Source organism: Pituophis catenifer, unplaced genomic scaffold (assembly GCF_029215685.1).
Source record: "Pituophis catenifer annectens isolate HBS135680 unplaced genomic scaffold, rPitCat1.0.hap2 SCAF_9, whole genome shotgun sequence".
NCBI lineage: Eukaryota > Metazoa > Chordata > Lepidosauria > Squamata > Colubridae > Pituophis > Pituophis catenifer.
In genome coordinates, this window is record NW_027256889.1 from 2,483,466 (window position 1) to 2,761,694 (window position 278,229).

Sequence of the window (278,229 nt, forward strand, 5' to 3'; positions counted from 1 at the left end):
TCTGATTGGCTACCTCAATGCCCCCTGGCAGTTGCCAACCAAGGAGGAAAGCAGACTGGGAGCCCCCCCTCCCATTCTGGCATCTCCGCAGCTTACCCTATCGGACTCTGCTACAACCTCCCCACCTTCCAAGAACTTTCGGACCCTACCGGTGGTTGCACGGGCATCCGGGATGGGGCTGGGGGCTTCAGCATGCTCTTAGTACAGGGATGTCCTAACTTGGCAAGTTTTAAGATGAGTGGACTTCAACTCCCAGAATTCCCAAGCCACCCATGCAGGCTGGGGAATTCTGGGAGTTGAGGTCCACACGCCTTAGAGAAGCCTAGAGATTTGCCCCCGTGAGATGCCCACGGTCCCAGCCTAGGAGATCATCAGTCAAGCGCGGAACAGAACCCACCCGCTGGCGGTGATGGAGAAATCTCATAAATGAAATACCACACGTGTGTTACCTGTGAAAGGTGCAACCCAGGTGGGAGGCGCAGCTGATGCGAGGTTTTCAAGCATCACCTGAGAGCCTTGGTGGCGCAGCAGACTAAAGCACTGTTAAGTAACACAGCTGCCTGCAATTACTGCAAGTTCAAATCTCACCAGGCTCAAGGTTGACTCAGCCTTCCATCCTTTCGAGGTAGGTAAAATGAGGACCCGGATTGTGAGCGCAATAAGCTGACTTTGTATAAAAAAAGAACACCGCTTGGGGGGGGGCGAAAGCCCTACTAAGCAGGTATATACAAAAGTATGAAGGCTATTGCTTAACGCATTGTAAGCCGCCCTGAGTCTCTGGAAAAGGGCGGCATATAAATCGAACCAATAAATAAATAAATAAATAAATCTGCCCCCAAAGTAAACATTATCTTTCTATGATCCCATATCACTTTTGGAAAAGACCCCAAGACCCTAAGTTGCATATTGCATGTGAGTGGGAATGCTTTGCAGGAGAAGGATGAAGGGGGTATATGCTTTCTACAGTAAACATTTTAGGGTATTTGTTGATTTATTCAATGTATATGGTTCCCCTGCCCCTTGCAGGAAGTAACTTGGCAGCAAACAGAGTGAAAAACATCAATGCAACAATATAGAAAATAAAAATAAACTCCTGTTAAGATAAGGGAGGAATCAATGCTTGACTTTGGGATTTGAGGACTAGATCTGATCTGACTTGAGAAATATAGTGGTTTTTCAACTACACAGTTATTTGCATTTGACAATATATTCTGTGTTAAGATTATCACAAAAGACAGAACGTAACGTGAATTTTGCCTTTTGCCTTGTTTATTAAGATTTTAAGATATTTGAAATATGGATTATTCGTTCAAACATAGACGTAGTTGTATTTTATCTCTGACCTGAAAAAAGTTGGAAGCCCCTCTTGTTAATGATACTTTAAAGCTATATTTAATGTACCTTTTGTCACTTTTTAACTTGCTATTCTCCTCCCTTTTCCCTCCTTTACGTTAGCTTGTATTTTAACATTTGTTTCTGAAATTTGATACAAGATAATTTTTAAAACAAGAAGAAAATAAGGAAAAAAAAAAAAAGAAGTGACAAGCTCAGGATAACCATCTGGAAGAAATGAACAATGCATTAAAGGCTCATCTCACCTCCAGACTCCAACACTGGAGGTTTTCAAGAAGAGATTGAACAGCTATTTGTCCGGAATGATATAGAGCAGTGTTTCTCAACCTTGGTAGCTTGAAGATGGGTGGACTTCAACTCCCAGAATCCCCCAGCCAGCAGCGCTGGCTGGGGGATTCTGGGAGTTGAAGTCCACCCATCTTCAAGCTTCCAAGGTTGAAAAACACTGGTATAGAGTCTCCTGCTTGAACAGAAGACCTCCAAGGTCCCTTCCAACTGCGATTCTGTTATTCCCAAAACATTCACAAACTTGGAACCAATGAATCAAATCTCGAGGCAACAGCATTCTAAGCACCCATTGCCTATTCATTTCCTCCTCGGTGTGGCAGGAAACTCAAATGATCACCAATCAGTATTTCTGTTTTTTTAAAAAAAAAAAGGATTTTGAGAGGGATTTGGGGCAACCTGCAGGTTGGAAAGACCCCACCTGCACCCAAAGTGTCAAGAAGGGTCTTGGATCAGTTCTGGATCAGCTGAAGAGGGCCTTTCATCCTTCGGCCCCCGAAATCTGCTCGCCCACATTAATCACGCTGCAAATCAGGAAGCAGAACCCGACTGAAAAAGTTCACCCGTATCCTGACCACAGCACAGAGAACGACGCCTACACGCGTGCAGAGTTTGTACTCTCTGCCTGCACACGGGGTAGGGAAACCCTGAACGATGGATGTTCGAGAAAGAGCGGCTCGACTAGAGATTTCCACCCGAAACCCTCAAGAGGACTTTGAACTTCTCCAGCGGGTTGGCGGAGGGACCTATGGGGAAGTCTATAAGGTAACCTCTGTTGTCCTGCACGGGGTTTGGGTTCGAGTGCTGCTCGGGCACCTTTTTTTTCAGCTGTGGGGTGCTTAAACGATTCTGTTCCAGACATTCTAGACACGTTCCAGACGCAACAAATATAGATCAAGCTTCAAAGAAAAAGCATGGTGCAAAGGATTTTTTTTTAAAAAAAAAAAGTTAGTCTGTGGAACTTTGGGCCACATGATATAGGGGAAACTGATCTTATTAATCTAATAAATAAGCATCTCCAGCTGTTTGCAATGCATTAAAATCCTGGTTGTATCTTAGTTAAAACTCATAACGGAAGGATAATCTGATGGTTTAGTAATAAATGTGCTATAATTGTTTTGGGTGGAGTCCTCAAGGAGAAGCAGGCATAAAAGTACAGAAGAGTGGGCCTTTTTTGAGTCCCATCAGTGGTCCCTGACTCCATCCGTGGCTGAGAATTCTATCATTTAATCGGCTTTATGTGGGCAAGAAGATATGGGATGGAGTGACTGAATCCCAGCCGGGACTAATTGTTTGCAATTTTTCCCCCTGCAACTAATTTGTTTAAAAGGCAGAAGAGTTTGGTAGCCCCACTCACAAATTGCATTAAATTATTTTTTATTAAAGGCTAATAATTAATTTAAGCAAAAGGCACAAGCCTGCAAAATGAATAAAATTTGGTAGTCAAAAAAAACACTCTTACATTATTCCTGATTGTTTTGCTCTTTCTTTCTCTTTCTTTTTCCTTCCTTCCTTCCTTCCTTCCTTCCTTCCTTCCTTCCTTCCTTCCTTCCTTCCTTCCTTCCTTCCTTTCTTTCTCCCTCCTAAAAATATATTGGAAATAGCCATAAGGGCAAGCAGTCCCTGGATTTTGGCTCTATATGGCTCTCCTTAGGGAATGTAAGAATATCTCCCAAGTTCTGATCAGATTTGATTTAATTTAATTTGAATGCTCATACTGATAGGTTCATTAAGCCAGTTCCAATCATCCGACCGATTAAGCTGGGAGAGAGCAGAATCCGTTTAAAAGTGAGCTGTTGCTATGTAAAAAGCATGTTAATTTACCATACCCCGAGGGACGTTTGGAACTGAATCAGTTTGACTTTCCGTTTTAACAGTGTTTCTCTCAACCTTAGCAACGTGTAAGATGCATGGATTTCAACTCCCAGAATTCCCCAGCAGTCTGGGGGAATTCTGGGAACTGAAGTCCACAATCTTAAAAATGCCAAGCTTGAGACCCATGGATGGATAGCATCGTCCTTGATTCAAAAGAGAGATTATTTTGATCCCTGTGCCTGCCAAAGGAAGAAGCCTTGCACTGTGCAATCCTCCATTAATTTCAGTTTAATTGCTGCAATTTTAGGCTTCTCTGTAAAGATTCCTCAAAGCTGTGGGAGGGAGGCAGCCCAGTATAAAGTTTCCTGTTTACTACTATAACTTTCTTTTTTTTTTATTTACTTGTTGTTGTTTTTTATACCCCTGTAATCGAACAAAGCTTCACAGTTTGGCCAGATGTACGTAATTACACAGTATTTTTTTCCCCTTCTTCTTAAATAATCCCTGCAAGAAAAGGAAGTTTTCTCCCCATTAATCACACCCCTCACAACTGAATTAATGCCCATGCTTGAAGATCCCCTCCTTCAACCATTTAGCCCAGCAAGGGGCTAAAATCCTTTATTTGCTCCGCTCTATTTTTGCAAAAAAATATATATATATTGTTTTGTCCTCAGCCGGTTTCACACGGCTCTGTTTTCCAAGGAAGGAGCGATTGAGCAATCTCTCAGGCTGGCATTGCTTCGATGACTCCCAATGCTGCCTACAAACCATAAAAATGTTGCTTGAACAGCTCAAAATGTGGATGAAGATAATAATAATACCAAAAAAAAAAAAACCTAGCTGAGGGCAAGCAGCTGTATCCTCTGCCAGCAATACACAAAACGTTTTCAGCTAGGGCTTCCTCTTTCTCACTTTCCCTTCCAAACTGGGAAATGTCTGAGAAAGCCAAGATGAAGAGGGGGAAAAAAAAATGATGGTAGAAACAGAGTTCTGACAAAACCAGCCGAGATGGAGTAGATGCGGAATTAGAACTCGGCTCCTGAGCCAAGGTGGGTCTTTTTACCTTTTTGTCGTTCCATTGGCTCGGTTTCAATAGAATATCTGCCTCCTGCCCCCGCCTTCAAAAATAAAAATAAATAAATAAACTTTTTATTAACTTTTGGGTCACTGTCTTCCTCTCAGGCAAAGAACAGAGAGTCGGGGAAGCTGGCTGCCATCAAAATTGTAAAGATGGAAGCAGGTGAGCGAGGAAAACAATTAGGCCAGGGCTTCCGAACCTTCAACTCCTATATTCCCCAGCTAACCACGGGTAACCTTCCCAGCTGGCTTCCGACAAGCGAAGATAATGTGGGAAGCCAGATTCGCTTAACGCCTGCATTATTGGCTTCACCGCTGCAGTGATTTGCCTTAACAACTGGGGCAAAAAGAGGTCGTAAAATGGGTCAAAGCTCACTTAACAACTGCCTTGCTGGACAACGGGCATTTGGGGCTCGATTGGGATCGCAAGTCGAGGACTACCGGTAACACAACAACGTAGTGGAGATGTTGGCCGTTGAAACCCTGCAGCATCTGGAAAGCTCAGATCCAGTTGTTTCAATAAAGGAGAATATTTGTAGCTCGGGGTCGACATGAGGGGTCCCTGTGCTCTCTGAGCTTGCTTGTTTCACTGCAGACGTTTCATTACCCAACTAGGTAACATCATCAGTGGCTAGCAGTGGCTAGAAGGGAGGGAAGTTTGCAGAAAGGAGGTGGAGGAGGAGGACTGTGGGGTCTCTGGTGCTCTCTGAGCTTGCTTGTTTCCCTGCAGACGTTTTATTACCCAACTAGGTAACATCATCAGTGCTAGGAGGGTGAGCGTGTTTCCCTTCTATCCTAAAACCCTAAATCCTAAAATGCCTGTTTTCCTTCTTTTTTTTGCCCAGATGATGATTGCGTTGCTATCCAACAAGAGATCGTGATGGTGAAAACCTGCAAACATCCGAACATCGTGGCCTACTACGGGAGTTACATCCGGTGAGCGATCCTTTTTCTGGAGATGGGCCGATCCTCTTGTAAACGTTTCCCGGCCTTGAGAAAGGGGCTGGGTGGGTGGGATGCAAAACTGGTGTACGACAGAGCCGTGCTGGCGCAGTGGCTAGAATGCAGTATTGCAGGCTAATTCTGCCGACCGTCAGCAGTTCGATTCTCACTGGGCTCAAGGTTGGACTCAGCCTTCCGTCTTTCCGAGGTCGATAAAACGAGGACCCGGATTGTTGGGGGCAAATAGGCTGATTCTGTAAACCGCTCGGAGAAGGCTGCGAAGCACCGTGAAGTGGTATACAAGTCTAAGAGTGCTATTGCTATGATTAAAAAGCGCTCATGGGCAATCTGGATAGCTGGCCCCGATCTTCCTCCTCCTTCCTCCCGTTCTCGTCGGCTTCCTTCCACACGAACCCTCTTTTCTCTCCTTCCTTCAGGTTTAAGAAGCTGTGGATTTGCATGGAATTCTGCACAGGAGGCTCCCTTCAGGACATCTATCAAGGTAGCTGCTACAAAAACAGGATAAATCTCATTTGCACGTCCTAAGATGAGTTTATAAGAGAATCATAGAATCCTAGGGCTGGAAGGGACTTCGGAGGTCTTCTAGTCCAGGGGTCTCCAACCTTGACAACCTGACGATAACTTGTGGACTTCAACTCCCAGAATTCCTCAGCCAGCAAAGCTTTAAGACTTGTGGACTTCATCTCCCAGAATTCCTCAACCAGAAAAGCTTTTAAGACTTGTGGACTTCAACTCCCAGAATTCCTCAGCCAGCATTTCTGGCTGAGGAATTCTGGGAGTTGAAGTCCACAAGTCGTAAAGTTGCCAAGGTTGGAGACCCCTGTTCTAATCCAACATCCTATTCAAGGCAGGAGACCCTATACCATTCTGGACAAATGGTTGTCCGATCTCTTCTTAAAATCTTCCAGTGTTGGAGCACTCACAACTGGTGGCAAGCTGTTCCACTGATTAATTGTTCTCCCTGTCAGGAATTGTCTCTTTAATTCTAGATTGGTTCTCGAAAAAGATGTCGAGACCCTGGAAAGAGTGCAGAGAAGAGCAGCAAAGATGATTAGGGGACTGGAGAGTAAAATATATGAAGAACACTTGCTAGAATTGGGTACGTCTGATCTAATGAAGAGAAGAACTAGGAGTGACATGACAGCAGTCACCCAATATTTGAGGAGCTGCCACAGTGTGGAATTCACATTTTTTTTACTACTGGTTCTGTGGGCATGGCTGTATGGGCATGGTGTGGCTTGGTGAGCGTGGCAGGGGAAGGATATTGCAAAATCCCCATTCCCTCCCCACTGCAGGGGAAGGATACTGCAAAATCCCCATTCCCACCCCACTCCAGGGGAAGGATATTGCAAAATCCCCATTCCCACCCCACTCCAGGGGAAGGATATTGCAAAATCCCCATTCCCTCCCCATTGCAGGGGAAGGATACTGCAAAATCCCCATTCCCTCCCCACTGCAGGGGAAGGATAATTCCCTCCCCACTGCAGGGGAAGGATACTGCAAAATCCCCATTCCCTCCCCACTGCAGGGGAAGGATACTGCAAAATCTCCATTCCCACCCCACTCTGGGGCCAGCCAGAAGGTATTTGCAGGTTTTTGTTTTTTTGTTTTTAATTTGATTTATATGCTGCCCTTCTCCGGAGACTCAGGGCGGCTTACAATGCGTTAAGCAATAGCCTTCATCCTTTTGTATATTTTATACAAAGTCAGCTTATTGCCCCCACAAACTGGGTCCTCAATTTACCCACCTTAGAAAGGATGGAAGGCTGAGTCGACCTTGAGCCTGGTGAGAATTGAACTCGCAGTAATTGCAGGCAGCTGGATGTTAAATGCTGCCTTAGTAGGAGGCATTAGCCTCCTACGCCACTCAGGTTCTCCAAATTTTTGGAGAATCAATTTTTCCACTACCGGTTCTCTGAACTGCTCAAAATTTCTGCTACCGGTTCTCCAGAACCTGTCAGAACCTGCTGGATTTCACCCCTGCAGTGTAGAGAACTTTCCTTTGTTCTTATCTCCCAAAGTGTTTTGTTGTAAATTTAAGTACATCAAGCATGTCACTTTGGGCGCCAGGTTCACAAGCTCCTTGGGGAAGGAGTGCAGCCGAATAATCAGGCAGTCCTTTTTTGCAACAGAAGTGAAACCAACTGCGGTCGTCGGCTTTCTCTAGCATGTCAGTTGCACCTGCTTCAAAGGAAGAGACCCCGCATTGTTCAGCTGGCTTAGGTTAGCTTGCAAACTTCCCCCTTTCCAGTCTGCTTACGTTGTTTCGCACTTCAGAGTCGTCTTCTGCTGCTTACAGCAAGACAGCCGAAAACCATAAAGGACACAAGGGAGTCACAAAGCTAGGCACTCCTATTTCTTGGACAAACACAAAGCTTCGTTGCCTTTTCGGCCAGCTTGAAAGAAGAATTGTTAACTGGCCGGGAGGAATGACTGCGTGCGTTGTAGGTTCCCAAGCGCATACTCTTAAGTCTAATCAGAAGGAAAAACTCCCTGCAAGAAAGAAATTTAATGGGATGGGATCAGTGGTGGGATTCAAATAATTTAACAACCGGTTCTCTGCCCTAATGATTTCTTCCAACAACCAGTTCACCAAACTGCTCAGAAAGTTAACAACCGGTTCTCCCGAAAGGGTGCGAACTGGCTGAATCCCACCACTGGATGGTATCGAGGAGAGGTTCCCTGGTCTGCTTTTTATTCGATATAATTGCAAGTTGAAGGATGTGCTTAGTGTAGGAGAGCATTCCGAAACAATTCCCCAATCTTCAGATCTTCTAAAGAAGCAGCACTGATGAGGTTACCTAGTTTGGTAATGAAACGTCTGCGAGAAAGCCACCAAACTCAGAGAGCACCAAGGACTCCACAGTTCAACCCTTGAGCTACAAATGTTATCTTCTGTCGGTCTAAGAGGTCTTCTGGCTAGCTGTGTTTGTCCTCTTCTTCACCGAAGAACCCTCCAAACACACCCTGGAGATGTTGCCACCAATGTGATCCGCTTGTGAGCTTTCGAGATTTCATAAACGTTCTCTGAACCATCAAGAGACCCATCCCATCTACCGCCAAAGTCATCCCAACTCCAACATCAAACTCTCTGTTAGAGTGTGAAAGAACATAAGCATAGGATCTGCTGGATAGGATCTACTGGCCCATCTCGTCGAGCAGCCTGTTGGCAAAGTAGCCAACCAACCTGCTCGTCTCCCACCAGGTGGCCTTCAGAGAAGCTCCACAACCATCAAAGGCCAAGAGCCATTGACCTCCAAGACTTCCATGAATTGGTCCAACTCCTTTTAAGCGAGACAAGTGGATCACCGGCACGGCATCTCAAGGCAGCAAATTCCAAAGTTTGATTATGCGTTTGGTTTAAAAAAAAAAAAAAATCCTTTTGACCATCCTGATTCTATCCTTCAGGGCAGAAGGAAGCAGGAGAACATCTGTTTTCAGGAAGCTCCGTTCACAGAAGGGTGAAGAGACCAGGCGAGCGGTGGGCTGCAGTTGGAACAAGCAAGGAGGGCATTTCAACAAAGGCTAACCAGAGGGTCCTTGTTGTGGGGCATGGAAGCCTCGGTCTCCCCGCCTTCTGGTTTCGGAGTGGGGACAGAGAGAAGCATCACAAGCACAACTTGAATGATAACAGGCTGACCACAACACTGCGTTCTCGTTTTCATTTTTAATGCTTTCTTGCCGCTTCTTCACTTCCTCCCTTCTGTAGTTGCATCTCTTGGGAGGGGGGGGGCGGATGGTGGAGATCAAAAGTCAGCTGGAACACAGCATCCCAGCATAGGGCAGAGATGGGGGGGGGAAGCGCGAGGTTTGCTTGTTATACAGAATACAGACAGGTGGAATCTTAGGGAAATAACTAATTTAGGCAAGTTTTTTTTTAAAAAAAACCTTGCTTTGATGGTTACGGTGATGTGAGCAGGATGAAGCGTCTTCAAAGCACAAGGAGAGTTGGATTGATGGAGACCCACAACAGGACAGTGCCAGGACCAATGTTTCTTTTCCTATTTTAAAAAAGTGTTATTTTTATTTTACTTTCCTTTCTTTTTCCCTTTGGCCTTTACTGTACTCAAAAATAAAAGAGAGAGAGGAAGGAAGGAAGGAAGGAAGGAAGGAAGGAAGGAAGGAAGGAAGGAAGGAAGAAAGAAAGAAAGAAAGAAAGAAAGAAAGAAAGAAAGAAAGAAAGAAAGAAAGAAAGGAGAGAGAGAGAGAAAGGGAGGGGAGGGAGGAAAGGAAAGAAGAAAAATAGGCAAGAAAAGGGCAAGTACACTTCAAGAGGGGAGGAGAGGGAAGGAAGGAAGAGAGGGAGGGAGGAAGAAGAGGGAGAAGGAAGGAAGATAGAAAAGAATGAGAAGGAAGAAAAGAGAGGGAGAAGTAGGAAGCAGGAAGGAAGGAGAGGGGAAGCAAGGAAGGAACGAAGCAAGGAAGGAAGGAGAGAGGAAGCAAGCAAGGAAGGAAGGAAGGAAGGAAGGAAAATAGGCAAGAAGAGGGCAAGTACATTTCAAGGGGCAGCCACGTCGAAGATTTATATTTCTATAATTAGAGATATGGTTTTACTAAAAGTCACCCAGGCAACACAATGACCATCTAAACCTCTACAAATAAAAACCAAAACTATTTAAACGCACCACGAAAATTCATTTCAGAGCTCCAGGGTTTGGGTTAGACAGCGCCTCTTCTCTACCCGCAAACTCATCTGAGCCAGCCTGTTTTGGAATTGACATTCCTCCATTTCTCCGGCAGCTAAATTTTCCCACGCGCGCTGGAGGAGCAGCGAAATTCTTGCAGGATGCAAAGTGGTATCCGCTGTCTGTCTCCTTCTTGTTTTTCAGTCACGGGGCCCTTGTCGGAGCTACAGATTGCCTATATCTGCCGGGAAACCTTACAAGTGAGTAGAAATCTGTTGACACCCCTTTTTTCCACGCTATTTTCCCCCAAGGGTAGAAGTGTGTTAGCTTTGGCCTGAACCTGGAATATCCCACGTGCAAAGCAGCTGCTTCTTTATAACTCTCTTTTCGTGAAAGAGATTAAAAAAATAGAAAGCCGGATTCATTTAACGACCATGCGATTTGCTTAACAACGGCAGCAATCTGCTTATTAACTATGGCACGAAAGGTCATAAAATAGGGTGTGGCTAACTTAACAATCACCTTTCTTAGCAACCGTATATTAGGTTGTTATATTATGCGTATTTCAAAGATAACAGGATCTAAGCTTTATTCTTTCATCTTTCCAGGGTTTGTCTTATCTTCACAAACAAGGCAAGATCCATCGTGATATAAAGGTAAGAATTACGAAGCTTATTCATCTCTTATGTTATTGTCCATCTCCAGTTTCCTTGAGAAAATTAATTCAGGATAGAGTGTAAGAGAAGAGCTGGTGGAGTCAAGAGAGGTATTAGCTTGGAATTTTTATGTTCTCACAAGAGGTGTAAGGCCAACCTTTCTTGAATTCCACTATTAACTCTTTATCTAGTGGCAATTTAGTGCTGACCGTTAGTTAACTAGATTCTTGTGCATAAGCTAGAGCAGAGGTGTTAAACTCAAGGCTTGGGGGCCGGATTCGGTCCGCAGGGTGCTTAGATCTGGCCCGCAGGCCTGCCCTGGGAACAGCAAAGGACTGGCCCATGGTGCCTCTTGCCAGCGAAAAGGGAGCGCGGGAGGGCCATGTTCAGCCCTCCCGAGCTTCTTTTGGGCCGCAACGGCCTCCTGCAACCCTCTGCCAGTGAAAACGGAGTTTAGGAATGCCACACACGGCCCTCTGTAGCTCCATTTTCACTGGCAGAGGGCTGCAGGAGCCCATCACGGCCGAAAATGGAGCCCAGGCAGGCTGTGTGTGGCGTCCCAGAGCTCCATTTTCACTGGCAGAGGGCTGCAGGAGGCCGTCATGGCCGAAAATGGAGCCCAGGCAGGCTGTGTGTGGCGTCCCAGAGCTCCATTTTCACTGGCAGAGGGCTGCAGGAGGCCGTCATGGCCGAAAATGGAGCTTAGGCAAGCTGTGCATGGCCTCCCAGAGCTCCATTTTCGCTGGCAGAGGGCTGCAGGAGCCCGTCACGGCCGAAAATGGAGCTTAGGCAGGCTGTGCATGGCCTCCCAGAGCTCCATTTTCGCTGGCAGAGGGCTGCAGGAGCCCATCACGGCCGAAAATGGAGCCCAGGCAGGCTGTGTGTGGCGTCCCAGAGCTCCATTTTCACTGGCAGAGGGCTGCAGGAGGCCGTCACGGCCGAAAATGGAGCTTAGGTAGGCTGTGCATGGCCTCCCAGAGCTCCATTTTCACTGGCAGAGGGCTGCAGGAGGCCGTCATGGCCGAAAATGGAGCTTAGGCAAGCTGTGCATGGCCTCCCAGAGCTCCATTTTCGCTGGCAGAGGGCTGCAGGAGCCCGTCATGGCCGAAAATGGAGCTTAGGCAGGCTGTGTGTGGCCTCCCAGAGCTCCATTTTTGCTGGCAGAGGGCTGCAGGAGGCCGTCATGGCCGAAAATGGAGCCCAGGCAGGCTGTGTGTGGCCTCCCAGAGCTCCATTTTTGCTGGCAGAGGGCTGCAGGAGGCCGTCATGGCCGAAAATGGAGCCCAGGCAAGCTGTGCGTGGCCTCCCAGAGCTCCATTTTCACTGGCAGAGGGCTGCAGGAGCCCATCACGGCCGAAAATGGAGCCCAGGCAAGCTGTGTGTGGCGTCCCAGAGCTCCATTTTTGCTGGCAGAGGGCTGCAGGAGGCCGTCATGGCGAAAATGGAGCCCAGGCAAGCTGTACGTGGCCTCCCAGACCTCCATTTTCACTGGCAGAGGGCTGCAGGAGGCCGTCATGGCCGAAAATGGAGCCCAGGCAAGCTGTGCGTGGCCTCCCAGAGCTCCATTTTCACTGGCAGAGGGCTGCAGGAGCCCATCACGGCCGAAAATGGAGCCCAGGCAGGCTGTGTGTGGCGTCCCAGAGCTCCATTTTTGCTGGCAGAGGGCTGCAGGAGGCCGTCATGGCGAAAATGGAGCCCAGGCAAGCTGTACGTGGCCTCCCAGAGCTCCATTTTCACTGGCAGAGGGCTGCAGGAGCCCATCACGGCCGAAAATGGAGCCCAGGCAACCTGTGTGTGGCGTCCCAGAGCTCCATTTTTGCTGGCAGAGGGCTGCAGGAGCCCGTCATGGCCGAAAACAGAGCCCAGGAAACCGAGCCTTGATGAATGACATCGAGCTGGCTATGCCCCCCCCCCCACTCCCCAAGGTCAAACTCAACCCTGATGCGGCCCTAAATGAAATTGAGTGTGACACCCCTGAGCTAAAGCAATAAATCAGCTTAACTGGAAGTGTGGTCCCTGATAGTTCACACCTGACACGGAAAAAGGAAGCTATCAGTGTGCTGTTTCTGCTATTTTTAACAGATGGCACCTTGCCTCATTTCGTAGTGTGGGTCTGTAGACCACAGATTTAGTTAGTTGCGGAGTTCAGCTGGCATCCCAACCCAGGTGCTGGGCTGAACCTTTCTTCTGCATTTTTAAATAAGTGTTACTAATATCCTTAATATCAAGAAAATTCTGGGGACCCCCTTGTCTGACTGGGATGCAGATCACTGGCAGAGGTGAGCAGACGGATGTCTACGCAGAGGGAAGATAGATAACAGAAAGCAAAGTTGGTAGCGGCCATATATTTTGCCAGCCCGCAGTCACAAAATGAGGTAGAAAAGTTGAAAAACTTTTTGCAGAGCAGTTTGTAAAAATTGGAACTCCAAATAGAGCCTGGGAATTGGGAATATTGTCGTTACCCTCTGGATGCCACACAGTATACAGACAACTAGAATCTTTGGGAATTAGCCAATTTTAGGCAAGATTTTTTTTTTTTAAAAAAAAAACTTACCTTGATGGTTCAGGTCAGGTGATGTGAGCAGGATGAAGAATCTTCAAAGCCCAAGGAGAGTTGGATCGGTGGAGACCCACAACAGGACAGGGCCAGCACCAATGTTTCTTTTCCTATTTTAAAAAAGTGTTATTTTTATTTTACTTTCCCTTCTTTTTTCCCTTTTCTCTTTGACCTTTACTGTACTCAAAAATAAAAAAGGGAAGGAAGGAAGGAAGGAAGGAAGGAAGGAAGGAAGGAAGGAAGGAAGGAAGGAAAGAAGGAAGGAAGGAAGGAAGGAAGGAAGGGAAGGAAGGAAAGAAGGAAGGAAGGAAAGAAGGAAGGAAGGAAGGAAGGAAGGAAGGAAGGAAAGAAAGAGAAAGAAAGAAAGAAAGAAAGAAAGAAAGAAAGAAAGAAAGAAAGAAAGAAAGAGGAAGATAGATAACAGAAAGCAAAATTGGTAGCTGTCATATATTTTGTCAGCCCACAGTCACAAAATGAGGTAGAAAAGTTGAAAAACTTTTTGCAGAGCAGTTTGTAAAAATTGGAACTCCAAATAAAAAGAGAGCCCAGAGCCTGGGAATGGGGGATATTGTCTTGTTGGGTGAGGGAGGTTGTTACCCACTGGATGCCAGTCCATTTCACTCTGAGTAAATTTCACTTCCTTTTTCTGTTCTTCACCTTTCAGGGAGCAAACATTCTTCTCAACGACCAGGGGGAAGTAAAATTGGGTAGGTTCATTCTCTGGACATTGTTTCTTCGGGCTAGTTACCCTTAGTCACCCTATCTGGAGGGTCCGTGGCCACCATGTAGCCCCTCAATCCTATCCACTAGGGCTCGGCTCTGTGGGCAGCACTTAAAAATTCTGGTTTAGCATTGTGTGAATTTACAGTAGTGGCCAAAATTGTGGAAACCGTTTGGGAAACGTGCATTTTCTAAAACTAGCTAATAACACCACTTTTTTTTTTGGAGTCGTACCCTAAAATTATAGATCAATGGAAAGATAATTTAATCAAGAATGTAATGCAATAACGTTTAGGAAGGATTTGCTATTAGAATAGCAGTGACAGTATAAAGAAAAGTGAAACAGGTAGAAAAAACGAGATATGCAAAAATGATCACCCTGTCAGTTAATCCTTAGTTGGGTAACCTTTAGCATGAATTATGGCCTTACAACGTCTTCCCACAGAGTGAACCAAGTCTTTGAGTTCTGCAGCTGTTCTAATGTGAAACCAAGATTGAAGGATGGCTTCTATTAACTGGGTTTTATTGCTGGGTCGCTTCTGGCTAGTCGGCTCCACAGATTTTCAATTAGGTGAAGATCTCGGCTATTCACAGGCCATCCCAGCAGTGGAATAGGATTATCTTGAAGCGCCAAAAAAAAAAGTGGTGTTATTAGCCATCAAACCTCAAAAATACACTTTTCCCAAAAGGTTTCCACAATTTTGGCCACTACTGTAATTCTGTGTGTATATTTCGCAATCGATCCCGAAATTTCCCTTGCTAATTAGCAAGACAGTTCTTCGGTGAAGTCTGTCCCATTTTGTGACCTTTCTTGCCAGGCTGGGTTACGTGATTCACTGCAGTTGTTAAGTGAGTAACACGGTTGTTAAGTGTGTCTGGCTTCCCCCTTGGGTTTGCTGGCCAGAAGGTTGCAAAAGGGGAATTACACGACACCCCCCCCTCTCCCCCACCCCTGGGACGCTGCAATTGTCATAAATACGAACCGGATGCCAAGCATTTGAATTTTGATCGTGTGACTGGGGATTGCTGCAGCGGTCGTAAGTGTGAAAGACGGTCATAAGTCCCTTTCTTCAGTGCCGTTGTAACTTCGAACGGTCACTAAACGAATGGTTGTAAGCCAGGGGTGGGCAAACTGTGGCCCTTTTACAACCTGTGGACTTCAACTCCCAGAATTCCTGAGCCAGCTTGGAATTCTGGGAGTTGAAGTCCCTGGGAGGAATTCTGGGAGTTGAAGTCCCTGGGAGGAATTCTGGGAGTTGAAGTCCACAGGTTGTAAAAGGGCCACAGTTTGCCCACCCCTGCTGTCAGTCATGTATGTGTGTTTGTGTGTGTGTGTGAGAGAGAAAGATTTCAGAAAGGGTTAGAAGAGTTGTAAATTTCATTGTGGAGCCTCCCTTAGGAGAGACAACATATAAAGGCAAAATTTCAGGAATCTGGAAGTTTCCTAGTAACAGATTCCACCCCAAGGCTTTGCGGGTTGCTGATTGCGTTGGATGGATTTCCTTGAAGTCCACACTCTTTTATCTTCCCAAACTAGAGCACGATGCAGATCAACGACAAGAGATTTTTTTTTTCAACTTCTCCCTTTTTTCTTTTCTCTTCTTCTTTCTTTCCGCCAGCTGATTTTGGAATCTCAGCTCAACTGAGTGCCACCTTTGCCCGCCGAATGTCCTTCATTGGAACTCCTTATTGGTAAAGAGAAGACACCCGTTGTCGCGATGGGTATCTGAGCCGTGAGATGCCAAGGAGAAGAGTGGAAGATTGGAAGGGCTCCCCTCTCCTCCCCGGTTTCAGAATCTGTTCCACAATATATAATGCTAACCAAGGGCCCCAGTTGTGTGCATTTTTCCATACATCCCTGTTCCTTTTTCAGGGATAAATTAATGCAATAGCATTATCCTTTCTGCAAGGGGCATTGGTGAGCCAAGAAACAAGGGAGAAATCCTGGTTTGTAGGCTTTTGTGCTGATAAACCTGGTTAGCAGGTTGGAAAAGACTGGGGTGCTCCTAATGGGACCCAAGAGGCCCTTGAAGGGGTGGTGAGCCTGAATGTCACATACAGCCCAGGGATGGGATTGAAAAAATTCAGCAACCGGTTCGCTGCCTGGAGGCCAGAAATGGGCCCTTTTCTGGACTTCCGGTAGGCCCATTTTTCACCCTCTCCAGGCTCCAGAGGCTTTTCTTGAGCCTCCAGGAGGGAGAAAATGGCCTCCCCCGGGCTCCGAAGGCCCTCTGAAGGCTGGAACCAGGCCTGTTTCCGGACTTCCGGAAGACCCGTTTTTCGCCCTCCCAGAGCCTCCGCGCACACCCTGCACTTACCTGGCATCCAAAACGGGCCACATGGCGACTCCTGGGAGGGGCAGGGTGGGCGGGGTCAGCCAGTTCTTGGAACAACTGGTTCGGTGAACCAGATTAAAATTAACATTACCTCTCTGTTCCAGGATGGCCCCGGAAGTGGCCGCAGTGGAACTGAAAGGCGGCTACAACGAACTGTGTGACGTGTGGTCGGTGGGCATCACGGCAATCGAGTTGGCTGAGCTGCAGCCACCCATGTTTGACACGCATCCTTTGCGGTAAGGTGACCCGGCCGCCGGGTCCTGTTTGCGTTCTCTGATCCCTGAGGATTGAAAAAAAATCTTTTCCATGAAGTGGTTTAAGGAAGAGACTGCTCCCTGGCTAATCTGTGGCTTGTCTCCCTGTGCCACCTTGCAGGGTGCTGGTGTTGATGACCAAGAGTGGCTACCAGCCTCCAAAGCTGAAGGAGAAGGCCCGCTGGTGAGTAGTGTCAAGGGGTCCTTCAGAAGTGGTGATAGAGCCTTACTTACTCTCAACAAAGGAGAGTATTTGTAGTGCAGGGTTGAACTGAGGGGATCCCTTGGTGCTCTCTTGAGCTTCGTGGTTTTCTTGCAGACGTTTCATGACCCAACTAAGTAACATCATCAGTCTATAAGAGAGTAGGTTTGCAGAGAGAAGGAGGAGGAGGACTGTGAGGTCCTTGGTGTTCTCTGAGCTTGCTTGTTTTCTTGCAGATGTTTCATTACCCAACTAGGTAACATCATCAGTTGTAGTAAGGGATGGGTTTTGCTCTCCCTTTATATTCTAGTGGCTTGCCTGGCCAGTGTTGGTAAGAGTGGTCTTGGAAGCTCTTTGGTTGGGCTATTTACTGTTTGCTTGTTTGGCGGTGTTTTTATTGGAGCATTGCTTACTTCTTGATTGTTGGTCTGATGTTAATCTTAGCGTTACCCTTTGGGGCAGAATGCCGGAGGTTTGGAATACAGGTGAGATAGCCCTCACTTGTGACCACAATCGGACCCAGAGTTTCCACTGCGAAGCAAGGCAGTTGTCAAGCATCAGCTGCGTTACAACGCTTCCAAACATTTCTCCTCATGGCTGCTGCTGCTGCTGCTGTCTCCACAGGTCCCCCGCCTTCCACAACTTTGTCAAGGTGACCCTAACCAAAAGCCCCAAGAAACGGCCCAGCGCCTCCAAGATGCTCACGGTGAGGACGCCCACCTCTCTTTCCACCTCTACGCAGGACATGCGCTCTGCAGAGTTGGGAGCAAAGCCCCCCAGGGCCAGCTGTCCAGTGTGTGTGTGTGTGTGTGTGTGTGTGTGTGTGTGTGTGTGAGAGAGAGAGAGAGAGAGAGAGAGAGAGAGAGATTCTACAATCATTCCGGATACAAATTCAATTTCTATGTCTGTTAAGTGAATCTGGTTTCCCCCACTTTGACTCTGCTGATCCGAAGGTCACAAAAAAGCAATCACTTGATCCGGGACATGCATGCAACCCTGTGGTGGGTTGCTACCGGTTCACCCCGGTTTGGGCGAACCGGTAGCAGCGGTGGCGGGAGGCTCCGCCCACCCCCCTAGATGTCATCAAATACGATCTGCGCCTGCGTAGAAGTGGTGTGCACACACATGAAGTGAGCACGCGCGCGAACCGGTAGCAAAGGTAAGTAAAACCCACCCCTGATGCAACCATCATAAATATGAACCCGTTGCCAAGCCTGCGACTTTTAATCACGTGACCGTGGGATGCTACGACGACGATCCTGTGAAAAATGGTCGTAAGTCTGAAAGAACTGAAAGACTGAAAGAACCGTGTTGTAGACTGGAGATGGACGATGCCGTACCCCTCCTGCTTTGTTGAGAGAGGGCTGTTCCATTCTGAGCAGAGGAGAGGGGGGGAAACGACATCATCTACCTCCAGTCTACAATGCGATCCTTTCTGCAGTTCCAAGAAGACCCCACACCCATTTGCACCACTCAGGTGATCCTGAGGACACAGATAAACCTCCAAGTGGCCTCAACGATCCTCTAAAAGGATACAAACAGCCAGGTTGTCTGCAAGGAGTATCAATCCTTCCCAGTGATGAAATCCAAATTTTTTTACTACCGGTTCCGTGGGCATGGCTTGGTGGATGTGGCAGGGGAAGGATATTGCAAAATCTCCATTCCCATCCCACTCCAGGGGAAGGATACTGCAAAATCTCCATTCCCACCCAACTCCAGGGGAAGGATACTGCAAAATATCCATTCCCACCCCACTCTGGGGCCAGCCAGAGGTGGTATTTGCCAGTTCTCCGAACTACTTAAAATTTCCGCTACCGGTTCTCCAGAACCTGTCAGAACCTGCTGGATTTCACCCCGATCTTTCCCTTCCCTTCCCCCATGAGCCAGTCAGAGCTGAAGAAGCTTCTTGGATGACAAGCGAAACGTTTTCAAAGAAAAACCAGAAAGTCCAGTTGCCTCTTTAAAAAAGCACCTTTAGGACATTATCCCCTTCGTCTTCCGTTTTGGTTCCGGTCCCCAGGTTGGAACCCAACTATCTTCACTTTTCTTTTCCCAGCACCAGTTTGTAACCCAGGCAGGGCTCACGCAGAGGCTGACCCTTGACCTCTTGGAGAAAGTGCACAATCCTGACCAGCTCCCCAGAAGTGAGGCAGAAGAAGAGGACCAAGAGGTGAGAGCCAAGAGATTGGCTGGGAAAGTGGGAGAGAGAAGGGCTCTTCGTCTTAGGAGTCATCCACACCTACCTCCTAACTGCTTCTTGGAGATGCCAGATTTAGAGGTTCTTAGAGGTTCTTCTCTTAAGAAGGTGTCCTCACAATGCAATCTTCGTCTCATCTCCAGTCTACAGCAGAAGCTATGTGCCATAGCTAGGGCCAAGGAGGGGTAATTATTACCGGTTTGGCGAACTGATGCCCATTATCCCTAGCGGTTCGCCCGAACCAGTCCAAACCGGTAGGATTTCACCCCTGATATGGGGACATCTTTGGACCACCTGCCCACCTGGAGGGAAACACATTAAACCAGCAGTCTGGAGGTCCCTTCAAGTTTCCATGAATTTCCTCCATCTTCCAGTGACCACCTGTGATTAGAACTTGGTTTCCTCTCTTCCCATAGCCGTCATAAATCCTACAGTGAATCAACTGATCTTTAAGACACATTCAGGACTTGGGCCTTGGTTGTTCTTCTGTCCCAGATTTTCTCGCGAAGGTTACTCCTGTCCTAATCCAGAATATCGACATCACCATACGAAAACGGGGGAAATTGTCCAGGCTACTAATTCCCCCCCACACACACTACACCGATAAATCTAGGACCCTCTTGTCTTGTTCAAGTCAAACTCAAGGGTGTTTTGGAGGGGCTGGCAAAATAAGGGCTCCTCTTGGGGGCACACACAGCCACAGAAGCCCTCTGTTTTGGGGTAGCCATCACACACCCCTCCAACATGCCTCTTATCTTCTCTTCCTCAGTTGCCTCCACCCCCGGTGCCCCGAAGGATTCACTCTAGTCAACGGCAGGGTGTGACTTCTCCAGGATATGCTGGTGTCCAGGGTATGGTTGTCCACTCTCGTTGGTTCAAGGCTCACCTGTCCAGTTCATCTAAGTGGAATCACCCCACTAGGGGAAAAATAACATGGTTGCTTGGTCTCTGCACCGTCCATCTCCTTCCTCACTGCTCTAAATCCCGTTTCCCATCTCATTGCAGAGCATAACTTCAGCCCTATCTTCCAAAGAAGGCAAAGTCTGAGGTCTTCAAGCTCTATGGTAACTCTTCGTTGGCTCTTCTGCTCTTCCCCTTGAGAAAAGTCCTCCGCTCTTGGCCGTCTTCAAGATCTGGGTCCTACCCTGAAGTCTGCCACTTTTGGCACCGACAAACTGAATGGACCAAAGATCTCACAGCCGATTCTTCTTTTCTCCTTCTTCAGCTCTTTCTCTAGATGAGCGTTCCTCAACCTTGACTTTAAGATGGGTGGACTTCCATTCCCAGAATTCCCAAGCCATCGTGCAACTTTAAGAACTGTGGGTTTCAGCTCCCAGAATTCCCCAGTGAGCATGGCTGGCTAGGGAATTCTGGGAGTTGATAGTCCACCCATCTGAAAGTCACCAAGGTTGAGAAATACTGGAAGTAGGGAAACAGGCTGTTTCCTGCCTCTGGAGGGCCTCGGGGGTAGGGGGGGTGGGGAAGGCCATTTTCGCCCTCCCCAGGCTCCTAGAAAGGCTCTAGAGCCTGGGGAGAGCAAAAAACGGGCCTTCCAGTCCCACCGGAAGTCGGCAAATGGGCCGTTTCCGGCCTCCGGGGGTGGGAAAGGCCATCACTGCTCTAGGGCAACCTTTGCCAACTTGGGGTCTCCAGATGAGCTGGATATCACGTCCATCATCCCCAGATACCACTAGGCTGGCTTGCTGGGGAATTTGGCTCCCAATTCTGCCGGAGACACATCCCCGGTGGACTTGCCTAGGATGAAATTTCCAATCCTCTCTCTTCTCCTGCAGGAGATCGTGCTAGACCCAGGCTACAGCACGATGGACCAACCTGGATCTGAATTCAGCAGCAGGTGAGGGACCCCAGAAGGGGTCTTGGGTACTAACTCCCGTAGCTACTGCCTAGATGGGAAATAAAATCTATTTGAGCTTTGTTTTTCTGACCTTTGCAGGAAGAGCGTAGCCGACTCAGACGACTACGACGATGTGGATATGTGAGTTCCGTCTTAACTGCTTACAGTTAAAGCTGGCTGGGGAATTCTGGGAGTTGAAGTCCATCAAGGTTGAGAAACAGTAGGTTTTGACCATGGCCAAACGGCAACCAAGGACTCGTAAAACAAAGTCAAAGTGGCCATGGGTGCCACTAAACTCCATGAACATAATCCCACTCGGTCATTCTTTCTCTCCTAAATTCCCCTTCCCTCTTTTCTCCTCTGCCTTCCAGCCCCAGCGGACCAGGCCTAATCAGGTAACCGTTTCTCCTAGAATTCTTAAAATATCAAATTATAGAACGCAGAGTCATTTAGCCAAACGTTGGGAAGAGAGACGGATCTCGGGATCCAGCAAGGAGCTAGTCCCTAAAACGAAGAGATTCCTGCTTGGGATTTGGAAATTACAATCCTGGAAAATAAATGTTTTCTTTGCTGACTGAAGGGATTTAGCTTGCCGGGAGTAGCTCGGTGAGACCTGCGGTGACTTTTCACAGTGAATTATGACGTCTTGCTAGGGGGTCCTTGGTGCCCTTTGAGACTGGTTGTTCCCTTGCAGATGTTTCATGACCCAGCTAGGTAACATCATCAGCGCTAGAAGGGAGCGAGGTTTAAAAACAGAGAGAAAACCCCACACCTTTCTAGAACTGATAATGTTTCCTAGTAGGGTCATAAAATGTCCGCAACCAAGCTCAGAGAGCACCAGTTTAACCCAGGGAAGGTCACTTACCTTCGCTACCGGTTCGCAAATGTGAGCGTGGGGCCTTCCGCACATGCGTAGAGCATCAAAAACGGGATGTGATGACTTCCGGGTGGGTGGGTGGAGCCTCCCAAAGCCGCCGCTACCAGTTCGCACAAACCAGATAGAACCAACTGAATGCCATCACAAGTCCAACCCCAAGCTACAAATATTCTTCTCTATTAGTAACATCTTGCTAGAACAATTCATGTGTGTGTGTGTGTGTGTATGTGGGGGTGGGAAACAGGCAGCAACCCCCCCCGCCCATCTCTCTGTTTTTGAACCTGGTCATTTATCTTTCCTCCCAGGGACGCTCAGCCTGCGAATCTCCCGCCCCCGCTACCTCCCAAGGTAAACCCTCTGTGGGAGCAAAGTAAGTTTGCAACCCTCCTCTCTGTCCTTGCAGGTGGAGATTACACCAAGGTGAGTCCCATTACTCCAGTGGGCAGCCGTGGTCCAGGGTCTTCCGTGGGTGGTGCAGATTTAGTCCACGGACACCCTCCCCCCCCCCACACACACAACTCGGCCGCCCTTTAGCGCAGGTTCGTTTTTCCTGCTGACAAATACATTTTATGCACGCTGACATTTCTCTCTCGAATAGCCCAGAGTTTGGCTCTCCTCGGATGAAACGGCGGCGGATCGATCCCGTGACCACGTTCCTGCCAAATCCCTAATGCGGGGACGGTGCTCCAGTGGTCCCATCCTGAGTTGGCCCTCGCCGCAAAGTCATTCTGGGAGAGCCGAAGCTTCCCACCTCGCCGCTAAATCGGGTACGACTTTCTTTCTCCCAGAAAATAGGAGTGAAACGACGGGAGGAGGAGATGCTCCCAAACTTTGTGGTGTCCCAGGGTCACATGATCCCCTCTGACAAACCAGAGCGAACGAGGAAGTTGGATTCACTTAACAACCGGGTTATTCCTTTATCAGCTGCAGTGATTCACTTAACAACGGTGGTAAAACGGGGGCAAAACTCACTGAACAAATGTCTCACTGAACAACATAAATGTTGGGCTCCATTGTTGGTTGTAAGTCGAGAACTGCCTGTAGAGGAAAAATAGCTCGGGGCAGGGACTCTTTTCATTCCTGGAACAAGCCTTATAGGGGTTATATTCCTAATAAAAGGTTTTCTAGGACTAATCCATAGGACCCAACGGAGTGGTGCGGTGGCCTAGAGGTGGAGCTCTTGCCTCACAATCAGGAGGCTGTGAGTTCGATCCTAGGTAGAGGCAGATATTTCTCTCTCTTGAGTTCCCACACTGAGAATATATCTGCTGAACAAAACTCCGCATTGGTGACAGGAAGGGCATCCGGCCATTCAAATACATAACCCTGCAAGGGTTATGGGGTCATTAAATGAAGATGATGAATCCATAGGACCCAACCTGAATTTGGAGAGTCCAGAGTAAAATAATAAAGACTTAGTTTTGTTGCCGGGTTGAGATCTGGGGGTCAATATTTCCAGATTTGGATTTGGTGGTGTGGGGTGCTGACTCTTATTTTACTCCCCTGCAGTCCCAGAACTGCGTTCAGATCCCTTGGATGAGAGGCCCCCCAGCCTTCCTCCTAAGCTGGAGAGGAGACAGAAACCGGTAAGCGTGTTCAGCCTCCACATTGGGCCAATCGGCTCCGGTCCAAATCATTCCACTATTGCTCAAATTAAACTTTTTTTAAAAAAAACTGAGCCTGCTTGGAAGAGAGAATAACTTGGATTTTTCTTGGGGCCAAAATGCGGAAGGGCAAGGAATCTTTCTCCTCCTCCTCTTCCACCTCTTCCCCCCTTTCTCCTTCTCTTTCCCTTTCCCCCTTTCCTTCTCCTTCTCCATTGCCTTCTCTATTTCCTCCTTCTCTCCTCTTTTCCCTTCCCCCTCTTTCCTTCTCCTCCATTGTCTTCTCTATTTTCTTTCTCCTCTCCTCCCCTTTCTCCTCCCCTTTCCTTTTCTCCTTTCCCCCTTTATTTCTCCTTCTCCATGTTCTCTCCTCCTCTTCCTCTCCCTTTCCTTCCTCTCCACCTCCTCCATTTTCTCTTTCTCCTCCTCTCCTCTCCTTTCTCCTTCCCTTTCCTTTTTTCCCTTTCCCCTTTACTTCTCCATGTTCTCCTTCTCTCCTCCTCTCCTTTCCGTCTTCCCCTTTCCTTCTCCTTCTCCACCTTCTCCATTTTTTCTTTCTCCGCTCCTCTCCTCCGCTTTCCTTTTTTCTCTTTCTCCTTCCCCATCATCTTCTCCATCTTCTCCTCCATCTCCTCCCTTCTCCTCCTCTTCCCCTCCAAAATATTTCAAACCAGTTTGGAAATCACGAGGGTGAAATTAAAAGAGGAAGAGGTACCATCAGGAAGTGAGAGAGAATCGCCTGAGGGCCAGGATGCATACCTGCTTCTCCCAGGTGCATGTTCATGGATGGCTCTGGCCTGCTTCTCCTTCTCAGGACAGGACCCTCTTCAAGAAAGTCTTCAATGAGTGCCCCTTGCACCTCACCTCGGCCACTGCCTGGACCCATCCACACACCAACGGTACATCCGGAGAAGACCTAAGGAGGGACGGGTGGGCGGGGCGAGAATGCATTGGTTCCTTCTGCAGACCTGAGCAGTATCTACCCTGTTTACCCGAAAACAAGACCCAACTGGAAAATAAGTCCTAGCATGATTTTTCAGGATGCTCATAATATAATCCCTACCCCCAAAATAAACCCGTTAAGATCGTCAGCTGACGGAGGTGTTTAGCACTGTATTTCCCCCAAAAATAAGACCTAGTCGGAAAATAAGTCATAATGCGTCTTTTGGAGCAAAAATTATAATATAAGTGTGAAGTTTCCGAAAGATGCCCTAATTAATTCATGAGCCATGAGCTGAACTTCAAAAGAAATACAGTCATTTATTAGGAGCACCATTTTGGCAATATTCGGATGCAGTTAGAACTAATCCCACGTAGATTTACATTCCATGACCCTGTCTCTCCCTTCCTCTCTGGCCATGTCATAAATCACATTCTCCAACTTTGGCTGGCTGTGAAATCCAACACCCTCCTTCTGATTGCGGTAAGGAAGAATGTATGGAATGCACTTCAGTTAGGGAAATCAATCAGCTCTATCAGTTCTCCCTCCCTCCTGCTCATGGCAACTTGAAAGCTTTGCAAGTTGACAATAAGAAGTGGTCTTATTTTGGGGGAAACATGGTAGTCCTAGTGATGTTCTTTTGTCCAAGGCTCCTCAGCATAAAATGATCTAGAAATAATTATTTGGTTTGCAACTGAGCTCCAGGATGGCTCCCTCACCTAGGACTACCGTGTTTCCCTGAAAATAAGACCCTGTCTTATATTTTTTTTGAACCCCGAAATAAGCGCTTAGTTTTATTTTCGGGGCGGTCTTATTATTTTGGGGCGCGTGGAGCAAGATGGAGCTCCTCTTGCCATCTTATCAGATTTCCAGCTCTGTGTTTAAATATTTTCAGGGAGGGCTTATTTTCAGAGGGAGTGTCAGCTTATTTTAGCGCATGTGCTCAAAAGCCCGATTGGGCTTATTATCAGGGGATGTCTTATTTTCAGGGAAACAGGGTAGTGCTTCTGAACATGTTGGGGGAGGCGATTACAGGTGGTCCTTGACTTACAACAGTTCGTTTAGTGACTTTTCCAGGTTACAACAGCACTGAAAAAAGTGACTTATGACTCTTTTTTCACACTCCTCAGATAGGCCCTGCACTTACCTCGCATCCAAAATGGGCCGCGTGGAGACTCCTGAGACGGGCAGAGTGGGGTGGGCGGGGCCAGCCAGACCTTGCAACTACCGGTTCGGCAAACCAATGTAAAATTAGCATCCGGTTCGCCCAAACTGGTCCGAACCGGCTGAATCCCACCCGATAGTGTCCCACCTTAATTTTGAATTCCCTCCCTATTTTCCAGAGCTGCACTTAATTCTGGGGGCTGAAGAAGGCATCTTCGCCTTGAACCGGAGTGAGGCAGAACCTGCTCTAGAACTGGTGAGACTGACGGGGTGGCAGGAACGAGTCTGAATGACAGAAGGGAGAAGGCAGAGAATTCAGTTTCTGGCTTGCTTTGAAGAACGTCATTTTGTCGTCCTCTTTTTTTTATCCCTCTCCGTTTCTCAAGCTTTATCACAGCCGAACGATGTGGGTCTATTGCATGGGGAATGTTCTCATGTCTCTTTCAGGTAAGTTGGAAAAAGTGCAGAGAAGAGCAACAGAGGATTAGGGGCCTGGAGGCGAAAAGATATGAAGAACGGTTGCTGGAATGGGGTATATTTAGTCTAGGGACCAGGGGTGACATGATAGCAGTGTTCCAATATTTGAGTGGCTGTCACAGAGAGAAGGGGGTCAAGCTGTTTCCCTTCCAGCTCTATTCTGATTGATTGACTGACTCGTGGCTTCCCTGCCAGCATCCCAAGGTCTGTTTCTTCTCTTTTTCAAAATTAGAGGTTCTGGAGACCTATGGGAAGCGAGCAGCCCCTGCCCGCCCCCCAAGAATTCAAGACTATTCCATCACATTGGTTATTTGTGCCAAAACCTGGCATCATTTCAGCCTGCCTTAGGGTTCTGTAATGCTATGTGTAAAGGGCCTTGGGAGATAGATAGACGCATTTAACCTGGTTAGGGAAGCTGCTCATCTGTTGAAAATGAGAGAGGAAGTAGGAAAATCCCCTCAAGCAATGAAAATTTGGTTTTAGAAGCCAGGAAAGCTTGAGTTCCGATGACCTTTTTTCTCTATATATCTGTGCTTCTCACCTGTGACCACTTGAAAATGTGTGGACTTCAACTCCCAGAATTCCTGAGCAAGCATGTGTGAGCTTCAACTCCCAGAATTCAGGGAGGCACCAGCACTTGTTAAGTAAGGCAGTTGTTAAATGAGGTGCACCCAATTTAGCTATGGTTTTTTTTCCCCCCCTCCTGGAGTCATTAAGAGAATCACATGATTGTTAATCGAATCTCCCCCCAGAACTGGCTAGGAACATTGCAAATGGTGATCGCGTGGTCACTGCAACCGTCATAAATACACGCCAGTTGCCAAGCGTCTGAATTTGGATCATGTCGTTATGGGGCTATTGCAATGTCATAAGTGCGAGAATTGTTGTCAATCTCTTTCTTCAGCACCGTTGTTAATTTCGAGTGGTCACTAAATGAATGGCCGTAAATCGAGGACTTCCTGAATAGACAATAGGTTTTCTTTTCCCTTCTGTTCAGGCAAGGTTCCCCAGCTCTTCTCCCACAATTTACCCAGTCTGTACGAGCAGAGCAAGAGAGACCAGCGCCTGGGGGTGTCCCTTTCCGCACACCGATTATTACCCAGGTAAATCCATCACTGGAATGGTGTCTTTTTCTTACCTACTTCCTTAATTCTTCAGGATTCATTTAGATGTGGCCAATCTCTTTATCTGGCGGAGGTCTTTAGCAGCCTGGCTGGCTGGAGGGTCAACAGGTTATTTTCGGTGGGGTCCTTGGTGCTCCCTGAGCTTGGTTGTTTTCTTGCAGACTTTTCATGACCCAGCTAGGTAACATCATCAGTGCTAGAAGGGAGTGGGGTTTGCTCTCTGTTCATATAGAAGTGGCTTGTTCTGTGGGTGGGAGAAGTCTTTAAGACTCCTTAAAGTTGCCAAAGTTGAGAAACACTGTATAAGACAGTTCTAAAAAGCAATCTCGTTTCCAGTGGTAGGATTCAAATAATTTAACAACCGGTTCTCGGCCCTAATGCCCGGCTGGGTGGGCGTGGCAGCACTCGGCCTCGTGCACCCCCCTGGGAGGAAAAGCAGGCCACGGGGAAAGGATTTACCCCCCCCCCCCCCGCACCCCATTTTGGGCCTAGTAGGCCTCTCTGCAGCCTCCTGGGAGCAAAAATGGGCCGCGGAGGCCTGCAGTGCACACCCTCTGCCCCGTTTTGGGCCTAGGAGGCCTCCCTGCGCTTACCTGGGAGACAAAATGGGGCGCATGGGGACTCCAGGAAGGGGAGGGGAGGGGCCACCCAGCAATTTAATTACTGATTCTCCCGAACCAGCCCGAACCGGCTGAATCCCATCACTGCTCTTTTCCTTCCATAATCAACTCATCTGTCCTTTCTTTCCTTCCCTCTAGAAAAAACGTCATCACCACCAAGATCCCCGACACGAAGGGATGCCAGAAATGTTGCACAGGTGCTTTGAACGCCAGTCCTAGGGATGGTCACTGTCCCCACGGCTGACCCTTCCTCTCCTCCCCTCGGGTGTCCTGCCTAGTATCCAATACAGCACCTTCTCCCCCACCTCCTTTTCTTGCAGCCAGGAACACCCAGAACAGTTGCCACTTTCTCTGTGGGGCATTGGAGGCCGGAGTGGTTCTCCTCCAATGGTATGAACCCATGCAGAAATTTATGCTGGTCAAGGTAAGAGCCGAGTCCTGCTGCCAGAGGAAGCATCTCCTTGCCAGGGTCAAGATTGGGCATCCCAAGGAAGAGACAGCCAGGTTGTGTGTTTGATAGCTTAGTTGGCTAGGTGGCATTGTTTGCAATTTAGTGCCTCGGATGCAATTGCCAAGGCAGACCCAGGTTGGCGCCAAGCACCTCTGTCCCACCCTGTGCATTCTCTCTGAAGGTCTCTCGTTGATTTATTATTGAAACTATTTTGGGATGCCAGGGTTTTTCCATTTTTTTCAGGACATTTATTCCTTCTAGGCCCATGATGGCGAACCGATGGCATGCAGGCCAGAAGTGGCACACAGAGCCGTATCTTCGGGCACACCAGGCATCACCCATTGCCCTTACGGGTTCCGGTGCACACATGCGTGTCAGCCAGCTGGTTTACGCACACACGGGAGTGCCAGAAATCGGAAGAGCAGCTCCCTGGCACACATGTGCGTGCCGGGAAGCTGAGCTTCCGTCTAGCTGGTCTTTGTGTACGCATGCCTGCCAGAAACCGGAAGACCAGGTGACTGACGCTCTTGCGCACACCGGAAACTGGAAGCTCATCTTTCCGGCAGGTGCATGTGTGCCGGGAAGCTATGTTTCTGGTTTCCAGTGCTCCCACATGTGCGTGCTGGGGAGCTGCTCTTTCAGTTTCTAGGGCTGCTCTGCATGCGCGCGCACTCAGTGCTAAAAAGGTTCGCCAACACTGTTCTAGCCAATAATTGAAAGCATGCTCTCTTTTGCACTGGTGACACCACATTTGGAATACCATGTACAGTTTTGGTGACCATAGTACCAAAAAAACACATGTTGAGATTTGTAGAAAGAGTGCAAAGAAGAGCAGTAACGACGATTAGGGGACTGGAGGCTAAAACATATGAAGAACGGTTGCAGGAACTGGGCATGTCTGGTTTAAGGAAGAGAAGAGGACTAGGGGTGATGTGATGGCTGTCTTCCAATATTTGAGGGACTGTCACAGAGATGAGAGGATCAACCAATTCTCCAAAGCACTTGAGGGCAGGACAAGAAGCAACAGGTGGAAACTGATGAAGGTGTTGTGGTTCCGTTGCCTGAGCCTGGGCTATCAACAGATGCAGACTCTGAGAGTGAGGGAGAGGAGTTGGCAAGGCCTCCCTCTCCAGGACCCTCCTCTCTGGCAATGCCTCCGGAGGACACCGAAGGCCAAGAGATAGGCCCAGAGCCAAGCACGTCCCCGCAGCCACAGGTGGACAGCAACAAAGTAGATAAGTGCTGGCTGGATCCTCGGCAACGGCGCAGGGAGAAGCGTGTGCAGCAGAGGGGAAGGCATGCCAGAGATTAGCTGAGTCACTGGACCACACCCCACAGGGTATAAATGTGGGTGTGGTGGCCGGTTCAGTTTGTGACCAGCAAAAACTAGAAATAATCCATGATCTCTGCGTTACTGGACTTCTGCCTGCCTTGTCGGACTGCATTTGGACTAATCCTTGTATTGTTGAAACTTTGCCTGCTTTATCGGAATGCTTGCAGTCTAATCTTTGTTTTGTGTGAGTAAAGTCTGAATTGGCAGCTAGCCACTGGGTTGCTGCCAGCTTTATCTTCAAAGATTTTGTCGTGTGGCTTATTAACTCCGGGCCGTCTGTGGGGGTGTGTGTGTGGGACGGGGACAGAACAGGAGAGTTCCAACTGAGAACGAAGGAGGAATTTGCTAACAGTGAGAACAATTAACCAGTGGAACGACTTGCCTCCAGAAGTTGTGGGCGCTCCATCACTGGAGGTTTTTAAGAAGAGACTGGACAGCCATTCGTCCAGAATTGTATAAGTTCTTCTGTTGAGGACTTCTCTGTATTAATCTGCCTGACTTTGGTTTCTGAGTCTGGTCTACTTTGAAAAGTTGACAGGTGGCTATTAGTACGGGGTACTCCCCATGGCAGAGATGGCACTTTTGAGGGCATCAACCCCAATTCAGGAAACCCTTCTCTTCTTCTCCTTGGATAGTACTTTGATTTCCCCCTGCCTTCCTCGCTGCCCATCTTCGAGATGCTGATAAACCCCGATGAGGAATATCCGGTGGTCTGCATTGGTGTAAGCAAGGGCCCCCCAGGACAGGCTGTGCAATTCCAAGTCATTAACCTCAACTCTTTAACCTCATGGTTTATCAGCGACAAAAGCGGTGAGTATCCTGGAAGCAGATTCTGATTAATTTTTTCCCCCTCAAGTACTAGCTGAATCCCAGGATGGGTTCTAAGTCATTCGGTGGTTCATTTGACATTTGAGGGCTGCATCTGCATGTCTGCTGTGGCACAGTCTTTATGATGGACAATAATAAGGTAGAACTTCAGTAGAAAGGTCATACCACCTCATTCCTTGTCTAGAAGATCCGTGATGGTGAACCTATGGCATGTGTGCCCTCTCTGTGGGCGCGCGCCCTGGCCACCTGGTCTTCAGGTTTCCGGCGCTCTGGCATGTGCGAAGATCAGCTGACTGGCTGATCAGCAAACCAAAAGACCAGGTGCTACGCACCAACCAGCTGATCTCCAAGTTTCCAGGGCTCTGATGCGCACGTACACGTTCCGGTTTGGACACTCGGTGCCGAAAAGGTTTGCCATCACTGGTCTAGACCAAAAGGCCACCTTCTCCACTATGTTGAAGATCTTCCGGAAGGAACTCTTTTAAGGATCAAAAGCAGGCTTTAAATGAATACTTAGCTGTAGTTCTGAACAATGCATTTGTTTGTCCACAGAACCTTCCTGCTGTGGCTTCGTCCAGGTGACTCAGTTGGACAACAAGATGGTGATGGTTCTGATGGATGGTAAGTAGAAGCCAGGTGGCCCTTGGTCGGTCAGGACTGCGAGAAGGGACCGTTCCTGTTGGGGCCAATGCGTTTTTGGTTTGTTTTCCAGGGTGCATCCAGTTTGTCAGCCACCGAGGGACACTGCTTGGATCCCCACCGAAACTCACCTTCGACGTAGCGGTGGAGTCAGTCGGTGAGTTCCTTTTCTCCATCCTGTTCAGTACTTCCTCCTCTTCCAGTTGCCTCCTCTCCATCGTCTGATGCTCCTTTCCGGTCTTAGAGGAAGGACAGGTTGACATCTCCAGAGCAGCTCTGATCTTGATGGAGAAAGAGATCTAATCTATCTGTCTTCTCTACCAAATGCTGCCTGTGATTCTCTGGTTGTTGTGATGGTGCTTGTGGTGAGTTTGCTGGCTTGTCTGTCAGTAGTATTGAGAGATGTGTCAGGTTCCAACAACCAGACCCAGATATGCAGAGCTCAACTTAATTACTTTTATTATGTTCTGCCTATAATACAGGAATCTCCCCACGCTGGCAGTCTCCTTCCTCTTGGGAACAAATAGATAAGGCTCCAAGGAACTTCGGGAGGGTCAGTTAGCAATTTTGTGGTTGCACAATGACTCCAGGCTATCTCTATGCTTGATTCCTCCTCCCTGCCAGGCTGGGTGCTTCTCAAAGATGGTCTTGCTTTACGTTGAGGTTGAGTCACCCTGTATTTTGAGGGATGCTAGACCACTTTTGAAGGATTCACTTCCCATTCCGCTTCGCGGGGAGGCATGTCCAATGTCTGAACATCTTTTATGAAATGGAGAGTAAGTCACGGTGGCAGGACCTGAACTTCTTCACTTCTTCTGTCTCCAGCACTGGTGCAGAACTGCGTGCATGCATTTTGGCGCCATGGTGTGCAGACACGACCGCTTGGATCAGGGCAGGTAAAGGAGCAGTTGTGTTTTCAACATGGTATGATCAGTCCTCTTGAGATTTTATGGCAAAGATGAGTGGTGGGAGAAGAACCCAAGATACCAAGAACTTCATGGTATTCTACAGTATTCTCCAACAATGAGAGCATCTCATTTATCTCGTTCCTGTGGGTAGAAGTCCAACGATTCTTAGCAAGAGGTTCACTTAAGAGGCAACCATAATCCTTCATCTTAATCTGATGTTTCTTCTCAGGTAGCACAGAAGCTGCAGGATCAACGGTGGACCTTCCGCCTACTGGGAGCCTCCAGGTTTGAAGACCTTCAACCTCATCTCTGTGCTTCTCCCACCCATGCAACTTGCTCCACCCCTTTGTGGCCTTCAGAACTTCTCCCAATTTCCTTGTGTGGGTCCTGTACTGAATAAGAGGAACTCCTTTTCTTTGGCTTTTTGAGACAACCTTCTTCATCCTGTGGTCTCCATTGTCCCCAACCTTCTCAGTTAGCATGGCCACCCCGCAACCACAGAACATCCTCCTCCAGGGTGCCCACTTAATTCCTGTCTTTTCTCCTTCCTTGCCAGCACCATCGTGTTAGAGACGCGACCAGTGAATAACCCGAATTCCACCAGCAATCTCTACGTGCCAGAATGACGATGGTTCAACCTCAACCCGCAGGTTGCTCAGACTGATCAGCTCCCACCCTCTAGAACTGATTCCTCAAAGAAGAACAAGTGATGGGGAAGGGGACTCCAGCTATCAGATGCTTTGGGACTGTCCAGGAAGCTGGCAAGACAGGGCTGGCAGTGAGAAATTGTCCAGCCCAACTCTTACAGTAGCTTCACCCCGAAGCACCAAGGATTTTACATGCCCTGATTTTACATACCTTCTCCTTACATACCATTCAACCTCAGTAAACAGTATGTTCAGTTTTTCGTTTCCCATGTGTACCTTCTCCTCTGAAAGATGTGTCTCAGTGTGCACGTATGTATATGTTAATGCACCCAAGAGCAGTGTCTAGGATGAGGCTAAGTTGTGTATGGCCAGATCCTGCCTGAATAGGGGTTACCTCCAGGAAGTTGTGGTCGCCCCATCATTGGAGGCTTTCAAGAAGAGATTGGACGGACATTTGTCTGAAATGGCATTGGATCTCCTGCTTAAACAGAGGGTTGGACTAGAAGACCTCCAAGGTCCCTACCAACTCTCTTATTCTGTTAAATCTCTTCTCGGTCAAGGTTCTCTGCTCACACACCCCTTACACATGGGGGGTGCCTCCATTCATCCAAGCCAGGATGGCTTGGATGTCATGTGATATGCCAAGCTGGCGTCTGTGCCCATTTGCAGCGGACGGATAACCAATAAAACGCACGGCGAGCCGAAAACGGACTCGTAAGAAAATGCAGCATGAACAGCAACATGGAAAAAAGAAAAGAAAAGAAAAGAAAAGAAAAGAAAAACAGCGTTGCAATTTGTTGGTTCTGCAGAAGGAGGATGTCGACTCAAGAGGGCTGCAGCAGTCTATGGTTTTATTGGCAGAGATCCAAGCTGGACTTGAGGGGCGGGCATCCTCTCAACAGAGCTGGCTTCAAACATCCAGTGGGGACGACCATTAAATCGGGGATGGCAAAGGGGTCTATTCTGTACAGGAGCTCAAGGGGCTGTGGATCTCCGGAGGGCCCCTTGCCTCCCCTAGCCCCAATACACACACACACACACATATCTGGCTCTACTGGGTGGGATTTCTGGCACCTTCTTAAGTACAGATGGGGCAAGAGAAGACCCCCTCACCACCCTAAGTATAAGCTTCACAAATAAGAGGGAGGGAGGACTAGGTGTGAAGGTTATTCAAGTCACGGAGGGGAGGAACAGAGGGACGGAGGGGGCTGCATTCCTTTTCTTGGGGACCCTCAACATTTCTTTGGCACTCAGCTACGCTGGCCGACGGAAATCAGGAGCACATTCGCCCCAACTTTTCCCCGTACCAACTCGCCACCGCCAATTTGGCTGCGGGACAACTCGCCGCGGGACAAGAGTTCCATGAATATCAAAGAAACGGTGGGGCAGGATCGTTAAAGAAAGGCTACAAAAGGAGGGACAGAACGAAGTGGGAAGGACAAACATTAAAATATTTTTTTTTTAAAAAAAAAATCATTTTAAATAATGAAAACTGAATGGTTAAATTGTCCCGCGGTGAGTTGTCTCGGGGCGAGTCGGCCAAGGCGAATTGTCCCGTTCCGTTCCCCCAATGGGTCCAGAAGAGTAGTTTTTCCCTGTATGGAGGACCCTCCCCTCTCTTGGGGGGGTGAGGGCCAATAAAAGGCACTTGAAACTGGAGGGGGCTTTAACCTGAAAAGGAAGCCTATTGCACGGACCCCACCGCCACCAAGGGACCAGAAAGAGTTGGGAAGTGTTACTGGCCGAGTGGGAGGCTGGCAGGGCATTTCTCGGGGGTGGGTGGGGACAGAAATACCCACCTCTTCCACCGAGGGGAGGGGGCTTGGCAGCAAGAGGCAGAAGACATAGTGGGGATGACTTGAGGGCAGACGGAGGGAACGAGGCATCTCTCCCCAAGCTTGAAACAAAAGACACTCAGCCAGGCTGTCCCACTCTGCTTTGCTGCTGAACCCCCCCTTTCTCTAGGGCCGAAGGAAGGGGGCAAGGGAGATGGACCCAGGGCAGCTGCCTTGCCCCCTGCTTAGCCCAGGGGGCGCTCTAGCCGAGCAGGTCTTCATACTGTTTCCGGAAGCAGTCTCCAGCCGGGAAAAAATCCCAACAGCGCTCTTGGTACATTTTCCAGACATAGGATTCCTGCAAAAGGGAGAACACAGGAGCCCCATTAATAAAGGAAAGCAGCGTCCCTTTTTAAAAAAAATCAACTTCAGGGAGTCCTCAGTTTACAACCGTTTTGTTGAGCGGCCTTTCAAAGCTACAACAGCGCTGAAAAAATTTGCTAGACCTAGCGAATCACTGGGATTTGCGGGTTGTAGAGATCACTCCCCTCCGGCTGTTGTGGGTAACCTTGGGAGACAGCCTTGAGAGAGATATGTCTGAAATGTGCTTTTATTTTTGGCTGCTGTGCTACTTCGCTGTTTTCCCATCCCCCTTGCCAATGGCAACTTGAGAGCAGGCCAGAGACACTTTGTGAGTTGACAAGGGACTTAAGATCAGGTCCTCGCACTTACGACCATCACAGCTTTCCTCTGGGGTCACGTGATCAAAATTCGGGTGCTGGGAAACTGGTATGTACAATGGCTGCAGCGTCGTGGGGTCGCGTAATCGCCTTTGCAACCTTCCCAGCTGGCTTCCCCACAAGCCAAGTCAATGGGGGAAGCTGGATTTGCTTAATGATGGCATGATTTGCTTAACGACTGCAGTGATTTGTATAACAGCCTTGGCAAATAAGGTCGTAAAGAAAAAGGTGGGATTCCCTTCACCACCGTTTTGCTTAGCAATGGAAATTCTGTCTCAGTTGTCGTCGTAAGTAGAGGACTACCCGTAATAATGTCATTTTTAAAAAACATTCACAGACTAAATAGAGAAAAAAGGTGGAAAAAGGCAATAAGGGATGCAGAATAACATATTCGTAAACAAGCAAACGATTTCCAATGGTCCCAACATTCAAAATTCCTTATTTAATGAAGGAACGATTGAATGAAATGTATGGTTTGTGACATCATATTTCAAGAAAAGCTCTATAAACCTCTAAATATCGTTACTATTAGCATCACTGTTATTTGTTATTGTTCCTCAAATAATGTGAAGAAAAGGAAAAGGAAAAAAAGAGGGGGGGAAAGGAAAAATATTATTAAAAGAAATAATTTGAGAAGAAGAAAAATGAATACAAAATATTGAGTTTTAACTTCTCTCCCCTCCTGTTCTCAAGCCCCCTCTCACCTGGCCAGTGTGCTCCGTTTCATCCTTATTGATGAGATACATCAGGAAGAACCTACAAGGGGGAAGAAAGGTGGAAAGGAAAGATGTGGAAACCTTTGCGAGAAAAGGAATCTTGCCAAGCATTTGCAGCGTTATCTTCGGATTTAGAGAAACGTGGGTTGTGCCCAGAGGAACACTTTCGAGGCGATGGGAAATACTGCCTCTTGGGAAGTGGAGAAATTAAAAGGGATGGGGAAGAGGAAGTCTCTCCTCTTATCACCCTTCCTGCAATTTAACTTGCAGCTCTCCAATGGACTGTGAGAATAACCTGTGAGGCAGAGGAAGAAAACCCAGCAAACAAGACAAGGGTCAGATAAGAGAAATCTGAGTCCAAAGCAGACGTGTAATTTGAGAAAGTGTCTCAGAACTGACTTGCAAGATTTGGCTACATAACCTTATAATAAAAGTCGTATTAGCATTAATAACATTGGTTTCCAGGTCTGGACTACTTCTAAAGGCTGACTTTGGGCCCTACTCGCTTAGTAAGGATCTGCTTCTCGGTGTCTTTGAATGAATGGTTTTCTGCTTTCGGAAATCTTCGGAAACCCTGGCTGTCGCCTTCTCCTCCCCCCACCCTCCCGTGTCCTTTGCTTACATGTAATTTGCCAGGTTGTGCTCCTCTAACGTGTGGGTCTCAAAGCCGTGGGGCGTCGTGTCAAAATAGTCACTGCCAAGCCCGCAGATGAAACATTTGGTCTGTTTGAGGACAACAAAGGAGAGTGAAGAAAAAGGGCCAAACAGTCATAAAATCAGATGCGATTGTTAACACCTGAGGTGGGCTTCAAAAGTTTTAGCAAGGGGTTCTCTGCCCGGTTGCTGGGTGGGTGTGGCCATGGTGGGCGTGGCATAATTGGGTTCCTGAATCACGGTGGGGGGGTGTTTTTTCCCTCCCCAGGCTCTGGAGGCTTTCCTCGAGCCTCTAGGAGGGCGAAAACGGCCTCCCCAGGCTCCAGAGGCCCTCTGGAGGCCGGAAATGGGCCTGTTTCTGGCCTTCCCAAACTTCTAGTAGGCCCGTTTTTCACCCTCCTAGAACCTCTGTGCATGCCCTGCACTTACCTGCATCCAAAACGGACCGCGTGGGGACTCCTGGGGGGGGGGGGTAGGCAGGGCCAGCCAGGAGTGGGATTTGGGAGTTCTCTGAACTGCACAGAAACTTAGCTAGAGGTTCTCCCGAACCCCTGCGAACCCCCAGCAGTCCCACCCCTGGTTAACACCCACTTTCCTTAGAAATGGAAATTCTGGTCCCAACTGTGGGGTCAGTTGAGCCTGAGTGGCGTAGGAGGCTAATGCCTCCTACTAAGGCATCATTTAACATCCAACTGCCTGCAATTACTGCGAGTTCAATCCTCACCAGGCTCAAGGTCGACTCAGCCTTCCATCCTTTCTAAGGTGGGTAAAATGAGGACCCGGTTTGTGGGGGCAATAGGCTGACTTTGTATAAATATACAAAAGGATGAAGGCTATTGCTTAACGCATTGTAAGCTGCCCTGAGTCTCCGGAGAAGGGCGGCATATAAAAATAAATTTAAAAAAAAAAATTGCCTGTACAGCATTTATTTTCCTGTTCATAGACTGACTTTCTACCGATGAATCCATTGGCGATTCCATTATGCCACCAATGAAAGATATCCTCACGCCCAAAACAAAGAGGCGAACCACATTTCTCTTGGAACGAAGCCTGGAAGAAAAACCTCCAGAAGATGTGGGTGCTTCCACATCTTCTGGAGGCTTTGAAGGAGAGGTTTTTAAGAAGAGGTCGGACAACCCATCTGTCTGGAATGTTGTAGGGTTTCCTGCTTGAAGATCAGGGGGTTGGACGAGTGGTGGGATTCAAAATAATTTAACAACCGGTTCTCTGCCCTAATTTATTTATTTATTTATTTATTTATTTTATTTCTATACCGCCTTTCTCCCGAACGACTCAGGGCGGTGTACAGCCTGATTAAAAGCACAAAGACAGACAAAATTTAAAAATAATTAAAATTATTAAATGATAGGCTCAATTTAAAACCCCAAATTTAAAATCCCATTTTTAAAAACTCAATTAAAATCTTTACCTTGATAGCCCAGCCTGGCGGAACAACAAGGTTTTGAGGGCACAGTGAAATACACGAAGTGGATGACTGGATGGGTGGGCGTGGCCATGGTGGGCGTGGCCAGGGGTGTGTGACAGGCAGCACTCGGCCTCCTGCACCCCCCTGGGAGCAAAAATGGGCTGCGCGGGGGCTGCGCCGCACCCTCCCACGCACTGTTTTGGGCCTATGAGGCCTCCCGGCGCTTACCTGGGAGCCAAAATGGGGTGCGCGGGAAGGGGCGGGGTGGGGCAGGGCAGTGCCAACCAGCAATTGAACTACCGGTTCACCTGAACTGGCCCAAACCGGCTGAATCCCACCACTGGGTTGGACCAGAAGACCTCCAAGGTCCCTTCCAACTCTCTTATCCTGTTATTCCGCTAAAAACGACAGAGGGGTGATTCAGCATACCTCCATGTCCTCCTTCACTTGCTCCTGCTGGTCTCTCAACTCCCCAAAGGCATCGATAATCAAACCTGGGGAAACGGAGAAAGAAGTCCAGAAGTCAAAGAGAAAAGAGAAAACCCGACTCTGAGTTGGCTGCTGGAGGGGCTGGCAGCCGACAGGCCTCAACAACAGGTTAGAATTAAGGAAGTAGACGAGAGACACAGTGATACAGCAGAGACTCATGAAGGGGTGCAGGCCCACCCATCTCACCTTGGATGATGGCCAACAAGATGACAATGACAAAGAAAAAGAAGGTGATATCAAAGATCACGCGGTAGAGCTCATATTCATCTCCGGCTGGATCTTCAATCTCATCCCCGATGCCGCCTCCGGCTCTCACGCCAACATACATGTGGAAGAGGTAACACTGTTGGGAGGAGAGTACAAAGCATCCACACTCAGGGCAGAACTCATCCTGTCCAACCCCGGAGCCTCCAGATGTCCAGGAGAACATCAAGTCTAGGAAGTCTCATTGCCCCTCACCGTCATCATATCATCACATTTCATATCCGGCTCGTCCTCGTCTTCGCTCTTGTTGTAGAACTTGCGGAAGAAGTTGAAGGCCACCACGGTGTAAAGGTAGACAACTACTGCCAGCAACCCCACGGTCATCATCAGCTGGGGAAAGAGGACACAGGTGCAGGAGATGGTCAGTTGAGTAGCAGGAAAGAAGAGCTTTCTCTTGGTGCCTATGGAGCAGAGGATTCCTCTCCCTCATCCCAACTGACCTGTTTGCCATTGTGTGTGACAGAGGACAGGATGGTCCGTAAGGTCTTGACACCCATGGCAATGTCCAGAAGATGGCAAGCGAAGAAGAAGTTGTTGTAATGGCCAAGCACGGACATCACCATGTACCAGAAGAGATACAGGAAGGACTGAAGTGAGAGGGAGAGAAAGAAGAACAACTGGATGGAGAGCAAATAAACGATGTCCTTGAGGTCTTGATAGTAGGAAGAGGAAAGTATCACTAATATCTTCCGGCATTAAACTTTAGACTAACAACAATGAAGTTAAGAACCAAAAGAGAAATTGCTTCTTAGTTTCCTTGTTTCTTCGCTTACAGACAGAATCTTGCCAGACTAAAGCAACTGTCCGCATAACTTGAGATGCATTCTGTGAACTGCTAAGGAGGGACTGTCTTAGCCCTCTTCCTCCCTCCCAGGCATGCCAAACTCCGCTGCCTCTTTGCCCTCTGGGAAAAAGCCCCTCCAGACTACAGGTTGTCCTCAACATACGACAGTTCGTTTAGTGACTGTTCCAAGTTACAACAGCCCTGAAATAAGGGACTTATGGCCGTTTTTCACCCTTACGACCATTGCAGCATCCTTATGGTCACGGGTTAAAAATTTAGATGCTTGGCAACTGAATATTTATTATAAATATAAATATAGGATATTTATGATAGTTGCGTTGTCCTGGGGTCATGTGTTGTTGAGTTGGTGCTGACCCTTAGGAGCCACGGGACAGAATTTCTCCAGGGTGAAAGGAGTGTCAGTATACAGGAGTGGCCAAAATTGTGGAAACCTTTTGGGAAAAGTGTATTTTCTAAAACTAGCTAATAACACCACTTTTTTTTTTTTTTGGAGTAGTACCATAAAATTATATTATCAATGGAAAGATAATTTAATCAAGAATGTAATGCAACAACTTTTATGAAGGATTTGTTATTAGAATAGCAGTTACAGTATAAAGAAGAAAAGTGAAACACGTTGAAAAAATGAGATATACAAAAATGATCGCCATAGGAAAAACGAGATATGCAAAAATGATCACCGTGTCAGTTAATTCTTAGTTGGGTAACCTTTAGCATGAATGACGGCCTTACAACGTCTTCCCATGGAGTGAACCAAATCTTTTAGTTCTGCAGCTGTTATAATGTGAAACCAAGATTGACTGGATGATGGCTTCTATTAACTGGGTTTTATTGCTGGGTTGCTTCTGACTAACAAGTTTCTTTAGTCGGCTCCATAGATTTTCAATTGGGTGAAGGTCTGGGCTATTCCCAGGCCATTCCAGCAGTGGAATAGGATTATCTTGAAACTCGAAAAAAAAAGAAGTGGTGTTATTAGCCATCAAACCTCAAAAATACACTTTTCCCAAAAGGTTTCCACCATTTTGGCCACTAACTGTAGATATTTCAATAGTGAATTTCTCTGCCCTGAGGCTACATCTTCTTACTTACGTTATCTGTGAAGACGACGCCAAGTTTCCAAATCTTGTACTTAATGTCAATGGAACTAACCCTGAGAGAGAGAGAGAGAGGGAGAAATCGCAATAGCACTTAGACTTATATACCGCTTCACAGTGTTTTACAGCCCACTCTAAGCGGTTTATGATCGGGTTACTAACTTAGCAATGGCAGTGATTCCCTTAACAATTGTGCCACGAAAGGTTGCAAAATGAGGCAAAACTCACTTAAGCAAATGTCTTACTTAACAACAGAAATTTGGGGTTCAATTGTGGTCGTAAGTTAAAAACTACCTGTACACTACGGTAATGTGAGAAAACGTGTTATAGATACTAAGGAAATATGAATTCCCTTGAATTACAATTTAAAATGCTCCCTTTGTCATCTACCTGTCAAGGGTGACGATGCCAATATAAGCATTACCTAAGAGATAACAGATGAATAGAGTCGGAAGGGACCTTGCTGGTCATCTAGTCCAACCCCCTGCCCAAGCAGGAGACTCTACATCTGCCTCTACCTAGGATCGAACTCACAACCTCCTGATTGTCAGGCAAGAGCTCCACCTCTAGGCCACCGCACTGCTGCCCCATATCTATCTTTGCCCTCCTATTTTCTTTCTCACCAACTCAAGAACGACGTGTCCGGCTCGGATTTCTTTTCATTTTGGGCTGAGATTTCCAGGCTGGCCAAATCGATGCCCAAAAGTTCTGCGATCCTTTCTCGACCGTAGATGTCGCCGTATTTATCCAGAACCTGGAAAAGAAAGGAAGAAGCAACAATTACGCATATTTTAAAATGGCAGCCATGCAGCTAGTCCTCAACTTAGGACCATAACTGGGATCGGAACCATCCTAGCAAAGTGAAGCGATCATCAACTGAGTCATTCCCAAGCGCATGACCTCTGGTCGTTAAACAAATCACAGGGTTGTTAAGCGAATCTGGCTTCCCCAATTAACTTTGCCTGCCAGAAGCCCCTGGGAAGATCAAAAATTGTGATCATGTGACCCTGGGACCCTATGAAGATCATAAATACACGCCAGTTGCCAATCGCCTGAATTTTGATCATGTGACCCCAGGGATGCTGCAATGGACATAAATGCGAGGACCAGTCATGAGACACTCTTTCAGTACCAGCATAACTGGTCATTAAAAAAATAGCCGTAAGTTGAGGACTACCTGTAGAGAGAAATTCTTTTAGCACCAATCAGATTATCTCTGCCCACCCTACCTCCTCCGGATGACCCCAGACCAGGGGTGAGATCCAGCAGGTTCTGACAGATTCTAAAAAACCGGGAGTGGAAATTTTGAGCAGTCTGGAGAACTGACGAATACCACCTCTGGCTGGCCCCAGAATGGGGTGGGAATGGAGATTTTGCAATATCCTTCCCGCAGGAGTAGGGAGGGAATGGGGATTTTGCAGTATCCTTCCTCTGGAGTGGGAAGGGAATGGGGATTTTGCAGTATCCTTCGCCTGCTACGCCAACCAAGCCCCACCCACAGAACCGGTAGTAAAAAAAAAAAAGAATTCTTAAGTAAAAAAAGAAAAGAAAATTGGAACAATATATGATTATGATTTTTTTAAAAAAATTACTTAATTGGTATGGTTTAATAGATAGAATTTGGGATAACTGGGAAACTGCATTAAATAGCATTATTTGAATTAAGAACTATGTTTAAATGTTAAATTGCTATATTTTTAAGATTAAAGATAAGATTTAAATTTGATAAAGTAATTATGGAATAAAGGTTTAATGAGCATTATGAAATATAAATATGTTTCAACTGTATGGAAATGTATTATGAGTTATTAATTGAATTAAGATTTAAAGTGGGTTAATAGAAGGGTAACTTTTTGATTAAGTAAATATGTCTTAATTTTTTTTTTTAAGATGGTATTAGTTGAATATGTGATTTAAGATTAAGAAATAACTGTAACGGTAAAATAGAATAGATAAAATTTTGTTAAAGATGACAAAAAATTGAACAAATAGATGACCGGATCAAAGCTCTGTTCTGAAAAGATGTAATTTGTATGTTTGGAAAAAAAAAACTTTTTTTAAAAAATTGAATTCCATCACTACCCCAGACTCGTTTCTCCACCCAAGGGCCTGTAGGCAAGCTTACCTTTCTTTTGATGAACTTATCCCAGTAATTGCTCGGGAACGACCTGCCACAGACAGAAAAAAATGGGAAGCAATTTTTAAAAAGCCGTCAGGAATATAATTCCCCCCCCCCCCGTCCCACATCCATAAAGACCTTCCGTTCCCTTTTAATCCCCCTGCAAAGTCCATTCTAGCCTCTCCCTCCTTTTGCAAACTTATTTTGCCATGAGTTCAGATCCCGCCTTAGCCACAAAAGCCAGGCTGGCTCAGGAATTCTGGGAGTTGAAGTCCAAAGATCGTAAAAGGGCCATAGATGCCTGCCCTTGGCCGTAGACCCAGAAAAAGCACACCATCCGGCCATACGCAACTAAGACCAAATCGGCCAATAAAGAACTCTTAGTAGGAGGACATACAGAGCGTGGAGGTAGAGTCAAGACAGCAATTAGCTTGGAGTCATTACGTTCTCATAAATGGTCTGCCCAACTCCTCTCGATTTCCGTTAACTCAGTGGTGAAATGCAACATTTTTTCCTACCGGTTCTGTGGGCGTGGCTTGGTGGGCGTGGCTTAGTGGGGGTCATGTGACTGGGTGGGCATTTTTTTTACTACCAGTTCGGGCGAATAGATCGTAAAAAATGTTTTAAAAAAGTAAAAAAAAAGTTCCGACGATCGCATGGCACAGCTGATTGTTGGAACCTTTGTTTTACTTTTGAAAGCATTTTTTAACTACCGGTTCAGGCGAACCGGCCCAAACCGGTAGCATTTCACCTCTGCGTTAACTCTTAGCTAGTGCCAATTTAGTGCTGACTGTTAGTAGTCTAGACTCTTGTGTATAGGTATGAGTAATAAATCAGCTTCACTGGAGCTTAACGTGTGCTCCTGATTCTTTGTGCCTGACATACTTCCGCCATTTGCAATTTTAGCTCGATTACATCAGGGGCTCGGAACTGACTGGGGCTGCCATAGCTTGGAGAGGTAGGGACAGTTCTGAGGCCCCCCATAACCCGTTCCCCCTTCCTTCACTCACGGAGCGTTGAGCACCAGGCGATCCCACTGTCCTTTGATGTCGTCATCCTCCGGTTGCTCCGTGATATACAGCCCGCTAAACTCCAACGTACGGGCCAGCTCCTTCTCACGCTTGAAGATGACCAAGGGCACCTTGAGGCAGTTGTAGCCGATGATGCAGAGGAACGCCACCAGGGTGTGAACGATGGACAGGAATTGTAAGGCTGGCTGCATGTAGCCCGTGCTCTCCTCTAGGAAGAAGTAGACCACGCTGTCTTCCTCGTCCTCGTCCCCGTTGCCGTCCCCGTTGCCGCCGTTGTCATCTCCACCGAAGCCGGAGCCTGCCCCAGATCCTGCATCCAGATCGCCTTCAAGACCAGAGCCCTCAAACTCTTCCTCACCAGGTGGCGTGTCCGACACCTTAGGAAATTGAAATTGTAACAGGATGAAGAGACTCAAGATAAATGAAACAAAAATGAGAGTCTAAAGGAGGAAAAGCTAAAGTCCAGGCCTACAATCCTGGCTCTTCTCTAACTTTGGTCTTCTGCTTTAAGGTATTATGACCACCTATATCCCAGGCTGATGTCTATGCCTTTCTCTATCCCAACGTCTTAATACAAGGGTGTCAAACTCAAGGCCTATGGGCAGGATCCATCTTGCGGGATGCTTAAATCTGGCCCGAGGGGCCAGCCTGAAAATAGCGAAGGACCAGCTGTGCGACACACCCCAATCCCGGTGCCCCGTTTTGGCTAGGAGGGTGTTGCAAGAGGCCGTCCAGGCTGAAAACAGGGTGCAGAGGAGGCCTTGAGGGGGCCTCACATGGGCCCCCATGCCCCATTTTGGCTGGCAGGGTGCTGGAGGAGGCACCCGTCCTCAACCCGTGCCCCATTTTGGCCAGCAGGGTATTGCAGGAGGCCTCCCAGGCTGAAAAAGGGGTGCGGGGGGTGGGGCTCCACGCCCCGTTTTGGCCGGCAGGATGCTGCAGGAGGTGTCTGTACCATAGATGGAGGAACTGTCTGTCCCATAGTGGAGGAGAACTACAATGCTGATCCAGCCCTCGAAGAAATCCAGTTTAATACCCCTCTCTTAATAGATTCCACTACCAAGTTCTTCTGGCTCCCAGATGCTCTGCTAGAAATGACTAGACCAGAGGCATCCAATCATGGACACTTTAAGACCCGTGGACTTCAATTCCCAGAGGTCCACGGCTGAGGAATTCTGGGAGTTGAAGTCCACAAGTCTTAGAAGCTGCCATGGTTGGACATGGATTAAATTCTTGGCTTACTTTGGACCATCTCACCTTCTTCCCAAACTACTCGGGAAGCCCCGATAACAGGGTTCCTGCGTCTCTTCTACTCCCAAGGGACAACAACTCCCAACAATCCGCAAATCTTGTACCTTATAGAAAAGCAAGATGAAGTTGATGGCAAAGGCCAGGAAGAGGGCAAGGAAGCGCAGGTTGTAGAAATTCCTGGACAGGTAATTCTGAAAGGATGAGAAGATAAGGGTAAGCGTAACGCGACGGTCACTCCGCTTCAGAAAAGGAAACGTGTCACGATCAAACTCTTTCCATGTCCAAGTATTATGGTACCCAAGTGCCAGAGGTGGTATTCAGCCGGTTCAAACTGGTTCAGGCGAACTGGTAGCGGCGACTGCTGCCCACCTGCCCGGACGTAATGCCGTTCTATTTAGCCATGTTTTTGAGGCCTGGTGCATGTGCGGAAGGTGCGCGCACGCGACGAACCAGTGGTAAGAATATGTGAAACCCACCGCTGCCAGGTGTCCCAGGAAGGTCACCGAGATGTTCCTGCTCAAAATTGGGAGGACTTAATTTAATTTAATTTAATTTAATTTAATTTCCAATTTATATACCGCCCTTCTCCCCTGAGGACTCAGGGCGGTGTACAGCCAAGATAAAAAAACATAGAATACAAATATTAAAACATTTAAAAATATATATAAATTTTGGCCCGAAAGTTAAGAATCACAGACTAATTAAAAGAATTTAAAAATTTCTTCTTAAGCCAACCCGGCTTGCTGAAAAAGATGGGTTTTCAGGGAATGACGGAAGGCATTGAGGTCCTGGATTCTTCTTATCTCCGGGGGCAACTGATTCCAGAGGGTGGGAGCCCCCACAGAGAAGGCCCTCCCCCTGGGGGCCACCAGCCTACATTGTTTGGCTGATGGCACCCTGAGGAGGCCCTCTCTGTGGGAGCGCACGGGTCGATGGGAGGTCGTCGGTAGCAGCAGGCGGTCTCGGAGATAGCTAGGCCCTATGCCATGGAGCGCTTTAAAGGTGATAACCAACACCTTGAAGCGCACCCGGAAGACCACCGGAAGCCAGTGCAGGACTTAAGTTTCCTTACCTTATGGAGTAGTGTTTCTCGACCTTGGCAAGTTTAAGATGGGTGGACTTCAACTCCCAGAATTCCCCAGCTGAAGTCCACCCATCTTAAAACTTGCCCAGGTTGAGAAACATTGTTCTACAGCCCACACGATTGTCAACCCAAGAGAAACTCCTTACCAGGAATTTGACCCTCTGGATCTCCAACTCGTTCCAAAACTCTGAGCATCCCTGTTCCTCTTCTTTCTTCTCTGACCGCTGGACCACCTTCTTCTTCTTCTTCTCCTGGGCTGGTGGCGGTGATGGCGGCTCTTTCTCCTTGGGTTCTTTCTCCTCCTCTTTCTTCTCCTCTTCTTCCTTCGCAGCCTTCTCCCCGTTTTCCGCACTGCAAGTGGTGGTGGTGGGGAGGACACAGAAACCGTGTTGCAGATTATCACACCCACCTTTTCCAGGCAACTGAGCCCAATCCCGAGAGAATCCAGGATTTCGGCTTCACGAAACCAAGATTGTCAGCTGCCTTTCTCCACAAATGGAGCCAAGGATCATTACAGCAGCGGCCAAAATGGCCACATGGCTGGCTGAGGAATTCTGGGAGTTGAAGTCCACGAGTCTTAAAGCTGCCAGGTTTGGAGACCTCTGCCTTGGGCAATGAAAACTTCTGTCTTATTATTATTTTTTTAGGCGGTTCTGATGAACTCAGCAACCACCGATGGCTGTAGGCCAGTGTTTCTCAACCTTGGTAGCTTGAAGATGGGTGGACTTCAGACTCAGGGCGACTTACAATGCGTTAAGCAATAGCCTTCATACTTTTGTATATTTATACAAAGTCAGCTTATTGCCCCCACAAACTGGGTCCTCATTTTACCTACCTTAGAAAGGATGGAAGGCTGAGTCAACCTTGAGCCTGGTGAGATTCGAACTTACAGTAATTGCAGACAGCTGGTGTTAATCACCATGCTTTTAGTCTGCTGAGCCACCAGGCCCCTGTTGATGTGTTGATGATTTATGACATCCCTGGCTTTTGGGATCAAGCATCTTTAGAAGAGAATATTTCCATCTTTGGAACTCATCTTTGTTTGGTCTACCGTGTCCTGCTAAGACAGTGTTTCTCAACCTTGGAAGCTTGAAGATGGGTGGACTTCAACTCCCAGAATCCCCCAGCCAGCGCTGCTGGCTGGAGGATTCTGGGAGTTGAAGTCCACCCATCTTCAAGCTTCCAAGGTTGAGAAACACTGTTGTAGATGGTTCTGATGAACTCAGCAAGCTACTCAACTCAGCTTTCTCTGGTTCTGCTGGGGGTTCCTCAATCTTCTCCAGCTCCGGATATGGCTCCTGCTCCCCTGCCACTCCTTGGAGATCCACCTTGAGAATCACAAAAACATCCGTCAATGAATTGGATCCGAGAGAAGAAACAAGAGGGAGGGGCATGACTCAGAAAAGAACATATTACAAGGACATCACTAGAATGGTAGTCTGTACCTTGAAGAAGTAAACTATGGATCTTGAAGAAGTAAAGTATGGATGATTAGGGGATTGGAGGCTCAAAATATATGAAGAAGACTTGCAGGAATTGGGTATGTCTAATTTAATGAGATTAGGATGGCAGTGTTCCAATATTTTCAGGGGCTGCCACAAAGAACAGGGGGTCAACCTATCTTCCAAAGCACCTGAAGGCAGGACGGATGGAAACTCATCAAGGAGATTTCCAACCTAGAACTAAGGAGAAATTTCCTGACAGTGACAACAATTAATCAGTGGAACTCCTTGCCACCAGAAGTTATGGGTGCTCCATCACTGGAGGTTTTAAAGAAGAGATTGGACGGCCATTTGTCTGAAGTGGGATAGGGTCTCCTGCTTGAGCAGGGGGTTGGATTAGAAGACCTTCAAAGTCCCCTCCAACTCTGTTATTCTGTTATTCCTCAATATCCATGGAGCCCGAAAGGACAAACTCCAGCCCTACTTTTGTGATATGAGGGGTCTGAGTGGCTTTCCCTTGCCTCTAGAGCTGAGCGCATATCCAGCCCAGGGGTGAAATCCAGCAGGTTCTGTAGAACCCGTAGCGGAAATTTTGAGTAGTTCGGAGGACCAGCAAATACTACCTCTCGCTGGTCCCAGACTAGGGTGGGAATGGAGATTTTGCACTATCCTTCCCCCGGAGTGGAGAGGGAATGGAGATTTTGCAATATCCTTTCCCCTGCCCCGCCCACCAAGTCACACCACACCCACCAAGCCACGCCCACAGAACCGGTAGTAAAAAAATGTGGATTTCATCACTGATCCAGCCCCCTTTGCTTTCCTTCAAAACTGGGTTTTGGGATGAGGTTATGGGCTTCTCTTAGGCTCACGTTCCCTAAACGTGGTTTCTCTCCTCCTTTCCTTTTCCTCTTTGTCCACCTTGGACCTTCCCAGCAATTCCCACCCCCTCAAGCCCCAATCATACCAATTTCCTCTTGAGGATGGGTGTCCCTTCAGGTGTGGGAGGTTCCACTGGGGTGGTGTCCCCCATATCTCCAAGCCCGCCAGGTGCATCGGGGGCCATTGAACGGAAATGCTCTTTCTTTGGATCTGCTCCAAAACCTTCTCCACCTTCAGCAGATGCTTCCTCCTTGCCGGGCTCCACAATATCGATTTCTTCTCCTTCTTCCATCACCTGCTCATCTTCATCAGAAGAAGCCATGTCTCCATGAACCTCATCTTGAGTAGGATCGGGCATGCTGGCCAACAGTTCGGTCATGGTGAGCTTCTTGGCCTCCTCCACCAAGCTGCCACCAAAGAGGGTGTTCCAGATGAGCAGGAAGAAGCCCTTGAGGACGCTATAGAAGAAGACGAGGATGCCCATTAAGATGGTGTAAAGGAAGGTGGCCACTCCCACGGCCATCTCTTTGACCGTCATCTTCTTGACTTTGCGGAACTGACGACGGACGTTGCGATAGGTGAACATGCGGAAGAAATTCAGGATGCTCTCCAGGAACTCCCCAAAGGCCGAAGATGCCTCTGAAGGTGCCGACGCATTCTCCGCTTCCCCACTTTCGGTGCTTTCTGCTTCTTCTTCCTCCTCTTCCTGTGCCTCTCCTTCCTCCTCTGAAATCTGGGAGGCGATCTGCATCTCAAAGATCGTGTCCTCACAGAAGTTGATGAAGAGCTCCATCTTCTCCGACTCGCCCCCTTCATTGACCACATCGAAGATGAATTGTCTCTTGGATTCCTTGACCTGGGGCATCTCCCACTGGGTCTTATTGGCCTCGCTGATCTCAAAGTAGATGCGTTCAATGCGTTTGCTGGCACCCATGATCTCAATGCGGCCCAGGTAGGGATTAAAGTAGTTGAGGATGCATTCGGCCAGCTCCAGGAAGGTCTTCAAGCGGGCGTCGTGAGGCATGTGCTCCGAGAGGTTTGTCAGCAGCACGGCAATGTTGAAGCCAATGTCTTTGGCGGGCTCCTGGAAACGGCTAGCAAACTCTTCATAGTCTATCATCTCATTCTCATCAGCCTCCGAGCAGGAGAGAAGGAACTGGATCTCTGATGGCGTGTACTGCTTCTGACTGTCCATGGCCTTCTGGAAATCCTTCTTGGAGATGAGGCCGCGTGGATCTGTGATGTAATCGCGGAAGGCGTCGGATGCCACAATGTCCTTCAGTTTCAAGAACATGTCGAAGAATTTGAGGATCATCTCCACGTTGCTGGAGGACTCCACCAACATGTCTACCATCTGCCGAGCGATGGTGCCGTGCACCACATTTCCTGAGTAGATACACCAAGGATACAAATTATATTTTGACAACATGGACGGAATGCAGAAGACAGACAAAAAAGTTATAGTGGCAGGGATATTTTGTTCCTCCCTCAAGAGATAGGATATGTAAGTCGTATCCAGATGGCTTTGTATCTTTGTAGACGACACAATTACACAACGTCATAACTGCCCCAAAAGTGCTTTGTCAAAAGGCAACTGGATTTTGTTTTTCCTAGAAGACGTTTTGCTTCTCATCCAAGAAGCTTCTTCTCATCTCATCTTCTCATCTCATCTGAACTGAAGAAGCTTCTTGGATGAGAAGCGAAACGTCTTCTAGGAAAAGCAAAAAAGTCCGGTTGTCTTTTGAAAAAGCACTTTTGGGACAACCATGACCTGAGTAATTGGGAATCTCCATAGACAATTGTGTCATTTAATCTAGTAGTTATCAGGCTAGAAAGCAAGAAATCATGAGTTCAAGTCCTACCTTGGCCCTTGTCTAAGGCAAAGGTCTCCAAACTTGGCGACTTTTAAGACTTGCTGGCTGACTTTGGGTGACTTTTGGCCAATCCCCAGGAGACTGGGAGTTCTAGTCCCACCATAACCATGAAAGCCAGCTGGGTGACTTAATGGGCCAATCATTCTCTCTCAGCCCAACCCACCTCACACGGTTGTGTCATGAGGGAAAAAAAGAGGAGAAAGGTATGTGTTGGACAAGTTCATGGTAGTAAGTCAAGGACCAGCTATCTCTAGCATTAGCCTTCAGATTTTTGGCCAGAAACCCAGTCAAGAGTCCAGCTGGAGATGCTAGAAACAAAGCCTAAGATCTTATAAGGCAGGAGGTTCTGCCCTTTAAGAAGCCAACATGGAGGCCAGAGATTCCTCCAGAAGGTTGCCAGGTTGATCACCTTCCAGCAGAGAAAGCAGCATCACCACCATGTCCTTTTGAAGGTCCAACAGCTCCTTCAGAAGCCCAATTTGGCTGGAATCCTGGAAAAACAAGCAGATGTAAGATACAGAATGCAATGAAATGAGACATATTTCTCCGGTGGGCCCTAAGGCCTCTTTGAGACACACCTCCTCAAGGATCCCCACGGGCCTTCTTCGCTTACAATCCTTCACCCATTGATAGTCTAATCTTCACCCACACACCAGTTGGCTTCCGGCCAGCCAGACCATCAAAACGCAATCGTTGATAGGTGTAAAGGAGAAGGTTGTGTGAATCTATGGGCAAAGTTGGGTTCATACAACCTGTGCTCTAAAATCCCTCTGGGGTCCCATAAGACGTGGACACTAAGTCTAGAGCAGGGGGTGTCAAACTTTATTTCATTGAGGGCCACATCAGGGTTGTGTTTGACCTCAGGGGGGCCATGGCTGGATTGACATCATTCGTGTTAGGGGGAGCCTGTGGTGGCCCAAGCACTCTGCCAGCAAAGACGAGCTCACGAGCTCCGTTTTCAGCTGCCACAGCCTCCTGCAACCCTTTGCCAGCAAAAATGGCACTTCACGCAGTCGTCACGAGCTCCGTTTTCAGCTGGGACACCCTCCTGCAACCCCCTGCCAGTGAAACAGAGCTCGGGAGGGTCGCATGCAGTCCTTCCAAGCTCTGTTTTCGCTGGCAGAGGCACTACGGGCCAGTCCTTCACTGTTTCCAGGGTGGCCCCACAGGCCAGATCTAAGCACCCCGCAGGCTGGATCTGGCCCCCAGGCCTTGAGTTTGACACCCCTGGTCTAGAGGGAAGTTTGGGATCAGAAGTCAGTTTAGAGCACTTCACAACCACGGCGATTTTAAGATGCATGGACTACATCTCCCAGAATTCCATGGCTGGGGAATTCTGGGAGATGAAGTCCACTGAATCTTAAAGTTACTGAAGTTGAAAAACATTGGTTTAGATATATCCAACCTGACCAGTTATGGTCCCCATGTGCTACACGTAGAAAAAACAACAACCAGATAACCTTCTGATGTATTTTTCCCGTAGCCTCCCTGTTCTTTTTGGAAGATGTCAACCCGGAACTAACCCCAAATACATATGCAGAGTGCATTTCTTCCTCGGAATGGGGTGGCGACTTCCTTACCTCAGGGTAAGATTCACTCCGAAAATGCTCCTCGTGGGCAGCGCAACAAAGAGATAGTTTGGTGAGGAAAGGAGATCATTCTGGAAAAATTTCTCCTCGCTGAAGTTGTCCCAATGCCTATTCCCCCACCCTTGTGCTCTGAGGAAGCTAGCTGGCATGAGGTTCTCCAGGCCACCTTCTCCATCTTGCTCTGATGTTGACTTAGAGAAACCTTCTCCAGTCTGACTTGACCTCAACTGGCCTCCTCAGGCTCCCCAACTGTGCCCCTCCATCAACGCTGCAATCAAGGCCCATCCATCCACCTTGCTGTTTGTTGGTTGTCCTCTTCTCCTCCGTCCTTCCACCCAAGGCCTCCCCCTCTATCCCTCCCGCTCACCCGCCAGTGCCTGCAAGATTACCAAAAATGAGCTTGGATGGGAAAATGAGCCAGCAAGCCCAAGCAATGGTCAAGCATGGAGCCTTCAACCACCTCCTGATAGATGGAGGAGACGATAAAAGCGGAAAGGACACAGCAGAAAGGGTAAGCTGGATGAGAAACAAGAAGCAGCCACTGCAAAATGGACCAGATCAAACATGCTATTCCTCCACGTTCAAGTAACGGAGTAGGAGGCATCTGGCGGTTCGATGGAAGACAACATTTGTAGGTCAGGATTGAACTGGGAGGTCCTTGTTGCTCTCTGAGTTTGGTAGGTTTTCTTGCAGACGTTTCATGACCCAAGGAGGGAACATCATCAGGGATAGAAGTGGCTTGCCCTATCAATGTTGTGTGTGTGTGTGTGTGTGTGTGTGTGTGTGTGTGTGTGTGTGTGTGTGTGTATGTGTGCCTGGTGGCTCCCTGATTAGGATGTTGTTCACTGTTTGCTTGTCTAAGTTGGTAGTTTCCCCTACCAAGTTCCTTTAATCCTATCAAGGAACTACCAAGAGAGCAAACTCCACTCCCTTCTAGCACGGATGACGTTACCTAGTTGGGTCATGAAATGTCTGGAAGGAAACAATCAAGCTCAGAGAGCAAAAAAGACCCCACTGTTAAGATTTTAAGAGGGGTGGGATGAGAAGTCAAGGCTGCCTTGGATGACCTCGACTCCGAGTAACCATACAGACACAGCTATAGGACATCTCCTCTTCAATATAACAATTCAGCTGACAGATCTGGGATTTACTAACAAGTTTACCAGCTTAGTATCAATCACGTTTACGTTCTGGGGAAATCAGCCCACGCTTTATTCATACACATCAGCGTTTTTTCAAAACTTGGCAACCTTTGCATTGATCGACAAAAGCAGAAAAGGAAGAGCCACAAATGGGCGGCCACCGAAATGGGTTGAGCTATGCTTTGGGCTGACTGCGGAGGCCCAACCTAGCCGGTAACTACGAAACCTTGAACTAGAAAAACCAATACCTACCCAAGAGGAAAATGATGCAGAAGCTCATCAGATTCTACAGGCTGCAAAATCCAGCTTTGGAGCTCCTGGGCTAAAGGATTAATTTGGTTTCCCGTAAACTACAATCTGGCTGCCACCGTCTGTTCATGCAAAGTTTCAATCAGAATAGAGCTGGAAGGGACATTGGAGGTCTTCTAGTCTAACCCACCCTTGCTCAAGCAGGACACCCTATACCAGGGGTGGGCAAATGTGGCTCTTTTACAACCTGTGGACTTCAACTCCCAGAATTCCTGAGACAGCCGGCTCAGGAATTCTGGGAGTTGAAGTCCACAGGTTGTAAAAAGAGCCACATTTGCCTACCCCTGCCTTATACCATTTCAGACACGTGGCTGTCCAGTCTCTACTTAAAAAACTCCAGTGATGAAGCACCTACAACTTCTAGTGGCAAGCTGTTCCACTGGTTAATTGTCCTCACTGTTAGGAAGTTTCTCTTTAATTCCAGGTTGCTTCTCTCCTTGATTCGTTTCCATCCATTCTTTCTTGTCCTGCCTTCTGGTGCTTTGGAAAATAAATTGACCTCCTCTTCTTTGGGGCAGCCCCTCAAATACTGGAATATTGCTGTCATCACCCATAGTCCTTCTTTTCTCTTTCTATAGTGATTTAGGACAATTTAAAATCTAGACCTGGTCAACAGGATTGGCCACGAGGGCAGAATGGCCTTTTGGGGAGGGAGCCTGTAAGCTCTGCCAGCTGGCCTGGGGTCCCTATGGGGTGGGGGGGAAGTGTCATTCTGGAAGTGGCTAATGGATAAGATAACACCCCACTTCCACCCCATAGGCACTGGGCTCCCTTCCTCTCCAACTTAGTCAATGTTGGAGGAGGAGGAGGAGGAGCCTGGATAGCTCAGCAGACTAATGCATTGTAATTTAACTCCAGCTGTCTGCAATTACTGTAAGTTTGAATCTCACCAGGCTCAAGGTTGACTCAGCCTTCCATCCTTTCTAAGGTAGGTAAAATGAGGACCCGGTTTGTGGGGGCAATAAGCTGACTTTGTATAAATATACAAAAGGATGAAGGCTATTGCTTAACGCATTGTAAGCCACCCTGAGTCTCCAGAGAAGGGCGGCATATAAATTAAAGCAAAAAAAAAAAAAAAAATTAAACTGAATGTTAAATGGAACATCTCTACTGATAGGTTTTACACCTGGCATTTTTATCGAGTGATTATTAAGGCACCTAGAAGGACACCATATAAGCTTCATCAATCGATTAATTGGTCTGGCCCGGTGAAAGGAAAGGGAGAGCAAAGGGAAGCGGGGGGGGGGATGGAAGGGAAGCATGGGAACTGGGAGGATCAGCCAAAGGGGTAGGGATGGAGGGACGCAGACTACAGAGAAGGTTCTTACGCCATTTCGGAGTGCTGGGGGTTGGATCGTCTGTTACACATTGGAAAAAAAATATTATTCAGAAGGGTTTCTAAGAGATTTTTTGTTTTGTTTTTTTCGTATTATGCTAGATTTTGGCACCTGGTAGTATGGTCAGCCTGTCCTCTAAACGTCTCATTTCAAGCTCAAAAGACTTTAATTTGAAACGTTTTGCACACCACTACAGTACCAATCAAGGAGAATATTTGTAGCTCAGGATTAAAATGAGGGTTCCTTGGAGTTCTCTGAGCTTAGTTGTTTTCTTGCAGACGTTTCATTACCCAACTAGGGAACGTCATCAGTGCTGGAAAGGCATGGGTTTGCTCTTATTTTTATATACTAGTGGCTTGCCCTGTCAGTGTTGGGTGGGAATAATAGCCTTGGAGGCTCTTTGGTTGGGCTGTTTCCTGTTAGTGTTGTGGCCCGTACGCGGCCTGTGCAGCTGGTAGCTGATTCCGACAGCGAGGAGGCTGGTGTGGTGCTGTGCCAGCAGCCTGTGCAATTGGCACTCGAGTCAGACAATGAGGAGGCTGGAGAAGATGTGGTGCCAGAGGCGGGGATTCAGCCAAGGCCTTCAGAACCTCCAGAAGCTCCCATAAGTGAAGAGGAAGAAGAGGAGGAGCCTCTTCTCGATGCACGGGCGCGCAGAGCTGCCAAAAGGCAGGAGTGGCTCCTCAGGAGGAGGTCTCCTCGAGAGTAAGGCTTGGGGCTAATTGGCCACTCCCTTAGCCTATTTAAGGAAGAATGCCGACAGAAGCAATTTGCAGGGAACAACTTCGTTCACTCTCCTTCGTGTCCTGATCTTAGTTCTCTGCAAATTGCTCCTGGGCTTTCTGCCAACCATAGTAAGATTACGATTATTTATTCTTTGGATTCTTGAAGGTTGTTAAGAAAGTTAATTAACAGCCTTTGTTTGAAAAAAAGACTGATTTAATTTAGTAAACTAAGGTTTGTACAGACTTTGTGTGCGCTGCGTTCTTTGGGGTCCGTAGCTGGGGCAGAACAGTTAGGCTGTTTGTCAGCTCCTTCATTGGGGTCTTGTTTACGTCTTGAATATTGGTCTGATGTTAATCCTGGAGTTCAGCGATGCTCATCTGGGTGCTGATTGCTGGGTGGGGAGGGTTTTGGTCAACTAAAAAGCCCCCGAGACCATTTCAATCAACACAGGGCAAGACATTAGGCTACAAACTGAGTGCAAATCCCATTCCTTACCAGCACTGATGATATTACCTACTTGGGTAATGAAATGTCTGCAAGAAAACCACCAAACTCAGAGAGCACCAGGGACCCCTGGACACTAGTTTCAGGCTGCAGAAGGGCAGGGGCTGTTAACAATGGCTGGACTTCAGCTCTAAAACCTGAGAGTTGACTGCTATCCCGAATGACCGGACAAATATCAATGTTTTCTTTCTTTTCTTGCTAGATAATGAGTCAACAACCGGAGATCGGAGCTACAGGTTTGGAGTGAAAAGCTACATCGGTTGCAAGTGGGAAAATCTGCTTTTGGATTTAAAGGATTTGATTTCTCGGTATTCCTTCCTTAGGCAGGGTGGTCTCTTCTAGAGCTCAAACCAAGCAACCCTTCTATTTTCTCCCTCTATTAATTTTCTCTTTACCTGAGCCAGTTTCATCATCATGTGAGCAAAGACATGGAGGAAACCGATGACTGCGTCCCACAGTCTGCTGTGTGCTAAACTCTGCTGGTTCCCAGTGCAAGGCCCCTGAGAAGACATAATAATAATAATAAAAACAACAACAACAATCTGTAACACTGTCAAACATCCAGATTTGCCTATCCCAGGTAAGGACTCGATAGGTAGACAAAAATATCAAACCCAGTCTGAATATCTGGCTGACTGTGCGATGAATAATAATAATAATAATAATAATAATAATAATAATAATAATAATAATAATAATTGATCTTGTGGGATTTTTGAATACAGACGGATCGTCATTTGGAACATAACACGCCAGATATCACAGTTGTCAAGGGCCGAAGCGTACAATTTACTGACATCGCTGTACCAGGAGACGCCAGAGTCGAAGAAAAAGAACTGGAAAAAAAATCACGAAATATCGCGACCTGGCCATCGAAACTACACGGCTATGGATGAAACATTTAACAGTGATACCCCATTGTCATTGGGGCAAGAATTTTACAAAACACATCAAGAAATTGCAGCTTCCAGCAATAACACCAGCGGAACTGCAAAAAAACTGTGCTACTTAGAACATCGTACATCTTAAGAAGATACTTCAGTTTTAATTGTTGGGTTTTTAATTGAATTATTTTTCTATTTCATTTCATTGTTGTCGTTTTATTGTTGTGAGCCGCCCCGAGTCCTTCGGGAGAGGGGCGGCATATAAATGTGAATAAAATAAATAAATAAATAAATAAATAAAATAAATACTTGGTTGATACCTAGGACGCTGGCAGCAACCCGTATCAACCATTAGCACCAGTCAATGGTATTTGTGATGCATTTTTGAATGTCCAGCTGATTGAGTTTCATGTTTAATGAATAAAGTAAATAATAATAATTATAATAATGATATTTGTAATTCATTTTTAAATGTTCACTTGACCGAGTTTCATGTTTAATGAATAAAAGTATAATAATAATAACAATTCCTGCAATAACACCAGCGGAACTGCAAAAAAACCTGTGCTACTCAGAACATCATACATTTTAAGAAGATACTTGGTCGATACCTAGGATGCTGGCAGCAACCCGTATCAACCATCAGTGCCAGTCAATAATACTTGTGATATATTTTTAAATGTTCAGCTGACTGAGTTTCATGTTTAATGAATAAAAGTTGATAATAATCCATAGTGTGGCACATTTCATATTAACCTCATGCAGAAAGACCAAGATAAGTCTGCCAAAGGCATTTGGAGACCAACCCTAAATGACAAAGGTTTGCTCCTGAGCTGATCTCGCAAGGTTGAGACACATAAACTGAGCATTAACTCGTTGTTTCGTTATTGTAGGTTCAGGTCTTCTGGGGGGGATATTAAAAGAACCCCAGGAGAAGGGTCTCTCATTGTGGAACTTCCCCATCTCCAAAGACGTACCTGGATGTATTCGGTGAGGCTGTTGAAGACCTGCTTGGCTACGGCTATCGCTTTGGAGAAGTTGCGTTTGCCCTGATCGTCGATCACGTCCTTGCCTGAATAATACCAGTAAAAATCACTGATGGACTCCTGGATATTTGGAAGAGGAAGAAGGGAACATAAGAGAAGGAAGAGAACATCCTGTGAAGAATTATCTTCATTATTGTTGTGGATGCAGCAGAGTTATTCCTGAGTTTACAGAATAACAGAATTAGGAAGGGAACTTGGAGGTCTTCTAGTCCAACCCCCTGCTTAGGCAGGAAACCCTACACCACTTCAGACAAATGGTTATCCAATATCTTCTTTAAAACTTCCAGTGTTGGAGCATTCACAACTTCTGGAGGCAAGCTGTTCCACTGATTAATTGTTCTCACTGTCAGGAAATTCCTCCTTATTTCTAGCTTGCTTCTCTCCTTGATTAGTTTCCACCCGTTGCTTCTTGTCCTGCCCTCAGGTGCTTTGGAGAATAGCTTGACCCCCTCTTCTTCATGGCAGCCATTCAGATATTGGAAGACCGCTATCATGTCACTCCTATAGTCCTTCTTTTCATTAAATGAACAGAAGCCATGCTTTTTCCCTTGGTCACCCTTGGCCCGGAGGTCTCGGCTCTCACCTGAAGTCGTAGAAGGTAGTCAACGGTGCAGATGATGATGTTGATGGTAGTAGTGTTGCCAGTCTGGGTCCGCAGATAATTCTGGAAATCTGCAAGGGAAAGCAGTGGGTGAGAATTCAACCCCAGCCCCCTTCCTGGGTTCACCAAAACAAATAACCTGGGTCCACGTTGTTAACAAACAACAGTCACATTTGTGTTGGGAGTGACAGCATCGCCAATGAGGCATCATATAAAAATCATGTCACTGGTCAACATCACCTCACCTAAGGATGCGGAAAACTCAACAGAACTGGGAATGTGTGAACATGAGGGGAACGCTGTCTGTTTGTTTATATGTTTATTCAGTGGTTCCTATTTCTGTCTCGCTTCTTTCCGGATCTCTCTTTTGGGCAAACCCCTTTCTTCTCTTGGGTTCGACAAGTTCCACTTACCATTGTTGTGTCCTTCACAAAGAAGTTGCAGGAACCGAAAGAGGTCCTGGGTGAACAGGTCATCGGACATCACCTTCTCTCCTAGAGCAGGAAAGGGGTGGAGGGAAAAGACAGAACTGGCTAACATTAGCAGGAGCAACATAGCAAGGAGGAGCGGAGAGCAGGAACGGGGATGAGCCAAGGGTGGGCAGGGAGCAATGCAGTTAATAGAAACTGGGATTTCTTCAACGCCGGGCGCAAGCTAGTCTGGGCAAGGCAACCCACACGGCAAAAACACGGCTGAAGATGCAACCCTGCAGGACTCATTGAGGCTAAATTCCACCGGAGACTGCAAAATTTTAAAAAAATAAGGCCTTGGGGACCACAGTTGCCCGTTGCAAACAGTAACCCCCCCCCTGATAAAAACTGGCCGAATTTTAGATGCTCTTAATGACTTTGCCAAATCAATGCTAAGAGGAAAGGTTTTGAGGGTCCTTGATTTGCAATTCAAAGTCTGTGCTACCCTTTGTAAAGTAGTGATAAAGGAGAATATTTGTAACTCAGGGTTGAAATGAGGGGTCCTTGGTGCCCTCTGAGCTTGGTGGGTTTTTTGCAGACGTTTCATGACCCAACTAGGGAACATCATCAGTGCTAGTAGTAGTAGTAGCAGCAGCAGCAGGTATTTAAATTTAGCAGCTGGAGCAGTGGCGTTGTGTAGTGAGCCAGAACAATAGTTATAGCTGATTGGTTGTGCTGGCTGCTGCGTGAGGCAATCTGCGTTGTGATTGGTTGCTGTGAGTGTGGAGGGGAGTTTCCCTTTTTCCCCGCCTTTTTCTTCTGTGGTCCCTGTTTGCTCTGTGATTTACCTCACGATTCTCCCGTTTTGCCTGGCTATCTAGTTTGCTGTATGCATAGTTGTAAAATACATTTATTTGTATAAAACTACAAGTTCGTGTCAGCGTCTCTGACTCCATTTGGACACCTGCTGCGCAAATTCCCTGACAGTGCTACTCTTTGAAAAATACCAATAAAGGAGAATATTTGTAGCTCAGGGATGAACCGAGGGGTCCTTGGTGCTCTCTGAGCTTGGTGGTTTTCTTGAAGACGTTTCATGACCCAAACTAGGTAACATCATCAGTGCTAGTAGTAGTAGTAGCAGTAGACTACCAGCACTGATGATGTTACCTAATTTGGGTCATGAAACGTCAGTAAGAAAACCACCAAGCTCAGAGAGCACCAAGGACCCTGTCTTAGAAAAGCTGCAGAAGAGAACAGTTGAAGAGCAAATCAGTGAAGGATTAGTTCAAAAGCTCCTTCTTCAATTTGTGAGGGTTTCGATATCTTAATATACACACAACAATGTTATGGCCTGTCAGCCACCAACCCCTCCAACAACCGAATCAGATGAGGAGCAGGCGTGGGAGTCAGGGTCAGCATCAAGGCGACCTGAGAGCTCCAAGGGGAAGAGGGAATGGAGCTCTCAGCGATAGAGACAGAGGCAGAGCCTGGGCCGTCCATCAGCCCACAGATGGAGAGTCAACAGCCCCTAGACTGATGAGGAGGAGGAGGAGGAACAGCTGGGTCCAGTGCCTGATGCGCAGAAGGCAGAGGAGAGGAGAGCAGTGGAAATCTATGGGCCGGTCCTTGGGACTGAAGAGCTACTGCTGCTAGCGAAGCCCCACCCTACTCCGGGGATAAAAGGCAGGGGGCAGAGATGAATAGATGTGGCAGACAACTATTCATCTCCCTGCCGGACGGACTTGTTAGCCTGTGGTGAGAGAGAAACATTTTGCCACAGCTGCTGGCGGTCCTAATAAAGGAATCATTGATTTAACTTCAGAGGATTTGTTGTGTTTGGGGAGCTGGGTCAGAACAACCAGCCTCGAACGGGCACTGAAGCTGAGGGCTGAGGGGTTCTAAGCCCAGATTTGGTATCCGTCAATCTCGAATGATTATTTGCAGAGCAAAAGAAGACTTAATTCTTCTTAAAACATAATATTGCTTAGCGCATTGTAAGCCGCCCTGAGTCTCCGGAGAAGGGCGGCATATAAATCAAATTAAAAAAAAAAAAATCAGAAAAGAGGACCGGGTCTCGGGGAACCGAGCCAAAGTGAGAGCTGCAGTGGTTGACTTGGGGTGGGGGCATGTAGTAGAATCGGGGTTCTCATGCATCTGGTTAGTGGATGGCTTGACTCCATCATGTAGGAAGGCAGGAAGGTGCACAAAATTCTACTGAAAGAAACCGACATCTGTGACATCTCAGCCACAGCTCGATGTCAACAGATTGGCTGAATGTTTCCATTGCTCCTGATGGAATTTCAACCTCGGGAGGGGAGGAACGAGAGGCGTTATGGTGGGAGAGCAGAGAGGAGGGTGGGAGAACCACATAGAGTTTGGATTAACCACGGTTGACGTGCTTCTGCTCGCTGGCCATTATGTTTGTTGGCCGAGGACGGTCTTTGCCGCGTCATTCTGGGGAAACGGCCCTTTTCGCGGCTAATGGGAAACGGGATCGGAGTGTGACGCACAACATGGGAAGGGAGGGGTTGGTGTGGGACGAAGAAAACGCAAGCGATGAAAATCCAGCACAACAAGACAGCGATGGAAGGGGATAGAGAGACCAATACGGACCAGGAAGAAAGCAAGAATTAAGATATCCAGGAACCAGCCCTGTCCCTTGACGGTTAATAGAATTAGTGGTAGAAGGTGGTCCATCATCCGTTCTGTGGCCTTAGTCATTAATGAAGATATGAATCCAACTTTGGCGTGAGGAGGGAAAGGACTGGCAGCCTGCCCACCCTCCCCAGTCACATGAAGGCGATTTTCTTCCTTCTGCGGGATTCATATGTCCCAACTGGCATCAATGACCGACCCCTTTTCCACTGTTGGTGAAGTTGCGTTCTCTGCTTCCAGGATGAACGCAGGTCATCCTTCCCCCACCCCCATGAGAACCGCCATCTTCCCTTCAAAACTGGGGACAGATAGTCCTCGACGTACAACCATGACGGAGCCCAAAATTTCTCTCCTTAAGCCGGACAGTTTTGTTAAGCGAGGTTTTACAACTTCACTTGTCGCAGCTGAACCACTGCAGTTGCTAAACACTAATGCAGTTGTGAACTCACTCTGGCTTCCCCATTGAACTTGGCTTGTCCGAAGGTCGCCAAAGGGGGGGGGTGTCACGTGACCTCAGGGACGCTGTGGCCGTCATCAATACGAACCGGTTGCCAAGCATCTGAATTTGGTCACGTGGACCGTGAGGGATGTTGTCACGGTCGTTAAGTGTGGAAAACGGTCACAAGTCACTTTTTTTCAGTTCTGTGATCGATCGCTAAACGAATGGTTGTAAGTCGAGGACCACCTGTACAGGTGTAGATGGAAGCTGGGCTCAAGGGGAGGAAGATAGAGGGACATTTGTGTTAAGAATGACTTTATCTGAAGGCAGTTTGAACCAGAAAAAAAAACCCAGGCCATTCAAAAACCCAATCAAATAAAATCTGGGAAAGTAGAGGAGCTAAGCAGGACAATACGGTTGCAACGTTTTACAAAGACAGGACAGCAGTGGGGTGCAACCTCAAGGACACAAATACTCAAGTCTGGAGACCCCAAGATGTGGCTCTTCCAAAACTGGCCTCTTAACTGTAATTTTTAACAAAAAGAGAACACCCTAAAATACTCGGTGTGCAACGATCAATGCACTGCATTAATTTAAATTGAATTAAATTGGAACGGAATAAATTCTTTTTATCCAGACCTCATTATTATTTTTTTTGGTCCTACCTGAAAACACTGCACATTCCTGTCTAAAAGCACAAAATACAGGAGGTTTACAAGGACAAGGAGTCAACGTGATATATGGATATGGCTCTCGTGCTAAGGTGAGTTACTACAAGGAAGACCATAATGTGGTGGCTATAAGGTTACTATAGCAGAAGAACATTTAGTAGAGAGAGAGAGAGAGAGAGAGAGAGAGAGAAAGATTATATCAAATACTAGAACAAGCACTATTATGAAGCTTCTTAAAAATATGCTACCTGTTTCCCCAAAAATAAGACATCCCCTGATAATAAGCCCAATCAGGCTTTTGAGCGCATGCGCTAAAATGAGCCCTCCCCAAAAATAAGCCCTCCCCAAAAATATTTAACCGCATGCCCAGCCAGTTCCCGCCATTTCCTCCGATTAGGGTTAGGGAGAAAAAGCTGGAAATCAGGTAAGACAGCAAGAGGAACCCAGTCTTGCTCCATGCTCTAAGGCCATGCGCTTATTTCGGGGTTCAAAAAAATATATGACAGGATCTTATTTTCGGGGAAACACGGGTAATATAATATTAGAGGACCACTTGCAAGGATAATACTGGATAGTGGTATAATAATACAGACTTTCCTGCATTAACCAGGAATTTAATAAGAACACAGTTGCAATTTCAGATGCCAAAAATGTCCGTTATCTCAATTTCTACAGATTTACTATAAGGTTACTCCTGCCAATTGCCAAGTGTCCAAATATTGATCACATGACTGCTAGGATTCTGTGACGGTTGTTGACCGTTATCACGGACTGTTGATAATTCATTTTTTTTTCAAAGCTGTTGTAAATTCAGTCACGAAAGGCAAGGGCTACCTGTATTTACACAACATTTCTTAAGAGAAGGGCAAAGTTTACCTATGAGACGGAGGCCCAAGAAAGCGTAGTAAATATACTACACTTTTACTCTGCAACTTTTCTACCTGCTTAACCCACCGGTACCTATCTCGCAAATACACAGACACACACACTTTTTCAAAACACAAAACATCAGAAGGTATCTACATGGATATGGAAGACATAGCATTCAAACAGCTAGTTGTTACAATGACGCTGCACTGTTACAAAGCACTTATGCCACCAATACAGCCGCACAGTTATGCAACTTGCACCCTCCTTGGTCTGCAGTCTAAGCTGGGACAACACTGCTGTGAACAAAATGGCGGGAGAGTGCAGGCACGGAGGTGACAAAAAGTGTGCTATACACCGAAGACTTCTGAAAACGGGACGAAGAAGAAAAGGAGAGGCAGGTGGGTGAAGAATTGAGGTCTGCACCAAAAGTCAGGGGCATCACTTACAAGAAGACACAGTGCAGAAAGCCAATCTGAATTTTGGGGAGAAAGGTAGAATGTGGTACTGGGGAAAAATTCATCAACTAAAGGACATGCACCAAATAGAGTTCAGGACACTTTCCTGCCCCCTCTGAAGACTGATCAGAACCCTCTCCAAAGCTGACACAGGTGTAATGGGTTGCGTGTTTATTCAGCCAGGTTCTGGCTGATCATGATGCCTTCACCCAAAGTTGAGAAGAACCCAACCGTCTTCCATGGAGGGGAAGCTACCTCATCGTGAACTCTGGACTTCGGTGGAGTCTCTACTGCAGGAAACCACCAGACTTCAGGTGTTTCTCCAAGCTAGGCTTGAAACCTAACTTGGCTACTGGTCTTCCAAGTTAACTATCCAGAACTGCTCATTTCTTGGGCCTTGAATAAGACAACTAGCCATCCTATCCATAAAACATGGCCCAGTTTCTAAAGAACAGATCAGCTTAGCTGGTCAACCCACCTCCAACTGATAAGCACAGATGGTTCCACTGTGGATTGATCTATCTACCATCATCCTTAACTGGACCACAGATTATAAACGCCTGTCTGCTTCGCTTGAGATTCCAGGCAAAGGCCAGATTCTCAGTTGAGGTAATTCGGGGATTTGATCACCAATATCAAGTCTGGTCCGAAGACTGTAGAGGTGGAGCTGTCTAGAACAGGGGTCTCCATCCTTGGCAACTTTAAGCCTGGTGGACTTCAACTCCCAGAATTCCCCAGCCAGCAAAGCTGGGAGTTACAGTCCACCAGGCTTAAAGTTGCCAAGGTTGGAGATCTCTGGTCTAGAACTTCCAGACTCTAAGGACATGTGGCTCAAGGCGACCCAACCATTCCCAATATACACTTGAGCAAACATCATCAAAGTTCTTTCTAAGGATCCCTGTTGCAACATTCATCTTGCCCGTCGTCTAATAGGTCCAAAATGCAGGACCTCTTGAAGTCCCTACATTTGCAGCCCCCAGGATGTTAAGAAACCCATGATGAATTCCTCCGGGGTTCTAAGATTCTAGATTCTAAACCAGGGTTGAGAGGAAATGGAAGGAGGGGATTCCGATCAGTTGGGTGTTTTTTTTTAGCATCCAATCTCTCAGGTTAGAAAGGGCAATTAAAATTAAAAGAAAAAAGAAAAGAAGCCGAGAAACTGAAAAAAAACCGCAAATTTCACATAAAAGCAAAAGAGATTATTTACCATTTTCACGACTGATGACTGAGGGAGGGGCAGCGGTGACACCAGGAGAGGGGAGGGGAAGGGAGAGAAGGAGGGAGGAGGAGAGAGGAGGCAGGTGCCGGAAGGAAAAGGAGACCATTATAAACCAGAGAGAGGGAGCAAAAATAAAATCAAAATAAGATTAAAATGCCATTTAACGTGGAACAGAGAACGGATGAGACCAGAGAACCTGGGGTGGGTGGGGAGGAAGGTGGATGGGGAGGGTGGAGGAGGGGAAATCCATTATTGGTTTTAGAAATCTCAATTAATTCGCGTCTTACGAGAAGGAAGCAGTGAACACAAAATGGATATGCAGAGGGCTGGGGCGGGTTTGAAGGAAGAGGATGAACACTGGGCAGGCTCGGGAAAGAAGCCAGTGTCCATCTTGGAAACCCCCCCCCACCTCTTTTGCATCCCTCCTCGGGGATGCAAACTCTGCCCCCATCTTCAAAACAACGCTGAGCCTTCTCCACAACCCACCTGGAGAAATGCCTGGGAAGACATTTTCCAGCAAACAACAACCGGGAGACGATGTCCCGCATGCAAAGCTTCCTGGCCTCCCCTGCTGAATTTTTTGGGCCATTGGGGCCCTCCCCAAAAAATCCAGTGGCCAGACTCAACCTTGGGGGGGGGGGGTGACGGAAGGAGGGGGTAGGGTAGGGTGCTGCCTCCCGCCTGCCTCGGGAGGCAGAAGAACGGAGACAAGCAGGAGTGAGCTTCGTTCTTGGTTGATTTGCTGGAGCACCTCAACCGGGACAGAAGGACTTACTTGTTCCTTCTTCTGTTACCATCCCAAGTCCTTCAGCCTTGTTTTGCCTCTCAAAGGCATTGAGGTCCAGCACGCTGTGAACGAAGGGGAGGAACGGAACAAGAGAGCAGGTGAGGACACCGTAGAATGTCAGTTGCGGGACCAAAAAATACTGAGGTAGTAGCAGCTCCCAGGATGATGGTTATAACATTGACCTAGTTCAGGGGTGTCAAACTCGATTTCATTGAGGGCTGCATCAGGGTTGTGTTTGACCTCAGGGGGCCACGGTGGGCATGGCCAGGGTGGACGTGGCCAGCTCGACGTCACTTGTGTCGGGGCCCCTGTGGTGACACGAGCACTCGGCCGAAGAGATTGTAGGGGAAAAAATGCCTTTAAAAGCCTCTGGCGATCCCAGCTGAGTTGCCTGATCGTCAGAGGCTTCTAAAAGCCTTTTTTTCCTGCAACCTCTTAAGATTGTAGAAAAAAATGCTTTCAAAAATAAATAAATAAATAAAAAAGGTTGGCCATGCCCACCCAGTCAAATTACCCCCCCAAGCCACGCCCACAGAACCGGTAGTAACAAATTTTACATTTCACCACTGGTGCATACGCTCTTGATCTGAGTCACCATCTTAACTTCCTGCGATGTCCCAATTTAGCTTTAAGTCTTTGTGGGAAATTAAACATCAAACATACACAGGAGTCCCCCAGATGGAAAAGGGAGTTTATAAGAAGCCCTCCTCAAATCTGGCATTCCCATAGTCCTTCCCAAATTGCTTTTATGGAGCTCCAGGTTTTAGGTCACCACATGTTCTTGGAGCGCATCTCTCATTTCTTTCTATCTCTTCCCAGAAGATACTCATGGTGACCTCAACGTCCTTGGCATTTCCCTGTCCCCAGAGAGGACCCATCCGTGAAGTGAAGGATCTTCAAGAGTTTCACAGCCTTTCTTTTTAACCAGAAGTATGTGAAAGAGAAAATGGACCGAAGTTTGCAACTTTCTAATTTCACAAATAGATCTTATCTAGTCGGCAGACCTTACTGAATCTAGAGGACCTTAAGTTCCAAACCCTGGACAACAAGATAATGAGAAGTATTAAAAACAAAGAAAAAAGTAGAAGACACCGCTAAGTACCTGCAGGTCTGCATTAGTGCCTGGACACTCTGGAAGAATCCCACCTCACGTTTCTCCTTCAGATAATCCAGCATTTTCTGAAGAAAGGGAGAAAGTCAACATTTGGAAAGGACCAGAGAACCTAATGTTTAGCTTTTGGTGAATCAAAACAACATAACACGGCAAGTTCCTATCTTCATAGATCATCGTTCTTCACATCTACAGATCTGAAGGTCTAATCTACTGTGTTTCCCCAAAAATAAGACCAGGTCTTATATTAATTTTTGCTCCAAAAGACACATTAGGGCTTATTTTCTGGTTAGGTCTTATTTTGGGGGAAATACGGTACTAAATGCACCCATCTGGCTGACAATCTTAACTGGGGCTTATTTTGCGGGTAGGGCTTATATTACGAGCATCCTGAAAAATCATGCTAGGACTTATTTTCCGGTTGGGTCTTATTTTCAGGGAAACAGGGTACAGAAGGACCATACTATAGATGGAAGGAGAACCACACCATCCTCCATTGCATGGACCTAGTCAGTCCCTTCCAGTCACCTTGTGAGAGAATCTAGTGATGTACCTTTCCCAACCTTGAAAATAGATGCTTCAAAGGGGACTATCATGTGGTGAGACAGAAAGGACCAAGTCTGCCTCTTTCAGTTAGCTCTACAATTCTGATTTATGCTGGGGAGTATGGTCCATGGTGGACCTCCAAAATGAATATCCATTTGATGTCATCTGTAGCTTGCTCTCACTCTTCTTTTAAAGACGTCTCCCACCACCCAGCTGTTCTCCAGAATGCTTCCCGCTGAACCACCATTCTCCAACTCCGACTGCCACTTCCCCCTCTCTGTCCTAATTTTATACTCCATCCAGTGTTATCTGAGTCTTTTAATCTTGGGATAAAACTATTTCTCAGTCTCCAGGAATTAGCAAAAGGAAGAACCTGCCCAGAATCCTGGTCTCCTTCTTCTTACCTGCTGTACCTCCTCATTGCCACCATTTAGGATGGAGATGCCCAATTTCAGAGTAGAGGAAACCATGGCTCCAGGCTCCCCTGTCAAGACAGAAAACCAAATCATTTCATGACATTTCTTGTCTTGGAACACAATGACTTTCTTCTACAGGAGATGCATCTTAAAAACCAGGTAAGATGGCAAGAGGAGTCCCATCTTGCTCCATTCGCCCCAAAATAATAAGACCTCTCCGAAAATAAGGCCAAGCACTTATTTCAGGGTTCAAAAAAATATAAGACAGGGTCTTATTTTCGGGGAAACATGGTATGCAGACAGTTGCTTTAGTCTGGCAAGATTTTGTCTGTAAGCAAAGAAACAATAAGGAAACTAAGAAGCAACTTCTCTTTTGGTTCTTGGGTCTTGACTTCATTGTTGTTAGACTAAAGTTTAATGCCAGAAGGTATTAGTGATACCTTCCTCTTCCTACTATCAAGACCTCAAGGACATCGTTCATTTGCTCTCCATCCAATTCTTCTTTCTCTCTCTCCCAATTCAGTCCTTCCTGTATCTCTTCTGGTACATGATGGCCATCACAACAACTTCTTTGAACAGTCACTAAACAAATGGTTGTAAGTTGAGGACCACTTATATCTCCCAAGTCTCCCAGCTCCAGTTCTTTCTGACTTAATCAAGGTTTTCTCTCTTCAGATGAAGTAACCCTGACCCGTCCAAGGATCCATTCTTTGCCGGAAATAAGTAGGGAGGAAAAAGTAGGATCACTTCTAACCTTTACAGGCGCTAATCATTTGCAGGACCATCTCGGCTGCTCCGCGATTGTGAAGTCGGGATTGTTGGTACAAAAGCTTCTGCTTCTCCATCTCCTTTTCCTGCAAGAAGACAAAGGAACAGGAGGGAGGAGGTTACAGGAGGAAGATAGAGAGTCTCCAAAATTCTGATGGTCTCCAAAATTCAGATAAAAGCATTTCAGGTACATTCCGGGGCCTGCCTGAGAGGTGTGCAAAGGTGCTGCTTTTTAGAAGCTCCCAAAAGGTAGAGCTTCCTCTGTCTCTTACAACATTGGAATTCGAGTCAAATGTATTGGTTTGTTTGCTTATAAGGTAAAGGTAAAGGTTCCCCTCGCACATACGCGCTAGTCGTTCCCGACTCTAGGGGGCGGGGCTCATCTCCGTTTCAAAGCCGAAGAGCCAGCGCTGTCCGAAGATGTCTCCGTGGTCATGTGGCCGGCATGACTCAACGCCAAAGGCGCACGGAACGCTGTTCCCTTCCCACCAAAGGTGGTCCCAATTTTTCTACTTGCATTTTTTACCTGCTTTCGAACTGCTAGGTTGGCAGAAGCTGGGACAAGTCATGGGAGGTCACCCCGTTACGCGGCGCTAGGGATTTTTTTTTTTTAATTTGATTTATATGCCGCCCTTCTCCGGAGACTCAGAGCGGCTTACAATGCGCTAAGCAATAGCCTTCATCCTTTTGTATATTTATACAAAGTCAGCTTATTGCCCCCACAATCTGGGTCCTCATTTCACCTACCTTAGAAAGGATGGAAGGCTGAGTCAACCTTGAGCCTTGGCGAGATTCGAACCTGCAGTAATTGCAGGCAGCTGGTCTTAATAACCAGCTTAATAACAGGGTGCCTTAGACCACTGTACTACCAAGGCTCTGATTTGAACCGCTGAACTGCCAACCTTTTGATCGACAAGCTCAGTGTCTTAGCCACTGAGCCACCGCGTCCCTTTTTGTTTGCTTATATCCCACCCCTATTATTTTTACAAATAAGGCAACAATATCTCCAACACATCTCCCCACAACCACAATCCTTTGAGGTGGGTTGGGCTGAGAGAGACTGAATCGTCACCCAGCCAACTTTCATGCCTAAGGCGGGACTAGAACTCACCGTCTCCTGGTGACTGGCCCAAAAAGTCACCCAGCCAACTTTCGTGCCTGGCGCCAGACTAGAATTCACAATCTCCAAAGCGATTGGCCCAAAGTTTCCCAGCTGGCTTTCATGCCTAAGGCGGGACTAGAACTCACTATCTCCTAGTGATTGGCCCAAGGTCACCTAGTTGGCTTTTGTGGCTGAAGTAGGACTAGAACTCACGCTTTCTAGCCTGGTGCCTTAATCAGACCAAACTAGCACTCTCCGTGAAGATGGAAAATTAACAAGAGGAGTGACTTCTTTATATAATGCAGAATTGAATCTTCATGGACATTTAGAAGATTCTAGAAGGGGAATGGGCAAATCCATGGAGGTGCCTTCAAAAGCTATTGATCTTGACGTCTGTTCATCATCTCCTACATTTTTGGCAGTAGCCCTGACACATCAACGACTGGAAAATGACAAGGATGGTTGAAGTCCCTATCTACATCTGTTTTGGCCATTAGGAGGACATGGAATGATGGATTAGATGGGTTGACCCAACCCAGGTCTCTCCTGCTGCTTTTATGAAGGTTCACTAGATGGTACGAGGTTCGATGCCCCTTCTCCCACCTCTGTAAGCAGAAGTGCGCCTACCGACTGCGCTAGGATGTCATTTTCCTATTATTGAAATATAGGATTAGGTTTCACATCTGGAGCATTTTGACCTTCTTGGCAAGTTGGGAGCACGCAGGTCAAGAAGGGAGATTTGACCACTGTTGTGGGCCCGCCCTCTGAGCCTATCTCATCGGAGGAAGAAGGCTCCAAACATGAGGGAGAGGAGTCAGCCAGACCTCCCTCTCCAGGCCCCTCCCCTCTGGCACTGTCTCAGGTGCCGGCCGAGGGAGAGGAGATTAGCCAGGAGCCAGGTGTCTCGGATGAGAGCGAGGAAGGAGAGCCGTCGTTCCTGGATGCACGCCAACGAAGGCGTGATAAACGGTTGCAGCAGTTAAGGAGGCGTGCTAGGGATTAGAACTGAGTCACTGGACCACACCCCAGAGACTATATAAGAGAGGATGGTGGCTGGTAAAACTCTGTGACGAACAAAAACTAACTCTGGCTAGTCACTTGAACAACGTCTGAAGCTGCCGAAGGGATATTGTTTTGCTGGACTATTTGCAATGCGTATGTAATGTTATGTTATCTGTTGCAGTAAAAGCTCTTGGCAGACGGTGATTATATTGTTGCCAAGTTTGAGATAACGACCTGTGTGCGTGCCAAGTACTTTCTTAACCCTCGGTTGGCTGTGTTTGTGTGTGTGTGTAGACGGGGACAGATCAACCACCTGCAAGTTGAAGTGTCCAAAACCAATTTGGGAAGTTGAGAAGAGAGAAGTCACTAACCTCAAACGGCACTTCTTCTTCCTCTTCCCCATCGCCTTCTTCTCCTTCATTAATGTGACAGCTCTAAAGTCCCAGGGATTAAAAAAAAAAGGAAAAAAGAGGTGAGCAGCAACACAGATATATGAAGATCCTTCCCACAACTGTCTGCTGGAAAACTCCCAGCCTGCCAACGGAGGAGGGATCAAGCAGGGAGTTAGCCTTGAGTCCTTGCGCAGCTGCAAAAGACTTAAGATCTGACACCTCCTGAGTTCCATGGGACCTGATCTGTTTGTTCCCAAGCGAAGGCAAGCAGACTGAGGAGATTCTTGTAGTATAGGCAGCACACAATAAAGTACAGTGGTCAACTTGAAACCTTCACACGTGGATTTGGTTGCTTGTGTCTGATACTGTTCCAGCCACGATCCATTCCAGAGTACATATAAGATGCAAAAATGGGTTGCACACCCCTTCTCCCAGTCCCTCCCACCAAAGGGTCCTGCCCCGCCCTTTTTTGGAAAACAGCCAACATGCCACAAAAAGTTTGGTGCAGCCACAGAAGAGGTGAAAACATAGCAAGACATCCAGACCAGCTTTTGAAGCAGACTGAAATGGTGCATCTCTTGCTTACCTTGGCCATGATGTCGGCGTAGGCCATGTACAGATAGTCTTCATCCAGTTTGCTGAAATAAAGTAAACACGTTCAAGATCAGCACCAGTGTATCGTCCTCCAGATAGACTGAAATTCCAATTCCCCAATTCCTCCGCCTGTCTTTCTCCTACATCAGGGCCAGCCCAAATTCACGCCCGGCTCGGATTCTATCACTGCCACACTACAAACCTCTTTTCCGTTAATGCTGTCCTGCTAAAATGGAGAATGAGCTGATGCAAAGGGTCTGGCTTCTTTTCCTCCTCCTCTTCCTCTTCCTCTTCCTGCGGCCCAGGTTTCTACAACCCACATCCCACAACAGGAAAAAGAGCAATTAGAAATCAGGCTAGGCACCTGTGAAATGTAGCATTTCCGCTAAACAAATACCAGGGGGTGGAGCATTCAAACCATTCCCCCAGTTGACCTCAGGATCTCCCCCACCCCCACCCCGAGAAGACTCACCGACAGGTCGTCAATCATTCTGTCTTCAAAGGGGTGCTCTTCACTGAAGATCCAGGAATACTTGTAGCTCTCCAGGAACATGTTGCAAGCACGATGCCTGAGAAGCAGAAAGGCAGGTCAATTGTGTCCTCCGTCCCAGCCAGATGATTCCCATTTTGCCAGTGTTGTTGTTGTTAGTTGCGAAGTTGTGTCCGACCCATCGCGACCCCCATGGACAATGTTCCTCCAGGCCTTCCTGTCCTCTACCATCCCCCGGAGACCATTTAAGTTCATGCCCGACTGCTTCAGTGACTCCATCCAGCCACCTCCTTCTCTGTCGTCCCCTTCTTCTTTCGCCCTCCATCGTTCCCAGCACTAGGCTCTTCTCCAGTGAGTCCTTCCTTCTCTTAGGGGGCAATCAGTGGTGAAATGTAAAATTTGTTACTACCGGTTTTGTGGACGTGGCTTGGTGGTGGTGGGTAATATGACAGGGTGGGCATGGCCAACTTTTTTTAAAAAAAACTTTTAAAACCATTTTTTCTACAACCTCTTCGGCCGAAGAGGTTATTAAAAAAATGCTTTTAAAAGCCTCTGACGATCAGGCAACTCAGCTTTTAAAAGCCTCTGATGATCAGGCAACTCAGCTGGGATCGTCAGAGGCTTTTAAAAGCATTTTTTCTACAATCTCTTCAGCCAAAGAGGTTGTAGAAAAAATGCTTTTAAAAGCCTCTGACGATCCCAGCTGAGCCGTGGGATCATCAGAGGCTTTCTTTTTTTTTTTTTACTTTTAAAAGCATTTTTTCGGCCGAAGAAAAAATGCTTTTAAAAGTAAAAAAAAAAAAAAAGCCTCTGATGATCACGCGGCTCAGCTGGGCATGGGGGGGGGCGGGCATGGATTTTTGCTACCGAGCCACCTGCCGCCATCGCTACCAGTTCGGGCAATCCGGTCTGAACTAGGAGCATTTCACCTCTGGGGCCAAAGGATTTGAGTTTCATCTTCAGGATCTGGCCTTCTAAAGAGCAGTCAGGGTTGATCTCCTCTAGGACTGACTGGTTTGATCCCCTTGCAGTCCAAGGGACTCGCAGGAATCTTCTCCTGCGAGTCCCTCACAGTGGGCAGCGTTAGGGAAGTGTTTGGCAGTGTTAAGGAAACACAGACCCCCCCAACTGCTGGAAGGGATCTACATCAACTTGTCATGGCCAACTTGCCTTGGCCAACTTGCCTTGGCCAACTCGTGTTGGCCAACTCACTGCAGAACAACTCACCGCAGGAAAAGAGCTACATTAATATAGAAGAAATAGTCGAGTAGAATCATTAATCACGAGCCGTGGTGGCACAGTGGTTAAGATGGAATTCCGAAGGCTACTTCTGCTGACTGCCGGCTTGCCTGCAATTTGGCAGTTCGATTCTCACCGGCTCAAGGTGGACTCAGCCTTCCGTCCTTCCGAGGTCAGTAAAATGAGGACCGAGATTGTTTGGGGGGGGAAATGCTGACTCTGTAAACTGTTTAGAGAGGGCTGTAGAGCACTGTGAAGCGATGTATATAAGTCTAAGCTATTGCTATGAAAGAAAGAATGCCAAAGGAGGGACAAAATGTAATGGGAATGACAAAAATTAAAATTTATTATTTAAAAGAGCCTTGATAGTACAGGGGTTTAGTGCACCCTGTTATTAACACAGCTGCCTGCAATTTCTGCTGGTTCGAATCTCTCCAAGGCTCAAGGTTGACTCAGCCTTCCATCCTTTCTAAGGTAGGTGAAATGAGGACCCAGATTGTGGGGGCAATAAGTTGACTTTGTATAAATATACAAAAGGATGAAGGCTATTGCTTAACGCATTGTAAGCCGCCCTGAGTCTCTGGAGAAGGGCGGCATATAAATAAAAAAAATAAAAATAAAATAAAATTACTTTAAATAATTAAGTTGAATTGTTGAACTGTCCTGCAGCGAGTTGTCCCATGGGGAGTTGGCTGTGGTGAATTGAGCATGGGGAGTTGGCGGACGCGAGTTGTTCCATTCCGTCTGGAAGTGGTGAATCTGTATATGGAATGACCCTCCTTCCAATCAGCGCACCAGCCAACCGAGCTGTATTAACTCACCTGGGCAGGTTATAGAGGGGCGTCATGCGGAAGCACGCAACTACTGCACGACGCCGTTGCTTGGAGAGCAATTTGTGCCACGCGGCTTTCTTGGATTTGTACGGGTGCTCCAACTGCAGAAGAAGGCAGAAGAGAATCGGGGTTGGAAGATAAGAGTAACCAACACGCTCGCTTTTCCTGATCAGTGGCTTCCTTCCCATTCCTTTGCATTCCTCCTTTGAGGTTCCTCCCTCTGAAAACTCCATGATCCATCAAGGAGATGGGTTACTAGGTCCCAATCAGGGGTGAAATGCTTCCGGTTCGGGTGATCCGGTAGAAATTGTGGCAGGTGGTTCGAAGAACCGGTAGCGATGGCGGTGTGAGGCTCCACCCACTCGCCCGGGTGTCATTACTTCCTGGTTTTAACCAGGAAGTAATGTGTTTTTTACCTGCAATTGCAGGGTGGATGTTAATCCCAGACTGCCATTCTGCTTATATTTATTGTTGGTGCTTTTTTGCCGCTGGTGGATTTTTGTTTTTTTTAAGTTGACTTTCAAATTTGGCAGCCATCGAGAATCGCGGCCGTGAAATTTGGGAAGGTCTCCGCAGCCATCAGTAGTTGTAGATAGCAAATCCTATCCTATGAACCTGCCAAAACCTGCCAAATAAGAGCCTGGTGGCGCAGCAGACTAATAGCCTGTTATTAACATTCAGCTGCCTGCAATTACTGCAAGTTCGAATCTCACCAGGCTCAAGGTTGACTCAGCCTTCCATCCTTTCTAAGGTAGGTAAATTGAGGACCCAGTTTGTGGGGGCAATAAGCTGACTTTGTATAAATATACAAAAAGGATGAAGGCTATTGCTTAACGCATTGTAAGGCGCCCTGAGTCTCCGGAGAAGGGCGGCATATAAATCAAAGCAAAAAAAAAAAAAAATCCCTTTGTGGGTCCATACCTGTTCCAGGTGGTAGAGCACGGCGGAGACCTCCTGCACACGTTTGACAATCTTCTCCGGATTGTTGGAGTCCTCGGCTTTTCCAGCCATCTCCTTGTAGAGGGCCATCTGCCAGCGCATGGAGGAGGAAGTCTCACACTGCAAGGCAAAGGGGAACATTCACAGAGTGTAGCAGGCCATCTGAAACATCACCATTCCTACCCCCCCCCCCAGCTCTATTTAAATGAGGTCTTAAAACTAGTCTCTGTCCCCAAAATCCTGGTAGAATGAGAGATGGGTCCCTTGTGGGATGTTAGTGTTTTTTTCCAGATACTTTTTGGTGCTAGATTCTGAGTTTTATTACAGTCATTGTTATGTAGTAGTTTGTAAGATGAGGGAAGGAAAGAAGGAGAGGGAGGGAGGGAAGGCAGGAAGGGGGGGAGAGAGAGAGAGAAAGAAAGGGAGAAAGAAAGAAAAAAAGAAACAAAGGAGGAGGAGGGACAGAAGGAAGGGAGAGAGAGAGAGAGAAAGAAAAAGAAAGAAAGAAAGAAAGAAAGAGGGAGGGAGGGAGGAAGGAAGGAAGGGAAGAGAGAGAGAAAGAAGAAAGAAAGAAAGAAAGAAAGAAAGAGGGAAGGAAGGGAGGAAGGGAGGGAGGGAGAGAGAGAGAGAGAAAGAAAGAAAGAAAGAAAGAAAGAAAGAAAGAAAGAAAGAAAGAGAGGAGGGAGGGAAGGGAGAAAGAAAGAAAAAAGAAAGAAAGAAAAAAAGAGGGAGGGAGGGAGGGAGGGGGAGAGGGAGAGAAAGAAAGGGAGAAAGAAAGAAACAAAGAAGGAGGAGGGAGGGAAGGAAGAGGGAGAGAGAGAGAGAGAGAAAAGAAAGAAAGAAAGAGGGAGGGAGGGAAGGAAGGAAGGGAAGAGAGAAAGAAAGAAAGAGGGAGGGAGGGAGGGAAGGAAGGGAGGGAGGGAGAGAGAGAAAGAAAGAAAAAAGAAAGAAAGAGGGAGGGAGGGAAGGAAGGGAAGAGAGAGAGAAAGAAAGAAAAAAGAAAGAAAAAGAAAGAAAGAGGGAGGGAGGGAGAGAGGGAGAGGGACAGAGAGAGAAAGAAAAGAAAAGAAAAGAAAAGAAAAGAAAGAAAGAAAGAAAGAAAGAAAGAAAGAAAGAAAGAAAGAAAGAAAGAAAGAAAAAGTTAGATTCTATTCTGTAACTCATGTACTCATCCAGACAGGAAGGGAGCAGGTCTATTTATGGGAAAACCCACAAAGCCTGAATTCCCAAAACTTCACTTTCTGGAGCCGTTCCAGGTCCTCACCTTGCCTTGAAGATGAAGGTTGTTTTGGAGATATTCACGCACCTCTTCATCGGTGTCTTTCTGCAGAGGAGGAGAGCGTTCGCATGAACCAAGGCAACCAAGGAACAATCCCAGAAAGAACCTCTTCCTGCCAGGTTTATGATCCCTTCTTAAACAAACCATCCATTGAGATTTCTGAACGTTGGTGTTCCTTGACTGACAGGAACCTCAGGATTTGTATCCTTGATGGCAGGATATAAATCACTGAAATCAAAGCGAGAGCTCGAGGAGGAACATGGTCATTGTGATCCTGTGTGTGTGTGTGTGTAACAGTGGTGGCATTCAGCTGGTTCTATCCGGTTCGGGCAAACCAGTAGCAGCGGTTTCAGGAGGCTCCGCCCACCTGCCCGGACGTCATCACGTCCTGTTTTTGACTCCCTGCGCATGCGCGGAGGTGGCACGTATGAGTGAAGCGAACCCATTTGTGAACCGCTGGCAAAGGTAAGTGAATATCACCCCTGGTGTGTAAATATAACAAAGTTGTCCTTTGTAGCTTTTCTATCCTTCCTCAACTAGGAAAGTGAAGGCCCATTTCACGCTCGTCTCAATCACAGAATAGAATAGAATAGAATTTTTTATTGGGCAAGGGTGATTGGACACACAAGGAATTTGTGTTGGTGCATACGCTCTCGGTGTACATAAAAGTGTACATAAAATCTGCCTGGTCCATGCTCTCCAGCTCCACAGTTGAGTGGACCTTCCAACATTGCTTCATGTCTAGTCAACCACCGTCAACCTGGTCAACAGTTGGAGATCTGGAAACTTTGCCATGGAAACCTGGTTTCCTTAGCAACCCCCCCCCCCCCAGGACCCTCACCAAGGCGTAGCGTATCTTGGCCATGCTGATCAGCTCTTGGTCGGTTGGAGAACACATGTTCAGGCCGATGGGAAGCATCTTCTTCAGCGTGGCCACGATGAGGGACGTGTGTACGGAATAGCGGTCCCCTCGGCGTTTCTTCTTGTGCCGTTCCTGGTCCGAGCCACCTGACTGGGAGAGGAAGAGCCAAAGTCAGCTTGGCAGGAAAGGGAGGTTGTGCCACTCAGGTTGTCCCCTGGCATGCCAACAGCTCGACCGGGCAAAAGCTTTAGCGACCAAGCGCTGCTTCAGACATGGGGATTCCATGACCTGGTGGGAAAGCTGGACCAGGTCTTCTCTCAAGAGAAGATGGGAGAGAAGAAGCTGTAAAATGTAGGGTAGGGATGTCCAACCTTGTCCACTTGAAGATCAGTGGACTTCAACTCCCAGCCAGCAAGTTGACGTTGAAGTCCACAGCTCTTCAAGTGGAACAAGGTTGGACACCTATGATCCAGCGCAGGGGTCTCCAACCTTGGCAACTTTGGGAGTTGAAGTCCACAAGTCTTAAAGTTGCCAAGATTGGAGACCCCTGATCCAGTGTGTCAAAAGTGACAATCCAGAGACTTGTTGCCTCTAATGCTCAGGGATCTGGGATCGTTCACCGTTGCTTCCAAGACCGTCTCTCAGGAGCGCGTGGATCAAAATCTCATTCCATGCATTCGCTTTTTGATCCATCGACCCAGAGACAGAAAGGAGGACTTTGGCTGGACTTCAGAAGTGACGATGCACATGCAGAGGTTATGCCTGGATAAGAGGAGGGTCTTCTGGGGATGAGAAGGGAGGGGGGTGTTAGCCAGTGTAGAGAGGACCCATTTGGAATACCAGAGAAGAGATACGGAGCTGCAGATCTAGGAACGTGGAATTAAAATGAGTAAGAGAGAGGCAGTTGCTAGGAAAGGGAATTAGGGGACATTTTAGCAGGATCTGTGGAAATGCTCACGTCAAGAGGTCAGGGGTATCTGCAGTCAGAAAAATCAAGATGGCGGCTGCCATGATGTGATCCAAGCTCTGCCTGTTGTTGTTTTTTTTTTTATGGGATGCATCTAAAGCAGAGGTTGGATCACATCATAATGGGCATCGCCTTGATTTTTTTTTGACCACCTCCTACAGCAGGGGTGGGCAATTAATTTTCCCAAGGGGTTTCTGCGGTCCAGTTCTGAATGGGCTGCAGCCCGGCCACGGCCTGGGGGTTGGGGAAAGGAGTGGGATTCAGCCGGTTCGGGCAAACCAAATGGTAATTTTACATCTGGTTCGCCGAACTGGTAGTTTCAAGGACTGGCTGGTCCCTTCCGCCCTGCCCTCCCCCTCCCAGGAGTCTCCAGGCAGCCCATTTTGGATGCCAGGTAAGTGCAGGGCCCGCTTGGAGGCTCTGGGAGGGTGAAAAATGGGCCTCCCAGAAGTTCCAGAAGTCTGGAAACAGGCCCATTTCCGGCCTCCGGAGGGGCTCTGGAGCACGGGGGAGGCCATTTTTGCCTTCCCGGAGGCCCTAGGGCAGGGGTCAGCAACCTGTGGCTCTGGAGCCACATGTGGCTCTTTCACCCCTCTGCTGTGGCTCCCTGTCACTCAAAATATGCGTCACAACTGCCAATGTGCGACACGATTCATTGAGCTTTTCAACCCCCGGTAGGCCAAGAAAAATTAAGAATAAATCCAAGAAAAGTTAAGTTTCAGAAGAAAACAGACGTTTAATTCAACTACATATGCTAGTTTTGTGGCCGTTCAAGAAATAGTCAGACACGGGAAGGGTTTTTGTGGCTCCCGGTGTTTTCTTTTCTGTGGGAAACAGATCCCAATGGCTCTTTGAGTGTTTAAGGTTGCAGACCCCTGCTCTAGGGAAAAGCCTCCGGAGCCTGGGGAGGGCGATAACACGCACACCTCCATCCCCACCATGGTGCAGGAGGCCAAGTAGGCCACACCCACCATGGCCATGCCCAGCCAGCAACCGGGCAGAGAACTGATTGCTAAAATTTTTGAATCCCACTCCTGGTTGGGGACCCCCTATTGTAGACAACAGGAGGAAAAATTATCAAATTCCTGAGACACCCTGGACCAAATTTTCAAAACGGGCGGGACTGAGTTGGCGTGGCACGCAGAGGCCCACTTCCTCCCACCCTCCCTCCCTCCCCCCTTCCCAGGGATCAAAGCGATATGAATTAATTTGGCTCGATCAAGATGACAAGAAGACACCCTTCCAGCATCTTTGGCCGCTTAACAGGCAGCCTTGCAAAAACAGCCTAGCCAACCTCTACACAGAACCTCACGCAAGCACGGTCAGCAGCCGGGGGGGGGGAGATGACGGGGCATGAACAGGCAACCTCTTTCGCCCCACCCCACTCGGAGAGTGGCAGGGCAGGATGATGGGCTCTGGGGTGTACGGGGGTGGGGGTGGAGGAAGAAGAGGACCAAGAAGGTAGATTGAGATTAGGAGAAGGACTCCCAAAGCATGCTGGGAGTTAAGGGATGGCTTCTTCTTTTTTTTTTTTAGTACTGGATTTTGGAGACTCCGAGACCAATTGGTTAGTTAGAAGGAAGAGGAGGGAGGGAGGGAGGACATGCTGTGGCATGTCAGAACTACTCCAGAGCATGGCTGCCCGCTTCAACATGGCGTGAGTGAGTCCCACTAACTGGGTGACTGACAGGCAGAAGGCGCCACCCATCGCATGTCTGATGCGTTGCGGCCAGACCTGCAAAAAAGCTACTGCGCTTTTGTCACCGTCCATGCAGCCGCATCCCCTTCCCTTCCTCCCGGCCCCCGGGTTGACTTTGCAACGACACCCCACCACACACACCCCTCGCCCCACTTCTAAACAGGGAGGGAGCGAAGGGTTGCGGCAGAGATACCCCATTGCTCCATGCTGCCTTGACCCTTCGGGCCAGTGGAACAGCTGTGTTTTTTTGCTAACCTGGCTTTCTTCAGACTAAAACCCACATGTGGAGATGGTGAGGAAAGGGAGACAAGACAGGAGAAAGAGAAGGTTAGAGGAGGCCTCAAGGACACGAAGCAAGGACTCAAAGCAAGAATCATCTGTCCAGAACTTGGTGGATTCTAAGATCCTATGAAATCTCCCATCGCCCAGATGTTGGTTTCTTCCGCCCCGCCCACCAGCAATATCTAATCAATTGATCCAAAGAGAATATTTGTAGCTCAGGGTTGAATTGTTAGTGCTCTCTGAGCTTGGCTGTTTTCTTGCATGATCTAGATGCCCAACTAGGGAACATCATCAGCGCTAGAAGGAAGGGGAGTTTATAAGCAGAGAGCAAACTCCTACTCCCTTCTAGCACTGATAATTTACCTACTTCAAAATGTCTGCAAGAAAAGAACCAAGCTCGGAGAGCACCAAGGGCCCGTACAACGGATCCAAAGTATCTGAAATGAACAAAACAGGAGGATTCATTTCTCACCGTATCTTGCCATTTTTTTTTTCCTTCCCAAAGGTAGAAATGGGGGATGGGGATGGGGAAAGCATATTTCTGGTTCTTGTTACTTGCAAGAGGACGGAGAACACGCAAATAAGAGCCTTGATGGTACAGTGGTTTAATGCACTCTGTTATTAACACAGCTGCCTGCAATTTCTGCTGGTTCGAATCTCCCCCAGTTTGTGACTTTGTATAAAAATATACAAAAGTATGAAGGCTATTGCTTAACGCATTGTAAGCCGCCCTGAGTCTCCGGAGAAGGGTGGCATATAAATCAAATTAAAAAAAAAAAAATGAGGTCGATGGGAAAATCCTTGACTAAGGAAGGCATATGGACAGTTTGTGATTTGGAGTCAGCCGTCACCGCCCTTTGCTCCTTCAAATCTTCTGTCCTCCACCTGGACAGATTTTCAGGACAATGTTTAGGATCCTGTGAACGGATCGAGAGGGACCTGGACATGTACGTGGCGAGACACGGGGGCAGGGAAGAAAGGAGCAGGTCTGATGGAGTTAAAAAGAGCAGGCTGAATTCTTCCTAGCCAGGTGGACTCAGGACAAAATGTATGCCCAGTAACAGCTGACCAGGAAAAGGTTTAGGCGTTTCTTTAATTGTGAGCCACACTTAAGAGGCTTAGGAGAGGGCAGCACAGCAATTCTTATAAATATATATAAGGGCAATAAATAAGAAGGAAATTGGGAGAGAACATTTGACCTTTGTAGCAATCGCAATAGCCCTTAAGACTTATACACCGCTTCACAGGGCTGCATCAGCCTTCTCTAAGCGGTTTACAGAGTCAGCCTCTTGCCCCCAAACAATCTGGGTCCTCATTTGACCCACCTCGGAAGGATGGAAGGCTGAAAGGCTGAGTCAACCTTGAGCCGGTCAGGATCGAACTGCCAAATGGCAGTTCAGCATAAATAGCCCGCAATACTGCATCCCAACCACTGCGTGCGCCATCACAGCTCCTACCACCAAACTTGATTTCCACTGGGATTTACCCTATCTGCATGTTGTTGCAAACGATCTGCATCACACCGTTGGCGTCCACCGACATCGTTTGCATAACTTACCATTGTTTTTCTTTTGTAAATTGTAAGCGAGCGATATCGTTAGGCAATGCATGTCGATGGACGTAACTGGTGGACTTGCACGATTAACCCTGTTGCACAAATGATGTAAATTCCCACATTTGTGATACGCTCCAGTTTGAGTAAAAGATTCCTGAATAACAAGACCCATTTTTTCCACCGTTTGGGGCACTAAAAGGAGGTTTTTGTACTGTTCCTTCACTTCGTGTACCCTTAAGAGAGGAATCTACATAAGAAAAGATCTGTAGGGTTACACCTGCAAGTTAAATGTTTAGAAAATGAGTAGCTAAACCAAGGCAACTGAGTAAGTTTACTCCTGCCCTGAGATCTGGAATCCTGCAGCCCTCGGACACTTCCTGTCCACCTGGAGCTCAGCAACGGTTGGGTCAAAGACCCTTCCCCCTCCTGAGATGGTAGCGTGGCTTCAAGGATGGCAAGAGCCGCTAAGGAGGACGTACCCACTACCTTCTGCCCTGCTGAAGGAGGAGATCCTGGCAACCCTTCTCACCTTGGACATTTTGCTTTTGCTGTCGGCTGTCAGGAAGGACATGTTGTTGATTTCGTTCTGAACGACAAAGTTCTGCTCTTCGCGTTTAAAATTCTGCAGGAGGAAGAAGAATCAGACGGAAGACTTAGGCAGGGGGTTCCACCTAATACAAATGCGGGCAGTGGTGGGTTAACAACCGGTTCTTGCTACGGGTGCAATTAAACGAAAAACCACCTTCCGCGTTAGTGCTAAGGAATTAAAACAGTGGAGGTGCGGCAATCCGCTCTGCTGTGCTAATCAGATATAGGTAAGAAAAACGCAGCTGATCATCGGAGATACCGGTTCACCTGAACCGGTCTAAACCGGTAGAATCCCACCCCTGTATGCAGGCCAAGTTACCCACAGAACCTTCTTTGTGGCATTGTATCAGCCTGTCCCATCTGTCAGTAACCTGTCAGTTAATGAATCCTGAATGACAGGGTCCAGGAAGAAACGCTACTCTGCCGTTGCCCCGGCCCTGTGGAATATTCTCCCCCTGGAGGTGAAGCAGGGCCTCCACCCCCACCCCCCTGGCCTTCCAAAAAGGAGTTACGTTAAGAATACTTCTACACGGATGGATCCTAGAAGTCAAAAGACAACGAGCAGCTTTTCACCTGTTCTTCTCCAGCGTTCTCAAAGGAAAGACAAGTTGGAAATTTGAACCCGCAAACCTGCCACTCTGCTACCCAGTGGTGAAATCTAAATTTTTTTAACTACCAGTTCTATGGGCGTGGCTTGGTGGGCGTGGCAGGGGAAGGATACTGCAAAATCCCCATTCCCACCCCACTCCCGGGGAAGGATACTGCAAAATCCCCATTCCCATCCCACTCTGGGGCCAGCCCGAGGTGGTATTTGCCGGTTCTCCAAACTACTAAAAATTGCCACCACTGGTTCTCCAAACTGCTCAAAATTTCCTCTACCGGTTCTCCAGAACCTGTCAGAACCTGCTGGATTTCACCCCTGCTGCTACCCCCCCCCCCAAGCTGACTCACGTGGGACTTGGACCAATAAATAAAGATTTCCCCAATCATCCGGAACAGCTCCTCAGCATCCAAGTTGGGCTCGGTCAACCAGTGGGCCCTGCAGATGCAAAAAGAATGGTTGGAGAGCGCCTCCTTCCACAGTTCCGTGGTGGCGCAGTGGTTAGAGTGCAGCACTGCAGGCTAATTCAGCTGACCACTAGCTGCAGTTCGGCAGTTCAAATCTCACCGGCTCAAAGTTGACTCAGCCTTCCGTCCTTCCGAGGTCGGTAAAATGAGGACCCAGATTGTTGGGGGGCAATTATACTGACTCTGTAAACTGCTTAGAGAGGGCTGTAAAAGCACTATGAAGCGATATATAAGTCTAAGTGTTAAGTCTAAGTGCTAAATGCTAATGCTACCGTGTTTCCCCGAAAATAAGACCCTGTTTTATATTTTTTTGAACCCTGAAATAAGCGATTGGCCTTATTGCCATGCGCTCAAAAGCCCGATTGGGCTTATTATCAGGGGAGGTCTTATTTTGGGGGGGGGAAAATCAGGGTAAATTCCACGGTTCATGTGATCTAGTCTGGGGAAACTCAGCACTGAGACCCACCCTATCAACGGAAGAGAATATTTGTAGCTCAGGGTTGAACTGTGGAGTCCTTGGTGCTCTCCGTTTTCTTACAAACGTTTCATTACCCAACTAGGTAACATCATCAGTGCTAGAAGGGAGTGGAGTACGCGAAGGAGAAGGGTGGAGGACTGTGGGATTCTTGGCGCTCTCTGCGCTTGGTAATTTTCTTGCACACCTTTCACGACCCAACTAGGTAATATTATCAGTGCTAGCGGGGAGTGGGGATTGCTCTCTATTTGAGTGAGCAAACTCCCCTCCCTTCTAGCATTTATGACGTTACTAAATTTGGTAATAAAACATCTGGAAGAAAGCTACCAAGCTCGGAAACCCCCCCCACTAGCCGCCATGTAACATGCCATGGGAAAATGGGATATTCGACCTTCTTTTGACCCTCTCGTCTTTTCCGCTTTCCATCTCTTCAAAACAACCCTGCCTTGATTTTGTTTAATATAAACGGGGACAGAGAACTACCCAAAACAGGCTTTCAAGATAACAATAAAGCAGGACTTATTTATTGATTTAGATCCCACCTCTTCGATTTTTACAAATAACTCGAACATAGACAAGACCCCTTCCTCTTTCTATTTTCTCCACAACAATAACCCTGTGAGGTAGGCTGGGCAGAGAGAGAAAGAGAGTGTGTGACTGGCCCAAAATCACCCAACTGGCTTTCACTCCTAAGGTGGGACCAGAACTCACTGCCTCCTAGTAATGGCTCCAAAGTCATCGGATCGGATTTTGTGCGTAAAGCGGGACTAGAATTCCCCGTTTCCTGGTGATTAGCCTGACGTCACTTGAGCTGGCTTTTGTGGCTAAGGCGGGACTCGAACTCACAGTCTCTTGCGTTCTAGCCTGTTGCCTTAACCACTAGACCAGTGTTGGCGAACCTTTTTGGCACTGAGTGCTGAAACAGGGGCTTCCGGTTTCCGGCGCGCGTATGCACACCGGCCGGTGGTGGCCAGTGTGCGCATGTGCACATCGGAAACCGGAAGAGCAGCTCCCGTGCGCGTGAAAACCACTGGCCAGCGCACCGGAACCCGGAAGGCCAACGGCCAACGGCTCAAGTACCTGGGGAGACAGCTCTGTGTGCCACTTCCGGCACGCATGCCATAGGTTTGCCATCACGCCACTAAACCAAATTGGCTTTCCTGAAATCCCTACGCTGTCTTTCTTAACTACACCCGCCTCGAACGCCTGAGGCGTTCGAATGAGCTTGCAAGTTGCAATCTGCACCTTATGTGCGCGCGCATGGATTTGGTTCGCCAACGGAGGATTACCTGTTGTTGTCCACGTAGCGGATCAGCAACGGGTACAGGGCGTAGAGGTCGCGACACAGCACCGAAAACTCATCCCGGATGAGAAGCTCATTGTCCTCCGATTCGGATTTGGCCTCCAGCCGCAGCTGTTCCTCCTCGGCCACCACTTTCCCAGACCTCTTCTTCAGCTTCTCCATGGTGGGGATGAAGTGGGAACGGAGCAGTTCGGGCTTGGCCTTGCTGACAATGGGCTGTGCAAAGACTGCGCAGAGAAGAGCCTCCTCAGTTGGGAGCAGGCTACCTTGCTCTAAGTCTAAATTAAGAGTCCCTCCCTACAATTCCAGAGGGCTTGGAAACCTCTGGAGCTCTAGCTGCTTATTGGCGCAGGTAAATCCCTTCTGACGGGCAAAGTCAGTGGGGAAAGTCCACTTAACAACCATGTTACTAATTTAAGATCTGCCGTGATTCCCTTAACTGTGGCAGGACAGGTCGTAAAATGGGGCAAAACATTCACTTAACGAATTTCTCATTTAGCTCCCATAAGTGAAGAGGATGAAGAGCTGCCAGAAGGCAGGAGTAGCTCCTCAGGAGGAGGTCTCCTCAAGAATAAGACTTGGGGCTAATTGGCCACTCCCTTAGCCTATTTAAGGAGGAACGCCGATTGCAGCAAGCTGTAGGGAACAACTTTAGTTCACTCTCCTTCGCGTTTGGATTCTCTGCAAAATTGCTTCCGGGCTTTCTGCCAAGTCTAGTAAGATTGTGATTACCTTATTTTAGGATTCTTGTAGGCTGTTAAGAAAGTTTATTAACAGCCTTTGTTTGAAAAAGACTGAGTTATTTTAGTAAATTAAGTTTCGTACAGACTTTGTGTGTGCTGCATTCTTTGGGGTCCGTAGCTGGGGCAGAACAGTTCCCTACAACCTTTGCTTAGTGATATACCTTATTATGCAATTTCTCTCCGGAGCAAAATTTAATCCCACTTGTAAAGAAAGAAACGCTTCAATCCCACCACCTCAGGCTCCCTTCGTACCTGCCAACCGCTTCATCCAAGATGCTTCGTCTATGCCCAGGTTGTTGACGATGATCTTCAGGATGTTTCCCAGCAAAGTGTTGAGCTGGTCAGAGGTCACTTCGGTGCACCAAGGACCCTGCGCGTTGGTCTCCGGGCCTCTCTCCCACCAACGGGGCAGGTAGTTGCAAAGCATCGGCAGGGTGACCTCGATTACGTGGGGCATTTCGGTATAGCGAGCTCCCGACTCCGCCAGCCCGTTGATGTCCTTCATCAGCTTCTCCAGGACCGGAATATCTGGACACATCTCCTCCACGCAGTTCGGTAGGCCTAAGACTGGGGTGGAAGACAGGCAGGTTTAAATTTCTGGCGGTCTGGAAGAAAAAAAAAAGAGCTAAATTCAGAGACAACCGTCTCTTCCGGAATGTCTCCAGATGTCAACCCTGAAGCAAACCTGGCTGAGGCCATCTTGTAGGCTTCAGGGTTGCCACAAGAGAGAAGAAGGGACAGGGAAGGGGGAAAAAGAGCCAGCTGGTTTTTTGTGGTCAAAACAAATAGTTTTCCTGTGGGAACCAAGGACATTCCTGTTGTGGCCCGCTGGCAGCCAGCAGAGTTGGCAGCAGAGTCAGACAGTGAGGAGGTTGGGGAGGAACATGGGCCAGTCCTGGGGGCTGGGAGAAGCTCGGACGAGGGCTCGCATTGGAGGCAGAGAGGGAGCTAGACAGCAGTGAGGCAAAGGAACAGCTGGAGCCTGTTCCCAATGTGCCAGAAGACAAGAACAATTCAGAAAGCAGGGTCGACTTGGGAGTAAAGCCACACCTTGGAGGTGATTGGCCCCTCCCATAGGAAACAAAAGCTATCTCCAAAGCCTGGATAGCTCTGCAGACAAGGCACTGTAATTTAACACCAGCTGTCTGCAATTAAAGTAAGTTCAAATCTCTCCAAGGCTCAAGGTTGACTCAGCCTTCCATCCTTTCTAAGGTAGGTAAATTGAGGACCCAGTTTGTGGGGGCAATAAGCTGACTTTGTATAAAATATACAAAAGTATGAAGGCTATTGCTTAACGCACTGTAAGCCGCCCTGAGTCTCCGGAGAAGGGCGGCATATAAATCAAATTAAAAAAAAAAAAAAAAGAGGAGGGAACAGGGAGTGGGCTTTTGCAGGAAACAATTCATTCGTTCCGTGACTCTCAGAGACTCTGTGCCAAGTTTTGCCTTGTACTGAGTTTGGAAACTAGTTACATGGCAGCGAGCTGGTTGCCTAGCAGCTGAAATGTGATCATGCGAAGGGGGTTCTGGGAGTTGAAGTCCACAGGACCTAAAGCGCCCCTAGTGGCTCACCCCTACTCTAGGAAGACATGGTTAAAAAAAAAAAAACCCTATCTTTTCCAATAATAAAAAATAAAAGATGGAAAAAGATGACGGAAAGCAGGAGGAAAAAAAGGGGAAGGTTTAGATGGGCATTAATCCCCCTGCCCAATGAGGAAGGGGAGAGAATTGGAGGAAACGTCAAGGCGAAAGGGGATTGCGGTCCCTCCTGCTTCCTTCTGTTACACTCACTGGCTCTCTCTCTCGGGGACTTGGTAGTATAAACCGAACAAGGATTGTATTCGTTGATATGCGGCTCCAAGAAAGCCACGGGCATCGCCGCTGCCAGTCGTGCCAAGCATTCTCCAAGTTGGGGCCTCTGTCTGCAGAGAGGGACAAGAGACAAAATCATAACATGCAAATGACTCCAAGCTAGGCCCTCGCTTCACCCCTCCTTCCATCCTTGCTGGCCATTCCCCAACCTCTTGGCTCCATCTTCACCACAAAGGATCTATACCCTTCTAACTGAACCCAACCTTCTCCTCATGCTCACCTCTCCACATACGGATTTTTGGTTGTCCCCAGGGAGTAGATACTGCACAGAGTTCGGTAGCAGGAGACCTGGACATCATCCACTGAAGGGGCACAAAAGAGAGAGAGAGACAGACAGACAGACAGAGACAGAAGAGAGAGAAAAGAGAAGAGGAGAAGGGGGAGAGAGAGGAGATAGATAGATAGATAGATAGATAGATAGATAGATAGATAGATAGATAGAGATAAAGAGAGGTAGATGATAGATAGAGATAGATAGATAGAGATAGATACAGTAGGGAGATAAAGAGAGGTAGATGATAGATAGATATAGATACAGTTGATAGAGAGATAGATATAGATAGATAGATAGATTTAGATAGATACAGTTGATAGAGAGATAAAGATATATATATATAGATAGATGATAGATAGATAGATAGATAGATAGATAGATAGAGTAGATAGAGATAAAGAGAGGTAGATGATAGATATAGATAGATGGATACAGTTGATAGAGAGATAAAGAGAGATAGATATAGATAGATAAATACAGTTGATAGAGAGATAAAGATATATATATATAGATAGATAGATAGATAGATAGATAGATAGATAGATGATAGATAGATGATAGATAGATATAGATAGATAGATACAGTAGATAGAGAGAGATAAAGAGAGGTAGATGATAGAGATAGAGATAGATACAGTAGAGAGATAAAGAGAGATAGATGATAGATATACAGTTGATAGAGAGATAAAAAGAGATAGAGATAGATAGATAGATAGATAGATAGATAGATAGATAGATAGATAGAGATAGATACAGTAGATAGAGAGAGAGATAAAGAGGGATAGATGATAGAGGAGAGGAGAGGAGAGGAGAGGAGAGGAGAGGAGAGGAGAGGAGAGGAGAGGAGAGGAGAGGAGAGAAGAGAAGAGAAGAGAAGAGAAGAGAAGAGAAGAGAAGAGAAGAGAAGAGAAGAGAAGAGAAGAAAGACTGAACAACGGGAGCCATGCAACTTCTCCATCCCTCTCTTTGACATCAGGAGATGCTCCCTTCTTCTCGCTCCTCCCAAAACCTTCTCCCAAAGGACGGTCTTTTGGACTTTTAGACCAGGCCTCCTCCAGACCATTTCTACCACCCCTGGAGCAGATGGGCAGCATTCTTCACACCCTCTTTGCTTTTCAGAGCCTGCCCAGCCCAGCCTCCCTTCTTCTCCTGACCTACTCACACATGACATCGTCCCCAAACTGGTGCTGGGCAATATGCTCAAAGAGGGAGGTGAGGACAGGCAAGAGGGCCACTGTAGTGTAGGTGATGTTCTGCCCCACTCCCTTGACCTGAGTGCGGGATTGGGAGACTTTGCCAAGCTTGAGGTTCTCCACCATCTTCTCAATGTCATCGGAGGCACTTTCGAAGAAAGACCGCAGCCCCGCCTTGACAATTTCGGGACCTGATTTCATGACGGTCCTGTAGGTAGGGGGGAAAAAAGATAATACTCAGCGCCTCGATATTTTTACCAGATGCTCTTCTCCTTTTTAATGACCACATAAGAGCCTTGGTAGTACAGAGGTTTAAGGCACCCTGTTATTAAGCTGGTTATAAAGACCAGCTGCCTGCAATTACTGCAGGGTTCGAATCTCGCCAGGCTCAAGGTTGACTCAGCCTTCCATCCTTTCTAAGGTAGGTGAAATGAGGACCCAGTTTGTGGGGGCAATAAGCTGACTTTGTATAAATATACAAAAGGATGAAGGCTATTGCTGAGCACATTGTAAGCCGCCCTGAGTCTCCGGAGAAGGGCGGCATATAAATCAAATTGAAAAAAAAAAAAATAATAATCCAGGGGGGAAATCTAAAATTCGTTACTACCGGTTCTGTGGGCGTGGCTTGATGGGGGGGGTTAATGAACTGTTCTAAGTCGAGGACTACCTGTATAACTATATATAGTGACGGAGGACGATTGCTCACCTGGCATCCAAGGAGCGAGCCAGGATGTGGAGGCAATTAACCACAGCAGTAGCATCGGTACCTGGAGGAAGAGGATGCAAAGGTGGGTTTAGAAACCTTGGGTGAAAAGGATGCGGAGATCGGGCAGGAGAAACAGGGCCAGCAGGGAGCTGCCTCGGAAATAGAGCTGACGTAGCGTCAGGAAAGTCAAGATGCAGAAGGGAGAGCAGGGCAGGTGGGGTTTAGCCAGAGGTGGGATTCAAAATTTTTTAGCAACCGGTTCTCTACCCAGTTGCTGGGTGGGAGTGGCCATGGTGGGTGTGGCCTACTCGGCCTCCTGCACCACGGCGGCGGGGGGGGGGTCATTTTATCTAGAGCCTCCGGGAGGGTGAAAACGGCCTCCCTCGGGCTCCGGAGGCCCTCCAGAGGCCAGAAATGGCCCGTTTCCTGACTTCCGGAACTTCTGGGAGGCCCGTTTTTTGCCCTCCCCAGGCTCTGGAGGCTTTCCTCAAGCCTCTGGGAGGGTGAAACGGCCTACCCTGGGCTCCCAAGGCCCTTTGGAGCCGGAAACGGGCCCGTTTCCGGACTTCCAGTACTTCTGGTAGACCCGTTTATTGCCTTCCCAGAGCCTCCATGCGGGCCCTGCACTTACCTGGCATCCAAAACGGGCCGTGTGGAGACTTCTGGGAGGGGCGGGGTGGGCGGGGCCAGTCAGTCCTTGAAACTATCGGCTCGGCGAACCAGATATAAAATTAGTATCCGGTTTGCCCGAACTGGTCCGAACCAGCTGAATCCCACCTCTGGATTTAGCCCCCCTGAACCAGTGACAGGTAGAAGGGGATGAACCAGGTGGGCTGAGCCCCTCCCTAGTCCCGGAAAGCAGGAGCAGAGAGGGAGGCTTACCAAAGAGAGAGACCCGGTGCCTGACCAGAGCTGCCAATTTGCAGAAAAGGCTGAAAGGTGGAAAAGAAAAGCAGAACAGAGAATGAAAGAGGTTCCACAAGCTGAGGACACGCGACGGGACAAGATGGCAGAGGAAGCGTCTCTTTTAAGGGTTGCACTGCAGGTTCACTCACGCATAATGCCCAGCCGCCGCTGGGGTGGTCTGGCAACTCACCTGGTTATCATCTCTTTCTCCTTGTTGGAGGCGTGGCCTCCGCTGCCCAGGACCTTGGCCGGGGTGGACAGAAAGTAGAGGCAGTGGTTGGTGAAGTACTGGTTGATGAGGGGCAGCAGGATCTGGAGAGGGAACGCAAATGAGTTGTGGGAGGAAGACTGGGGGATCCCCTGAGTGTTTGCATGAGGGCAGGAGAGCAATTTGAAGGAAGGCCCCGTTTTTTCAGTCATAGCAGCTGATGCAACTTGGAGGGTATGCCCCCTTCTCTTGGAGGGGCTGTGTATGTGTACATGTATGTGTATGTATATGTGTGTGTGTACCCCGAAAATAAGACATCCCCTGATAATAAGCCCAATCGGGCTTTTGGGTGCATGCACTAAAATAAGCCTCCCCCGAAAATAAGCCCTCCTCAAAAATATTTGTTTAAATATTGGAGAGCTGGAATATTGGAGAGCTGGAAATCAGGTAGGTTGTCAAGAGGAGCCCCATCTTGCTCCATGCACCCCAAAAGAATAAGACCTCTCTGAAAATAAGACCAAGCGCTTATTTTGGGATTCAAAAAAATATAAGACAGGGTCTTATTTTCAGGTAAACATGATATCTATCTCTATCTCTATCTCTTATACCTATGTATCTATGAATATTTATGAATTAAATAGAGCTGGAAGAGACCTTGGAGGTCTTCTAGTCCAGCCCTCTGCTCAAGAGGAGAACCTCAGACAACTGATTGTCCAGTCTCTTCTTAAAAACCTCCAGTGATGGAGCGCCCACAATTTCCGGTGGCAAGCTGTTCCACTGGTTAATTGTCCTCACTTTTAGGAAGTTTCTCCATAATTCCAGCTTGCTTCTCTCTTTGATTAGTTTCCAACCATTATTTATTGTCCTCCTCTCTCTCGCTCTCCATCCATCCATCCATCCATCCATCCATCCATCCATCCATCCATCCATTCATCTGTCTTCTTGACCCAACAGTAACATAAAATAAAGAAAACCACAAAGGCAGATTTACCTTGGCGAAGAACTTGATCTCCTGTTCATGGGGGGACTTCTCTACTCGTCCACTGCTCACCACAGCCTCTAGAGTGGGGGCAAAAAAAGATCAGGAAATAGACCCTTCAGGAAATATAAAAAGTCTACTTAAGCTGGCTTCGACTATAATAACAGAATTTTGAAATCTGGGCAGCTTATCTCACTTCTTTCCCTCTTATACCAAAGAGACTCAAGGTGTGGCAATCTTGAGTTTCTTTCTCACACGGTCTTGTCTTGGTCAATACCATAGTGCTCTACCACTTTGTCTGCTGTTCTGCTTGGATGACTAAAACTGGCACTGTGTGACCTCTGACCACAGAAGAGGTGATCTCGAGAACCCAAGGTAGATCCAAAATATAGATCCAATCCTATTTGACTATGGGATTCAAGGAGCCCAGCAATGGCTTCTTATCTGTTTTTCCCACCATCAAAATGGAGAAATGAACTCAGAGATTGTATCTCAAATGCTTCTAGACCAGACCCTGTTCCCTGTCAGTATAAATAAGAAGGGAAAGGGAAAGGGTCCCCTCGCACGTATGTGCTAGTTGTTCCCGACTCTAGGGGGCGGTGCTCATTTCCGTTTCAAAGCCGAAGAGCCAGCGCTGTCCGAAGACGTCTCCGTGGTCATGTGGCCGGCATGACTCAAGGTGCACGGAACCCTGTTCCCTTCCCACCAAAGGTGGTCCCTATTTTTCTTCTTGCATTTTTTACGTGCTTTCGAACTGGTAGGTTGGCTGAAACTGGGATAAGTCACGGGAGCTCACCCCGTTACGCGGCACTAGGGATTCGAACCGCTGAACTGCTGACCTTTCGATTGACAAGCTCAGCGTCTTAGCCACTGACCCACCACGTCCCCAAGCAACTTGCTAAGGACAGCAACCAGGAGGGGAAGGAGGACAGCTCTTACCCAGGTGCGCGATGAATTCTTGGGAGATGTCCATCCATTTCAGCAGCTGCTGCAGGAATCCAAAGGCGAAGCGTTTCTCGATGGATGAAGTGTCCAGTTCCATGTCCTTCAGACCCCTGGGAGAAATGACGGGAGTTTAAATGGCAAAAAGATTGGGGATGGCAAAAGATTGTGCTCAGGCTTTAAAGAGAGGCAATGCTAGAAAACACACACAGCAAGACAGGAAATTGCTAAAGGTTTGGCTGAGCCATTGCGTTAATCCAAATAGTGGTTGGTTTGGTTTTGCTTTAGGTGATGATGGTGATGATGATAATGATGATGATGATGATGATGATTGGGGCAGTGGTGGAATTCAAATTTATTTACTACCAGTTCTGTGGGCACGGCTTGGTGGGTGTGGTTTGGCTTGGTGGGCATGGCAGGGGAAGGATATTGCAAAATCTCCATTCCAACCCCACTCTGGGGCCAGCCAGAGGTGGTATTTGCTGGTTCTCCGAATTACGCAAAATTTCCGCTACCGGTTCTCCAGAACTTGTCAGAACCGGCTGGATTTCACCCCAGGATTAGGGGACTGGAGGCTAAAACATATGAAGAACAGTTGCAGGAACTGGGTATGTCTAGTTTAATGAAAAGAAGGACCAGGGGAGACATGATAGCAGTCTTCCAATATCTCAGGGGCTGCCACAAGGAAGAGGGAGTCAACATAGTCTCCAGAGCACCTGAGTGTAGAATAAGAAGCAATGGGTGGAAACTAACCAAGGAGAGAAGCAACTTAGAACTAAGGAGGAATTTCCTGACAGGGAGATAAATTAATCAGTGGAACAACTTGCCTCCAGAAGTTGTGAATGCTCCAACACTGGAAGTTTTTAAGAAGTTGTTGGATAATCATTTGTCTGAAGTGGCGTAGGGTTTCCTGCCTAAACAGGGGGTTGGACTAGAAGACCTCTAAGGCCCCTTCCAACTCTGTTTATTAGGCACTTAAACCTAAGGGCAGCTCAGACCCAGGAGAAAATCAATGATCATCTTAAACTAAAAGGTCCTTGATATGCAGCTATTTCCACGAAAATAAGGCCGGGTTTTATATTAATTTTTGCTCCAAAAGACATTAGGGCTTATTTTCTGGTTAGGTCTTATTTCTGGGGAAATATAGTACAGTCATCTGGCTGACAAACTTAACTGGGGCTTATTTTGGGGGTAGGTGTCAGCGTTCCAGAAAACTCCAACTCCAATTAGTTATATTATGCTTATATTACAAGGATCCTGAAAAATCATGCTAGGATTTATTTTCCAGTTGGGTCTTATTTTCGGGGAAACAGGTTATATTAATCCCTCTACATTCAAAGCTGCAGAAGAATTTATTGATTTTAAAACAACTTTAAGAAGAGAATCTTTGTAGCCCAAGGTTGGACTGTGGGGTCCTTGATGCTCTCTGAGCCTGGTGGGCCTTTTTCTTTTCTTTTCTTTTCTTTTTTTTGCAGACGTTTCCTTACCAAACTAGGTAACATCATCAGTGCTAGAAGGGAGTGGGGTTTGCAGAATGGAAGAGAAGGAGTAAGGGAGGAGAGGACAACTGCGCAATCCTTGGCGCTCTCTGAGCTTGGTTGTTTTCTTGCAGACGTCTCATTACCAAACTAAGGAACATCATCAGGACAATTGTAAGAAGACACCCTAAATCAGCCCTCTCCTGCTTTTAAGCTCCTTTTATACTTACCGAGTCACCGCGTAGCCATTGAGCTGTAGGAATTTAAGAAGCTCCTGAGCTTTTTCCCGGTCCCGAGCCTTCTCCTTGGCCGTCAGCGTGTCATACGGCACCAGCAAGGGGTGGGTTCCACCTCCTTGTAGACAAAGAGAAAGCAGGTGAGTTTTCCCCCTGCAGGGGCAATAAGAAAAGAGAACATCGGCATCCTTCAAAAGTCAACGCAAGGCTCAAAATCTCACCTTTGCTTTCCAGCTCTAATTTCTTCTTGCGTCCCCAGGTGTTGTGGTAGTTCTCTGCCAGCTGTTCTGCCATGGCCTGTGAAGAGAGACCAGAGATCCATAGGGTGGATAGGAAGGACCCTGTCATAGCCAACTGAATCCTAATTTACATACAATTATAGGGCTGGTAGGGAGAGTGGTGCAGTGGCCTAGAGGTGGAGCTCTTGCCTCACAATCAGGAAGCTGTGAGTTCGATCCTAGGTAGAGGAAGATATTTCTCTCTCTGGGCATACTGATAATATATCTGCTGAACAAAACTCCACATTGGCAAGAAGAAGGGCATCTGGCGAGTAAACACTCTGCTAGCTCCATTCAGTTGCCCAGACTCCACCCCGCAGGGGATTATGGGATCATAAGAAGAAGAACTAAGGAGAAATTTCCTGACATTGAGAACAATTAACCAGTGGAACAACTTGCCTCCAGAAGTTTTGTATGCTCTAACACTGGAAGTTTTTAAGAAGAGGTTGGATAACCATTTGTCTGAAGTGGTGTAGGGTTTCCTGCCTAAGCAGGGGGTTGGATTAGAAGACCTCCAAGGTCCCTTCCGACTCTGTTATTCTATTCTATTCTAAGATGATGATGATGATGATGAAAATTTATTGGATTTCCATTTATTGGCTTATTTGTTCAGCCTACAGATTGTTCCATCCCTATTTGCCTGAATGCAGTTGGTAGGTGATAGACACGTGTCAGGTCAGACGTTCTCACCTGTAATTCCCTGGAGAGGGTCACTGCAGATAGATCCATTGGCTGAGGATTGTAACCATGGCTGGGGTCGTAGGCCTGAAGGAAAACGGAGAAACAGGCATACTTGATATCCATTGTCCCCATTCTTCTCTTGCCGGGTTCATTTCCCTAGCTAGGTCTCCCTGATCCCATCCTCCAGATTCCCAGTTCTACTGCCTATTTATTTTTTAAATTTTAATTTCATTTTATTTATTTTTTTGGTGGGGTCCTGAGTGCTCTCTGAGTTTGGCTGTTTTCTTGCAGACGTTTCGTGACCCAACTAGGGAACATGATCAGTGCTAGAAGGGAGTGGGGCATGTGGAGAGGAAGAGGAGGAGGAGGAGGAGGACTGTGGGGTCCTTGATGCCCTCTGAGCTTTGTGGTTTTCTTGCAGACGTTTAATGACCCAACTAGGGAACATCATCAGTGCTAGAAGGGAGTGGGGTTCGCTCTCTGTTTATATACAACACAGCGAGATCTCGATTCAGATTATGAGGAGGCTATTTTGTCAATTGTGAAGTTGCTTTTCAGGATAACCTTGAGGTTTACATCTGAAGAATGAGCTGTGCATTATGCAGAAAAGCCTGAAGCAAAATTTTGTTTGAGGTACGACTTTTCTTCTAAAAAGTGATTTTATAGGAACCATCCCTGTTCCTAAGGACAACGTTAAGGACAATAGCTAATCGCTAAGGACAATGTTCACCAAACCTGCAACTTTTAAGATGTGTGGACTTCTGGCTTATGAGCCAGAAATATTTTTGCTAGGATAATACCTGAAAAGTATGATAAAAGGAACCTGTATTTAATATTACATGTTTTGACAGCAGCAAGTATGCACAATATTGGAAAAAAATGAGGAAACACCCACAGAAGACGATGTCATTAGAAAAAAATTAGATTGTGCAGAAATGGATAGATTGACATTAAAAATAAAAGATAAAAGAAGACACAGAGTATTTTCGAACGTGGGACTTTGTTTTATAAATGGTTGGATAGTAGAGGTAGAAATTAGGAGTGGGAAGAATATGATTGTATAAAAATAAACTGATTCAGACAATACACTGTTCATTAAGCATTTGTTTATGTATATAATGAAATGTAATGAACCGTTTATAAATAAACTGTTAAAAAAAAAAAAGATGTGTGGACTTCAACTCCCAGAATTCCCCAACCAGCCATGGTGGCTGGGGAATTCTGGGAGTTGAAGTCCACACATCTTCAAGTGGTCAGGTTTGAGAAACATGGATCTAAAGTCATCATATATTTGGAAACCCTCAGATAGTAGCTAAGATAGGAAGACAATACAGTCAGAAAAAATGGACGGCAAGGAATTTTCTAGAAACCAACCTGGGCTGTCTGTGAGATTTTGCGGGTTTTTTTCTTCTCCGTTTTCTCCTCGTCGCCCTCGCGGGCTTTCTCGACCATCCACTCCCAAGCAATCATGGCCTTCAGAGACTCTTTGATGGGCCATCGGTAAATTTCCTTATCCTGTAGGAGGAAAAAAAGAGACAGGTGGTTAAGTAGGAAAGTTCTTTTTTTTTTTTTTTTGGAAGGTCTCCAAATGTCACATTCGCCTTCCGATCCTGCTTGGACACGGGGGAAATCAGGCGATCCTTGAGCCCATTTCTGGTGGGAGGAATGGGGTGAAGGAACTCTTACCTTTTCGGAGAATGTTTTATAAGGACGCAACATAGGATTGGTCTTGGCCTGCTCATCAACCGCTTCCCCAAAGGACCAGTTATTCTGAATCTGTGGAAAAAGGAGACTGTGAGACATAGTAGATAGAAACCAGGAGACTCTCAGTTCTAATCCCGCTTTAGGCATGAAAGCCAGCTGGGTGACTTTGGGACAATCACCAGGAGACTGGGAGTTCTAGTCCCGCTTTAGGCATGAAAGCCAGCTGGGTGACTTTGGGACAATCACCAGGAGACTGGGAGTTCTAGTCCCGCTTTAGGCATGAAAGCCAGCTGGGTGACTTTGGGACAATCACCAGGAGACTGGGAGTTCTAGTCCTGCTTTAGGTATGAAAGCCAGCAGGGTGATCTTGGGCTAGTCACTCTCTCTCTCAGCCCAACCCACCTCAAAGGGTTGTTTTTGTGGGGGGGGAAAGAGGAGGAAAGCATAGTAGGTATGTTCACTGCCTTGAGTTGTTTATAAAAATAATAAAGGTGGGATATATCTGCTCTTCTATGTCCAACCAGGGAGTAGGATGTGCTGAGGACCCAGTAAGCCGGCAGATCAGGTCTCAGGGATCTAGAGAGGTTGTGTGAAGGGCTCTTACCTTCTCAAAGGCCCACTTTTCATGAGTGTACTCAGCATACTTGTTGATGAAGGAGTCCAGCTTCTCTGGGATGATGACACTAAGAAAAGGAGAAAGAGAGAGAGAGAAGTTTGGAGGGATGGCCAACGGATGGACCAGTTCTGATCCTGCTCTTGTCACTGCAGGAGAGGGAAGTTGGAAGGACAGGATGTTAACTGGAGACTTTCTGGATCTTCTCCATAAGAACACAATGCTCACCTGAGGAAGAAGCAGATTTGGCACCCTGAAGAGCAGGAGAGCAAAATCAGGGAGTACTAATACACAAATTCATATTTAGATTTCTGGTTACAATCACCCAAATTCATTATCATTACCAATCTTGCTGCCTATGGTAGAAACTACTTTAGAAACCAGAGGGATGAGAATGATATTCTAAGCATCTTGATGCAAACCTTGGCCAATCAAGGAATGTGAACAACAAGGTTGGTGGCGCAGTGGTTAGAGTGCAGTACTGCAGGCTACGTCTGCTGACTGCTGGCTGACTGCAATTTGGCAGTTCGAATCTCACTAGGCTCCAGGTTGACTCAGCCTTCCATCCTTCTGAGGTCGGTAAAATGAGGACCCACATTGTTGGGGGCAATAGGCTTACTCTGATCTACCTACCTACCTACCTACCTACCTACTTTCCTTCCTTCCTTCCTTCCTTTCTTCCTGCCTGCCTGCCTGCCTGCCTGTTAGAATGCAGCATTACAGGGTAACTCTGTCCAGTCAAGAGTTCGATCCTGATGGGCTCAAGATTGACTCAGCCTTCTGTCCTTCCGAGGTGGGTAAAATGAGGACCCAGATTGTTGGGGGCAATAGGCTGACTCTGTAAACCGCTTAGAGAGGGCTGTAAAGCACTGTAAAGTGGTATATAAATCTAAGTGCTATTACTATTGCTATTTTCTCCTGTAAATCTCACTCACTTTAGTGTTTCCACAGGTTTGGGGTCAAAGTTGCCCTCGGCGTCTACCGAAGCCTTCTTTTCAGTTTTCGAAGAATAACTGGCGTCCACGTAGTCTGGAGGAATGGCGCCAGCGATGGCACACAAGCACGGCATGGACAGCTTAAACAGATCGGAGTCAAATTTCTGAAGAACAGAAAAGATGTTCAGTCAGGCAATACCGTCTGTTGAAATGCTCCCTCCCAACAAGAATATTTCTGCTATTTTTCTTTTCAAAATTCCACTATCATTTCCAGTAATGCTTCCCGTTAGATGCCTGGAGCTCCACATTAATTGCCGAGAGTTTGATGGCACCCAATTGTACAGAGGAAGTTAGTTACCCAGAAGGCTTTGCTGGCTGAGGAACTCTGGGAGTTGAAGTCCACAAGTCTTAAAGTTGCCACGTTGGAGACCCTGATTCTAGAACACTGCAAACCCTATTTTTGGCTGACCTCAAAGCCCCTCCGTGAAGTCAAGGATAAGCACACTCCTCACCTTATGGGACAATGACTCAAAGATGCCCCAGAAGAGTTTCCGTGTCAGGTGAAGCTCCTCCTCCGAGCTGACCCCATAGTTGGCCCAACCAGTGGGAAGGCAGTAATATTTCCAGCAACGCTCGTAATGGTTGGTCAACAGCTGGACGGAGAACAGGAAAAGCAACATGTTGTAAGCAGGAAGACGGTTTATATCCACAATCAGACTGGGGAGGGTTACAACAAGCAGAGTGTCCTGTTTTATATGGTAATATGCACCCCTAATGCAAAATAATCTAAGTTAACAGTAGCCAATCATTGCATGTTGGCCTGTTGTGGCAGTCCATTTGCTAATCCTAAATCTTATATCAGGGATGAAATCCAGCAGGTTCTGACAGGTTCTGGAGAACCGGTAGCGGAAATTTTGAGTAGTTCGGAGAACCGGCAAGTATCACCTCTGGCTGGCCCCAGAGTAGAGAGGAAATGGAGGTTTTGCAGTACCCTTCCCCTACCATGCCCACCAAGCCACGGCCACAGAACTGGTAGCAAAATAAATTGAATTTCACGACTGCCTTATGTAGTTAAATGGCAACGGTTTCTTACCTTGAGAGGCATTTTGGCAAATTCATTGAGGATGGGCACATCAAACACCAGCCGGCGGAGAAGATGCTGGAGCATGGATGGCCTTATGTACCTTGAAGGACAAGCAGGGCAATGAGTAAGCAGAGCCAAAGAGGTATTTTACAAAAGAATGATGAGTTTCTCCTTTTGGCTGGCGATTCATTTGCCTCCAGGTGATGCTACCCGTAGGTCTAAATGGCAGAATTTCATGTTAAATTGTTTTCTATCACTTCCTGTGTTTCTCTCTAAGATGTCCACTTTTTTTTAAAAAAATATCCTTATTGGTTAAGGATGGAAAAACAGAATAGGTTCCTAATTCCTTTTAAATAGGAAACTTTGGAGGCCTCCAGCTGAAAGGAACTTAAGGAGAAAGAGGGAGAGAAACTTGTAGGGATGGTCATTGGAAGTTCTCAGGTTCAAGGGCCAAGCTACACAGAAGAAGCTGCCACGGTGCAGGGATGTCTGAGCTGATCCACAAATTCCTCATTCTTTGTCAGGCGTGAAAGACCACGTCCACATGTGAAGGTCCAATTAAACTATTTTATTGCTAAAGGGCCTATGCACTTTCTCAACTAATGGCTAATATCTGCTTGGAGTTAGATAAGGGTCAACAAAATTCAAGGGAGGTGGGGCTTAGTCCACTTGTGACTACGTAGTGATTCCAGGCTGATTCCTCTTTTAACGCCGCCCCTGGGTTCTACCACTCCTTTTCCTACATTCTTCTCCTTACTTGCACAGCGCCATGAGGCACTCTTCAATGACGTCGCGCTGGGCCTTGGTAAGAGAGCGACCACGAGACAGCCGGTAGATGGTGTGCAACATGGAGTCCACCATGATAGCCCGGTGCTCAGTACCAGCAAAAAGAGGAGCACATTTGGTGATGAGCGGTAGCACAGCTAGGCAGAGGTAGCGGTTCATGGCCAGGGCCATCTCTGTGGTGCTAAAAGAAGCCTGTGGGAAAGAGAAGCCACGAGGGACATTTGGTGGAGAGAAAGAGAGACAGGATGCCAAGGCATAACCAAGGCACATCATGGCCCAATCCACCTTTTCAGAGCCATTCGGTTAAACCCAGGAATAACAAAGAGCAATTCAACCAAAAACTAAAATAAAAATAAAAAGGGATGTGGTGGCTCGGTGGCTAAGATGCTGAGCTTGTCGATCGAAAGGTCGGCAGTTCAGCGGTTCAAATCCGTAGTGCCGCATAACGGGGTGAGCTCCCGTTCCTTGTCCTGGCTTCTGCCAACCTAGCAGTTCGAAAGCACGTAAAAAATGCAAGTAGAAAAATAGGGACCACCTTTGGTGGGAAGGGAACACCGTTCTGTGCGCCTTTGGCATTGAGTCATGCCGGCCACATGACCATGGAGACGTCTTCGGACAGCGCTGGCTCTTTGGCTTTGAAACGGAGATGAGCATCGTCCCCTAGAGTCGGGAACGACTAGCACATACGTGCGAGGGGAGCCTTTACCTTTACCTTTACCTTTATTTTATTTAACCAAAGTTCAGTTTTTTTATTTCCTTGCATCCAACAGATGGAATCTTGCCAGACTAAACCCTATGTGTACAGTTTGAATGTTGTGATGATGCCATCCTGTCCCAAAGATACTTACTGTGTCCAAGGAGGCTGCAGCTCTCATGTCAGGCAGAAAACCTATTTCCAGGACATGGAGGAGGAAGTCCTGGTTCTCGATGCCGTACACACGGTCCAGAAACAACACCATGGGTGCCTTGTGGTCGGGCACGAAGCTGGCGGACATCTTGGGTTCAATGACATTGCCATCTAGAGCGGGAAGGGCAGATTATAAATCAGAGGAGATGGAGGTGGGGGTAGCGACTGTAGAGAGGAGGGAAAGGCAGACTTTCCAAGGAATGAAGCTCAAGTGGTATCAAGCACAAAACGTAGGCAGAGTTATGTGTGTCATTAGCTCAGAGTCATTACATTGCCATAAACAAGTAAAAAATCCAACCGCTCTTGAATTCCGCTGACCCTTACCTAGCGCCAATTTACTATTGAACTTTAGTTGACCAGATTCTTGTGTATAGACTTGAGCAATCTTACTAACTGCCACTCAACGTACGGTCCTGATCCTTTGCGCCTGACGTGAATCTAATCAACTAAAGTTCAATACTCAATTGGCACTAGATATGGGTCAATGGAATTCAAGGAGAGTTGGAGGAGCACTTGTGAGAATGTAACGATTCTAAATTTAATCCCCCACGTCTGCCCGCTCTTTTCCTACACAAGCAACCAGTGGGATAGCTGAAACAGGTATTTCATTGCTGATCGCCTACACTACAAGAATCTTCCCAGACTGTCTGCCTGTCAGACTTCGATGCTATCTCAAAATAAATGAATTTCCGAACTGCCAATCTTTAAGGAAATCTTTTCTTTAATTGAGCACAGCCACCGGATCATGACTCGATGCGGACAAGACTGACCTTTTGCCCCCCAATCCCTCCCTTTCCGATCCCCAAATCTCTGCTTCTCATTGGCTATCCTCCAATCATTCTTCAGGCTTCTTGTCTCGTCATTTCCCAGGAATGTCCCCCCTCCTCATTTCCACGACAACCCGACTTCAAAGGGATTTAGCAGGCAAAAGTTCAGAGCTTATCTCTCTCTCCTCTGCTCTCTATGCCAGCGTTGCAGCGCTGACACTGCCTTCACTTGGGAAATGGCAGATATAGACCTAAGAGTTTGATCTTTGATGTTTCATTCCCCTAACGGACTCTATGCTGGAATCTCTCTTCACTCCACCTGGTAGGGCGCCCTCCCCTTCAGCCGATGGCTCCACCACAAATGGGCAGTAGATACCAAGATGAACTAAGTCTAGGAGCAGGAAATAGAGCCTCCTACGGATACTTTGCTGCCCAGAGGGCCAACGTACCTTTGCCAAACGAAGGGATCTGCAGCGGGAGGCTGATGACTCCGACAAGGTCCTCGATGGGCACTAAGGAACGCAAGATGGCTCTGATCCGGAGGGCTTCCCCCTTCCCAGCTTGGATGAGCTGCTCAGAGAAGAAGCCAGAGGAAGGGAGACAGGATGAGCCTCTAGCATGTAATCCAAGCAAAGGCCAGTTTGTGGGTAAAAGAAAGCTGGAGAAGAGAGGGCCGTTTTGCAAAGAGATGGGAGCAATGCGTGGTGAGAAGTTGCCCATGGCCAAAACCTGTGAATGCTTTACAGGTAGTCCTTGACTTATAAATGATCCAATAAAGGAGAATATTTGTAGCTCAGGACTGAAATGAGCGGTCCTTGGTGCTCTCTGAGCTTGGTAGTTTTGTAGCAGATGTTTCATTACCCAGCTAGGTAACATCATTGGTGCTAGAAGAGAGTGGGGTTTATGGGGAGGAGGAGGAGGAAGAAGAAGAGGAGGAGGAACAGGAAGAGGAAGAGGAGGAATACTGTGGGATCCTTGGTGCTCTCTGAGCTTGGAGGGTTGCTTGGAGACGTTGCATGACACAAGTAGGTAACAACATCAGTGCTAGAAGGGAGTGGGGTTTGTTGGAGGAGGAGGAGGAGGAGGAGGAGGGGGACTGTAGGGTCATTTGTGCCCTCTGAGCTTGGCCGTTTTCTTGCAAACATTTCATTACCCAACTAGGTAACATTATCAGTGCTGGAAGGGTGTGGGATCTGGAGAGGAGGAGGAGGAAGACTGTGGGATCCTTGGTACTCTCTGAATTTGCTTGTTTTCTTGCAGAGGTTTCATTACCCAGCTAGGTAACCTCATCAGTGTTAGTCCTAGCACTGATGATGTTAGGATAATGAAATTTTGGGGCTCAAAATTTACGATTGTAAGTCAAAGACTACCTATACTCAAAAGAAGCGGACTTCCTTCTGTCCCCGAGGGGCAGGACAGTGAAGGAAAGAGAAGGGACCCTTACATGCATCTCAGGGGCGCAGCGTCCCAGCAGATCAATGAGGGCAGCGTAGAAGGACATGATGGCGTTGCCCAAATGGACCCGATACTCCTCGTGAGTTTCTTCTCCCCCAAATCTGGGAGCGAGAGAGAGAAAAAAGAGAGGAATGGGAGAGAGAGAAGCAATATTTATGAGAGCATGCCATTCTGGAAATGGTTATTTTTATTTTTTTATTTTATTTTATTTTTATTTATTTTTATATGCCGCCCTTCTCCGGAGACTCAGGGTGGCTTACAATGCATTAAGCAATAGCCTTCATACTTTTGTATATTTTATACAAAGTCAGCTTATTGCCCCGACAAACCGGGTCCTCATTTTGCCCACCTTAGAAAGGATGGAAGGCTGAGTCGACCTTGAGCCTGGGGAGAATTGAACTCGCAGTAATTGCAGGCAGCTGGATATTAAATGCTGCCTTAGTAGGAGGCATTAGCCTCCTACGCCACTCAGGCTCAGGTTAGTGGATTAAAAACGTATGACTTTGTTGCTTGTATCCTTACGATTTATACTGATTGTTTCCTAGTATGATTTGACTGCTTATTTGTACCCTATGACTATCATTAAGTGTTGTACCTTATGATTCTTGACGAATGTATCTTGTCTTTATATGTACACTGAGAGTGTATGCACCAAAGACAAATTCCTTGTGTGTCCAAACATACTTGGCCGATAAAGAATTCTAATATTAAAAATAGAAGATCCCACCTCCACTCCATTGGGGATTCCTCCCTATCTTTGCTAATTACAGATTAACATAGTTAATCTGTTAATCTTCCAAATTATACAACAGATTTCTCCTCCCACCGCCTTCCAGCGTGTCCTTCACGCACAATTCCCTTCGGCGATCTTTCTTGACGGTAGGCCCATCCCGAGCAGGATCCTGAGAGATCTGGATGGCTTCTTCTATGGCCGCCAGCAGGCCGTTGCCTCCTTCCCCACGCAGGGCCGGGCCAAAGCACTCAGGGCGACGGATCAGCAAGCGTACCACCACATTGGCGTTCTCCTCCACACTTTCACCTATGGAAGGAGAAGGACCTCAGAGAGACCCACAGGACTAAACGGATTACCCCAGGGACCCAGAAAAACAACACAGAGGTGAAAAGGTGATTTGAAGGACCACCTGTCCCCTATTACAACAACCTGGTCCACCAGGATGGAAAGGCAGGGCGCATTATGGGTCCCGTTGATTAGGGGTCGTCATCTGGTGGGACCAGGAAAAAGGGCTTTCTTGGGGGTGGCCCCTCCTTTATAGAACATCACCCCTCCCTAGGTATGTTTGGTCCCCACCCTCTGCTTTTCCAAGGGGCCCTAAAAATGTACTGCATTTTTTGGACTATAAGACGCACTTTTTTGTCTCCCCAAAGGGGGTGAAAATGTGTGTGTGTCTTATAATACCGAATATTGCCAAAGCCCCACCCACCCGCCGGCCGTTTTTTGGCCTCTGCATGACCCATTTTCGGGCCTTTTTCAGGCCTTTTTTGGCCTATTTCCAGGTCTTTTTTCAGCCCGTTTTCGAGGCTTTTTTTGAGGCCGAAAAAAGCCTAAAAAACGAGCCGAAAAAAGCCTCAAAAACTGGCAAAAAAGGCCTTGAAAACAGGTCAAAAAAAGCCTTGAAAACAGGCCAAAAAAAGCCTCAAAAATGGGCTGAAAAAAGCCTTGGAAATGGGCTGAAAAAAAGCTTCAAAAATGGGCCGAAAAAGCCTAGAAAACGGGCAGAAAAAAGCCTTGAAAATGGGCCGAAAAAAGGCTGGTAAAGGCCCGAAAAAAAGTCCGAAAATGGGGCCCGCGGAGGCCAAAAACTTTTTTTTGTTGATTTCCTCTTCTAAACTTAGGTGCCTCTTATAGTCCGAAAAATACAGTAGTTTTGTCAGCGGGCCTGGGGACTCTGAATGGAGATGCAGCCCATCAAGTGGCTGCTTTGATTGTATTGAGGCTGCCATTGGGGTGGGGGTTTTTAATGGATTTTATTATGGGATGGATTTTCAAATATTTTTTTTTAAATGTTGTTGTCACTTAAGGGTGAGTTGGGCAGCTATACAACTTGGGTGGTTGATTGATTGGACGGAAGCACGGACTACAACTTAGCTTCCATGTACTCTGGAAGGGTGAGTTGTAGAATCGGTTTCCCCAAATCCAACCTCCTTATGGATAGAAGACATGCCCTACACCTGTCTCAGTATGTGACCACTTTGGTCACCCAACTCACCATTGACGAAGACGGTGAAGCGCAGGAAATCCAGGTAACGCTCGCCTCCGCAAGGATTCCAACCAATGTCAGGATATCCCTTGGAGAGCAACATGGGACAGCTCTGGAGGCCCGTGCCAGCAAGGTAGGTCACCACCTATGGAGGCGAGGAGAAAAAAAATATCTCAAGATTTCCACTGGGCTCCACGGAGCTCCTATCAAAGCGAATCCATCCAAAGTGAGCAGAACTGATCGAAGGAACCACTTCATAACTTATCACAATGGAGGGGCTTATCCACATAATATCCTGACCATAATCAGAGATTGAATGAAGGTAGAATCTCACCAGATCTTCAAATCTCACCAGGCTCAAGGTTGACTCAGCCTTCCGTCCTTCCGAGGTGGGTAAAATGAGGACCCAGATTGTTGGGGGCAAGAGGCTGACTCTGTAAAACCGCTTAGAGAGGGCTGTAAAGCACTGTAAAGCGGTATATAAGTCTAAATGCTATTGCTAGAAAGGATGTTGCCAATAAAAGAGAATGAGGTTCAAGGTTGAACTATGAGGTCCTTGGTGCTCTCTGAGCTTGGTGCTTTTCTTGCAGATGTTTCATTACCAAACTACATAAATCTGAGATGCCTCCACTGGGATTCCTGCCCTGAACAGGGAGCCTCGGGGCATCCTTCTCCCTCTAGGATATGAGTGGGATATTCCCTGCATGTTGGCATCCTCTTAATTGGGCAAAGCTACCTTTTCCAGATCTTGCTCCTGCAAAGCCAGGGCCAGCTCATTGTTATCGATGACCGAAGCAGCAGCCACATCCAAGGGCGTGGATCCTCGCATTCCTAGAAGGGAAGGAAGGAAGGAAGGGATGGACGAGGAAGGGAGGAAGGGAGGAAGGAAGAAAGGGAGGAAGGAAGGAAGGAAGGGATGAGGAAGGAAGGAAGGAAGGAAGGAAGGAAGGAAGGAAGGAAGGAAGGGATGAGGAAGGAAGGAAGGAAGGAAGGAAGGAAGGAAGGAAGGAAGGAAGGAAGGAAGGGATGGATGAGGAAAGAAGGAAGGACGGGAGCAATAGATAGATAGATGGATGGATGGCAGATGATGAATGGGGAAAAGAAGGAAGGAAGGAAGGAAGGAAAGGATGAGGAAGGAAGGAAGAAAGGGAGCAATAGATAGATAGATGGATGGATGGATGGCAGATGATGAATGGGGAAAAGAAGGAAGGAAGGTAGGAAGGGATGAGGAAGGAAGGAAGGGAGCAATAGATAGATAGATGGATGGATAGCAGATGATGGATGGGGAAAAAAGGAAGGAAGGAAGGAAGGAAGGGAGGGAGGGAGGGAGGGAGGGAGGAATAGATGGTAGATGATAGATGGCAGATGATGGATGGGGAAAAGAAGGAAGGAAGGAAGGAATAGATGGTAGATGATGGATGGAAAGAGGGAGGAAGGGAAGGGAGAGAGAGAAGTCCATCAGTGAACTTAGTAGTGCCCCAGAGGTTGGAGCAACCTGGCAATGCCACCTGAGAAGAGGGCATGAAGATCACACTACTCTCTCCCGCATCAAACTTCAAACAAATTTCAAAACCCCAATCAAATATTTCAAAAGTATGCAGGGAAATGTTGGGGCTTACATCACGAGGCCCAAAACCAGTTCAACGCTAACCCCATGGCTTTTTGCTCTCTCTCGAGTAAGAGTCAATATCCTTAATAGGGTAGCGATCATCCCTGGTGTTGATTGTCCCCATTGCAACCCAGCCCGTTTCCCCCAGCACAGCAACTCACCCAGCCCAATCCCGCTGTTCTGCAGCAGGTAACTGAGATGGTCAAACATGGAACGTTGGTTCTGGCGACTGATGCGGCAGAAGTAGCACAGGAAGCGGCAACAGTTGGTCACCATTTTAGGGAAGCGGATCTCCTGTTTAGGGGACGAGAGGGTGTTTCCTTGAATGGCTTGGAGGTGGGCCTGCACCATCAAGCCATTTTCCACTAGCTACATACTACTCAAAGCTCTCGCTGTCATGAACTCTTACACCTGGGTAAAATGGTGCGTCGTAGGGCAAGGATTTTTGAACCAAGGTATCTCAAAAAATGGGCTAACTTGCGGAAAGTATCCCAAGTCCAAGACCCAATGACCTCCCTGCGGGGCTGAAATTTGGGGACATTGTGGCTATTTCAGTGCTAACTGGCTGCTTCTGCGTGGCTGGGCTGCTTTTGCAGTCATACGATCTTCATTTTCAATGTTCTGTGACAGTTTCCCAGCCAGTCTAGCAATCCCTCGCTCCCACTTATCTGCCTGTATGGGAAGGGGAGATTTCCAATGTTCCCTGCCAGATTCCCATGAGTAAACTCAATGGAGAAGTCAGCAGGAGTTCAGAAGTTGCTCCTGCTCCCACCACCTGCCCTTGGTCTTTCTGCTTCTCGGCTTAGGTAAGGAAATATCTCTGAAACAATGACCCAAAGAGTCAGGTTCTAGCTTAAAATTGTATCCGATATAAAGGTTTTTAAGGAAAGAGTAGACAACCCAGGAAGGAAAACACTCTGTCTGAAATATCCTCCTTGAAGCTCAGGAGATGTTATTTTCCTTATTTATTTTTTTAAATGGTGAAATTTTGAAAAATGTGGCCCAGATATTACTATCAGGAGAGAGAGCTGGAAGGGACCTCGGAGGTCTTCTAGTCCAACCCCCTGTTCAAGCAGGAGACCCTATGCCATTTCAGACCAGTGGTTTCCAGTTTTCTCTTAAAAACCTCCAGGGATGAATCCTGCAGACCGTACCTCCGTTTCCAAGAATGGGGATCCTATGGGGTACTAGAGCATTGACTGGCCAAAAGACAAGGTCCCTTACCTTTGAGTCTCCTCCTCCCAGAACGTTCACCATCACTTCCATGACAGTCTCATGCATTCCCAGGGCCCTCATCAAGTTGGGGTGCTGGTAGAAGACTTTGTTGTTCATTATATTGCTAGCCAAGAAAAACAGGGAGAAGCAGCAGTTGGACTTCAGAGCAGATGGAGGAAGTGAGGATGGGAAAGAAAGAACTGAAATCCTCAACCCAACAGGTACATCTCCTTTCATTGACCCCACAATCCCTTGCGGGGTGGAGTCTGGGCAACTGAATGGAGCTGAGTGTCTACTGGCCAAATGCCCTTCCTGTCACCAATGCAGAGTTTTTTTTTCAGCAGATATATTCTCATTGTCCCCAGAGAGAGAAATATCTGAGAAATAATAGAGGACCCCATAATGGAGCCTATGAAGCAGTTTCACAGTGAAAGAGATCTACAAGTTCAAGAAGCTACAGGAGATGACAGCGCATACCCGATGCTCTGGATCATCAGGTTCTCCTCTTCAAGTCCCATCTGAACGATGAGCAGTGAGCGGATCTGCCCCAGGCACTCCAGGAGACTCATGGTATCCTCCACTGAGTTGGCATTGATGGTATAAGCCTTGGGCATAGCACGGATGAGCTCACCGAGGCCGTCGTACTGCCGATGGAGAAGGCTGAACATCAACCGGACTAGCTCTGGGTTCTGGATGAAGGACTCTTGGGCCCAATGGACCATCGTGTGGGAGATCAGCTCTTGCAATGTGCCTACAGAGTGGGGAGACCAGGATGAGCCTACGGCATCTTCTTCAGAACTTCTTCAACTGGTCTTCACCAACCTGCCTCCATGACTGTTAGAACTTTTGACCACACATGTTTAGACTGATAAGAACTGGATCTCACAATGATCTTTGGAAGGCCCTGACGTTCCCTCAAAACCGATTTATGGGTTGGCTATATCACGCTCTTTCCCCTCCACCACTTGGGGATACCTACTGGGTTTCGGTTCCTCTTCCGGAGACTGCTCATCTTGCTGGTCTTCTTTTTTCTTGCGAAGGTTCACCACCTTCTCCACCAAATTCATCAACCGCCGGTGAAAGGAAGTATCTTCCTCTTCCTGTTCCTCCTCCCCATCGCTTTGGATTCCTGTAGAGAAAAGATACAGAGCTCCTGGGTGCAAAAATTTATAACAGGGGACACTGGAGGCAGGATGAAGCAAAATCCTACTCTGTCTGAATGCCCAGGAAAAGATATTAAACTAGGATGAATGAGATCATTATGGAAACTAAGATTAAAAACTATAATAAAGGGGTTTGTGCACCATTGATTCCATATTGAGATGTCCAGCCTTGGCTACTTTAAGACCTGTGGACTTCAACTCCCAGAATTCCAACCTTAATCACTTTTAAGACCCGTGGACTTCAACTCCCAGAATTCCAACCTTAATCACTTTTAAGACCTGTGGACTTCAACTCCCAGAATTCCAACTTTAACCGCTTTAAGACCTGTGGATTTCAACTTCCAGAATTCCAACCTTGATCACTTTAAGGCGTGTGAACTTCAACTCCCAGAATGGGAGTTGAAGTCCACAAGTCAATGTTGCCAAGGTTATGGAGACACCCCTGTTCTATGTCAGCTGGATAGATACACTTTTCTGAATGAGCTAATTCCCAATTTCCCTCTGGTTCGAAGTGGTCCAGAATTCCAGAATTGTGTCCCAAACTCTTCCATAGCCTTCTCTACTTGAGTTGATATGTGCCCCTCAAGCTTCCAGAGTCTTACCACAATGGCCTAGTAAGTCAGTATGAAATTCCAACAATTCATCTCGGATTTCTTCAGGTACCGGGCAATCCTCAATATCGGCACCGTTCTTAAATTGTAGCAGCATGTTGATCTGTTATGAGAAGAACATTCTGGTTTTGAAGATGCAAATGCCATATTCTCGGGAGCTGCCTTAGGAGACATCTTTTTTTTTTTTATTGAAAAGTTTTATAAGAAATACAAACATTTCCCCCCCCACCCTTTCCCCCTCCCCCCTTCCCCCCCACCCCCCTCCCTAGACTTCCCAGAACAGGCACAGGGTATAGCATTCACAAACATAAAGCTAAAATATGCTAACAAATTATTGCATTCATATTCTCCCTAAGTCTTTAACTCCTTATAGCTCAAAAACTATAAACATAAACTACTTAAAAATATTTCATTCATAAGCTATATGAATCTTCTTGTTCGGATACTTTTTTTGCATATAGTCAATCCATCTTCTCCATTCTGATATGTATCTTTCATTTGAATGATCTTTAAGATATGATGAAATTTTAGGAGACATCTTGAAACTTCAGCTGAGGCCAAACACAGCAACTGTGGCATTCCCACAGGATCCCACTACTACAGGAGTTGCATGGACTATGGCCGTTCGGTTGCTAAGTGAATCATGTGGTCATTAAGCCAATCCAGCTTCCCCCATTGACTTTGCTTGTCAGAAGCTGGCTGGGAAGGCCACAAATGGCGATCACATGAACCTGGGACACTGCAACTATCTGTACTTACATGCCAGTTGCCAAGAACCCAAATTATGATCAACTAACTATGGGGATGCTGCAATGGTCATATGTGTAAGAAGTGGTCATAAGTCGTATTTTTCAGTGCCATTATTACATTGAACAGTCACTAAATGAATGATTGTAAATCAAGGATTAGCTATATGGGAGTCGGGCAGCCTATAAACATCTAAATCTAAATCTAATTATATCTAACTCTAAATCTTAAATCTAAATGTAAATCTAACTCTAACTTTAAATTTAAATGTAAATCTAAATCTAAATCTAACTATATCTAAATCTAAAATCTAAATCTTAAATGTAAATGTAAATCTAACTATAAATCTAACTCTAAATCTAAATAACTTTAAATCTAACTCTAAATCTTAAATGTAAATGCAAATCTAAATGTAAATCTAACTCTAAATCTAAATAACTTTAAATCTAACTCTAAATCTTAAATCTAAATGTAAATCTAACTCTAACTTTAAATCTAAATGTAAATCTAAATCTAACTATATCTAAATCTAAAATCTAAATCTTAAATGTAAATGTAAATCTAACTATAAATCTAACTCTAAATCTAAATAACTTTAAATCTAACTCTAAATCTTAAATCTAAATGTAAATCTAACTAACTTTAAATCTAAATCTAAATCTAACTATATCTAAATCTAAAATCTAAATCTTAAATGTAAATGTAAATCTAACTATAAATCTAATTCTAAATCTAAATCTAAATCTAACTATATCTAACTCTAACTCTAAACCCAAACCCTAAATCTAAATCTAAACCCTAAACTGCAATTCCTCAGGCGCATTTAGCAGCAAGTTATCCATCCGTCCTGAATTGCAAACAACTATTTACTAGCCCTTCCCAGAGTTTCAAACTCCTAAACCCGACATTGCCGACACGCATAACACATTTGTAGGTTCTACCACTGAGTAGTTCTCCCTTCCATTTAGCTCTGGCTCCTTCCCATCCCCACGAGCCCCGCCCAATACCTGCTCCTGGGGAGGAGAGCGGAATTCCCTGGTGCGCCTGGCGGTCTCCGCAGCCGACATGGTGAAGGCTTGCATTAGCGTGGCGTAGCGCTGCCGTTGGTTGGTCTGCAGCCTGTCCACGTAGCGCTCCGAGAAAGCAATGATGGCTTCCACGCGGTGCTGCAGCTCCCGGTCCCAGAAGAACTGCAACAGGTTGCACATCTGTAGGAGGAGGAGGAGGGAAAGGGATGGGCAGAGAGAAGATGGAGGCAGCTGTCAGAGTTGGGTGGGAGGGACTAAGAAAGAAAAGGCTCTGTAGGCGTCGCAGTGCAAAGTGAGCTGGACATGTTGATTATCCAGAGATGCCTCCAGATGAGCACCTAACTTAACAGAATAACAGAGTTAGAAGGGATTTTGGAAGTCTTCTAGTTCAACCCCCTGGTCAAGCAGGAAACCCTATACCATTTCAGCCAAAAGGTTGTCTGATCTCTTCTTCCAAAGAAGTCCAAGTCCAAAAACGTCCAGTGTTGAAGCATTCACAACTTCTGGAGGCAAGTCGTTCCGCTGATTAATTGTTTGGTCGGGAAATTCCTCCTTAGTTCTAGGCTCCTTCTCTCCTTGATTAGTTTCCATCCGTTGCTTCTTGTCCTATTTTCAGGGGCTTTGGAGAATAGATTGACCCCCATCTTCTAGTTCTACCTAGAATTTAGTTCTAACTAGAACTAAGGAGGAATTTCCGGACAGTGAGAACAATTAATCAGTGGAATGGCTGGGGGATTCTGGGAGTTGAAGTCCACCCATCTTCAAGCTTCCAAGGTTGAGAAACACTGGAGTATAGGGTTTCCTGCTTGAGCAGGAGGTTGTTCTGAGATGATATATGTAGTTTCTTTATTCTGCCCAAACCCCCCTTCAAATATTTGAAGGGTGCAGTTGGAGGAACTGAAAGAAACAAAGAGAAATCTCAAACCTCCTTCTGAGATCAATCTATCTCAGCATCTACTTCTGTCCGACTATCGCAGCACCATTGAGAATGTCCTGACATACGGCATTCTTGCATGGTACGGGAGCAGCTCTGTAGCGGACAAAAAAGCTCTACAGAGAATCATTAAAATTGCCCAGAATATCATCGGACTCCAGCTACCAGCCCTGGACGACATCTTCGAATCTCGTGGTTTGAGAAAGTTGCATAACATTCTCAGAGACTCTTCCCATCCTGCTTACAATCTTTTTGGACTGTTGCCTTCTGGCAGAAGAGACAGAACAATTCAAACTCGGACCACACTGAGTAGTTTTTATCCCAGAGCTATAATTGCACTCAACAATGAACTAAAGAGCCACACATCGGTGAGCTGTTGGACAGCATTACTTGGTCTGTTGTGTGGATGTTTGGGTGGTTTAGGGGTGGGGAATTTGTGGTGGGTGGAGGTGTGTTTGGGGATTGTTATGTGTGTAGGAGCTGGTCTTTGGGTCTTAAGTGAATTTTGTTGTATGGGTATACTGTATATACACGTACAATGACAATAGGAGCCTGAGTGGCGTAGGAGGCTAATGCCTCCTACTAAGGCAGCATTTAACATCCAGCTGCCTGCAATTACTGCGAGTTCAATTCTCACCAGGCTCAAGGTCGACTCAGCCTTCCATCCTTTCTAAGATGGGTAAAATGAGGACCCGGTTTGTGGGGGCAATAAGCTGACTTTATATAAAATATACAAAAAGTATGAAGGCTATTGCTTAACGCATTGTAAGCCGCCCTGAGTCTCCGGAGAAGGGCGGCATATAAAAATAAATAAATAAATAAATAAATAAATAAATAAATAAATAAATAAATAAATAAGTTATTGTTGTTATTATTATTATTATTGTTATTATTATTATTATTTACCTGCAATTTGACTGATTCAGGAAGCTTCATTTGCAGCAGGCCTTCTTCCAGTCCTTCCTCGTCCTCTTTGGGTTCAGCTTCCCCAGCTTCAATGGCCTTCAGCTCCTGCTTTTCTCCTTCTTCGGCTTCTTCCTTCTGCTCCCCTCCAGCCTCTTCCTCCTCCTCCTCCTCCTCCTCCTCTTCCTCTCCTGCTTCTTCCTCCTCCACATAGCCCTGGTCTTCTCCTTCCCCCACCTCCTCCTCAGCCCCCACCGGAACTTCCTCCTCCTCTTTGGATTCTCCAAAGACATTGGGGTCAATCATCTTGAGGATATGGCGCACGTCTTCATCCTCAAACACACCCATGATGAGGAGGGTGCAGACCAACTTGAGAACGGGCACAAACTGGAACTCCACACTACCCCCGACAGGGTCCCGGGTATGTTGCCCTCCATCTTGGACAGCCTCTGTCAGCATGTTGATGGCCTTCACCTTCAGCGCATCCAATGGGATGGAAGGACTCAGCTGGTAGAGCTCAGAGCTGGTGCTGACAAAACAGGTGTCGGAGAAGTGGAGCGGGGGGCGTAGGCAGGTGCTCATGCCCACCCCGGGCAACCCCGGTTTCTTCATGCCATCCGGGAACAGCGTGATGCTCTTGGTCTCGTCCGTCATGGGGACAATGAACTCGCTGTTCATCATGAGACGGGAACGCTTGGCCGACTCCAGGTGCATGCTGATAAGGAGGTCGTAGTAGCCACTACGCAGCAGGCCTGGAAGATGGTTGCTCTCGATGGTGTAAAGCAATTGTGACTCGTCCACATGGCTGCACAAGGCATGGGCCACCCGATTGTTGCCCAAGGCGCACACGGCACAGTACAACTTCAGAGTATGGGAATGGAAAGTCAACAGATCTTGGCGCTCGGACAATTCCAGAATGTCTATACATCTGAAAGAGGGATGGGGGGGAAAGTTTGAGTGTTAAAAGAGGAAGGGAAGTTCCAAGTTTGGTACCATCTTAGAAAGTGGAACCATTTGAGAAGATTTTCCATCTCCCAATGTTCAGCAACTACATCCATCAGTAGATGCCTCCCTTTGCTAAATTAGGCAAGCAGACGAAAGCCTAAATATTAAATATCTTCAGAGGATAGGTTTTTTTAAAAATATAATTATAGTTGCTCTTTCTCTGTCAGTCCCAAAGAACCAAGAATGATATGTGGAGTAGCTTCTGGGTTGTTGTTCGCCTACGGACAGAATCGTGCCAGACTAAAGCAAATATCTGCATAACTGTTAGATCCACCCTGGGAATCGCTTGGGAAGGCTCACCCTTGCTCTTTTCTTGCCTGCCAACACATTCCACCAAGCTCCACTGCCTCTTTCTAAGAAAGAGCCTCTCCCTCCTGCAACTTCTGACTACATTGTCAAGTGCAATCAACCAGATCCATTTGTGAAAGGTCCATATCAGCAACTTTATTGTGTTTGAACTACGGTATTTTTTCGGAATATAAGACGCACTCCCCCCCCCCTTAAAAGAGGCTGAAAATTTGGGTGCGTCTTATACTCTGAATGTAGCAAAAACTGCGAGGCACGGAGGAGGCGATGGCTTGTGGCAATCCCTGCAGCCTGGAACAGCTGATTGGGCGTATTCCGGGAGGCCGATCCACCCGCTCGTGCCAAATCAGGCTGCAATAATGTGCTGAAGCTGACCGGGCTATTCGCTATTTGCTGCAAGGACTGTCAGAGTTTGCAGCAGCAATCACATCCAGAAAGCACCCACAAGTAACTGATTCAGCAAGATTCAATAACTTCTCTTTATATATAATGTAAAGTAAATATACAATACCAAAAGCAGGTTTTCCAACACCAGCAAAACACAAGCAGAGGAGAGGAGTTTCAGTTTCAGTTTCAGTTTCAGAAATCAGCACAGCATGCAGCTTTAGAACAGTTGACCTAAGCCATGTCCAGGCTCCTTGCCGTCTCCTTCCTTGTTGCTCACACAGCAAATACTGTTTCAGTTTCCAAACAGCCCTCAACTCTCTCACACACTGACAGGATGCTAACGAATGGATGCTGATAGGCAGAGGCAGAATTTTTTTTTTCTTATATTCCTCCCCAAAAACTAAGGTGCATCTTATACTCCGGAGCATCTTATACTCTGAAAAATATGGTATATTACAGGAACCTCCCCAAACTGCTTGCCTCCCCTTAGGAACAATCAGATAAGGTTCCATGGAGCTTAAGGGGAAGTCAGATTTATTCCTCTTCCAACTGTGTAAAGACTCAAGGCTAGTTCCCTGCTTGACTCCTCTTCTATACCTGGCTGAGAGTTTCCCAACATCATTCCATCACATTCCTCTGAGAGATAGAACCATAAACTCAGCCAATACCTTGGGACCCTGCAGGTTTCAACTCCCAAGATCCCCCATCCAGATCGGGTTGCAAAACACCAAAATCATCACCCTGGAGGCGCCAGCCTGTTTCTCTGAAGTGAAATGGAAGTCTACTAGATTCTCACCGGTTTTCCTCTGGGATGTGAAGAGCCATCATTATGTTTGGTTCCAGGCATTCAACCATCCAGCCATGGCGGTCGCTAAAGCGAGCAACGTCCACCCGTAGAAACTCATTGGGCATACGGCTCCAAGTCATGGGGGCCAGCATTTGGATGGCAAGGCGAGGTGGGCACTGGGGCTCTGGGTTTTTCCGCTCGCTCCGGAACATGGCAGCTGATATGGGCATAATATTCTGTCCCGCAAGGAGTTGGAAAAGCAAAAGAAAAATTGTGCATTAACTAATCTGCGTATAATATTTCCAACCCAACCTGATCCAAGGGGGAATTCCTTCATTATTCCAGGAGCAATTTTTTTTTTATTTTTTTTTCCAAAGTGCAGTTTCAGGGATGGGCCTTACCTTCAGTTTGCCCAGTTCAAATTGGATGACATTCTGGTTTGTTGGGAGAACGACAACAGCTGGAAACAGTTTTGTGTTGGGTTCCACCTGAGATGGACCGGTTGTGGGAGAAGAGAAGCCAAAAGAAAAGAAAACAAGAGTTTATTAGGGAAGATCTCCAGCAACTGTAAATATCTAAGGAGAAAAATGGCACCTTTCGGTTAGGATACTGAAGTAGGGTAGCATCTTACAATGTAGATCGGGGTCTCCAGACTTGACTACTTTAAGACTTAGGGACTTCAACTCCCAGAATTGACCAGCTAGCCTTGGTGAATTCATAATTCATACAAAGCCATAAAACTGGCCCATTCTAGTCTCCCAGTACTGATTTTCCATATTTTTAAAAATACCCAGCTGACTACCCTGTTTCCCTGAAAATAAGGCATCCCCTGATAATAAGCCCAATTGGGCTTTTGAGCACATGCGCTAAAATAAGCCCCGCCCCCAAAATTAATCCTCCCCGAAAATATTTAAATGCATGCATAGCTGGTTCCCGCCAATTCCTCTGGTTAGGGTTAGGCCGGCAGAGCTGGAAATCAGGTAAGATGGCAAGAGGAACCCTGTCTTGCTCCATGCACCCCAAAATAATAAGACCTCCCCGAAAATAAGGCCAAGTGCTTATTTCGGGGTTCAAAAAAATATGAGACAGGGTCTTAATTTTCAGGGAAACATGATAGCACCTGGAATGGATTATTATTTTTTAAAAATACTCAGCTGAATATCATCTGGATTGGATTATTGTTATATTATTTGCAAATTGTTGGGAGAGCCTACAGGATTCTTCTCTCCGTTGGTTATCCTGGATTCCTTTTCTAAAAGCTTCACGTTTGTGGACCTGACATCTTTGTTGTCTTCTGCAGCCAAGTAAAGAACCATCGAGAGCCCTAATCATTCAACTCAGGGGTATCAAACTCCATTTCACTGAAGGCCGCATCAGGGTTGTGTTCGACCTTGGGAGGGGGCGTGGCCAGGGTGGGTGTGGCCAACTCGACATCAACTCATGTTGGGGGCCCATTGGTGGCCCGAGCATTCTGCCAGTGACAATGGGGTCCTGAGCTCCGTTTTGGTTGTGTCGGCCTCTTGCAACCCTCTTCCAGCAAAAATGGTGCTTGGGAGTGCCGCCCACGGCCCACGTGAGCTCCGCTTTCGGCTGCAGTGGCCTCCTGCAACCCTCTGTCAGCAAAAACAGAGCTCAGGAGGGCTGCATGCAGCCCTCCCAATCTCCGTTTTCCCTGGTAGAAGCACCGCGAGATGGTCCTTTGCTATTTCCAGGGCGGCCTCATGAGCCAGATCTAAGCACTCCACGGGCCGGATCCAGCCCCCTGATCCAACTCCTCTAAACACTTCCTTGATTGCTTATCCGTCCATCCAAACATCTCCCGAGTAAATTTCAGCCCCCGTCAACTCTCCTGGAGAACGTATCCTGAATCCGCTTACCTGGAAGAAGGTGTTGACTTCTTTCCCGTTGGCTGTGAAAGTCATGAGCCCCGTGGCCAAATCAATAAGGCAACCGATCACCAGATCCATTGTGCTAACTCGGGTCTGCTGGGTACTGCTGACAAACTCCCCTCCCCAAACCATGTAGCAGTTGCTTCTTTTGATACTATTGAAATGAGAGACAATGGAGATAGCAATTGCATTTAGACTTATATACCGCTTTACACTGCTTTACAGCCCTCTCTAAGCAGTTAGCATCTTGCCCCCACCCCAACAATTTGGGTCCTCATTTTACCGACCTCGGAAGGATGGAAGGCCAAGTCAACCTTGAGCCTGGTGAGATTTGAACTGCCAAACTGCAGGCAGCCGGCAGTCAGCAGAAGTAGCCTGCAGTACTGCACTCTAACCACTGTACCACCACAGCTTAAGACCTATCAACCTACTTTTTCTTGAGATATTACAAAAGCCTTTGGATTGGCGACCCAAAAGGCTTGAAGCTACACCTCTCCTTCTCCCAAATTCTTCTGGGCAACTGCACCGCCCTTGTTTCCACACCAAAAGGTGGTTTTGCCCTTCGTTCAACCGGAAAAAGACTCTTCAAACACCCCCAGATCTGGCCAGATCTCCACACTACTGTTACCTGCTACTATTCCTCAGAAATGGCTCGTAGCTGATCCATAATGCACAGCAGAGGTCTGGATAACGCTCACCTGTCATGGATGTTTCCCTTGTCGTCACCCATGGTGACCGTGACGTTGCGCACCTTCGTGAGGTCGAAGTTCATGTCGTGCTGGTGGTAATCGGGGGTCACCCAACCTACCCAGACAGTAGTGGGCTCTTGGCCTGCAAATATCCGGACCGAGTAGTAATACTGTTAGATTGGAAAGAGAAAGGTGCAAAGGGTAAACAATATGGCGTGGGACGCGCAGTTCCTCAATGCAAACATTGCTGATACTCGAGCAAAAGTATTCTGTAAATAACTTGTGGACGAGAGATTATCAAAAGAACACGCTACTTTTGCCCCCATCCAGCATTTCCATTCTGGAATACCAGAAATGCTGGGGTGGAATGTAGTCTGGATTCCCATACTCCGAATGTAGCTCCGCCCAGCCTCTCAAACGGAGATTTCAGAGGCTGAAAAAAGCCTCAGAAATGAAGCTTCAGAAAAAAAGCCTCCAAACGGAGCTTCAGAAAAAAAGCCTCAGAAACGAAGCTTCAGAAAAAAAGCCTCAGAAAGGAAGCTTCAAAAAAAAAAGCCTCCGAAACAGAGCTTTTTGAAGTTTCAGGGGCTTTTTTTCTGAAGCTCTGTTTCGGAGGCTTTCAGGGGCAGAAATAAAGTTTTTTCTGAAACAGAGTTATAGAAGTTTCAGAGGCTGAAATTAAAGCAAGGCACAGAGCTCACAACCAACGAACCTGTTGCTAAAATGCACGTCTGGGAACAGCTGATTGGGGGTATTCCGGGAGGCCGATCCACCTGGCAATCAGCTTTTTTCTTATTTTCCTCCCCAAAAATTAAGATGCGTCTTATACTCCAGTGAGTCTTATACTCCGAAAAATACAGTACTTGCATCTTTAAAGATAGACTCTGAGAACTTCTAGGGAGGAGCTATCTTGACTCTCCCAACCGAACTATCCTAACTTCACTGTCTCTTACTCCTCTGGAATGCAGCACATCTCGTCTGGGAATCCAGACTACATTCCACCACAGTGCATTCCACACAAATCGGGATATTTGTCTGGTAGGAACAGGCAGTATTGTACTCAGTCACTAGATATTCAACTTTCTGTTACCGTTGTGGTGTTCATGATGATCTCTGGATCATCCCGGTCATCGGGAACTACTTCCTCTTCAAGTCGAGGTACCGTGGGAACCACAGGTGCAGGGGTCATGAGGGTGGTGGCTTTTTTGGCTTTGAACAAGAAGCTGGAGAAGATAAATAGGAAGGAGAGTATGATCAGAAAGGACAGTAGATCCTTCATCTAAGATGTCCCACCTGATTTTCTCCAGCGCAAACTTCTTGGAAATGAACCCTGCTCAACTCTGTCGGAACAAGTTCAGAATCAGTATGTGTGTGATTATGTTGATAGCCTTCCACACCAAGAATGCTTCTTCTCCCACTTCGATATCTAAAGATCTAAAGATTAAGGTAATGATGATTTAACAGCTGACCAGCTCCTGTAAGGCTGTAAACCGAGATGATGCAATGAGAATGAGTCAGCAGGGTTCTTGCCCCTTTAAGAAGCTGTTTATATAAGGGGGGAAGGGCATCAGAGGGTGTTGCTCTCTCTCTCCTCGTGTATCTCTCTCCTCATCGTGTTCTATCTGCATTGTAGCTCTCTGTGTAGAGTTGAAGATTAATTGCTTGCCTGGTATGTGCCTACCACATGTATGTCTGTATATAGAAGTTTTGTATATAAATCACTGTTTGTAATGACAAAACCTCTGTGTCCTGTATTTTGCTCCTGGGTTGTCTCAAAATAGTAGTCACACTGTAAACAAACTCTGACATTTTTCATTATTCCTTTCGAACCCAATCATCTCCCCACTAGGAGATTTCCTGATCTCCTGGTAAGCTTTCCATAGAGTTCTTACCCTCTTTTGGCTTTGCTTTTCTCGTTGGAGGAATCCTTCTCGTTCTCTGCTTTGGGGGCCTCTTTGGGTAAATCCTTGTGGGTAGCTGGGGAACCCGGGCCTTGTTTCTCCTTCTCGGCTTCCTCAGCTTCCTTGCGGCTGGCAGACTTCTTCAACTGCTCATATTCGGAATCAAGGTCAACGTCCTTGACCTCATCTTCAGGGATGGTGAGCGCGTGAGTGAGCGGAGTGGTACCAGCTGTGACCTTGAACTTCTCGTGGAACTCCACTGGCATACTGAGACGCAGGAAGAGGAGTTCCACAATGGCATTCTGGGAGCCGAAAGTTCGATGCGTCAGCTTTAGACACGGCGGGTTGTCCACGGTGCCGTCAATCCGTGACACCTGCCCACAGAGGACCAAAACAGAAGGTCAGAGTAGCAGTGGACAAACTTCTCCCCAGGCTCATCCTAACCTTCCATTGCTGTTTTTCAAAGTATTATGGAGACCCCCTCTTTAGAGTCCTCCAGAACTTATAAACAAATATTCATTAGTAGAAAAATAAGTGGTAAAATTTAATTTGCTCAATGTTACCAATCTTCTGATAGGTCATGTAAAGATGGAGGTGGCATCAGAGGAACATTCGTAGGAGATATGAACTTTCCAAACCAATATCCCAGTAATCAGTGGTAAAATCCAAATTTTTTTACTACTGGTTCTGTGGGTATGGCTTGGTGGGCGTGGCAGGGGAAGGATATTGCAAAATCTCCATTCCCACCCCACTCCAGGGAAAGGATACTGCAAAATCCCCATTCCCTCCCCACTCCTGGGGCCAGCCAGAGGTGGTATTTGCCAGTTCTCCAAACGACTCAAAATTTTCACTACTGGTTCTCCGAATTGTTGAAAATTTCCGCTACCGGTTCTCCAGAACCTGTCAGAACCTGCTGGATTTTACCCCTGCCAGTAACCACACTTCCTCTCAGTCATGCAAAATCTCTCATCTCACTTCATTCATGACTTCAACCACAATCTTGCTGTACAGCAGATCAATTCTCACAGATGCTCCATTAGTGCCTCTGGTTGACCTGTTCTGGAATTATGTGATCGTTTTTATTGCCACATTTTCTCCATGCCAGGCCACAATCTGTCTCATGAAGCTCCTGCAGATGGCACCTACCAAGCTTCAAAATCCCTTCAATCTCCCAGTCATTCAAAATGGCGGCCCCTCTCTCCTCACCAAGCCAACCCAAAAGTATCTTTATTTATTGGAATTTGTCAGACAAAAACGAGAACAAGAGAATACATGATAGGGACGATAGGCATGTTAGTGCACTTATACACGCCTCCTCTTGCTCGTAAATCCCTCCCAAGATTTCAGAATGTTTGTTTTATTAGATTTATATACCGCCCTACTCCCGAAGGACTCAGGGCGGTGAACAGGCACAAAATAAAATACATAGATACAAAAGTTAAAAAACATAATTAAAACCAGATTAAATAATTTAGCCCGAGACAATTAAAAATGTCCTCTTGCCGCCACAGTTGCCTCTCAAACATGGAGCTCTCTTTGTCAACATTTGAGTCCCAACGCACACCTTCCACAGGGGACACCCTCCAAGGCTCCGCCCCTCTAACTCACCTCGTAGTGAGGGTGCTCATCGGGCACGGGGGAAAACTGAGGCAGGCTTTTGCTGAACCACATGGTGACCTCCCGCTTCGTGTTGATCGCAAAGGGTTCGTAACCTTCTTGGAGGCCACAGATGGTGAAATAGCGAAGGCTGCTGACATCTTGACCCAAGTTGAGGCGTCCCACCTGGGACAGGCCCAAGCTGCACACTGGGATGAAGCCTGTAAAAGATGCGGAGGAAAACAACGAACTTGGGTTCCTGACAATGAATAAATAAAAGTTCCGCCTCCACCAGTGTTGGACAGGAAGGCTATGCAGAGAGTGGTGAGGACAGCAGAAATGATGATTGGCAGTTCACTTTCTTTTATCCAGGACACGGCATGTAAACACTGCTTGTCCACAGGGTCCACAGTATTGTCAAGGATGTGACACATCCTCTCCATGACCAGTTTTCCTTATGACCTTCTGGAAAAACAGGAAACTTTCTCTTTTAATGAGGTGGAAAGCGCGGGAATATTTAGAGTTGGCTTTCCACCAGTTGTGCCAAGATGATGTCTCCTAATAAAGCTGTTCTTTGAGGAATCAACCTGCTTTGGAGCTCTGTCTACAATGGGGTTATTACTTGGAACATGTTGTGGTCCGACAGCAGCCTGCGGAGCTGGCAGCGGAGTCGGACAGTGAGGAGGCTGAGGAAGAACATGGGCCAGTCCTGGAGGCTGGGGAAGGCCCGGATGAGAGCTCTGCGTCGGAGGCAGAGATGGGGCCAGGGCCATCTGGGAGTGATGTGTGGACTCCGGAGCCTCTGACAGCAGAGAGGCAGAGGAACAAGAGGAGCCTCTTCCTAGTGCACGCATGAGAAGAGCTGCCAGAAGGCAAGAGCAGCTGAAGCAAAAAGGACGACTCAGGAGTAAGGCCAGGAGATGATTGGCCCCTCCCATAAGGCTTAAAAGACCAGCAACGGCTCCTTGTCGGAAAACAACGTTGATAGATTTGTTTCTTGTCTTGCTGCATTTATTTCTTGTCGGCGTCTTCTGCTTCTGAACTTTTGCCAAGAAAAGCCTTTGGCAGGTTGCCTAATTAGACCAAGGTTGGTGATAAGGCTGAAGAATTGTGTTATGAAGAACTTGTTTTGAATTAGTTTGGATTACGCTGAGAATGAGTTAATTCTCAGCTGTTCTAATAAAGTCTGTTTGTTTTGAACTGATTGCGTCTGATAATACCTACTTGGGCCTGGGTCACAACAGAATACTGACAGTGGGGGCTTCATCACCGGAGGTTTTTAAGAAGAGACTGGACAGCCACTTGTCTCAAATTATATAGGTTCTCCTGTTTGAGCAGGGGGCTGGACTAAAAGACCTCCAAGGTCCCTTCCGGCTCTATTCTGATTGATTGATTGATTGGCTCTTTTTTTCTGCTATGTCTTCAAGACGGACTGTGATTGATTTGCATGTATGTATGGTTATAGGTTTTGGTGTCATTTTTGTATAATTTGACATTTTTGGATGATGCCGCTGCTCTTACTATAGTGTTGTTGTTAATTTGAGGGTGGTGCATTGGAATTTCATTTCAACGTGTGCCATTGTGAATACAGGAAAATGACAATAAAAATTGTTCAGCCTCTGAAGGAACCAGGGTCCGAGGTTCAGCAACGGTCTTGCTTACCATTTTCGGTCTCTATTTCTTTGAAGGCCAGCTCTGACCCCGAGTCACTGATCAGCATCTCCCCGTTCAGTGTAAACATAATGTGGTTATCCGTCAGGTCAATCATGCATCCGACGACATCTCCCGGTTGCCAGGGGCGACCAAAAGGCTCACTCCCTACGTGCCAACGCTGACCCTGCGGGACGGAGACAAACGGAAGGGATGCTTCAGGGAAAGGGAACGAGAAGAAGACAAGGAGGAAGAGGAGGAGGAGGAGGAGGAGGCAGCCCAGACTCACCCGATGCCCGTTGAAGACGTAGGAGAGGTCGTCGGCTCCCAGCTCCACGTCAGGGCGCACGTCCGGGCGGGCCCACCCCACACGCATCTCCCCGGTGGTGACGGCTTCAAACTCAAAGTACCACTTGCCCGACTTCACCGCGTAGAACTGCTCAGCACGGAAAATGCGGACTTTTTCCAGCCGGCCCTTGGTCAGTTCTTGAGCTGTTCAGAGACCAAGAAGACAAGAGGATGGAAAAGCAAGACAAAAGGGACCCGCCAGAGGGGATTAGTGGACTAGGAAGAACATCCTACCTCCACCTAAGTGAGTCCACTTAAGTTGGAAGGGACCTTGGAGGTCTCCTTGCTCAAGTAGGAGACCCTATGGCCATGATGGCAAACCTATGGCACGCGTGCAACAAGTGGCACACGGAGCCATATCTGTGGGCACGCGAGTGTTGCCCTAGCTCAGCTCCAGCACGCATGCACGTGCCGGCCACTTGATTTTCGGCCCTTCTGGGCCCACCGGAAGTCAGGAAATGGGCTGTTTCCAGCCTCTGGAGGGCGGGGGGAGATAGTTTTCACCCTCCCCAGGCTCTAGGGAGTTGTTCCACTGATTAATTGCTCACACTGTCAGGAAATTTCTCTTTAATTCCAGGTTGCTTCTCTCCTTGATTAGTTTCCAACCGTTGTTTCTTGTCCGGCCTTCTGGTGTTTTGGAGAATAGCTTGACCCCTTCCTCTTCTTTGGGGCAGCCCCTCCAATACTGGAATCCTGCTATCAAATCACCTCTAACCCTTCTTTCCATTAAAGTAGTCCCACCCAGTTCCTGCAACCATATTTTACTTCATAGTAATCTGATTCTTAGCTTATTTATTTATTAAACGTTTATGCTGCCCATCTTGCTGATGTGATGACTCTGGGCTGCTCCGATTAATTTTGGTTTATTTAATATTTTAGGTTTTGTACCTCTGTCTTCATGAAGTTTGTAAGCTGCCTAGAGCTGCTCGACTGCAAAATGGGTGGCATAAAAATGTAATAAAAGAATCAATGAATTAAACCTAAAGACTAAAACATATGATGAACGGTTGCAGGAACTGGGCATGGCTGGTCTAGTGAAGAGAAGGACCAGGGGAGACATGACAGCAGTCTTCCAATATTTGAGGGGCTGCCACAGAGAGGAGGAAGGGGGTCAAGCTCTTTTCCAAGGCACCTAAAGGCCAGACAAGGAATAATGGATGGAAACTGAACAAGGAGATATTCAACCTGGAAATAAGGAGGAATTTCCTGACAGTAAGAATAATCAACCGATGGAACAGAAGTTGCCTTCTGAAGTTGTGGGAGCTTCATCACTGGAGGCTTTCAAGAAGAGACTGGACTGCCATCTGTCAGAAATGGTGTGGGGTCTCCTGCTTGGGCAGGGGGTTGGACTAGATGACCTACAAGGTCCCTTCCAACTCTGTTAATCTGATGTTAAGGAGTAGAAACCAGTAGAGGCCGAGGAATGGAAGGACACTCACTGGCTTCCTGATCTGGGGGTTCAATGTTGTATCCGTAGCCAAGGAGGGTTCGCACCGCTTCCCGCAAGCTGTCCCGGTTTGTCTTCTTGGTCCTCTCATCGAGGAGGTGGTAGGGCACCAGACGGGGGTTACGCCGGTTTTTGATGTCCTACAAGCCCAAGAAGGACATACGGGTCTATGAACACAAAGCAGTTTTAACAAAACGTATCACATAGCCACACGCCTCTTACTAGAAAGCTGGTAGGAGTGGAGGAGATGACCTGGAATCTTGTGCTAACACCACCAGAACCTTTGTGGTTCCTCATCCCATATCATGCCTTGGGTTATGCCCTTCCCCTGCCAGGTTGTAGTTTTCAGCCATCAGTCCATATCCGTGATGGTGAACCTATGACACGCCTAGACAGGCTCTGGAGGCTGGGGACAGCAAAAAACGTCACTTCCTGTCCCATTGGGAGTTGGGAAATGGGCCCTTTCAGGCCTCCGGAGGGCCTCCGAGGGGGTGGGGAAGGCTGTTTTCGCCCTTCCCAGGTCAGGGAACCCAGCTGGGATCGTCAGAGACTTTTCAAAGCAATTTTTTTTTTACCACCTCTTCGGCCAAGAAGTTGCAGAAAAAAATGCTTTGAAAAGCCTCTGACGATCCCAGCTGAGCCGCGCGATCATCAGAGGCTTTTTTAAAAAAACTTTTAAAAGCATTTTTTCATCGGAGGAGGTTGTAGAAAAAATGCTTTTAAAAGTAAAAAAAAAAAAAAGCCTCTGATGATCCTGCAGCTCAGCTGGGCGTGGGGGAGGGGGGGCGCGCAGAGATTTTTGCTACCAGTTCTCCGATCCACCTGCTACCATTGCTACCGGATCGGGTGATCCGGTCCGAACCGGGAGCATTTCACCTCTGCCGCTGCCCTAGAATATCCTTTCTTCTGGAGTCCCACACCTGTACGACGCTGTACGTCCAGCCCTGTTGGACCCGATCCCTTGCCCAGACGTTGTGTCCGTTCTCAGCCAGCTTATCCACCAAAGTGTTCTGGGCTGGAGTGAGCTTGATGTGGTTAAGATCCAAGGGTGCTGGTTTGTAGCCGTTGGACATCATGTACCTGCGAAGGAGGAAACCAGATGGGACACTTAGGACACTATAGGCCCGTGATGGCGAACCTATGGCACGCGTGCCAGAGGTGACACGTAGCACCCTCTCTAATGGCACACGAGCCGTCGCCCCATTTCAGCTCTGCTCCGCATGTGCGCGTGCCTCCCACCACCAAGCTGGTCTTCAGGTCTCTGCCACGAATGCTTATGGGGCGGGGCATGTGCATGGGAGCTGCGCACGCGTGCATGGGGGACGGAGGGGCTGTGGGGGGGCGCATGTGGGGACGAGGCACATGCACAGGGGGCAGGACGCATGTGCAATTTGGGGGTTTGGGTGCGTGTTTTGGGCACTCGGTCCAGAAAAGGTTAGCCATCCACTGCTATACGCAAAATCAACCTCTATGTTAGGATATGGTTTGAGCCTAACAAGTTGTCCAGGCAATATATGTGTTCTGTGACTTTAATATGAATATGTATTGTGTGACTTTAAAGTTTTCCTGCTGATTCATTGTAATGCTGAGTCATGCTGTAATTACACTGGTTGCAAACGTATTTAAGAAAGGTACTGTAACGTATTCAGTTGATGATATGCTACCATTGTGTGTGGAGTTGCTATCCATTGTGCTATCATCGGTTGGATGGATCTGCTACCATCGTGGTTTGTGAACCAGAGTGAGTTTGTTATTCTAACCAACTACTGTTTGTGTGGTAAGAAGAGTTTTTGTATCACTGGACTGATTGAACTGGCAAAGACTTGGATTGATTTACAAGACTACGAGATTGTTTTTTCACTATAAAGTAAACTTTTGATAAACCAGTTTGCACATCTCTTATTCATTGCTCTCAGCAACGTTTCTCTGTGCTCTAGACTCTGCTGGTTGGTAACACAACAACAATATCCTTAACACTCTACACCAAGGGTGTCAAACTCAAGGCCTGCGGGCCGGATCCGACCCATGAGGTGCTTAGATTGCCGCCCCCCCCCGGAAACAGTGAAGGACTGGCTCGCGGTGCCTCTGCCAACGAAAATGGAGCCCAGGAGGCATGTGCAGCCACCCAAGCTCTGTTTTCGCTGGCAGAGGGCTGCAGGCGGCCATCGCGCCTGAAAACAGGAGCCCATTTTGGCTGGCAGAGTACTCGGCGCCCCTGACATGAGTGACGTCAACCCACCCCCTGGCCACGCCCACCCCCAGCCTCGAGGTCAAACACCACCCTGATGTGGCCCTTAATGAAATGCTCTGGTGGCTCAGCAGACTAATTAACATCCACTTACATCTGCTGCCTGCAATTACTGCGAGTTCGAATCTCCCCAGGCTCAAGGTTGACTCAGCCTTCCATCCTTTCTAAGGTAGGTGAAATGAGGACCCAGTTTGTGGGGGCAATAAGCTGACTTTGTATAAATATACAAAAGGATGAAGGCTATTGCTTAACGCATTGTAAGCCGCCCTGAGTCTCCGGAGAAGGGCGGCATATAAATCAAATAAAAAAAAAAATGGAGTTTGACACCCCTGCTCTACACACTGGAGCAGTTACGTTTTAGGCAGCTTAGTTTTCTTCAGGTTCTCTTCGGCTTTCTCATCCGCCATCCCTACATGGCAGCCCAGAGCAAGCAAGGTCCTAGAAAGGAAGAGATCAGGTTATAATCATTCTGGGTGGGTGGGGAGGAGCTAAGCCCCTCTTCTCATTGGACCAATACGCTTCCCACTGGCCAATACGCTCTCACAGAGAGGGCCTCCTCGGGGTGCCGTCGGTCAAGCAATGTCGGCCGGCGGCCCCCAGGGGGAGGGCCTTCTCGGTGGGAGCACCCGCCCTCTGGAACGAGCTACCTCCCGGAATACGGCTGATCCCGGATCTCCGCACTTTCCGTAAGGCCCTTTTTATTTCAGCAAGCCGGCCTGGCCTGAATAGGTTTTAGGGGTTAGTTTTTTAATTGTATAGCTAGGGGTTTTAAAATGGGAGGCCGATTAATTTAATTTATTTTTAGTTATCTTAACTTTTATATTGTATGTTATTTTAATTTTCGGCTGTTCACCGCCCTGAGTAGGTAAATTGAGGACCCAGTTTGTGGGGGCAATAAGCTGACTTTGTATAAAATATACAAAAGGATGAAGGCTATTGCTGAGCACATTGTAAGCCGCCCTGAGTCTTCGGAGAAGGGCGGCATATAAATCAAATTAAAAAAAAAAAAAAAAAGCTCAGAGAGTTCCAAGGACCCCGCAATCCTCCTCTTCCTCTTCCTCTCCTCAAACCCCACTCCCTTTTAGCCCTGATATTGTTACCTAGTTGGGTTATGAAATGTCTGCAGCGAGACAACGAAGCTCAGAGAGCTCCAAGGACCCCACGCTTCCTTTATGCTTCACCCAGACCGATTCCATTCGAACTGACGAAGACATTCCACTTATCGTGTCTTTCTCCGTTTTCTTTTAGCCATCCAAATTCCTCTGCTGTCACTGCTAAGCAACCTTTATCTAAATGTCCCTGCAATCTCCATCATGGGCTAGAGAGGATCTGGGCTAGAGGAGGCCACGGCTCAGGGATTCCCCCACCCCCCAGCCACCCCCATCACTCACTTGAGGGTCTCCCCCGACATCTGAAGGTTGTAATTGCGCTCCGGCTCAGGAAGGCTGTGGAAATCCAACAAACAAGGATGCAGGCGTTTGTTGTCATCCCGGATCTGAGATTTAAACAATGGTGGGTCAGCGGATCCTGGTTACAATTTCATCCAGGAGGCCAAAAAGAGATCTGGTGTCACCCGGGCTACGATCCCTATTCCGCCAACGACATGGATTATAAAGTTCGCATCCCTCGCGCGACGTCGTTGGGAGGTGCCTGGTGTCGTCGTGGCTTGTTAAGAACACCGAGGGCTACACAATCCTTCTTGCTGCCACACAAAGAAAGGTATAGTAACCTCCAACATCTTTTTGTGGCCCGCCAGCTGGCGGGAGACTTGGATGATGAAGAGGTTGGGGAGGAACTTGGGCCTCTTCTAAAGTCTGGGGAAGGCTCTGATGGATGCTCTGCGTCGGACGCAGAGATAGAGCCAGAGCCGTCCGATATTTCCCAACCACAGAAGAGGCAGCTGCCTTCAGAGGCTGATATGAGTGAGGAGAAAGAACAGCTGGGGCCTGTTCCAGATGTGCCTACGTGCAGAGCAGTTAAGGAGATGGGAGCAACGGAGGACAAGGAGTCGACTCGGGAAGCAAAACACACATGGACGCTGAATGGCCCCTCCCTGGCTGGGGAATCAATAGAAGGAAAGGGGAGTGGTGGTCATAGGAGACAACCGTTTGTATTTCTGAAGATTTGGCTCATCGTGTTTCGTGCCTCAGAGACTGCTTGCCAGAACTTAATTGGCAGCTTTGCACCTGGAAGCTCAGTGCTTGACAATTATCGCAAGGAACTGATAACTTTTGTTACTGCAGTTAACTCCTTGAAGGACTATTGCCTGGACTTTTTGGTGTGTGAATGCCATTAATTCACAGGAGGGGTTTTTGGGGACAAGGAATCTGTTTCTTGTTTCTGCTAAGGCTAGGTCAGTACACATCTGGGCTCCCGGAGAGCAGAACTCACCGGCCCATAGATCCATCCCTGCTCAATGCGAGTGAGGGCCCACAATTCGTGGATATTCTCTGCCAGTTTCTCCCGGATCTTCTCAAGGTGCGGAGACAATACGATCTGCGGGGATTTTTTTTTTTTTAAAAAAGAAAAAGATCGAGAATGAGACTACTAAAAGGCACTTTTTAGTAGCAGACCGTTTACTAGAGGTAGTCCTCAACTTACAGTTCATTTAGGGACCGTTCAAAGTTACAACGGCAGTGAAAAATGTGGCTTATGACCGTTTTTTCACACTTATGACTGTTGCAGCATGACGCAGGTAGTCGTGCGATTAAAATTCAGCTGCTGGACTTGTATGTATGACGGTTACAGAGTCCTGGAGTCATGGGATCCCCTTTCTGACAAGCAAAGTCACTGGGGAAGCCAGATTCACTTAACAACCGTCTTACTAAGTTAACAACTGCAGTGAGTCACTTAACAGCTGTGGCAGGGAAGGTCATAAAATGGGGCAAAACTCACTTCGCCAACGTCTCCCCCAGCCACAGAAATTTTGCACTTAACTGTGGTTGTAAGTTGAGGACTACCTATAATCAGATCTCAGCTTTTCTTAAACTACAGTATAACCATCATTTTCCCATTTCATCATACTTGTCACGCATGCATTATTAATATAGGTTTGATCGATTAGGTTGCTTGATTGTCAATTCATCGACCAGGAGAATAGATAAGATGGACAGCACAAAAATGGGAGAGGGGGAGAGCCTTCTCTGTGGCGGCACCAGCCCTCTGGAACGACCTACCCCCTGAGTTACACACGATATCAGACCTCCGGACTTTTCGTCAGGCCCTAAAAACACACTTATTTCATCTAGCTGGGCTGGCTTGATCCCGTCCTCTCAGTTTTAATTGATTCGGTTTTAATTTGGGTTGTTTTAAATTATTTGGGCCAAAATTATTTAATTGTTTTAAATTGTTTTTTAAATTTTGTATACAATGTTTTATTTTGGCTGTGCACCGCCCTGAGTCCTGCGGGAGAAGGGCAGTATAGAAATAAAATAAATAATAATAATAAATAATAATAATGAATTTATTTCTGTAGTGTGGGAGAGAAAGAGAGAGGGAGGAGGGAGGGAGGAAGGAAGGAGCACAGGAGGGAGGGAGAAAGAAAGGAGGGAGGGGGGAGGGAAGGAGAAGGGAGGAAGGAAAGAGAGAGCAAGACAGGGATGGAGGGAAGGAGGAAGGAAGGAGGGAGGGAGAAGGGAGGGAGGGAGGAAAGAGAGAGCAAGACAGGGATGGAGGGAAGGAGGAAGGAAGGAGGGAGGGAGAAGGGAGGGAGGGAGGAGAGAGGGAGGAAGGAAGGAAGGGAGGAAGGAGGGAGGGAAGAGAGAGAGAGCGAGGGAGGGAGTGAGGGAGAAAGAAAGGAAGGAAGGAAGGGAGCAAGGGAGGAAGGAAGGAGGGAGCAAGGAAGTGAGTGAATGAAGGAGAATGTGAAAGTGCCCACAAGTTCTGCCAGCGGCCATACTAATGACCGATTTTGCTCTCCAGACCCTAAACTTGCCGCATTTCCACATTTTGTTCTCAGGTTCTCTGCCCCAGGAAGCCGAGATGTCCCTACCTGGACGGTATCCACAGGGTAGGGGGTGAAGGAGGTGTGGGACAAGGATTGGGTTGGCCCCAGAAGGTTCCGGAAGCCGTTGATGTCATGCTTGTACTCCTTGATGGGCTCCACGCGCATCTTCTCCCGGGGGAGGACACCCTCGTAGCAGGGAGCGTAGCCCGGGGGCGGCAGGAATTTGAACTCTCCGTGGCGCCCCCCCAGGAGGAACCGCACTCTGGCAGGAAGGGAAAACATATCCGTCAGAGGTGGGTTTCACATAATTTTACCACCGAAAATGTGAGCGTGCGCGGCTTGCATACATGGCTAAATAGGACGGCATAGCGCCAGGGCAGGTGGGCGGGGTCAGGCCCACCTGCAGGTCGTCACTACCGGTTCGCCCAAACCGGTCCAAACCGGCTGGATACCACCCCTGACATTGATGCTTGTTCATTAATGGCCTGGATATATATTGGCCTTTCCTTCTGGGAACTCCTGCTCAAAATGAATTTTTCTGATTTTATTCTGGGACGTTCTTTTTTCTCCCGTTACACTATAATAATAATAATAATAATAATAATAATAATAATAATAATAATAATAATAATAATAATAATAATAATAATAATAATAATAATAATTTTATTTCTATACCGCCCTTCTCCCGAAGGACTCAGGGCGGTGTACAGCCTAATTAAAAACAGAATAAACATCAATTTAAAATAATTTAAAAATATTAAATAAATTTGGCTTAATTTAAAACCCCAAAAATTTAAAACATCCAATTTAAAATTATATTGCTAACCCAGCCTGGAGGAACTATACCCCGTATCTTTTCCCCTTCCTCTTTTCTTACTTTTCTCTGGTTTTGTTTTTCCTTTGTATTTTATACTTCGATCAACTAATACAAAAAGTTAAATCAGAAAAACCGTTTCAGTCCCAACTTTGGTTGTTAAGTCAGTTTCACTACCTGTCGTGAAATATCTGAATTTTGATGGACCTCCGGAATGAGCTGCCCCCGGAGATTCGTAGGATTACCGACCTGCGTACCTTTCGCCGTGCCCTAAAAACATTACTATTCCAACAAGCCGGGCCGGCCTAAATAATAATAATACTTTTACTATTTTAATGGGTTGTTTTATTAGAATTTTCGGCCAATTGATTTAATTGTTTTAACTTGTTTTTAATTTTTCTATTGTTATGGTTTTATTTCTGGCTGTACACCGCCCTGAGTCCTTCGGGAGAAGGGCGGTATAGAAATTTAATAAAATAAAATAAAATAAATAAAAAATAAACCACGAGGCCATGGAGATGCTTGAAATGCTCACGACGGTGAAAAACTACTTTTTTTCAGTGTTGCTGTAACTTTGAACGGTCGCTCAACGGATTGGTCGTAAGTCGAGGGAGACCTGTAGGTCTCATTTTTCACCCTACTGGGGGTCGAGCTTACTTGATGCCTGCCGAGAAGCTGATCACGGGGAAGAAAAGCCCGTCCAGGTTGAAGTTCTCGAACATGCCCTGTACCGGGAAGCCGTTGATACGGAAAGAGATGCTGGGCACACTCAAATCCAGGCAGCAGCTCACCACGTCGTCCGCCCCCAGCATGTGCTGCCCGGGGGATGCCACGGCCCGAGCCACGCGGCCTGCGCCAAGCGGAAAGGAGACAAAAAGGGAAATCACTCCGAGAAGAACACGGTTGAAGAGCCAAAGGTGAGAGAGTGAGACGGGCTTAAAGGATTTTGAAGATTTCTGCTCGGTAAAGCCAGAGCAGGATTTGATCAGCTGTTGACGGTCATAGAAATTGGACCTCTGCGTCCGATTTCTTATCATTTATATTTCTAGGGTTGAGTTTTCTGGCACCCTCAAGGAGAGAAGGATGTCTAGGGAGATTCTCACTCAGCCAGGTCACGGTTGTCCCAAAGGTTCTTTTTTTTTTTTTTCAAGAGGCAACTGGACTTTCTGGTTTTTCTTGGAAGACCTTTCGCTTCTCATCCAAGAAGCTTCTTCGGCTCTGACCTGATGGTGCGGAAGGCTCCACACCCATTTGCACGGCTCAGGTGAGCCTGAGGACACAGACAAACCTCCAAGTGGCCTCAACGACTCTCTAAAAGGATGCAAGTGACCAGCTGTCTGCAAGGAGCATAAATCCTTCCGTTCCCCACCATCCTGTCCGAGCTGAAGAAGCTTCCTGGATGAGAAGCGAAAGGTCTTCAAAAGAAAAAGCAAGAAAATCCAGTTGCTTCTTGAAAAAAACAGCACCTTTGGGACAAGGGGAGAAAGCACAGTAGGAGGGGGACATGTGAGGGGGACATGTCCACAAATGTGTCCGCCATCTGGACTTTCTTGACTCTCTCAGATGTCCCTGGTCCACTATTTGACATCTTTCTTTCTTTCTTTCTCTCCTTTCTTTCTTTCTTTCTTTCTTTCTTTCTTTCTTTCTTTCTTTTTCTTTCTCTCCCCTTCTTTCCTTCTACTTCCTTCCTTCTTTCTTTTTCTTTCTCTCTCTCTTTTCTCTCTCTCTCTTTTCTTCCTTCCTTCCTTTTCTTTCTTTCTCTCCTTTCTTTCTTTCCTTTTTCTTTCTCTCCCCCTTCTTTCCTTCCACTTCCTTCCTTCTTTCTTTCTCTCTCTCTCTTTTCTCTCTCTCTCTTTCCTTCCTTCCTTTTTTTCTTTCTTTCTTTCTTTTTCTCCCCTTTCTTTCTTTCTTTCCTCCCTCCCTTCTTTCTTTCCTGTCTTTTTCTTTTCCTTTCTCTCTGGAACCTTTCTTTCTTTCTTTCTTTCTTTCTTTCTTTCTTTCTTTCTTTCTTTCTTTCTTTCTTTCTTTCTTTCTTTCCTTCCTTCCTTCCTTCCTTCCTTCCTTCCTTCCTTCCTTCCTTCCTTCCTTCCCTTTTGACTGAAACCCCAGATTAAAGTTTTGTCTTTCTTCTGCCTCTCCCTCAGAGGTTTCAAATGCTGCGTCAACCCATTTGCCCTCAGTCACGGATGCTACGGAGCTCACCTGACCACAGGTGGAGACCATCGTAGCCAAAAGAATAAAGGTCATCCCCAACGCCGTTGCCGCCCCAGCCTTCTCCACCTCCTGGGTAGGGGCTGTAGCCTTCCACCATGGCCCAGCCGACTCGCATATGCGTGGCCTGAGGGGTCACAAAAGGCTCCACCGAGTCCACAATCATCTCGTAATACCACTTCTTGTACTGGGTGGATCCTTCGTGGGTGCCCAGAAAGATGTTGGGGCGCATGCTGAAAAGAGAAGAGAAGGCAGGGAAAAGAAAGGATCAGCACGGAAAACCGAGAACGCGGAGAAGAAGAATCCTGACCTTGGACGGTCTCCAAAAAGCTAAGCAGACATTAATAAGTATGTCCTCAGGGTCCCCTGAGTGATGCTCCTGGTTTCTGTAGTCTACTCAGGTGGCACCACTCAGGTGAGCCTGAGGACACAGATAAACCTCCAAGTGCTTCAATGACCCTCTAAAACAGTGTTTCTCAACCTTGGAAGCTTGAAGATGGGTGGACTTTAACTCCCAGAATCCCCCAGCCAGCAGCGCTGGCTGGGGGATTCTGGGAGTTGAAGTTCACCCATCTTCAAGCTACCAAGATTGAGAAACACTGCTCTAAAAGGATGCAAATGACCAGCTGCCTGCAAGGAGTATCAATCCTAAGAGCCTTGGTAGTACAGTGGTCTAAGGCACCCTGTTATTAAGCTGGTTATTAAGACCAGCTGCCTGCAATTACTGCAGGTTCGAATCTCGCCAAGGCTCAAGTTGACTCAGCCTTCCATCCTTTCTAAGGTAGGTAAATTGAGGACCCAGTTTGTGGGGGCAATAAGCTGACTTTGTATAAATATACAAAAGGATGAAGGCTATTGCTGAGCACATTGTAAGCCGCCCTGAGTCTCCGGAGAAGGGCGGCATATAAATCAAATTAAAAAAAAAAAATCCTTCCATTCTCCCACCATCCACTCAGAGCTGAAAAAGCTTCTTGGATGAGAAGTGAAACGTCTTCAAAAGAAAAAACCAAAAAGTCCAGTTGCCTCCTGAAAAAGCACCTTGGGACAACCACGTCCTGGATGACTGAGAATCTCTACAGACTTCCCCACACTTCTGGTCTTCCATTAAGGATCTTAAGATGTGGCCTTGCTGGTCAACCTGGGGTCTGGAGGGGTGGGTGCCATCCTGGAGGTGGTTATTAGATCGAATACAAGTGTCCACCTCAACTCCATTGTGTACCCCCCCACACACACACAATCTATCCTTGGTGTCTTTCTCCTCTTCGACGTCAGCCCAACCCCAGGAGACCCCCTTCAGAGGGACATCAAAGAGAACCAAGAGGCTACCTGGTGACGTGATTGATAAGCTTCGTTTGCAATAGCAGATCTCTCCCCGGCAGCAAGTTTTCGGTGATCAGGTTTTGATTGGAGCGGACGGCCACACCGTTGCAGACACACAGAGAACAGAGAACATCCAGCACCTGCCAAGGGAAGAGTCACTGATGGGTTGTGTTGTGTTGTATTGTGTTGGGATGGGTTGTGTTGTGTTGGGATCAGATGGGTTGGAATGAGTTGGGTTGGGTTGGGTTCAGGTAGGATGGGTTGGGATGAGTTGGGTTGGGTTGGAGTAGAGTAGAGTAGAGTAGAGTAGAGTAGAGTAGAGTAGAGTAGAGTAGAGTAGAGTAGAGTAGAGTAGAGTAGAATAGAATAGAATAGAATAGAATAGAATAGAATAGAATAGAATAGAATAGAATAGAATAGAATAGGTTTGAAAGTTTGAAAGGCAGGTTTCTAGTCCTCACTAAACATCCCAACCCTACTCCTTGCCTCAGGATTCCATGAACTTTGGTTATTAGGGTCCCAGAAAGGCCCTAGGGAAAAATAGGGTCCTAAATGAGGCATGAGAATTAATTTCATACTCATGATACGCTGAGAAGAAAAACAGCTACTCTACAGAGCAGAATTTAAGGCAGGGGCGAGCAGCTATGCAATTTGACCCCCTTGAGGACTTCAGCTCCCAGAATTCCTGAGCCAGCCATGCTGGCTCAGGAATTCTGGGAGCTGAAGTCCACAAGTCATCATGTTTTCCCCCACCTGTGTCCAACGTTGCTTGCCACAAAATGTAGGAACGCCAGAAGAAAATCACAAACACGGGTTCACACGCAAAAGCTCACACGCAAACCCACCTTGTGGTTGCGTCCATGTTTGTCCAAGAGAGAGATGATGGATTTGATGTGGTTTTCCTGGATGATATTCAGCACTTCCGGACTTTCAATGAGGACACAATATAACACCTCCAAAATGCCTGAAGAATGAGATTAAGGAGTATGTTTTCACACATTGCTCGGCGACAGTCCCCTGCCGTTTCCCTATTTAATTAAGATTAATTAAGTTCTTCTTCTCTTGGCAAGAATTGTGTGGCTTAAAATGGCTGCCAACGGCCTTCTGCGAATCCAGAAAGAAAATCACGAACCAGGTGGAATACAGATAAGTCCTCAGCTTACGACCCACCACCGAGCCAAAAATTTCCCATGGCTAAGCCAAACAGCTGTTTGGTAATCTTGTGGCCTGTTTTACGACCTTGCTTGCCACCGTTGCTCAGTGAATCACAGCAGTTGTTAAGTGAATGGCACGGTTGTTAAGTGAGTCTGGCTTGCCCGCTGACTTGGTCGCATGACCCCCGGGACTCTGGGACCGTCATAACTGTGAGTCAGTTACCAAGCACCTGAATTTGAATCACATGACCGAGGGGAATGTGTCAAAGGTCGCAAGTGTGAAACATGTCCGTAAGTCACTTTTTTCAGAGTGGTTGTAACGTCAAAGGGTCACTAAACAAATAGTCGTAAAACGAGGACTGCCTGTAATTCCACTTGAGAGCAGGCCCTGAAAATTAAAGTAGATCCTTATCCTGACAAAGTGATCTGTTTTCCAGGAACAGCAGACCTAGTGGTTTCAAGGAAGACTATGAAGGGGCCCAGCTCCCTTACTGCCTGGGGAGGGGAAGCCCCCCCCCCCCCCGTTCTGACCTAGGCTTCCTTAGAAAGTATAAAGCACAATCTTAGTCCCGCAAAACCTCTTTTATTCATACGACTTTCATTTACAGTCCGCAAGCCTTGATAAACAGTCTTTCAGAGGAAGGTTATCAATACCGACCTATCTCACGTAGAAAGCTGCCAGAGAGCTAATGTCCAGACGCAGGACAAGGCCAAACTCGGCACAGAATCACAAACAGAATTTTCAAATCTTGAATCGGCCAAATGAACTAATTGCTTCCTGGAAAAGCTCACGTCCCGTTCGCTTCTTTTATGCCTTATGGGAGGGGCCAATCATCTCCAAGCCTTACTCCCAAGTCGACCCTGTTTCCTTAATTGTTCCTGTCTTTTGGCAGCTCTGTGCATGCGCACACTGGGAACAGGCTCCCACTGTTCTTCTGCCTCGCTGCTGTCAGACTCTGGAGGCTACACATAACTATCAGATGGCCCTGCCCCCTCACCCTGCCTCCGATGCAGAGCCCCTGTCCGAGTTTTCCCCAGCCCCCAGGACTGGCCCAAGTTCCTCCCCAACCTCCTCACTGTCCGACTCTGCTGCCAGCTTTGTTGACCGCCGGCGGGCCACAACACCCCCAAACAGCGACAGCACTTAGACTTATATACCGCTTTCACAGTGCTTTCCAGCCCTCTCTAAGCGGTTTTACGGAGTTGGCCACTCGCCCACCAACAATCATTTTACCGACCTCGTAAGGACGGAAGGCTGAGTCAACCTTGAGCCGGTCAGGATCGAACTGCTGGCAGTTGGCAGAGTTAGCCTGCAATGCTGCGTTCTCACCACTGCGCCACCCACGGCTTTTGAATTTGAACCAAACTTGCAATTCCGCCTCCGCTCACCAGAGGACGCCTCCAGTCGGTCGAGTTTGCTGACCAGCCAGTCCAGATTGTTGGAAAACAGGGCGCAGTTGGAACGGTTCCCACGGATCAGCGAGGCTGCGTGGCAGGAAGGCAAGAAGGGGGTTAAGCCATCAGTTCATCCCCACGAGAAAATGTTTAAGTCATTTGCCTGTCATTTAGCTTATTCTCCAAACTACCAGCATAGCATTTCTCCACCTTGGCAACTTGGCAGTGCATGGACTTCAATTCCCAGGGTTCCCCAGTCAGTGTGAGGGTTACTGTCCCACCAGCACTGAAGATGTTACCTAGTTGGGTCATGCAACGTCTGCAAGCAAACCTCCAAGGTCAGAGAGCACCAAGGATCCCACAGCCTTCCTCCTCCTCCTCCCCTCCCCAAGAAACACCACCCTCTTCTAGCACTGATGACATTACCTAGTTGGGTCATGAAAGGTCTGCAAGCAAATCTCCAAGCTCAGAGAGCACCAAGGACCACACAGTCCTCCTCCTCCTCCTCCCCCAACAAACCCCACTCCCTTCTAGCACTGATGTTGTTACCTAGCTGGGTCATGAAACGTCTCCAAACAAACCACCAAGCTCATAGAGGACTCCATGAAACCTGGAGAAAGGTCTGCTTTCTACACCCACAACCACCTATTTTTTTTTTTCTAGGTTAGGCGCCCAGCAGACCCCTCCTCCTGGGGATCTCACCAAGCTAATGCCAGAGGGGGTGCTTTGTAAAAGTAGCAAGTAAACCCCAAGTGATTTGCAAGTCCCTTCCAACAACCTCCGGGATCGCGTCCTGTGGTTCAAAACACAGTCGCTGGTCACCCAAATAAACAGGGATCCTGTTGACGACTCGACCCACCCAAGAGTTCGTAGAGCAGGTTCACAATCTCCTTCCAAGACTCGGCCGCGTCCTCTCCAGCGAACTCAGCAAAGTGTGCAGCCGTGCTGTACACGTTGAGACGGTCGATGCAGTTCAGGACGAGAGTGATCATGCCCTGGAAAACAGCAGAGACACCCCCACTTCAGGCCAAATGGTTTCCCCCTCTCTGACCCGCCTGCCTTATCTTCATGTTTGAAAGGCAGCGAAGGAGCTGACGTGACAGGGGCGTGTGACCAGGGGTGAAATGCTCCCGGTTAGGACCGGATCACCTGATCCAGTAGCGATGGAGGCGGGTGGTTTGGAGAATCGGTAGCAAAAATCCCTGCCCTCCACATTGCCCAGCTGAGCCGCGCAGTCATCAGAGGCTTTTTTTTTTAGTTTTAAAAGCATTTTTTCTACAACCTCTTCAGCCGAAAAAATGCTTTTAAAAGTAAAAAAAAAAAAGCCTCTGATGATCACGCGGCTCAGCTGGGATCATCAGAGGCTTTTAAAAGCATTTTTTCTACAACCTCTTCTGCCAAAGAGGTTGTAGAAAAAATGCTTTTAAATTTTTTTTTAAAAAGCCTCTGCCGATCAGGCAAGTCAGCTGGGATTGTCAGAGGCTTTAAAAGCATTTTTTTTACAACCTCTTCAGCCGAAGAGGTTGTAGAAAAAATGGTTTTAAAAGTAAAAAAAAAAAGCCTCTGATGATCACGCGGCTCAGCTGGGATCATCAGAGGCTTTTAAAAGCATTTTTTCTACAATCTCTTCGGCCGAAGAGGTTGTAGAAAAAATGGTTTTAAAAGTAAAAAAAAAAAAAAAGTTGGCCACACCCACTCAGATATATTACCCCCCACCACCACCACCACCAAGCCATGCCCACAGAACCAGTAGTAACAACTTTTACATTTCACCACTGCCCTGAGGTCAGTATGACTTGCTCACCTCCTCCTGGAAGAGGTTCTGCCTGTTCTTTAGGGAACGGAGCTTCGTCTGCTTCTCTTCGTGCTGGAGGTCTTCTTCCGGATGCTGGAAGTAGTTGATGAGATCCTGCAAACTGAGGATCATCCCTTCAATGGGAAGAGTCACCGGAGTGCTGGACTTGGCCTTCCCGAGCAGGGTGTCCAGGCCTCTGGAGGATGGAGAAAGCGGGAGTCAAAGAGACTATAACAACGGCTCCCAAGAAGCTAGTCCCTGGTGATCCCAGGGGAAAGGACCCTCGTGACGCTTACTTGATGAACTGGTTATAAAGTCCCGAAGTGTTGTAGATCATCCGGGCGGCTTGGGATTGCTCGTGCTGGCAGCGGGTCAGCGAGAGGGCATCGTCCATATGCCCTTCCTGATGCAAGATGGCCTGGGGATGTGCAGAGATGCGTTAAGAAACTCTTGTGGGATCCTAAGCCCGGAAGGTACCTCGGAGGTCTTCTAGTCCAGGGGACCCCAATCTCTGGGCCGCGGCCCACTATGGACCTTGAGCCATTCAGAACCGGGCCGCAGAAGAGCCAGGTGAGCATCCATGCACATCCCCCGTGGCGTGAGCTCCATTTATGCAAGCGGCGATGTGCATGTGCTAATGGAGCCGCATACTGTCTGACCCAGCTCTCAAATACGACAAACCCTCCGTAGTTAAATCAAGGATTCCTTTATTAGGAGTTCCAGCAGCCCTGGCAAAAAGTCTCTCTCTCACTGCAGGCTAACAAATCCGTCCAGCAGGGAGATGAATAGTTGTCTGCCATGTCTATTCGTCTCCGCCCTCTGCCTTTTATCCCCAGAGCTAGGGTGGGGCTTCACTAGCAGTCATAGCTCTTCCGTCCCAAGGACCGGCCCATAGATTTCCACTGCTCTCCTCTCATCTGCCTTCTGTGCATCCATGCGTCAGGCACTGGACCCAGCTGTTCCTCCACTTCCTCATCAGCCACCTCTATTCCTAGGGGCTGTTGACTCTCCATCTGAGGGCGGACGGATGGCCCAGGCTCCACCTCTGTCTCTTTCTCTCTCTGACAGCTCCATTCTCTCTTCCCTCTCAGAGCTCTCAGGTTGCCTTGAGGCTGATCCTGACTCCCACGCCTCCTCCTCCTCTTCCTCTGATTTAGCTGCTGGAGAGGCCGGTGGCCAACAAGCCACAACACGTATGTGTCAGCGTTCCAGCACTGACATATGAAAGGAGAGGAGAAACTTGAATTGTTGCCTACTTAATTCCTTTGAAGATTCTGTTTCCTCGGAGATGGGAGGAGGGGGGACATTCCTGTGATCTGACGGAGATGGGATGAGGAGAGTGGCTTGGAAGATTGCCAATGAGACGCAGAGAATTGGGGATCGGAAAGGGAGGGATTGGGGGGCAAAGGTCAGTGCTGACCGCGAAAGAGCCAGGGACAGATCAATATGCTTAATAAAGAGAAAATTTCCTCAAAGATCGGCAGTTTGGAAATTCATTTATTTTGAGATAGCATCAAAACCTGACCGTACACTTGCCCGCCATTCACACAGAACCATCCCCCCTCCCTCCGTGCCGACCCACAAAGCCGAAAAAGTTGGGGAACTCTGTTCTGGTCCAACCCATTGCCCAAAGCAGGAGCCCTTATATTCAGTGACTAAGGCAGCTGGGAGTCTCATGGCATTGATCCAACAGTCCAGTACTGGATTCTGGGCCAGGGGCATCTTGCTTTTATGTGGTCCAGTTTGGGCGGCATAGAAATTTAATAAATAAATAAACAAACCCCACCAGCCACGACTTACCCTTCTCTTGAGCACACCCAGACGCATCGCCTTGGTGTCGGCGGCTGCGTAGGTCATCCACAGACCACTGTCCACATGTTGCACGAAGCACATGGACTCTCCGTATTTGATCTCCGGGGCGCCCATGCCTTCCACGTCTCGTTTTGGGGCCACGTCTAGCTTTTCCTGAAAGAGAGGAAGGAGAAGGCATGAAAGACATGAAAGATCCACGTGGGAAGATCCAATGGAACTGAATGATTCCTAAAAGGTCTACGCATAGGAATCTTCTCAATCAAGGTTAGCACCTGCTTGGAGTTAGATAAGGATCAGTGAAATTCAGTGGCATTTGCGACTATGTAGGGGTTCTAAGCTGATCCCTCCTTTAACGCCATCCCCCAGTTTCTGCCATTCCTTCTCCTACAGGAGCAGAAATTCCAGTGAAATCCCCTAAACTGTTCCAAAATGTGGAGCTATTTAAAACACTAGAGCCTGAGTGGCGCAGCAGACTAATGCTACTGTTAAAGCATTAGTATTTAGCTTCCAGCTGCCTGCAATTACTGCGAGTTCAATTCTCACCAGGCTCAAGGTTGACTCAGCCTTCCATCCTTCCAAGGTAGGTAAAATGAGGACCCGGATTGTGGGGGCAATAAGCTGACTTTGTATAAAATAGAACACCGCTGGGGGGGGGGCAAAAGCCCTACTAAGCAGGTATATACAAAAGTATGAAGGCTATTGCTTAGCGCATTGTAAGCCGCCCTGAGTCTCCGGAGAAGGGTGGCATATAAATCAAAATTAAAAAAAAAACAACAACACACAAATGTAGGAGGAGGGCTCCCCTTACTCACTACAGGCCCTTATGAAAGAATGGCACTTATGAAATTACCTAGTTGGGTAATGAAATGTCTGCAAGCAACAACCAAGCTCAGATAGCACCAAGCTCTCCACGTCTGAAAAACGTACGTTCAAGTTTCTCAATCTGGACAATTCCAGATGTGTGGACTGGTAAGTTCTAGAATTCTCCGCAGGGAGCGTGCTGCTTGAGGGATTCTGGGAATTGAAGTCCACAGCTCTGGAAGTTACCAAGGTAGAGAAATGTTCTGACCGAGGCTTCCCAAGTGCACGAAGCAGACTCCTTGTCCCAACAAAAATCCCTTTTTTATTAAGTTACTGTGAATTCCTCTCATTCACATCCAGTAAAGTCTTTCAAGGGAGAATTTACAGCCACAGACTTTATCTGGTTTGGAAAGCTGCCAGGCCGATATCTTCAAAACTTGGCCAGGAGTCTTGGAGAGTCACGAACCAATTAAGCGAACTAAATTGTCTCCTGCAAACTCCACTCCCCTTTCACTCCTCTTTTATTCTCTCTGGGAGGGGCCGTTCATCGTCCACCTGTGGCCTTACTTCTGAGTCGACCCTTGTTCTTTAGCTGTTCCCTTCGTCTGGCAACTCTGCGCATGCGCCCACTGGGAACAGGCTCCAGCTGTTCTTCTACCCCACTGATGTCCGACTCCGAAGGCAGCTGATAACTGTCAGATGGCCCTGGCCCCCTCTCTGCCTCTGACGCAGAGCCCTCATCAGAGCCTTCCCCAGACTCCAGGACTGGCCCATGTTCCTCCCCAACCTCCTCACTGTCCGAATCTGCTGCCAGATCCGCTGGCCACTGGTGGGCCACAACAAGAAATGTTGCTTGACAGCATTTATTTATTTATTTATTTATTATATTTCTATACCGCCTTTCTCCCGTAGGACTCAAGATGGTGTACAGTCAAGAAAAATATAGACACACAAACCATAAAATTGCTAATTAAAATTATTATTTTAATTTTAAGCATTGCCTTTAGGGCATTTTCAATCTCTCCAAGGTAACTGCAGTCCAGATGTTCACACTCTTTTGAAGCCCCTTCTGGGCAGGTTCAGCCCCTAACACGAGGAGACCTCTCACCTTTGAGACCCGGAAGCAGAACGATGTTGCTTTGGTGTGCGCCTTCTCAGCGTCCACCACAACCAGCCCCTTCTCCTCAGTCAGGGCCAAGTAGCGTCCCGTGGTGACGTGACGGACACGAAACGGTTGACCCCACTTCATGTGGCTGCCGCTCCAGCTGTTAGGACAGAAGGAATCCCAGGTTTAACAATAAGGAAGACACTCTTTGGTTTAGTTTGGGATGAAGGTGATCCATATTTCCTTGTTGATGGCTTAGCACAGTGTTTCTCAATCTTGGTAGCTTGAAGATGGGTGGACTTCAACTCCCAGAATCCCCCAGCCAGCGCTGCTGGCTGGGGGATTCTGGGAGTTGAAGTCCACCCATCTTCAAGCTTCCAAGGTTGAGAAACACTGTCTTAGCAGGACACAGTAGACCAAACAAAGATGAGTTCCAAAGATGGAAATATTCTCTTCTAAAGATGCTTGATCCCAAAAGCCAGAGATGTCATAAATCATCAACACATCAACAGGGGCCTGGTGGCTCAGCAGACTAAAAGCATGGTGATTAACACCAGCTGTCTGCAATTACTGTAAGTTCAAATCTCACCAGGCTCAAGGTTGACTCAGCCTTCCATCCTTTCAAAGGTGGGTAAAGTGAGGACCCAGTTTGTGGGGGCAATAAGCTGACTTTGTATAAATATACCAAAGTATGAAGGCTATTGCTTAACGCATTGTAAGCTGCCCTGAGTCTCCGGAGAAGGGCGGCATATAAATTAAATTTTAAAAAAAACACACATCAATAAATCAATGAAGCCGGGGGAGGGAGGGCTTCAAAAATTTTAGCAAGGGGTTCTCTGCCCTGTTCCTGGGTAGGCATGGCCATGGTGGGTGTGGCCTAGTCGGCCTCCTGCACCACAACTGTGGGGGGGAATTTTTGCCCTCCCCAGGCTCCAGAGGCTTAACTTGAGCCTTTGGGAGGGCGAAAATGGCCTCCCCAGGCTCTGGAGGCTGGAAAAGGGCCCGTTTCTGGCCTTCCCGAACTTCCAGTAGGCCCGCTTCTCATCCTCCACAAGCCTGCATATGCGCCCTGCACTTACTTGCATCCAAAATGGGCCGTGTGGGGACTCTTGGGAGGGGTGGGGTGTGCAGAACCAGCCAGGAGTGGGATTTGGGGGAAATCCAAACTGCACAGAATCTTAGCTAGAGGTTCTTCTGAACCCCGGCGAATCCCTAGCAGCCCACCCATGCCCAGAGGCCCAATGCGGCCCACGATGTGATCGGATTTAGACCATGGGGCTGTCCTGGTCTGCCCGCATCACTTTGGCCCAGCCAACTGGCCACGCCCATCCAGTCAGCCACGCCCAGTGAGTGTCGTCAAGCTGGCCACACATACCCAGTCGCCCCCCCCGCCCCCCCAAGGTCAACCACAGCCCTGGTGTGTTCCTCAATGAGATTTGAGTTTGACACCCCTGCCATAAGCCATAGATAAGTCATGATTTAGCTCAACACGGATACAGACCAGCCTATCCCCAGTCAGATTTCATTTTCTTTTCTGCCCAAGCAAGTGAACACCAGCTTGCCGTGAGAAAGGTCTAAAGTAAAGGAGAAGATGAAGTCCAAAGCATGGAAAAAGCCAACCTACCTGATGCGCAGGGGCTCCAGGCGCCAGAGGGATCGGGCCTGGGAACAGACGGCGCCTCCTTCATAGTTCACCACCCTGCCGAAGAAAGTTTAAAACGAGGATAGGACTTGGCTAAGGGATCCTCGAGTAGGATTCATTGGCCAAATTCCCACTAAACAGATCAAGGGATCTGTTTATGGCAGGCGGTCTCCAAACGTGGCAACTTTAAGACTTGTGGACTTCAATCTTCCAGAATTCCTCAACTGGGCCAAGTCTACAAGTCTCAAATTTGCCAAATTTGCAAACTCTTCAGATGTGGCTTCACACAACATCTGAATCCAGCCAATATGGCTTGCGAATATGGTCGACTATGCACTCCACATGCCACAACTTGCTTCCAGAAGCTGGGACAAGTCACGGGCGCTCACCCCATTACGCGGCACTAGGGATTTGAACCGCTGAACTGCCGACCTTTCGATCGACAAGCCGTTAAGGCCTGCCTATTCATCTCCGGCTCTACTCAGGAGACCCACCTGCGCTGCTCTTCATTCTGGTCCGTGGTGGAGATGGTGAGGCATTCGTCCATGTGGCCATGAAAGAGGCGCATGACATGGCCACCCGTCACACATCCTTGGGGGCAGAGAGAGGAGACGGCAGAATGAGTCAACAGCCATCTCCAGATCCGGAGATGGCAACAGGGCAAGATGGAATTAAGGGCCAAGGTCAACCCAACTCCCAAGCCAATGCTCAGACTCGCTTCGGCAGCCCGTGGGCCACCATTACTGAAAACTTCCACCACGTTATCTGAAATCTTGGAAGGCCAAAGAAACTCTATCCCAACCACTCACAAAAAAAAAAAAACCCAACAACACGCACCTTCCTCGCAGCCGGAACTGATGGGGTTCATGTTCCAAAGGGTTTGCATGAAGGAGGCATCGGCTTGAAGTTCTCCACTGGCGGTGGACAAGTGCTGGAGAAGGCAAAGGACACCCATGTCAATGGCGGAGGGGAGGGGAAGTGATTGTCTGTTTCCCAGAGCAAGGTTCAATTAAAGCAGTGTTTCTCAACCTTGGTAGCTTGAAGATGGGTGGACTTCAACTCCCAGAATCCCCCAGCCAGCGCTGCTGGCTGGGGGATTCTGGGAGTTGAAGTCCACCCATCTTCAAGCTACCAAGGTTGAGAAACACTGAATTAAAGTAAAGCAACCTCAATACATGCTGAAGTTGGCGTTTCAACTATGGTTAAGAAGCTGGCCTGGAAACCAGGAGACCATGACTTCTAGTCCTGCCTTAGGCCTATAAGCTGGCTGGGTGACTTTGGGCCAATCACCAGGAGACTGAGAGTTCTAGTCCCACCTTAAACATGAAAGCAACTGGCCAACTTTGGGCCAATCACTAGAAGACAGTGAGTTCTAGTCCTGCCTTAGGCTTGAAATCCAGCTAGCTGACTTTGGGCCAATCACTAGGAGACAGTGAGTTCTAGTACTGCTTTAGGCATGAAAGCTAGCTGGCTGACTTTGGGCCAATCACCAAGAGACGGTGAGTTCTAGTCCCGCCTTAGGCATGAAAGCAACTAGGCAACTTTGGGCCAATCACCAAGAGATGGTGAGTTCTAGTCCCGCCTTAGGCATGAAAGCTAGCTGGCTGACTTTGGGCCAATCACCAAGAGACGGTGAGTTCTAGTCCCGCCTTAGGCATGAAAGCAACTAGGCAACTTTGGGCCAATCACTAGGAGACAGTGAATTCTAGTCCCGCCTTAGTCATGAAAGTGGATTGGGTGACTTTGGCCCAATCGCTCGCTCTCTTTCTCTTGGCCCAACCCATCTCAGAGGGTGGTTGTTGTGAGGAAAATAAGAATAGGAAGGAAATAGTAACTATATTCGATGTCTTGAGTTACTTCTAAAGCAATATAGATTAAAAAAATGTAACGAATAAATAAATAAAACTGTGTTTGTCAACCTGAGCAACTTTAAGACAGGTGGATGTCAACACCCAGAATTCAAGCTGATCCAAGCTGGCTCAGGAATTCTGGGAGTTGAAGTCCACAGGTTGTAAAAGAGCCACATTTGCCCATCCCTGGGCTAGGGAATTCTGGGAGTTGAAGTCCACCCGTCTTAACAGTTGCCAAGGAAACCCGGCCTACGTTTTTCACCCCCAACCTGAACATCTGCCTCGAAGGCACCACCGCCATACTTGGACACACACCAGATAGCGCTCAGAGGAGACGCTGACGAGGATGAGGTCGTCCCCCACGCGCACCTTCTCCCCTTCTGACCGTTGCTTCGAGGCCGGGTGGATGGTCCACCAACACGCTTCCCCTGCGGATGGGAGAAGGAAGACTCGTGGGCGGCTATCCAAACACGGATAGCCGCCGAGAATCCAAGCACATTTTTCGCACAGCCATGCAGCATTCCTTCCCCGGGTCGGCCTGGCGGGGGACGATGGGCTTCGTAGGCCAGCCTTTCCGAAGAGATAGATGGCAGCCGACGCCAGGGTGGTTTCGGAAGGCGAGGAGAAGAGGGTCTCTGTCTGTTCGTTAGTTCCATCATGCTTTGGCATCCCGCACCGCTGTTTACCCGCTTGTCCAATGCAGAGGGAAAGTAAACCATGCAAATTATGCACAAATATGCAAATTATGCATGGAGGGAGCCCTCGGTATGGAGTGAAATTTCTATCAGACGGTTCTGCTCGGCTGGAGAACTCATGCAGATGACCAAACTCTGCTTCTACGTGGCATCCAGTTTTGGTTACAGGTTGTCTTCAACTTACGACCGCAATAGGGACCGGAATTTCCGTCAAGGTGGCTGCTAAGTGAGCCGTGCCCAGTTTTTGGCCACGTTTGTTAAGCGAATCACAGACTCGTTAACGAGAATCCAGCTCTGCTTATCTGGCTGGGAAAGTCGCAAATGGCGGTCGCATAACCCCAGGAGACTACAAATGTCATTAAGTACAGATAAGTCCTCGACTTACGACCACAACTGGGCCCAGAATTGATGTGGCTAAGCGAGAAAGGTGTTAAGTGAGTCTTTTGTCTCATTTTACGGCTTTTCTTGCCACATTTGTTAAGCAAATCACTGCGGTTGTTAAATTAGTCACCCAGTTGTTAAGTGAATCTGGCTTTCCCGTTGACTTTGCCCGTCCGACGGTCGCAAACATTGGTCACATGACCCGGGGACACTGCAACTGTCATAAACATGAGTCAGTTGTCAAGCATCCAAATGTAAACCGTGTGCTGCAACGGTCGTAAGTGTAAAAAACGGTCATAAGTCAGTTTTTTCGGTGCCGTCATCACTTCGAACCATCACTAAATGGACTGTTGTAAGCCAAGGACTAGCTGTGCATGCTGGCAGCCATCTGCCTGACTTTTGGTCCCGTGGGGATGCAGAAATAGTTGTAAGTGTGAAGACAGGCTGTAAGTCACTGTTTTTCAGTGCTGTCATAACCTTAACAGTACACTAAACGAATGCTTGTCAATCAAAGTCTACCTGTACCTGGGTAGGTGGCGGCTAATGAGGATGATAAGAAAATGAGAACAAGAACAACAATGTATAAAGTATAAGTGGAAATAAATATTAATACATAAAAACCTAACCCAAACTGCATTTAGTTTAAGCTGCTTAAAACTTGGTGGGAGACACAGAAAAATTGGAATAAGCCGATGTAGAATCTGATAGGTAAATTCTTCCTCCCTACCCCTTCAAGCCACCCCATACAATTCCAGAACTGTGGGAGCCGTAAGGGACCTCAAGGGTCATCTAATCCAACCCTCTGCATCCTGCAAGAAACCCCCCCCCCCGATTGTTCCCTTGAGAGCTCAGCAACGTCACATACCTGAAGCATCTTCTTGAAGGCCCACATCAAAGGCGAGTTTATCCGTCAAGGAACGCGAGGTGGTCAAGCAGCTTAAATACTAAACGTTGGGAAGAAAGATTCTGTATAAGCCAAGTTTCCTGGCTTGTGTATAAGCCAGGATTCCTGGCTTGTGTATAAACCAGGATTCCTGGCTTGTGTATAAGCCAGGATTCCTGGCTTATACACAAAAATCAGTGCAAAAAAAAAAAATAGCCTAGACCAGGAATGTTAAACCTTAGCAACTTTTAAGTCTTGTGGACTTCAACTCCCAGAATTCCCCAGCCAGCCATGGGGAACTCTGGGAATTGAAGTCCACAGGTCTTCAAGTTGCAAGGTTGGACACCTCTGGTCTAGACAATGTGATGACTGGCCATAAGTGTGGGGAGCTCGCTGACGCAACTTATGTTTCAGACAAAGAAAACTAGATTGAGATTGTTCCGGTAATGTACCACGAAATTTAGACTGCCTTTAAATCAACCTTGGCCACTTTAAGATGAGTGGAATTCAATTCCCAGAATTCCCCAGGCAGCATGTCGAAGAATCCGCCTGTCTTAAAATTGGCAAGGTTGAGGAAAACTATGGTAGGGTTTTGCGATGGCGAAACGATAATCCAGGGTTCAAAAACAGTTATGTCTGTTTGCTGCCTTGAGTTATTTGTAAATTAATAAAGACAGGATAAAAAAAATACATATTTTTAAAAAAGGATTCTTGCCCCTGCTTTTGACTTAATCAACATTAGCTGTTGATTCCTGTCTGTGAACTTGGGTACTAAATATCCCACCTCCAATGTCCCATTTCTGTTCCTCTTTGCATGATTGCATGGCTGAGACCTTGACTTATTTTCCATCGCCCTGCTAAGCTTCAAGAAAAGTAGGTTGATGGGAATTCTACTCTTTGTATTCCCAACTGACCTGGAATGATCCATTTTGGATCAAGGGTGGGTTAAGAGTTGGTCCTTCCAACATCATCTTAAGAGAACTCCTTGAACCGTTGTTGCCTTTGAAACCCCGAAAGGTAATTCGAAAAGAGTCAAATCAGATCCTGAGGACCAGCCACAGGTTGAATAAAATAAGAGAGTTGAAAGGAGACCTTGGAGGTCTTCTAGTCCAGGGGGTCTCCAAAAGCTTGGCCACTTTAAGACTTGTGGATTTTAACTCCCAGAATTCCTCAGCCAGCTTTGCTGGGAGTTGAAGTCCACAAGTCTTAAAGTGGCCAAGCTTGGAGACCCCTGTTCTAGTCCAACCTCCTGCTTAGGCAGGAAACCCTACACCACCAAGATGAAGGCAGAAGCTTCTGAGAAGATAGGTTTGAACTGATCCAATGAGTTGATGCTAAAGCGATGTCCACCAGCAATCAATTCATTCTGGGCTATCAAATCTAAGTAGCAGCAAGGGGACATCTCAAGCAAGTGGTTTGCATGCTTGCAGTGCTCTCTACATGGGGCTCCCCTTGAGGAGCACCCGGAGGCTCCAGCTGGAGCCAGAATGCGGCCGCGCAGGTGGTTATGGGAGCGACGGGGCGCTCCCATGTGACCCCCCTCCTGCGCGAGGTGCACTGGCTCCCGGTGGTCTTCCGGGTGCGCTTCAAGGTTTTGGTTACCACCTTTAGAGCGCTCCATGGCTTAGGACTGGGGTATTTACGAGACCGCCTTCTACCACCAGTAGCCTCTCACCGACCAGTACGCTCCCATAGAGAGGGGCTCCTCAGGGTGCCGTCGGCCAAACAATGTCGACTGGCGGCCCCCAGGGGGAGAGCCTTCTCTGTGGGGGCACCCGCCATCTGGAACGAGCTCCCCCCGGAGATACGGAGGATCCCGGACCTGCGCGCTTTTCGCCGTGCCATCAAAACATTTCTTTTTCAGCAGGCCGGCCTGGCCTAACCTCTCTTTTAAACTTTTAAAAAATGTTAAATTTTAAATTTGTCTTAAGAATTTGGGGTGTTTTAAATTTCGTTTTTTGGGCCAAATTATTTAATTGTATTTTAATGCTTTTAAACATTTGTATTATATGAATCTGGCTGTTCACCGCCCTGAGTCCTTCGGGAGTAGGGCGGTATACAAATTCAATTAATAATAATAATAATAATAATAATAATAATAATAATAATAATAATAATAATAATAATAATAATGCTTGAGATGCTTGGCTAAAAGGGTGACCAATTCAGGCCTTCTTCTGGTGGTGCATCTCCATAGCTATGACTCTCCTAGGAACGGTGACACAGAAGGCAAGGAACAGCCAGCATCGTCCCACCTCAAATGACCTCAGCTCCTTTACTTAGAACTTCGACTTGGTCTCCAGAACAACTCCCAACCTTTTCAAACCTTGACGTTGACGTGGAGGAAAACTACGCCCCAGCTCCTCAAAGCTTTCCTTTGAGATTCCTTGCAATTTTTACACCCCCTCATCTAGAGAACAGATGACTCAAAGATTTGAAAATAAACCTGCTTGGCTTTAACCCAAAATGGCCCTGGTTGCCGCTGTGTGACAGCGCTGCTCCGCTGGGCTTGTGTAGAGTCACCTTGCCCTGCGCTGAAGCTCCCCAACCCTCCCCTTATCCCCGTGTTGGAATCTACAGCTTCCTTGAATTCCACTCCCTCCTTACCATGCCGCTGTGGGAATGCCGGAGAAGAATAGCGTGTCCATACAGCAGAGTCCGATGTCCACCACCTTGTGAGGACTGGAGGATGACAAGGCAAAAGAGAAACCCAAATCACACAAGGCATTTGACAGCCTTAACCTGTGGACTGTTCAACCTGGAGCTCACTCAAACCCATGCACCCATCCCACAACAACTATTGCCGGCTTCTACATGATTGACAAGATCCTAGACCTCGTGGTTGACCAAACAAGAAGGTGAGACGTGCAGAGGTAGGATTGAAACCTACTAACCAAAAGGTAAGATGGCAACCATCTCCAAGTCAAGCTTGACTCTTGGTTAGTTCATGGGTGTCCATGAAGTTCGCTTGGCAACAATATAGTTTTCCATTGCTGTTGTTGTTGAGATCTTGCTGATCTCCCATCCAAGTGATTCACCAGATCTGACCCTGCTTAGCTATCTAAGATCAGCCAAGATCGAACAGATGGTGTAATTTCTTCAACTCAACATGTTAGGGGAGGGGTGGGCAATTAATTTTCGCAAGGGGACACCTGCGAAACTGGGATGACTTCAAGAATCAACAGATCTACTCCTCCCCCATCTTTTTACCAGACACGCTACCATTCAAGGTCACCGTGGTGTATGGCCAAGTTCTCCTCACCATCCGGGCTACACAACCCAACAATTGATTTCCCATGTGGCACGCATGGAAGCACAGGTTTGACAATTTCCGTAAGAGACCGTCCCGGTAAGTTATGTGTTCATCTCCACAATGAGATACCGCCTTCACATAACGCCGTAGGTCTTCCATCTTCTGAAGAGATGGAAGAGCGTCTCTGGAGCAACTAAGCATTGGATGCCCAATGGGCTTGGGAGTTGCAGCTCAAACACAACAGCCAAAACCGGATTTTCACCCAAGTCAAAGGGGCAGAGATGCTTAGTTGGGCGGGGAAGGACTGGAGGCTACTTGGCTCTTTCCACCATTGTGTAGCTACGTTGGGCCACACCAGTTGCAAATCCTTCCCCCTCGCTAAAATTTCAGCCAAGGCTTTGTATGCCCTCCTACGTATGTTGATGCAGCAGTTGCCATCCAGTTTCAAGACAAAAATCTGATTTTTGTCTTGATCTTCATTTTGCAGTAATCAGGAACAATATGCAGGAAGACCTCGACTTACAACCGTTCGTTTAGTGACCGTTCAAAGTGACAACGGCACTGGAAAAAGGGGACTTATGACCGTTGTTCACACTTACGACCATTACAGCATTCCCCATGGTCACTGCTTGACCACTGACTCACATTTATGACGGTCGCAGTGTCTCAGGGTCACGTCATCCCCTTTTGCGACCTTCTGACCAGGGAAGTTAATGGGGAAACCAGATTCACCCAAACTTGGTACACAGATGACTTACTCTCTGGAAAAAAATACTGTGCGGGCAAGACACCCCTAACACCCCTCGGGGTGGGTGGGTGTTCCAGCATAACTCTGGAACGCCTGGGCTGCTGAAATGAAAAGGAATGAATTATATCTATAAGTGTCAAATCAAAGTACTTTTGACAGTGATAGTGTGATAGTTAAGATAAGGCCTAAGGCCTGTTGTGCCTTAAAATGGCTTCTACTGTACAGCACAGTGGAGTTGTCATGGTAACGGCTTCACAGTACTCCACAAGGGGGCTCCCTCTGGTAAGGAGGATTGGGATAAATAAATAGCTGGGCAACGCTGGTTTATCAGCTAGTTCATAATAAAATACTATGAAATTAATGGTTGGGGAGATTTCCACGATGTCCCAGTCTCATCTCTTTTAGCACGTGCCTCAAAATGTGGCCCTCACCACCCCGGGGAAGAGTTCAACTCCTGCATCTTATATCTCAAGGTGCATACAATGAGTGACATCATCCTCAAAGGATGGATCTGTGTTTGAGTCGTGTCGGCCCAGATGTGAGCAGATCACTGACTGACTGACTGCAGAAAATGCCCATCACCACCACCACCAAAAAAAGCCAGAAGCTCCCAAACACACTCAGGAACATCTAATTATTTCATGTATTCTTGCAGCCATAAAACTCACATCACATGAGCATGGACCCAAACTGCTATGTAGACATCATAGTAGGCCATTGTAGACATTATTGGGATAGAGGTCCCAACCCCAACAGCTTTGAGACCAGAGACCAGCTGTAGTCCAATAAAAGCCTGCAATTGTTTACTGCAGAATTCAAATTATTTGTATGACACAGAATTGTAACCTTCTCTTCCTTCGGATCAAATTATCTAGATCAGTGTTTCTCAACCTTGGAAGCTTGAAGATGGGTGGACTTCAACTCCCAGAATCCCCCAGCCAGCAGCGCTGGCTGGGGGATTCTGGGAGTTGAAGTCCACCCATCTTCAAGCTTCCAAGGTTGAGAAACACTCATCTAGAATATGGGGCAGGATTCATATCCTCCTAGCTTAGCTACCTTGTAAACTGCTCCTTCTTCTAACAGCTCCCTCTGGTCTTTCCCCCACCCCACCCCATTTCATCCCAATAAAACAGCAAGAAAACAGATGTTCCCATTTGGCAGGTTCAACATGGGTTGCTTGTCAACTAGAATTTCATGGATTTTCTTCCCCAAAATGTGAACGGGGTTGAGGGATATGAGGAGAGCCAAGATCATTGCCCTTAGAAAGGCTGTGATTGTTGTGGCCTGTGCAGCTGGTAGCTGATTCAGACAGCAAGGAGGCTGGTGTGATGCTGCGCCAGCAGCCTGTGCAGCTGGCGCTCGAGTCAGACAATGAGGAGGCTGGAGAAGATGTGGTGCCAGAGGCGGGGACTCAGCCAGGGCCTTCAGAACCTCCAGAAGCTCCCATAAGTGAAGAGGAAGAAGAGGAGGAGCCTCTTCTCGATGCACGGGCGCGCAGAGCTGCCAAAAGGCAGGAGTGGCTCCTCAGGAGGAGGTCTCCTCGAGAGTAAGTCTTGGGGCTAATTGGCCATTCCCTTAGCCTATTTAAGGAAGAACGCCGACAGAAGCAATTTGCAGGGAACAACTTCGTTCACTCTCCTTCGTGTCCTGATCTTAGTTCTCTGCAAATTGCTTCTGGGCTTTCTGCCAACCATAGTAAGATTACGATTATTTATTCTTTGGATTCTTGTAGGCTGTTAAGAAAGTCAATTAACAGCCTTTAGTTGAAAAAGACTGATTTAATTTAATAAACTAAGGTTTGTACAGACTTTGTGTGTGCTGCGTTCTTTGGGGTCCGTAGCTGGGGCAGAACAGTTATGAACCTTTCTGGGACCCTTTCATAAAGTTGCTTCTGGGCTCAAGATTTCGGTGAGTTAAGTTGAGGCAGACCACATCCCATGATCCCAGGGCTCTCCCTCCCAACCTTCCGTGGTCCACCCTTCCCTCCTTCCCAACTCTCCGTTGTCAAGTGCAAACCACCATGTTTCTTTCGTCACACTCCATTCTACACCCAACCCGTGGAGGGTTTTCCAGAAGGAAGGAGGGGTTCACTGATAGGAACCATGCAATGAAGGGAGAAGGGACACAGGGACAAATCTGGGAAACCACAACCAACCATCAGTGGAGAAGTCCAATGGGAAGGAGATGGGTTGAAAACGTGGAAGGAAAGAAGGAAGGAAGGAAGGAAGGAAGGAGTATGAGGGAGTGAGAGAAAGATTACTGGAGGGAGAGGGTAAGGGGATCCCACCTGGTTTTCAACAAGGAAGGCCCATCGCTAAGAACTGTGGGGTTGGCAAGGCCCACCCAACTTCACAAACCGTCACATTGCTCTACATTTTCAGAAAAATCCCCAACTGCTCCAAAGCTTTTGTGGGACCTGCCTGTGGGACAGTTGTGAGAATGGGGACATGATAAAATACAAAACGCCCGCTCCAGATCCTGCCACCTTTGTGGGAATGCTGGCTCGGGTCTGGGAGATGTATCTCAATCTATCTGTATGGTAGGCGATAGGTAGCATGACTTAGAAAAAACCAGGGTGGATAAAAATCAATGATTTTTTTAAAAAAAATCAAAAAAATCAGATTTTTTAAAATTTAAATTGGATTTTTTTTTATTTTTATCAAATTGATTTTAATAAAAAACTTTTGGGGTAAAAATTTTGGGGTAAGATAGTTTTCTATTTAAGATACATAAATAATTTAGTTTATTCAGCATGAAATGGAGCTGAGTTACGTAGCACGAGGCTGTCTATTCTGCAACACTGGGACTATCGGTGAGTCAACAGCGGGTCAAAGGAGCAGCAGAGATGACAGTTGCTCTTTAAAAATTATGATTTAAATCGAGTGGATTTAAATCAAGCCTTTTTACTAGTGATTTAAATCATGATTTAAATTGTGATTTAAAGGCATGTTAAGTATTTGTGTGTGTGTGGAGGGGGGGCTATGTCAGGCCTGGACGATCAGGTCCACATTTTAAGATCCAATAAAACTGATTTATTGCTAATCATGCCAATGCAAAGGGAAACTTCTCAACAAATGCTTAGCACCTGCTTGGAATTAGATAAGGGTCTGTAGAAGATGACCAGGCTTGATCCCAAGGGGGAGATCAGCCATGTCATCAGTCTGGAATCCCTACACCCTCAAAAGAGAGATCTCCAGCCCCCCACCCACCACCCCCTTGAAGTCCATTGATTCTTATCTGGCGCCAATTCGAATTGATCATTACAGATCAGGTTCTTGATCTTGGGTATAGGTTGCAGGGAATAAATTCTCAGGGCTTTTGAACTCTTATCTTGGCTCCTGGTGCCTGATAGGATCAATGGAATTCAAGGGAGGTTGGACTTAGTTGACAGCATAAAGGATTCTAGGCCAGTGGTCCCCAACCTTTTTATCGCCGCGGCCCGCTGAGCGCGCGCAGGGGTAGGGGCACGGCCCAGGAGCTTTTGCGCACGGCCCATTGCGCACGGCCCAGGAGCTTTTGCCCACGGCCCAGGAGCCTTTGCGCTGCAACGTTCATGTCCCCCGGCCGCTGCGCGGCCCGGTGCCAGGTACTCCACGGCCCGGCACCGGTCCGCGGACCGGGGGTTGGGGACCACTGTTCTAGGCTAATCTCTCTTTTAACTCCACCCCCAGATTCTTCCACTCCTTCCACACACTAGGACTGTGATGGTGAACCTATGGCACACGTGCCAGAGGTGGCATGCAGAGCCCTCTCTGTGAGCATGTGTGCTGTTGCCAGCTGCTTTTCTGGTTTCCGGCGAGCCAGCTGGACTTCATGTGCACCGGAGCGCCTGAAAACGGCCTGAAAACGGCCTGAAAACCAGCCAAAATGCAGTTTTTCAGGCAGTTTTTGGGCCAAAAACAGCCAAAAATCAGGCATGCTTGTGCCAGCCAGCTGGTCTTCGGGGGCTCCGGCGCACAAAAAGAATGCACATTCCGGTTTGGGCACTCAGTGCCAAAAAGGTTCGCCATCATTGCCCTAGGAGCAGAACTCCTGTTTGTATGGAGTTGGAGTTAGAGGGTTTTAAGATCCTTGATAGTACAGTGGTTTAGTGCACCCTGTTATTAACACAGCTGCCTGCAATTTCTGCTGGTTCAAATCTCCCCAGGCTCAAGGTCGACTCGGCCTTCCATCCTTTCTAAGGTAGGTAAATTGAGGACCCAGTTTGTGGGGGCAATAAGCTGACTTTGTATAAAATATACAAAAGGATGAAGGCTATTGCTTAACGCACTGTAAGCCGCCCTGAGTCTCCGGAGAAGGGCGGCATATAAATCAAATTAAAAAAAAAAAAATTAAAAAAATTAAATTAAGAGGCCAGATACCTCTCTTACCATCTGAAGGTACTTATGATGCCCAGTTCACCCTTCAAGGTATCTCAATGTTCTTTCTCAAATGGGCCCTCCTTGATATAGTGTGAACTGGAAAGTCCTTCAGACCAAAACAAGTTGGGTCCTTCTAGGTCCGTGATGGCGGAACCTATGGCACGCGTGCCACAGATGGCACGCAGAGCCATATTGGTGGGCGCGCGAGCTCAGCTTTGGCCAGCTGATTTTCGGGCCCTCTGGGCCCACCAGAAGTCAGGAAACCTGCTGTTTCTGGCCTCTGGAGGGCCTCCAGGGTGTGGGGAAGGCCGTTTTCACCCTCCCCAGGCTCCTAGAAAGGCCCACAGTGCCATTGTGTGCCAAAAGCGGGGGGGAGTGCAGGGGGGTCCTGCGCACATGCAAGGGGGAGCGGGGCGCAGAGAATTAAGGGTGTGGGCACACACGCGTGCGACCCCCTGCACTCCCCCCCACTTTCAGCACGCGATGGCAAAAAGGTTAGCCATCACTGTTCTAGGTTAACGCCCCAACCGTCCTACGGCAAATCAACGGACTTCTTGAAATCTGTCACTTGTGTCTCTTACGGGTTACGTTGGAGGAGGTGGGAACCCCCGAGAAGGAGAACAGGAACTGGGAGGCACACACCAAAACAGGGTAGGGAGAAGGCGGGTGAGGGGGAGAGAGAAGATTTAGAAGGAAGGGCATGAGGAGATGGGATCACGGCAGCGGCTGAAGGTAGCACCTACCCACTTGTCCAAGTCAACACCCTAGAGGGTCAGTCGGCAGATTTGAGAAGCCAAAGAAAAGAAGAGGGAGAGAAGGTGAACCATTGATGATTACTTCAGGTCAAGGGCCAACAGGCATCGCGGGATACCTGAGGCTTCCTGGATGTCTCCCTTCACCCCTTAAAAGGACCCCCCCACCCACCCACCTTCCATTCATTCACCATTCAAGACGCCCATCGGGTTCTCCCCAGCGGGAGAAGGCGGAGAACGTACCGAGGACACGCTCCACCTCCGGTGAGGACCCATGGGATCAAACCAGGAAGTGACACCCCCCCCCCCCCCCCCCATGATCAGATCTTGGTTTTTCAGCATTGCCGTTTTAGAGGGGAAATATTTTTGCATCCCACCAGCTGTTTGAGAAGCAAAAAATCAAATTGGCGAGGGGCCTCTTCTTTCAATTCTGGGATTTCTGCTGGTCAAGGCAGCTTTCCGTGACTTAGCACCATTAAGAAATAAATAACTTAGTTTCCCCACTAAAGCCAGTTAGGTGAATGGTAGTAGCTAGGTGCAATTAAATTTGAGACTGTGCACAGAGTTCCTAATGGAGAAGATCCCCAATTAAGACTCTCTCTCCTATTTCTACAATACAGTATTTATTCACATGTACCAGACCATCCTGTAACGTTAATTAAAATGTACCTCTGGCATCGAGGAGTATCTGTAATGACTGACATCATATCATCATCCTCTTTTAACAACCCCACAATTCCTTGCGGGGTGGAGTCTGGGCAACTGAACGGAGCTAGCAGAGTGATTTAATGTCCAGATGCCCTTCCTGTCGCCAACACGGAGTTTTATTCAGCAGATATATTCTCTGTGTGCCCAGAGAGAGAATATCTGCCTCTACTACCTAGGATCGAACTCACCACCTCATGATTGTGAGGCGATAGCTCCACCTCTAGGCCACCGCACCACTCTAACGACTGATGTCATATATATTTTTTTAATTCAATTTGGTGCCACCCAGCTCTAGAGTGACTCTTCCCCGGTCTTCAAACCCCATCCACCCAATTCCAATGCCAATGTGCCCCCTCTTCATCCAAGCTACAATGCGGAATTCTATTGCAGTGGTATGTGGGGATGACCTTGGGAGACAGGAGGAAGACAGGCAGGCTAGGCAACAGTCAGATAAGAGGCAGCTGAGCCCGTGGAAGAAATAAGGATGTTAGCAAACATCTCAGAAGACACCCTCCCTAGTTTCTGAGACTGCATAGGTGAGGGGCAGAAATGTACTTTCAGGCTTGCAAGATTCTGCTAATGTAACCATATAATAAAGGCACAGCTATAGCACTCCTGGGTGTGCTTCTTATCTGGACTACCTCACAAGGCTGGTATGTGTCTATATCAGGGGTCCTCAAACTTTTTAAACAGGGGGCCAATTCACAGTCCCTCAGACTGTTGGGGGAGGGCTGGACCGGCTGGGTGGGCGTGGCTAGGTGGTCATGGGACTGGGTGGGCGTGGCTAGGTGGGTGTGGCCAATTTAACAGTCCATTAAACAATGCACACAAATTAAACTTTTAATTTAATTGAATTTAATTTGCTCCTGGGGGTGTTTTATTTGCTTTTGTTTGCATGGTGCTCTTTTGGTTGACTTTTCTTTTTACTAGATCGTTTTTTCAGTTGTTTAGGAGTCTAGTGATCCACTTCAGGAAACTCAAGTTTTGCAGCAATTCTTCTCATCCCCAAGGAGCTTGAGAAATCTCTCTCTGTCTCTCTTCTCTCTTTTTCTCTTATCTATCTTCTGGAAGGGGGGGGGGAGGTGAAAAACGGGCCCGTTTTTGGCCTCCCGGGGCATCCGCGCACCCCGTTTTTCGCCTTCCCCACCTCCAGAACGTTTCTGCAGGCCAAAATTGTTGACCTTACTTTTCTGTTCCAGCCCGTGGGACTCACGAAGGTAAGTCCTGCGCTCCGCCGAAGGGTGGGCGGGGCGATGTGGGTGGGGCAGCCTCGTGGTCCTGCGCGGGCCGGATTAATGGTCTCGGTGGGTCGCATGCGTCCCACAGGCCGTAGTTTGAGGATCCTTGGTCTATATGCATAGCTTTTGTGCTGGACGCTTGAAAGAGAGGCTCATCTGCTCACCCTAGTAAGATACTTGTAGTTCTTCTTGAATACACACTCACACACATTCTCATCCATGGTTTTAACTCAAGGAGGCCACGCCAAGAGCTCCCCTTCTAACTCACTGCCCCCAAAGGAAGGGAAATGCTCCCCTTCTTACCTCGACACCGGCTTCCACTGTATTGGCCAGCATTTCCTGCAGGGCTCGTACGGACAAGGATTGTTCCAAAACGAAGCAGCATATCGCCAGATCCGGAGGGACTTTCTGCATGGGGATAGAAGAGTAGGTGTGTGTTAAGGAATTCGCAGAGTAACCCTTGAGTAGCAAGGGTGTGTACATGAAAGCGATTGAGAGTAGTTACGAATAAACACAGTCAACACACAAGATACACTGAGTTGTGTTTACTTTCAGGAAATAGTAAGGCACAGTCCAAAAAACAGTCCAGGTCATACACATATAAAGCAGGAGATAGCCAAAACGACAGTCCAGGGATAATCCAATAACAAAGTCTTCTTACCAGTCGTCGTAGTCATTCACAATAAACAGTTCTTCTGGATTTGCAAACAGTAGCATACAGAGATATCAGAGAGCAAGAACAGCAAAAAGAACAAACCATGTTTCTAGCTCCCTCTTAAGGACACTGGCTACAGAGCTAACCAATCAGGGCGCAGTATGATGCAATACAGCAGTCTTAAAGCTACATTGATGGCTTATATATTGCCAACCGAACAAGTTAGGTATTAGTCACTTCCTAACAGTGTGGTTTCTTTTTTCTTTCTTTTTTTATCAAAATATCAAATCAATGCATGAACTGTGTGGCACCTGAGTGTCATACATTCTAATACAAATAAAACTAATCAGGTTAATCATAATCCTTACCTTCAATCCGCTTATATATTTCTAATAACAATGCATGCTTATATTAAGTTCTAGTCTATCACCGGGAGCATTTCACCCCTGAAAAAAAGCCAACTTCTCCAGACCGATAGACTTCAATACCTAATTTCCAGTATGAAAGCAGGTGGCTGCAGGTCACGGAGAGCAGGTTAAGCTGTTGTTTATACACCTTTTCAGTCCCACACCTGGGTCACCTCCCTCGGTACGCACCTGAGCATTAGAGGTAGGTTCCAGAAAACAGAGCCGATTTCCAAAGCCTTCGGTAGCCAGACATAACTTCAGCTGTTCGTTGAAGACTACGGCGGAACATTGAAGGACAACCTCATCATCCTAAGGGAGGAAAAAAAAAATTGTTCAGAATTAGACATATTTTAGGTCACTCTTATCGGAATTCCAATAGGAATATGAAACGGCTACTCTTCAGAAGTATTTTTCAAACTTGGCAACCATGTTGGCTGGGGAATTCTCGGAGTTGCAGTCCACACCATCTTAAATTTCGAAGGCTGAGAAACACTGCCTCCTCCCTCATCCCCTGCATATAGTCAACTTAAAACCCTAGTTAGGAAGACCACACCTGGAATACTGCAATCAATTCTGGTCCCCATACCACAAAAAAAAAAAAAAAGATGTTGAGACTTTGGAAAAAGCTCAGAGAAGAGCAACTAAGATGATCAAAGGCCTGGAGATTAAAACATATGAAGAATGGCTGCAGGATCTGGATTTGGTTACTCCAAAGCAGTGTTTCTCAACCTTGGAAGCTTGAAGATGGGTGGACTTCAACTCCCAGAATCCCCCAGCCAGCAGCGCTGGCTGGGGGATTCTGGGAGTTGAAGTCCACCCATCTTCAAGCTTCCAAGGTTGAGAAACACTGCTCTAAAGAAAAGAAGAATTAGGGGGGACATGACAGCAGTATTCCAGTATTGGAGGGGCTACCACAAAGAAGAGGGGACAAATTATTCTCCAAAGCACCAGAGGGCAGGACAAGAAACAATGGTTGGAAACGAATCAAGGAGAGAACCAGCCTGGAATTAAGGAGAAGCTTCTTAACAGTGAGGACAATTAACCAAACAGCTCAAAACAGCTGACATCCTGTGAGGAGACCTTCAAAACCCTCAAACAACGTCTACCTCTCCCAGGTCCTTGGGAAAGGACTCGAGAAGTGGACAAAAATTGTCCAATCCAGTCTAAACACCTGGTTGACTGCATGACAACGCGTCGTTTATGAAACCTGTACGCCAGCAGACCTCCGAACGACTCTGGGCGACTTCTAACAAGGAAACCAAGAAATTGCAATCATAAAATCCCAAAACAGGAGATGAACGTGGAAAACTGCTTTTCCTCGAATAATCTCTGTTACCGGTAGATAAAACAAAATAAAAATCAGGTTGCATGAAAAACCTTCCGGGCTAGAGAGTCTTATTTTTCGAGCTGGGCTTCCTGTCCTTCAACAATTCCCACCCTCCACCTCAAAATCAGAAGCGACGTGGTGCAAAGCCTGCTTCATTCATGACCATCGAACTGGAGGGAGAAGACTTCCTATCATACCATCTGCCAGAATTGGCAGCCTTCATCAATCAAGGGCACTGTGAAGCAAACTTGCAGCACCAGTGCAGGGAATTAAAGCGGGGAGGCACGTGCCGAAGAGCCGAGATGCGCAACCAAGGATGGGAGACCTTGGAACGCAGCCACGATGGGGAAGATGACTCAGGAAGGAGCCAGGACGAGGACATCAGCGTCCTCCATCCAGCCGACAGATGCTTCTCCACCCTGCTGGTGTAGGCGACGAGGGCCGAGAATCATCATCATCTACTTTTAATGACCCCATAATCCATTGTGAGGTGAAGTGTGGGCAACTGATAGGAGCTAGTAGAGTGTTTACTGGCCAGATGCCTTTCCTGTTGCCAACACGGAGTTTTGTTCAGCAGATATAATCTCATTGTGCCCAGGGAGAGAAACATCTGCCTCTACTACGATCGGACTCAACAGCCTCCTGATTGTGAGGCGTTAGCTCCAACTCTAGGCCACCACACCACTCTCGACGCGGGCCGAGAACGAGGATGGAAAATCAGGATAGTCCTTGACTTACTTATTCAGTGACCGTTCAAAGTTACGACAGCACCGGGAAAAAAAGTGACTTACAACCATTTTTCATACTAATGACCGTTGCGGCCTCCCCGCGATCAAAATTTGGAAGTTGGCCACTGGCTCGTTATTTATGACGGTCGCAAATGTCCCTTTTGACAAGCAAAGTCAACGGAGAAAACCAGATTCATTTTACAACCCGGCGACTAACTTAACAACGGCAGCGATTCGCTCAAACCACTGCGGCACAAACTGTCTCGCTTAGGAACAAACATTGGGAGCTCCGTGACGGTCGTAAGTGAAGGACTACCCGTCATTTCGTAATTTTCACCTTTTTCATTTTTGGAAATTTAATACACTTCTTAAAAAAAAATAAATGTATTTTTTTTTTAAAAAAAAAATCTAAAATGTGCCCTGATATACCTTCTTTCCCCCAGAACGCCCCCCCCCCCTTGCCCCTCTCATTCCATCTGGCTGATCTTCAAACTGAGCTGGCTCGTCGCCCCTGGAGATCAGGTTCCTTGGCAAACTATTTTGGCCCTGGGAATGTGCGCCATCAGCTGGGGCTGTGCAGAGAGATGCCCTGCCCTCCCTCCCACAAGCCCAGCTGAGTTTAGGGTCTGTTAAATCCCCCCAACCACCCAAGAGATGGGGAAGGGACTCCACCAAACTGCTGGCTGGGGAATTCTGAAAATTGGAAATGCGGACCCCTTAAAAGTCTCCGAGGTTGGGAGAAACAAGAGTTCTCCACCCAAACTAACCCATTCTGGACAACCTTCAAACTCCCCAAAATCTGTAACTTGACTTCAAACCAACCCACGAGAGTCAAAATTAAAATGGAATCCTTGGAAAAAAAGCCCGTTTGGAGGATGGCTGGGATTTTAGAACTTTTTTTTTTAGCCAGGGGGAAAAAAAAATTGAGGGGGGAAAAAATTGAGAAACAGAAAGATCAAACTTCCTCTGTTTGAAGCCCCTCTTCCCTACCCACCCCCCATGTCTCACCCGCCTTCGTTCACCGTTCCCCTGGGCCCAAGGGAGGGGAAATGAGTATTTTTGGTCTCTGCACCTGTTCGAAGCATTCCTACAACTCTGGGTAAGCACATAGCTCAGAGCCCGGGGAACTTGCTGACATACAAACACACTCACATACGCACATGCCTTCCAAGACCGCTCAAGAGAGACTTTTGGGCAAAACAGACCCGAGGGCACGCTCACACCAAAGGTGAACAGGAGAGATCTGTACTTCCCAAGTAAGCATGGAATAAAAAAAAAGTTGTGCAAAAGAACTTTTGTGATTCTTGTGATTAACTGATGAGGATGGTTGGATATGAGCAATCAGGAACCACTACATTTTTAAAAAAAATTACTAGGAATTTGTAGTTTGGGAATAAACATATTTACATTTCAGTTCTCTAGAACTGAAATGTACAGGGTACCCTAGGGGCCATCCAGTCCAACCCCCTCCTTGCTCAGTGCAGAATTACCAGAGCTGGATTTTTCAAACTTGGCCAGGCTAAGACGCGTGGACTTCAACCCCCAGAATTCCCCAGCTAACATGGGAATGGAAGCATGGGAATTGAAGTTCACATATCTTAAAGTTGCCAAGTATGAAAAACACTGTGCTAGAGCATCTGTGTGTGTCTCTCTCACACACACAAACACACACACACACAAACACACACACACACAAACACACACACACACAAACACACACACACACACACACACACACACACACACACACACACACACACACACACACACCTCTGTTTGAAGACCTTTAAGCAAAGGAGAACTCACTCCATCCTGCAGACTGTTCTATGGGCTAACTGTTCATATTGTACGATAAAGATAAGGCACTTAATTCCCTGCAATAAAACCATCTGTAATAATTTCTTTGGGGTCCTTGGTGCTCCCTGAGCTTGGCTGCTTTCTTGCAGACGTTTCATGATCCATCTAGGTAGCATCATCAGTGCTATTATGTTTGCAGAGTTTACAGAGAGCAAACCCCGCATCCCTCTAGCACCGATGACGTTGCCTAGTTTGGTAATGAAATGCCTGCAATTAAAACTAAACTCCAAGAGCGCTAAGGACCCCACAGCCCTCCTCCTCCTCCTCCTCCTTCCGCTCTCAGCGAACCCCCACTCCCTTCTAGCACTGATGATGTTACCTAGCTGGGTCACAAAAACGTCTGCAAGAGAACCACCAATCTCATACATAGAACAACAAAAAAAACCCTTATTTCAATGCCAAGCTACAAATCTTCTCTTCTATTTCTTTTTTTCATACACATGATGTTTTAATGCAGTCCAGAAGCGCTGTTCTTCTGAAAAACAGGGATGTAAGAATTCCTGTTGAGGAATCTGGGAAGTTGCAATACCAAACTCAACCTCAGCCTGGAGAATGCTATCAAAAGAGGAACAAGGTCAGCGGCTTCCGATTTTGGTCCCTGGGCTAAAATATCCCTCTTGATGGGAGTTCCTCCCCTCTCCATACCTTGGATTGCCAAGCCAGCATGCATGGACTTCAACTCCCAGAATTCCCCAAGCCAGCATGTTGTCGAGGGAATTCTGGCACTTGAAAGTCCACAAGCTTAAAGCTGTCAAGAGTTGAGAAAGACCGCCCTATTAACAGTAGGAGATGAATAAGGAGATGATGCAAGTATATTTTTAGTTTAAAATATTTGAATTAAGAATCTAATACTATTTTTTCATTAATATACAAAGTAGAACACTATATATCCTGTTGATGACAAAAAGTATATATGTAGAATGGCGTGTGGGTTTTGTAGGTGGTGCGGGTTTTGTTTGTCTTTGTATTGTCTTTATATTTTTGTTTATATTTAATAATAAAAAAAAATTGAAAAAAAAAAAAGAGAAAGATCGCCCTAGAGAGAGAGAAAGAGAGACAGCGTGGTGTGGTGGTTAAAGCAGTGGAGTGGAGAGACTCATTCTCACATCTTGCCAGCTGGGCAAGACTTTGAGCCAGACACTTTCTCTCAGCCCTAAGGAGCCTGCAATGGCTAACCCTTCTTGAAAACGTTACTAAGAAAAAACTGCAAGGCTTCTCCAGGCGGATTTCCAGTAGTTAAGGCTGACTTGGATTGTGACAGCAACTGCGGTCCTAAACCTGAGAAGCCCGTTTGTAAGGAACAGCCCTCAGCTGTCAACCTGAGATAAATAAAGGTTAGTAACCAGAGAAGCTGCCGTGCAGGCCGCAGTTTCCCTGTGACTCTCTATGGAAGTAAAGGGTAGATTTTGGAAGAAGCAAAGCAGAAAACCTGAAAAGCATGGCAGGTTTTGGAAGAGATTCCTGAGGATTCCGTGGGCAGCCAAGACAAGGAACCGACGGATCCCTCAACAAATCAATCCAGAAGTCTTACCCGAGGGAGCAATTTGTACAAGGCTGAAATTGTACTTCGGACACATTGTGCAAAAACCCAGCTCTCTGGAGAAGACTTTAATGCTGAGGGAGGGAGGGGAGAAAGGAGGGAGGGAGGAAGGAAGGGGAAGGAAGGAAAAAGAAAGGAGGGAGGGAAGGAAGGAAGGAAGGAAGAAGGGAAAAGAAAGGGAAAGGGAGGGGAGGAAGGAAGAGGAAGGAAAGAAGGAAGGAGGGAAGGAAGGAAGGAAAAAGAAAGGAGGGAGGGAGGGAGGGAGGGAAGGAAGGAAGGAAGGAAGGAAGGAAGGAAGGAAGGAAGGAAGGAAGGAAGGAGATAAAAGAAAGGGAAAGGGGAAAGGAAGGGGAAGGAAGGAAGAAAAAAGAAAGGAGGGAAGGAAGGAAGGAAGGAAGGAAGGAAGGAAGGAAGGAAGAAGGGAAAAGAAAGGGAAAGGGGAAAGGGAGGGGAGGAAAGAAGAGGAAGAAAAGAAGGAAGGAGGGGAGGAAGGGAGGTAGGGAGAGGAGGGAGGAGGGAGGAAGGAAGGGGAAGGAAGGAAAAAGGAAGGAAGGAAGGAAGAAGATAAAAGAAAGGGAAAGGGGAAAGGAAGGGGAAGGAAGGAAGGAAGGAGGGGAGGAAGGGAGGGAGGGGAGAAAGGGAGGGAGGGAGGAAGAGGAAGGAAGGAAAAAGGAAGGAAGGAAGAAGGGAAAAGAAAGGGAAAGGGGAAAGAAGGAAGAAAGGAAAAAAGGAGAAGGAAAAGGAGGAGGAGGAGAAAAAGGAAAGTGAAGGGCCTTAATAACAGCAATGTCCCAAAGCTGCTTTTCCAATAGGCCACTGGATTTTGTTTTTGTTTTTGTTTTTCCTTGAAAACATTTCACTCTTCATTGCAAGAAGCTTCTTCAGTTCTGGGGAAGGTTTTTGAATGAGAAGCGAAACATTTTCAAGCCAAAAAAAACCCACAAAACCCCAAGAAAATCCAGTGGCCTTTTTGGAAAAGCCCCTTTGGGGCAACCGTGTCCTGGATGCCTCGAGCATCTCCACAGACGACCGGCAACCAGACGAACTTGCAACGCTGGAAAACCCGAAAGCCCAGAGAGGGGCCGATTTCCTTGGGAGAAACTCTTGCTACATCAACTTGATGGGACAGATCACCTGGCGAGATCAGGCTTGGGAAAAACCTTCAGCTTCACCATGGCATCTAGGCCGGGACCAAACACCTGTCCTGAATGTGCCCTTGTGTCCATTCGCACGTGCCGATCCGCTCGCAAGCGACCCCTCTCTGGAGAGACGGTTGTTGAAAGCTCTCCAGGCCCCTCTGAGGTTTCCAGAAGCAGAGAGTCCCTGCCCCATGGAAGAGGCATCTCTCAGCTTGCACCCCAGAGGAAGAGGGGAACAAACAGCTGTCCAAGTTAATGGGGGAGAAAGCAAGTTTGGATAGACGCAAATTGGGTGGGTGGGTGGGTGGGGGGACAGGACAGGCCTGAGGTTCCTGCTTGGCCATCCAAGGTCCAGCAAGATTTGCCTGTCTCAGAGGAGGAGGAGGAGGAGGAGGAGGAGGGGGAGGAGGAGGAGGAGGAGGAGGAAAGCCGAGTCGAACCCAGCACCCTCCACTAAGTCCCGAGACGCCACCTGTTTTCAGCCAGCTTGGCCGATCAGGATCCGTCCGCTTTGGAATAGGAACGGGCTCTAATTTTAGTGTCGCTCAGCCCCGGCGGGAAAGAAATAAGAGGCCAAAACTTCAACGGGAAGGGAAAAAAGATAGACTTTTCCTAGCTATGGCTGCTCCGGATTACGGTATTCTGGGTCTTGCTTTGTGTTTCATCGGCCCTGCCCGTCCCGGTTATTCCCAAATCCACCCAGCTGATTTCCCACAAAAGTGGAAGAACGACCACAACTGGCAAGAAAGCTTCTTCGGGCCCCCCTCCCCAAAATTGAGGCACAAAAATGCCTTCCTTGTTGGCTGCTGGCATTGAACGGGAAACGGGAGAGAGAGGACACCCCAAGGTTGTGTGAATGCGGGCAGAGGGGGATAGATGAGGGAGATTGTTTCTCCCCCCCCACAACTCTTGCCTGGCCATGAAGAAGCCAAGTAGGCAGGCCCACCCCTCAGATATCAAGGGGTCTGTGTGACCCCCTCCCTCCCTGGCTCTTCCCCTCCCCTAGGTTGGCCAAATTTTGGGCCCAGAAGACCAACTCTTTCCAGCCATGTCCGGCTAGGACCCCCTCCCAAAGAAGGCGGGGTGAAGGTGGGATCACTCCAATTAAAAGCCCCCAACCCCCAAATCCATCTCCCCCCAGCAGGGAAACCAAAGCTCTCCTTCAGCCAAAGGGCATCAAACCACCCAACTCCCCAGACCGTACTAAGACCCAGCATGTGTCCGTCTCACGTTCACACGTTCGCCCGGGGAAATTCTTACTCCCAACTTTCATCTGACCTTCTTCCCTGCCCTTCCTCCTTCCCTCCCTCCCTTCCTCCGCTGCCACCTCGCTTTGCTTTCCTCTGATCGTCTCCACTGGGGGTCCCGCACTAAGAGCCCCTTTTCCACACAGCCCAGAGGGACGATTTTCGCCCTGTTAGGCGTGTTGGGCGAGGGGGGCACTCCAGGCAGGGCGAGCTGGCATTGTCCTTGTCTTGGCTCACCCGTTGTGCCCCCCAATTCCTGGACACCCCTTCAAATCGACACCCACCTCCTCCTTGGTGCCCCCCCAGCCCAACTCCCCCCAATTCCTGGGAGCCCCTTCCAATTGACCCCTTCCTCCTTCCACCGGCCTTCCTCCTCTTCCTCTTCCTGCTCCTTGGTGCCCCCCTGCCCCCAATTCCTGGACCCCCCCCCTTTCAGCTGACCCCTTCCTCCTCCTCCTCCTCTTCACTCCCCAGCCCAGCACCCCCCAATTCCTGGACCCCCCATTCCAGCCGACCCCTTCCTCCTCCTGGGTGCCCCTTGCCCCCAATTCCTAAACCCCCCTTCCAGATGATCCCTTCCTCCTCCTCCACCTTGGTGCCCCCTGCTCCCTGCCCCCAATTCCTGGACCCCCCCTTTCAGCTGACCCTTTCCTCCTCCTCCTCTTCACTCCCCAGCCCAGCACCCCCCAATTCCTGGACCCCCATTCCAGCCGACCCCTTCCCCCTCCTCCTCCTTGATGTCACTTGCCCTCAATTCCTGGACCCCCCTTCCAGCTGACCCCTTCCTCTTTCCACCAGCCTTTCTCTTCCTCCTCCTCTTCGTTGCCCACCAGCCCACTCCCCCCAATTCCTGGACCCCCCCTTCCAGCTGACCCCTTCCTCCTCCTCCTCCTCCTTGGTGTCCCCTGCCCATTGCCCCCAATTCCTGGACCGCCCTTTCCAGCTGACCCCTTCCTCCTCCTCCTCCTCCTCAGTGCCCCCCCAGCCCACTCTCCCAATTCCTGGACACCCCCCCTTCCAGCCGACCTCTTCCTCTTTCCACCAGCCTTCCTCTTCCTCCTCCTCCTCCTCTTGGTTGCTGCCAGCCCACTCCCCCCAATTCCTGGACCCCCATTCCAGCTGACCCCTTCCTCCTCCTCCTCCTCTTCACTCCTCAGCCCAGCACCCGCCAATTCCTGGACCCCCATTCCAGCCGACCCCTTCCTCCTCCTCCTCCTCCTCCTCCTCCTCCTCCTCCTTGGTGCCCCCCAGCCCACTCCCCCCAATTCCTGGACCCCCCCTTCCAGCTGACCCCTTCCTCCTCCTCCTCCTCTTCACTCCTCAGCCCAGCACCCCCCAATTCCTGGACCCCCATTCCAGCTGACCCCTTCCTCCTCCTCCTCCTCCTCCTCCTCCTTGGTGCCCCCCAGCCCACTCCCCCCCAATTCCTGGACCCCTTCCTCTTTCCACCAGCCTTCCTCCTCCTCCTCCTTCTCGGTGCCCCCCAGCCCACTCCCCCCAATTCCTGGACCCCCCCTTTCAGCTGACCCTTTCTTCCTCCTCCTCTTCACTCCCCAGCCCAGCACCCCCCAATTCCTGGACCCCCATTCCAGCCGACCCCTTCCTCTTTCCACCAGCCTTCCTCCTCCTCCTCTTCCTCCTCTTCGCCTCCAGCCCACTCCCCCCAATTCCTGGACCCCCCCTTCCCCTTCCAGCTGACCCCTTCCTCCTCCTCCTCCTCCTCCTCCTCCTCCTCCTCCTCCTCGGTGCCCCCCCCAGCCCACTCTCCCAATTCCTGGACACCCCCCCTTCCAGCCGACCTCTTCCTCCTCCTCCTCCTCTTCGTTGCTGCCAGCCCACTCCCTCCAATTCCTGGACCCCCCCCTTCCAGCCGACCCCCTTCCTCCTCCTCCTCCTCCTCGGTGCCCCCCACCCCACTCCCCCCAATTCCTGGACCCCCCCCCTTCCAGCCGACCCCTTCCTCCTCCTCCTCCTCCTCCTCGGTGCCCCCCACCCCACTCCCCCCCAATTCCTGGACCCCCCCCCTTTCAGCTGACCCCTTCCTCTTTCCACCAGCCTTCTTCTTCCTCCTCCTCCTCCTCTTCGTTGCCTCCAGCCCACTCCCCCCAATTCCTAGACCCCCCTTCCAGCCGACCCCTTCCTCCTCCTCCTCCTTGGTGCCCACTCCCCCCAATTCCTGGACCCCCCCCTTCCCCTTCCAGCTGACCCCTTCCTCCTCCTCCTCCTCCTCCTCCTCCTCTTCGTTGCCCCCCAGCCCAGCTCACCGTCCGCAGAAACTGCACATCGTCCTCCCCCTCGCCGCCTCCTTCGGCCATGGCTGGGCTGGGCTGGGCTGGGCGGCGGGATCGGCGGCCCTGGGCTGGCGGCGGGAGCCGGCCGAGGTGGTGCGGACGCAGCAGCCGGGAGCTCCTGCGGAGACACTAACCGGCTGTCCCGGCTCCGGCAGCAGCCCCAGCCGGCCAGCCATCCCCGCCCCCCCGGCCCGCCCCTATGAGGAGGGAGGGGAGACGGCCGCCGCCAGGCTCTCCGCCGCCCAGTGGAGCCTCCCGGGTCAGGAGCAGTCTATCGTGGCTCAGCATCCCGAGCGGGGTGTGGCTACTGCTGGGAGCAGGTGCATGGGAGCTGCTCCTCCACCTGTCGGCTCTCCCGTCCTCCTCCGTTTATTCTGGGGGGGGGGTCTCCCTCCTTTTGCAGCCCCCCGACTCAACTGCAAATTTACTTACAATAAATAAATATTTACTTGCAATACTTAGACATTGTAAGCCGCCCTGAGTCTCCGGAGAAGGGCGGCATATAAATCGAACCAATAAATAAATCAATAAATCAATAACTGACATTGGTGGTTAGTCACAGGCTCTAAACCATGGTTATACCAGCCCCGTAATGCCCGAGCTTTACAGGTAGTCCTCGACTTACAACAGTTCGTTTAGTGACCGAAGTTACCACGACACTGTGGGGGGGGGGAAAACCGTACCGACAACTGTTTTTCCACACTTATGGCCGTTGCTGCTGTCCCCCCGTTGGTCACGCCATTGACATTCGGATACCGGACAGCTGACTCACATTTATGACCGTCCCAAGGTCATGTCATCCCCACAAGTCAACAGGGAATTCTCGCGGCAGCACCGGATACTATATTGGGAAATCTGCCCCGGTTTAATGCCTCTGACGGACCCGTAGGATTTGAAGCTGCTCAGTTAAACCGTGATTTAAAAAAAAACAACAACCTGAGGTGAATTTCTCCTCAGCAAGCTGGCCCTTTTTGGGCTAAAAAAAAAAATAAAAATAAATGAATCCTTTTGGGGAAAAAAAATTCACAAAGCAAAGCTATTAAAGCAGCAGGAACCTTTCCGCAAAAGCGTTTAAAGTGGCCATTTGATTGCAGGGTTAACCGCCTCCCTTTGCAAACTACAAAAAACAAACCTCAGTTTGACCGAACTCCCTATTTGCGTTCAAGCCGTCACAAGCGGTTTTGCAGGCCGCTTTCCTGCTGATGTAAATAGGCTAAGAATTTTTTTTTAAAAAAATCCGTGCTATTGTATAATACTTTTCCAGATAAAAAGGAGTCATTTTCCATTCTAAGGGCCTGTGGAGGTGCAGAGTTTCTGCAGTTAAAAATAGAATAGAATAACAGAGTTGGAAGGGACCTTGGAGGTCTTCTAGTCCAACCCCCTGCTTAGGCAGGAAACCCTGCACCACTTCATTTTTGCAGCTAATAGGTAGAGAACCTATCAGATTGGAGACAGACAGGTTAGAGGGATTCCCGAAATATTTTCTATCATCGGATAATTCAGGAAAGGTTCTCCAAGGCGATAGCAGAACGATCCACCTTTGGAAAATTTCAAAGGAAAGCCAGACAACAATCCTCCTTCCTCATTTTTCCCTTAATATTTTGGCTGGTAAGAAAATATTTAAACCAGCAGTGTCCAACCTCGGCCCCTTTAAGACCTGTGGACTTCAACTCCCAGAATTCCCTAGCCAGCATGGGGAAAAAAAATGCATGGCTGGCTGGGGAATTCTGGGAGTTGAAGTCCACAGGTCTTAAAGGGGCCGAGGTTGGACACCTCTGATTAAATGTGTCTCACTTAAATCAGGAGTGCTAATTAAATAGAAACTTCTGTGTTTTTTTTTTAAAAAAGGCAAAACATTATCTCACAGGGGGGAAAAAAAGTCTGAAAAGAAAAAATCACAGGGTCAACGCATCGCCGCTTTTTATAGACTCGGGATATTAAATTAATTCCCTTGGAGTGCTTTATATAGCGCAATCCTTGTTCGTTTCTTTACACTCCGGCTTCTAAATTCATGGTACGCCGACGGGCTTGACTTTGTTTGACTCGCTTGACTAGGAAGCAAAGTTTCCCCTCTGAAAATTGGATTCAGGATTCAATTGGAAGAGGGGAAAAAAAGAGGGCAAATCATTTAAAAAGGACTCAATTAATTAGCCAAAAGAAGACGCCGGCTTTTATATCGCACGAGGCTGCAAATTTAGCAACCCCTAGGAACAAATCCATTCTGCACGTCTGCAGGGATTTGCGATTTAGCAGGACGCATTTTATGCAATGTTTCTCACCTTAGAATAGATGTGGGTTTCAGCAGGTTCTGACCAGTTCTGGAGAACCGGTAGCGGAAATTTTGAGTAGTTCGGAGAACCGGTAAATACCACCTCTGACCGGACCAGCCCCCATCTATTCTCTGCCTCCCGAGTCCCAGCTGATTGGGAGGAAATGGGGATTTTGCAGTAACCTTCCCTAGGAGTGGGGAGGGAATGGAGATTTTACAGTATCCTTCCCCTGCCACGCCCACCCACCCATGCCACGCCCACCAAGCCAAACCCACAGGACCGGTAGTAAAAAAATTTGAAACCCACCACTGCCTTGGAAATATATTCCTTGTTCTATTGGTGTATTTCCAAGAGACAGGCCAAAGCAGATGTTGGATTACAGGTAGTCCTCGATGTATAACAGTTCGTTTAGTGACCGTTTAAAGTTAAAAATGGCGCTGGAAAAAAAATGACGCAGGAGTGTTTTTCAATGCAGCATTCTTGTGGCCACGTGATCAAAATTCGGAGGCTTGGCAACTGGCAGGTACACTTATTTATGACGGTTGCAGTGTCCTGGGTCATGTGACCACTTTTTGCAAACTTCCGACAAGCAAAATCAGTGGGGGAGCCAGATTTGCTGAAGTACATTTGCTTGATTTAAGAACTGCAATGATTCACTTAACAACGGTGGCCAGAAAGGTAATAAAACGGGACAAAACTCCGAACAAATGTCTCGCTTAGCAATCACTTGGGCTCAATTATGGTCGTAAGTCGAGGACTACCTGTACTGTAAGTGAACAGTGCCTTGAAAATACCAGTTTTATATTATTTACACCCGTTTTTAATGCATTTTTGGCGAGCTTGTTGCATCCAACTCAGAGACAGCTAGAATTGGGAAGATGCTATAAATTTCTCCGATGAAACAGTTGAAACTTTAAAAGCACCAAACGGCCGTGTCATTTGCACACCCTTGAGGTCTGGGCATGAGCCCAGGATGGAATGGCTGGGTTCACACACTCATGAGCGTGTAAAATGTATACAGTTGGTTGCTTTGTGGCTTTAGGAAATTGTGTGAGCCAGTTTATGATTTTAATTCGGCTTATGTGCATTCTGTGAAGATAGCAATTGGATTATTTCAATAAAGCTAATTTAGTCCAGCGGCTAAGCTACAGGCTAGAAACTGGGCGGCTGGGAGTTCTAGTCCCGCCTTAGGCATGAAAGCCCACTGGGAGACTCCAGGCCAATCACCAGGAGACTGTGAGTTCTAGTCCTGCCTTAGACATGAAAGCCCACTGGGAGACTCCAGGCCAATCACCAGGAGATGGTGAGTTCTAGTCCTGCCTTAGACATGAAAGCCCACTGGGAGACTCCAGGCCAATCACCAGGAGATGGTGAGTTCTAGTCCTGCCTTAGGCATGAAAGCCCACTGGGAGACTCCAGGCCAATCACCAGGAGATGGTGAGTTCTAGTCCTGCCTTAGGCATGAAAGCCCACTGGGAGACTCCAGGCCAATCACCAGGAGCCTGTGAGTTCTAGTCCCGTTTTAGGCATGAAAGTTGGCTGGATGATTTTGGGCCAGTCCCTCTCTTCTCTCATCCCATCCCAATGCAACCCATCTCACAGGATTGTTGTTGTAGGGAATCAGAAGTAGAAAGGGCTGTTAGATACATTCTCCGCCTTGAGCTGCTTAAAAAAAAAGAAAGAAATGTGGGAGACAAATAGATAAAAAAACATTCATCCCGGAAGTAATCTTGATTGAACCGTCTATCCATAGCAAATTACTGAACATTTCCTTCTTTAACATCACTTTCCTCTGCTGCTGCATTTCGAAACTATCTGTTGGAGGGGTTGCCTCAATCGACAGCATTAAAGAGAAGCCTTAGCTAACGCGACTGCGACCATCACAGTTTTAAGTCTCATCAAACTTCCGTTTGAAGTTTGCCTACGTCGACGTAACTTGGCTGCGTTTCTCCTGCGTTTCCAAACACCCCCAGCCTTAGAAAGGATTGGGCACCAAGAAATGAATAAAATCAATACGAAGAGGGTTGTAAAAACTCCAGTTTAGGCTACAACGGCGAGGTTCATCTCGCAGCCGGTTGTGCGTTTTGGCCTTCTTTGGGTGAGACATCTCTTAACAAAGATAAATGCGACCACGGGCAATTAAAAAAAGAAAGCTCATTAAAAACAGCTTAAGGAGGAGAAGGTCAGGCCAGCAGTATGGCACTTCTTGCTTTTAATTATTTAGTATTGCCGAACACCCAGCGTGCGAGCAAGTAAACACACATACACACCAAATACACAGCGAAGAAATTAAAAAAGAAATAGAAGGCTACAATTGTTGGCCATCAGGAAGGCTCTTGGCGCCCCCTTGAGGGCGCCTGTCAACATTGCACAATGTTCAAGACGTAATTTCCCCCCCCCCCCACCAAAATCAAGGAAGAAACCTTTGACGTCGTCGTGAATTTTTATTGCTCTTCCAGCGATTCATACTTTTAAGACAAAGAAAGGGGAAGCTATGAACTGCAAAGGGGAAAGCAGACGTAGCCAAAAACAGAAAACTCCCAGGTTTTTCACGCGCTGCCTTGGGAGCCTTTTCCCGCCTTGCAAGTCAAAAACTTCATATTTTTTGGGTGGGTGGGTGGGGGGAGGCATAATAAAATGAATAACGAAGGCAGAGAAAAGCACCAAGAGTTGCGGGGGGGGGAACCTGCCCACACATATCCATACGGCAGGAAAGGAGGTTCACGGCGGTTAGCCGTGTCAACCTTTTTACCTTGTTAAAGAAGGAAAAATGACAGGCGGGATTCACGCACGCCATCAGCCACCCGCAGGATTGGAGCAGAATCAAAGCCCTCCTTGGCCTGCCCCCCCACCCCGCGCTCAAATTTAGACCCAACTAATGGCAAATCAAGCCCCAAACAGACATCAGTGGCTCCTACCGGCGTGGATGTCGGGGACAGTGTTGACAAATCGGAGCATCGTGAATTAACCATCATCTACAACTCCCTTGCGGGGTTTTGCGGAGAACGGCAGCTCTGGGGCATCCGGTGATCTTCCAACAAGAGGCTGCTGTGCTGGTCTGGGGGGTCCCCCGTGGGTCCGTATCCCTCTTTTCGGCCCCACAGCCCGGCCAATGAACTCTGGATGTGCTTGTGGGTGATGAAGATTTGCCGGCCGCAAGCCTTGAGCTGCTGCAGGGGCGTCTTGGATTTCCCTCCCTTGGAGGCCTCGCCCTGCAAGGGAAGGCCACTCTCGTGGCTCACCGACCGTCCAAAACGACGCCTGGTTTTGGGTTTGGGAGAACCGAGGAGGATGCTGATTTGGGGCTCTTCGTTGGACCGGAGTGGAGCCCGTTGGGAGTTGGGGGAGAATTGTCCTGCGGGAGTTTGGGGGATTTGACTGTCGAGACCCCCACCAGCCTCCAACGCTTCCGACCGAGATGGAAACAGCTTCGGAGAAAGATGGCAAGATTCGTCTCCTGAACAACCAGCTCTGGGGCTCTCTGGTGGCACCGCGCGCACCATGTGAAGGCTGAGTTGTTTCATGCCAGATACGACTTCTTTCATGCCAGGCTGAGCCGGCTCAGCTGGCCCGAGATCCTCCTGCCTTCCTGGGCTAGCGGCAGCTTCATCTGGAGAGAAATCGGTTTCATCCATGGCATCCCGCAACGAGAGCTCTTCCGGCCAGCTCAGAGATCGCCGGAGAGCTTTGTGGCACATGGCGAGAGCGATGCCTTGCCTACTTGTCTCAGCCAGGGCCTCCATCTTCGCCAGCAGCCCTCTCTTTCCAAGGGGGGTCCCTGCGTTCTGCCGAGAATTGAGTACCTCAAAATAGGGCCTTGGTTCTGCGGGTCTTCTGGATTTCACATCCTCCGAAGCCCTCGGGTTCAAGGAGACGCAAGCACTTGCCTTTTCACCGACTGAACAGTTTGGAGTCCCTTCAAACAAATCCAAAATAACAGCTGTTCTACAATCCTTCTCCAAACCACATTTATGGAAGCTCTCCTTGGTAGCCCCTTCAAGAGGGTCCACCTCAACCAAGCATACCTCTTTGATCTTCCTGGACCTTGTAGGATTGCAGGCAGGATCCTTCCCACTGAGGCAGGATCATGGAGAGGTCTCCTGCATCTTGCCTCCTCTTCTTCAGTGGGAACCATCCACTGGGGTCTGCTCCTTTGGCAGAGAGGGAGTGGGGTTGCTGGGATGAGGGCTGGAAAAAGGAACAACTTTGAATGAATCCAGTAGTACTATCTCTAGTTTGGTCCACCCATCGTAAAAATTACTACTACTACCACTACTACTTCCGTGTCAGAAGCCACAAAGTGCTTCCATGGTGAAAGGATCTGCCCGCAGCTTCACCATTGCCCGGGGAATTGGGGCGGGGTGTCCTTTCATGTCCCTGTGAAGTTGCCCAGTGAAGTGGTACCCATTTATCTACTTGTGATCGCCTGCTTTCGAACTGTTGGGTTGGCAGGAGCTGGAGTAAGTGACGGGAGCTCACCCCAACCGGTGGCAGCAACGGGTTTCGAACACGAGCCTGCTGATCATCAGCCCAGCATTTTAACCTCATGTACCTGTTCTGACCCAGTTCCCCAAACACGACAAACCCTCTGAAGTTAAATCAATGATTCCTTTATTAGGAGCCCCAGCAGCCCTGGCAAAAAGTCTCTCTCTCTCTCTCTCTCTCTCTCTCACCGCAGGCTAACAAGTCCATCCGGCAAGGAGCTGAATCGTTGTCTGCCACATCTATTCATCTCCGCCCCCTGCCTTTTATCCCCGGAGCTAGGGTGGGGCTTCACTAGCAGTCATAGCTCTTCTGTCCCAAGGACCGGCCCATAGATTTCCACTGCTCTCCTCTCCTCTGCCTTCTGCGCATCAGGCACTGGACCCAGCTGTTCCTCCTCTTCCTCATCAGCCACCTCCAAACCTGGGGCTGTTGACTCTCCATCTGAGGGCGGACGGCCGGCCCAGGCTCCACCTCTGTCTCTTTCTCTCTCTGATGGCTCCATTCCCTCTTCCCCCTCCGAGCTCTCAGGTTGCCTTGATGCTGACCTTGTCTCCCACGCCGCCTCCTCCTCTTCCTCCTCCTCTGATTTGGCTGCTAGAGGGGCCGGCGGCCAACAGGCCACAACAATACCCTTCCACTTAAAGATGGTTGTCACCACCTGTCCTACTGAGGTGACATTTTAAACTACACCCCCCCCCCCAGCCATTTTGAAGTACACCACTCTTGTTACCAGCTGGTAGCGATCCTGGGAATTGTAGTCCAGCCCAACCGTGGCAGCTCTGCAGAAAAAAAAATTACGTACTAACCACCTGTGATTTCCAGCAACACCCTCAAGAGTTCTCACCTGGTCTTTGCTGTTGCGAGAGAAGATACTCAAGGATTTGTGGCCTATTTGCTTCCTCTCAGTGAGGGAGGCAGGAGTAGTGGACTTCCTGGAAGAAAAGAAGGGTCGGGGGTTGGGGGGGGGTTGGCACTTAACAACCGTGTTGCTAAGAAATAGAGCAACATGGGCATCTGATTTGAAGGAGATCGTGCTATCTGGACCAGTGGTGAAATGGAAAATTTGTGGGCGTGGCTTGGTGGTGGTGGGTAATGTGACTGAGTGGGCGTGGCCAACTTTTTTTTTATAACTTTTAAAACTATTTTTTCTACAACCTCTTCGGCAAAGAGGTTGCAGGAAAAAAATGCTTTTAAAAGCCTCTTGACGATCGGGCAACTCAACTGGGATCGTCAGAGGCTTTTAAAAGCATTTTTTCCTACAACCTCTTCAGCTTTTAAAAGCCTCTGACGATCCCAGCTGAGCTGCACGATCATCAGAGGCTTTTTTTTTTTTTTTTTACTTTTAAAAGCATTTTTTCGGCCAGAGGTTGTAGAAAAAATTCTTTTAAAAATTTAAAAAACTGCCTCTGATGATCGCGCGGCTCAGCTGGGCATGGCGGCGGGGGGGGCAGGAATTTTTGCTACCGGTTCTCTGAACCACCTGCCGCCAGGTCATGGTTGTCCCCCAAGATGCTTTTCAAAAGGCCACTGGACTTTCTTGGGGTTTTTTCCCCCATTGAAAATTTATTTGAAGTTCAGAACTGAAGAAGCTTCTTGGATGAGGAGCGAAACATTTTCAAGGGAAAAAAAAGAAACAGCCAATAAAGTCTAGCGGCCTTTTGAAAAAGCACCTTTGGGAGAAAGGCACAAGCTTCCTTTTTACTTACTCCTTTCATGTATTCAAATTATGTTTATACTTTTACCTGTTATCTTATATATGCTTGACAAAATAAACTTATGACTTATAACTTGAAATGCACCTGGGGGGTGGGGACTGCAAGATTGTGTGTGTGTGTGGGGGGGGGTTGTCAGAACAATGGTTGACACCAGGTGATTGACACCTGGCCTCCGAAATGCCAGAAATGCATCATGCTGCTAAAATGCAGATAATAATTGCAGCCAAGGAAGCTGTTTTGCAGCGACAAGTCTCAATTTGAAAATCCGCATTTGCATACATACGTCGAGATAAGGGTCTTTTGCAAAGCCAGGTAAATATTTCTAGGCAGAGTCTTACCCACCCACCTCCGAGGGCGTTTCCTGCTGCTGCTCTGTTTCCATTGAATTTTCCCGGTTGGAGGTTCTGGGCCGCCTGTAAGAAAGAGGCGATGAAGGAAAGGCTTGGGGAACGCGAGAGGAAGAAGGCCAGTTCCGTAGAAGCGAGAAAAGTCAAACACCCCCCCCCCGGACCTCTTACATCCAACTTTCATGCCAGCATTTTCACCTGGGTTGCTTGGCTTCCTCCTTGAGATAAAAATTGGGACCGACACCAAACGGCACCGGTTCGATTGGAGCAACACAAAAATCATCAGCTATGTACATATATCTATATCTTTCTTTCTTTCTTTCTATCTATCTATCCATCTCCTGCTCTCTCTTTTTCTGCCTGCCTGCCTATCATATCATATCATATCATATCATATCATATCATATCATATCATATCATTTCTCTCTCTCTATCTATCCTGTCCCTCTCCCTATCTATCATCTATCTATCTATCTATCTATCTATCTATCTATCTATCTATCTATCTATCTAGTATCATCTCTCTCTCTCTCTCTCTCTCTATTTAGTATCATCTCTCTCTCTCTCTCTATCTATTTAGTATCATCTCTCTCTCTCTCCTCTCTCTCTCTCTATCCTGTCTATCCTGTCCCTCTCCCTATCTATCTATCTATCTATCTATCTATCTATCTATCTATCTATCTATCTATCTATCTTCTATTATCTATTCATCCACCTATCTCTACATCTATCTATCTATCTATATCTATCTATATGTATGTGTCTATCTATCTATCTGTCTGCCTGCCTATCTATCTTCTGTCTATTATCCAGTGGTGGGATTCAGGTAATTTAAGAACCGGTTCTCTGCCCTAATGATTTCTTCCAACAACCAGTTTGCTAAACTGCTCAGAAAGTTAACAACCGGTTCTCCCGAAGTGGTGCGAATCCCACCACTGCTATTATCTATCTATCTATCTATCTATCTATCTATCTATCTATCTATCTATCTATCTATCTGTCTCTATCTCTATCTCTATCTCTATCTCTATCTCTATCTCAGTGGTGAAATGCACTTGCCTTTGCAACTGGTTTGGGAATGTGAGTGTGCGCGCCTCTTCTGCGCATGTGCAGAGGATCAAAAACGGGACATAATGATGTTCTGGCGGGTGGGTGGAGCTTTCTGCCAGCAGCGCTATCGGTTTGTGCGAGCCCAATAGATCCAGCCGGATTTCACTGCTGATCGATCGATCGATCTATCTATCTATCTATCTATCTATCTATCTATCTATCTATCTATCTATCTATCTACTTACCTATCTACCTATCTATCCATCCATCCATCCATTATTGATCTATCTATCGATCTATCTCTATCTCTGTCTCAGTGGTGAAATGCACTTACCTTTGCTACTGGTTCGGGAATGTGAGCGCGCACGCCTCTTCTGCGCATGTATGGAACCAAATTGTGACTGAATCTGGATGTTCTGCTTCGGGTACCACGAAGCCCCCTCCCACAAGGTAACAAGGAAAACAGGTCATGAAGAGGACGTGTTGTGTATATGCTACGTCCTGGATAGAAGGACATGGCGGGGGGTTGGGGGGGATCAAGGAAATTACCTTGCACTGAAGTGATGTCAGCCGGTTGATCAAAAGAATCCCCACCATTTTCCTCAAAGGGGTCTGAACTGGTTAATCCCAAATCCGATCTCCTGCGGGCAAAACGATAGACAAATCTTACTATTTGGTCCGGTTTCCTGATGGGGGTTATTTAAAAAATATTTTTTTACATTGGTGATGCTGCCCTTCCATACCTATTCAATTGATATGCCACCCATCTCACTCTGCAATCAAGGAGAGAAGCAGCCTGGAATTAAGGAGAAACTCCCTAACAGTGAGGACAATTAACCAGTGGAACAGCTTGCCACCAGAAGTTGTGGATGCTCCAAGAAGAGACTGGACAGCTACCTGTCTGAACAGGTATAGGGTCTCCTGCTGGAGCAGGGGTCTGGACCAGTTACTACCGGTTCTGTTACTACCGGTTCTGTGGGCGTGGCCTGGTGGGGGGGGGGTAATGTGACTGGGTGGGCGTCGCCAATTTTTTTTTTTTAACTTTTAAAACCATTTTTTCTACAACCTCTTCGGTGAAGAAGTTGTAAAAAAAATGTTTTCAAAAGGCTCTGATGATCCCAGCTGAGTTGCCTGATCGGCAGAGGCTTTTAAAAGAAAAAAAGCCTCTGATGATCGTGCAGCTCAGCTGGGCACTGGGGGGGGGCAGGGATTTTTGCTACTGGTTCTCTGAACCACCCGCCTCCATCGCTACCGGATTGGGCAATCCGGTCCGAACCAGGAGCATTTCACCACTGGGCTGGATTAGAAGGCCTCTCCAAAGTCCCTTCCAGCTCGATTCTGATCCTGCAAAGCAACTGGCAGGCAAACTTTCTCTAACATAACATTTTTAAAAAAACATTTTTAACTGGTTTGTCATTTTAAATTGGGTCCAAATTAATATATATCCTTTTAATTATTTTTAATGTTTGTATTGTATGTTTTTAGCTGGCTGTACACCGCCCTGAGTCCCTCGGGAGAAGGTGCGGTATATAAATTTGAAATAAAATAAAATAAATAAAATATATCCAAGCAGAATTAGCAATTCCACCCTGGCTCTTCTGTCAGTGATTGCAGTTAAGATCTCACCTTTTCTTGATAGAAAGCTCGGTAATTGTCACCACCTCCTCGGAAGCTTTCCGCTTGGAGCCGAAGGATATTTTCAGGTCTGTGCTATCTTGAGACTCTGTGGGAAGAGGTTCAAAAGCAGCCTCAAACCGAACCTCTCAGCCACTACAGCAACACCGAGGTCCTCACATGAGGACCGAGAGCAGCTTCCATGTTCTCACTCACCCTCCATTGCCATCAAACACCTTTAAACCCTGGAGCTACCTGGGGGGGGGCGCGGGGGGGAATCAAAATTCAAAGGCAATTCATCCTCACCCTGATTCATTTCCAGGTCAGGACTGACGCAAAAAGTTCGACAGGTCCTGAATTTGCTCAGGGCTTCGGTGACCATATCTGCAAGGCCAAAAAATAATAAAAAAAAAACATTTACAGTCCTAAAATACTCTGCCCGTCTACCTTCCGTCTTTCAAAGACTCTCTTCTCCTAAAGGATTTTCAAAAAGGAAGCATCGTAATTGAAGTCTTAGTGGACAACCAATTAAATATGAGTCAAGAGTGTGCAGCGGCAGCCAAAGAAGCCAATGCAATCCTAAATTGCATTAACAAAGGGATACAATCAAGATCAAGGGAGGTCCTAATTCCACTCTATAAAGCCTTAGTAAGACCACACCTAGAGTCCTGCATCCAGTTTTGGTCACCACACTATAAAAAAGATGCTGAGACTCTGGAAAGAGTGCAGAGAAGAGCAACCAGGATGATGAGGGGACTAGAGGCTAAAACATGCGATGAACGGTTGCAGGAACTGGGCATGGCTAGTCTAGTGAAGAGAAGGACCAGGGGAGACATGATAGGAGTCTTCCAATATTTGAGGGGCTGTCACAGAGAGGAGGGGGATCAAGCTATTTTCCAAGGCACCTGAAGGCCAGACAAGGAATAATGGATGGAAACTGAACAAGGAGAGATTCAACCTAGAAATAAGGAGAAATTTTCTGACGGTGAGAACAATCGACCGATGGAACAGAAGTTGCTTTCAGAAGTTGTGGGAGCTTCATCATTGGAGGCTTTCAAGAAGAGACTGGACTGCCCTCGGTCAGAAACGGTGTAGGGTCTCCTGCTTTGGTGGGGGGGGGGGTTTGGACTAGATGACCTACAAGGTCCCTTCCAACTCTGTTCATCTGTATCTGTAACATGAGAAGCAGCACATTAATCTGGGTTCTCCCTGGCACACTCACAGCTTACGCTGCGCCGCCGTCTCCTCCTCCTTGCGGCGTGGCCAACTTCAGCCTCTTCCTGGCTTGGCCGAAACCGCCGTCTGCTTTCCATGTCTGAAACAGCGGCGTGAATTTTTTCCCGGAGGGGCTCAGGAATCGTGCCTAAAACGAAGAAGGCAGGAGGGGAAAATCGCCCTCAATATGAACTGGACTTGATATAGACATACTTATATTTCATAATATCTTTATTCAAGTTTGAAAGTCAAATGGGAAACTAGGAGCTCCCCTAAAAGGAAGAGGATGGGGGGAAGGGGATAAAGGCAGTCCCCGACTTACGACAGTTCGCTTAGCGACCGTTCCAAGTTACCACGACACTGAAAAGAGTGACTTAGAACCATTTTTCACACTTACGACGACCGTCACAGTATCCCGATGGTCACGCGATCGAAAATGGGCATGAGGCTTGGCTACTGGTTCATGTTTATGATAGTCGCATTGTCCCCTGGGATCAAGTGATCCGCTTTTATGACCTTCTGACCAGCCAAGTCAACAGGGGGGTCCAGATTCACTTAACAACCACGGCAAGAAAGGTTGTAAAATGGGTCAAAGCTCACTTAACCAATGTTTCACTTAGCGACATAAATTGTGGGCTTAAAAAAAAAAACAACTTGCAGGACATAACTGCCTTGTTAGATCAAAGCTTATCACTGGTCCTCGCGCTTACAACCATCACCACATTCCCCACAGTAACATGACGGGCGCCTGGCACAGATTTATGACCGTCCATTGATGCCATGTCCTGGGTTCAAGTGGTCGCCATTTGGAACCTTCCCTGCCGTCCATAAGAAAAATACCCTGCAGCACTAATTTGCAGGACGTAACTGGGCTGGCTTGCTAGATCCAAGCTTATGACTGGTCCTCTCACTTACAACTGTCACCGCATTGGCTGGCTTTGCACGGAAGGAAGGCCACGGAAAGAAGGAGAGGCGTGCGTGCTTGCGGGCATGCAAGTCTCTGCAAGCTGTGGCAAAGCGTAAGGCAGGCGCATATATGCATCACTTCCCACAAACACACTTCAGAAAAGAAAGGAATTTCTCGTTCGGCGCTTTCCCTTCCCGTAAATTTGGGCTGCGCGAAAACACTTTGTTCCTGGGATAACAAGCCAAGATTGCTCTCTTCCTTCCCCTCCTCTGACTCATGCACCAAAAATGGCTCCGTTCCCTTCCTTGCCAAACTGCCCACCTTCGGCCTCACCGTCCCCTTATGGGGGGGGGGGACTGAGCCATTCGGTATAACCAAGAATCGTGGTTGGAAATGGACAGACCAGGGGTGAAATGCTACCGGTTCGAACCGGTAGCGATGGCGGAGGATGGTTCGGAGAACCGGTAGCGATGACAGCACGAGGCTCCGCCCATCCTCCCGGTCATCGTTACTTCCCTGGTTTTAACCAGGAAGTAACCTGTTTTTTAGCCTCCCCGCATGCGCAGAAGGGTTTGCGGATGCGCAGAGGGTACGCACACGGGGCGCATGCACTTCTGAACTGGTAGGGAAGGGAAGTAGGTTTCACCCCTGGGACAGACACCCCGTTGTGAAACCGGAGAGCACCGCCAGACCAGCTAAGACACTGAGCTTGTCGATCAGAAAGTTCGGCAGTTCCAGTGATGGGTTGCTCCCGGTTCGCACCGGTTCGCAAGAACCGGTAGTAGAAATTGGAGTAGTTCCGAGAACCGGTAATAACATTGGCTGGCCACGCCCCCGAACCAGTCCCCGGCCCGTTCGCTGCTCGCTTACCCCGCCCACCTCATCAGAGGCTTTTTTTTTTTTTTTTTACTTTTAAAAGTATTTTTAAAAGTATTTTTTCTACAACCTCTTCGGCCGAAAAAATGCTTTTAAAAGTAAAAAAAAAAAAAAAGCCTCTGATGATCCATCGTCATCAGAGGCTTTTCAAAGCATTTTTTCTACAACCTCTTTGGCCAAAGAGGCTGTAGAAAAGAAAAATGCCTTTAAAAGCCTCTGGCGATCCCAGCTGAGTTGCCTGATCAGCAGAGGCTTTTCAAAGCATTGTTTTCTGCAGCCTCTTAAGGTTGTAGAAAAAAATGCTTTTAAAAGTAAAAAAAAAAAAAAAAGTTGGCCACGCCCACCCAGTCACATTACCCCACCACCAAGCCATGCCCACAAAATAAGCCACGCCCACAGAACTGGTAGTAAAAAATTTTAGAACCCACCCCTGGGCAGTTCGGTGGTTCGAATTCCTAGTGCAGGTCTCCTGCATGAGCCGGGAGGGGGTGGGGTTGGACTAGATGACCTCCAAGGTCCCTTCTAACTATGTTACTGTTTCATCACTGCTCCCCCCCAAACCAAGCCATGATTTAAAATGGATTTATATGGCCGCCCATCTTCAACTGAACTCTGGGGGGCTCCCAATCCAAGGGAAGCAACACGACGTCGTTAATACCAAACTTACTGTACGCAACAGTCATTTCATTTTCATGCCTGCCGATTAGTGTGTGCATTCAAAGCGACAATAAAAGTTTAAGCCGAAGTCGCAACGCGCAACACGGTACAAAACGCGGTCGATAAAAGCAAAGCAGCAAAGACGCAAGTCGAAAGACCAGGCGCATCTGGTTTGTGACGCAGCCCACGACATAACACTTCCAAATATCAAATCTAAAGATTACATTGACATGCAATGCTGCCTCTTCTCTTAGCTACTCTGGGTGGGTTGCATTTAATAATAACAAAGTTGGAAGGGAACTTGGAGGTCATCTAGTCCAGCCCCCTGCCCCCCCTGTACTAGGGATTCGAACGGCCGAACGGCCGACCTTTCTGATCGACGAGCTCAGCGTCTTAGCCACTGAGCCGCCTAGTTGTTCAAACATTTCCAAAGAAAGAAACTTTGTGCAAAGAACAGAAAAAAACCCGCACTAGACAAAAGAACAAGGACATTAAGTGGGGGTCAGAGGAAGGAAGAAGGGAGGGGTTTTTTTTTAAGCAGGTTTCTCCCCTAAAGCCAGATCTTTGCAACCCTTCCGAATATTAATAGGGTTGGAATTTGGGGAGATGGGGGGGACCTAATTCCAGAGGGCAGGTATTGCAACAGAGAAGGAGGACTTTCGGGGTCCCAATGGATGATGCTGTTTAATCTCACCCCATGCCAGTTTTTGGGGAGAAAAGCCAGATCTTAAGGGCTTTCCGGAAGGTTAAAAGGATCGGGGGGGGGTGGGGGCTGCCTGATCCCAAAGAAAAGTTCTCCATGGGGCGGGGGCTCCAGCCAGCACAATTTGGCAGATTTATTTAGCAGTGGGTCTCTATGAAAAGGAGGGCCGGCAAAGGAGAGGGCTGTAGAATCTGGGGTAGCCTTCCAGGGAGAAAAGTGTGTGTGTGTGTGTGTGTGTGTGTGTGTGTGTGTGTGTGTGTGTGTGTCCCCTGAACAGCTATTGGCCAGGCAAGTATCAAAGACCCCTGGATGCAGAGAGGGTTGCTTGCTATTCCAGCTGAACACAACAGGGGGCAGCACTTTATCACCATCAAAGCATTTGAAATGCATTTGTTTGTTAAGTTTTTTTATCCCATATTTATTAGCTATAAATAACTCAAGGCAGCGAGTATACCTAATACTCCTTCTTCCTCCTATTCTTTTTTTTTTACCGCAACACAACCCTGTAAGGCGGGTTGGACTGAGAGGGAAGGACTGGCTCAAAGTCAGCCGGCTTTCATGCCGAGGTGGGACTAGAACTCCCAGTCTCCTGGTGATTGGCCCAAAGTCACCCAGCCGGCTTTCATGCCTACGGCAGGACTCGAATTCCCCGTCTCCAGGTGAGTCACCCAAAATCACCCCACCAGTTTTCACATCTAAGGCAGGACTAGAACTCCCAGTCGCCTGGTGATTGTCCCAAAGTCACCCAGCTGGCTTTCATGCCTTCGGCAGGACTTGAACTCTCCATCTCCAGGTGAGTCACGCAAAAGAGCCTGTAGTACAGTGGACTAAACACTGTTATTAACATCTGCTGCTTGCAATTACTGTAAGTTCGAATCTCACCAGGCTCAAGGTTGACTCAGTCTTCCATCCTTTCAAAGGTAGGTAAATTGAGGACCCAGTTTGTGGGGGCAATAAGCTGACTTTGTATAAATATACAAAAGTATGAAGGCTATTGCTTAGCGCATTGTAAGCTGCCCTGAGTCTCCGGAGAAGGGCGGCATATAAATTAAAAAGCAAAAAAAAAAAAAAAAAAAATCACCCCACCAGCTTTCATACCTAATGCAAGACTAGAACTCCCAGTCGCCTGGTGATTGGCTCAAAGTCACCCAGCCAGCTTTCACGCCTAAGGCGAGACTAGAACTCACCAACTCCTGCTTTCTAGGTCAGCCTTCACTCACAAGCCACATTCCCCCCCTCTCTCAATTTTCCAGGTGGTGCCCACATAGAAATCTCTCCCCCCCCGTCATGTACCCATGACCCACCAATCTCCGAGGCATGGCTGATCAACACCCGTGTGACCGCCACTTGACTCTGCAGCCGCTCCTCCGCCTTACTGATGCCCATCTGGCTGGACATCTCCCCGGAGAAGAGGTTGGGCACAAAGATGATGGCCAGGTTGGCCAGGTCCATCTTGTTCTGGCCGCACCTGAAAAGAAGCCAACAGAAAGGACCAAAACGAGCGGTTTGGAATGAGCAAGAGAGAATAAACAAACAAACAAATAACGCAAGGAGTGATGAGGAGGGCCAGGCGATCGGGCAAGTTCTTTGCCCGCCCTTGTCTGAAAACCCATCGTTTGGTTCGTTTAGGGCAGGGGTATCAAACTCGATTTCATTGAGGGCCACATCAGGGTTGTGTTTGACCTCGGGGGCGTGGGGGGTGTGGCTAGTGTAGGTGTGGCCAGCTTGACATCACTCATCGAGGCTCTATTTCCAGCCACGATGGCCTCCCGGGCTCCGTTTTCACTGGTAGAGGGCTGCAGGAGGCCATTGTGGCTGGAAACGGAGCCCAGGAGGCCTGCGTGTGGCCCTCCTGAGCTCCGTTTTTGCTGACAGAGGGTTGCAGGAGGCCATTGTGGCTGGAAACAGAACCCCAGAGGCCTGCGTGTGGCCCTTCCGAGCTCCATTTTCAGTAGCAGAGGGCTGCAGGAGGACGTCGTGGCTGGAAACGGAGCCCGGGAGGCCTGTGTGTGGCCCTTCGTAGCTCCATTTGCAGTAGCAGAGGGCTGCAGGAGGACGTTGTGGCCGGAAACGGAGCCCGAGAAGCCTGCGTGTGGCCCTTCGTAGCTCCATTTTCAGTAGCAGAGGGCTACAGGAGGACGTCGTGGCTGGAAACAGAGCCCAGGAGGCCTGTGTGTGGCCCTTCGTAGCTCCATTTTCAGTAGCAGAGGGCTGCAGGAGGACGTCGTGGCTGGAAACGGAGCCCGAGAAGCCTGCGTGTGGCCCTTCGTAGCTCCATTTTCAGTAGCAGAGGGCTACAGGAGGACGTCGTGGCTGGAAACGGAGCCCGGGAGGCCTGTGTGTGGCCCTTCGTAGCTCCATTTTCAGTAGCAGAGGGCTGCAGGAGGACGTTGTGGCCGGAAACGGAGCCCGAGAAGCCTGCGTGTGGCCCTTCGTAGCTCCATTTTCAGTAGCAGAGGGCTACAGGAGGACGTCGTGGCTGGAAATGGAACCCGGGAGGCCTGTGTGTGGCCCTTCGTAGCTCCATTTTCAGTAGCAGAGGGCTACAGGACGACGTCGTGGCTGGAAACGGAGCCCGAGAAGCCTGCGTGTGGCCCTTCGTAGCTCCATTTTCAGTAGCAGAGGGCTGCAGGAGGACGTCGTGGCTGGAAACGGAGCCCGGGAGGCCTGTGTGTGGCCCTTCGTAGCTCCATTTTCAGTAGCAGAAGGCTGCAGGAGGACGTTGTGGCCAGAAACGGAACCCGAGAAGCCTGCGTGTGGCCCTTCGTAGCTCCATTTTTAGTAGCAGAGGGCTACAGGAGGACGTCATGGCTGGAAACAGAGCCCGGGAGGCCTGTGTGTGGCCCTCCTGAGCTTCTTTTCCACTGGCAGAGGCACCACAGGCTGGTCCTTCGCTTTTTCCAGGGCGGACCCACAGCCCAAATCTAAGCACCTTGTGGGCCAGATGCAGCCCACGGGCCTTGAGTTTGACACCCCTGGTTTAGGGGGAAAACAAGTTGCTAGTCCTCAGGGCTGTTGTCGATGGGCACATGCTTTACGTGCCCTGCGATGTTCTACTTCTCTTTCCTCTCTCCCCCCCTCTCCTCCGACAAGCCTTTTTTTTTTTTACAGAATGAATGTGAGCTTCACGAGCAACACCGTCATTACAGCGTTCAGGTTGCGGTGACTCATTCACAAACTTCTCCTGTGCGTGGTCGCGAGAGAAAAGGGCTCTGCCATCACGCGGCAGAAGAGGGAGGCGGGGGGGGTGATGAAGGACCCCGTGTCCTTGGAGCAGCACGGGAAGGTTCATTCATTCCGGCAAACAGACATCCGTCATAGGAGAGAGGGGTGTTGGCGGGCCCATCGCAACCCCGGCCAGAGCTTTGAGTGCTGCATCACAGCTGCTGCCATCCTCACTTTTGGGGTTCGCGCCCTACAGACAGCTCCGGGCAGGACAGGAGCTGAGCTTTGGGGGAGTCGCATTTGGGGGCTCCCCTGTGTCCCTGTTCTGGCTTTTAACAGATGCCAAGCGCACAATCCTTCTAGAGCAGCCGCAACTCCATGAAACACACACGCACACACACGCACAGCAAGTATGAGGCATGTGAAATACAAAGATCCCTGACTCACAAAGGAACAAGAGTCAGGAATTTACGTTTCTAGCTATCAAAGTAGGCAAAAACAGGCACTGAAGACGAGAAAAGGAAGACCTGCAGAGTCCTCAAAAACTACGGGGTGGGGGTGGGGCGAGAAGGGAATTAGGATTCCCAGTTGTGGGTGCAAAGGGGTCGGAGGGGGCTGCAGTGGTTATGGGCCTCCACAGAATTAGGCAAATGTGGAGCAGGCGGAACCAGGCTAGAAACCAGGAGACTGGGTGACTCTGGGCCAATCACCAGGTGACAGTGAGTTCTAGTCTCACCTTAGGCAGGAAAGCCAACTGGGTGACTTTGGGCCAGGAGACTGTGAGTTCTAGTCCTGTGTTAGGCAGAAAAGCTGGTTGGGTGACATTGGGCCAGTTGCCAGGAGACGGTGAGTTCTAGTCCCTCCTTAGACACAAAAGTCAGCTGGGTGACTCAGTCCCAATCACCAGGTGACTGAATTCTAGTCTCCTCTTAGGCATGAAAGCCAACTGGGTGACTTTGGGCCAGGAGACTGTGAGTTCTAGTCCTGCCTTAGGCAGAAAAGCTGGCTGGGTGACACTGGGCCAGTTGCCAGGAGACCGTGAGTTCTAGTCCCTCCTTAGGGACTGAGTGACTCAGGGCCAATCACCAGGTGACAGTGAATTCTAGTCTCCTTTTAGTCATGAAAACCAACTGGGTTGACTTTGGGCCAATCAGCAGGAGGACATGAGTTCTAGTCTCACCTTAGGCAGGAGAGCCAGCTTTCTCTCAGCCCAGTCCACCTCACAGGGTTGTTGTTGTAAAACAGGAGGAGAAAGAATTTATTTATTTATTATTTATTAAATAAATTTCTATATGTGGAATGATTAGACATGTTGGCCACCTTGAGTCGTTTATTAAAAATAATAAAGGCAGGATGGAAATCAGGTCAGTCAATCAATAAACAAATATATCCCCTTTCGGGGGCTCACCTGGCCGCAACCTCCTGCAGGAAGCTTAGGAAGTAGCGGAGGACGGTGGCGTTCCTTGGGGGAAGCAGACAGGTGAGGAGCAGAGTCAGCGAGTCCCGATCTTCTCGGCTTTGTTGCTGCGCCTGGCAGAGGGAGCCTTGCAGCTTGGCGGGGATCAGGGGTTCAGGCAGGCTCCTCAAAAACTGCTTCACCAGAGTGGCCACATCGCACGGGAGAGCCATGTGCAGGCACCGCTCGCCCGCTTCCAGACGGGCCTGGAAGGCAGAAACACCAGCGATCCCATCCAGGTTGCAGAAATCTTACAGATTAACCGAGCTGGAAGGGACCTTGGAGGTCATCTAGTCCAACCCGCCTCCCCCGCCCAAGCAGGAGACCCCACACCGTTTCTGACAGGTGGCTGTCCGGTCTCTTCTTGAAAGCCTCCAGTGATGAAGCTTCCACAACTTCTTAAAGGCAAACTATACCATTGGTTGATTCCTCTCACTGTCAGAAAATTCCTCTTTTATTTCCAGGTCGAATCTCTCCTCGATCAGTTTCCATCTATTATTCCTTATCTGGCCTTCGGGTGCTTTGGAAAATAGCTTGAGCATAGTGGTGAAATCCAATTTTTTTTTACTACCGGTTCTGTGGGTGTGGCTTGGTGGGCGTGGCAGGGGAAGGATACTGCAAAATCTCCATTCCCAGCCCACTCTGGAGCCAGCCAGAGGTGGTATTTGCCAGTTCTCTGAACTGCTCAAAATTTCCACTACCGGTTCTCCAGAACCTTTCAGAACCTGCTGGATTTCATCCCTGCTTGACCCCCTCCTCTCTGGGGCAGCCCCTCAAATATTGGCAGACTGCTCTCCTGTCTCCCCTGGTCCTTCTCTTCACTAGACTAGCCATGCAACCGTTCATCATATGTTTTAGCCTCCAGTCCTCTGCACTTCAAATTGGAAGGCTTTGCAAAATTCGTAGGGCTTCTTAAAGTCCAGCATTTTATCCCTGCAGCTCCCAAATTCTGGGCTGTGGCACCTGAAGATCCAGGCAATCATTCCTGGGCTGAAAGGGTGGGGGGCATTGGGCAGCTTAGGTCATTGTTAAGGACACAGATCAGAAGGGTTAGAGTAGGATGAGGTCCCTGGTTCACCTAGATTTGCTTTTCCTGAAACTGGTGCCTTCCAGATGATCAGGACTACAAAGTCAGTAATTCCTGGCTTGAAGTCAGAGATTGGAATAATCCATCAGCAACATCCTGTTTCCAATAGTAGCTGGAAAGGGAAGGGGAGGGGAGGGGAAGAGAGGAGAGGAGAGGAGGGGAGTGGAGAGGAGAGGAAAGGCAGGAGTAGGAGAGGAGAGAGAGAAGAGAGGAGAGGAGAGAAGGAAGGGTGGAAGAAGGAAAGATGAGGAAAGGAAAGGAAACGAAAGGAAAGGAAAGGAAAGGAAAGGAAAGGAAAAGAGAGGAGAGAGGAGAGGAGAGGAGAGGAGGAGAGGAGAGGAGAGGAGAGGAAAGGCAGGAGTAGGAGAGGAGAGAGAGAAGAGAGGAGAGGAGAGAAGGAAGGGTGGAAGAAGGAAAGATGAGGAAAGGAAAGGAAAGGAAAGGAAAGGAAACGAAAGGAAAGGAAAGGAAAGGAAAGGAAAGGAAAGGAAAGGAAAGGAAAAGAGAGGAGAGAGGAGAGGAGAGGAGGAGAGGAGAGGAGAGGATAGGAAAGGCAGGAGTAGGAGAGGAGAGAGAGAAGAGAGGAGAGGAGAGAAGAAAGGGTGGAAGAAGGAAAGGCGAGCAGAGGAAAGGAAGAGAAGAAAGGAAAAAGGGGAAAGGAAAAAACAGAGGAGAAAGAGGCAAGCTCTCCATAATCCCAAGAAGAATTAATCTGAGATAACTGATGGAACACTCCAAAACTAAGAAAATCCCTTCAAATTCTGTAGGAATCCCAAAGGTTCGTTTCAAAACACTCCCGGACTTCCCTCGGTTTTTCCTCGAAGACGTTTCGCTTCTCATCCAAGAATGCTTCTTCGGTTCTACATTTCGGTTCTTGGATGAGAAACGAAACGTCTTCGAGGAAAAACCGAGGGAACGTCCAGTTGCCTTTTGGAAAAAGCACCTTTGGGACAACCACGACCTGAACCACGGAGAATCTCCAGAGACCTTCTCTGCAGGAAAACTTTTCCCTAAATAATTTTGCTGGTTTTAGACAAGAGAGCGGCCAGCTCCCACGTGGTCCTTATGAAATTATTGCTTCATTTTGTCCGGTGGGCTGAGGTGTGGAATTCCACAGGGGAAAGCAAACAGTCAAAAGTCCCCGATTTTAAACCCCGTATCTTTTTATCAAAAGCATTCTATCCTCCAGGCTTTTTAACATTTCTCGTTTCTCACGCTGGGGGGCAGGAGATTTTCAAGAACCAAAGCAACCAACCACCGACTGGAAATCGTTTCATTCTTCCCATTTCCTCCTGCCTTTCTAGCATCCCAGAAGTTTCAACACCACATTCCCAAGCTTACAACGACAGGTCGTCCTCAACATACAATAATCCGTTTAGTGACTGTTGAAAATGACAACTGTACTTTTTTTTTTTTAAAAAAAAAATAAGTTTTTCACGCTAACGACCGTTGCCAGTGTCCTCGAGGCCACGGGCTCAAAATTCAGAGGCTCGGCACGTGCTTAAGAGGGTTGCACAAAGTGCTCCCTTCGCCAGCACGTATACTAAAATTGGAACGATACAGAGAAGATTAGCATGGTCCCTGCGCAAGGGTGATACGCAAAGTGGGTTTGCACAAAGGACTATCCCAGGTTTCATCCAGCATGCTGTACAAAGCAGATTTTTGGCTTAGCTTAGAGCTCCAGTGTTAGACTGAGTTAATCGAAAGACCCTGGGATTAAGGAAGCTTGTAGATCAGTGTTTCTCAACCTTGGTAGCTTGAAGATGGGTGGACTTCAACTCCCAGAATCCCCCAGCCAGCAGCGCTGGCTGGGGGATTCTGGGAGTTGAAGTCCACCCATCTTCAAGCTTCCAAGGTTGAGAAACACTGTTGTAGATTTAAGGAAGAAATCAGGCTTAGGGTGAAGACCCTTAAGTCAAGGGGCTCAGGCTAACTCTCTATTAGAATCAGTCCTGCAGTTGTTAAGTGAATTCATCTTCCCCACTTTCGTTGTCAGAAGGTCGCAAAAAGTGATTGCAGGACCCCGGGATACGGCCACCGTCGTAAATACGAGCCGATTGCCAAGCGTCTGAATTTGGATCACATGACCACGGGGAGGCTACAACGGTCCTAAGTGTGAAAAACGGTCACAAGTCACTTTCTTCAGGGCCGTTGTATCTCCGGACGGTCACCAAAACGAACTCTTGCACACCGAGGAAGGAAGGAAGGAAGGAAGAAAGAAAGAGGGTGGGAGTGAGGAAGGAAGGAACGAAGGAAGGAAGGTAGGAAGGAAGGAAAGAAGGAAGGAAGGAAGAGGGAGGGAGGAAAGAATGGAAGGAAGAAAGGAAGGAAGAAAGGAAGGGAGGAAGGAAGGGAGGAAAGAAGGAAGGAAGGAAAGAAGGAAGGAAGAGGGAGGGAGGAAGGGAACGAAGAAAGGAAAGAAAGGAAGGAAGGAAGGAAGAGGGAGGGAGGGAGGGAGAAAGAAAGAAAGGAAAGAAGGAAGGAAGGAAAGAAGGAAGGAAGGAAGAAGAAGGAAGGAAGGGAAGGAAGGAAGGGAAGGAAGGAAAAGAAGGAAAGCAAGGAAAAAAAGGAAGGGAAGGAAGAGGGAGGGAGGGAGGAAAGTAGGAAGGTTGGATGGTAGAAGGAAGGAAGGAAGGAAGAAAAAGAAAGAAAGAAAGAAAGAAAGAAAGAAAGAAAGAAAGAAAGAAAGAAAGAAAGAAAGAAAGAAAGACTCACATTTTCTTCATAGAAATAATAGATGAAATACAGAACCTTACACCTGAAAGAGAAGCTGGGCAACAGGTCAGGGTGCCAACATTTTGCCCTCGGCAAAAGAAGGAACGAAAACTATTTCAGTCGAAGTCGAAGCATCCGATGGAACTTGAGCTCGCTTACCGCTGTTCCGTGATCGTTTCTTACCTTTAAAGCTTTGATCCGAGTCATTGAACCGCATTTCCGGAAAAGGCCTTCCATGTGAAGATGGGGTCGGAGATGCTCACAGGCATCCACCAGAAACCTGGGATGGGGACCACAAAGGCAGAGTTATTGAACGAGTCTCTATCTGGTTGGAGTAGCAGGACGAGGGAAGGGCTGGTGCTGTGTTGTCACCGTGGAATTACTAAGGGAAGGGAAGAAATGGGTGGGGGAGCTCAGGCCGAGGCAGCCAGTTGTGTTATGTGCCATGCCACCCATCCTGGGGGTGCACACCCCGGTGTGTGAATTCCCCTTGCAGATCTGGCAGCTCTCCCGTGACCTGGAAACCCAAATTTTGCTCTGGAATCCATTGCACGAAGCAACCAAAAACCAGCAGGATTTTTAAATTAATCATCATCGCTTTGGTTACTGGTTCAATCTTATTATTCACTGAATAAAAAGGGAGGTGTGAATTTATTTATTTATTTATTCATTTATTGGTTCGATTTATATGCCGCCCTTCTCCGGAGACTCAGGGCGGCTTACAATGCGTTAAACAATAGCCTTCATACTTTTGAATATACCTGTTTAGTAGGGCTTTCGCCCCCCACCCCCTAAGCGGTGTTCTTTTTTTTATACAAAGTCAGCTTATTGCCCCCACAAACCAGGTCCTCATTTTACCTCCCTCGGAAGGATGGAAGGCTGAGTCAACCTTGAGCCTGGTGAGATTTGAATTTGCAGTCATTGCAGGCAGCTGGTGCTACTTAACAGTGCTTTAGTCTGCTGCGCCACCAAGGCAAGGACTCAAAGGAGACAGTAGTCTTCCTTGTGGGCAGGGGTAAAATCTACTTACCTTCCCTACCGGACCCTCTGCTCATGCGCAAACCCTTCTGAGCATGCGCAGAGGGTAAAAAACAGGTTACTTCCCAGTTAAAACCAGGAAGTAATGACGACCGCGTGGGTGGGTGGATCCTCGCGCTGCCATCGCTACCGGTTCTCCGAACCGGTCTAAACCGGTAGCATTTCACCCCCGCTTGTGGGGTCTTGGGTGGTCCCTGAGTTTGGTTGTTTTCCTGAGTAGGTAACATCATGAATGCTAGATGGATGTGAGGTTTGCAGTGAGGGGGAGGAAGAGGAGGAGGAGGAGGCGGACGAAGAGGAGGAAGAGGAGGAGGAAGAGGAGGAGGAGGAGGAGGAGGTAGAGGAGGAAGGGGAGGAGGAGGAGGAAGAGGAGGAAGAGGAGGAGGAGGAAGAGGAGGAAGAGGAAGAGGAGGAAGAGGAGGAGGAGGAGGAAGAGGAGGAAGAGGAGGAAGAGGAGGAAGAGGAGGAGGAGGAGGAGGAAGAGGAGGAGGACGATTACTGTGGGATCCTTGGTGCTCTCTGAGTTTGGTTGTTCTTTTGCAGACATTTCACGACCTAACTAAGTAACATCATCAGTGGTACAAGGGTGTGGTCTGCTTGCTGTAAATTCTGTAGACATAGCACTGATCATACTACCTAGCTGGGTCATGAAACGTCTGCAAGAAAATCCCCAAGCTCAGGGAGCACCAAGGACCCCTGCCGTTCAACCCCGACCTATCAATATTCTCTTCTATTGGCAAGTAAAGCTCCTTATCTCCTTAGAACACCCAGAACTGACGTAATATCCTGCTCCCGAATTAGAGTTTGCAGTTCCCAACAGGTCTCTCCCCCCCCCCCCCACAATTAATTGAGAGAAAGGATTTTTCTTGGGATTATCCAGGATGTGTAGAGAAGGGCATCCAACATTACTCACTCTGGCACACCTTCGACATGTTGCGAAGGACGCAGCGAGGGTAGCGGGATGCCAAACAGCCCCGAGGTTGGAAAACACCCACCTGGAGCCTTCTGTAATAGAGGGAAGAGCAATTAAACCGTCAAACTGTTGCCTTGATAACTAAATATTTCCTTTAGATGGTGCAATTTAAAAAAAAAAAAAAAATCCGCTGACGTTTATAGCCTAGCAAACGGGAACATTTGGGGGGTACAGTTAGTCCTCGACTTACAACAGCTCATTTAGTGACCCTTCGAAGTTACCGCAGCACTGAAAAAAAAAGCGACTTATGACCGTTTTTTGGCACGTATTATGACCGTGGCAGTATTCTCCATGATCCAAATTCAGATACTTGGCAACTGATTCATATTTCTGATCCAGTCAGAGCTGAAGAAGCTCCTTGGATGAGAAGCGAAATGTCTTCAAAAGAAAAAAACAAGAGCACCTTTGGGATAACCATGGCCTGGATGACGGAGAATCTCTAAAAAAAAAACCCCATCTCAACTATTTAAGATAAATTCTAGGTTACAGAAAAGCAATCTGGGACTGCCTGTATCTCACCTGGCGGCCCCCAGGGGCAGAGCCTTCTCTGTGGGGGCACCTACGATCTGGAACAAGCTCCCCCCGGAGATACGGAGGATCCCGGATCTGTGCAACTTCCGTTGCGCACTTAAGACTTTTTTATTTCATCAAGCTGGCCTGGCCTAAATCTTCTCCCCTTTTTAAATGTAAATTTTAATTTGTTTTTAAATTATGGGGTATTTTAAATTCAGCCAAATTATTTAATTCGTTTTTCATCTATTTTTAAATTTTTGTATTTATGTGTTTTATCTTGTGGCTGTTCACCGCCCTGAGTCCTTCGGGAGAAGGGCGGTATAGAAATTTAATAAAAATATAAATATAAATAATATCAAGAAAACCTATGCAGTGACACCCATGATAGCACTTATGAATGGGAGTGGAAAAAGTGGATAGACTATGTGCAGAATAAATATCAAACTAGGAAATATCAGATAGCTTTTAACTGAAAGTATTATATAGGGATAGAACTTTGTGAAGATTTGAAAAATATACAGGGGGTGGAGGGGTTCAAGTCTTATAAAATGTGATTTTGATTTGGATTATATTTTGTGGAAGTCCTGGGGGGAGGGGAGGGCTAGGGGGGGTTAGGGAGGGTTGGGGGGGGAAATTGGGGAGAAAAATGTATTTGTAAAACTTTTTCAATAAAAAAAAAAAAGAAAACCTATGCAGTGACACCCATGATAGCAGGGTTCCAATATTTGAGGGGCTGCCACAAGGAAGAGGAGGGGGTCAACCTATCCTCCAAAGCACCTGGAGGCAGGACAAGAAGCGATGGATGGAAACTAATCAAGGAGAGAAGCAACTTAGAACTAAGGAGGAATTTCCTAACAATTAACCAGTGGAACTGCTTGTCACCAGAAGGCGTGAGTGTTCTAACACTGGAAGTTTTTAAGAAGAGATTTGGACAACCAGTTGTCTGGAATGATATTGGGGGGGGGGTCTCCTGCCTGACCAAGGGGTTAGACTAGAAGTCCTCCAAGGCCCCTTCCGACTCTGTTTTTCTGTTACCCTGTTATTCTAGCAGACTCCAGATGGACTCCAAGGAAATTTTACTTTTAAGATCCATTTTTATGAAGCTCCTTTTAACTCTTCAGGCAAAGCCTTACTCACCTGTCTGGGGCTGGTCTTGGAAGGACAGACACAAATGCCACTGCTGGAGAGATAGGAGATGATGGCTTGTGAAACTTTGCTCGGTTTGTTCTCTGGACCGGACATGGTTCTCACTAGGCGGGACGTGACATTTCGCACAAGGTAGCCTCGATGGCCTTTAAAACGTTCCTTTTCCGTAGCTCGGAAAGACACAAGACTTGCTTTCCGAGCAAATTTGGAAAAACCAGCAAGGGCAAGGTTAGAGCAAAAGACAAGAAGTGGAAGGAAGCCCAAGCCAACCGAATTAGTCAACTCAAATTCCCAGGGCCTACAACTGGGATTGAGAGTCAACTGCGTTCGAGTAAGACCCAACGGAACCACATTCTTAATTTTGGGAGCCCCGATGGAAAAACTGCTGGTTTTTCCACTTTCTAGAGAGGTCGATCTGTTTTCCCCGTGTAGAGAGAACCTCAGAATGTCTTTTAATGAGAATCTTTTTTTAAAAAAAAAAAAAAATAGCAATGAAAAAACCTAAACCGTTTCAACTTTAGAGCTTATCTATACCTTTTTCCACAACGCAGACCAGATTTGGTCTTCCTTTCCTTTGAACTAAGCTCTCTTTTAAGACACAGAAAGTTTAGCTTTTCCCCACCTACAAAGCGTAACCACAATGGGGAAGGTAAAAAAAAAAAAAAAAACAACCTAAACCCAACAGACTTTGAAAGAAAGACAGGTGGGGGGGAAAAAAAAAACCCCAGCCTTTTCCAATTTATAAATTCCCTGCAGAGGAGAAAGAAAATATTTAAAGGGGCATAGCTCCTGGAAGGGAACGGAAAGAAAAGTACTTGTGAAAGGAAAATATAACTAGCAGAGGGGATCCCTGGCAGTTATAGGGATCCAGTGATAAAATACATGGAAATCAGAATGTTTGCTTCTGGATGGGCTGGAGCAGTGGTGGGTTTCAAAAATTTTTTACTACCGGTTCTGTGGTTATTATTATTATTATTATTTATTAGATTATTATTATTTATTAGATAGGTTGCGGCTTGGTGGGCGTGGCAGGGGAAGGATACTGCAAAATCTCCATTCCCTCCCCACTCCAGGGGAAGGATACTGTAAAATCCCCATATCCTCCCCATCAGCTGGGACTCGGGAGGCAGAGAATAGATGGGGACGAGGCCAGTCAGAATTTTTACTACCGGTTCTCCGAACGACTCAAAATTTCCGCTACTGGTTCTCCAGAACTTGGTCAGAACCTGCCGAAACCCACCTCTGGGCTGGAGGCCTGTGAATGAAGGTGTAACAATCTACAATGTGGGATCCAACATGTCATTTCCCTGGAGTAAACTTGTATTGGAAGGAATATACTTTTTTTGTTTTGGGGTTAATTATTCTTAAATCTGATAGCGTTAACTGGGTTGCAAACAGGAAAACCAACTTCTCTTTCTCCTTCCCCTTTATTCGAATGGTCTACTCCTGTGATTTTTTTGCCTTTTCTTGTTCGGCCACCATCAGCCGCTGAAGCTCCTCCTGCTTCAGAGAGAAACATTCTCACCTGTTGTTCAGGTATGCAGAGCAAATAGCCGAGGGAAGCACTCAGACCAATGGAAAGACGCTTGTTCCCAGTTTTCCTGGGTTTGGCTCCCTTGTTTCTCGGAATGTGGTCCTCCTCTGGGTTTGGCTGAGGGTGTCTGTGAAGCCGACCGTTGCAGATTCCTGCCCAGCGTGGTTTGGGTAAATGCTGAGACAGGTTTGGTCAAGGAGGCCTGGTTAGAAAAATGGACATTAGTTAATGCACAAGACGGGTGGATTCAGGGTCTGGCTGTGGCTCTCAAACTTCTGCAGTTGGGGAGCGGAGAGAGAAAGAATAAAAGAAGGAGAAAGAAAGGAAAGGAAGATAGGGAGGGAGGGAGGGAGGGAAGGAAGGAAGGAAGAAGGGAAGGGAAGGGAAGGGAAGGAGGGAAGGGAAGGGACAGAAGGAAGGAAGGGAAGGAAGGAAGGAAGGAAGAAGGAAAGGAAAGGAAAGGAAAGGAAAGGAAAGGAAAGGAAAGGAGGGAAGGGACAGAAGGAAGGCAGGAAGGAAGGCAGGAAGGAAGGAAGGAAGGAAAAAAGGAAGGAAAGGAAGGAAGGAAGGAAAAGGAAGGAAAGGAAGGAAAGGAAGAAAAAGGAAGGAAAGAAAGGAAGGAAGGAAGGAAAGGAAGGAAAAGGAAGGAAAGGGAGGGAGGGAGGGAGGGAAGGAAGGAAAGAAAGGAAGGAAGGAAGGATGGAAGGAAAGGAAGGAAAGAAAGGAAAGGAAGAAAAAGGAAGGAAACAAAGGAAGGAAGGAAGGAAAGGAAGAAAAGGAAGGAAAGGAAGGAAGGGAAGGAAGGGAAGGAATGAAAGAAAAGGAAGGAAAGGAAGGAAGGGAAGGAAGGATGGAAGGAAAGGAAGGAAAGGAAGGAAAGGAAGAAAAAGGAAGGAAAGAAAGGAAGGAAGGAAAGGAAGGAAAGAAAAGGAAGGAAAGGAAGGAAGGGAAGGAAGGAAGGAAAGGAAGGAAAGGAAAGGAAAGGAAAGGAAGGAAGGGAAGGAAGGAAGGAAGGAAAGGAAGGAAGGAAGGAAGGAAAGGAAGGAAAGGAAAGGAAGGAAGGGAAGGAAGGAAGGAAGGAAAGGAAGGAAGGAAGGAAGGAAGGAAGGAAGGAAGAGAGAGAAAGAGACAGGGGCAGTTAAGTGAGTTGTGCCCATTTTACAACCTTTCTTGCCACAGTTGTTAAGTGAATCACTGCATTTGTTAAGTGAGTCACTCGGTCGTGAAGTGAATCTCGCTTCCCCCGTTGACTTGGCTGATCAGAAGGTCGCAAAAGCGGATCACGTGATCCCAGGGGCACGGCGACCGTCAGAAACACGAACCAGTTGCCGAGCCTCATGCCTATTTCCGATCACGTGACCACCGGGATACTGCGACGGTCGTAAGTGTTGAGAAACCGTCCTAAGTCACTCTTTTGCAGGGTCGTGGTAACCTGGAACGGTCGCTAAATGGACCGTTGTAAGTCGCGGACGGCCTGTAACCCCTTCCCCCCACCACTTCTCTTCCTTTTAGGAGAGCTCACAGTCCGAGGACCAGTCCTGACCGAGTCGCCTTTTTCCGCGCTGTTGTAATTTCACACGGTCACTAAACTATCAAGTTGTAAGTTGAGGATTTAACTCTACCTGTAGAGTTAAAATCACCGCGACAGAAAAAATTCACCTGTTGGGTTTTGGCCTAAATCAGTGTTTCTCAACCTTGGAAGCTTGAAGATGGGTGGACTTTAACTCCCAGAATCCCCCAGCCAGCGTTGCTGGCTGGGGGATTCTGGGAGTTGAAGTCCACCCATCTTCAAGCTTCCAAGGTTGAGAAACACTGGCCTAAATGGCCAACGCACTGTGTGCAGGACTGATTAACCATAGAGTGAAAACTCACAATTTTAGTTCTACTTTTTTCCCGACACACACACACACACACAAACGCACACACACACACAGACCACATCACATGCGTAACCCAGTTCCTTTTAACTCCACATCAGCACAAAAACCAGCCGGTTTTGACTCAGCTGCCTCGCAGCCAGCCAGCCAGCGTCTCAGCCGTCCGACTTGTCTGCGCCTTGGCTCACGCCGACGGGAACCGTTTTGGCGCTTGGCAGAGAAATTCCCAGCGGAGAGGCAACCCGCCCTAATGGTCACAGCAGGCTAAAAAAAAAAAAAAAAAGAGGACAGGATCCTGGTGAGCTAGCCCCCCCCCCAAAAAGAAAGAACTATGATTCGACGAGAGAGCAAGCGGTAAGCCGAATGCCTCGAAACCTCCTTTTCTTTCTCCTCCTCTTAGTCACCGGGAATTTCTTGGGTGCTTTCTAAGTTCCGTGTCATTCTGAGTAAGGTGAACACAACTTCATTTTGTCACTTCTCCTCTTTGGCATTGGTGTGGAAAAGGAGGAGTTGCCCTGCTCGGTACATCCTTCTGTCCTAGGAAATCAACCTTTCACAAGGTGCCCGTTTGGGAGAGGCCCTGGGCTGATGGGCATCTGGAAAGCTTTAGGCTCAGCCCGAAACTTAAAAGGGGGCAAGACTTTTCCTTATCTTCCCTTCGTATCCTGGAAAAAGGCTTGTATTTTTGTCGCTGGGACTACTCAGGTGCTCTCCCTCCTTGCTTAGAAAAGCAGGAGAGCACGATCTGTTTCTCTGGCAGCTAGATCTTCCTTCTCACCTGCAGCCTGGGGGACCTCATGGCTGGACGCCCGCAGGTAAGTTTCTTCTCAACTTGGCGCAACTTTAAGAGGAGAAGGGCCAGCTCTAAATTGGAAAATGACAGCTGAATGTTGAAGGCCCCCTCAGGCCTGTACGATCCGGTGCCTAAGACCCCCCGTCGGAAGGATTTGAAACTTCTCTGCACTTCGGCAGCCACCGCCCTGCCATTTATCAGAACGAAAATCTTAAAAACGACTCCAATCGCATCTCAAGCCCGGGCTAGCCGGCCTTTTCAGCTCGCTGAGGTTTTCGGGATGTTGGAAATGCTTTTGCTTCGGAGGGAAGTTCCTAGTACAAGATCTGCAAGATGCAGCACGCAACAAGACAGAGGACGGGAAACTGGAGAGCTGGGTGGGGTGGGGTGGGGATGGCGGGGAAGGGCCGCAGGGTGATGGAAGAGGGTCTTTCCTTGGGGCTGAGATAGGGGGCGCTTGGCAGAAATGCCCACAGTGCCTCCTATTTTCCTTGGGGCATAGCTGGCATTGGAAACAGCGAGGCAACATGAGGTTGCACGCTCTGTGTGGGTCCGTCCGTGCGCTGGTGTGTTTGTGTGTGCGCGCCGAGCTCTTGAAATGGGCATTTGAGGAACTTGTGCAAGACCGTGGCGCAGGGTTGCAAGCAGTTTGCTTCAGAGGTCTGTTGCGGGCAATCAGCGGAGCCTCTCCAGAAAAAAAGCAATTGCAATAGCCCTTAGACTTATAAGGGCTCCTTATGTCCTCCTGGATGTGCGGCTGTCTCTAGAGGATCATGTGACGGCTGTGGCCAAGGGGGCTTTTTATCAGTTCGCCTGATCTACCAGTTGCGTCCCTTTCTGGATCGTGACTCCTTGCGCACGGTCACTCATGCCCTCGTCACTTCCCATCCGGACTACTGTAACGCTCTCTACATGGGGCTCCCCTTGAAGAGCACCTGGAGGCTCCAACTGGTCCAGAATGCGGCCGCGCGGGTGATTATGGGAGCGACACAGCGCTCCCATGTAACACCACTCCTGCGTGAGCTGCACTGGCTCCCGGTGGTCTTCCGGGTGCGATTCAAGGTGTTGGTTACCATCTTTAGAGCGCTCCATGGCTTAGGACCTGGGTACTTACGAGATCGCCTTCTGCCACCGATAGCCTCCCACTGGCCAGTCCGCTCCCACAGAGAGGGACTCCTCAGGGTGCCGTCGGTCAAACAATGTCGACTGGCGACCCCCAGGGGGAGAGCCTTCTCTGTGGGGGCACCTGCCCTCTGGAATGAATTGCCCCTGGAGATACGGATGATCCCTGACCTCCGTACCTTTCGCCGTGCCCTCAAGACGTTATTGTTCCAACAAGCTGGGTTGGCCTAAAGATTAATTTTAATGGGCTGTTTATGTTTTAATGACGTTGGGGCCAAATTATTTAACATGTTTTTAAATTGTTTTTAAATTTTATATGGGTACTTGTTTTATCTTTGGCTGTGCACCGCCCTGAGTCCTTCGGGAGAAGGGGCAGTATAAAAATTAGATTAAATAAATAAATAAAATAAAATAAAATATACCGCTTTGCAGCCCTCTCTAAGCGGTTTACAGAGCTGGCCTTTTGAATGTATTACCTGGAACCCTGACTGACACCAGGTTGTTGAGAATGGCCAATAGCACAGCTGTTGCTTTTGCAGGAGATCGCGGACTGAAGCCGCTGGTAAGATGGATTCCAGCACCCTTCCAGGAGCCAGCAAGATCTACCGGCGGAAGAGCCGACGCCACATGACTTGCCCCAACCCCCGGGAGATCAACCAGGCTTTGGCCTCCATCAGCCTGGGAGAACTGAATCGTTCCTGCACTCTGGAGGAGCTGATTGAGAAATGCCTTCGCTCCTTTGGTACTGTGGCTGGAGAGGGGTGGGGGCATGAGATGGAGACCCCCTTTTGATTCTGGGGTGTGTGTGTGTGTGGATGTTGCATAAAGCTAGAGACCCAGGCTGATTCTAGCGCAAATCATGCCACAGATAGCCCAGGTTACCATCCAGGAAGTTGTTTCTTTGATGGTTTGTATTCTGCCTTGATTGTTTTTACAAATAACTCAAGGTGGAGAACACATATCCAACACAGCTTCCTTCTCCTATTTTTCCCACGACAACAACTCTGTGAGGTGGGTTGGGCTGAGAGAAAGAGAGATGGACTCTCCCCAAGGTCACTCAGCTGGCTTTCATGCCTAAGGTGGGACTAGAACTCACCGTCTCCTGGTGATTGGCCCAAAGGCATCCAGCTAGCTTTCATGCCTAAAGTGGGACTAGAACTCACTCTCTCCTGGTGATTGGTCCAAAGTTATCCAGCTTGCCTTCATGCCTAAGGCGGGACTAGAACTTATCATCTCCTGGTGATTGGCCAAAGGTATCCAGCTAGCTTTCATACCTAATGTGGGACTAGAACTTGCTGTCTCCCGGTGATTGGCCCAAAGTCACCAGCTGGCTTTCACACCTAAGGTAGGACTTGAACTCAAGTGTCTCTTGCTTTCTAGCCAGGTACCTTAACCATTAGACCAAGCTCTTAAAGACCAGGCGAATACTGTATTATGGGGCAGATCTATCCCAGACGGCTTGCTTTCCTCATTTCTATTCAGTTCCATTTCTGCCTATCGATAGATCCCATTTAACACCTGTCTTTCTTCCCCAGATGTGGATGGGAAGCTGTGCACCAGCGACTTCATGGTGAACATGACACTAACCGTTCATAGTTGGGTGGTCCCGTCTGCAGAGCTGGCTCGCCGTCTTCTGACTTTATATCCTTTGGGGGAACACAAAGAATCTCTCCTTAAAATATCCTCGAGGTGCTGTTTCAGGATGCAACATCTTCCTTTTTCCTTGAAGATGTTTCGTTTCTCGTCCGAGAAGCTTCTTCAGTTCTACATGTCAGTTCTTGGACAAGAAGCGAAACGTCTTCGAGGAAAACCCAAGGAAGTCCAGTTGCCTCTTGAAAAAAGTACTTTTGGGACAACCATTATCTGAATGGCTGAGAATCTCCATAGACCCTTCTTAGAATGTCTTTCCAAGGGGATTGTTGGATAGGAAAGAGTTTTCATGTTTATTTATTCGCTCATTCATTTATTTATCGCACTTGTAATGCTGCCCGTCTTACCAAAGGGGACTCCAGGCGGCTTACAGACACTGAATAAAATGCCGTATAAAACAAATTAAAACAACACAGTTTACATTTAAAGAGCTTAAATTTAAAAATTCCCCCAAAAGGCAAAAGGATTGCTTGCTGGTGACAAAGTCAAGGATTCCTTGACAAAAATTAGAATGACAAAAATCAGTTCTAAAGGGACTGATTTTGCATAAAATGGGTTGGTTCGCTGGTGGTGTAGTTTGTCGAGATGTTATTTTAGGTGGCTGTGTGAGTCAGGCCAGGCTACTGTTTATTCTTACAGTACATGATGTGAACCTGGATGTGGGGTTTTGTGCATTATAGGAAGCTAGCAAATTTCTTTTGTCCAGCCACCAAACGGACCTAAAGGAACAGCTTTAGAACAAGCATTATATACTTCAACGGCGTTCTGATTTATTTTAACCAGCACAAAAAGGATCTTGAGTTTTAGTACTTGCAATGAACGACAATTCCCAGTGAACGGTTTCTGGGTGAATTACTGGGGCTCCTCGAGAATTAACTTCCTAGGGAGCAATTATGCCAGTTAATTAGGGTAAGCTTTCTAGCGGGAGGCAGTATTGAACTGTTGAACAAGGAAGGCAGTCTGACCTTCAAATACTCTAACAGATCAGAAATTACGTGGGGAAAAAAATGTTTCGGCGTTATGTCCTCTTAGTTAATAGGGTCCTGCTAGAACAGGGGTGTGAAACTCAAGGCCTGCGGGTCAGATCCGGCTCGCAGGGTGCTTAGATCTGGCCTGTGGGCCCACTCTGGTAACAGCGATGGACCGACTTGCGGTGCCTCTGCCAGCGGAAACAGAGCTTGGGAGGGCCACATACAGGCCTCCTGGGCTCCGTTTCTGGCCATGACAGCCTCCTGCAGCTCTCTGCCAGCGAAAATCGAGCTCAGGAGGGCTCCGTTTTCATTGGCAGAGGACTGCAGGAGGACGTCATGGCTGGAAACGGAACCGTGATGAGTGATGTCGAGCTGGCCATGCCCACCTGGCCCCCCGAGATCAAACACAACCCTGATGCGGCCCTCAATGAAATTGAGTTTAACGCTCCTATGCTAGAAGGTCTCACATAGTAAAGGGACTCTGTTGAAAGGAAGGGATAGAAGTGCATTTCAGCAAAACAGATTCCTGAATCCTTTCCACAAGAATTTGGAGAACAAATTAAGCCTTAACTTTATTGATCACATATCAGGAATCAGCCCAGGACAAGAATCCTTCACGTCAGCTGAGGATCTGCCACTTTGTCCGGTCTGAATTCTCTTCCCAATATCTTTTCTCTCTCTCTCCCCGCCCCCCCCCAAGTTTTCTCAACTTTGTCAACTTAAAATGTGTAGCCTTCAATTCCCAGAATTCCCCAGCCACCATGCTAGTAAACTTTTAAGATGTGTGGACTTCAAGGCCCAGAATTCTTTGGTTAGCAAGCTTGTAGACTTTAAGATGTGTAGACTTTAATTCCCAGCCTTCCCCAGCCACAAGATAGTAGACTTTAAGATATATGGATTTCAACTCCCAGAATTCTCTGGTCAGCATCTAGTAAACATTAAGATGTGTGGATTTCAAGTCCCAGAATTCCCCAGCCACCAAGCTAGTAAACTTTTAAGATTTGTGGACTTCAAGTCCCAGAATTCCCCAGTCAGCAAGCTAGTAAACATTAAGATATGTGGATTTCAACTCCCAGAATTCTCCGGTCAGCAAGGTAGTAGACTTTAAAATGTGTAGACTTTTAACTCCCAGAATTCCCCAGCCACAAGCTAGTAAATTTTAAGATATATGGACTTCAACTCCCAGAATTCCTGTCAGCAAGCTAGTGAATGTTAAGATATGTGAACTTCAACTCCCAGAATTCTCCAGTCAGGCATGCAGCTCCAACCTGAACCTCTTGCTCTCTTTTCAGCTACTGGCTTGTGAATTATCCGGAGGCTTTTCACCTGGACCCCCACTTGGAGGAGGTGATCACAGAAATCTTGGAGGTGGTGAGGAACCAAGGCCCAGCAGGACACAACAATATGCTCGATACATCCTGCATGTGAGTGGCGACAACCAGTTCAGAAATGGGAATTGCTCCTTGGAAGGGACGGAATCCCCCATGCTGGCTGGGGGAATTCTGGGAGTGGAAGTCCACACGTTTTCAAGAGTGGCCAAGGTTGCGCACACCTGCCCTATAGCAAACTTTATTTTGAATGCAAGCTCCTTGGGGGAAGAAGAGGAGAGGTCCAGGACGTTACCTATCCTTTTAAAAAAAATCTTCTGATTCAATGGCAAGGAGGAGTGATTCAGTAGGTTCTCCAAAAATGTTACCAAATCATGATGAGGATGTAAAGCAGAAGGAAAGTCCAACTAACGTGTCACTTGGTGGAGATGAAACCAACAGTGACGAAAACCCATGGGTGTTGCCTTAACACCCATTCTGAGCTTCCATGGTGCTACTAAGCCTTCTCCTATTCCTCAGGCACTTGAAGGCCTTGCTTCTCAGGTTCTCCTTGCCTGATCTCCAAGAGCTTGGCCTTCTCACCTCTCCAAAGCTTTCTGTTCAAGAGACATGGATCTCTGTTCCTCAGGAAAGCATCTGCCTTCTTCAATCTTCTCCTTAGACCCGTGATGGTGAACGTAGGGCACGCGTGCCACCATATCGGTGGGCGCTCAGCTCCGCCAGCTGATTTTCAGGCCTTCTGGGCCCACCGGAAGTAGGGAAACAGGCTGTTTCCTGCCTCTGAAACGCCTGGGGTGGGGGGAAGGCCATTTTTGCCCTACCCAGGATCCTAGAAAGGCTTTGGAGCCTGGGGAGAGCAAAAACGGGCCTATCGGCCCCACCGGGCCGTCATGTGCCAAAAGTGGGGGAGAGCGCAGGGAGGTCCCGTGCACATGCACGGAGGGCAGGGCGCACAGAATTATGAGTGTGAGCACACACGCGCGTGACCCCCTCGCTCTCCCCCTGCTTTTGGCACGCAATGGCAAAAAGGTGCTTTAGACCATCCCGTCTTCCCACAACTATGCATGGAAGCTAACATTTCTCCAGTTAGCTCAGGTGCCTACCATCCACACCCTAGCAGTGTGTTGGTCTTGTTTACAGAGAGTGCACTCTGCATTTCCACAAAGAAGTCCTTTGGTCTTGTGAATCTTTGGATACTCCTGTCCTGCCCCTGTCAGAGCCTGAATCTGGGGGCGGGGGCAGGGGGGAAGATGAGCTGGAACTGGAGCCGACAGAGATCGAGGGGGAGGCGTTGTTGGCTTTGGAGGAAAATGGGGAGGAGCAAGCCCAGTCAGGCCAGGGACTTTCAGGATTGGGACGGCTTGTAGTCAGGGAGGAACTGGGGCAGGATGACCAAGAGAGATTTAGCAGTGAACATGAGAGATAGAGCTCAGGCGATGAGCAGGGACCGCTCCCTCCTGATCCTCGAGCACGGAGAGTGGAGAGAAGGCGAGAACAGCGCAGACTGAACCGACTACTCAGGAGGAGAGTGGCCCGCCCCACTTCACAAGGCACACCTGGGGACTGAGACTTAAGGAGAAGCTGTGGGGAGGGGCATTTGTCGGGAACAAACATGAATTTCATGGAGTGTTGAGTGCCGATGTTTGAACTTTCCTGGATTCCTTGCATTCCTTCTGGATTCCTTGCCTTGCTCCTTTGCTTCCTGGACTCCTCGACTTGCCCTGCTGGATTTCTTGCTTTGCAGCCGTGGTGCTCACAGCATTGGGCTGGACTATTTGCATCCAGAGGCTGCTTGAGGTGTGTGCATGTCATCACTTTGCTCTGGGACTTGTCAGAAACGTGGAAGCGTTTGGGGGGGAATTTGGAGCAATAAATGGGCGGTTTGAACTGTCAGCTGCCTTTGTTGCCTCTGTGCCATGCCCCAGGTTATCGCAACTCGGTCCCTAATGAGTCCCTTCTGCGCTTATTCTCCCTCCAGGGTGAGTCATACCTGGAACCGTTCTCTCAGTTGCCAACACAGTCCTGCCGGTGGCAAGAAACGTAAAGTCTCTCTGCTGTTTGATCACCTGGATCCAGGTGAGCTAGCCGACCACCTCAGTTACCTGGAATTCAAGGCATTCTGCCGTCTCTCGGTAAGGAACTGCATAGGGGTACGAAAAGTTTTTGCAAGATGGGTGGATGGAGCGTTGTGAAAGCCTTCCTCGGCCTTGTATCTTTTACAGATATCTTGGGAGTGGAAAAAGTTTGGCTGGTTGAAGACGATGGTAGACATAGGAAGTCCACAGGTTGAGGATCAGTGGTGGGTTCCTCCCGGTTCGGCCGAGCCGGTAGCGGTGACGATATGACGTCACCAAACCGGTTCTCTTTGTCCGGGAGCTGGGCCCTCCCACCCGCCCCCGCGTTATTCCTACCTTTTATTTCTTCTTTTTTAGCCCAGCTAATAGGTGCGGCAGAGTGGATTGCCGCACCTCAGCTGGGCAGATTCGTAACCCGCTTGCACAGAGTGCAAGTTTGGCGCGCAAGCGAGCGAAGCCCGTGTGCGAAGATAACCGGTAGTAAAGCCGGTTAGAGCCCACCATTGTTGAGGATGGCTGAATACAGTATATATTCATCAGTGTTTCCCAGCCCTTGGTGGTCTCTGAGCCTGGTTGTTTTCTTGCAGACGTTTCATCACCCCACTAGGGAACACCATCAGTGCTGATGTCACCGAGTTAGGGTAAGGAAACATCTGCAAGAGAACAACCAAGCTCAGCGAGAGCACCACGGACGTTTCAACCTGAGCTGCAAATCATCTCCTTTGTTGGAATCCAGCCAGCAGGAACCTTACGCCTGTACAACTTAAGAGCTGCTGTGGTTGAGAAACACTTTATTAGATCACCCTGGCTTCAAAATAGGAACTTCCTCAACCAAAGGAAGAAGTTCCTACTTTGGAACCCTGGTGATCTCTCTCACGGGAATAGCAATGGTGATACTTACTAGCTAAGACGTCCATTGTTTTACTATTTGAAGTATGCGTGTGTGTGTGTGTATGTGTATGCATGTACATCCATCTAATCCAGTGTTTCTCAACCTTGGTAGCTTGAAGATGGGTGGACTTCAACTCCCAGAATCCCCCAGCCAGCAGTGCTGGCTGGGGGGATTCTGGGAGTTGAAGTCCACCTATCTTCAAGCTTCCAAGGTTGAGAAACACTGATCTAACCCAAAGTAAATATGAAAGTCCTTCATACAAAGAAGGTATGACTAACAGAATAACAGAAGGGACCTTGGAGGTCTTCTATTCCAACCCTTTGTACAAGTGGTTGTCCAGGCTCATCTCAAAAGCCTCCAGTGATGGTGCACCCACAACTTCTGGTGGCAAGTTGTTCCACTGATGAATTGTTCTAACTGTCAGGAAATTTCTCCTTAGTTCTAGGTTGCTTCTCTCCTTGATTCGTTTCCATCCATTGCTTCTTGTCCTGTCTTCAGGTGCTTTGGAGAATAGCTTGACTCCCTCTTCTTTGGGGCAGCCCTTCAGATATTGGAAGACTGCTCTCATGTCTCCTCTGGTCCTTCTTTTGTCAGGATTCGGTGTCGTCTCAAATTTCCCCCCTCCCAACCCATCTCCTAGGGGATAGTATCTCCAGGGAAAATAAGTAGGTGAAAAGTCAAGCGTCCTCTTGCCAGATGCCCCCACCTTCTCCTTCTTATGTCAGCACTGGAGTGAATGCAGCTTGGAGTGCTGACATCTTTTCTCTAGACTAGACATACTCAGTTCCAGCAACCGTTCTTTCTATATTTTAACCTCAAGGTCCTTTCAAATTCACGTCTTGCAGGTACGAACTCAACCTGCCATGAGACGTCCTTCCTTGCCTAAATCGTTGGCTGGTTATTCACAGGGCAATGACTGAGGTGAAGGAAAAAAATATTACACCATGTTGTGGGATCTAATGCAATCTTCCATTGCAAGCTCAGCTTGGCTGGCTGGGGAATTCTGGGAGTTGAAGTCCAGCCATCTTAAAATGGTGCAAGTTTGAATAGAATAACGGAGTTGGAAGGGACCTTGGAGGTCATCTAGTCCAACCCTTGGACTATTGAGCCTGGTGGTGCAGTGGACTAAACTACTGTTTTAAAGTAGTATTTAGCTGCCAGCTGCCTGCAATTACTGCGAGTTCAATTCTCACCAGACTCCAGGTTGACTCAGCCTTCCATCCTTCCGAGGTAGGTAAAATGAGGACCCGGATTGTGGGGGCAATAAGCTGACTTTGTATAAAATAGAACACCGCTGGGGGGGGGGGGGGGCGGCAAAAGCCCTACTAAGCAGGTATATACAAAAGTATGAAGGCTCTTGCTTAAAAGCATTATAAGCCGCCCTGAGTCACCGGAGAAGGGCGGCATATAAATCAAACTAATAAATAAATAAATAATAAACCCCCTGCTTAGGCAAGAAACCCTATACCACTTCAGACCAATGGTTATCCACTCTCTTCTTAAAACCTTTCAGTGTTAGAGTATTTATAAACTTCTGGAGGCCAGTCGTTCCACTGGTTAATTGTCCTCACTGTCAGGAAATTTCTCCTTAGTTCTAAGTTGCTTCTCTTCTTGATTAGTTTCCATAAATTGCTTCTTGTCCTGCCCTCGGATGCTTTGGAGAATAGCTTGACTCCCTCCTCTTTGGGGCAGCCCCTGAGATATTGGAAGACTGCTCTCATGTCGCCCCTCGTCCTTCTTTTCATCATGCCCAGTTCCAGTAACCGTTCTTCATATGTTCTTGATATTTATATGTTTGAGAAATGGTGCTTTAAGCATCTTAAGAGCAACTGCCTCCTTGACCTTTCGGGTGGAATTATGCATCAACCACATTTCTTGGGGGTGCCCAATTTGGGCAATTGAAATGTTGCGTTAGCCATGACTGCTGCCATCCTGCCTACTGATTTTTGTCCTGAATCAGCGGTTCCTTCAGGTTTCTGGCAAACGACGTCCGAAGCATTTGCATCTTTGGTTGCACCAGACCGATATCTAATACAACATCAATGATCTTCTCTCCCCCAAGCCCCCCCTGCTCCACCAGCCAATATGTACTAGTGAGCCAGGAGATGGTGTACTAACCATCTAGAGGCCCACAGGAAATGTGGAAATTTCCTGTCTGGTGGAAATTCCAGATCGACGCAGAAGATAAGGCCTTGCGTCTTTCGACGTCTTTCGGTCTCTGTACCAAATTCTACCCCCCCTCCCCTTTTGGAGAAGGCAGGAGAATAGAAATTCCAGCTGCCAAGAGTGGTGGTGGGGGGTCCTCAGCTTAAAACTGTTTGTTTAGTGACCACGCTGAAAAAGAGTTTTATGACTCTTACAGGCATTCCACGCAGTCGTGTGATCCAAATTCGGGTGCAGGACAACTGACGTGCGTTTATGACAGTTGTACGGTCTTGGTGTGTGTGTGTGTGTGTCACATGATCACTCCTTGTCACCTTCCTAGTCGGCTTCCGACAAGCCAAGTCGATGAGGGAAGCCGGATTCGTTTAACAACCGTATGACTGACTTAACAACTGCAGCAATTCACTTAACTGCGGGGAGGCGGGGGCGAGATCGGGCAAAACTCACCTAACAAATTAACAGAGTTGGAAGGGACCTTGTAGGTCATCTAGTCCAACCCCCCGCCCCCGCCCAAGCAGGAGACCCTACACTATTTCTGATAGATGGCGGTCCAGTCTCTTCTTGAAAGCTTCCAGGGATGAAGCTCCCACAACTTCCCAAGGCAACTTCTGTTCCATGGGTGGATTGCTCTCACTGTCATCTAACAACTGCCAACAGCAGAAGTTTGGGGCTCAGTTGTGGTCATAAGTCGAGGACTTCCTACGTAACAGGCTTGAAAATGACCTGACTGGGTGGGCATGGCCAACTTTTTTTTTTTAACTTTTAAAAGCATTTTTTCTACAACCTTAAGAGGTTGCAGAAAAAAATGCTTTTAGAAGCCTCTGACGATCAAGCAATTCAGCTGGGATTGCCAGAGGCTTTTAAAGGGGGTCATGGGAGCAACCCACCACTGATTATATGACTGAATGTTTATGGAGATTTTCAATCATCCAGGTCATGGTTGTCCCAAAGGTGCTTTTTTTCCAAGAGGCAACTGGACTTTCTTGTTTTTCGTTGAAGAGGTTTCGCTTCTCATCCAAGAAGCTTCTTCAGCTCTGACTGGACGGTGGGGAAGGGAAGGGAAGGGAATTATGGCTGAAATGTGGTGAAATTCTCATCACTGTAAATAATAAGAAGCAATAGTCGTAAGAGATGGTTTTTTTTAGAAGTGTACGAGAATATTCCTACAAATGTGGAAGGCCTTTCCTTCCCACTGTCAATCCATCTCAAAAGCGGTGAACGAAAAAAAAATGCAAACTGGGTGTCCCTTAATTGACTTCAAAGTGGCTTCCCCAATGAGTCATCCGGAAAACAGAACCTTGGATTTAGTTAGGACTCGGTTTAATCCAGCAAGACCGGTTCTTACCTTTTATAATTGTATGTTGGGCAGTACTTGGATTTCCAGAATTACGTGCTGCGTGGATCTGTGCATGGAATCTCAGCCCTGGAACGCGCAATTACTCTGTTCAACAGCATCTCCCAGTGGGTGCAAGTGATGATCCTGAAGCGTCCCACACCCCAGCAGCGAGCAGAAGTCTTCACCAAATTCATCCATGTGACACAGGTAAGTTCCTCACTGAAAAGAAACAGAAGTGGGGGGGCTTGGGCCGTGCAGTGGGGGGAAGAGACACAAAAGGACATTCCTGTTCCTTTCATGGTTGCTCTGCCGAGACAAAGCTGATGGAAACACCTTCTCCGGGGTCAGATGGTGGGGAGGTGACGTCAATTGGCAAAACCGATGTGAAGGTGGAGAATGCATGAGTTTGCTTGCATTTTTGCATGGTGGGGTGGGTAAGAAATGTTCTTTCTGGGCCACCTCCCGAGCAGAAGAAGTGGCTCTTAAGCAGATGGAAGTTTGATGCTCACTATTTATTTTATAGTGGGGACGCAGTGGCTCAGTGGCTAAGACACTGAGCTTGTTGATCAGAAGGTTGGCAGTCAGCAGTTCGAATCCCTAGCGCTGAGTAACTGAGTGAGCTCCCGTTACTTGTCCCAGCTTCTGCCAACCTAGCAGTTCGAAAGCAGGTAAAAAATGCAAGTAGAAAAATAGGGGTGACCTTTGGTGGGAAGGTAACAGCGCTCCGTGCGCCTTCGGCGTTTAGTCATGCCGGCCACATGACCACGGAGACGTCTTCGGACAGCGCTGGCTCTTCGGCTTTGAAACGGAGATGAATACCGCCCCCTAGAGCTGGAAATGACTAGCATGTATGTGCGTGGGAACCTTTACCTTATTTATTTTATAAAAGTCTACGATGCCTGGAGTATGAGGTAGCTCTGAGCTGGTGGCCTAGGAGGGGAATTTTGTTGTGGGCAGAGACCTAGGAATTTAGATGATGATCCAGAGGGGTCCATAGTGAAATGATGCATTAGCTTGGACCTAAAATGAATCTGAGCTTTGCTGATAGAAGTTGGTGGCTTGTATCCTTTGAGTAACAGAGTTGGGAAGGGAAGGGACCTTGGAGGTCTTCTAGTCCAACCCCCTGCTCAAGCAGGAGACCCTTTACCATTCCTGACAAACGGCTCAGTAAGGTCCAGATGGAAAGTTCTCAAACTAGATTGATCAAATTGGCTGCCACTGGGAAGATGCGAGTGTCAACTTGCAAAGCTTTCAAGTTGCCATGAGCAGGAGGGAGGGAGAACTGAAGTGAATTCCATACATTTTTCTGATTGCAATCAGAAGGAGGGCGTTAGGTTTCACAGCCAGCCAAAGTGGTTAATTGGAGAATGTGATTTATGACATGGCCAGGGGGGAGGGGAGAGACAGAGTCATAGGGGAACGTAAATCTACGTGGGGTCAGTCCTGACTGCATCCGAGTATTGCCGGAATGTTGCTCCTAATAAATGGCTATATTTCCTTTGAAGTTTGGATCATGGCTCATGAATTAATTAGGGCATCTTTCGGAAACTTGACAGCGAGAGCTTTTTCTGGCTTTTTCTGGCAGCTGGCTCCAAAATGACTTCTTCCACGCGGTTACATTTTTGTCTCATTTTGTATTCAGTCAGTTAGAAAATACAGGTAGTTCTCAACTCACGGCCACAATTGGGAATTTCCATTGCTAAACAAGGAGCTTGTTCAATAAGTCCTACCCGATTTTACGGTTTGATTTGCCACGGTGATGAAGTGAATCGTGCAGTCATTAAATAAATCCAGCTTCCCCCGTTGGCTTTGCTTGTCAGAAGCCAGCTAGAAAGATTGCAAACGGTGATTACGGTCAAAATACATTTCTTCCAAGCTTATCAAACCCAGGTTGTTTCTCCCACATTTCTAAAAGATGACGCCCGTGTGGGTATCCAGGTTTGAAAATTAGCTCCCGTCAAACGTTGAGGAGCCTTTGAAGAAGCCAACTCTTTCCGCTTGTGATCTGCTTAAAGAGCCTCTCTTGGATTATCCTCTTGTTGCAGAAATTAAGGCAGTTGCAGAACTTCAACACGCTCATGGCAATTGTGGGAGGGCTTTGCCACAGCACCATTGCTCGCCTCAAGGAGACCCATGCGCTTCTACCTTCCGAGGTCACCAAGGTAAGGAAAGCGCCCTCCCGAAGACAAAAGAGAGGAGGTGTTTAGCCTCGGTGAGGTATCCCAAAGGTAGCCATGGTCCACATCAGTATCCTGGCTCTTGACCATCTACAACATGAGTCTTCAACCTTGGGAACTTTAAGACTTGTGGACTTCAACTCCAATGCTGGTTGGAGAATTCTGGGAGTTGAAGTCCACAGGTTTTAAAGTTGCCAAGGTTGAAGACCCCAGATCTACAGGATGCCATATCTCATGCCAAGTCCTTGAAGATCTGGGTGTTCTTTCAGGTATGGGATCTGGAGGTTGGGTGAGCCCATTAGTATGATTTTTTCCCCTCAGTATGAGGTGGTTGTAGAGGTAGAGCCTCACATGACCACAATTGAGCCCAACATTTCCGTTGCTAACCAAGACAGTTAAGTTTTGGTTAGCAATCAAAAAAAGATTTTACAATCTTTTTTTGTCACAGTTAAGGGACTCTTAAATTGTTAAGTTAAATGAATCTGGCTTCTCCCCATGGACTTTGCATGTCAGACGCCAAGAAAAAGGCGAATCCATGAATTCGTTTTGGAAAGGGGTTCTTCAGAAGGGGTGTGTTGCTCGAGGGTTAAAATGGGATTTATCCTTTCTTTTCTGGAACCTGGCTTTCCCTTCTTCGCGCAGGTGCTTGCCGAAATGACCGAACTGCTTTCGTCAAGTGGAAACTATGGGGCGTACCGTCGGGCCTACGCCGATTGCAAAGACTTCAAGATCCCCATTGTGGGAGTCCACCTCAAGGACCTGGTGACCTTGCACGAAGCCCTCCCAGACCGCGTCGAGGGCGGACGTCTCAACCTGAGCAAACTGCAGAGGCTCTATGAGCCGGTGTGGGAATTCCGGTTGCAGCAACGGGCTCAGCCGCCCTTCGAAGCCAACAAGGACCTGGTGCACCTGCTGACGGTAAGAAAGATCCTTGGAGAACTCATGGAGACCACAGGAGGGTCGATGGGCAGGCTGAGATGCAGGTGGTCCAACGGGGGGGGGGGGGGGCGGGTTGAAGAGAGTCCTTTTGGCTGCTTTTGAAGGAAATCAACTGGACTCAAACTAAACCATGGTTAATCTCCATGTTAGAAGAATATGGACTTTTCCCCGCCAGCATTTATAGAATCATACGGCTAGAAGGGATCTTCAAGGTCTTCTACTCCAACTCCCTGACCAAGGCAGTAGACCTTATACCAATGGTCCCCAGCCCCCGGTTTGTGGCATGCCAGAAACCGGGCCACGCAAGCAGGCAGCACACGAAACCACGCCCTTTTTGGTCCACGGAAAAACCTCTCTCCACGGAACCAGTCCCTGGTGCCCAAAAGGTTGGGGGACTCCTGCCTTATATCATCCTGGATAATATTTCTTTTTCTTGAAAATCCAATATTTTTCTTGAAAATCTCCAGTGATGACGTAGCCACATTCTGGGAAGCAACTATTCCATGGATTAATTGTTCTGTCAGAAAATAGGCCATCGCAGATGTCCCTACCAGAACTGTGTGGCCTATGATATCATATCAATATATTACTATTTATATTATTTATATACTGTCTGACACACAGATGGGGAAGTGCAGAGGGTGGCAGGCCTTCAAATACTGCCTTTTGGTCGGACCCGGGGCCCAACAACAGGCAACCATCTCTTCTACAGGCCTCCAGCCGATGGTGTTGCTTAGAAACCTCTCCTCCAGGAGAGCCTACCAGAGCTGCAGGGTTGCCTAGCAACCGCCTCCCACTACAGGCAAAGAGGGCCGGGCCTGCTTTCCCCGGGCCTAGTGGGGTTGACTCAGTCACCCAAATGGCTGCATTCTCTCTTGACTCTCTTGCTACAGAAATATGGGGCCGGCTGGCAGCCGAAAAGATGGTCGGGCCTTTATGCGTCCTAACCCAGGATGCCTGGTTGCCTAGCAGCAGCCAGTGTGGGCAGGGCCATAGAGCACGGTGATGCAGATGTTGCTTAGCAACCCAGGCAGGGTGAAGGCACGACTACAGGCCGCCTAGGGAATCTTCGCAACCCTCGATCGGCAGCCAGACCCGTTGGACTACAACTCCCATCCTTTCCGGTCTATTGTTCACCAGGATGGGAGTTTTGAACCCGGTGCCAGCCAAGATGGCACAGGCTGCAGTATCACGGGTTAAGAAAAGAACTGTAATGTTGTAATGAGGACCGTCATTGCAGGAGGCTGTAGGACAGTGTTTCTCAACCTTGGTAGCTTGAAGATGGGTGGACTTCAACTCCCAGAATCCCCCAGCCAGCGCTGCTGGCTGGGGGATTCTGGGAGTTGAAGTCCACCCATCTTCAAGCTACCAAGGTTGAGAAACACTGCTGTAGGAGGAAGTCACCCCTTAGCTTATCCAGGATGGGAGATGGGAACCAAATGTAGGAGAAAGATGGACCAGGAACCACTCTGGCCTTGGGGGTCTCGATTCCCTCAAGGGGGCTGCCCCCTTCTTTCTGGAGGTTCCATGGCTGTTTGCTTTAGTAAGCATGGGGCAAAAGGAGAGATGTTATTTGGCCTTTGCTTAGGCCGTTCAACCACCTAGAACAGGGAATTAATTTTCCCAAGGGGCCACCTGAGAAATTGAGACTGTTGTGGAGGACCAAACCATATATTTTAAAAATGCTTCAAAATAAAAGCAATCCATACGAGCCAGACAGGGACTGACAAAAGGCTGAATGTGGCCCGGTAATGCCAGGTATGACCTAAAAGTAGCCAGATGTGCACCAGCTGTCATCAGGATAGCAATGGTTCTTGGCCAACATTCATGAGATGTTGGGGTCTCTGGTGTGTTTCTTTTGCCCTAAAATGCCTTCTTGCCTTCCAGCTCTCCTTGGACCTCTACTACTCTGAGGAGGAAATCTACGCCCTCTCGTACTCTCGTGAACCTCGCTGCCTCAAATTGCTGGTAAGAGGAGGACAAAGGCCTGAGGAAGGCCCGAGTCTTCCCTGAGGGTCCTGTTTCTTAAAGCTCTCTTCTCCTTTTTTTTTTTTTTTCTTTGCAGCCGTCCACCCACTTCAAGCCCCCGGTGGTTGTGGAGTGGGCGCCCAGGGTAGCCAACAAGTCGGATCGTCTCGCCGTCAAGAGGCACGTCCAGCAGATGGTGGAGGTAGGACAATCAAAGCAATCGAGAAAAGAGAACATACGTAGCTCGGGGTTGAACTGTGGGCTCTGAGCTTGGTGGTTTTCTTGCAGACGTTTCATGACCCAACTAGGTAACATCATCAGTGCTAGAAGGGTTTGGGAGGAGGAGGAGGACTGTGGGGTCCTTGGTGCTCTCTGCGCTTGGTGGTTTTCTGGCAGACGTTTCATGACCCAACTAGGTAACATCATCAGCTCTCTCTCAAACCCCATCTGTGGCACATCAGTCAGCCTGGCATTTTGCCACATTATGGCCTCAATCCGTGCTTACACCCCCCCTCCCCACGGTGGCCAAGTCCAGTTCCCGCTTTTCTCCTCCCCTTTTCCACCCAGCACCCCTCCTTTTCTGTTAAAGGAAGAAGCTCAAATCCGGCCACTCCAACCACATCCTCTTCTGCAAATAAAACACGCTGCTGAAAACAAGGTTGTGCATGGCTAATGGAGAGAGAGAGAAGAAAAGCAAACACCAGGGTTCATTAGCTTGCAGAGAGGGGTCCACATCCAAGCCCCCCCCTCCTCCCCTAACTCATATTCCATATTGCTAAATAGCGCCTTAAAGCTGTGTTTCTTAACCTTGGCAATGTTAAGACATGTGGACTTCAACTCCCAGAATTCTCCAGCCAGCTTTTGCTGACTGGAGAATTCTGGGAGTCGAAGTCCAAACGTCTTTGCTGACTGGAGAATTCTGGGAGTCGAAGTCCAAACGTCTTTGCTGACTGGAGAATTCTGGGAGTCGAAGTCCAACATCTTTGCTGGCTGGAGAATTCTGGGAGTCAAAGTCCAACATCTTTCTGGCTGGGGAATTCTGGGACTTGAAGTCCAAACGTCTTTGCTGACAGGAGAATTCTGGGACTTGAATTCCAAACGTCTTTGCTGGCTGGAGAATTCTGGGAGTTGAAATCTGAACGTCTTTGCTAGCTGGAGAATTCTGGGAGTTGAAGTCCAACATCTTTGCTGGCTGGAGAATTCTGGGAGTCGAAGTCCAACATCTTTGCTGGCTGGGGAATTCTGGGACTTGAAGTCCAAACGTCTTTGCTGACAGGAGAATTCTGGGACTTGAAGTCCAAACGTCTTTGCTGACAGGAGAATTCTGGGAGTTGAAATCTGAATGTCTTTGCTGGCTGGAGAATTCTGGGAGTCGAAGTCCAAACGTCTTTGCTGACTGGAGAATTCTGGGAGTCGAAGTCCAACATCTTTGCTGGCTGGAGAATTCTGGGACTTGAAGTCCAAACGTCTTTGCTGGCTGCAGAATTCTGGGAGTTGAAGTCTGAACGTCCTAAAGTTACCAGATTGAGAAGCACTGCCTAATAGTGTCAAAATAGCAGATGATGGTTTTAGATACTCCTATATAAACCCAAGAGATTTCCACAGACACCATTACAAATAGCAAAGAAATTTGGGGTAACTTTTATCAAGTAACCTCAGCACTGCCGAAAGAGGGAAGAATTTAACCCCCTTTCTCTCCGAACTACTACGGTTTAGCTGGGGTTTTTTTTGGCGTCTCAAGAGCTGCAAGTCTTTTGAAAATCACAGCAGGAGAAATAAGGAACTTTCCTGGCCAGGCCCAAACCTACTTTGCGTAGGAGATTTGGGGATGTTGAGAATCTACACAGGACTGCACTCCAATCTTGGGGATGGGGAGGGAACTGAGAACAGCATGTAGGTCACAGATTTGGGAAAAAGAGGATGTGGCGAAGAAAGAAATAGGGCAGGCTGAAAGTCAAAGATTTATTTTCAATCACCTTTACAGACTTCTAAAGTGCTAAACGGAAATTGGTGGTAGCTGAAGAGCACGTTTTGCATGCATAAAAAGCATGCAATTTCTAGGAAACTGAGCCATCTCCCCTGAGTGAAAATTACAAATAGTAGCTCAACTTACAATCATCCGTTTAGTGACCGCTGGAAGTTAAGACATACTGAGAAAAAAAAAAAGGTGACTTGCAACCATTTTTCACATTTACAACCCTTGCAGTATCTGATCAAAATTCAGAGGCTTGGCAAGCGGTTCACATCTACGACGGTTGCTGAGTCCCGGGGGGTGCGGGGGTGTCACGTGACCCCCCCTTTTGCGACCTTCTGACAAGCCGAGTCAACGGGGAATCCAGATTCACTTAACAACCGTGTGACTAACTTAACACATGCAACAATTCACTTAACAACTCCGGCAAGAAAAGGCGTAAAATGGAGCGAAACTCACTTTTAACAAATGTTTCGCTTAGCAACATAAACCTTGGGCTCAATTGTGGTCGTAACTCGAGGACTACCTGTATTTATGACAGGGGCACAGTCCTGGGGTCATGTGAACACCATTTGTAACCTTCCCAGCCGGCTTCCGACAAACAGAGAATAAACCCCACTCCCTTCTAACACTGATGTTGTTACTTAGTTGGGTCATGAAATGTCTCCAAGAAAACCAAGCCAAGAGAGCACCGAGGACTCCACCGTTCAACCCTGAGCTGTACCTCTTCTCTTCTATTAGTCAATAAATTCCTCTGTAGACTTTTGCGTCTCCATGGCTGTGTTTCTACCCTTCTCTTCTTCCACCAGTCCGTGTTCAAGAATTACGATCCTGATCAACGAGGTTGCATCTCTCAGGAGGATTTCGAGACCATTTCGATGAGTTTCCCTTTCTCCTTCTATGGCCTGGAAAGAGAACGGTAAGCGCCGGGGTTGCGTGGAAAGGAGACCCGGCCAGGTTGCCATAAATAGTCATAGCACTTAGACTTATATACCGCTTCATAGTGCTTTTACAGCCCTCTCTAAGCGGTTTAGAGTCAGCCTCTTGCCCCCAACAATCTGGGTCCTCATTTTACTGATCTCGGAAGGATGGAAGGCTGAGTCAACCTTGAGCCGGTCAGAATTGAACTCCTGGCAGTGGGCAGAGTCAGCCTGCAATACTGCATTCTAACCACTGCAAATGTTGGATGGATGGATGGATGGATGGAAGGAAAGAAGGAAGGAAGGAAGGAAGGAAGGAAGGAAGGAAGGAAGGAAGGAAGGAAGGAAGGAAGGGCAATAGCATTTAGACTTATATACCGCTTCATAGGATGTATCAGTGGGTGTAGGCACTGAGTATGGTTTCAGAATAGGGTAAGAGTTGGAAGGGACCTTGGAGGTCTTCACATGTGATTTCTAGGTGCTTATGAATGCTAGAGACAGAAAATGATCCGTGGCCTAAACATACAATTCAGGACAGTAGCAACCAATTATACCCAAGAAATTTAAATTACTGTTTTTCCAACATGTTAAGAGGTGTCGACTTCAACTCCCAGAATTCCCCAGGTAGCTGCTTTCATATCTAAGGCGAGACTAGACTTACTGTTTCCAGGTGATTAGCCCAAAGTCATGTAGCTGCCTTTCATTCCAAAGGTGGGACTAGAATTCCCAGTCTCCTGGGATTGACCCAAAGTCACACAGCCAGTTTTCATGCCTAAGGTGGAACTAGAACTCACTTCCCCTGGTGATTGGCCCAAAGTCACCCAGCCGGCTTTTAGGTCTAAGGTGGTACTAGAACTCACCATCTCCTAGTGATTGACTCAAACTCAACCTAGCTGGCTTTCATATCTAAGACAGGACTGGAGCTCACTGTCACCTGGTGATTGGCCTATATAGTCACCCAAATGGCTTTCATGGGCACGGCGGAACTAGAACTCCCAGACTCCCAGTTTCTAGCCTTAACCACCAGACCAAACTGTCTCTCTTTATCACAGGGAAGGAACCTGGAATCGAGACAACCTCTCAGAGTACTTCATGAGGGCCTGCGCCATCTTCTCCAAGCTGGGCCATGTGGTCTTGCATGATTTCCAAGAGGTCACCTTTAAAAAACCCACCTTCTGCGACCACTGCGGTGGCTTTGTAAGTTTACACACCTTTCCCGATATCCACACCCCCCCCCGCATTTTGCATTGGCAGAAATGACTGCTGGAAATGTAAGATCACGAGATGTTTTTGCACAACTTAAGAAATGAAAACAACTGAAGGGATTGCCCATTGTTAGCACCTGTATCCCAAAGCCAGAAGTGGTAGAAGGGAAATTTTTCAGCTAGATTCTGTCCTCCTCATCCTCCTTGTTGGAAGGGACCTTGGGCCTCGTTTTCTAGTCAGACCTTCTGCTCAGCAGACACCCTGTACCATTTCAGACAAATGGATGTCCAAACTCTTCTTAAAAACCTCCAATGTTGGAGCACCACAACTTCTGGTGGCAAGTTGTTCCACTGGTTAATTGTTCTCACTGTCATGAAATTTCTCCTTAGTTCTAAGTTGCTTCTCTCCTTGATGAGTTTCCACCCGTTGCTTCTTGTCCTGCCTTCAGATGCTTTGGAGAACAGCTTGACTCCCTCTTCTTTGGGGCAGCCCCATAAATATTGGGACGCTGCCATCATCTCACCCCTAGTCCTTCTTTTCATTAAACCAGACATATCCAATTCATGCAACCATTCTTCATCTGTGTTAGCCTCCATATTGGAAAGACTACTTACCCTACTAGTCTCTCAGCCTTCTAGGCCCTCCATCAGGACTAGGAACATGCTGTTTTTTTTTAGAAGAAGAGCGATTTGAGGCCAGAGTATCTTCAAGGATGCTTTATTCCTGTTATCTAGCTACCTGCATAAGCACAAAGACTGTTCTAAAACATTGCTGCTCACCAGAGGTGCTATTCAGGGGTGAAATGCTCCCGGTTTGGACTGGATCGCCCGATCCGGTAGCGATGGCGGCAGGTGGTTCGGAGAACCGGTAGCAAAAATCCCTGCCCACCCCATGCCCAGCTGTGCCGCACAATCATCAGAGGTTTTTTTAAAAAATTTTTAAAAGCATTTATTTTACAACCTCTTCGGCCGAAAAAATGCTTTTAAAAGTTAAAAAAAAAAAAGCCTCTGATGATTGCGCGGCTCAGCTGGGATCGTCAGAGGCTTTTAAAAGCATTCCTTTTGCAACCTCTTTGGCTGGAGAGGTTGTAGGAAAAATTGGTTTTAAAAGTAAAAAAAGCCTCTGACGATCAGGCAACTCAGCTGGGATCGTCAGAGGCTTTTAAAAGCATTTTTTTTTTACTGGCCAAAGAGGTTGTAGAAAAAATGGTTTTAAAAGTAAAAAAAAAAATTGGCCACGCCCACCCAGTCACATTACCCCCCCACCAAGCCACACCCACAGAACGGGTAGTAACAAAGTTTACATTTCACCACTGGTGCTATTCGCTTAATTTTTCCTACTGGTTCGCAAATGTGAGCGCGCATACCTTATGCGCATGTGCCTGGCCTCAAAAATGTGCCTAAATAGGACGGCCTGCGATTTCCACTACCGGTCCGAACCGGCTGAATACCACCTCTGTTCCTCACGCTGAGCAAGTTAAAGATGTGGACTTCCACTCCCAGAATTCCCCAGCCATAACCCTTTTGGAAGCCGACTCTGGGGACTGCAAACAACTAAACGAGGAAACCTCTCTAACCAAGATATACTGTATATTGGAGATGGGCGACTCTAAACCTGGGAAAGGAAGCCACAAGGAAATGAAATGGAAATAAACTATCTATCCGTGCAAGAAATGGCTGGGGAAACTCTATAGAACTGTTTGCATCCTCCAAATGTGGTCTCAAGGGGCTCTTCCCAAACTAAAATGACATTTTTTCCCCCCCTTCCTTTCCTGATGTAGCTATGGGGAGTCTCCAAGCAAGGATACAGATGCAGGGGTGAGTGTGCCCTCTACTGGGCTCTGTTGGGTCAGCACAACTGCTTTCGTGAATCCGAGGAGGCGGGAGGCCCCTCCCCCCTGGAATTTGGACAGCTGCCATTGGGTCTTAAATGGGGTTAAGGGTTAGCCAACCCCACATCCTTCTAACACTGATGATGTTACCTAGTTTGGTGATGAAACGTCCACAAGAAAACAACCAAGCTGTAGAGCACCCGGGAGCCTATCGTAAACCGGAGAATAATGCTAACAATAACAAGATGAAATTCATCTATTTGTCAGCTGGTGTCCGAATGAAGTCCTAGATGCTGACACCAGCTCGTAGCTTTTAAATATAAATAAATATATTTTCAACCTACATATACACCAAGCTGAATAGTCAGGCAAACAGGAACAAAAGAGCCCAGGTGGCTCAGTGGTTAGAGTGCAGTACTGCAGCTCCTTCAGCTGACTGCTTAGTTCAGCAGATCAGTGGATCAAATCTCACCGGCTCAAGGTTGACTCAGCCTTCCATCCTTCCGAGGTGGGTAAAATGAGGACCCAGATTGTTGGGGGGTAATATGCTATTTAGTATACTGTCTTTGGTGTAAGCCGCCCAGAGTCCTCGGAGAGTGGGCGGCATAGAAATATGACAAATAAATAGATAGATAGATAGATAGATAGATGATAGATAGATAGATAGATAGATAGATAGATAGACAGACAGACAGACAGACAGACAGACAGACAGACAGACAGACAGACAGATAGATAGATAAATAAATAAATAAACATCCTGAGGTGTAAATCAATACCACAGGATTGTGAGGTAAATTACACATACACAGGAAAAAAAGGCAGGGGAAAAAAAAGAAAGATACTCCTCCTTTACACTATGGTACCAATGAATCACAACTGTGGGTTCTGGATCACTGTACAGCCCGGCTGCTCCAGCTATTGAATTTAAAAACCGTAACGGAAATTATAATCGAGTGTTTTCCTGACCTCATCTCAACCTTATTTGGTGTTTCACCCCTTAAGTCACATTCCTGCATCGGGAGAAACAAAAATGTGTCTCTGGGCAGCTGCTTAAATACTGAAGCAATAATAGTGCCTTGACCCAGCCCTATGGGTGTTGTAGTACCAGGTTGGAGAAGACCGGGAGCAGCAGGAGCGATGGGGAGGGGGGCGGTGACAATTCATCTTCTCGTTGCTTTGATCTGAAGCCTTTTGTTGTTGTTGTTGTTGTTGTTGTTGTTGTGATCCTCTCCAGATTGTGCCATGATCTGTCACAAACACTGCAAGAATCACGTAGAGGTGGAATGTCACACTCGCCGCTTCCCTTCTTCTTCTTCCTCCTCCTCGGACAGCACACCGCGCACTTCCACAGCCACGCTAGCTATGAGTTACCATCCCAGCTCTGGTACGTGGCCATTGGTGGTTAAAAAAAGTACCGTATTTTTCGGAGTATAAGACGCACCGGAGTATAAGACGCACCTTAGTTTTTGGGGAGGAAAATAAGAAGAAAGCTGATTGGCAGGTGGATCGGCCCCCAATCAGCTGTTCCCAGAGGTGAATTTTAGCAACAAGGTCCTCGGTTGTGAGCTCTGTGCCTTGCTTTTTTTTTTTCTGCCTCTGAAACTTCTCAAACTCTGTTTCAGAAAAAACTTTCTTTTCTGTGTCTGAAAGCCTCCGAAACAGCTTCAGAAAAAAAGCCTCTGAAGCTCTGTTTGGAGGCTTTTTTTCTGAAGCTCTGTTTGGAGGCTTTTTTTCTGAAGCTCTGTTTGGAGGCTTTTTTTCTGAAGCTCTGTTTGGGGGCTTCTTTTCTGAAGCTCTGTTTGGGGGCTTCTTTTCTGAAGCTTCGTTTCGGATGCTTTTTTCAGCCTCTGCAACCTCCGTTTGAGAAGCTGGGCGGGGCTACATTCGGAGTATAAGATGCACCCAGATTTCCACCCTCTTTTTTTGGGGGAAAAAAGTGCATCTTATACTCTGAAAAATACGGTAAATAAAATAAAAATGAACACGCACGACTCGCTTAACAACCACCGTGCTTAGTGATGGAGATTCTGGTCCCAATTTATGATTGTGAACCAGGTGGGTCAAACGCAAAGCCCCCACGGGCCAGATCCGGCCCGTGATGTGGTCGGATCCAGCCCGCGGGGCCGTCCTGGAAAATGTAAGGGGCCGGCTCGCATCGCTTTGGCCCGGAGTGGCGTCAAGCTGGCCACGCCCACCCAGTTGGCCACACCCATCCAGTCAACCAAAGCCCTGATTAGGCCCTCAATGAAATTGAGTTTGACACCCCTGTCGTAAGCCAAGGATTACCTGTACAGGTAATTCCGTTTAGCACTTGTTCGAGGTTACAATGGCGCTGAAAGAAGTGACTCACAACTGGGTCTCACGCTTACAACCATTGCAGCATCTCTGTGGTCACATGATCAAAATTCGCCGGCAAAATTAGCAACCGGCATGCAGCGTCCGAGAGTCTCGTGATAATCGTTTGCGACCTTCGGACAAGCCAAGTCAAGAGGGAAGCCCGATTCACTGAACAACCGTGATTCATTTACAACTCTGGCAAGAAAGGGGCAAAACTCACTTAACGACTGCCTTGCTTAGCAACGGAAATTTCGGACTCCGTTGCGGTTGTGGGAGACAACCTATAGCAGGGGTCCCCATCCAAGCTTGGCAACTTTAAGACCACAAGTCTTAAGTGGTCTTCTATCACTCCGAGTGATAAAGGGAATATTAATGTATACATTTTTATTTGATGAAAACAAAGGAATAACGAGAAATAGGTGGAATATTCGAATAATGATAGATTGCAACCTATTGTATCGTTATTAGAAATACATAAGTTGATTGAATGTAATAATCATGTTTAATCTGATCAGTTTTATTTGTAGTGGAACGTATGGCACCTGTTCATGCAAACTTGGGGAAAAAAGACTTGTGGATTTCAACTCCCAGAGTTCCTCAGCCAGCTTTGCTCTCTGGGAGCTGGAAGTCCACAAGTCTTCAAGTTGCCACGGTTGGAGACCCCTGACCTATAGTATCCCATGCCAGGATCTGTGTCACAATCCGAAGATGAGCCAGTTCAGAGACTACCAGTCCAAAGAGGCGATGGTCACCCCAAGACAGGGGTTTGCAATCTTCAACACTCAAAGAGCCATTTGGACCCGTTTCCCACAGAAAAGAAAACACCGGGAGCCACAAAAACCCTTCCCGTGCCTGACTATTTCTTGAGCGGCCACAAAACTAGCATATGTAGTTGAATTAAACGTTCTGAAACTTTTCTTTTCTTGGATTTATCCACGGTTGGGCTACCAGGGGTTGAAAAGCTCAATAAATCGCGTGCCAGCGGGTGTCACACATTGGCGGTTGGGACATATATTTTGAGTAACAGGGAGGGGTGAAAGAGCCACATGCGGCTCCAGAGCCGCAGGTTGCTGACCCCTGCCCCAAGAGCATCTCCTGCATCCAAAATCTGGATCGATCGTACAACCATTCTCTGGCTAACCTAGTCTTTTTTTTCATCTTGCAGGCTCAGAGGAAGACATGTTTCTCTTCCCACCAGGATGGGAACAGGGCAAGAGTCCCGTGGTCTCGTTGTCCAGCAGCCCGGGCAGCCGGATGGTCAAACATGCCAGCACTCAGACCGAGCAGGCTACCCCGGCAGCTGAGGAGCAGGAGGGACAGCCGGCAGATGATTGCAACAAGACCCAGAAGCAGCTCCTGGAACTGGTGAAGGAGCTGGAAAAGGTGAGGATATTGACTGGGGAAATCATCATCATCATCATCATTGTTTTTCTCAACCCCAGGCACTTTAAAATGTGTGGACTTCGCCTCCCAGAATTCCCCAACAACCAAGCTCAGAGAGCAGCCTCTGCCAGCCTCCCACTGTTCTGAACAAAGATGCCACCTTCTCTAAACCGTTTGCTCTGACCTGCAGGAACGGGACAGGCTGCTGACCGCCAACCGGAGTCTTCAGAACCGCTACACGCAGCTGGAAGCCGAGAACAGACGGCTCCTTAAAACAGGCAGCCCGGGATCCCTCTACGAAATCGCGCCTCGGTTTATCTGAATCAACTTACCCTCTCTCTGCCACGAACTCTGGGAACTTAAGAGGGCATTCCCGGCGGGCAAGCATTGAGCCTCGACGTGCCGAAGCAGGAGAAGCAACTGGCGGAAGAAGCCGTCAGCTGAAAAATTAAAACGGCAAAGAAGAAGAAAATTTTGGGAGCTGAGAATAGATGCTGTCCTGGGGTTGTTGGGGTTTTTCTTTTGTTTTTTTTTTGTTAATTTCCAGCTGAGGATCTCTCTGGTTAACCGTCTTCGCAGTCCTAGAAGGAACAGTGCGAATCTGACCCCTTTACCACGCAGCTTCGGATTTGTAATTTATTTATTATGTTTTTGGGTTTTGTTTTTTTTTAAATGTACGAGCTGCCCCATTTTACAGCTCTGGCAGCTTTGGGGGATTTGTAAATAAAGAGCACAACTCGGAGAATTCATACCAGCCGCATTAATACTCCTAACCTAAAAGTAACCTGTTTGACTATCCCTGAGAAAAATCACAAGGTGAATGGCCAGTTGTTCAATCATGCAGGCCGGCTGCAAAATTTATTTATTTATTTATTTATTTATTTATTGGTTCGATTTATATGCCGCCATTCTCCGGAGACTCAGGGCGGTTTACAATGCGTTAAGCAATAGCCTTCATACTTTTGTATATACCTGCTTAATAGGGCTTTTGGGGCCCCCCTAAGTGGTGTTCTTTTTTTATACAAAGTCATCTTATTGCCCCCACAATCCGGGTCCTCATTTTACCTCCCTCAAAAGGATGGAAGGCTGAGTCAACCTTGAGCCTGGTGAGATTTGAACTTGCAGTAATTGCAGGCAGCTAGTGCTACTTAACAGCACTTTAGTCTGCTGCGCCACCAAGGCTACCACGAGGAGAAGTCCGCTTGCAGCTTTTTTAAGATGGGTGGATTTCAACTCCCAGAATTCTCCAGTCAGTAAGCATTTAAGATGGGTAGACTTCAGTTCTAAGAATTCCCTAGCCATCATGCTTGAAAATGTGTAGATTTCAACTCCCAGAATTGCACAGCCGACAAGCTTTTAAGATGGACTTCAATTCCCAGAATTCCATAGCCAGCATTCTTTTAAGATGGGTAGACTTCAACTCCCAGAATTCCCCAGTCAGCAAGCTTTTACGATGGATGGACTTCAGTTCTAAGAATTCCTCAGCCAGCATTCTTTTAAGATAGGTGGATTTCAATTCCCAGAATTCCCTAGTCAGCTAATTTTTAAGATGGGACTTCAATTCCCAGAATTCCATAGCCAGCATGCTTTTAAAATGGGTGGACTTCAACTCCCAGAATTCCCCAGCCCAAAATTCTACACAACCAAGCAGAAGGCAGAAAAAAAATAAAGGTTTTATTTTCAACAGGGATCTTTACACAGCAAGAGTTTGGGTTGAGTGAGAACAATATCAGAGATCTGAGCTGCGCTAGCGATCCCAGCATGTTTAAATTTCAACCACGTCTATTTGTCCCATCGCCAAACACCACCACCTGACACCTCCCCCCCCCTTTTTTTTTTAAATACAGAAGGCCATTTGGGCCACCAATACATATGATCATCCTAGGTCTCCCAGATATATAAACCACAATAATTCCCTTATTCCCCAGCCAGGGAAACTAAGCAGATACGTTGACTGGAGTTTAAGTGTGTTCTATAGTCTTCCTTGTTCAACGCCCCCCACCCCCCGAAAAGAGGCACCTCCCCCTCCAATAATACCCCCTCCACCCACCCAAAACGACTCATGCATTTCTGCTTCCGGATGAACAGATACCTAATATGGAATCTTTCTTTACAGTAAAAATCTAAGTCAAAGCCCATTGAGCTTATCCTCTTTTCTACTGCCAGGCATCCCATTCTGTGACGTTTAGAGTGAAAATAAATCCCCAAATACAAAATACTTATTTTGGATTTCAGACAGCCAACAAATGCTTTGCAGCTTCCCGCTTGTCTTTAAACCAATCCAGCTGCTATGGCACGTAGCCTTCCTTCCCCAAAGCTTAGGAAAGTTAGGCCTCTCCGAAAGTCGGAGTGATCTTTGGATGATGGGAGTTGGCCTTATTATGGCATATCTGGAGTGCCAAAAGACCACGTCCTTATTTAAACGGTGCCCTGCCTCCATCCTGGAGAAAGGCGAGATTGAGAATTGGACGTTTTCGGTGGGAATCCGTGGCGCTTCCTTCATTTCGAACTTTCTGGCCACGGCAACCCACGGCAGCCGGTTTCATACCCTCTTCCCTTATTTCTTCTTTTTCTTGCCCCGTTTAGCCCAGCGCTGGCCGCCTCCTCCTCCTCCTCCTCCTTCTCTCCTCTTCTCCCAGGTGGGCATGGGGGCCTCGATTTCATTTGGGCGTCCTCCCCGGTCTGGGACGCTGCCCATCATCAAGACCTGTGGGAGGGGAAGGAGGAAGGAAGGAGACGAAAGGGAAAGGGAGGAGAGAGGAGAGGAAAAGAGAAAAGGGAAAGAGGAAAGGATAAAAAGGGGAAGGGGAGGGAAGGGGGAAGAGGAAGGAAGGAGAAGGAAGGAAAGGGACGAAAGCGCGAGGGAAGAGGAAGGAATAGAAGAGGAAGGAAAGGGATGGAAGGGAAAAGAAAAGAAAGGGAAGAGGGGAGAGGAGAGGAGAGGAGAGAGGAAGGAAGGAAGGAGGGAAGGAAGGAAGGAAGGAAGGAAGGAAGGAAGGAAGGAAGGAAGGAAAGGAAGGAAGGCTGAAGGAAGAGGACACCAGCCTCCCCCCTCCTCGGTCTCTCCACCCCAAGATTCAACTCCTTTCAGGAGGCAAAAGTTAACATCCGGGTTTTGCTACGCCAATCCATAGTCTGTTGAGTGAACTGCATGACCTGGCACTGGGCCGTGGGCTAAGCTGTGAAGAGCTGAAAACCCCCTTGGGCTCCTCCTCCCTCCCCCCTCCAGCTGTTGGGGGCCCAGATGTCCCTCCCAGCTTATACCTTGTTGACTGCACAACTGGTCTTACTACGCAAAGCTCCGCTGCTGGTCTTCACGATACGAGAAAAGTCTTCCCGAGCAGCCAGCAGGTGGGAAAGGCGGAGCTGGGAATCTTCCGGCAAAGACTTCCGTAAAGGTTGGAAGGCTTCGGACATGGCTGTGCTTTGGTTCTAGCAGAAACGAGAGACGAGAAAAACAGGCGAGACCCTTGAGACGGTTGCGTTCTCTCTTCCCCAACTCCTGTGTGGTTTAATGGTTAAGGCTTTAGACTAGAGAGAGGGAGACGGTGAGTTCTAGTTCTGTCTTGGGCATGAAAGCCGACTGGGTGACTTTTGGCCATTCACCAGGAGACAATGAGTTCTAGTCCCACCTTAGGCATGAAAGCTGACTGGGTGACTTTCGACCAATCACCAGATGGTGAGTTCTTGTCCTGCCTTAGGCACGAAAGCCGACTGGGTGAGTTTGGGCCAATCACCAGGAGACATTGAGTTCTAGTTCCACCTTAAGCATGAAAGCTGACTGGGAGACTTTCGACCAATCCCCAGGAGACGGTGAGTTCTAGTTCCACCTTAAGCATGAAAGCTGACTGGGAGACTTTCGACCAATCCCCAGGAGACATTGAGTTCTAGTTCCACCTTAAGCATGAAAGCCGACTGGGAGACTTTCGACCAATCCCCAGGAGACATTGAGTTCTAGTTCCACCTTAAGCATGAAAGCTGACTGGGAGACTTTCAACCAATCCCCAGGAGACATTGAGTTCTAGTTCTACCTTAAGCATGAAAGCTGACTGGGAGACTTTCGACCAATCCCCAGGAGACATTGAGTTCTAGTTCCACCTTAAGCATGAAAGCTGACTGGGAGACTTTCGACCAATCCCCAGGAGACGGTGAGTTCTAGTTCCACCTTAAGCATGAAAGCTGACTGGGAGACTTTCGACCAATCCCCAGGAGACATTGAGTTCTAGTTCCACCTTAAGCATGAAAGCTGACTGGGAGACTTTCGACCAATCCCCAGGAGACGGTGAGTTCTAGTTCCACCTTAAGCATGAAAGCTGACTGGGAGACTTTCGACCAATCCCCAGGAGATGGTGAGTTCTAGTTCCACCTTAAGCATGAAAGCTGACTGGGAGACTTTCGACCAATCCCCAGGAGACATTGAGTTCTAGTTCCACCTTAAGCATGAAAGCTGACTGGGAGACTTTCGACCAATCCCCAGGAGACGGTGAGTTCTAGTTCTACCTTAAGCATGAAAGCTGACTGGGAGACTTTCGACCAATCCCCAGGAGACATTGAGTTCTAGTTCCACCTTAAGCATGAAAGCTGACTGGGAGACTTTCGACCAATCCCCAGGAGATGGTGAGTTCTAGTTCTACCTTAAGCATGAAAGCTGACTGGGAGACTTTCGACCAATCCCCAGGAGACGGTGAGTTCTAGTTCCACCTTAAGCATGAAAGCTGACTGGGAGACTTTCGACCAATCCCCAGGAGACATTGAGTTCTAGTTCCACCTTAAGCATGAAAGCTGACTGGGAGACTTTCGACCAATCCCCAGGAGATGGTGAGTTCTAGTTCTACCTTAAGCATGAAAGCTGACTGGGAGACTTTCGACCAATCCCCAGGAGACATTGAGTTCTAGTTCCACCTTAAGCATGAAAGCTGACTGGGAGACTTTCGACCAATCCCCAGGAGATGGTGAGTTCTAGTTCCACCTTAAGCATGAAAGCTGACTGGGAGACTTTCGACCAATCCCCAGGAGACGGTGAGTTCTAGTTCTGTGTTAGCCATGAAAACCAGGTGGGCGACTTTGGGCCAAACACCAGGAGACAGAGAGTTCCAGTCCCGCCTTAAGTATGCAAGCCAGTTGGGTGATCTTGGGCCTATCACTCGCAGCCCAGCCCCACTTCACAGGGGTTGTTGTGGGGAAAATAGGAGGAAGAAGGTTTGCTGGATACAGTCACTGCCTTATTAAAAAAATAATAAAACATGGGATATAAATGAATGAATGAATGAATGAATGAATGAATGAATGAATGAATGAATGAAGTCAGTCAGTCAGGTTCGGAATGAAATCAATGCTGCTAACACAAGAGCTCCTGGACTCTACCTTGGCCCTCTCAGACCAATGGAAGGACGCAACGGTGACGTCGAAACGGGTCAGCATCATGTGTCTTCGGCACTGGTATTCGGTGCCCAGCACTTGGTTAATCTCGTCCAGCGCTTTCTGGTATTTTAAAGAGAGTGAAAGGGGAAGCAGAGAATTTTAAGACCCATCAGCACCAAACCAGAAAGCCAACTGCCCTCTCCTCTACTGCCAACACTAGTGGCCTCCTACCCATTGCTCAGAGGTCAACGGGGCCTTCAGAAGTGGTGCCATCCAGTGGGGCTCAGGCCCCTGTGCAGCGAGAGCCTCTGAAACCTGAAGGAAGCAGGGCGTTAGAAAGAAGCAGATAATACCACAATTATTAACACACTAAAGTGTTAATAAAGGTAAAGGTTCCCCTCGCACATACGCGCTAATCGTTCCCGACTCTAGGGGGCGGTGCTCATCTCTGTTTCAAAGCCAAAGAGCCAGCGCTGTCCGAAGACGTCTCCGTGGTCATGTGGCCGGCATGACTCAACGCCAAAGGCGCACGGAACGCTGTTCCCTTCCCACCAAAGGTGGTTCCTGTTTTTCTACTTGCATTTTTTACGTGCTTTCGAACTGCTAGGTTGGCAGAAGCCGGGACGAGTCACGGGAGCTCACCCCGTTACGCGGCAGCACTAGGGATTCGAACCGCTGAACTGCCAACCTTTCGATCGACAAGCTCAGTGTCTTAGCCACTGAGCCGCTGCATCCCTTTTAAAGTGTTAATACCACTTGATAAAGCCTTGGTAGGACTACACTTGGAGTACTGCATCCAGCTTTGATCGCCACAGTGTGAAAAAAAAAACGATGTAGAGGCTCTAAATTCTAGAGGTAGTTAGGGGTTCCCAACCGGGGAGCGCGAGATGATATTCCAGGGGGTGCGAAAACTTGGCTTTAGACATTTCAAATGTCTAAACCCCACAACTTCTGGAGGCAAGTCGTTCCATTGGCTTTCAGCGCCGTTGTAACTTCAGTCGTTAAACGAATGTTTGCGAGTCGAGGGCATGTCCCCTCCCTCCCTCCTTCCATCCCTCGTCTTGGCAAGCAGCTGAGACTCTTTAAGCCTTTCGACCAGTGGTGAAATCCTCCTCGGCTCCTCCTCGGATCACCACCGGTTCGCTGCCCACGACTGCTTTTTTAACTACGGGTTCACCTAAACTGGTAGTTTTTATTACTACCGGTTTGCCCGAACCGGAGTGAACCGGGAGCATTTCACCCCTGGTCTTCCCAGTACCTTACCTGTCCAGCCCAAGTTTGCCTGAGCTTCCAGTCTCACCTGGGATCCAATGTCCTCCATAACCTGAGCCACAGAGGAAGCTGGGTCTGGCTCAGGCATTCCCAGGGCTTGGCAGATCTGATGAAGTTCTCGCAGAGCTTGGTTATTTCTGTCGCCTTGCTTTGCTGACTGAAGCGTTTTCCTGGCCTGGAGCCGGGCAGCCAGCAGCTCCGAGCTCAAAAAATCTGGGATGAAGGAAAAGAAAGAAGGGAGTCAGAGGGGAAAAAAAAAAGAGAGGAACATTTTGGTGCATCTTAGTATGTTCTCCAAACCCCCCCCCCCCCACTGCACGTGTGGCCTCTGAGGGACCAGCCCTGCCTGGAGTAGATCCATTTTAAAATATCTGTTTTCTTGCAGATGTTTCACTACCCAACAAGGTAACACCATTAGAGCTAGAAGGGTTTGGGAGTTTTCTGCCCCAGCTCTGGATTCCAGAGGATATTGACACATACCAACAGTCCTTATCAAATTTATTAAGTAGCAAGAATAAACCAGAGTCCGGCAAAGGTTGGCAACCAGCCCAGAAAACAAGATACGATAAGACTTTTTCAAAAATGCTCTGATGATAATTACAAGTTGTTTCCAGCAAGAAACTTACTAACGGTGTGTGACTTGAATAGGTTAAGGGAATGGCCATTTTATTATTATTATTATTATTATTATTATTATTATTATTATTATTATTATTATTAATTAAATTTTTATACCGCCCTTCTCCCGAAGGACTCAGGGCGGTGTACAGCCATATTAAAACAACATATACCCACAAAATTTTAAAACAGTTTAAAATATATTAAAAATTTGGCCCTTATATTAAAAACTACAAACTACAATTATCCTCAAGCCTTACTCTCAAGGAGACCTCCTCCTCCTGAGTAGCCACTCCTGCCTTTTGGCAGCCCTGCGTGCTCGTGCATTGAGGAGAGACTCCTCCACTTCGCTCTCTCCACTTGAAGGAGCCTCTGGAGGTTCTGAAGGCCCTGGCTGAGTCTCTGCCTCTGGCACCATATCCTCTTCGGCCTCCTCGCTGTCCGACGCGAGCGCCGGCTGCGCAGGCTGCTGGCGCGACACCACACCAGCCTCCTCATCGTTGGGATCAGCCATGATTCGTGCAGGCCACTGGCGGGCCACAACAGAGAGGAGGAGGAGGAGGAGGATTGTAAGGTTGTTGGTGCTCTGAGCTTGGTCGTTTTCTTGCAGACATTTCATTACCCAAGTAGGTAACATCATCAGTTCTAGAAGGGTGTGTGCTTGTTCTTATTCAATATTCAGAATAGCACTAAGTCAGGGGCTCTATGTTGACAGCTTTCTTCTTCTTTTTTAATTAAGCAAGAAAAGCACAACTAAAAGAAGAGTCTGAACTAAAACCACCTCCTTCAAAAACCCAAGGCCTGTTTGCCACCGTAGGCAAAGACACCAAATCACAAGAAATTCGTATTCGTTTCCTTTCCCAAAACTCGGAAACCGTGAGATCCCAACTGTAACACCTCTGGGTATTAAACCTTCAAGAAACTTGGCAATCACAAACCAGCCATTCCAGGCAGCACCTGGATAGAATAAAGATAGTTTGTAAGTCGTGGTTGACGGCCGATTGCCTTGTCTGAATTGAGCCACCTGTGTTTGAGTTCACAAACCACGATTAAGCCAGCTGTGGCGTAGTGCGATGCACCAATTCTGTAGTTCCCTGTCCACTTACACAGAAGCTGCAGGCAGTGGTCTCGGGTGCTGAGTCTTGCCATTACGTCCCCTGTGGTCAGTGATGGATACGGGCAATGCAGCTCACCCAGGAGGCCGCTGATTTCGATCTGAAATGTCTCGGCATCCTCAGGTCCTGATCGGGGGAAATGGCTTAGAGTTTTTTAGGATCAGAGTGATTTAAAGAAAAAAAAAAAAGATTCCTATCACCTCCCCTTTAGCCTCTGCTCATTCTTACCCTTTCTGAGTTGCTCATTTCTAGCTCCTTGTCTTCCATTCCCTTCCCCTTCCTTCCTTCCCCTTCCATCCCTTTCCTTCCTCTTCCATTCCTTCCCCTCCTTCCTTCCCCTTCCATCCCTTTCCTTCATTCTCTTCCCTTCCCTTCCTCTTCCATTCCTTCCTCTTCTCTTCGTTTCCTTCCTTCCCCTTCCATCCCTTTCCTTCTTTCTCTTCCCTTCCTTCCCTTCTTCTTCCCTTCCTTCCTCTTCCCTTCCTTCCTTCCCCTTCCCTTTCCTTCATTCTCTTCCCTTCCTTCCCTTCCTCCCTCTTCCCTTCCGCTTCCATCCCTTTCCTTCCTTCCTCTTCTCCCTTCCATCCCTTCCTTCCTTTCTCTTCCATTCCTTTCCTTCCTTCCTTCCTATTTCCTTCCCCTTCCTTTCCTTCCCTTTTTCCTTTCTCTTCCCTTCCCCTTCCATCCTTCCTCCTCCCCTTTCCCTTCCTTTCCTTCCACTTTTTCCTTTCCTTCCTTCCTCTTCCTTCCTGCTTGACTTTTCTCTTCTCTTCTCTTCTCTTCTCTTCTCTTCTCTTCTCTTCTCTTCTCTTCTCTTCTCTTCTCTTCTCTTCTCTTCTCCTCTCCTCTCCTCTCCCCTCCTCTCCTCTTCCCCCTCCTCCCTCTCCCTTTCCTTCCCCTTCCTCCCTCCCCACATTCTTTGTATTCTCCTTTCTTTCCCGTGATCTAGGACAGTTACGTTTCTCTCGTGCTCCGTAGCCTTGATACGCAGTCCAAAGTCCCATCTCTGCAAAGCCACACGCTTGGGCTCTTGAAACCGCCTTTCCCCTCTGCAAAGCTGGAAGAGCCTACCTACCCTGCACCGGGCTAACGTCCTCCTCCAGCCGACAAAGGGTTCGGAGCTCTGAAACCAGCCACGAGCAGAGCGTCATGAAACGAGGGCTGGAGACCCCAGCTTCGGCCACCTCGGTGAAGGTTTTTATTGACGGAAATCTACAAATAACGATCACAATCAAGCCAAGATAGTACCAATCGTCCTAGGCGCCTTTGGGCGCGATCCCCAAAATCACTTGAATCCTGTCGGCATCGATAAAATCAGGACCAGGCCATTGCAAGAGGCAGCTTTCCGTTTAGACTGGATTTGGTATTTTTATTCCCCTATATCGAGTCCTTCCCAAGGATCTGGGATAGGGTCCCCCAAGGTGCTTTTTTTTTCAAGAGGCAGCGGGACTTTCTGGTTTTTTCTTCGAAGACGTTTCGCTTCTCATCCAAGAAGCTTCTTCAGCTCGGATTGGCTCATTCCCCCCAACATCCAGTCCGAGCTGAAGAAGCTTCTTTGGATGAAGAAGCGAAACGTCTTTAAAGAGAAACCAAGGAAGTCCAGTTGCCATTAACTGGGATGACTGACAATCTCCATAGACATCTGGGAGAGAGGATATTCTGTCAAATCTTAAGACTCTCCTATTCCAGCAAGCCAGCCTGGCCTAATTTTCTCCCCTTTCTTTTAAATTTTTAAATTGGAATTTTAATTTGTTTTAAATTATTGGGATTTTTAATTGTCTTGGGTTAAATTATTTAATTGGGTTTTAATTATGTTTCTAACTTTTGTATTTATGTATTTTATTTTGTGCCTGTTCACCTACTCCTGAGTCCTTCGGGAGTAGGGCGGTATATAAATTTAATAAAACAAACATAAAGCAAAACAAAGAAATATTGGAAGGCTGCTATCACGTCACCCTGGCCTAGTCCTTCTCTTCTGAACTTTTACAGAACACAGAACAGAGTTGGAACGGACCTCGGAGGTCATCTAGTCCGACCCCCCCTCCGCCGCCCAAGCAGGCCACCTTATACCATTCCAGACACCTCCAGTGTTGCAGCACCCACAACTTCTGGTGGCAGGTCGTTCCACTGGTTAAGTGCTCTGATTGTCAGGAAATTTCTCCTTAGTTCCAGGTTGCTTCTCTCCTTGATTCGTTTCTATATATTGCCTTCAGGTGCTTTGGAGCAGGGGTCTCCAACCTTGGCAACCTTAAGCCTGGCGGACTTCAACTCCCAGAATTCATTACCCTCCACTTAAAGAGACAAACAATCTACTCTCTAACAAACAATTTGGTTTCAGAAAAAAAAAAAAATTCGTTCTGTAATCTGCAACTCCTACACTGCAAAAACATATGGACTACACAACTAGACCAGGGCAAAGCAACAGACCCAATTTACATAGACTTCTGTAAAGCCTTTGACTCAGTGGTAGCCCCTGGGTGAGTGGGCAACCTGGCCAGAGCCTTCTGTGGCCTGCAGGGGAGAAGAGTCCAAGAGCTCCACTGCCCCCTCCTGCCCCTATAGGGCTCCTTCTTGCAAACTCTCTCTACAACAACCCTGCGAGGTAGGACAGGCTGAGAAAGGGGGGGGGCGAGAGCGGGTCCCCTGGAATCCCCCACCAGCAGGCCCCCCCACACCCCCTTGGCTGACCCTAGGCCCCGCCCCCGCCCCTTGGCCCCGCCCCCGCTCACCCCTGGATGTCTTCCGCCTCCATGTCTCCGCAGGAATCTCCCCCCCCCCCTCGAACCGAGCGCCGCTCGCGCAAGAAAGCCCTGCAATCCCGCCCTTCCAGCAGAGGCGGCTTTCCCCATTGGCTCATCGTTACAGACGTCAAACACCGCCCACCAGGCCCGCCAATGACAGCACGGCCAATCCGAAGGCGCCCTTAGCCCGGGCGCGGCGCTTGCGATTGGCCGACAGCTATCATAGCAACCGAGGGGGGGGAGGAGGCTCCTCCCACCGTTGCTTGGCTTTCTCTCTCTCCGGCCAATCGAGAGTTCCTTCTTGCGATGAGGGATTTAAAAAAAAAAAAAGAATCGCATCTCAGAACGCCCGCGACACTCTTCAGCCAATGGGAAGGCGCCCTCGCTGACGCCCCCCTCTTCACTATGGCAACGTGCCAGACACAGGAGAGTATCGGGGGATAAAAAAAAAGTATCAATCGTCCGACCAATCAGAGCGCGCGGACGGCTGCGGGGGCGGCCTTTGGAGGAACAGCTGGCCGCCGGGTTCTTTTACGCGCTTCCCGGGAAGAGGCGCTTTCTAACGCTCTGCAGGCGGGTTTCTGAGCGCGTGCAGAGTTCTTCCTTTGACGCCGGGCTTTCTTCTCGGGGGGGGGGCATAGGTTGCACGTGTGTATGCACAAACATGCGTGTAGAGGGTGTTCACGTTCACTCTGTGCCTTAAGTGGCAAGTGTATTAAGAGGCTAAAGAATTCCCTAAATATTTTTTTTCCCTATTTAATTGTTGCCAATCTTAATTTTAATGCTTTGAATGTTTTGATGTTTTAAGCCGAGATAGTTGGCAGGAAGATAAATTAAATCAGAAAATTAGAACAGCATTTTTTCCCCCTATGTGATTATTGCAGCACCTAGCCGGGCTGGCTTGATCCCACAGTTTTTGGTTAAATTTAATTGATTTTAATTGGGTTTGGTTTAAATTGCGGCCAAAAATATTTAATTATTTTTAAACTGTTTTTAAATTTTGTATGTTCTGTTTTATTCTGGCTGTTCACCGCCCTGAGTCCTGCTGGAGAAGGGCGGTATACAAATTAAAACAAATAAATTAAAAAAAAATGCTAATCTTAATTTTAATGCCTTTATATTTATGTCTTAGCACTATGGTAAGCCGCCCAGAGTCACTCGAGATAACGGTGGCAATATAAATTTAATCGATAAATAAAATAATGATTTTTTTTTTTCCTTTCTCCAATTGGAGGTGGAAACTTTGAGAACTGAAGGCAAGGAAATTTCAATTTAATATGTGCCGATTAGTGTCCATTCAAAGTGACAATATTGTAAGCCTATTTACCGAAAGTATTCAAGAGGTGTGATGTATGATGTAGAGGATGGGAACTGAATTCAGATTTTAAGTAACTGTGTAAAACCAACTAACCAAAACTGAATTCTACAGCGCTTGTCAGTGTGGAGTTTTAGGATTGCAACTGAGAGTGAAACACACTCTTGTGGACTAGTAACTTGGGTCAGTTTTGTTTATGATCATGACTAGTTTATTAGCCTTAGATGACAGTGGCTTTTTCCAATCCAAGGAAACGGATGTTTACCGTCTTCCCCAAATTTTTAGAGGGGAGCAGGAGAAAAGGATTACATCATGAAAGTTTTAAAATTGGTGTAGAAAAAAAAAAAGGGAATACTTTATGTTGTTGCTGGAAAAGAAATCATCTCCGTATGCGGCGAGGATAAGAATGCAAACCCCAGACTTCTTCCATTAAGTGTAATGTTTTTTTTTTACCTTTTTAATTTACATCGTACAGTTTTAAATAATAGAGCATTCTCTTCCGGTGCCCTTTGTGCCATTCTTTTAAAAATATTTTTTTTTTAAATACACAGAAATTCCAAGACCGAATATACAAATCTGATAAAATACTTAAAAACAGGAAAGAAAATTAGCTTGGCAACCACATTAAGGGGAAAGAAAAAAGAAAAAGAAAAAAAAGATGGAACATAAACTTGTGGCTTGGATTCTGTTGACTCCTTTCCTTCGCAAAGACCTAAAAATGAAAAGAAAACAACTTCCCCCAGGTAGATAGCCTCTTGCAGGATGGGAACCCCCCCCCCTTCGCCCCATCCTGTTCCCCCATCTCAAGGTCTGCCCCTGTTTTTAGCACAGCCTTCCCTTGCCGAGAGCTGGCATGTGATCTAGGCATTCGGAGAGCTGCAATCCTAACAGTGGATTCCGTGCAATCTCGAGGATGGGGTGGCTGAAGCAGTTGCCCCCATGGATGAAAGGCAGCCTCTAAAATTCAGGATTTTACCAGGTTCCTTCTGGATCCAAGCACGAAATTAGAAACAAGAATAAATAAAGGCGTCGGAGCTGAGAAAAACTGGACACGCACCAGCAGAATCGAATCGGTGAATTCTCTGAATGGGATTGAGTTGGAATAAACCAGAGAGATTGGGGCCACAAGGAAAAAAAGAGAGTGAAGGCAATCCCTTTAATTTATGCACAATTTTAAGCTGACAAAGAGTCAAGGAAGTGCATACAGGTAGTCCTCAACTTAACAAACCATTCGTTTTAGTGACTGAATCTACAACAGCACTGGGGAAAAAAGTGACTTGTGACCCCTTTGCACACTCAAGGAACATTGCAGCATCCCTATGGTCATGTGATCGAAAGTTAGATGCTTGGCAACTGGCATGTACTTATGATGGTTGCAGCATCCCTTCAAGACAATGGGGAAGCCAGATTCAGTTCTACAACCGTGTTACTAACTTAAAAACTCCCAGAATGGTTGCCTGGGGAATTCTGGGAGTTGAAGTCTACAGGTTTTAAACTTTGCCAAGGTTGGACACCTCTCGGATGCTTTGAAGGGCGAATCCAATGAGTAAACTGGAATCGGGCATAATTTACATCTGAAGGATTTAAACAAAAAAAATAATACTGGGGTTGCGTCAGTAAACTTCCTAACTGAACGACGACGTATTATGGTTCAACCATGATTTTTTTGTGCTTTGGAGATTTCATTGAAACGGAACACAGGAGAGAGGGAAACCCTTGTGGCTTAGGAAAGGATGCATTATTGATGTCAAAAAGGGGGAGAAAGCCCACCTGTCCCTTTGTTTTTTTTCCCTCCCTCCCAGTCTCCTGCCATCCCCACCCCACCCCAAGTACCATTTTCTGCAGCTGAATTCTGCAATTGAAAAAAAAAAAGCTTGTAAGGCCATTTGGAGTGCACGGGACAAAAAAATTCTTCCTCCAGTGCTTCTCAATAGCCCCCCAGCTTCAGCAAGGAATATGCATCCTCTCCAACTGATCTACATAACAAACAGGAAGATATAACAAGGTGTGCGTTTTTTGTGTGTGTTTGTGTATATACCCTGTAAACCGAACCCTGTCTGTGCTAGGAGGAGCTTTTTGAAACAAGCCGTACAAAAATCTCAGAAGCAAACCACATTGATCTGGCTTTGGCTTTCGGGCGTGGAGAACCACAAAATCACACACACACAAAAGTAGAATTGTATAAATTAAGGGCAGGATGCAGGATGCCATCTTAAGTCGTCCTACAGATGTTCCTTTCCCCCAACTGGAATATGCATCTTAATCCCATAATAAATGTTGACCTATATGAGGAAATCCACTTATTTCCCCACCCCCCCTTGTGTTCTCTTCAGCATCCTTCAAGCTTGACATGTCCCACAAATTCAAGGTTTAAAATTCTGGAGGCTCCCTAAGCCAGTCTACAGCTAGTCCTCGACTTACAAACATTCATTTAGTGTCTGAAGTTACAACGGCACTGTAAAAAAGTGACTTGTGACCGTTTTTTTCACTGACAACCATTGCAGGACCTCTGTGGTCGCATCAGGATCAGAATTCAGATGCTTGGCAACTGGCATGGATTTATGATGGTTGCAGGGTCTCGGGGTCGTGATCAGCTTTTGCAGCCTTCTGACAAGCAAAGTCAATGGGGAAACTAGTTTCACTTAAGAACTGTGTTATTAACTTAACAACTGCAGTGATTCACTTAATTGGAGAAAGAAAAGAAAGAAAAAAGAAAGAAAGAGAAAGGAAAGAAAGAAAGAAAGAAAAAAAGAGAAAGGAAAGAAAAAGAAAGAAAGAAAAAAAGGAAAGAAAGAAAGAAAAAGAAAGAAAGAAGATAAAATGGGGCAAAACTCACTTAACAACTGGCTTGCTTAGCAACCGACATTTTGGAGTCAATCGTGGTCGTTGTTGCTTGGGATGGACGAACAGTAAAAAGGAAATAGTGCTTTTAATGTGCTTTTTCTCTGCTTAAAGGACCCCAGTTCCTTAACCCATCACACATCTTCCGTTGGGTTCTGACAAACACGGCCTGAGCAGAAACAGCAAGGCAGAAAACTAAAACATTTAGGAGTAAAAATTGCCCTTTTACATTTTAGGTTAAAAACTACCAATTTAAACATTTTACACCAGACTTTAAAAATGGCCGCACTGAGGTATGAGCCAATCCTCTAGATCAGGGATGTCAGAGCTTGACAATTTTTAAGACTTGTGGACTTCAACTCCCAGAATTCCCCAGCCTCCATGGTTGGCTGGGGAATTCTGGGAGTTGAAATCCACAGGTCTTAAAATTAGCCAAGATTGGACACCCCTCGGCTAGCTCTTTTAACCAGCCTACAATTTAAGCCGAAAACCCACCTACAAAAACATCACGACCCTGATGCTCAGATTTTAAAACACAGCCTGGACTATTTTATTTTATTCTTATTTTTAAAAAAAAAAAAAAAAACAACCACCACCACCTCTTCCATCCGTCCCTTTGCTAGAGGAAATCCGGACATTTGCTTTAAATAAATTATGCAAACCGTCCCGTCTGCCTATCAGATAATTTTGCATAATTCCTACAGATTGGAAGCTTGGGCTTAATTAAAGAAAAAAAATTTAGTTTTGCTTCGCGTCAGGAAGGAAAAGGGATGTGAACCACTAAGCAGGAAACGGGAGACCTAAAAAAATGGAACTAAACTAGAGGATTTCTGAGAAATATAAATTGAATAAAATAATAAAAATAAATTGAACTTGCAGGATTTTAAGAGTTCTTATTCCATTGGTGGATGGACCTGAATATTGTTGACAAAAAAAAAAAAAAAAAAAAAAACCAGCGGTCTCTTTAAGATTTAGGAAAATATTTTCTCAGCCCACCTGAAGGCCTAAGATCTCTTTGCATGCAAACCAGATCTTATTTTTTTTTCCAGGTAAGCCAAGCCCCATCTTGAGACATCTTTTATGCACCGAAGTTTACCCATTTCCACGTCTTCCTTGAAATCTTGAACAAAAATATAACCTGGTTAAAAATTTTGTGCGTTTGCGTCAGGCGTTGTATGTTGTGCGTGGTGTTTGCCACCCGGACACATGCAGAAAAAGCTTGTGCCCTCGTTCTAACGGGTAAAAGCATAGAGAGAAAGACAGATTAAGAGAATAACAGAGTTAGAAGGGACTTCGGAGAATGTCTAGTCCAACCCCCTGCTCAACCAGGTTATCGTATACAGGTAGTCCTTGACTTCAGAGGTGGGGGTTCATATAATTTAACAACCGGTTCGCCCCAGTACCGAAAATGCCCGCGCTTGCACACATGCACACAGCTTAAAAAACACAGCTAAATAGGACGGCATAGCACTTTCTGACCACCCGCAGGTCACAACTACCGGTTCGCCCAAACTGATACGAACCGGCTGAATCCCTGCTCGACTTACAACCATTCATTGAGCAACCGTTCAAAGTGATAAGGGCACTGTAAGTTCGAATCTCACCAGGCTCAAGGTCGACTCAGCCTTCCATCCTTTCTAAGGTAGGTAAATTGAGGACCCAGTTTGTGGGGGCAATAAGCTGACTTTGTATAAAATATACAAAAGTATGAAGGCTATTGCTTAACGCATTGTAAGCCGCCCTGAGTCTCCGGAGAAGGGCGGCATATAAATCAAATTAAAAAAAAAAAAAAAGATGACTTGCAACCAATCCTCGCGCTTAACAACTGTTCGGCGTCCTTACGGGTCACATGATCAACATTTGAGCGCTTGGCAACCAACGTATATTTCTGATGATCGCCGTTTGCGACTTTACGAGGAAAGTCATTTTGGGCGGGGTGGGGATGGCGGAACTTGCTTAACGACTGCATCATTCGCGTAACAACTGTAGGGATTCGCTTAGCGACAATGACAAAAAGGTCATAAAATCAGACGCAACTCATTTAACAACCAGCTTGGTAAGCCAGAGAAATTGTGGCGCCAGTTGTAGCTGTAGATTTACTACCTGTAATGTAGTTTTTTTTTTTTCCTCTTGGGATTAAATGGACGAGGGGTATTTTAAGGGAAAAACAACCAAGAGAAAGACCGGTCTGTTCTTGTTTTGATACATTTTTAACGCCCGTGTTTGAATTTAGGCTGGAAACGCCCAAGAGACTTCGGTAAGTCTGGGATCAGTACAGGTAGTTCTCGCTTTACAACCGTTTGTTTTAACAACGGTTCAAAGCTATGTTGACCTCAGGAAAAAAGTGATTTATGACCTGTCCCTGAAGTTACAACCGTTGCACCACTCTTGAGGTCATGTGATCACAATTTTAGGTATTTGGGCAACCATTTCGCAGCTACGATGATTGCAGCGTTGTGCGTTCATGTGATCCCAATTTGCAACCTTCCAACAAGTGAAGTCACCTAACCACTGTGGTATAAAATGGTCATAAAATTAGGTCCGGTCACACAATGACTCCCATTACAACTGTACCGATTTATGATGGAAATTCCTCTCTCAGATATGGTTGTAAGTCGAGAACTACCATCACAGGCAACCGGGGGGGTGGGGGGACTCAGAAAGAGCAGTCCGATGGTGTATTAGCAAAAATCGGAGTCCCGGGTAACCACTAAATGCACAAACATAATCGTGAGAACTTCTGCCTGCCTTCAGGGCAGCCGAATCGATGCCAATTAGCAACACGCACAACCAACCGGCAACCCTCCAAAGCAAACACAGTCTGAGCAGAAAGCTAGAATGCCAAGCAAACAGGCAGGCTTGGCCGGAAAAGACAGAAGGGGTTTAATATTATGATTTTTTTTTAAATCAACTTGGGTGTCCAAATTGTGTCTCGGACTACAATTCCTGAATTCCAGCTGGAATTCTGAAAGAGGAGAAGGGAAGCTGATGCCCCACCAGGCCGGGAGGGTTCAGGACGGCTGACCTAATGACAAATTCACCACTCTGGTCTTCCTGACCTTGACCCAGTGGTGAAATCCTCCGCAGGTTGCCACCGGTTTGCTGCCCGTGCATGCACAGTGTGCACCAAACACACGCTTCGCACGGGAAAAGGAGCCGTTTGAAGGTAAGTGGAACAGTGATTGGGGGGGGGGGGGGTGGAAACAGCTGTGCCTTGTGATTTAGATTTGCTAGAAAGCAGGATTTCCTGCTTTCTAGCTAATATAAATTGCGGGGCACAGCTGATCGACGGAAATACCGATTCGGACAAACCGGTAGCTTTTTTTTTTTACTACCGGTTCGCTTGAACCGGTGCGAACCGGTAGCATTTCATCCCTGCCCTCACCCTACCAGCAAGGACTTCTTGCTCGCTCATGGAAAGCAGCCTTTGAAGACAGAGACATGTTCAGCACATCGTTAAACATCATGCAAAATAATAATAATAAAAAAAAATACAGGTAGTCCTCAACTTATAACAGTTTGTTTAGTGACCATTCAAAGTTACAACGGCCCTGAAATAAGCGACTAATGACTGTTTTTCACAAAACCGTTGCAGTGGTCACATGATCAACATTGAGATGCTTGGCAATTGACACATATTTATGACAGTTGCAGCCTCCAGGGGTCATGTGATTCCGTTTTGTGACCTTCGGACAAGCGATGGAGAAGCCAGATTCACTTAACAACCTCGTTGTTAACAAGTGTAAGTGATTCACTTAACACATGTGGCAAGAGAGGTCATAAAATAGGGCAAGACTGACTTAACAAATGTCTCGCTTAGCAACAGAAATGTTGTGCTCAATTAGGGTCATAAATCAAGGACTACGTGTACCCAGGACTTAAAAATCCGGACTGCGATGGGTCAGGAAAGGTAAGGGAGAATAGAATGAAATCCAGAAAAGAGAACCATTTTCTCTTCATCCCTGGTGAGCCCACGTCCTACAGGCAACGCTATTACGTCTCAATCTTAAGAAGACATTGGGGGTGTCACAGGGAAGGGGGGGCAAGGAATGCTTTACCTGCCTGATTGGTTTGCCAAAATACATGGCTGGTTGGTGAGGTCCATCTCGGTGGAGGTTGCCCAAGCCTGCCTTGGACTCATCCAAACATATACAGCAAGGACGGGCGGAGCTTATGGATGTTACCGACATTTGTAAAACGCGGGATGCTTTCGGAGTTCATAGTAAACTTTGGTCAAAGTTACGGCGTAGTCCTCTCGTTTTGTTTTCCCAAGTTCATCCTCCCTTTCCTTAAAATAAACCCTCCCCAAAAAATCACCCCTAGAGAGAACATCGCAGGGAGGGGGAAAAATACATGTCTGGTGCGTACCCATGACAACATCTGACCATTTTGCTTTCCCTTTCTTGCAATAAAGTAAGTCCCAATTTTGGGACAGAAAATCGTCCCATGAGGTCTCCCAGGAGTGCTGCCAGCCATCCTCACCTGGGGTCCTTTTCCTCAAAGGGGTGAAAGGGAGTGTGGGAAGGGGAGAGCCGGCTGGGTTGAAGGACTGGAACCCCAGCAAGCCTCCATCTCGGAGAAAGCTGCCTGGCTTACGCCCGTCGTGGCCTTGGTGGCAAAAAAATCCCCAAACGGCGTGTCCGGGAATTGCTCAGTTTCACCGGACAGCTTTGTGCTTGCCGCCGCAGCAACCGCAGCGCTCACCGCAGGAGTAGCAGGCGTGGAGGGGTAGGTAGCAGCACATGCATGGGACCACCAAGGAGAGGGTGGCCAGAGCCAGCCAGCGGATGCAGAAGTGCGGGTGGCCGGTGTCGCAGGAACAAGGGTCCGAGTACTCCCCTTCTGAGTCTGACATGCAGTGGTAGAGCATGCTCTCGGCACACCACATACAAGTGAACTGGTAGACGCAGTGGCCGATGGGGTCCGGCGCATCCTGGCACTGTCCCCGCCCGTTTTCTTCATTGTTAAAGACATCCCGGCAGTAGACGCACCGCGAGGGCACCGTGTCCTCTTCCACGCCCATGATGGCTCCAGGGGGCGCCTGTGGCGACTGTTGTTGCTCCTTCATTGGCTTGTGTTTTGTAGGGGAGGAGGCCCCATGGATCCGGCAGGAGGGCGAGGCCTTGGGGTCCTTCAGCCGCCCTTCGGCCCCAGGGGGAAAGCTGTACTCCTTCTCCCGGGGAGATCGGCTGCCCTGTCCGCCCTTCTCAAAGTGTACACACAGGTCGATTTTCTCAGGGTCTGGCTGGTGCTTCTGAACCACAGCCCGCCGGTAGTCCTCGTAGCCTTTGGTGACCCAGGGACAAGGGGTGATGCTCTCCAGCTCCTCCTCATCTGGGAGAGTCAGCTGCTGCAAGGGTTCGGCTTGCACCTGGGGGGGTGGAGAAGAAAAGGATGGAAGTCATGCTCAGGGAATTCAAAAAGGGGGAGGAGGAGAGGGGAGGGGAGGCGGGAGGGGGAGGAGTCAAAGGAGAAGGAAAAAAGGAGAAGAGGGGAGAGGAGAGGAAAAGGGGGAGGAAAGAGGAGAAGGAGGTGAAGGAGGAGAGGAGAGAAGATGATGATCAGAGTAGAGTAGAGTAGAGTAGAGTAGAGTAGAGTAGAGTAGAGTAGAGTAGAGTAGAGTAGAGTAGAGTAGAGTATGATCATGACTACGCACCGGTCCAGCTGAGCTCGCCCCTTGTGTTGAACTGAAGGGGAACTCTTCAGAAATGGGGGTGCGAATGAAGCAGGTGGAGGAGGACTCACTGGTCACAATGGTGATGGGTTTGGGGAGCATCTCCTTCTGGCTATTTGAGGAAGACTCGCTATCTGTGCGCACCTAGAGAGAAAAGCCACAATGCAGAGGTTATGTTGAGTCTGAGAGCAGGTCCCCATGGCTTTTCATTCAATTGCTCCTAGCACAAGGTGGACTTGAGACCAAATGAGGAACCAACTTTTATAGGTAGTCCTTGACCACAAGATACCTCAACCAGTTGAGGCAAATTGTAAAGGCAAATTGGTTGCCAAGTGTCGGAATTGTGATCACGTGATCAGGGAGTGGTACAACGGTTGTAAGTACCGTAAGTATGAATGTTAAGATATTTAAATTTAGCAGCTGGAGCAGTGGGGTTGTGGAGTGAGCCAGAACACACAGTTATGGTTGATTGGTTGAAGAGGGCTGGTTCCTGCAAGAGGCAATCTGTGCTGTGATTGGTTGCTGTGGGTGCGAAGGGGGAGGTTCCCTTTTCCCCCGCCTTTTTCTTCTGTGTGCCCTTGCTTGCTCTGTGATTTACCTCATGATTCTCCCATTTGCCTGATTATCTAGTTTGCTGTATATATCAATATATATATATATTTATTTACGTTAAAACTACAAGTTCGTGTCAGCGTCTCTGACTCCATTTGCACAAATTCCCTGACTGACAGTGCTACTCTTTGAAAAGTACCAATAAAAGAGAATATTTGTAGCTCAGGGCTGAACTGAGAGGTCCTTCATTGTAAAATATATTTATTTATAGAAAACTACAAGTTCATGTCAGCGTCTCTGACTCCATTTGCACAAATTCCCTGACTGACAGTGCTACTCTTTGAAAAATACCAATAAAGGAGAATATTTGTAGCTCAGGGCTGAACTGAGGGGTCCTTGGTGTTCTCTGAGCTTGGTGGTTTTCTTGAAGACGTTTCATGACCCAAACTAGGTAACATCAGTGCTAGTAGTAGTAGTAGCAGTAGATATTTAAAATTAGTAGCTGGAGCAGTGGGATTGTGCAGTGAACAAGAACACACAGTTATAATATCGGTTGAAGAGGGCTGGCTCCTGCGTGAGGCAATCTGCGCTGTGATTGGTTGCTGTGGATGTATAGGGGGGGGATTCCCTTTGTCCCCCGCCTTTTTCTTCTGTGGGCCCTGTTTGCTCTGTGATTTACCTCATGAGTCTCCGTTGGCCTGATTATCTAATTTACTCTATGTATATTGTAAAATATATTTATTTATAAATATATTTATAAATATATGTAAAATATATTTTACATAAATATATGTAAAATATATTTATTTATATAAAACTACAAGTTTGTGTCAGTGTCTCTGACTTCATTTGGACACCTGCTGCGCAATTCCCTGACAATGAAGACCAGTGGCGGGTCATTTTATTTCCAGCGCCCTCCCTTGTAACTTTGAATGGTTGCTAAAAGTATGATTGTAAGTCGATGACTATGTGTATTATCAGGCACTGGAGAATGATTTGAACCTTACTCTGACCGTCCCAAGGACAAAAACTTGCTTTTTTCTTTTTTTTTAAAGGATGTTTTTCAATTCAAGCGTTCCTTGGCTAGCACAGATGAGAAAAATCGCTTTACGGTAATCAGGAAACATCCAATTCGAAGTAGAAAATAGACTCACAGTAAGGGCTTCGTCCCGACCAGCTGCTTCATCCTCGGAGGACGAAGAGGAGCCGGTGGCACTGGAGCAAGGTGAACAAGAACCTGGAAGATGGAAGTAAAAATCTAAATATGTGCACAAAATTATACCAAAGTTCTTTTTGAAAAAAATATAATAACGATAGGCCTTTATTCTGAATGAAATATGCAAAGATGAAGAAAAAAATGAAAATGTATTCTTCAGGGCTTGGCCAGTTTATGAGAAAATTTAGGAAAAGAGCCTCTGATTTCATTTGGTTTGTAATTGTTTTTAATTTTGTGTATGCGTATGTTTTGGATTTAGATTGGCATGCTGCCTTCAATCTATGGGAGCTGCCGGCTATTATACATTTCAAATAGTAATAATAATAATATCAATAATGATAGGTGCCTAGGGTGCAATCCCAAGAGAACTGGAGCCTCACTTGAACACCATCGGCATTGACAAATTCACCATTGGTCAATTGCAAAAGGCAGCTTTACTCGGAACATAATCCATCCTGGGACGACACCTCTAATGTCATCAAACCTCCACATGTGCCTATCCCAGGTTTTTTGGGAAGGGCTCGATAAGTGGATAAATATTCCAAATCCAGTCCGAACATCTGGCTGACAGTGCGATGAACCGTAATAAGAATAATTCCAGAATGAACTCCTAAATTGTCTAAGCTACTTCAAGAAATTCTCCAGTGTTTCCTGTGTTCATTTTGAGTAAGGCAAAACTCTGGTAGAAGATAGTGCTGTTACTCAGCATTTCAATAACTCTCTGTGGTAATTACTATGACCCTACAACTTCTTTACAAATTACTCGTATTTCAGGGATTGTTGGAACTCAGAAAACAACACCTAGAAGCTGATCGATGCTGCCAGCTTTGAACCCGAATTTTTCCACTGTAACAGGCTTAATAGAAGTTTCCGTATTCCACAATGGTGCAGTTGCATGGCCTGGTAGTAGCCCAACCCCCGACCCCCCGACCCTCCCCCCCCCCCCCGGCTTCACAGCAGTCCCCTCACCTTCCGTGATCTCCTTCAGAGCGGCTTGCACGCCCTTCTCAAAAATCACTGCATCTGCAGGGCTCTGAAAAGTGAGGCCAAACTTGTTATCCCCGACTTTCCAGTGGTGGAAAATGGGGTTCACCTTGTTGTAGACCAGGTCCTTTTTCAAGGCACACTCCAAGATGGTCTGCAGGACAGGGAGGAGGAGGAGGAAGAATGCATGATGGGGAGAACAATTGGAGGACACCTTCCCCCCCACAACCCCGTGCTGCCCACCGAGACTATGTTGACCTAAATGTGGAAAAAGGCTGACTTTTGTCCCGAACATTAAGGCTGGGGCTGATGGGGAAGTCACTTGAGCAAAAATTAATATCCTGAATTAAGGACGCCTGCAGTCTTACTGGTTTAAAGGCAACGTCCCCTACACTTTATCATCCGTGGACCACTGGTGGTCTGTGAGAAAATTTTGGTGGTCTGCAGAAAAATGGTTTGCATTTTGTTATATTGCACTAAATCAGGGGTCCTTAAACTACGGCTGGATACGTGCAATTAACTTTTGTGTTGCTGCAGAGGGTCTCCCCCTTCGGGGTCTTTTTGTGCGGGTCAGAGGGGGGCAGAAATTCTGACTTGGGATCTGCTCCGGCCTCCTGGTGCGGGGCTTTGGGTGAAGGCTGGAGGGAAGTGCCGCTGGTGGCAAAGAGCTGGAAGGCCTTGTTCCAGTGGGACAGCATCATGGCCTGGAACTGGCTGACCATCTCAGCCCGTTGAGCCTCCAGGCACCTGTACCTGGCCTTGCACCCCAGCAGGTCTTCCCTCTGCTTGGAAAGCCTATGCTCCTAGTCCTCAGTGAGGTGCTTCTACTGAGCCCCTTCTCAGTCAGATCCAATTTGAACTGAGCTGTTTTGCCAACTTTTTCTTGTGGTGGCTGCTTAGCTCCAACAACTGCTTCCTGTTGGGGCCCTATGGAGTCCAGGCGGGGAAGCAAGGAGTGGCTAGGAGCGAAGGGGCGAGTAGAGGCTGGCGAGGTGCCCGTCAACATGAGTGACATCGAGTTGGCCATGCCCACTCTGTCACATGACCACCTAGCTACGCCCACCCAGCCGGTTATTAGGCAGATTGTATTAGTGGTCTGCAGGATTTAAAATTATGAATTTAGTGGTCCCTGAGGTCCGAAAGGTTGGTGACCCCTGCTCTAATGTACTCTTAATCTCTTTGGTTTGCAACCGCCTCCCTCCTAACCGCCTCCCTATCCCATCAGTCTCACCGTCTGGTCCCGGAGGCGCTCCCCGTTGATCAGGTACTGACGGCGTTGCCCTTCGTCAGGGTGCCGGACTTTACAGATGGTCACATGGCTCAGGCCACCACCACCCATGGGCACCCAACCGCCGCTTGAGTCGTCTCGGGTCATCACCACAGCCCGCACCCGAACCATGTAACTGGGAGGAAACAGCAAGAGAGGAAGAATCAGGGCAAAGCAATGTCACCCGTCAAATCAACCTGGGCCATTGTTTTCCCCAGGTGATGTCCACCAAGCTAACAGCTCCATCGCTACCCCAGCTGGGGAAGATGGGGTTGTGGTTTTTATATACCTAAGGAGGCACCCGAATGGAGAAGGCTGATCTAGACATGGTTTCCACCTCCAGAAATTCAAGTTTGCTTGTAGGATCAAGTCCCTGAACTAACTAACAAGGGTCCTGGACCAGTGGTGAAATCCTCCGGAGTTTGCCACCGGTTCGCTGCCCGCGCGGTGCGTGCCAAATGCATGCGTTGCGTGGAAAAAGGACACTTAACAAGGTAAGTAGAACAGTGAGGGGGGGGAACCACTGTGCCACGCTATTAAGATTCGCTAGAAAGCAGGGTTTCCTGCTTTCTAGCAAATATAAATCACGTGGCACAGCTGATAGTTGGAAATGACCGATTCAGTAGCTTTTTTTTTACTACCGGTTCGCCGAACGGGTAGCTTTTATCACTACCAGTTTGGTCGAACCGGTGCGGACCGGTAGGATTTCACCACTGTCCTGGGCCACCAACTCCTAAGATGGTGTTTTCTTCTCCTAAGTTAGCTTTTGACGGGTGAGGTTGTAAGAGGTTGAATGATTGAATTTTGGCCAACAACCTCAAGGATATCCAGAAGCTGTAGATGCTCCAACACTGGAAGTTTTTAAGAAGCGACTGGACGACTAGTTGTCTAAAATGGTATATAGTTTCCTGCTTGAGCAGGGGGTGGGACTATAAGACCTCCAAGGCCCCTTCCAACTCTGTTATTCCGTTATACTTCTAGTTCAAGGCTCTACGGGGTTCGCGTGGGATAAAGTTCCAGTTAGCGGTAAGTAAATAAGTATATTTAACACACCTGCTTCACTTCTAAAAGCTGCTCTGGCTCTCATGATTTCTTCTCATGGAGAAAGGCCAGGTAGCCTAAAGGATAAAGCCCTGCTTTGCTTAAGGCCCACCCTGAATCTGCATCCTTCACCTGGAAGGCACCTCCTCTCCACGTGAGAACAGATCATGATATGCAAAGCAGACTTCAGAAGAAAAACAGGTCCCACGTGGACATTAAATATTCTCATTACTTATTAAACCACCCACACAGAGAATAGGAAAAGGGAGTTCAGATATTTCTCTCCCCCCCCCTCAGATTCACATGGGGATAGAATTGATTTTACCTGCAAAGATAAGGCACTTTATCTACCACCCATCTTTTGCAACAAAGCTCCCAGGGTGGATTTAAAAAATAAATAAATAATTTATTTTAAGTAAAATCTACAATCGAAAAGAATAACAAGGTTGGAAGGGACCGTGGGAGTCTTCTGGTCCAATGCCCTGCTCAAACAGGAAATCCTATTGCTACCAAACCTGCCTTCCATTGAGGACCTGTATACTGCACGAGTCAAAAAAAGGGCTGTGAAAATATCTACAAACCCCTCGCATCCTGGGCATAAACTGTTTCAACTCCTACCCTCAAAAACGATGCTTTAGAGCACTGCATACCAGGACAACTAGACACAAGGACAGTTTTTCCCCAAACGCCATCACTCTGCTAAACAACTAATTTACTCAACACTGTCGAACTATTTACTAAGTCTGTACTACTATTAATCTTCTCATCGTTCCCACCACCCATCTCCTTCCACTTATGATTGTATGACTGTAATTTTGTTGCTGGTATACTTACGATTTATATTGATATTGTTTCCTGATTGCTTATTTGTACCCTATGACTATCATTAAGTGTTGTACCTTATGATTCTTGACAAACGTATCTTGTCTTTTATGTATGCTGAGAGCATATGCACCAAGACAAATTCCTTGTGTGTCCAATCACACTTGGCCAATAAAAAATTCTATTCTATTCTATTCTATTCTATTCTATTCTATTCTATTCTATTCTATTCTATTCTATTCTATTCCATTCCATTCCATTCCATTCCATTCCATTCCATTCCATTCCATTCCATTCCATTCCAGACAAATGATTGTCTAAATCCCTTCTTTAAAAACTTCCAGTGTCGGAGCATTTGCAACTTCTGGGGGCAATTCATTCCACTGACTGATTCCTCTGTCAGGAAATTTCTCCTTGGTTCTAAGGTTGCTTCTCTCCTTGATTAGTTTCCATCCTTTACTTCTTGTCTTGCCTTCAGATGCTTTGGATTTGACTCCCTCTTCTTAATGGCAACGCTTCAAATATCGGAACACTGCTATCCTATCACCCCTGGTCCTTCTTTTCATTAAACTCGAGAGACCCAATTCCTGCAACCGTTCTTCGTATGTTTTAGCCTCCAGGCCTCTAATCCTCCTTGTTGCTGTACACTCTTTCCAGGATCTCTCAACATCTTTTTTTATATTACGGGGACATTGTATCATAAAATTATCAGCATATTATAAAATTATCTGCAAAAGTAAAAGCCACAAAAATTTAAAAACACACTCCCGAAAAACTGAAAACCCAAATCCGGTTAGAGGCCCCCGGAGAAACCTGTCTCTCAAGCAGTGGAAATTAAACAAGAACAGAAGCAAAAGACATCAAAAGATTGTCTTCCCAAGCAACCGGCTGAACGTAGCATTTTTATGCTGACATCTCCTCTGATCCGTACAAAATTCACCTCCGCTCAAAAGGATGGTTTTGCGAAACGCAGCGGAACAAGCCAAGATGAGATTGGGTAGTTGAGGATTCAACCCTTTACGGAAAACTAGTTCTTGTGTTAATGGGTGCGAAGAAGGCTGCCAGATTAAGCCTTGGCCACTCGAAGACCTGTGGACTTCAACTCCCAGAATTCCTCAGCGTGGTTGAGACACTTCACTCTAAGTCAGGGGTCTCCAAACTTTGCAACTTTAAGACTTGAGGAGTTCAATTCCCAAAATTCCGCAGCCAGCATGACTAGCTGAGGAATTCTGGGAGCTGAAGTCCATAAGTCTTCAATTTGCCAAGTTTGAAGACCGCTGCTCTAAGTCCTCAAAAGTAAAAAGTTCAATAGGAAAATAGGGATTTATGGGAGAGACTCACAAACCCAACTTTTCACCTGACAAACTAAAAAAACAGAAGACTGATTCACCTACTGACATCCTCCAAGCTGCCATAGATGACGATCCAAATCACTCTTTCCCAACTTTGGCCACTTGAAGATGTGCGGACTTCAACTCCCAGAATTCCCCAGCCATCATGGTTGGCTGAGGAATTCTGGGAATTGAAGTCCACCCATCTTAAAGTGGCCACAATTGAGAAAGCCAACATACAGCTTATTTGCTTGTACAAAACACATCGACAAAAACATTTTCTGGTTTGTTAGCTTGAGTTTCAGGTGTAGCATCCTACGTGAATCTAGTTATACAGGGACAGCCCAGAGAATCAAACCTTGAAAGGTGGGAGCCTCTGGGAGGTTGGATGTTGGACTGGCTGTGGGAGGACTCAAGATTGTAGTCCTCTGTAGGACTTCGGCCTAATCATACTTTCTCAGACTGGCCTCCCTCCTAGGGCTGTTGTTCTGTAGAGTTCATAAAGCTCCTGAACAAAAGATTGCACATAATTCTTAACAAAAAAGAAATGAAAACAAAGAGTTTTATCCAGAAGCTCCAATTCAAACCTTAACTCTAACTCAGTTGGCCAAATATGGCTGGCCTTACTTAATCCCAGAATTCCTTGGCCAGCATCCTTTAAGTTGTCCGGATTTCAACGTGTTGGCTGGGGAATTCTGGGAGTTGAAGTCCACCCATCTTGAAAGGGATCAATGTTGAGACGCACAGCTTCCCCTCTTCTTTCTCTCCAGCTTCTCCTTCTCTATTTTTTCCACCATTTGCATAGCAGCTTCAGCTGCCCGGCCTCATGGTAATCTCATCCTTCAGCAAACAGATGCTTTTCAACGTCTTGTTCTCCAAGTTAATGATTAAACTGCCTGAAATGGAAGGTAGGAAAGGAAGGCAAAGGATGTTTGAGCTGGTGGAAAGAATTCACAGACAGTTGTATGGAAGCAGAGCAGAGGTGAAATCCAGCAGGTTCTGATAGGTTCTGGAGAACCGGTAGCGGAAATTTTGAGTAGTTCGGAGAACCGGCAAATGCCACCTCTGGCTGGCCCCAGAGGGGGGGGGAATGGGGATTTCGCAATATCCTTCCCCCAGGAATGGGGAGGGAATGGGGATTTTGCAGTATCCTTCCCCTGCCATGCCCATCAAGCCACGCCCACCAAGCCACGCCCACAGAACCGGTAGTAAAAAAATTTGGATTTCACCATTGAAGCAGAGGACCTAACGGAGACCTTCCTTGTGGGTTGGACTTCAAGTCCCAGAATCCCCCAAACAGCATCTCAAAAGGCCTTATGGCTTAATTTATTAATTAATTTATTCGAAACTTTCTTGATTACGGGACTGGAGGCTGAACCGTACGATGAACAGTTGCAGGAACTGGGACCGTAGAGGCTAAAGAAGTGAAGGCAGCTCTACTTTCTATTGTCACTAGGGTAACACAAAAGCATCTCCCAACACCGGTAGTCCTCGGCTTAACGACAGTTCATTTAGTGACCATGCAAAGTTACCACAGCACTGCAACCTTCTGACCAGCAAAATCAATGGGGGGAAGCCAGATTCATTTAACAACCGTGTTGCTAACTTAAGGACTGCAACGATTCACATGAAAACAGTGGCAAGAAACGTCATCACATGGGGCAAAACTCACTTAACAAATATCTCACTTAGCAACGTGAATTTTGGGCTCAATTGCAATCGTAAATCAAGGACTATCTGTATTGGAAGAGCTGTCAGAAAGAAGAGGGGGTCAATCTATTCTCCTTAACACCCGAAGGCAGGAGAAGAAGTAATGGATAGAAACTTATCCAGGAGAGAAGCAACCTTGAAGTAAGGAGAAGTTTCCTGACAGTGAGAACATTATATTAGACTTTTCTTCACAAAGTTGTGGATGCTCCATCACTGGAGGTTTTTAAGAAGTGATTCCACAGACATTTGTCCTTCAGCAGGGGCTGGACTAGAAGACCTCCGAGGTCCCTTCCAAGTCTGCTATTCAAAGGATACAAGCTGCCAACTTCTATCAGCAAAGCTCAGATTCCTTTTAGATCCAAGGTAATGCTGAGAAAAGTCTAGTTTGATCAGTCTAGATTGAGGACTTTCCATCTGGACCTTACTGAGCCATTGAGTCTTGGGACCACCATCAGCAGAACATTATGGGTCAGAAATTATTAATCCGTGGAACAATTAATTCGTGGAACGTCATGCCTCCAGAAGTTGTGAGTGCTCCACCACTGGAGGTTTCCAAGAAGAGATTGGATAATCATTGTCTGGAATGGTAGAGGATCTAGAAGATCCTCCAAGGTCCCTTCCCAACTCTGTTACTCAAAGGATACAAGCCGCCAACTTCTATCAGCAAAGATCAGATTCATTTTAGGTCCAAGCTAACGCATCAATGCCGGCTGGCGACCCCCAGGAGGAGAGCCTTCTCTGTGGTGGCACCTACCCTATGGAACAATCTACCCCCAGAGATACGAGTGATCTCCGACCTCCGGATTTTTCGTCGGGCCCTAAAAACTTATTTTTTTCAGTTAGCCGGTCTGTCTTGATTTTAGGGTTAGTTTTAAAATTTTAATATTGATTTTAAATTGACAAGTTTTAAATTACGGGCCAAATTTATAAATTATTTTAACTCTATTTTTAACGGTAATGTTATGTATAGATGTTTTTATTTTGGCTGTTCACCGCCCTGAGTCCGAAAGGAGAAGGGCGGTATAGAAATTTGAATAATAAAATAAATAATAAATAAATTTCACTATGGACCTCTCTGGATCATCATCTAAATTCCTGGGTCTCTGCCCACAACAAAATTCTCCTCCCAGGCCACCAGCTCAGAGCTACCTCTTACTCCAGGCATTGTACAAGTTCATAAAATAAATAGTGAGCATCAAACTTCCATCTGGTTAAGATCCACTTCCTTCTGCTCGGGAGGTGGCCCAGAAAGAACATTTCTGACCCGCCCACCCCTTGGAAAAATGCAAGCAAAGCCGTGCCATTCTCCAATTTCGCATCGGTTTTGCCGATTGATGTCACCTCCCCAACATCCAACCCCAGAGAAGGTGTCTCCATCAGCGTTTGTCTCGGCAGAGTGACCACAAAAGGAACGTCCTTTTGGCTGATCAATCGATCAATCCAAAATAAAGCTGGGGAGGGACCTTGGAGGTCTTCTAGTCCGACCGCCTGGTCAAGCAGGAGACCCTATAAAATCTCAGAGAAAGGGGTGTCCGGTCTCTTCTTAAAATCCTCCAGTGTTGAAGCACCCACAATTTCCAAAGGAAAGCCATTCCGAATGCTGGTTAATTCTTTTCACTGTCAGAGGAAGTTTCTCTTTCATTCCACGTTTTAAGCCTCCGTTACGAAAACGCTCCGACCATCTTAAGATCCTCGAGATCCTTGTCCATTAAAAAAGCAAAGTTGGCTGATAAGGGGGAATCAGAATATTTTAAAACATGGAATTATTTTTATAGTTGGTTGGAAAAGAGATATAAATGACTGATACTATAATTGCGTACAAATGATGATTATAATATTGAATTTAGAAATGAAATGTTAGAATGGTTTGGATGAATATGAAGATAGAAGAAACTTATGGAAGATGGAGAAGAAGCCTAGAAGATAACAGCGAGACGTCACAGGGAAAGGAGGATTGATGTATTAAATGTTTGTTTGTCTTAAAAAATAAAAAAAAAATACTAAAAAAAAAAAAAAGCCAAGTTGGCTGAGACTTCCTTTAATTCACAATCGATTGACCAAAAGTGATATCACCAGAACAGCAGATAAAATGGCCGCCATCTTGTTTGGCAAGCAAGCATCTAATTTCATCGTCTAGGTCAGTGTTTCTCAACCTTGGCCGCTGGACGATGGGTGGACTTCAACTCCCAGAGTTCCCCAGCCAGCTCTGGCTGGGGAATTCTGGGAGTTGAAGTCCACCCATCGTCCAGCGGCCAAGATTAAGAAACACTGATCTAGGTAGATTAAGAGGAGTAACTCAATCCAGATTTTTTTTTTTTAATAGAGAATTTAAATTTAAAACAGGAAATTTAAAACAATTTCCCCCCCCACCAGGAAATTTAAATTGAAAAGGGGAAATTTGAAACACATCTGACCCGTTTTTCTTTTTTCTTTTCCCCCTCCTAAAGGTGTGATAAAACAGATGGAAGTCACCTATCGCTAAGGCCTGCCTCGAACACTCCCCAGGTAAAATTACATCCATGCCACTTTCCCCCGTCTTTCCAGAGGTTTGCCTTCAGAATCCTCATCCTGGAATTATGGGAGTTGAAACCCAAATATCTGGAAGGCACTAAGTTTTTAAAGCAACTGTGAATCGATCACAGGTCACGGCAAACGACAAATTTGTGGTATATAATGGCTGGGCTGGATTTTGACGCATCCTGCAGTATTTATGGGGAACATTTCAGCATCCACCAAGAATTCTACAATTTATTTCATGCAAGAGTCCACAAGCCAAACAATTTCCCCTCTCCTCAATAACCTCCCATCATTTTATCACTATTCTTATTTAGGAAATAAACAGAAAATGAACTCTCTCAACAAATCTGTCAGTGATCAGCTATCTACGAATTGTAATCGTTTCTATAGATGCCCAAATATAGATGCACATTATCCCAAGTTTGGAGTAAAAACACAAAATAATAAAAGAAATCCACTGAAGAAATGTCATTTTAAAAGCTCCTATTTGTGCAGTTCAAATCTTATCTATGACATGTATTTTTTTAAAAAAAATAATTCCTTATTAAGGCAACATGCTGAAATGGAAAAGTAAGGAAAATCCAGAGTAGAAAAAAAGAAGGAAGGAAGGAAGGAAGTGAAGGAAGGAAGGAAGGAAGGAAGGAAGGAAGGAAGGAGAGAAATGACTTCTCCGAGCATTAAATCAAATTTAGTTTTAGCTGATCATGTATTAGTTTTTATCCCGCATCGAACTGTTCGTACCCAAAATAATAAAATCGGTAGTGAAATCTTCAAATTACATTACCCATATTCCTCTCTTCTTATAGCCTCCTTCCCTTTCACTAAGATTTTAAAAATTTGCACGACCGTCTGTGTAAAGACGTCAACACGCCCAACTCCGTTCCCACTCATGCTTTCCGCTTCAAACCTCTTTTCTCCTGCTTATGATTTTTGCTCATTAAAACCTATTAAGCCATTTTAATTTTTCTCGCCCAGGACGGATGGACGGACGGACGCTGCCCATTTACTACCCCACGCCTCAATTTTTTCCCCCTCCGTCGGCTGCTCTCCAACTAGCTCCGTGTAACAAAAGAGAACTAAGTGGCGTGTGCATTTGTTGTCTCTTGTGGGTTCTGAGAACGAAGTGGCACGACACACCACACAAGAGACACAAATGCACATGCCAGCAAACAGGGCACTAAGCGGGAATGAAACTAGCAACTGAGTTCATTATGGGGGGCAGGAAAGAAACTGCGTTTATGGCAAACAGATTAAACGCACAAGGGGGAAGGGATGCCTGCATACCACAATGCACATATCACACACGGCCAGGTACAAACAACATACACCGGCCCCGAGAAACAAAGCATTTGAAAGAAATGCAAACGAATGGCCAAAAAAACCACACACACACACACATACATAAAAAAACCCCCTTCGTGGTCCTGGCTACTGCGTCAAAGTTGCACCAGGAAAGGCTAGGCATACAACTTTGCTTAAGGATAACCCTGAATAATGGCCTCTGAAGCCAAACTCAGCATCGTGGGCTAATTCTGAGCATCTCAGCTCCCGGATGCTGGAGGGATGCACGCTTGTCTAGGTGTCTGTGTGAATGGGTGTTATTCCTTGTTGGTTTTTATTTCTTAAAGAAGACGCTAGAGCAGTGTTTCTCAACCTTGGCCTCTGGACGACGGGTGGACTTTAACTCCCAGAATTCCCCAGCCAGCTCTGCTGGCTGGGGAATTCTGGGAGTTGAAGTCCACCCATCGTCCAGCGGCCAAGGTTGAGAAACACTGCTGTAGAGCTTCGGAATCTGGAAGATGGGCTCTTGAAAAAAACAGGACCCCTTTCTGCTAAAAATACCTCCCCCCCCACCTCTTGCCCCGTGGTAATCAATTTGACAAATAATTAAAGTGAATCAATCAATGATTGACAGCCGCTTAAACACCTTCGAGGGGGGGAGGACGCTCCCGCATGGGTGGGAAGGACCACCCCCATGAAAAAGATAGATTGTTTTGACCCAGATGAGAATCACACACACAGAGAGAGACACACACACAGAGGTAGTCCTTGATTTACAACGGTTCCCTTTGTAACCGAAGTGACAACGGCACTGAAAAAAAAAAATGATTTATGGGCTGTTTTTTTTCCACACTTACAAAATTCAGATGCTTGGCCACTGAGTGCTTCTGAGTTCAACGTGATTCCCCCCCCTTTTGCGACCTTCCGATGAGCACCGTTCAAGGGGGTGGGGGTGGGGAAGCCAGATTCACTTCGCAACCGGGTCGCTGACTTTGCAACCGCCGGGATTTCACTTAACAACGGTGACGGAGGACGGTTGTAACAACGGGGCAAAATGACCTCAACAAATGTCTCCCTTCGCCACAGAAATGTTGGGCTCAATTGCGGTCGTAAGCCGAGGACTCCCTGTATACACACACGTCGCGCAATGAAACTCGGAGGACGCATAATGGGCACTTCGTTTGCATGCCGGGTCCCACTCCCCCCCCCAATCACCACCATCCATCCCTCTCTGTTGCCCCCAGCCCCTTCCCCCCCTCCGCAGTCAACCATCACCTTCCCACTACCGGAAGTCCACCTAAATTTTTTAAAGGATGTATGGCTCACAATTCAAAGGATCCTGCAATTCAATAAATCTGAGTTACGTCCTTCCTATGGATCTCCCGGTGGGGCCCTTACCAAGCTGTTCGTGCAAAAGTCGCTTTTCTCCCACGCTTTGCTCGAGCCTCAAAAAAAAAAAACCCCGGGGACAACTGGAGGCTGAAGAAAGCCTGGGCCTCTTCCCTCTTCGCCAAACAGAAGAAAGCCAAACGTCAATGCAAACCCCACTCCCTTCCAGCACTGATGACGTTACCTAGTTTGGTAATTAAACGTCTGCAAGAAAACCATCCAACTCAAGAGAGCGTCAAGGACCTCACCAATTGTCCTCGATTCTTCACGGCCAGATGGAAAGGCCCAGCCAGAGATCTAGAAGAGCCGAGATTTTTAAGGACCAGAGAATGGAAGTCCCGGAAGTACAAATTCAAAAGGGCGACGAAGATGGACATCCGTTTCCCAAAGGAGATTTGTCAAGATTGGAGACTTTCTTGGGCAATCAGCCTGGAGACAAACTTTGATCTCGGACACAGTCAAATGCAAAGATTAAAAGATGCTGGAGATGTTTTGATGGGGGGGTGGTGGTGGTGGTAGGACCATCAAGTCAGTTCGGTTGATTTCATCGCCTTCATGATGGTGAGGCCAAAATGGCGGCTAATTGTGACATGGATTTTTTAAAGCATTTTTGTCCCTCCGTCCGTCCCTTTCCAGTATAGATGATCTATTCTATTCTATTCTATCCCTCAGCTTGCTTTTATTCAAGGAAGGGACCTCCAAATAGGCTAGGTAGGACATCCGTGTTTCTCAATGTTTGCAATTTTAAGAGATGTGGATTTTGACACCCAAAACTCCCCAGCCAGCCAAGCATTGAAAAACAACGGACCCCCCAGCCAGTAGTCATTCTGGATGGGGATGATGGGAAGATCTGGAACATTGGTGGGAAAACTTCTGTTTCATTTCTGAGACTTCCCTGAGCATTTTTTTTTTAAAAAAAGCAAGAATGTCTATGCACTCTTTTCGATGCTAAGCTGGCCTTAAAAGAGGAAGGGAAGGGAAGAGGAGGGAGAGAGGGAGGGAGGGGGGAAGGAAGGAAGGAAGGAAGGAAGGAAGGAAGGAAGGAAGGAAGGAAGGAGAAAGAAAAGGGTTGGCAGGAAGGAAAGAAAGGAAGGACAGGAAAAGGAAAGGAAATTTTTAAAATTGAAAGGATCATTTGTGTATTCTTTTCAATGCTGGACTGGCTCAAAAAATATCTATAAAAAGAGGAAGGAAGGAAGGAAGGAAGGAAGGAAGGAAGGAAGGAAGGAAGGAAGGAAGGAAGGAAAGAGTTGGCAGGAAGGAAAGAAAGAAAGGAAGGAGAGAGAGGGAAAGGAAAGGACCTTTTAAAATTGAAAGGATCATTTGTGTATTCTTTTCAATGCTGGGCTGGCTCAAAAATTATCTATAAAAAGAGGAAGCAAGGAAGGAAGGAAGGAAAAGGGACCCTTTAAAATTGAAAGGATCATTTGTGTATTCTTTTCAATGCTGGGCTGGCTCAAAGATTATCTAAAAAAAGAGGAAGGAAGGAAGGAAGGAAGGAAGGAAGGAAGGAAGGAAGGAAGGAAGGAAGGAAGGAAGGAAGGAAGGAAGGAAAAGGGACCCTTTAAAATTGAAAGGTTAACCCTGCCTCTTTGAGATGACAATTTCCACTGGGCCACAGGAACACACTCCAAATAACGCTAAACGCATTTGAGCACCTGACTGCAAAATTTGAAAAATTATTGGCAGGGCTTCTTGCTGGGAAAAGCTGCTATGCCCATTTCGCAGATCAGCTGAAATGAAACCATCACCGTCCACTTATGCAATGAGGTTTATCAACTTCCGTAATTCAATCCATGTTTTCTTTTGAGATGTTTTTCCTGATTTTTTGGGGGGTGGGTGGGTGGGTGAAGCATGCACGTCCCACTGCAGCTTTTCTCCTAAGAGGCTTTCCACCCTGGCCAGGGAATACCAGAAAAAGAGGAACGATTTCAACTATCTACGCCTTTCCTTAAGCACTTTGGATGAAAAATTTAAATTTAAAAAAACAAAAACAGTAATTTGGGGGGGGCGGAATCAATATTTCTTAATGATTTCCCTAAACCAGATAACGACCGAGCACTGCCGCCCCGAAAGGATGAGTTAAGGCTGAGGTGTCGTTACAAAACAGATACGGGATTGGTACCACTAAAAGCTGGCATCGATTTTCTCCAATGCAAGAGAAGATTGGCGTGAATTTCTTGGAGGGTTACGAAGTTTTAGCCAAGATGTCCCTTGAGCCAACGGGACCCCAAGGCTTAGGAAGCTTTGAGGTACTGCCAGAGATTGGTGGTGGCCATCGGTCTTTGGTCTCTTCCCAAAATTAATTTAAAGGCTTGAGCGCTTGTGCAGATCTGGACTCTGATTGAGTTCAACTCTAACTATCAAACCTGGTTTTTCGTAGCCAAGACAAGGATCCTCCTTTTAGTATCAGCTCACAGGCTTGGAAAAAAGACAGCATCGTTGTCCTGAAAAATAAACCTCCTTGGAAAGAAGGGAAGGGAAGGGAAGGGAAGGGAAGGGAAGGGAAGGGAAGGGAAGGGAAGGGAAGGGAAGGAAGGAAGGAAGGAAGGAAGGAAGGAAGGAAAGAAGGAAGGAAGGAAGGAAGGAAGGAACCGGCTTACAGAAACAATTGCATCACAATCCCAGGCTGAAGACAAGCCATCTTTAAAGGAACTCCACCAACAACCTTTGAAAAGAAAAAGAGAGGAAAAAATAAAACACCCCAAACTGAAATGGGGAAGGAGAAGGAGAAGAGGTGAGACCCCACCTCATTTCTTGCTTTTGAACCTTTCGATCATTTTTTTCATGTTTTCCTGGCGCAAAGAGGAAAAAAAAAAAAAAAGACTACGAGAGGAGGACGGAAAAAAAACCCAAACAAACCCGGATCAACATTGCCAGACGAAAGGGATGAACCCCCGGTGCGCGCCCCCAAAATTTGCAGCAGTGCCAGGTGTTCCAGAGGACAAGAACGGAGATGTTTGGGCCATCCTCAAAAATCGAAGAGAAATGCTGGTTGGTTCCTTCCAAAGAACCAGGGAGGGAAAGAAAAAAAAAAAGCTCTAGAAATATCAATCCCCAATATTATCCATATCTATCTATCTATATATATGTATCTATCTCACAGTATTTTCAACATACAGGTGACATCACGACGCGTTGCCATGGAAAACGACATTATGTATTACAAGATCAAGAAGCAAAGTGAAGACACGTATTCCTCGTTTTGGTGGTCAGAGGAAGAAAAGGAGGGGAAAGAGAAGAATTATCTCCCCCCCCCTCTTTTTTTTATTTTAATTTTTAAGAGAAAACTCCCCGAAACACAACCCTTTTTCCATTTCACAAAAAGGCAGACCAAACTAAAGCAGCCCACCCATTTTTCTAATGCAAAAGAGCTTCTTTTTCTTCGCAAGATTTTATACTCCTCCACACATACACAGAAATATATATATATTTCTGTGTGTATATTGGTTCCATATATATATATATATACACACATATATATATATATGGAACCAATATATATATATATAAATATATAAATAGCGAAACCAACAAGCCCCAGCAAATAATAATAATAATAATAATAATAATAATAATAATAATAATAATATGAATTTCCCATGTCATTTTTCCCAAGCCTCTTTACTTTTATGACTCTTCTGTCAAGTGTAATCCCAGGCACAGATAAAAACTGCCAGCGTGATTACGAAGGGCTGAGAAAACACAACGGGAATCGAGACCTGACCAGTCTCAGCTCAATCCCCACCTGTACGTCCGTCCCCGTCCCCCCCTCCCCCCTCCCCTGGTACACACCCAAACAAGCCAGCAATCTGACATCTACAACAAGCCATCATGTCAACTGCAGGAAAACGTACGCACAGCCCTTCAGCTCCTAGCATTTTGATCCCACTGGAAAAGGCACATCAATCTCACTCAAGGTCTCCTGCTCCGGCCACCATATCTTCAATAAAGATATCACCGACCACGTACCAATGAATAAACCACCTACCCCCCCCCCCCCACTCCTTAAAAGAAAGCCTCTTGCCTTCTCTTTGGAACCAAGTAACAAACAGAAAAGTCGGCATCATGCTTTCCCTTTCAAGATCGAGACTTAAAAGACATTTTTTCTCCAACATGCAAAAGAGGTTACAAAGATTAGGCCACATACATAGGCAAACACAGGCATGTATGAAATATATATATATATATATATTTCTATATATGCGTATTTGTTGCACATATGCATGTCTGCATCTATATCTATATCTATATATATATCTCCAGTTTCAAACCTTGGTGCAGAATTGTAGCCTGCGATGATGTATATATTTAGGAAGGAAGGAAAATAATAATAATAATAATAATAAATAAAAAAATCTGCTGCCCCCCTCCCCCTCCAAGTGAGAAGGATGCTGAAGGCTGTCAGCAGTCTCTTCTTGAGATCTGCAAACCCACCTACCCACTCGCCCCCTTTCGTCGTTGTCGTGGTCCTCCTCCTCCTCCTCTTTCCTCCTTCGTCTTCCTCCTCCTCCTCCTCCTCCTCCTCCTCTTCTTCTCCTCCCTCGCCGGGGCTACAGAGCAAGCTCAGACAAAATACGGTCTCTCTCTATGGCCAAGCTGAGCTGCCTGTTCCTTCCACCCATCTCAATGGAAACCCTGGTCTGGATTTTTGTGAATGGAGGGTCACATGACCTAGGCTAGGTTCTTTGTCCCCGTTTCTTGAATAAACAACAGGTGAACAGGGAGGGGGGGGCGATTTTATATATATCTCTATATATATAAATATGTATATTTACACACACACACACACATATAATTTAGTCGAATATGGATATTAAGCCGAGGCTTTAATAGGAGGGGGGGGGGGGAAAATTAAGATTTAGAGAAAAGCCTCTGCTTTCTTTGAAACCTCCAGGGGTTTCAAAAGACGATCGAGATAATAACAATAAAAATTAAAAATGACTGTGACAAATTGGTCTTAAGGGACCCCCCCCCTCCCATCCACCCCACCCCATGCAAACCGGAGATCCAGGAGGAGGGAAAAAAAAAAGAGAGAGAGAGAGAGAGAGAAGAAATTAGCTCACCACCATGGCCATTGCAGATATATATATATATATCTGTTAAAAGAACCTAGCTGTTTTTATGAATGAATCCAGATTCGAGCGGCTTCGATTCACAAACAAATAGACCCCCTACCCTCTTTCCCTTCCTTCCTTCCTTCCTTTTTTTTCCTCTCTCTCTCTCTCTCTCTCTCTCGCTTTTTGGGTGGGATTGGATTCCATTCATAAAAAAGAGAGAAGACCCACCTTCATCTTTCCGATGGCAAAGAGAAAGAAAGGCTCATTGAGAAAAAAAAAAGAGAGGGGGGGGAAATAAAAACCCACCCTTGCCGGCGACCGACAGTACATCATTCGAAGCAGGAAAAGGGAAGGGGGAGGGGAAAAAACCCCCAAAGAATTACAGTTTCACCAGTGGGTTACTATTATTATTATTAATAATAATAATAATAAGAAGAAGAAGAAGAAGAAGAGGGACTTAAAAAAAACATATGCCAGAAATCAAACACAAGGCTCCCCAGGAATATATATATGTTTTTTAAAAATAAATTTAATTAAATTTAAAAAAAGGGGGGGCTGCTTTTAAACCCTGCGGATTTTTCCCCCCCCTTTCTTTCTTTTTTATGAATGGAGCTTCGGGATCTCCCGCGGCTTAGAAGGGAGAAAACCAGCAAAATCCCCCTTCATTCTAAAATAATGCCACTATAATAAGAGGCAGGAAGGCGAATTCTTCAGAGGAGGGGGGGTAGGGGGAGGGAAAGGAAGAAAAAAAATATTTTTAAAAAAAAAAAAACCCACCCACCCCCCTCCATCCACCTAGATAACGAGATAAAACAACTCACTGAGGATGGACGGCTGGGGCTTTCAGCTGGCATAGTCCCCCACATACACACTGAAGAGACCCACGCGTGCCCCACGAACCAGTTCAACCTGAATGCCCAGATAGTGTATATATATATATATATATATATATATATATATATATATATATATATATATATATATATAGGCTGACGTCGGTGGTCATATTATAGAGAGGATGGAGACATAGCAGCCATTTCTTCCCCCCCCCCACTGGGGGGGAGCACATTAAGCCTGATAGCTCGCCCCCCCCACCCAACTCAGCCCCCTCTCCCTCCCTCCCCCCTGCCTCCCTAGAGACCCTGGCCCTCCCTCCCTCCCTCCCCTCCACATTCATTCCACCTGCACAGCTGCAGGCAGAAGTACTAACCAAAAAAAACAGGAGGGGAGGGGTGTTTCTTACACCAGGGCCAAAGCTTGCTCTCCCCCCCCCAAAAAAAGATGGGGGAGTGGGGGACAAGAATCTAAACCTGAGGAGGGGTGAGGGAGAAAAGGGTGAGGGGGGGGGGAAAGGAGATTTCCACCTGGTCCTAATGCCCTGGGAAAATGAAAATTAAAATAAACTCAGGGATGGGATGGGAAGAGAGGTTGGATGGAAGATGGGAATTGCTGCGGAAAATGCGGGTGCGACTTAGCTGGGAGAGGTAGCAGCGACTGGAAGGTGTTTGTGTGTGTGTGTGTGTGCATTTGTGTGTTTGTGTGTGTGTAGGGGGGGGGGTTTAAAATGCTGGTTCCTGAGTCAAATCCCAGCCTCTTGTCTTAATGAAGGTGAAGCTGGTTTGACAAAGGGGGATGCAGAAAAAAAATAGGGTATCTGTGAAGCTGGTTTGGCAAAGGAAGCTGCAAAAAAAAACAAAAACCCAGGTATCCTTTTAAGCCAATATTAAACCAAAGACGGGGCTGGGATGAGGGAAGAAAAAGAAGAAGAAGGGGAAGTGGCTGGCTGGCTTGCTCCATGCGTTTATTTCTTCATTCAACCAATTTTGACAGCAGCCCGATTTGCACACGGGGTGATTCGCTGGGCGGTTTATGGTTTTTAAAAAATCCACAGGATCATAGAACTCGTAAAAAAAAACAAAAAACCCCACCCCTCCCATCCCCCACGGTAGCAGCTACAGCTGTAGTCCTCGACTTACAACGGTCTCTTTAGTGACCAAAGTTACAACGGCACTGAAAAATGTGACAGAATAGAATAGAATAGAATAGAATAGAATAGAATAGAATAGAATAGAATAGAATAGAATAGAATAGAATAGAATAGAGAATTATGGAATGGAATGGAATGGAATGGAATGGAATGGAATGGAACGGAATAAATAGCATAGAATTCAGAATGAAAATAGAATGTAGACTAGAAAATAGAGGATAGAAGAGAAGAGAGAAAAAATAGAGTAGAATAGAATATAGAAAGAAAAGAATAAATAGAATAGAATAGAATAGAATAGAATAGAATAGAATAGAATAGAATAGAATAGAATAGAATATAGAAAGGATAGGATGGGATAAGATAGGATAGGATAAGGAATTATGGAGTGGAATGGAATAGAATGGAATAAATAGCATAGAATTCAGAATGAAAATAGAATATAGAATAGAAAATAGAGAAGAGAGAAGAGAGAAGAGAAGAGAAGAGAAGAGAGAAAAAATAGAATAGAATATAGAAAGAATAGAATAAATAGCATAGCATAGCATAGCATAGCATAGCATAGCATAGCATAGCATAGCATAGCATAGCATAGCATAGAAAATAGAGAAGAGAAGAGAAGAGAGAAAAAATAGAGTAGAATAGAATATAGAAAGAAAAGAATAAATAGAATAGAATAGAATATAGATAGGATAGGGTAGGATAGGATAGGATAGGATAGGATAGGACAGGACAGGACAGGATAGGATAGAGAATTATGGAGAGGAATGGAATAAAATGGAATAAATAGCATATAATTCAGAATGAAAATAGAATATAGAATAGAATAGAAAATAGAGAAGAGAAGAGAAGAGAAGAGAAGAGAAGAGAAGAGAAGAGAAGAGAAGAGAAGAGAGAAAAAATAGAAAAGACTATAGAAAGGATAGGATAGAATAGAATAGAATAGAATAGAATAGAATAGAATAGAATAGAATAGAATAGAATAGAATAGAATAGACTATAGAAAGGATAGGATAGAATAGAATAGAATTCTTTTATTGGCCAGACAACAAATTTGTTTCCTGGACATAAGTTCTCAATGTACCTACATGACCATTTTTCACAGTTAACAGCAGCATCCCCACGATCACGTGATCGAAATCCAGCTGCCTGGCCACGGGTTCATCTTTATGACTGCTGCCCTGTATCCTGAGTTCGTGCGATCCCTTTTTGCGACCTTCTGACAAGCTGAGTCGCTGGGCAAACCAGATTCCCTTAGCAACCCCGAGCTATTAACTTATCGGCTGCAGTGATTCACTGAACAACGGTGGCGAGAGAAGGTCGTAAAAAACGGGACAAAACTCACTTCACAAAACGCTTCCCTTAGCCACAGAAATTTGGGGTTCAGTGGTGGTCGTAAACCGAAGACGTGCTGTACACAATCAAGTCAGACACTTCATCTGTTTCATCTCCATTCGGGGTCCCCGGCAGTATTGGGTTTCTACCGGTTTGCACCAGTTCGGGCGAACCGGTAGTGGCGGTGGAGGATGTCATCACGGATGCTCTGGGCATGTGCAGAAGCGCCCCGGGCGCGCTCACAGTTCCGAACCGGTACAGAAGGTAAGTGGAACCCACTACTGGTTCCCGTGCCTGCTGGCCAAATCACATTTTTAGAGCCTTGCACAAAAGCAGCCATACTTTGGGGGAATGATGCTTGCATAAAGGAGCCACCACTGAGAAGGACGTGTTTGGCGGTCCAAAGATTTATTTATGTATCCATCCAATATCTGTATCTAATCTTTCTATCTAATCTCTATATCTGTCTGTCTATCATCTATCTCTCTTTATCATCTATCTATCTGTCTGTCTTTACTTTACTTTACTTTTATTAGATTTCTATACCACCCTTCTCCCGAAGGACTCAGGGCGGTGTACAGCCATATTAAAACACATATAATTTACAAAATTTAAAAACCATTAAAATCAAATATACAAAAATTTGGCCCATAAATTAAAAACTAACATACACCCATTTAAAATTAATATTAAAATTCGTATCTATCTATCTATCTATCTATCTATCTATCTATCTATCTATCTATCTATCATCTCTCTCTCTCTATCATCTATCTCTATCTTCTTTCTTTCTTTCTTTCTTTCTATCTATCTATCTCTATCTATCTATCATCTATCTTCTTTCTATCTTTCTATCTATCATCTATCTATCTTCTATCTATCTATCTATCTATCTATCTATCTATCTATATCTATCTATCTAATCTATCATCTATATCTTCTTTCTATCTTTCTATCTATCTATCTATCTATCTATCTATCTATCTATCTATCTATCTATCTAATCTATCTATCATCTATATCTTCTTTCTATCTATCATCTATCTATCTATCATCTACCTCTCTATCTCTCTATCTACTGTATCTCTCTATCTCTCTATCTTTCTATCTACCTGTGGATGCCCCTAAGGCAGTGATCCTCAACCTCAGCCATTTTAAGAGGGGTGGGCTTCAACTCCCAGAATTCCCAACTCCCAGCAATGCTGGCGGGGGAATTCTGGGAGTTGAAGTCCAAACCTTTTAAAATAGCTATAGTTCAGAAAAATAGGTTAACAGAGTTGGAAGGGACCTTGTAGGTCATCTCGTCCAACCCGCCCAAACAGGAGACCCCACACCATTTCTGACAGATGGCAGTCCAGCCTCTTCTTGAAAGCCTCCAGTGATGAAGCTCCCACAACTTCCGAAGACAACTTCTGTTCCATGGGTTGATTGCTCTCATTGTCAGGAAATTTCTCCTTATTTCCAGGTCGAATCTCTCCTTGTTCAGTTTCCATCCATTGTTCCTTGTCTGGCCTTCAGGTGCTTTGCAAAATAGCTTGACCCCTTCCTCTCTGTGACAGCCCCTCAAATACTGGAAGATGCTCTCCTGTCTCCCCTGGTCCTTTTCTTTACTAGTCTAGCCATGCCCAGTTCCTGCAACCGTTCATCATATTTTTTTAGCCTCCAGTCCTCTCATCATCCTGCTTGCTCTTCTCTGCACTTTTTCTAGAGTCTCAACATCTTTTTTTATAATATGGTGACTCAAACTGGATTCAGTATTCTAGGTGTGGTCTTATTAAGGCTTTATAGAGTGGTATTAGTACTTTCCTTGATTGTATCCCTCTGTTAATGCAATTTAGGATTGCATTGGCTTTTTTGGCTGCCGCTGCACATTATTGGCATGCATTGCCTTAACTGGTGCCTAAAAAGCCCCGGCCAGTTCTTATCCTTATCTCTTCCTCTTGATCTCAGGGTTGGGCTGGAAAGCTGTCAGCCTTGCGAGGTAGGCCAGGAGAGGAAACAGACTCCACCAACAAGTTGGACTCCACTTTATTGTGTCAAAATCATAAAAAATCATAAAACCCTGATAGAATTTCTTTTTCTCTCGCTTCTAAGTTGCCTCCTGCAACACTCTGCATACACAGATAGCCCTCAACAACCGTTCATTTAGTGACCGTTTGAAGTTACAACACCTAAAATAGTGACTTGGCCACTGGAAAAAAGTGGCCTACGACCGTTTTTCACACTTACGACCGTTGCCTCATCCCCGGGGTCGTGTGATCAAAATTCACACACTTGGCCACTGGTTCATCTTTACGACAGTCGCAGCGCCCTGGGGGGGGGGTCACGTGATCTCGTTTTGCAACCTTCTGAGCAGCAAAATTAAGGGGGCAAGCCGGATTCACTTAACAATGGGGCGACTAGCTTAATAGCCGCGGTGATTCACTTAACAACTGCGGGAAGAAAGGTTCCAAAATGCGGCAAGGCTCACTTAACAACCGTCTCGCTTGACCACAGAAATGGTGGGCTCCGCTGCGGTCGTAAGTCGAGGACTACTTGCGTTTATGGAGCGAGAGTAGGCCCTCCAAACAGCATCAAGAATCACTTTGCCACATTTTGATAGAGCAAAGTTACAGCCCAGCCACGAAACCTTGTCAACCGAAGGAAAAAGAAGAGCCTGGTAACTCAGCAGACTAGATAGCGTTGTGATTAACACCAGCTGCCTGCAATTACTGTAAGTTCAAATCTCACCAGGCTCAAGATTGACTCAGCCTTCCATCCTTTCTAAGGTGGGTAAAATGAGGACCCGGATTGTGGGGGCAATAAGCTGACTTTGTATAAATATACAAAAGTATGAAGGTTTAACGCATTGTAAGCCGCCCTGAGTCTCGGGAGAAGGGCGGCATATAAATTAATTTAAAAAAAAAAAAAAAGATATGGGACTTTTATCACGATTAAAAAAATAATAAAACCTAACAGCTCCTTCTTCTTCCCTATCGGAGCACAACAAACACACTACAGTCTTGCGGAGTAGGCTGGGCTGAGAACGAGCATCTCAGCGTCTTCCACGGATGAGCTTCTGCGGATGAGAGGCTGGGCATCCCTGGTGCCCATCCATCTCCTTTGCCCTGGCTCTCCCTCCTGCTCTTTCTCTTGATCTCACCCATCATGCCGGGGGCGGGGGGAAAAACAACCCTCTGCCAGATGTACAGCTCCCTCAGCCAATGACAAATCACAACAGTCCCAGGTATGCCGGGAAAAGCTCTCAAAATCGCCCCCGCCCTCTTACTCTTTTTTTTTTTTGCCAAGATGCCATCTAAATGCACTTTCCCACCGATCACAGCCAGGGAAAGTCTGGAGAAGGGGCCTGGAGGAGGCAGCTGCCTGGGCTTATCCCTGGGCAACCAGAAATTGGCCAAGGCCGGGAAGGAGTGCCTCTGCCCTGCCCAAGCTTTTCTTGGGGGCGGGCGGGGGGGGGGCTTTGGAGCTGAGCCTTCCGTTTCCCCCCCAACCCCGCATCCAGCAGCGGAAGGGCAAAGGGCAGCCAGCAAACCATGGCCAGTGGGAGGACCCCCATCGACAGGAAGAGGGGCTTCTCTGCGGCTTCAGACACTGTTGGGACCCA

General features: G+C 47.3%; 6 protein-coding genes and 1 non-coding gene across 19 annotated transcripts; 4 read left to right on the forward strand and 3 right to left on the reverse strand.

Moving 5' to 3' along the window:
• The first annotated feature begins 2,292 nt into the window (after positions 1-2,292).
• MAP4K1 (mitogen-activated protein kinase kinase kinase kinase 1) lies at positions 2,293-32,764 on the forward strand. The gene is made up of 32 exons (XM_070949361.1): positions 2,293-2,403; positions 4,636-4,693; positions 5,376-5,466; positions 5,910-5,974; positions 10,323-10,378; positions 10,727-10,774; positions 13,996-14,038; positions 15,671-15,743; positions 16,492-16,623; positions 16,763-16,825; positions 17,468-17,549; positions 18,900-19,013; positions 19,810-19,891; positions 20,046-20,104; positions 20,834-20,895; positions 20,995-21,036; positions 21,267-21,290; positions 22,078-22,120; positions 22,371-22,539; positions 23,282-23,358; positions 24,191-24,275; positions 25,660-25,736; positions 25,867-25,927; positions 26,955-27,060; positions 27,840-27,898; positions 28,022-28,125; positions 30,121-30,295; positions 30,866-30,934; positions 31,026-31,109; positions 31,778-31,848; positions 32,090-32,145; positions 32,417-32,764. The coding sequence occupies exons 1-32, from the start codon at positions 2,293-2,295 to the stop codon at positions 32,484-32,486; spliced, it is 2,511 nt and encodes an 836-aa protein (XP_070805462.1). The 3' UTR covers positions 32,487-32,764.
• A 577-nt stretch (positions 32,765-33,341) lies between these two features.
• Positions 33,342-172,883, reverse strand: RYR1 (ryanodine receptor 1). 12 transcript variants are annotated; one of them, XM_070949349.1, is made up of 105 exons: positions 172,764-172,883; positions 162,851-162,970; positions 161,903-162,007; positions 153,147-153,221; positions 150,522-150,600; positions 150,182-150,196; positions 148,896-149,008; positions 147,568-147,661; positions 147,225-147,321; positions 146,713-146,787; positions 145,092-145,248; positions 143,171-143,335; positions 141,667-141,788; positions 141,380-141,566; positions 140,435-140,570; positions 139,570-139,665; positions 137,872-137,990; positions 137,033-137,166; positions 135,698-135,939; positions 134,153-134,345; positions 132,724-132,940; positions 131,124-131,228; positions 130,124-130,227; positions 129,087-129,170; positions 127,405-127,564; positions 126,477-126,624; positions 124,979-125,181; positions 124,702-124,876; positions 123,052-123,260; positions 121,435-121,817; positions 120,633-120,765; positions 119,552-119,712; positions 118,842-119,007; positions 117,366-117,452; positions 116,974-117,200; positions 114,483-115,407; positions 112,622-112,822; positions 110,859-110,970; positions 110,073-110,222; positions 109,571-109,844; positions 109,103-109,217; positions 108,040-108,172; positions 107,006-107,100; positions 106,279-106,414; positions 104,903-105,089; positions 104,040-104,151; positions 103,045-103,165; positions 101,770-101,939; positions 100,893-101,113; positions 100,145-100,235; positions 99,564-99,704; positions 99,052-99,215; positions 98,108-98,186; positions 97,486-97,575; positions 97,174-97,314; positions 95,809-95,883; positions 95,062-95,137; positions 94,835-94,958; positions 93,124-93,239; positions 92,197-92,264; positions 91,188-91,309; positions 90,974-91,023; positions 90,092-90,152; positions 89,355-89,593; positions 88,139-88,220; positions 87,838-87,968; positions 86,300-86,614; positions 85,291-85,531; positions 83,410-83,497; positions 82,400-82,492; positions 80,289-80,303; positions 77,347-77,517; positions 76,491-76,550; positions 75,209-75,346; positions 74,276-74,388; positions 72,198-72,294; positions 71,928-72,034; positions 71,718-71,769; positions 71,111-71,173; positions 68,622-68,721; positions 67,856-67,935; positions 66,897-66,973; positions 65,783-65,856; positions 64,996-65,013; positions 58,702-58,782; positions 58,271-58,359; positions 57,619-57,747; positions 56,153-56,257; positions 54,519-54,548; positions 50,560-50,641; positions 48,362-49,662; positions 47,195-47,283; positions 46,102-46,306; positions 44,976-45,062; positions 43,600-43,997; positions 42,596-42,638; positions 41,094-41,224; positions 40,466-40,526; positions 39,012-39,158; positions 38,767-38,901; positions 38,494-38,650; positions 38,248-38,312; positions 36,361-36,461; positions 35,727-35,778; positions 33,342-34,640 (listed from the first exon to the last, which is right to left on the reverse strand). In XM_070949349.1, exons 1-105 carry the CDS (start codon positions 172,812-172,814, stop codon positions 34,545-34,547), a joined length of 15,225 nt encoding a protein of 5,074 aa, XP_070805450.1. In that variant the 5' UTR covers positions 172,815-172,883; the 3' UTR covers positions 33,342-34,544. The 12 variants fall into 12 exon arrangements, with proteins under 12 accessions (XP_070805450.1, XP_070805449.1, XP_070805454.1 ...); XM_070949348.1 differs by having other exon boundaries at positions 150,176-150,196; XM_070949353.1 differs by lacking the exon at positions 150,182-150,196.
• Positions 75,846-76,385, forward strand: LOC139320974 (uncharacterized; the record flags this gene model as incomplete). Its single annotated transcript, XM_070949553.1, has 2 exons — positions 75,846-75,893; positions 76,272-76,385. Coding segments are annotated over 2 exons (162 nt in total), but the record flags the coding sequence as incomplete, so codon positions are not given.
• Positions 172,884-195,856: 22,973 nt separating the features above from the next.
• LOC139321524 (U6 spliceosomal RNA) lies at positions 195,857-195,963 on the forward strand. Its single transcript, XR_011600800.1, has one exon. It is a non-coding gene; the product is annotated as a U6 spliceosomal RNA (small nuclear RNA).
• An 8,374-nt stretch (positions 195,964-204,337) lies between these two features.
• Positions 204,338-231,863, forward strand: RASGRP4 (RAS guanyl releasing protein 4). The gene is made up of 17 exons (XM_070949283.1): positions 204,338-204,487; positions 206,588-206,790; positions 207,584-207,689; positions 209,253-209,315; positions 209,962-210,093; positions 211,976-212,129; positions 216,497-216,670; positions 218,509-218,625; positions 219,283-219,558; positions 221,467-221,547; positions 221,645-221,749; positions 224,329-224,438; positions 225,492-225,636; positions 227,426-227,462; positions 228,714-228,863; positions 230,982-231,199; positions 231,390-231,863. Exons 1-17 carry the CDS (start codon positions 204,465-204,467, stop codon positions 231,519-231,521), a joined length of 2,226 nt encoding a protein of 741 aa, XP_070805384.1. The 5' UTR covers positions 204,338-204,464; the 3' UTR covers positions 231,522-231,863.
• A 1,396-nt stretch (positions 231,864-233,259) lies between these two features.
• Positions 233,260-242,349, reverse strand: FAM98C (family with sequence similarity 98 member C). Of its 2 annotated transcripts, none has more exons than XM_070949284.1 (8): positions 242,295-242,349; positions 240,641-240,777; positions 239,557-239,691; positions 237,861-238,045; positions 236,792-236,875; positions 236,564-236,680; positions 234,464-234,631; positions 233,260-233,906 (listed from the first exon to the last, which is right to left on the reverse strand). In XM_070949284.1, the coding sequence occupies exons 1-8, from the start codon at positions 242,315-242,317 to the stop codon at positions 233,757-233,759; spliced, it is 999 nt and encodes a 332-aa protein (XP_070805385.1). In that variant the 5' UTR covers positions 242,318-242,349; the 3' UTR covers positions 233,260-233,756. The 2 variants fall into 2 exon arrangements, with proteins under 2 accessions (XP_070805385.1, XP_070805386.1); XM_070949285.1 differs by lacking the exon at positions 242,295-242,349 and adding an exon at positions 241,648-242,110.
• Positions 242,350-251,119: 8,770 nt separating this feature from the next.
• On the reverse strand, positions 251,120-256,291 carry SPRED3 (sprouty related EVH1 domain containing 3). Its single transcript, XM_070949735.1, has 5 exons — positions 256,120-256,291; positions 254,874-255,042; positions 253,843-253,925; positions 252,119-252,280; positions 251,120-251,833 (listed from the first exon to the last, which is right to left on the reverse strand). The coding sequence occupies exons 1-5, from the start codon at positions 256,285-256,287 to the stop codon at positions 251,120-251,122; spliced, it is 1,296 nt and encodes a 431-aa protein (XP_070805836.1). The 5' UTR covers positions 256,288-256,291.
• Positions 256,292-278,229: the final 21,938 nt, after the last annotated feature.

Excerpts from the sequence above, each read along its gene's own strand:
- SPRED3 (XM_070949735.1), bottom strand. The coding sequence starts at position 256,287 with ATGGTTCGGGTGCGGGCTGTGGTGATGACCCGAGACGACTCAAGCGGC. Across the intron at positions 252,281-253,842 it reads GTCGGGACGAAGCCCTTACT|GTGCGCACAGATAGCGAGTC; the intron begins GTGAGTCTATTT and ends TTTTCTCTCTAG. Across the intron at positions 251,834-252,118 it reads GGGCGAGCTCAGCTGGACCG|GTGCAAGCCGAACCCTTGCA; the intron begins GTGCGTAGTCAT and ends CCACCCCCCCAG.
- RYR1 (XM_070949348.1), bottom strand. The coding sequence starts at position 172,814 with ATGGCCGAAGGAGGCGGCGAGGGGGAGGACGATGTGCAGTTTCTGCGG. Across the intron at positions 106,415-107,005 it reads AGGAGCAAGATCTGGAAAAG|GTGGTGACCTACCTTGCTGG; the intron begins GTAGCTTTGCCC and ends TCGCCTCCATAG. Across the intron at positions 83,498-85,290 it reads CGCTACGTGGACAACAACAG|GGCCCACTGGTTGACCGAGC; the intron begins GTAATCCTCCGT and ends TTGCATCTGCAG.
- FAM98C (XM_070949284.1), bottom strand. The coding sequence starts at position 242,317 with ATGGAGGCGGAAGACATCCAGGG. Across the intron at positions 238,046-239,556 it reads CCACTGCCTGCAGCTTCTGT|ATTTTTTGAGCTCGGAGCTG; the intron begins GTAAGTGGACAG and ends CCTTCATCCCAG. Across the intron at positions 236,876-237,860 it reads TGGAGGACATTGGATCCCAG|GTTTCAGAGGCTCTCGCTGC; the intron begins GTGAGACTGGAA and ends TGCTTCCTTCAG.
- RASGRP4 (XM_070949283.1), top strand. The coding sequence starts at position 204,465 with ATGATTCGACGAGAGAGCAAGCG. Across the intron at positions 219,559-221,466 it reads ACCTGGTGCACCTGCTGACG|CTCTCCTTGGACCTCTACTA; the intron begins GTAAGAAAGATC and ends CTTGCCTTCCAG. Across the intron at positions 224,439-225,491 it reads TATGGCCTGGAAAGAGAACG|GGAAGGAACCTGGAATCGAG; the intron begins GTAAGCGCCGGG and ends TCTTTATCACAG.
- MAP4K1 (XM_070949361.1), top strand. The coding sequence starts at position 2,293 with ATGGATGTTCGAGAAAGAGCGGCTCGACTAGAGATTTCCACCCGAAAC. Across the intron at positions 5,467-5,909 it reads TACTACGGGAGTTACATCCG|GTTTAAGAAGCTGTGGATTT; the intron begins GTGAGCGATCCT and ends TCCTTCCTTCAG. Across the intron at positions 28,126-30,120 it reads AGAAATTTATGCTGGTCAAG|TACTTTGATTTCCCCCTGCC; the intron begins GTAAGAGCCGAG and ends CTCCTTGGATAG.